General features: G+C 36.6%; 2 protein-coding genes and 1 pseudogene across 4 annotated transcripts; 1 reads left to right on the top strand and 2 right to left on the bottom strand.

Annotated features, from left to right (window-relative positions):
* Positions 51174 to 106399, bottom strand: LOC110259499 (annotated as a pseudogene).
* On the top strand, positions 106302 to 187534 carry TEX9 (testis expressed 9). 3 transcript variants are annotated; one of them, NM_001244599.1, is given in 12 exon segments: positions 106378 to 106424; positions 106520 to 106611; positions 118792 to 118855; positions 120367 to 120446; positions 128500 to 128548; positions 129301 to 129383; positions 134734 to 134912; positions 137943 to 138025; positions 138464 to 138637; positions 160693 to 160827; positions 186461 to 186595; positions 187234 to 187534. In NM_001244599.1, coding segments are annotated over 12 exon segments (1179 nt in total). In that variant the 5' UTR covers positions 106378 to 106397; the 3' UTR covers positions 187312 to 187534.
* MNS1 (meiosis specific nuclear structural 1) lies at positions 187928 to 242368 on the bottom strand. The gene is given in 11 exon segments (XM_013992959.2): positions 187928 to 188121; positions 188123 to 188185; positions 189586 to 189711; positions 192318 to 192575; positions 203007 to 203114; positions 203213 to 203429; positions 204006 to 204235; positions 207476 to 207578; positions 218129 to 218256; positions 241213 to 241434; positions 242215 to 242368. Coding segments are annotated over 11 exon segments (1488 nt in total). The 5' UTR covers positions 242218 to 242368; the 3' UTR covers positions 187928 to 188091.

The raw sequence follows: 269705 nt of genomic DNA, 5'->3' as shown, positions 1-269705 counted from the left end.
CGACTCGGCATTGATATACATTACAAATTAATCACCACGTAAGTCTGGTAACCATCTGTCATCATGAAAAATTACAGTATTATTGACTCTATTCCCTATGTTGTATATTACATCCCCATGACTTATTTATTTTATAACTAGAAGTTTGTACCTCTTCATTCCCTTCATTACCCCCACTCTTCTCCCTTCTAATGACCACCGGTTTGTTCTCTGTATCCATGAGTCTGTTTCTGTTTTGTTTAGTTTATTCATTTGTTTTATATCTTAATTTCACATACAAGTGAAATAATGTTACATATCTTTCTCTGATTTATTTCTCTTAGCATAATACCCTCTAGATTCATTCACATTGTCACAATAGCAATATTTCATTTTTTATGACCAAGTAATATTATATATATTTATATATGTATGTATCTCACATCTGTATTGATTTGTCTATAGATGGGCATTAAGGTTGCTTCTATATTTCCATGTCTTGGCTATTGTAAATAATGCTGCAGTGAACAAAAGAATACATATTTATTTTCAAATTAGTATTTTCATTTTCTTCACATAAATCCACAGAGGTAAAATTGTTGGGTCATGTGGTGGTTCTTTTTTAGTTTTTTGAGGCCTCTTGATGCTATTTTCTATGGTACCAATTTACATTCCAACAAAAAGGGCATGAGGTTTCCCTCTTCTCCACATCTTTGTCAACACTCATTATTTCTTGCCTTTTTGATAATAGCCATTCTGACAGGTGTGAGGTAGTATCTCCTGGTGGTTTTGATTTGCATTTCCCAGATGATTATTGATGTGTCTGTTGGCCATCTGCATGTCTTCTCTGGAAAAATGTCTATTCAGATCCTTTGCCCATTTTTCACTTTTTTTTTTTTTTTTGGTTTGGTTTCTTGGTGCTGAGTTGTGTTAGTTCTATATATTTAGATATTAACTTTTATCTGATATAGCATTCACAACTATATTCTCACATTCGATAGATTGCCTTTTCATTTTGTTGATGGTTTCCTTCTTTGTGCAAAACCTTTTCAGTTTGATGTAGTTCTATTTGATTATTTTTGTTTTTGTTGCTCTTACCTGAGGAGACAGACAAAAAAATATGTATATTGCAAAAGCTAATGTCAAGGAGTGTTCTGTCTATATTTTCTTTTAGGAAGTTTATGGTTTTAGGTCTTACATTTAAATCTTTAATCCATTTTAAATTTATTTTTATAAATGGTGTAAGAAAGTAGTTCAGTGTCAGTCCTTCCCATGTAGCTGACCAGTCTTTGTAACATCATTTATTTAAAAATCTGTGGAGTTCCCGTTGTGGCTCAGCAGGTTAAGAATCTGACTACTATCCATGAGGATATGAGTTCAATCATGGACTTACTCAGTGGGTTAAAGTATCCAGTGTTGCCAAAAGCTGTGGTGTAGGTTGCAGATGCAGCTTAGATCTGGTGTTGCTGTGGCTGTGGTGTAGGCCAGCCATTGCAGCGCTGATTCGACCCCCTAGCCAGGGAACCTCTGTATGCAACAGGTGCAGCCCTAAAAAAAAAAAAAAAAAAAAAAAAAAAAAAAAAAAGTCTGTGTTTTTTTCCCACTGTATATTTTTGGCTCTGTTGTCGTAAATTAATTTGCCATATAAATATGGGTTTATTTCTAGGTTCTCTATTCTGTTCCACTGATTTATGCCTGTTTTTGTGCTAGTACCATAAAAGCAGATGCTTTTCAAGCCTCTGTGCTGGGAGTCAGAGTGAGTGAGTTTATGCACAAACCCTTCAGGAGTAGAATCTTGGTTTCCCTAAAGCCCTCTGGCTCCCTTGAACTTAAGCCCTGCTAGTTTCCAAAACCGGTCATTATGGAGGCTCATTTTCCTGGTGCACATTTTTCTGGCTGAAACCAACATGGGGCTCAGATACCACACTCCTTGGAAGAACCTCTGTGGTTATGATATCTCTCCTGCTTGGGGACCACAGCACTGGGGGTGGGGGTTCTGACTAGACCATGTCTCTACCCCTTCTACCTGTCTTGATGTGGCCCTTCCTTTCTATCCTCAGTTTTAGGAAACCTGTTCTGCTAGTCATCAGAGTGTTCTCAGAGATTATTGTTCTATATGCAGTTGTTGTTTTGGTGTGTCCATGGGAGGAGGTGAGTTCAGGAACTTCCTACCCTGCCATCTTGATCTGGACCAATTTAAATTGATTGTATTTAATAACTCTCAGGTTTTTTATTTTTATTTTTATTTTATTTTTTTGTCTTTTAGGACCACAACCATTGAGTAAGGCCAGGGATTGAACCCACATCCTCATGGATGCTAGTTGGGTTCATTAACTGCTGAGCCACAACAGAAACTCCTCTTCAAACTTTTAAATTTTTTTCTTGTGTCAGTTTAGATAACATGTGATTTAAAAGAAAATCATCAGTTTCATTTAGTTTGCTAAGCTTATTTATATAAAACTATTCATTGTAACCCTGTATTATCTTTTTATGTCTGTAGGATCTATGGTGATATCTCCCTTTCATTCTTTGTTGTTTGTGTTTTGTTTTGTTTTGTTTTTTTTTCTTTTCTTTTTTTGGTCTTTTTAGGGCCACATCGGCAGCATATGGGAAGTTCCTAGACTAGGGGTCCAATGAGAGGTACAGCTGCCGGTCTACACCACAGCCACAGCAATATGGAATCTAAGCCATGTCTGCAACCTTCACCACAGCTCATGGCAATGTAGGATCCTTAACCTACTGGGCAAAGCCAGGGTTTTTACCCAAATCCTCATGGATACTAGTCAGGTTCACTACTGCTGAGCCACGGTGGGAACTTCCTCCCTTTCATTCTGATATTAGTAGTTTATACTTTCCTTTCTTGAGTGGTTTTACTAAGAGTTTCTTGAGTTTATTCATCTTCTGAAAGAATGAATTTTTGACTACATTGATTTTTGTCTTTTATGTCAGCTTACAGTTTTTTCAATTTATGTTTTTTGTTTGTTTGTTTTTGTTTTTGTTTTTTATGTCCATACCTGCAGCATATGGAAGTTCCTGGGTCAGGGTGGAATTGGAATTGCAGCTGCAGGCCTATCCCACAGCCACTTGCAACACCAGATCTGAGCCACATCTGTGACCTATGCCGCAGCTTGGAACAATGCCAGATGCTTAACCCACTGAGTGAGGCCAGGGATCAAACCTACATCCTCACAGAGACAGCATTGGGTCCTTAACCCGCTGAGCCACAATGGGATGCCTCAATTTATGTTTTCAGTTTTATTAATTTCCTTCAATTTAAAATTCTTTTTCTAACTTCTTGAGATGGTAACTGCAAATTGATTTTTAATTTTTTTCTTTTCTAATATATGCATCTAAAATCATTTTTCTTCTAAGTACAATGAGTCAATAGGGCCAATCAGGAGAGAGAAATCACACAGTAATTTGAACAGAAAATTTGAATATAAAGAATTATTAACCATACCAGGGGTTTGCAGTAATGAGGGGCTTGTTAGCAAGAAGTAAAGAGGATTCTAAAGAGTATAGGAATAATAGATACAGGGGAGACCCACCATCCCCTAGAGCTGAGATAACACACCAGGGAAGAGGCCTACCAATGCCTAAGATCCAGACCTTGCTTTAGAAGGCACAGCTGTGGCTCACTAGCTGGCAGAAATGTTACTTTGGTGCCATCCTGCTAAAATATGATGGAAATCCACCCTCTGAAACTTCCTAGATATCTACCCTGTGGGGTGCCAAGGAAGAATCTTCACAGGGAGCTATCTTTGCTCCAAAACTTCCTGAAGAAGGTGCCAGGGGATGCTGCTGGCTCTAGGTGCTGCTGGCCACTGTGCGCTATAGAAGCCTAGTGTGGGGGAAATCAGTGCACCCCGGAGAAGCTTGCCTAGCAAGCACGCCAGAACCAGGAAGCAAAACTTTTCCTTCTGTAATGTATTTCCAGTGCCCTCTAATAACAAAGTTCCAGCTGGCAAGGGAAAAATATTTAAAGGGCCCATACCCATTTTCACAAAGCTGCCTAACAGGTGGAAGTTGGAGGTGAAAGGCAGTAAATAATAACCAGCATACATCATTTTAGCCATATCCCATAAATTTTGGTGTGTTTTACTTTCAATATCTAATTTTCATTGTGCTTTCCTGACTACTAGGCTATTTAGAAGAGTGTTGGTTAACTTGTAAACATTTTCAGTTTTTTTTAGTTATCTGTTAATTGATTTCTAGTTTTATTCCACCATAGCCCAAGAACATGCTGTATGTGAGTTTGATTTTTTTGAAGTTTGTTCAGATTTGTTTTATGCATAGCATATAGTGTATTTTGCTAAGTATTTCATGATCACATGCAAAGAATGTGAATTCTGCAGTTCTTTAGTGTAGTGTCTGTATACATATATCAAGTAGGTTAAATTGGCTAATAATTTTGTTCAAAGATTCTGTGTAACATATCATTTTTGTTACCTAGTTTTGTTTGTTTTGGTTGGTTTTTTTTTTTTTTTCAGTCTAACACAACAGAGCTAGGTGTATTAAACTAAGATTGGGGTTATGTCTATTTCTCCTTTATTTGGTTTGCTTACACTGTTTGAAACTATGTTATTTTTAACCAAAAAACAGTATTGCTGAATCCTGTTGAACTGACCATTTTACCTTAGGAAATGCCACTCTATCTCTAGTCACTTTTGCGTTAAAGCTTACCTTGTGTGATATCAATATAACCACACAAGCTTCCTCTATATTAGTTTGTATGCTATTTATTTTCCATTATTTTGCTTTCCGTCAGTGTACTTATATTTATAGTGTAACAGCACATACTTGAGTTGTTTTTTTCAAACCCTGTCTGAAATTCTTTGCCTTTTAATTGAAGTGTTTAGTCCATTTGTGTTTCATATAATTATTCATAGAACTGACTTGCTTATGTTTTTAATTTCTCTCTTCTGTTCTTTCTTTATTCCTTCTTTTCTATTTTTTAGGATTATTTATTTTATTATTTTGTATTACTTCTTTATTAGTTTTTCTGAAATTCAAGTTTACTGATGTATACTTGAATAAAAATGGTGAGGTGTTCACTATCTTTACTATATACTTCTACGCGTTTTGAGAAATACATAAAGTTTTATAACTACCATCATAATCAAGATGCAGGCATAGCTTGGAGATATTGAGGGTTCAGTTCCAGACCATCACAGCAAAGTAAATACCACAATAAAGCGAGTCACATGAAGTTTTTGGTTTCTTGGTGCATATAAAAGTTGCTTACACTTTATGCTGTAGTCTATTAAGTGTGCAATAGCAATTATGTATTTTAAAACAATGTATATAATTTAATTAAATACTACTTTATTGCTAAAAATATTAACCATCAACTGAGCTCTCAGTGAGTCATAATCTTTTGCTGGTGGAGGAGAGTCTTGCCTCAACAGTGATGACTGCTGAATGATCACTGTGGTGGTTGCTGAAGGTTGGGATAGCTTTGGCAGTTTCTTAAGTTAAGGCAAAAATGAAGTTTGCTGCCTTAATAGGCTCTTGTTCTCACAAAACAATTTCTCTGTAGCATGCAACACTATTTGACAGCATTTTACCCATAGCAGGACTTCCTTCCTTCCTTCCTTCCTTCCTTCCTTCCTTCCTTCCTTCCTTCCTTCCTTCCTTCCTTCCTTTCTTTCTTTCTTTCTTTCTTTCTTTCTTTCTTTCTTTCTTTCTTTCTTTGTCTTTTTGTCTTTTTAGGGCCACACCTGCAGCATATGGAAGTTCCCAGGCCAGGGACCGAATTGGAGCTGTAGCTGCAGGCCTACTCCACAGCCAAAGCAACTCAGCATCTGAGTCCTTTCTGTGTCCTACACCACAGCTCACAGCAATGCCGGATCCTTAACCCACTGAGCAAGGCCAGGGATCCAACCTGCATCGTCCTACATACTAGTCAAGTTCATTAACCACTGGAGCCATGACAGGAACTCCACAGTAGGACTTCTTTCAAAATTATTATTATTATTATTTGTCTTTTGTCTTTTTAAGGCGACACTCGTGGCATACAGAGGTTCCCAGGCTAGGGGTCCAGTCGGAGCTACAGCTGCCGGCCTACACCAGAGCCACAGCAATGCCAGGTCCGAGCCACATCTGCAACCTACACCACAGCTCAGGACAACACCAGATCCTTAAGCCACTAAGCAAGGCCAGGAATTGAACCCACAACCTCATGGTTCCTAGTCAAAATTAGAGTCAAGGAGTTCCCGTCAATTCCGTGAGGTTGCAGTTTCAATCCCTGACCTCGCTCAGTGGGTTAAAGATCTGTCATTGCCTGTGAGCTGTGGTGTAGGTCACGTGGCTCAGATCTGGCCGTTGCTGTGGCTGTGATGTAGGCCAGCAACTGTAGCTCCGATTGGATCCCTAGCCTGGGAACCTCCATATGCCATGTGTGCGGCCCTAAAAAAACAAAAAAGAAAAAGTTAGAGTAAATACTCTCAAACCCTGTCATTGCACCTTCACAACATCTTCATCAGGAGTGGATTCCATCTCAAGAAAACCTTTGTTTGCTGATCCACGAGAAGCCACTCCTCATGCATTAAAGTTTTATCATGAGACTGCATCAATTCAGTCACATATTCAGGCTCCACTTTTTTTTTTTCCTTTTTTCTTTTTCAGCTACACCCATGGCATGTGGCAGTTCCCAGACCAAGGATTGAACCTGAGCTGCAGCTGCAACCTGTGCCACAGCAGTGGCAATGCCAGATCCTTAACCCACTGTGCCAGGCTGGGGATCCAACCCATTCACTTCTTAGGTTAATTCTCTTGCTAGTTCTACTACATCTGCAGTTACTTCCTCTATTGAATCTTCTTCTTCTTCTTTTTTTTTTTCAGATACAATATGACTTTTTTTTATTATAGTTGATTTACAATGTTCTGCCAATTTCTGCTGTACAGCAAAGTGATCCAGTTATACATATATATACATCCTTTTCCTCACTCTGTCCTCCATCCTGATCCACCACAAGTGATTGGATATAGTTCCCTGTGCTATACAGCAGAATCCCATTGCCCATCCACTCCAGATGCAACAGTTTTCATCTACTAAGCCCAGACTCCCAATCTGTCCCACTCCCTGCCCATCCCCCACCCCCACCCCCAGCAAACACAAGTCTGTCGTCCATGTCCATGATCTTTTCTGTTGTGTAGATAGATCGTTTGTGCTATATTTTAGAGTCCCCATGTAAGTGATGTCATATGGTGTTTGTCTATTTCTGACTTATTTCACTCAGTATGAAGTCTCCATCCATGCTGCTGCAAATGGTAGCCTAGGGGTCTAATCAGAGCTACAGCTGCTGGCCTGCACCACCACCACAGCAATGCCAGATCCAAGCCACGTTTTCAATCTACACCAAAGCTCATGGCAACACCAGATCCTAACCCACTGAGCGAGGCCAGGGATCAAACCCACATCCTCATGAATGCTAGTCAGATTCATTTCCTTTGAGCCATAGTGGGAACTCCCATAATTTGTCCTTTTTTATGGCTAAGTAGTAATCCATTGTATATATGTTCTACATCTTAATCCATTCATCTGTCAGTGGACATTTAGGTTGTTTCCATGTCTTAGCTATTGTGAAGAGTGCTGCGATGAATGTACTGGAGCATCTTTTTCGTTTGTTTGTTTTAGGGTCACACCCACGGCATATGGAGGTTCCCAGGCTAGGGGTTAAATTGGAGCTATAACTGCCGGCCTACGCCACCAGCCATAGCAATGTAGGATCCAAACTGTATCTGCAACTGATACCACAGCTCATGGCAACACTGGATCTCCAACCCACTGAGCAAGACCAGGGATTGAATCCATACCCTCATGGATTCTAGTCAGATTTGTTTCCACTGCACCATACTGGGAACTTCATATCTTTTTCAATGAAACTTTTGTCTGGGTATATGCCCAGGAGTGGGATTGCTGAGTCATATGGTAGTTCTATATTTAGTTTTCTGAGGTATTTCCATACTGTTTTTACATAGTGGTTGTACCAATTTACATTCCCACCAACAGTGTAGGAGGGTTCTCTTTTCTCCAGCATTTGTTGTTTGTTGGCCTTTTAATGATGGCATCTCTAACTGGTGTGAGATAGTACCTCGTTGTTATTTTGATTTGCATTTCTCTAATAATTAGTGATGTTGAGCATCTTTTCATGTGCCTGCTGACCATCTATATGTCTTCTTTGGAGAAATATCTATTTAGATCTTCTGCCCATTTTTCAGTTGGATTGTTTGTTTTTTTGTTGTTGAGCTATATGAGTTGTTTGTATATTTTGGAGATTAAATCTTTGTTGATTGAGTCATTTGCAACAATTTTTTCCCATTCTGTGGGTTGTCTTTTTGTTTTTTTAATGGTTTCCTTTGCTGTGCAGAAACTTTTGAGTTTAATTAGGTCCCATGGGTTTATTTTTGTTGTTATTGTCATTATTCTAGGTGGTGGATCAAACAAGATGTTGCTGTGATTTATATCAAAGAGCATTCTGCCTATGTTTTCCTTAGGAGTTTTATAGTATCTTGCCTTGCATTTAGTTCTTTAATCCACTTTGAGTTTATTTTTGTGTATGATGTTAGAAAATGTTATAATTTCATTCTCTTACATGTGGTTGTCCAATTTTCCCAGCACCGTTTATCAAAGATACTATCTTTCCTCCACTGTATGTTCTTGACTCCTTTATCATAGATTAGTTGACCATATGTGCTTGGGTTTATTTCTGGGCTTTCTATCCTCTCCCGTTGATCTATATTTCTGTTTTTGTTCCAGTACCATACTGTTTTGATGAGTGTAGCTTTGTAGTAGAGTGTCAGGGAGCCTGATTCCGCCAAGTCCAGAATTAGCCAGTTCCCCAGGGAAGATAATTGCTTGCCAGCATAGTGTATTAGAAAGGGTTCTTCAATCTTTGGAATACTATCCAGTCCTTTTTGCTTCCACATCACTCTGTAGTCTTTAAAAATATAAATTTTGTCATTTATATGTCTAATTGTTGCATCTGAAACATTGACCTGATGCAAGCTATTAAACTGTACTTATAACTTTATACTTTTTATTAATTTAAGGAGAAAAAAAAACCCTGTGCATGTTCTTACCACTTCTGGGACTTTTTTTTTTTAAAGGGTTTATGTGATGTTTGCATTCATAAATATGCCTTGTGGCATTTCTCTTGTTTACAGCATTTGAAACTATCTGCCTTCATATTCTGTTGAGAAGATCTTGGGAGGAGAATAATATTTAGGAAGCTTTGACCTCAAAAGTGAACTGTGTGTAAATGTAAGAATTGTCAAAATGTAATTTTTTAAAAAATTAAGATATTTATTGTACAATGGGATTTCTTAACCCATTGTTGAGGAAACCATGAAGATGTCAAGGCAAGTTCAAGTAAGAATCCTAAGAACACAAGATAGATTGTTATTCAGTGAAAAGAAAGCTGAAATGAATCTGCTAAGAGCTACAAACTAGTTAATGTCCTGCAGGGCAAAAGAACCATAACTGTTGGGGTTACCTTTATTTCCAGAGAGAAATCTAAAATTAATACCTAAGGTGATAGAATTTAGCCCCTAATCAAGAGTAAATAGTAAGTCAAACAAAAGTAAAATTCCCTACTTAGTTAAATAATCTTTGAAAAGAGGCATTTCTTCCTTAGAGTAACATGTGTAGACAAAAGAATATCTCCTGCCCTATCAGTAAACAAACGAGGTTACAGCTATCAAGCCATCAGTCACTACAGCACCCCCTCTACACAGTGGTGTACCCTGAAGGAATTCAGAATGAAGAAAAACAGGATACTGGCCCTAGGTAATGAAGGTGCATATCAAAGGAATAGTTTCATTAAGCCCAAACTCCTTCATATTCCCTTATATAGAAAAGTGCTAAACTCATTGATTTGAGATGTCTGATTTTTCTTTGATTAGCAGCAGTCTTTTGATGTTTTGTTTTTGTTTTGATTTTTGTTTTGCAAAAAACTCCTCTTATATATCCTGGCTCCTCCCTTACCTCTTTGGAACAGTCTCTCAAAGCTATCCGAGAGGCTATATCCCAAGCTTAAGTTCTCAGTATGTCTGCTGAATAAAACATAATTCTCAGCTCATAGGTTGTGCATTTTTTTCAATTAACACTTGAAAAAGGCATCTATTAATCCTTTTGCTTTATTTACAAATATCAGAGCATTTTTACATTAATATGAAACAAGGTCTCAGAAATACTAAATTTGTGCACAGAAAAGCGGAAGATATGCTGTAAGAATTAAGAGATAATTTGGAGTCATTTTTGCCCCTGTGATCATTACTAACAACTTTAATTGGCCTGTGGGAAGTACCTTTGGTATTAAGGAAATGAAGGATATTATTTACTTTATTGTTAAACCCTCACATTGTGTAAGCCTTGAAAAATATATATGTTCTTAGGCAGGAAAATTTTTATTAGAAGGATAAATCCCTTTTATCTTCTGAATATTCTACCCAAAAGAAAAGAAAATTACCTTTGTATATAGGTATATAGAGGAATATATGTGTATATAGGTATATGTATATAGGAATATATATATTTAGAAGTATATATATGTAGAGAGAGGAATACATATATAGGAATATATATATTTAGGAATATATATATGTAGAGAGAAGTATATATATATAGGAATATATATATAGAGGAATATAGAGGAATATATATATAGAGGAATATATATATAGAGGAATATATGTAGAGAGAGGAATCTATATATATAGGAATATATATAGAGAGAGAGGAATCTATATATATAAATATATGTAAAGAGAGGAATATATATAGGTAGAGAGGAATATACATATAGGTATATATATAGGAATACATAGGAATATATATGTAGAGAGAGGAATATATATAGGAATATATATGTAGAGAGAGAGAGCAATATATATAGAGAGAGAAAGAGAAGAATATATATATATGTAGAGAGAGAGAGAGGAATATATATATATGTAGAGAGAGAGGAATATATACATATATATATATGTAGAGAAAATAAATAAATAAATAAATAAAAATAAAAAAATAAAAAAGGAGTTCCTGTGGTGGTGCAGTGGTTAACGAATCCGACTAGGAACCATGAGGTTGCGGGTTCGGTCCCTGCCCTTGCTCAGTGGGTTAACGATCCGGCGTTGCCCTGAGCTGTGGTGTAAGTTGCAGACGCGGCTCGGATCCCATGATGCTGTGGCTCTGGCATAGGCCGGCAGCTACAGTTGCGATTGGACCCCTAGCCTGGGAACCTCCATATGCCTCGGGAGCGGCCCAAGAAATAGCAAAAAGACAAAAAAATAAAATAAAATAAAAAATATATGTAGAGAGAGGAATATATATATATATATATATATATATATATATATATGTAGAGAGAGAGAGGAATATATATATATATGTAAAGAGAGAGGACTATATACATATATAGGAATATACATATAGGTAAATATCCATATGAATATATAGGAATATACATATGTAGAGAGAGAGCAATATATATATATGTAGAGAGAGAGGAATACATATATATATGTAGAGAGAGGAATATATATATATGTAGAGAGAGAGGAATATATATATATTGTACAAATGTAATTTCTTTGCATAAGGAATAAATTATATGTGCCAACTTAAATAATATATGATTGTGGCTGCTACAAATAAAGGCAAGGTTATACTTAACTTTAACCATTTTCAAATGGATTTATAAAAAAATTTTTTTAAAAAGTAAACTTCATCCACATGAAAGAAACAAAAAAATATAACTCAATCAGGATTTTTTTTTTCTTTTTTCTTTTCTTTTTTGGCTGCCCTGTAGCATATAGAGTTCCAGGGATCAGATCCTAGCTGAGATGAGATTGTGACCTAGCACTGCAGAGACCCGCTGAGCAGGAGATCCCATTGCGTCACAGCAGGAACTCCAGGATATTTTTAATTTCAAAGAACTGATGTCCTGAAGAAGGTTACCTGAAAAGAGATGTAAGCATTGGAGCTGGGAATGATTTCCACATCTGTCAGTGCTTGGCTGAGTCATTTAAATTCTTGACCCAGATTTTATGCCTAAGAGTGAGCATCAGTTAGAAAAACCAATGTTATTGCAAAGCCACATGAATAACTAATGCCTGGCATAGATCTGCTAAAGTAATTTCATCCAAACATTTGTGTTGGAGTATCAGTGAGTAAATTAAACAAGAAACCAAAGCAAAATTGTTCTTTATAGCTTCAGAGAAACCTAATGAATTGATACTTTCTTTTGAATTCAGAAGTACTCCAGGAATTATTTTTCCCCCAATGATTGGTAAGAAAGTTATTGTGTGTGTGGTAAAAAACTTGCATTGAAGGGATGAATAACATCAGATACTTGCCTATTACCTTTAGCATTAGAAAAATGCTGGTGTTTCTGAATATAAGGACTCCTAAATGCACGATAGGCCTTTAAAGATATTTGTGTCACAGAATGGGAAAGGGAAAAATAGAACCCTTTTAAGGCAAATGAAAAGTCCCCAAAAGATATTAGTTAACAGAAGTTAGCATATAGGTTCAAATCCTCAGTTAGTCAAAATAACTGAAAAGACAAAAGAAAACTGTGTTATCTATATAATGAAGTGATTTTGTAATATTTTTGCACTTTGAAAATAAGGTCTTTGACTTAGGAATTTGTAAGAATTGGTGTGGCTGACTGCATGCAATTTTCAGTGTATGTTATACTCCATTCCTCTGCCCCAATACAGTATCCCCCCTTAAAGAACTACAGGTTGAATAATTTGATTCATTTACATATGATAAAATGACATGGCTTCATGCTAACCAAATTCACAGGCTACTGTTTTTATTTATCAGGTTACAAGTTGTTTTTCATTTATAATAGAAGGCATTTCTGAACCAAGTTGAGAGACTACCTACTCCTTTAAGTGGTGGTATCTTCCCATTCTAAGTACCTCTCTCAAATTACAAAAAGTTATGTATCACTAACCCTTCTTATTAATATAGTTGCAAAAATGCCAAACAAAATATAAGAAAGAGAAAGCAACAATATGTATTTTTAATCTCACATAACCAAAGAGATTTTATCCCACAAAAGAAATCGATTCAACATTAGGAAACTTTACCTGTGATATATTATTTAATTTAATCACATGAAAATCACAATCAGAGCTTCCATTGTGGCTCAGTGGTTGAGGACCCAACGTTGTCTCTCCAAGAATATGGTTCAATCCCTGACCTCTCTCAGTGGATTAAGGATCTTGCATTGCTGTAAGCTGCAGCATAGGTTGCAGATGCAGCTCAGATCTGGTGTTACCTTGGCTGTGGCGGAGGCATCAGCTGCAGCTCCAATTGGACACCTATCCCAGCAATTTCCATAAACTGCAGGTATGGCCCTAAAAAGAAAAAAAAAAAAAACACAATCATCTCAACAGATGCCAAAAGGGCATTTAATAAAAATCAAAGCCATTCATATTCTCTAAAACAGTAGGTCTAGATACTTACTTCCTTAACATAGTAGAGAGTAATATTCCTTTTTTTGGGGGGTGACACACACACACACATATATATATCTTTATTTTTAAAATACTTTTTAGACCAGTTTTAGATTTACAAAAAAGTTGATCAGAAAACACAGAACTTTCATATATCTCTTCTTCCCCAAACTCCTCCCACCCCAAAGTTTCCCTATTGTTAAGTTTTCGCATTAGTGTGGTACATTTGTTACAAGTGATGAATAAAAAATACATTATTATAAACTAAAGTCCATGGTTTGCATTAGGGCTCACTCTGTATTGTACATTTTATGGATTTTAACAAATGCATAATGTTATGTATCCACCATTAGAGCATCACACAGAATAGTCTCACCAAAAGTCACCTATGCTCTACCTGTACGTGGAAGTACATATTGCAGACCACTAGTAGACATCATATTTTGAATTTAAAAAGTCATAGTTATTACAAAGAGACACAATATTAGGCTACCCACCATCACTCTGATTACTTAATATCACATTAGAAGATCTGGTTAGTGCAAAGAAGATGAACCAGGAATAGGTGAACTCTCATTATTTGCAAATTATTAGACATCAAGAAATTTCTTTTCAATTTCCAAAACCATTAAAATTAGTATGATTTTATTAAAGCACTGAAATACCAGAAGACTATCTAGTGGAAAGTGAGAGGAGTATCACAAGTTAATACCTGAAGAGTGGTTAAGAGTTACCAGGTTGAAGGGGGAAGAAAGGAACAAGCAGATGAGAGTACTGTTCTAGCTGAGGGAATTACTAAGCAAGACCTTGGCCAGACAAGAGGAGGCACTTGATGGCTGAGGCAGTGAAGGAAATTCAATACTCCTGTTTGTGTAGGTAGGCATTGATGCAGACAGAACTTCAATGGGATATTTTGGAACTTCACATTATTTTACAGTCCTTTTTTTTTGGATAAGGAATTTACTACAATTACAAGAGAAGGGAAAAAAAAGTTTGAGAACCAAATGTGTAATGTGAACCAACTTGTATAAAAATTGTGAATGGGGGAATAGACACTATATATGTTCTTATAAATATATACATGGACAATTTCTGGAAGAATACAACCAAACAGTGTTAATATACTGTTAACAGTGGCCCTTAGGGAGCAGAACTGAGAGTTTGAAAGAAACATGGAGGGAGGGGGCTTTTCTGTTTGCTTTATACTCTTCAATATTATTTGCATTTTTTTCTGTTACTATGTTCTACATTTTTTATATCATTGTTTTGAAACGCAATCAGCAAATAATCCCCACTGAAAATATTTCTAGAAGAAAAACAAAAATATGTTTGAAAATCATCTGTTAAGTATTACTCCTACTAAAATTAAAGCATATTATAACATACTGTTAAAAACACCTGTAAATATTGGGGCAAGAAGAGATAACCAATGACACAAGATAGCCCAGAAATAAACTCGAATATAATGTGAAAGCAATATAGATAAAGGATATACCATTAATCAATGGAAGAAGGAGTTATTCAATGAATTATGCTGGAGCAATTATTTAGCAGTTGGAAAAAATCATGTAGATTTTCACTTCACAACAAACATCAAAATAAATTCCAGATGGTTTGAGTTAAATATACACAAACTATTTAAAACAGGAAAAATAGAAGTGAATACTTATCAAACTTTTGGAAGGAGATAGTTGAAAAGCAATAGTAAAAAATTGGGGAAATATTTAACTACATGAACATGTAAAATGTCTACTTATGGGGTTCCCATTGTGGTTCAAGAACCCAATATAGTATCTGTGAGGTTGTAGGTTCAAATCCCTGGCCACGCTCATTGGGTTAAGGATCTAGTGTTGCTGCAAGGTATGGTATAGGTCACAGATGTGGCTCAGATATGGTGTTGCTGTGGCTGTGGTGTAGGCCTTTGGCTGTGGTTTTGATTTAACCCCTAGCCCAGGAACTTCCATATGCCACAGGTGCAGCCTTAAAAAGAAAAAAATAAGGTGTTCCCATCATGGCCCAGTGGAAATGAATCTGACTAGGAACTATGAAGTTGTGGGTTCGATCCCTGGTCTTGCTCAATGGGTTAAGGATCCAGTGTTGCTGTGAGCTGTGGTGTAGGTCACAGACTTGGCTTGGATCTGGTGTTGCTGTGGCTGTGGCATAGGCCAGCAGCTATAGCTCTGATTCAACCCCTAGCCTGGTAAACTCCATATGCCTTGGGTGCAGCCCTAAAAAGAAAAGAAAGAAAGAACAAATGAACGAACAAACGAATGAATGAAAGAAAGAAAGAAAAAGAAAAGAAAATGTCTACTTATACCCAAGATAAACTACAATTTAAATTGCGGAGTTCCTGTCGTGGTTCAATGGTTAACGAATCCAACTAGGAACCATGAGGTTGTGGGTTCAATCCCTGGCCTTGCTTAGTGGGTTAAAGATCCAGCATTGCCATGAGCTGTGGTATAGGTTGCAGATGATGCTCGGATCCCACATTGCTGTGGCTATGGTGTAGGCCGGTGGCTACAGCTCCGATTAGACCCCGAGCCTGGGAACCTCCATATGCTGTTGGTGTGGCCCTAGAAAAGACAAAAAGAAAAAAACAAAAAAAATTGAAAAAAAGATAAATTGAGACAAACATAAACCTGGAGAGAAAATCACAATTAATTTGATAACACTTATAAAAATTCAATAAAATACTGAGACTTCAATTGATATGCAAAGGAAATAAAGTCACAGAGAAGAAAATATAACTCTTTATTAAACACAGGAGTGTCCAACCTCACTGGGTATCATAAAAATGCAAATTAAAATGGCTTTCCATTTTTCACCTATAAATTTAACAGATTTTTAAAGACTGCTGCTGCAATTCTCAATATTAGTGCCTATGTTAATTGCTGATACAGTACAAGTTAGTACAAATATTTTAGGAAGCATTTTGGCAATATGTATGAAAGGCCCTAAGAGTGTTTATTTCTTTTGTCCTAGTAATTATACTTCTTGAATATAATCTAGCAGAAAATCCTAAATATGTAAAAAAAACTTTATGCACAAAAATTCATCTAAATATTATTTATTTATCTATTTAAATTTTATTGGAGTATGGCTGACTTACAATGTTGTATTAGTTTCAGGTGTGCAGCAAAGTGAATCAGATATACATACATATCTCACTCCATTCTTTTCCCCATATAGGTTATTACAAACTATTGAGTAGATTTCCCTGCACTATATAGCAGGTTCTTGTTAATTATCTATTTTATACACATCTAAATATTATTTAAAGTGATATCCAGCAATAAAAGAGCATCTGAATTATGACATCCTCTAGATAGAATATTATATCTCCATTTTACCAAGTATATGTGGATAGAATGTAAAAATGCCTATTTTATACAGTACAAACTAGAAGGAAGGAATATATTCATTTAATGTTTATTATATTTTTTGAATGATTATTATTTGTTAAATTAAAAGCATGTAGAAAAAAGATGGGAAGGAAAAAAATTGAGTATAATGATGAGTTCAAATTCAAATGAATGAGGATGTTTTATTTCTAATTTTCTCTAAAGATAATGCTTTCCTTTTTAAATGGAAAAAGATGACAAATTGAAAAGTGTTCATACTCCCCACATAGTTCTAGTTGTCCTTTTTCTGAAATTTTATTTTAATTTAAAATAATTTAATTGAAAATAACAAAATTTTATTTAATTTTTATGTTTGTTTTATAGTAAAATATTTAAAATAAAAAAGAATGATAAAAACATGGAAAATGTTTTGGGATCTCAGAGTTAAGTGCTTGGCATCTTTTTACTTTTTACTCTTCCAAGACAATTCACATCATGACTTCATACGTTAAATGATTCTGGTAACTCTAGGCCTGACATTTCCCCTGAGTTCCAGAAACCTATTTCCAACTGACTGCTGGACAGCTCTTGTCCTGTAGGTAAATCAAATCTGTTTTCTCCTGAAATATACCTCTCTAACCATAACTTTTTTTTTTTTTTTTGGTCTTTTTAGGGCTGTACCCACAGCACATGGAAGTTCCCAGGCTAGGGGTGGCATTGGAACTGCAGCTGCTGGCCTACACCACAGCCATAGCAACTCAGGATCTGAGCTGAGTCTGTGACCTACACTACAACTCACAGCAATGCCAGATCCTTAACTCACTGAGCAAGGCCAGTGATTGAGCCCTGGTCCTCATGGATACTAGTTGGGTTCATTACCACTGAGCCACAATGGGAACTCCTACCCATAACATTCTTATAGCTTATTTCAGTTTCTAAATAGAGATTTCCTTTTTTCCCTCCATCCTCATTGCTACTGGCTTGATTTTTTTCAAGTTCTGATCCTCTCACAGCGCTTAAACCACTCTCCCATTTGGTCTTCCTGCTCTAACTGATTTTTGGTATTAATTTCTAGCTTAATTTTTTTGTGACAAAAGAACATTTTCCAGGAAATCAAAAGGGAAATCAAATAACATGAGAGAAATGAAAACAGAAACACAGCATTCAAAAACTTATGGGACCCAGCAAAGGCAGTTCAAAAAATGAAGTTTATAGCTATTAATGCCTACATTAAGAAAATAGAAAGATATATAAACAACCTAACATTACACTTCAAGGAACTAGAAAAGGAAGACCAAAAACTAAGTACAAAGGTACCAGAAAGAAAGAAATATAAAGATTAGAGCAGAAATAAATGAAAATAGAGAATAAGAAAGAAAAGATGAACAAAACTAAGAATTGGTTTTTGAAAGATAAAACAGACAAAATTTTAGCAAGACTGACCAAGGATAAAAGAGAGAGAGGACTCAAATAAAATCAGAAACAGAAAAGGAGACATTATGATTAATACCACAGAAATACAAAGGATAGGAGTTCCCACTGTGGCTCAGCAGGTTAAGAACCCAACTAGTATACATGAGGATGCAGATTTGACCACCAGCCTTGCTCAGTGGGTTAAGAATATGGCATTGCCACAAGCTGCAGCAAAGGTCACACATGCATCGTGGCTGTGGCTGTGGCTCAGGCAGTCAGCTACAGTTCCAATTCTATCCCTAGCCTGGGAACGTCTATATGCCACAGGTACGGCCCTAAAAAAAAAAAAAAAAAAAAAAGAAATAAATACAAAGTGTAATAAGAGACTATTATGAAAATTATACAGCAACAAATTGGATAACCTAGAAGAAATGGATGCATTCCTGAAAATATGTTCCTAGAAACAAAGACTGAATCATGAAGACAGAGAAAATCTGAATAGACCAATAATGAGTAAGAAGACTGAATCTGTAATAAAAAGCCTCTCCAAATCGACTTGACCAGGACTAGATGGCTTCATTGGTGAGTTCTACCAAACACATAAAGAGGAATTAATGACAGTTCTCAAACTCTTCCAAAAAATTGAATTGGTGGGAACACTCACAAATTCATTTTCCAGGGCCATCATTACCATGATACCAAAGCCAACTGATGACATTGTAAGAAAAGAAAATTACAGACCAATGTCCGTGATGAATTTAGATGCATAAATTCTCAACAAAATACTACCAAACTGAATTTAGCAACACATTAAAAGAATTATATACCATGATCAAGTAGGATTTATCCCTGGGATGCAAGGATGTTTCAACATATGCAAATTAATAAAATCAATATATTACATTACTAGAAGGATAAAAATCATATGATCATCTGAATAGATGCTGAAAAAGCATTTGACAGAATTCAATATTCTTTCATGGTAAAAACTTTCAACAAATTGGGTATTGAAAGAACATACTCCAACATAAGGAAAGCCATATATGATAAGCCCACAGCTAGCATCATACTCAGTAATAAACATTTGAAAACTTCTTCTAAGATCAGGAACAAGACAGTTATGCTCACTATCACCACCCCTATTCAGTGTAGGACTGGAAGTCCTAGCCATAGCAACTAGGCAAGAAAAAAGAGGTAAAGCACATCCAAATCAGAAAAAGAAGAGCTAAAATTATTTCTGTTTGCAGATGATATGATGTTATATGTAGAAAATCTTAAAGACTCCACCAAAAAAATGATTATATCTAATCAACAAATTCAGTAAAGTTGCAGGACACGAAATCAACTTATAGAAATCAGTTGTGTTTCTATACACAATGAACTATTTGTAAAAGAAAGACAACAATCCCATTTACAATAGCATCAAAAACAATAAAATACTTGGAATAAATTTAACCAAGGAAATGAAAAATCTGTACACTGAAAATTGTAAAACATTGATGAAAGAAATTGAAGAAGACATATATAAATGGAAAGATATCCAGTGTTCATGGGATTGGAAGAATTAATATCATTAAAATGTCTGTACTACCCCCAGCAATCTACAGATCCAATGAAATCTATCAAAATTCCAATGGCATTTTTTTCACTGAAGTAGAAAAAAATCCTAAAGTTCATGTGGAAGCGTAAAAGACCCTGAAATGCCAACGTAATCTTGAGAGAGAAAGCAAAATTGGAGGCATTACACTTTGTAATTTCAAAATATATTCCAGAGCTATAGTAATCAAAACAGTATGGTTCTAGCATAAAAATAGACATATATTCCAATGGACCAGAATCAAGTGTCCAGAAATAAATCTGTGAATATATGGTCTATTAATATTTGAAAAGAGAGCCAAGAATATTCAATGGTGAATAGATGGTCTTTTCGATAAATGGTGTTAGAAAACTGGATATTCACATTCAAAAGTATGAAAGTGGATCCCAGTCTTAAACCACTCACAAAAATTAACTCAAAATAGATTAAAGACTTAAATGTAAGACCTGAAACCATAAAATTTCTGGAAGAAAACAGGGAAAAGCTCCTTGGTATTGGTCTTGGCAGTGATTTTTTAATGACACTTAAAATGTAGGCAACAAAATAAAAATAAACAAGTGAGTCTATATCAAACTAAAAAGCTTAAGCTCAGCAAAAGAAACGACACAATAAAAAGGCAACCTATAGATAGAATAGGGGGAAATATTTTCAAACCATCTATTTAAACTATGTAAGGAAGCCATATAACTCAATAGCAAAAAGCCAAATAATCTGATTTTCAAATAGGCAAAGGACCACAGTAGACATACGGTTGGCCAGTAGGTTCATGGAAAGGTGTTCAACATCACTAATCATCAGTAAAATGCAAATCAAAACTGTAATAAGATATCACTTCACACCTGCTAAGATGGCTATTCTAAAAAAGATAAGTACTATTTTCTCTGGATATATACTGAGGAGTGGAATTGCTGGATCATATGGAAATTCTATTTTTAGTTTTGTCAGGAACCTCCTTACTGTTCTCCGTAGTGATTATACCAATTTACTTTCCTACCAACAGTGTAGGAGGGTTCCCTTTTCTCCACACCCTCTCCAGCATGTATTATTTTTAGACTTCTTGATGATGGCCACTCTAATTGGTGTGAGGTGATATTTCACCATAATTTTGATTTGCATTTCTCTAATAATTAGTGACATTGACCATCTATATGTCATCTTCGGAGAAATGTCTATTTAGATCTTCTGCTCATTTTTTGATTGGGTTGTTTATTCGATAATTCAAAAAGATACATGCACCCCCTTGTTCATTACAGCACTGTTTACAATAGCCAAGGTATGGAAGCAACCTAAATTCCCATCAACAGAGAAATGGAAAAAGAAGATGTGGTACACATATGCAATGATATGTTACTTAGCCATAAAAAAGAATGAAATAATGCCATTTGCAGCAACATAGATGGACCTAGAGATTGTCATACTAAGTGAAATAAGACAGAGAAAGACAAATATATGATATCACTTATATGTGGAATCTAAAAAAAAAAATTATACAAATGAACTTACAAAACAGAAACAGACTCACAGACTTTGAAAACAAACTTATGGTTACCAAAGGGGAAAGGTGAGAAGGAGGGACAAATTAGGAGTTTGGGATTAGCATGTACACACTACTATACATAAAATAGATAATGAACAAGAACCTTCTGTGTAGTACAGGGAACTATACTCAATATTCTGTAATAGCCTATATGGGAGAAGAATCTGAAAAGAATGTGTATGTGTGTATATCTATATATCTATACCTATATATACATATCTGATTCACTTTGCTATACTCCTGAAACTAACACAACATTGTAAATGAACTAATATAAAATAAAAATTAAATTAAAACCAAAATATAAATAAATAAATAAATAAGGTCATAAAAAAAGACAGATAATAAGTGGTGACAATGCTGTGGAGAAAAGGGAACACTTGTATACCGTTGGTGGGAATGTAAATTGGTGCAGGCATTATATAAAATAGTAAGGAGATTTATCACAAAGTTAAAAATAGCATCACTATATGCTTCATCAACCTGACTTCTAAGTGTATACCCAAAGGAAATGAAATCACTATCTCAGAGATACCTTCACTACCATGTTTACTCTAGCATTATCTATAATACCCAAGACATGGAAACAACCTAAGTATCCATCAATGGATGAATGGATAAGGTAAATGTGATGTGTGTGTGTGTGTGTGTACACATATACATATATATGTAATTCAGCCATAAGAAAGTATCAAATCCTTCCATTTGCAACAATATGGGTGAAACTTGAGGATGCTAAGTGAAATAAGACAGAGAAAAACAAATACTGTATGATCACACAAATTTGAAGTTGAAAAAAGTTGAACTCATAGAAACAGAGTAGACTCTTGTAGGCAATTCCTGACAAATTTGTGTTTAAATTGTAATTTCTGCTTGTCTCACTTTTTCTGTTTCTTCTCTCTCCTTTCTTGCCTTCTTTTTGACTTCTTAAAAAAATTTTTAATATTGCTTAAACTTTTTTCTAGTTTTAAATCTATATTTAGGGTTCTCTTAATGGTGACACTAGACATTTAAAAATTTATAACTGAGGGATCGGGAGCTTGGGCTTATCAGACACAACTTAGAATAGATTTACAAGGAGATCCTGCTGAGTAGCATTGAGAACTTTGTCTAGATACTCATGTTGCAACAGAACAAAGGGTGGGGGAAAAAATGTAATTGTAATGTATACATGTAAGGATAACTTGATCCCCTTGCTGTACAGTGGGAAAATAAAATAAAATAATAATTTTTAAATAAAAAAATAAATAAAAATTTATAACTAATTTATCATTAAAGTGTAATCAATACCGTTACTCTCCTTCAGAGCAAAACAAATGTCTTAGAACATGTTAACTCCATTTCTCCCATCTCCAATTATAAGTTGTTGAATACTAAAATTCTATGTTGTGATTTTTTAAAATTTCACAAGACGTTATTGTTTCTCTTTCATTAAGTCATTCACATTTAGATTACCCATTATGTCCACCTTTTTGGTTCTTTATTCCTTATTGTATCTCAGACCTTCCATTTGACATTATTTTCCTTTTGCATGAAGCACTTCCTTTAGAATTTGCCTCAGTCTTAAAACTGTTTTCTCTTGGTACTTGGAATCCTAGGTTGGCAATTACTTCCTTTAAGGACATTTGAAGACATTTTACCTTCCTCTGGCTTCCATGGTTACTGCTGAAAATAAGTCATAAATATAACAGTTGATCTTTGAAGGTCATCTTTTACATCAGGCTTCCTTTAAGACTATCTTTGGTGTTCTGTATTTCACTATGTTGTACCTAGAATGTGATTTTTTTAAAATTTCTTTTATTCTATTTGAATCTGTTGATTGATTTCATTCATCAGTTCTAGAAATCTCTTATGATCTTTTAAAATATTGCCTCTGTCCACCCTCTCTTTTCTTTCTCCCAGAATTCTGATAAATGTATATTAAACCTTGTCAGTTTATCTTCATGCTTTTAAATGTTTCAAAATTGTAAAAGGCAAAAGATTTATTTGATCTGAAGAAAACCAGAGTGAAAATGGCTTAAAGGCTTAAATATAAGACAGGACACCATCAAACTCCTGGAAGAGAACATAGGCAAAACATTCTCTGACATCAACCTTATGAGTGTTTTCTCAGGTCAGTCTCCCAAAGCAACAGAAATAAAAGCAAAAATAAACCAATGGGACCTAATCAAACTGACAAGCTTTTGTGTAGCAAAGGAAACCAAAAAGAAAACAAAAAGATAACTTACAGAATGGGAGAAAATAGTCTCAAATGATGCAGCTGACAAGGGCTTAATCTCTAAAATATACAAACAACTTATACAACTCAACAGCAAAAAAACCAACAACCCAATTGAAAAATTGGCAAAAGACCTGAATAGACATTTCTCCAAAGATACACAGATGGCCAACAAGCACATGAAAAAATGCTCAACATCACTGATTATTAGAGAAATGCAAATCAAAATTACCACAAGATACCACCTCACACCAGTGAGAATGGCCATCATTAATAAGTCCACAAATAACAAATGCTGGAGGGGGTGTGGAGAAAAGGGAACCCTCCTGCACTGTTGGTAGGAATGTAAGCTGGTACAGCCACTATGGAGTTCAGTATGGAGGTACCTTAGACAACCATACATGGAACTACCATATGACCCAGCAATCCCACTCTTGGGCATATATCTGAACAAAACTTTCCTTGGAAAATACACATGTACCCACATGTTCATTGCAGCACTATTCACAATAGCCAAGACATGGAAACAACCCAAAATGTCCATCAACAGATGATTAGATTTATAAAATGTGGTATATATACACAATGGAATACTACTCAGCCATAAAAAGAACAAAATAACGCCATTTGCAGCAACATGGATGGAACTTAGAGACTTTCATATTGAGTGAGATAAATCAGAAAGAGAAAGGCAAATACCATATGATATCACTTATGTCTGGAATCTAATATAAGCCACAAATGAACCTTTCCACAGAAAAGAAAATTATGGACTTGGAGAATAGACTTGTGGTTGCCAAGAGGGAGGGGGAGGTAGTGGGATGGATGGGTGTTTGGGGTTAATAGATGCAGACTATTGCCTTTGGAATGGATTAGCAATGAGATCCTGCTGTGTAGCACTGGGAACTATGTCTAGTCACTTATGATGGAGCATGATAATGTGAGAAAATAGAATGTATACATGTATGTGTAACTGGGTCACCATTCTGTACAGTAGAAAATTGACAGAACACTGTAAACCAGCTATAATGGAACAAAACAAAAATCACTGTAATAAATAAATAAATGTTTCAAAATTGTATGTGTTTTTGTCTTATATGCTGCATTCTAAGTAATTTCTTCTAACATTTTTTGATTCATTTATTCTTTACTCAACTGGCTAGAATCAGCTAATAAGCTCATCCATTACATTTTATTGTGGTTAATATGTATTTTTTTCTTTTTTAATATTGGTTTTTATTTTTTCCAATATAGCTGGTTTACAGTGTTCTGTCAATTTTCTACTGTACAGCAAGGTGACCCAGTCACACATATTTGTATACATTCTTTTTTCTCACATTATCATGCTCCAACATAAGTGACTAGATATAGTTCCCAGTGCTATACAGCAGGAGCTCATTGCTTCTAATTGGTCATTTGGGATCTATTTTATACCTGTTCTCTAGAGAAGATTTTAAATTTATCTTTCCTTTCTTTAAACCCAATAGGAATAGAGGGTTTTTAAATTTATGTCTGATAATTCTTATTTCTGAATACTTTGTACATCTATTATGCTGTTCCTGCTGATTTTCATTAATTATACTTCGCATTTTTCAGTGCTTGGTATTTTAGCTATGCAGGGCTCATTGTTCTTGAAAATTATTGGTGGGGATCCTTTGGGACCTATAATTAAGGCACCTGTAAAAATTTCCTCTTGCTACTATGACAAATAACCACAAATTTAATGGCTTAAAAATGGTATATTTTATTCTCTTACAGTTCTGAAGTCTAAAATCAAGGTGTCAGAAGGGCTGGGTTCCTCCTGGGACTCTAGGGAAGAACCTGTTTCCTTCCCCTTTTTAGCTTCTGAGGCTGCCTGCAGTCTTTGGCTTCTGGCTCTTTCTTTGCCTCACTTCAAACTCTGCTTCTGTCGCCACATCTATTTCTGACTCTGATCTCCTGCCTTTTTCATTATAGAGACCCCTGTGATTATGTCAGGCCCACCTGGATAATCCAGGATAATCCCCTATCTTGAGATTCTTAATCACATCTGCAGTGTCCCAGTGTAACGTATTCACAGGCGCCATGAATTAGACCATGGACACTTTTTGTTCTGGGGGGAGGAGGCATTATTCAACCTACCACAGTGCTCTCCAGAGAGTGTTTGTATTTGCTTCTGCCAGACTCCAGTCCAGGACCATTTCTCAAAGCAAGTTCATGGCTTGAGGTTTTATTGACCATCAGGTGATATAAATCCCATGATATAAATCCTCATGGGAGGATACACTATGTAGTCACAAATTCTTAGAAAAGGTTTTAATCCTTCCTTTTTCTCTTGCCCTTCTTCTTCCTCCTCCTTCTCTCCCCTGTTCCCCTTTCCCCCTTTTCTTCTTCTTCTTCCTCTTCCTCCTTTTTCTCCCTTTTCCTCTTCGTCTTCCTCCTCCTTTTCTTCCTCTTCCTCCTCCTCCCCTTCTTTTTCTCCTTTCTTGTTGTCCTCCTTCTCCCTCCCTCCTCTCTTGCTTCTTTTTCTTTGTCCAAAACCAAAACAAGGTTCTTTACAATCCTCTGGCAGTGGGAATTAGAGCAGATCTGTCTTGAGAGTATAGCCTTTTATGGTCTTAGTTGGTTAATTTGGGTAAATCTTATACTAGACTCCCCACCTTCCACTTAGAATTTTCCATCTGTCCCTATCACCCTGCAAGTTTTCCAAAACAAATTCAAATTTTCCGATAATGACAAAGCCCCTCAGGCCAACAGTAGCTTTGATGTTGTGACTCCTCTCTCTGGATTTCAGCTTGTCCTTGGATTTTGGCCTGGTAGTTCCTTAAGAAGGGTCAAATTGGAGCCGTAGCCGCCAGCCTACACCAGAGCCACAGCAACAGGGGATCTGAGCTGTGTCTGCGACCTACACCACAGCTCACGGAAATGCCGAATCCTTAACCCACTGAGCAAGGCCAGGGATCGAACTCGCAACCTCATGGTTCCTAGTCGGATTCATTAACCACTGTGCCAAGATGGGAACTCCTGATCTTTTCAGTTTTTTAGTGCTCCTATTTAAAACATATATTATTTTCAGCATATTTTTGTGTTTTTAGTAAAAGCACTAGTTCACATACTTACCTGCCATAACACAAAATTAAATCCCCCAATTTTTTTTATTATGAACACATATTAGGTTTATAATTTAAAAAATTATAGGCAAAACCTCAGGATATTTGAAGAGCAAGATAAGTCACAAGATAGTACATGATTGTTACCAAAAGAATGGATGTGATAATTCTCATGATTTCAGAAGAAAATGAAATCACCACAATTTGAAATGGTTTGACAAGTTTAATAGCATAAGTGTGATTTAAAATGCAGGATAGACCAATGGATTTTGATGTAATGGGATAAAACATATTTCATTAATTTTCATGGTTTCACCTTTATTTAGCTTATAATCAAATCTGTGTGGCTGGAAGTTATTTTGAGATATGGATCTATGAAGTTTTCATCTCTGTATTTCCCTTCCCCTTGCCTCTCATTCAGGCATATAGCCCTGTGATCATTGCCTCGAAGGAGGTATGCAGAAAATAGAAAGCAGAAATAGACCACAAGTCTCCTTGACTTTTGCATTCCAAAAGCATAACCCTTTAAAAAAATTTAAAGGGGAAGTTGAAAGGAAGCAGAGAAAAAATTCCCATGCATACATGGCATGTCTCTGAAGAAATATGAAAGAACAAAGATCTACTTCCTACTAAACAGATATTCTCTTAGTGAATAGGAACGAAAAGGAGATCTGTGAGGTCCAGAGCTTAAACACTGGGATACTGCTTTCCGCTAGTACCACCAGGGAGATGGCAGAAAGAAAGAAAGCAGCCAGAGAAAAATGGTTCTTCAAGGATCTAGACAGATGGAACATAGGCAGTCTAAAAATGATTCCCAGGCACTAAATTGGCAGAAAAGCAGCAGAAATCTTCTAGAATTGGAGGGTCCATGGAGATAGGACAGTGAACTCCCAATGAGAACTGTATGTATAAGCTCCCCTCCTTGCCCTGGCACTGAAATCATGGTACAACCCAAGGAGAAGGGCATCCTTAAGAATGGCTGAAATAAACTTTTCTATCATCCCAGGGGAATGCAGTCAGAAAATAAGTCTGAATCAGAAAGTAAGCTGAAATGTAAAGAAAGAAAATAAGTGGCATATCTCAACTTTGTGACTGAAACTCAAATCTCTAATTCTGACATTTTTCTCGAGTTCCATCCAAGTGCTTATTAGAAGTTTCTAGTTGTGTATTCCACTATCACTTCAAATTTGGCATATTGATTACCATACCACTAATATTCCCACCAAGGCCAAGTCAGGTAGGATAATTACCTCTATACTCTTCTCCCTATAATCAGGGGAGAAACCCAGGGACAGAGCAATATGAGCAGATTGTCCCTTATTGTTACTTAATGTCAGAATGTTTTGTAACTTAGCCCAGGTGGAGGACGTTTCCTTCTTTTAACATAAGGTCTAAGTTTGTAATAAATAAAATCAAAGTTATGCCCATAGGAAAAAGAAATCTTTTATGTAAAAAGATACTTCAGAGAAAATTAAACTTCAAGGTTGGTGGATGCTTGATTATGAGTACTGAGAGGAATTCCAGCCACAAGTAGAGTGGAAACTTCCTATTCCTGTTCTTTTCCTGACTTTCCATGGGGCAGAACTGTCAAGAGCAGTGAAAGATCTAAGACTGAAATCTGCTTGCATGCTAAAAGTCAATCTGAGAGTTTCAGGGATGCTGGCAGAAGACACAGATTCCTGGGTCAGAGACAAAGGACTTTTTACTAATGGCACAGCGGTAGCATGAGCTTCTTGTTTCCCTTGATTGCCTTTCCCTCCTAAGTCCCATGAAGGTGATGCAAAGTAGATGTTGTACATGCAGTAGCTATGCTACAGGTTCCAATAAGGGGTTAGGGGTTGACGAGTTCTGTAGGAACAGGTGGCAGACTCCAAGGAAATTGAGAGGCAAACGCTGCAGAATGCACAGATGGAAATAAAGTGGGTTAAAGAGAGAGAAATTTTCAAAGTGAGGAGGGTAGAGCTTCTAACTACCATCTGAAAGTCTAGAAAGTAAAGTCCCTTATCGAAAGAGAGCAGATTTCAAAAACCAGGAACCCAGTACTTCATTTTCTACTACCACCAACCACTCAACCCTCATCTCAGTAAAATATTTATTCTCTTCCATTGGATTTGGAGAAAGTAGGCACTGCAGGTTGAGTCCTTCAGAATGCAGACTCTGAGTTAGAGTTTAGAGAGCAAGATGTTTATTATAGAATATCCTTGGGATTAACAGCTACAAGAGAAAGAAAAGAAGCAGGTGGGCACAGAGAGAAAAGCAATACTGTATAGCAGGCCTGATGATACTTTTGCTAATACCAGGGAGAGCTATGAAACTGATTGTCAGAGTTGTCTTATTTTGGGTGGAAACTGTGGGGCCCTTATCCTTAGGGTCAATCAGTCATTGGAAGTGTGCCACTGAGAAGGGTTATGACCTTGGGTGAGGGATATTTCTGGAGCTGAGGTGGTTCTATAAAGAGTTAAGAGCTGGGTCCAAAAACCTGTGACTGGGCAGCAAAGTCAGTTTCTTAACAGGGTCTAGGCATCATAATTTTGTGTCCATTACTATATACCTTCTGCTTGGTTCAAATCTACTTTTTATAATAGGACTGGAAAGATGCTCCTCTAGGATTCTGATGGACTTCTACTGGGAAAAACTAGAAGAGAGGAATGTTAATGAGATGGACCACAGCCCCCATAATTGCAGCTTGTCTCAGTACAGATATTTGTTATCCTCAGCTGGTACCTCTGCTGTTTTCGGACATGAGTAACAAGAAAGGGACATCATTTTTTAGGGTGCTGTATTCATCTTAAAGTGATATCCAGCAGTCTCTGAAATATTTGGACAGTTCCCTTTTCCCAGTACATATGTATCTAAGTAAATGGCCTTAGCTCCAACTGGGGAAAGATATTATCATGTACATTTTCTCTGCTTTAGGGAGCTATTCCTTCTGAGAAGCTGGCATCCTCTGGGTCCAAAAACCTGGCTCTATTTTGAACACTAGGCAAAAGATCATGTAGTTATGTTGGGACAACTGTCCTCAGCCTCCTAATTAGTCATCCTTGATTTCCTTTGATGGTATAAGTTGAATAGTGCATTTGGTATCACCCATCTGTTTTGTACTTAGGAATATTGCATTATACCAACCATCTCTGTAACTCTCCATGGGTCAGTTCCTTTTGGTTGCCAGTCTGAACTTGCCATTCATTACAATAATTGCACAGCCTGGCTTCTGATCATTAAGTACACCACCTGACCTCTATCCTTTTAGGTCCTTATCATCCCTACAGCCACGAGTGAGCCTCATACTCTAATTGTGTTTTCTATCAAGACCACAGACATGCAAGAGAGGACCAACACTGAAGTTTTCAAAGGTTTTTTTTCTTTTTTTTTTGCATTTTAGGGCTGCAGGTACAGCATACGGAAGTTCCCAGTCTAGGACTCGAATGGGAGCTACAGCTGCCTGCCTACACCATGGCCACAGCAATGCAAGATCTGAGCTGTATCTGCAGCCTACACCACAGCTTGTGGCAACGCCAGATCCTTAACTGACTTAACGAAGTCAGGGATCAAACTCGAAACACCGTGGTTACCAGTCAGATTCATTTCCTCTGAGCCACTACGGGAACTCCTCAAAGGATTCTTGTCTTCCTCTCACCAGCATATCCCTATGGTCTTGGTAAACTGTGTATTCATCAGGTCTTCCTATTGAACATTACCATTCAGAGGTTTTTCTGTTTGTTTTGGGTTTTTTGTTTAGGATATATCTACTTTAGCATGCTCATTTTCTTGTGCCTTTCAATCCCTTTTTCCATCTGCCACAGGGATTCTGGCATTTTGACTTCACTTATTGTGGGCCATATTTTTTTCCATGCTATCTAATTACACTCTCCCAGGATCCTTGCTATAGTTGTTAAATCCTATAGAAGCTCAGGATTAAAAAAAAATAACCCCTTCTACTATCTTTTGTTCTAATTCTCTTGATTAAGGGCTCCAAAATAGAGTGCCAGGCATTCTTCCTCACCTCTTTCCAGCCAGCTGGCTGGCTCATGCATTTCCTTTCTGCCCTTATTAAGCCAAATTTGTCCCCAGCTGGGTTTTTCTGTGATCCCCATCAGAATCATCCCTCAACTACTTACCTAACAGGTCTGTAGAAGAGCATATAATTGTCAGGCAGAAGAGAGAAATATGCATTTTCTGAAGGCAAGAGAGGCATGATAGGTCTGAATAGGCAGGGTTGGGCTCTTTCTGCAGGCTGATAGCTTTCAGGAAATCTGAGAATTCTGTATTTTCAAGGGTATCAACTCCAACTTCCCCACTCTAAGTGTTAAGGTCCAATTCTTTCTCAAACAGTGTCTTGACCTGCCTTGTTTGAAAGTTGAACTTTTTTGGAAAGTACCTACTTCAACTATTAAGTTCTGGGCCTGGTCTTAAAATTTTCTCCACCCTCCTGCTGCAGGAAATTAGAGACACTTTGTATGCTGCTAAGGGGCCTTTCTGGTTTTCCACTTGACTCTTAATGTGTGTTAATGGCTCTCAGCCTTTTGTTATCTTTTTCTCCAACATCAATCGAGTTTAGCATTAGCTATGGAATTACATGGTCTTTGTGATTACTATTGTATCCGTATTTCTCAAATGTCTAATACATCAAACCAGCTAGGTTATTTCTTTCCACTGGTGTGCTTTCACAGTTTACCATGAGTGGAAATTCGAACCATTGCACAGCTCCCTGCCATTGGAGGCTGTTTCATTTACTGTGAAATGAGGTAGTCATGGCATCCTCTTTACCTATCAGGTAGTGAATGAACTAACTCTAAATCCCTATCTTACCTGTGTTTTATACCACTCCTGGCACAAGTTATTGCAGGTTGGACTTTCTGGAGTTTAGGGTTCAGGACGTTCATTAGGGAGTGCCTGTGTCAATACCTGTGGAAAGGAGGGGAAAGAAGCAGGATTAAGCAGAGGGAGAAGTTGAGCTCTGATGAAGGCTCAAAGGGCAGCCTTGACAGAACCCATGGAGGAGCTCTGGAACTAAAATAGCCCATCAGTTTTTCCGTAATGGGCCCACATGGCAGGGCCTTTTTACTCCCCTCTTAATAAGACATGGCTATGAGCTGCCCTGAAAAGGGCATGACCTTGGGCTAGGCACTGTCTGTAGCTAAGGCAAACCCTGCCATAAGCACTGACAGTTAAAGGCTGTCTGCTGGCAGCATTTCTAGCCAAGAGTTACAGATTCTTTCCATCAAGGGGGATCTAGACTGTGTCCTTCACTGTGGATGAAGCAGTATCTAAAGCACTTAGATGTAAGTCTCCTCTGTCATATAAATAGGCATCAGCCCTACCTTCAGTATGTATTATTGCATACAAGGATTAATCACCCACATTAAATAAGCCTGCTAAAGGAAACCTGATGTTTACTCATAACCTCCCCTCTTGGCATATAGTCTGCCACATAGTTTTCCCCCTTGATAAACCCCTGGGTAATTTCCTTCTTTCAGTTAATGGTGCCATCAATATCCCATCAACCATATATGGGATATTGGGATATTATTCAAAGGATAATATCGTGGCTTGTCCCTTTTACCTAACATTTCCAATTAGTTAGAAAGCCCTGTGTTTTTTGTTTTCTGGGTTTGTATGTGTGTGTTGGGGGGGATACAAATAACATAAAATTGACCATTTTCACCATTTTAAAATTTACACTTTAGTAGGATTAAGTATCACAATGGTATGCAACCATTATCACTATATAGTTCCAGAACATTTTCATCATCCTGAAAAGAAACCCTGTACTCATTAAATAGTCATTCCCCATCAACCCCTTAGCCTAGTCCCTGGCAACCACTGGTTTTCTTTTTGTCTCAATGGATTTGCCTATTCCAGATATTTCAAGTAAATGAGATCATACGGTACTGGTCCTTTTGTGTCTGGCTTGTTTCATCAGCACAGTGTCTTCAAGGTTCATCATCCATGTTGTAGCATGTATCAGTACCTCATCCCTTTTATTTGCCAACTACTACATTTTGTTTATCCATTCATTATTTGAACATTTGAGACGGTTCAATTTTTTGGTTATTATGAATAATGCTACTATGAACATGTTTGTACACGTTTTTGTTTAAACACCTGTTTTCAATTCTTTTGAATTTATTTGTAGGAGTAGAATTGCTCAGTCATACAGTAATTCTGTGTTTAACCTTTTTAGGAACAGCCAGACAAACCCTGTGTTTTGAAATCTGTTTCCCTTCTATTCATTATTTCCATTTTTGTTACCATCAGTATGAGGCCATATTCCCTCTTGCTTGAATAATGTCAATTTCTTTACTGTCATTAATTCTCCTTCTAATACTTCTTCTTAATGCCGTCACAAATCTTCCCAAAATAAAGCTTTAATGACATCAATTCACTTCCTAAACACCATCTAGGACTTCCTTTTATCTTCAGAATAATATCCTAATTTTTAGTTTGGCATGTAAATTCTTCACATTTCCATTCCAGATTTAACTCTTACATCTCATTCTCCAGACCTTCCAGATAAACTAGTTCATTTGTCTTCTAAACACATCTTGAGTGTTTCTGGTTCTTCTTGTTTTCTTAAACTATGTCCTCATTCCATCTCAAGTAAAGATGGGCTATTACCTATCCTTGATTTACAAAGCCATTGCTCTTTGCAACTTGTCCCACCTCTGAACTTCCAGAGCATTTAGGTCATATGTAATTTTGTAGTGTCTGATGAGAGAATGTTGCTGCAAAACTTCTGGAACAAAGAACTTATTCTTCAGAAAATACTCTAAGTTTTAAAGCAGACAAGATTTTGGGGGGTGATTTTATGTGAGAAGTATAAGGAAAACCACTAAATCAAATTAATGACAGTGGTTAAAATAACTTGAATTTGGACTTTTTTGTGGAATCTAATGAAAAGAGATTTCTGAAGATACATTCTAGCCCTGAGAAAAAATTCCTCTCTGATAAGATAAATAATATAATAATGGGAAATACAATTATGGACCTAAATCTGACTAACAAAGAACTTAGGGTAATGTGAGTTTGGAATCTTAAGAGAAAGATCATGTCCTCTCTTGATTCCTCTGGCTTAGAAACTGAAAATGGGATTGTCAGAGTCAAAATTTTATTTTACTCTAAGTATGGAAAGATGAGTTATGATACTAAGGCTAGAATATCTATAAAGGAATATGGTTAAAAATATATAAGGGATTCCTATAAATATAAAATTACCACTATGCAATCATGAATTATTTCATTGGGAGAGGGACATAACCAGCACACAAAGCAACAAAATTAGCTATATAGGGAGTTTTGTGATAAGCTCAGGCTTTAAAATGACCTAAAAAAAAATAGAATGTCACATAATTGAAAGACAAAAAAAATGTGGCATGAATCTTTAAAACCAGAAGGCTGGAGTTCTGATGGATAATAAATGCTGAAGATATAAAAAAATGCCTCTTCTCACTTTTTAAAAGGATTTTTAGATAATTGGATTAAAATAATTGAAAAGACACACTTTAGCCATTTTGGACAGATTTAGCAATGTTTACTAAAGAAGACAAGACTTGGGTAACTCCTATTTTCCTTCCATTTTATCTAGCAAACAGCATTCAAAGGTAGAACTCAAAGTGGAAAGAAAATAGAAGAGACCTTTGATAAGTAAGGAAGTGGTTTTAATGCACCTGGAAGCTGTAGATAAATTTAGAATTCTTCATTTATACAAATGTAGATTGTATATTTACATATGCAGCCCTTTATATATATCAGGGCTGTTGCAAGTCTGAGCAGGAGAAGGATTCTTTTAGCCTTGGTCATGACCAAGAGTGTAGTATAGAGTTACAAGAGTGTAGTATAGAGTTAAAGAGCCAAGAATGCTTGTTTTTGCCTGGGATGAGGGGAGTCTTTACTTCCCTAAGGAAACCATTTGTTTTCCCTTGCATTCATTTGAGGGCAAGTTGATTACAAGATAATGTCCACCTTTGAAAGAGCAAAGATTCATTCTATGATTGTTCTGGGCATGGGTATGTCTTCTCATTCACAGAGCCTAATTTAACTACTTTTGAGGGCTCGTAGACTTTGATTTATTGGCATAAGATCTCAAATAACATCTCCTTAGGATAAAGGACCTACTTTATGGCAAACGAGATTCTGAGTATAGAATCCACTAGTCCTACCACATATAGCATAACCCAGGAGCTGTCAGCTTGATAATGTGATGGAATGGCTTTTTGAAGCCTCTGCAGATATGCTAGCTGGGAGATGATTCCCAGGTGAGAAAGGAGCACTATTCTTTAGAATGTGGTATACATCTTAAAATGATGGTTATTATGTGGAGCTATGTCTCAGGTAGTTTGAATACATAATTTCAGGAACTAAGCAGTAGAAATAGCAGTATCCCCACCTAGCATCCCTCTCAATGACCCACTTGGAGAATTTGTCTTCCTGTCCTTGCAGCTTTAGGATCAGAGGGTTGAGAATTCTAAATTTCCAGTGGGGTGGGTCCTTCCTCCAAGGAAGATAGAGTTCTGAGATACAGTCTATATATGTGTACTTCATCTATGTTTAGATTTCAACTGAAATCAATTCTTTGCTTAGCGTCTTCCCTGCACTCTTGTGTTTCCCTAACATCCTTACAGCTTTCTGCTGAGAACTCTCCTTCAGTAAATCACTTAAAGGAGAATCCTTGCTCTGCTTCTAAGGATTCTGACTAAGGTGGTTCCCTTTTCTCTGTCTCCAAAAAGAAACGTCCTGGGGGGAGAATTTTGATTGGCCTGGTATGTAGTAAAGAATTAACCCTACCCAAAGAGAGGTCTGGCTTTTGCCTTCAACTCCACGGAGGTGATCACTAGGCCCTTGGAATGTCTTGCCTGATTGGAGTATCCTTCCTGGAGGTTTTGCCCCATAAGCTATCAGTCTAAAAATGTGATCTTAGGGGTTATGGGTCACATGGTATTAGTTTTATTGTCTCCAGAAGGGACTGAGGACTAAAGATATCAGCCCAAACTACCAGAAGGTCAGCCACGTAGACAGTATGTGATGGATCCTCAGTAAAAATTCTAAACACTAAAGAGTGGGGTGAGCTTCCCTGGCTGGTCATGCAAATTGTCACACACCATGGCCATAAAGAGTTAACACTGTCCATGGCTCCATGTGACAAAGACAACCAAGAGCTCTGTAGTTGGACTCATCATGAACTCTGCATGTGTCTCTTCCCTTGGATGATTTTGATCCCTATGATAACCCATAACTGTGAATGTAGCAGCTTTCAGTGCTTTCTGAGTCCTTCTAACAAGTTATCAAAGCTGAGGGTATTTTGGGGAATGCCCCCTCTGCCACTGGTGTCCAAAGTGATAGCAGTCTTATGTGGACACTCTTCCCCCTAAGTGTTCAGTTGGCTAAACTCTCTCTGGCTTAGGTCTCATCTCTAGCTCTGGAACTATCACTAGGGCCAAGTGTGTGCTGCCCTCCGATACATTTGGTTGGAGTTGAGAGGGAGGGGAGCTGGTAGGGTGGGCAGACAAAACATATTTAGTTTCAGCAACATTTTCAGAGACCTGGCATCTTCCCTGCCCTGACAAGTCTGCTTCTCCATTCAGGTTGTTGCTCATGCTGCTTCTTTTCCTTTCTTCTCTCCTGTGTCAGGGATACTCCCCTGTTACCCCAAACCCTGACCTTCCTTCTCCCTTCAGATGCCAGACATATGCTTTTATTGACACACCTGATGTTATTTGCTTGGGGATCAGTGATATCTTAATATTGAAGCCTTCTTTATTGGATGCACAGGTGTACATATTACAACTCCTATGCTATTTTTATCTCTGGAATTGAGTTTCTAATGTTAAAATGTTTCCTTACATTGAAACTGCTTTGTGAATAGATGTGGTAAGCCATCCATAAAGTCTTCGTTATAATTTTTAAAGATCTATGGTAATTTTCTTCTAAATTTTTATTATCCTAGCTAATATCACCTCATTCCTTAGTTTTTTTCTGTCATCGGGTGTTAACTGATGTCGGGTGCTGTTTGATATTGGGAGCTGGAAGGAGGCTCCATGAGTGTGACATAAAGGCATAAAGGAAATTTAAAGTGGAATTTAAATACTAGCAGATTTTAAACACAAGTTCTGTTTCACTTAGGACTAATGCAGGAACTGAGGAAATACATCTGGGAGAGTAAAGAGGTGGACCCTAAGAAACCAAGGTACAGATTGAGAAGGAAAGACATTATCTAAATATTTCACTAATACCTGAATGAGAAAGGGCCAGTAAGCATAAGAATATCACAGTAGTGAAGCCTCTATTTTAATTTCATTTTACTATTAAAATAAGTTTAACTATATACATAAATAAAATTTTCTTGCTTACTGATAGTAAACTGTACATATGTATATATATATTTGGCTTTTGGGGCTGCACCCGTGACATATGGAAGTTCCCAGGCTAGGGGGCGAATCAGAGCTACAGCTGCCAGACTAAAACACAGCCATAGCAATAAGGGATCCGAGCCACATCTGTGACCTATGCTGCAGCAACGGTGACACACTGAGCAAGGCCAGGGATAGAACCCCTATCCTCATGGATATTAGTCAGATTTGTTTCTCCTGCGCCAACGGGAACTCCCCAACTGTCCATATTTTATTTTATAATATAAACCTATTCCTGCTCATCTGCTCTACTGGAACCAGACTCAGTTCAGCATATTATTAACTATAGCCAGGGATCCTTTACTTTTGCCTCTGAATTTTAGTTTCCTGTCTGAAAAATAGCAACAAGTTTAACTTTGTTGTCAGTTGTTGAGAGCATTATTATTATTATTTGTGTCTTTGGGGCTCCACCCACGGCATAGGGGGTTTACCAGGCTAGGGGTCAAATCGGAGCTGTAGCTCCTGGCCTTACCACAGCCACAGCAACGTGGCATCCGAGCGGCATCTGCAACCTACACTACAGCTCACGGCAACACCGGATCCTTCAACCCACCAAGCAAGGCCAGTGATTGAACCAGCATCCTCATGGATGCCAGTCAGATTCATTTCTGCTGAGCCATGACAGGAACTCCGAGAGCATTATTGATAACTTTTGAAAAGTGCTTGGCCCAATAAAGGTGCTCAGTAAATGCAGCTATTACTATTAGCTCTCAGAATATTTCAGGTAAAAAACAAAAATTCTCACCAAGTGGTTTTTTTTTTTTTTTTTTTTTTTTGGCTTTTAGGGTCACAGGTGCACCATATGGAAGTTCCCAGGCTAAGGGTGGAATTGGAGCTGCACCTGCTGGCCTATGCCACAGAAACAGCAACACAGCATCCTTAACCCACTAAGTGGGCCAGGGATCCAACCCACATCCTCAAGGATACTGGTTAGGTTCATTACCCCTGAGCCATAACAGGAACTCCTCACCAAGTATTCTTAAGGAGGTGCCATTCTGGTGTCCTAACTGGATGTACCAGTTAATTAGCACCCCTCTTTAAAAATGTATACCAGTACAAACCATCCCTTTGGGTTTCCATCCTTTTTACATCATGAATCACTGCTTGAGGACTGAGCTTTTATCAGCTTCTACCATCGTAGGCCCTGCTCTTTCAAAAGGGCTGGTACCCTCAACCCCATATTCAGCCTTACCAAGTTCCTGACCATCTTGCAGCCATTGCTTTTATCTTTGTTTCTAAGAGGGAGGTTTGTTTTTTTTTTCAAATTGTATTCAAACCAGAATCTTTGAAGTATGGAATTAGTCCTACTACTTTAAGCCTGGGTTTTGTGTGGCTGTGAGATGCCCTGGCTTCACCTATGCCCCAAAACCCCAGCCTGTGCTCATCCCTCTGCATTCCATCAAGCCATTTGCCTAGATTTCTGCCTCAGTTAACCATTCAGAATTCAAGTTGCCCTGTGGGACAGGAGCAGTCAACCCAATCCATGTGAATGAGACCCTAATGCCTGCTTTTGAGGTGCTGAATCCTGTGCTTCATAAACCAAGCCTTTGTTAGACTTCTTCTCCTGAAATCCCAAACCACTACCTCCCCTGACTTCATCATTTTCTACTCTCAATACCCTTGCCTGCTGGAATGGACCAAATGTCAATGACAGTCTGAATTAGTGAGGTATTTGCTATTTGAACACTAGCTTGCTGCCCCATGACTCAGCCTATTACTGGATCACTTCCTCCTCTTGTCCCATCCTGGATTCAGGCCCCAGTATACCTCTGGGTCAAGCTCATACATGTGTCAGCACTGCTAAATGGATTCAGGTATTATCTCTTTTTAAAAACTCACATAAATTACATTCCACATAGCACTTTGTAGACTACCTGCTATCTACTGTATCGCATGTATGCTTCTTTTAAAATATTCTAATTATCTAATTTTGTGACAGTTGTTCTAGTTTGTTACTGAGTTTCAAATTCCATTTTGTTTTAGAGCCCTAGGAAAATTGCACACGTTGCTTTAATTAGTATCAATTTGGTTGTCATATTTTTCAAGACAAAGCCATTGTGTTTCAGCATTATTTAAAGTTAGGGCATTAAAATAACCGGAGATATTTCAAGGATCACTCATTATGACCCAATTTTAAAGTTATTTTAAATGTAGCATTAAAAAGAATCATTAACAAGTCTGTACTCTATCTCTTTGGGCTACAATATCTCAGTTATATAAAAAGCTAATTACTAGCCAAAGGTATCACTTTTCACTGTGTAAAATATAATGTCAACTCAATTGTTACATTAGGAGAAGCAGAGGTTGAATTATCCAAAAGGAATTTATATTTGTCTTTGGGAAACTTTGCCCTTAAACTTGAAGATGGCTGAGTCTGATGTCTAGGGAATTCATGTCAAAATAATGAGGCTGTATTATAAAGATCTCAAATCAAGAAGCTGATGAGTTCAATTTTTTTTTAAGTTGCTCTTCCAGGTTGAAAGAAGAAAGTTAAGCTGAGCTATATCCCTCATTGGAAGATTAGAATATCGAACACAGATGTTAAATCATGGGTCTGGGAAGAATTCAGTAGCAGATTAGAAGCTGCTGAAGTAAGGATTTTTAGATCCCTATTGGGTTACAAATTTAGATCCCTACTGGGAAACAACAACAAAAAAGGAAGATAGATTATGTCATAGAAAAAAAAAAAAACATTTGGAGAAAATACTGCAGAGATTCTATAAAGAGAACAGAGAACGACATCTGGCCAAGTATTATGTTGCCTTAGGATATAACTGCCAAGTTCTGAATATTGCATGCCATAGAAGTAGAAGTAAATTGGAGAAGGAAGTGAAATAATAAGCTAATGAGGTAAAAACTAGTGTCTTTGAAGAGCAGGACATTTCTCGTGTACTGGTATGTAAGAATGCACATATACGTGATGCTTTAAAACAAATACTCTTTTGTATCATTTGAATAATTTTTTTTTTTACCATGTGCACCTTTTTACTACCCAACAACATGCTTGAAAAGAAACACCTTGGATTTGAAAAAGTATAGAATTGGAGTAAAAGCAAATGCCTTAGTGACAAGAACTTAACACTCTACCTAGCTGGAGTGGCAACCTTAGTTTGCCACAGAATTTCTAAATTGAAAGACAGCATGCTTTGTTTACCTTCTCCAACTAAACAGAACATGTCTCAAGATCAAGTGCTGTGTTATAGTTCTTTATATCCATCATCAAGGAAAAAACTTTACACATAGTAGGTGCATATTTTTTGACTGAATGAAGGCATAAATATGGAATGCATGAATATTTGTTTAAATTGGAATATCCCAAATAACAAGAACATAGCAATTTGAGCATTTCAGCCATTTTGATGCCCCACCAAATTGCATCTGCTATGTTGATTGTGTGATCTGCAAGGAACAGTTATAGCTCTGGTACTTTAATTCAATTATATTCTACTTTGTTTACCAAAAAGTATTTAGATGCCACCAAAATTGCTCTTTTGACTGTGCCACTCTGTTTAGTATTTTTATTATTATTATTTTAAAATCCTAACCATTTTCAACATGCTGTGCCACATCTGTTCAGTTTTTCTTTCATAGAGGTTCATATTTTGGTAAAACTTTCTTTGCCTCTGCAAAGGTACTGATCTCATTTAACTATGTCATGCCATCTTTGTTGTAAACATATACATGTATATTTGTATGCGTATACATTACACGACGTGAAGTGGGATAGTCCTTCACATTTCTAACTATATTTCTTTTAATAAAGGAAATTGATTTACTGGTGAGTATCTAGCTAGGCTTTTAAAAAATGACTCTGGATTTCCTGTTGTGGCACAGCAGAAAGGAACCCGACTAGTACCCATGAGGATGTGGTTCGATCCCTGGCTTTGCTCAGAGGGTTAAGGATCCAGCACTGCTGTGAGCTGTGGTGTAGGTCACAGACGTGGCTCAGATCCTGTGTTGCTATGGCTGTGGTGTAGGCCAGCAGCTGTTGCTCCGATTCCACCCTTGCCTGGAAACCTCCATATGCCACGGAACCTCCATATGCCACAGATGCAGCCCTAAAAAGCAAATAAATAAATAAATATTAAAAAGCCTGTCTTTTTTCTTTTTCTTAACAATCATATAGATGACCTTTCAGGAGACCTAATGTTTAGCAATAATAGCTAACATTCATTTAGTACTTACTATCTTCCCAGCTTTGTGCGTGGCTCTTTAAATGCCTTATTTATTTTTTATTTTAAAATGTTAAATATACATACATACAATTTTATATGAAGTTGTAAGTATGATTATATGATACATGATGGGAAGAGCCTGAGCGTGTGATGCCTTCCCCTTCATTTCAAGGCAAGAAAGAGGAACTTACAGAAACCACTGAAAGAGTTTAGTATTGGTTCTCTGCAGTTTGGGGAGACACAGAATACTGGTGTCAGAGTTACACTTGAAAAATCTAAAAGATGAGGACTTGAGAGGAAGTGGCCAGTGGCTGTAATTGGGAAGTCACTGCCCTTTTAGAGTCTGTCACAGCAAAAGAGATGTGATGTTTCCCATGGACTAGATCGGGGTGGATGATGTGAGAGAAAGTCAGCTTGGGGTTAGTTCCTGCCCAACAGGAAGCCTCAGTGAAGGCTAAAAGTGGACCTGTAGATCCTTCAGGGTGTGAAAGAAATAAAAAAATGACTAGCTAGAAAAGAGGCGCATTTGAGCTATGCAGCAGTGGTGGTGGTAGTGATAGGGTGTGTAAAATAACCCTAAGTCATCTAGGAGAGAAACAGCTGGATTTAAGGAGCTGTCAAGCCTGAAAGGAGTGAGTAGCCAGCATCAGTTAGATAAGAAATTTCCTGCCTTGCCTTCCTCTCCTCTCCCTCTGTGCTCCAGCCTGGGAGAGTAATAACACTGTGGTAGAAGCAATGGAAACGCAATGAAAAGGAAGAGAAGTGAATCATATTCCCTTTCCTGATTTCTGGCTTTGCTGACTGCAGTCTGCCCTGTGTGTAGCAAATCTGAGCCTGATGTAGGGAGGGGAAGGCTAAAATATAAATGAAGTTTATAATTTCGATGAATACACAGGAATGGAATTCTTTGGTTTGCCCCTATATGTTTATTTTACTATTTCTTAACTTGATTTATAATTGACATATAACATTATGTTAGTTTCAAGTGTATGGCATAATGATTCAATATGTGTATGTATTGCAAAAATGATCACCACAGTAAGTTTAGTTAACATCCCATACAGTTACAACTTTTCTTCTTGTGATTAGAACTTTAAAGATCTACTGTCTTAGCAACTTTCAAACATACAAGACAATATTATTACCTCTAGTCACTGCATCCCCAGGAATGTCAACCTGTTTTTATTCAAAGTTTCTAGATCTGCTTCTGTCAACAGGTTTCTTGTTGTCAATAAAGAAAATAATCTCTAGGTAGTACCATGTGGCTTCAGTCACTTCTATAGCTTTCCTTCAAACTAAACCTCTGCCTTAAAGGAAAAGCTACTCTTTGACCTTTCCTTCTTTATAAATATACTTTGATCAGGTTAGAAATCTAAATTGCATACTAGATTTTAAATTTGGTACCTGGCTTTCTTTGACTTGACTTTATGCAGAATATGTAGATTTGTTTAAAGATCACAAACCATTTTTTAAAATTTAAAGATCATCAACAATATCTTTCGTTCTCTGTTCTTCCAAACTATCTACATTGGACCCATATTATATAATCATAAAAATAAGTTACTATCATTTTTTTACCCTGTCTCTTTCTCAGGCTGTCTCATCTATCCTTTCCTTTATTACTGAATTTGAAAAAGGAGCCCATGAGCATTACTCTTTGATTTTTTCACTGCACATTCGCTCTAATCCTCCCAACTCTGGTTCACTTCTCTAATGAAACTGCTCTTCAAAGGCCACTGATGTCCAGTCATAAGAATTAAAGACTTTCTCTTTGGCTTTATTTTTCTGGATCATGTTTGTGACAGTGCTTAATACACTACCCAGTAACCAATCAATTCTTAATACATTGTAATTCTATTCCCACAAGATTTTTTTAATGCTATTGATTAAATACATAGTATTCTTTTTAAAAAAACTTATTGTAGTTGATTTACAATGTTGCACATAGTATTCTTTATCTGCATAAAAGACTGAGTCAAATGAAAATTTATGCATTCCAGTTATATCTAGTTTACCTGTTTCTAATACAGCGCAATAAATTTCAGTGTCTTTTTCAGCATATCCACGGTATGCAGCCCAGTATTTTAGAAATTCACCTCTCATTTGTTATACTTTTTTGGTATGCTTATTAATATAATTATTTATCTAAAAATAAATACATTCTGGGGATATAATGTAGAGTAGGGTAACTATAGTTAAAAATACTGTCTCATATGTTTGAAAGTTGCTGAGAAGAGATATTAAAAGTTCTCATCACAAGGAGAAAACCTGTAATTATACGAGGTGATGGATGTTAACTAAACTTATTGGGGTGATAATTTTATAGTATATACATATCAAATCATTATATTTTGCACCAAAAACAAATACAATGTTATATGTCAAGTATATCTCAATAGAACAGGAAAACTGATATCATTTCCTGGCAGGAAAATGCCTATCTACTGTGACTGTAAGTAGTGGGCTACCTGCTGTCTATAAGAAATAAAGCTGGCAGCCAAAAATGCTGTAAAATCGGGTTATGATGATGGTTGCACAACTATAAATATAATAAAATTTGAGTTAAAAAAATAAAGCTGGCAGCTGAATGAAACTCAGAGTGGTAGGTAGGGGGCTAGAGGAAGCTTCTGATTGAATTAAGGTATCTTCAGCCACTGGTCTGTTGTTTCAACTTTTATTTTCCACCCTCCTCCCAAATTTATTGTCTGGAATGGCCTCTGATGAGAGAAACTGCATTTGTTTCCTAACTTTAGACTCGCCCCCCCCCTTTTTTTTTTGGCTGTGCCTGCTGCCTATGGAAATACACTGGGTGAGGGATTGAACCCACACCACAGCAACAACCTGAACCACAGCAGTGGCAATTCCTGATCCTTAACCTGCTAAATCACCAGAGAACTCCTGGACTCCCTATTCTTTATCACAGGTCCTCTTCCCAGCCCAACGACCTGGACAGCTGTTTCTAATTTTCCTTGCAGGCAACTCTCAAGCTGTCCCACCTGACCACTGCCAAGGCTAAAGTGGATAAAAATTGTTCAGCCCTGGACAGGAAGTAGCCTCTGCTCTGTTATCTAAATTTATGCTCATGGGAATGAAACCAACCAACATTTATTAAATGCCTACTGTTTGCCAGATATTAAAAAATGACAGTTTTATTGAGATATAAATCACATGCCAAAAAATTCACCCCTTTAAAGTGTATATATAATTTGGTGGTTTTAGTGTATTTGTGGAGTTGTGCCATCATCATCATTATGTAATTTTAGAACATTTTCATCACACCCCAGAGAAAACTCATATTCATTAGCATACACTCCTGAGCCTCCCCTCCTCCAGCTCATCTGGAAACTACTCATCTGCTTTATGTCTCTGTGGATTTGCCTTCCTATATACTTCGCATAAATGGAATAATGTATAACCTTTTATGTATGGCTTCTTTAACAGTATAATATTTCCAGTGTTCATCCATGTTGTAGTGTGTATCAGCATTTCATTTATTTATTTATGTTAACCATTTTAAAATTATAGTTAATTTATAATGTCATGTTAGTTTCAGATGCCATCAAAGTGATTCTGTTATACCTATATTAATATCTATTCTTTTTCAGATTCTTCTCCATTACAGGTTATTACAAGATACTGAATATAGTTTCCTGTACTATACAGTAGTTCCTTGTTGTTTATCTATTTTATATATATAGTATGTATATATTAATCTCAAATCCCTAATTTATCTCCTCCCGCCATTCCCTTTGGTAACATAGAACTATAAGTTTGTTTTCTATGTTTGTGAGTTTACTTCTGTTTAGTAAATAACTTTATTTGTATCATTTTTTTAGATTGTACATACTGATATCAATGATATTTATCTTTATCTGTCTGACTTACTTCACTTAGTATGATAATCTCCAGGTCTGTCCATGTTGCTGCAAATGAAATTATTCCATTCTTTTTTATGGTGAATAATATTCCATTGTATGTGTGTGTGTGTGTGTGTGTGTGTGTGTGTGAGTGTGTGTGTGTACCACATCTTCTGTATCCATTCCTCTGTTGATGGACATTTAAATTGTTTCTATGTCTTGGCTATTGTAAATAGTGCTGCTATGAACATCAGGGTGGATGTATTTTTTTGAATTATAGTTTTGTCTGGATATATGCCCAGGAGTGGGATTGCTGAATCATTTTCTGAGGAACCTCCACACTGTTTTCCATAATGGCTCTACCAATTTGTATTCCCACCAACAGTGTAGGAATGTTCTCTTTTCTCCACACCCTCTTCCAGCATTGGTTATGTGTAGACTTTTTAACTACAGCCATTCTGATCAGTGTGAGGTTGTACCTCATTGTAGTTTTGATTTGCATTTCCCTAATAATTAGCAAGGTTGATCATCTTTTCATGTACCTGTTGGCCATCTGTCTGTCTTCTTTGGGGAAATGTTTATTTAAGTCTTCTGCCCATTTTTGATTTTTTTATATATATATTAAGCTGTTTATATATTTTGGAAATTAATCCCTCATTAGTGGCATCATTTGCAAATATTTTCTCTTATGTGGTGGAGAAACATATTTTCTCTTGTGTTTTATTTGTTTTCCTTTGCTGTGAAAAACCTTTTAACTTTAATTAAGTCCTATTTGTTTATTTTTGCTTTTTTTCCCATTACCCTAGGAGACAGAGCCAAAAAAATATTGCTGTGATTTATGTTAAAGTGTGTTCTGCCTATGTTTTCCTCCAGGAGTTCTAGAGTATCCAGTCTTACATTTTGGTTTTTAATCCATTTTGAGTTTATTTTTGTATATGGTGTTAGAGAATATTCTAATTTCATTCTTTTACATGTGGTTGTCCTTTTTTCCCAGTATCACTTATTAAAGAGATTGTCTTTTCTTCATTGTATATTCTTGCCTCCTCTGTCATATATTAATTGGCCATAAGTGCTTGGGTTTATCCCTGGGATTTCTATCTTGTTCCATTGATCCATATGTCTATTTTTGTGCCAGGACTATACTGTTCCAATGACTTCAGCTTTGTAATATAGTCTGAAGTCAAGGAGCATGATTCTTCCAGCTCCATTTTTCTTTTTCAAGATTGCTTTGGGGAGTTCCTGTCATGGCACAGTGGTTAACGAATCTGACTAGGAACCATGAGGTTGTGGGTTCGGTCCCTGCCCTTGCTCAGTGGGTTAATGATCCAGCGTGAGCTGTGGTGTAGGTTGCAGATGCGGCTCGGATCCCGCATTGCTGTGGCTCTCGTGTAGGCCAATGGCTACAGCTCCGATTCGACCCCTAGCCTGGGAACCTCCATATTCCGTGGAGCAGCCCAAAGAAATAGCAAAAAGACGAAAAAAAAAAAAAAAGATTGCTTTGGCTATTCTGGGTCTTTTGTGTTTCCATACAAATTTAAAAATATTTTGTTCTAGTTCTGTGAAAAATTCCCCTGGCATTTTGTTAGGGATTGCCTTGAATCTGCAGATTGCCTTGAGTCATGTGGCAACCCAATATTAATCCTTTTAGTCTAAGAACATGGTATATATTTCCTTGTGTCATCTTCAGCTTCTTTCATCAATGTCTTATAATTTTCAGAGTACATTTCTTTAGCCTCCTTGGGTAGGTTTATTCCTAGATATTTTATTCTTTTTGATGTGATGGTTGTTTTCTTAATTTCTCTTTCTGATTTTTCATTGTTAGTGTATATAAATGCAACAGATTTCTGTATATTAATTTTTTATCCTGCAATGTTACCAAATTCATTGATGAACTCTAGTGGTTTTCTGGTAGCATCTTTAGGATTTTCAATATATTAGTATCATGTCATCTGCAAACAGTGACAGTTTTACTTCTTTTCCAATTTGGATTCCTTTTATTTCATTTTCTTCTCTGATTTCTATGGCTAGGGCTTCTAAAACTATGTTGAATAAAAGTAGTGAGAGTGGGAGCTCCTGTCATGGCTCATCGGTAGCAAATTAGACTAGTATGCATGAGAATGCATGCTTGATTCCTGGCCTCTCTCAGTGGGTCAGGGATCCAGTGTTGCCATGAGCTGTGGTATAGGTCACAGATGTGACTCAGATCCCACATTGCTGTGGCTATGGTTAGGTCGGCAGCTGTAGCTCCAGTTTGACCCCTAGCTTGGGAGCTTCTGTATGCTGTGGGTATGGCCCTAAAAAGCAAAAAAACAAAACAAATTAAAACAACAACAACAAAAAAACAAAGTGGTGAGAATGGACATCCTTGTCTTATTCCTGATCTTGAAGAAAATGCCTAGCACTTCATTTATTTTTATAGCCTAATAATATTCCATTGTGTGCATATATCACATTTTGTTTATTGATTCATTAGTTGATGGGCAATTGGGTTGTTTCCACTTTTTAGCTATTATAAATAAGGCTACTGTGAACAATTTTGTACAATTTTTTCTGTAGACTGAAGTTTACATTTCTCTTCAGTATAAATCTAGGAATGAAAACCCTAGATTGGATAACTCTATATTTAACTTTTGAGAAACCGCTAAATTGACTTCCAAAGTGGCTGCACCACTTTAAATCTTATCAGCAGTATATGTGTATTCTAATTTCTTCATATCCTTCCCAATACTTTTTACCCACCTTTTTGATTATAGCCATCCTATGAGTTTGAAATGATATCTTCTTGTGGTTTTGATTGTATTTGCTAATGACTAATGATGTTAAACATCTCTTCATTGTGCTTATTGACCATTTGTTTGTCTTCTTTGGAGAAATGTCCAGTCAAGTCCTCTGACCATTTTTAATTGATTATTTATCTTTATATTGTTGAGTTGTAAGAGTTCTTTGTATATTTTGGTTACTAGGCCTTCATGAGATACACATAATTTACTAATGTTTTCTCACATTTTGTGGGTTATCTTTTCATTTTCTTGATGGTGTCCCTTGAAACACAGAAGTTTTTAATTTTGATCATACCCAGTTTATCTATTTTTTCTTTTGTTGCTTGTGCTTTTGATATAATATCTAAGAGACCATTGCTTAATCCAAAGTCATGAAGATTTACCCCCTGCTTTCTTCTAACTATTTTATAATTTTTATTCTTACCCTTAGGTCTATAATCCATTTTTAAAGTGATTTTTGCATATTATTTGAAGGAGAGGTCAGGTTTATTCTTTGCACATGGATACCCAGTGGTCCCATCACCACTTGTTGAAATGATTTTCCTTCTCATTTAATTATATTGCACCCTTGGCAAAAAATCAATTTACTATAAATATAAGTTTCCTTTTTTGTTGGACTCTCAATTCTATACCATTGATACATATATTTATCCTTATGCCTTATTAGTTTGATAGCATAGGTTTGTATTGACTTCTGAAGTTGATAAGTATGAGTCCTTCAACTTCATTCTTTTTCAGGATTGTTTAGGCTTTTCATGATTCCTTGTATTTCCAAATGAATTTTAGGATCACCTTATCAACTTCTGAAAAAAAAAAAAAAACTACCTGGGAATTGATAGCAGTTGTGTTGAATTTGTAAATTACTTCGTAGGGTATTGCCATCTTAATAATATTGTCTTCCAAACCATGAACATGGGATGTCTCTCCATTTATTTAAATCTTTAATTTCTTTCAATATTTTGTAGTTTTCATTGCATAAGTCTTGCTCTTTTGTTAAATTTATTCCTGTTTTATTCTTTCTGATTTTCTTGTGAATGGAATTCTCTTCCTAATTTCAATTTCAGAATGTTTATTGCTAGTGTATAGAAATAGAAATATTTTTTGATATTGATCTTGTGTTTTGCAACTTTGCTGATGTTTTCTTTGAACTGATTGTATATTGGGTGGATTCCTTGGGATTTTCTTTCTTTTTTTTTTTTTTTAAGTTTGTTTGTCTTTTTTTTTTTTTTTTTTTTTTTTTGCCTTTTCTAGGGCCACTTTTTTTTTTTTTTTGGCATGTGGAGGTTCCCAGGCTAGGGGTCTAATCGGAGCTGTAGCCACTGGCCTATACCACAGCCACAGCAACGCTGGATCTGATCCACGTCTGCAACCTATACCAGAGCTCATGGCAACACCGGATCCTTCTTTGGGATTTTCTATGTACAAGATTGTGCCATCTGAAAATAGAGGTAGTTTATTTCTTTTTCTGACCTGAATACCTTTTATTTCCTTTTCTTGAAAACTTACCCTGGCTAGAATTTCCAGTATAATTTTGAAGTTAAGTGTCCAGAGTAGACATCATATTCTTGTTTTTCTGATCTTAGGAGGAAAGCATTCAGTATTTCATCATTAAGATAACTGTGGGATGGCCTTTATCAAGCTGAGGAAATTCCCTTCAAATTTCTAATTATAAGGTGTTTCTATTAAGAAAGGGTGTTGGAATTTTTCATTTTTTTTTCTGTCTATTGAGATGACCATATGGTTTTTGGTTTTTGTTCTATTGAGGTTACATTAATTACTTTTCCAATGTTAATCTGACTTTGTGTTCCTAGGATAAATCCCACTTGGTGTATAATCCTTTAAATATATTGCTGGATTTGGTTTGCTAGTGTTTGCTAGTATTGAAAATTTTAAATCTATATTCACAAGGAATATTGTCTGTAGTTTGTTTCTCTTGTGGTGTCTGATTTTGATATAAAGGCAATACTGGCCTTAAATAAGTTAGGGAATGTTTCCACCTCTTGTATTTTTATGGAAAAGTTTAAAAAGCATTAGTGTTAATTCTTTAAAATCTGAGTAGAATTCATTAGTGAGGTATTGGGCCTGGGTGTTTTATTTTGTTCTGTTTTTGCTGTTTAATATCTTTCCATATTATTATTTTATTCAGATCTTCTATTTCTTCGTGAGTTGTTTTGGTCTTATGTCTTTCTAGGAATATGTTCATTTAAACTAGGCTATTGAATTGTTGGCAGTTTTTCATTCCTTTGTAGTCCTTTTAATTTTTGTAACATAGTGAATATCTCTTCTTTATTCCTAATATTCATAATTTGATTCTTCACTCAGTTTCTTTATGTGTCTAGCTAAAGGATTGTCAATTTTGTTGAGCTTTTCAAAGAACTAACTTCTAGCTTTGTTGATTTTCTCTATTGTTTTTCTTCTTTCCATTTCATTTTTTTTACATTCTCATCTTTATTATTTTCTTTCTGCTTGCTTTGCATTTAATTTACTCTTCTTTTTCTAGTTTATTAAGGCAAAAGTTTAAGATTTGAGATCTTTCTTCTTTTTTAACACAGGTGCTTACAGCTGTAAATTTCCCTGTAAGTACATGGTTAACTGTGTTTTATGTTTTATGTCATGTTTTCATTTTCATTCATTTTAAAGTATTTTCTAATTTCTCTTGTGATTTATTCTTTGACCAGTTGATTATTTATGGAGTGTGCTGTCCAGTTTTCTTTTTTAAAAAATGCCTTTCATAATTGAGATTTTATTGGTTGTCTTGAGGTTCAGTACACAGACATTTCAATTTGTACACAATCCTTAACATTAGTACCAAAAATCTAAAAAATCATATTGTTGTAATTCTTTTCTCAACTGTTATTCCAGTGACTTTACAGCTTAAAATTTGGAGTCATTTTTTACCTAACAGGATATCAAGTACCAATATCTTCAAATGTTGATATCCTGGTATATCATAAGTGCCACTAATTCAATATTTAATATCATCTACACTACATACTCAAATTTTCAATCTTTCACAGCACATTAACAAAATTCCTAGGAAAACTGGACTACCATGACTAAAAATATTACAGACGGCACAAAATTCTGACAAGGAGAGCCAAGATCAAGGAGTGGTTTGCTTTAGGAAACAGTTCTTCCAAAAACAGAGAAGTGTTCAAGATGTTAAATGCACAACTGACTCCAAACTGCCATTTAGTATGCTTTGTATTATAGGATATAAAGCTACCCCATCAATGGAAGGTTAAGCTGACACCCAAGACGTTCATAGCTTCTCATATTCAATATCTCACTATTTTCTGGTTGTACCAAAAAATAAACAAATGATTTCACCTCTTTAAAAAAGCATTTACACTTAAAAATGGGATGAGGTGGGATTCCTTCTTTTTAACAAATGTTTCTAGAGCTACTAAAATACTTGCATTTACAAAATAGTTGATAAAAATATCCCTCTGAATTATACAGGAAGGGAGACAGGGACTACCGACAGGACTGGGCATGTGGTATTAATCAGACTTGACTTCTTTCTCTCCTACTTCATCAGAGGCTGGGCTGTCCTCATTTTTAGTTTCTCTGTTTTCTGCAGGTAAATATTCTTTAGCCTCTTGGCTACTCACTTTGCCCTGTTTTCCCTTTGCTCCTGCTTTCCCTTATATTTGGACTTTTTTGTCTGAAGATTTATCCTTTCTTGCTGCTTTATTTGGCTTTATTTCCACTTTTGGAGGAGAAGGTTTAGCTGACAATCTCACAGATTTCCTTTTGGCCTTCTCCTTCACCACCTCCTCGCTGGTGTTGACCTTCCTCTTGGGTATTGTGGTGGCAGGGTGGGAGCATGCCAGGTGCCTGCTGGCCACAGCGTGCCAAAAACCTTTGTGAAGCTGGGCTGCCTGGACGCTGTTGCTCCTTTCACCTGTCCAGTTTACTTACATTTGAGAACTTTCCAAATTTTAATATGTTATTGATTCTTAATTTTATTCCATTGTTGTTGGAGAACTTACTTTGCTCCATTCCAATCCTTGTGAATTTATTGAGACTTGTTTTATGACCTAACATATGATCTTTTCTTGAGACTATTTTGTGTGCACGTGAAAAGAATGCGTATTCTGCTTTTTATTTTTCCTCTGTTACGTGTGTGTGCGTGTGTGCATGTGTGATAAGAACACTTAAGATCTACTCTCTTAGCAGATTTCAGTTACATAATACAGTATTGTTAACTATAGTCACCATGGTGAATTCTCAGAAATAATTCATCTTTTATTTGTTGTTGTTTTTCTTTTTATGGTGGTACCCATGCCATATGGAAGTTCCCAGGCAAAGGGTTGAACTAGAGCTGGAGCTGCAGGCCTATGCCACAGCCACAGCAACACCAGATCTGATCTGTATCTGTGACCTACACCACAGCTTGTGGTAGTGCCAGATCCTCAACTCACTGAGTGAGGCTGGATATCAAATCCACATTTCCACAGAGACAATGTCGTATCCTTAAACCACTGAGCCACAGCGGAAACTCCAGAACTTATTCATTACTGAAAATTTATTTCTTGTTACTAACAGCTCCCATTTCCTCCACCCCACAACTTTTACAACTGCTGTTTTACTCTCTGATTGTATGGGTTCAACTTTTTAGAGTTCACATATAATTGAAATTGTACAGTAATCGTCTTTTTCTGCCTGATATTTCTTTTAGCATAACATCCTCTAGGTTCATCCATGCTGTTGTAAATGGCAGGAATTACTTCTTTTTACGGCTGGATAATATTCCATTGTATAAATACATGTGTGTGTGTGGGTGTGTATATGTGTGTGTTTGTATACATGTATTTATTTAGTATATATGTATTTATATTTCACATTTTCTTTTTCCATTCATTAGTTGACAGACACTTAGGTTGTTTCCATGACTTGGGTATTTTAAGTAATGCTGCAATAAACATGGGAGTCCAAGGTTAAATTTCTAGCTGATTCATTTTCTAGAAGAGTTCTCTTCCTGGCTTGTCTTCTCACTGTGGCTACCCTCTTACTACATCATCACATGGCCTTTGTACTGTGTGCTGTGTGCAGAGAGAGAAGAAGTGAGCAATCTGGTATCTTTTCTTAGAAGGACACTAATCCTATCAGAACACGACCCCACTTTTATGATGCCATTTAAACTTAATTACCTACATACAGGGCCTATATCCAAATATGGTTACAATGGGGGTAGAGCTTCAATATATGAATTTGAGGATCATACAAATATTCAGTCCATAACCCCAACCCTTAGCACCTAACACAGTGGCTATACATAGTCCTTGAAAAAAACCTCTAAGACTGAAGTCTGGAAACTACTATGGCAGTTTGTTGGCACATGGATATATATTGATTATTTTATTCACATTGAAAGAGTAAACATAAGAGATAATTCATTCACAATGAGAGCCATGAATTCTCATGCTCACAGAATGATAACTTTGGGTACCACTGTTGTTTGAGTTGAGATCCCATCTTGGCATCCTGAAATGTGTTCAGCCTAAGGCTTCAACTTGCCTGAATGTGGCTAAAGGAACTGTAGAATGAAGTTGCTGTGGATCTATTTTCCATTGAAAAAACAAAACAAAACAAAACAAAAAAAACAATGCTTCAGGGTCAGAGTGAAAGAAAACTCAGAGGAGAGCAAAATGCCTGACATTCAGTTTGCCATTGTGTTGTATTTCTTCCATTTCTCCCTCCTTTCCACCATTCTCTACCCTGTTTTTTTCTCCAGAAGGTTGTCTTATATGGACTGCATCAATGGGCTTTCTTGTCCTTTAGCTTTACCTGAAGACAATTACCAAAATTCAAGTTCTAAGAGATTGGGTAAATGGCTAGAAATTGGTCATATGTCCAAATAGAGCTTGGTAACAAAATCCAGCAAGGCGTGAAACTGAATGAGGTTGGAGCTCAAAGGAAGCTGATGTTGGGCAAAGACCTTCAGAGAAGATAGAGAAATCTCCAAGCCAACATGAACAAGGCTGTAGCAGTTTTTAATAAGAGTTTGAGCCTTAATTGGTATGGGCTTCTAAGAGCTTTTATAGAAGCAGGAGAAAGTAGATTCAATACTCTGGGTTCTTAACAATAAGAATTCAGATAGCAAGGAACATATCCAAGTATTTAAGTAATCACTGTGTTGCATAACAACAGAAAACTGCTGAAATCCAGCTTAAGTCATTTTAAAGAAGAATTCAACTTTTATACTAACTCCTGAAGGTCATAGCTGTGAAAGAAGAACAATGATTTTATTTGGGTCTGGATAGTGCATGGCATGACACACACTAAAAGTTACTGGAGTAAAATGCAAGGAATTTTCTATTTCTGGATACATTGGATTTTGAATTTCCAGCAACATCATCTACAACATTACAAAAGCCATGGAGTGAAGGGGTAGTCACTCTTCAGGGCCATCACAACTGTCAAAATGAAAACAGCTCACATGTGATTAAATATAAATGCTTATAAATGGCTGTTGCTAGGCCAGAGATGGGGATGATATAAAAGCCTCATAGTTTTGCCCAATAGAGGGACCCAGTTTCAGTTCATGCCATAATCAGGAATAAATCTTTTCCTCTCAGGGGAATGTAATATATACACTATGTTGTGTATAACTAGGGTAGGGCTACCCTATGGTAACCTCACTTGGGTTTCTAGCATCCCCCCGCCTCCAGCCCACCACATACCATGTTTCACTACTCTCAATACGGGCATGTGTCTTAACTGTGAAAATCAGGAGCTTCTCATGTTCCATAGAGGAGGAGGCCAGCAGGACAGGAGTCCTGCAAGAAGAACTTCTGTGCTCAGGAAAGGGAAGAGGGAAAGAAGGCCAGGCCCCTCCCACTGAGATATGGACCTTGGCTTAGTTTTTCATTTGTTTTTATGTGTTGGGAAAGATGATATAAAAGAGCCCGCTAGAACAAGTCTTGTAGCTATAAGAAGGAAGACAGAATTCATACCTCACCTGTGTGTATATGTGTGACCTTTGGTGCATGATGTTCCATCCACTGTGGCAAGTGGTCCAAACAGACTCCTGGAATCTGGCTAATCAGTCCTTTCTAGAAGGAAGAAGAAGAGTTGGGAGAAGGAAAGCTTCTCTGAGAGGCTCTCTTACAAGCTACATAAAGTACTCAATTGATGTTTTCTTTTTTATTTACTTTTTCTCTTAGGATTATCCTGAATGAACAAAGAGTGCTTCTCCTCCTCAGGAGTTTGTTACATAAACTTAAGAATGATAAACACAGATGTCTTCCTAGAAATAAAGTGCCATAAAATCAGACAGCTGGAAGGAACCTTTGATAACATCTCATGAAATCCAATGCTGTCATTCATGCCTGGCGATAAGGAACCTCAGGCTCAGAGAAGTTAAATGATTTCCACGAGGGCATCCAGATACTTAAAGGTAAGGAGCAAGTATGGGGTTTACTGTAGCAGGTATATAGAGTTGACTACAACTCAGTTATTTTATTACAAACAAGAACCATATAAACCAATCACACCCTAGCTTACCTAGCACATAAATGCAATGTCCAGAAGGAATAAACTAAACCAAAAGTCAAAAGGAAACAAAGTGTCCTTAGATGATATTGCAGAACAAGTCTAGTTTCTTATAGATGATGTATCTCTCTTATCTTTATTTCAAATGGTATTTTACTTAACCTGGTAATGAAGCTGCAAAAGTGTCTTTATGTCATCCCAAGAAGTATAGAAGTATAGAAGCCAAGGGCAGAAATAAGGTGCCTGGATAGAAATAATGTGTGTTAAGAGAATATTTTGTTAACAATACTGTTCATCTGCTTTTCTCCACTCTGGGTATTGGAATTATTAGAAATAATAATGCCTGGACAGAAATAAGGTGTGTTAAGAGAAATATTTTGTTAACAATACTCTTTATCTGCTTTTCTCCACTCCGGGTATTAGAATTATTATTGGACAGAAATAAGGTGTGTTAAGAGAATATTTTGTTAACAATACTGTTTATCTGCTGTTCTCCACTCTGGGTATTGGAATTATTATTTTAAAACTCAGATGGGGCCCACCCTGCCCAGCTAAGGATTATTTAACTCAGGATTTTGTAAGACTAGTAATGGATGTGTTGAGAATGACTAAACACATGCTAGAACGAGAAGTATCTACCTTTTAATATATCTTTTAATATGTACCAGAACTGATAACGTCCTTAACTTTTGGGACCTTTTTGAAAATCTGATGAAAAATTTGGATCTGCCTTCCAGAAATATTTAAATACACAAGAAGTTTTAGTTCCGTAGACCCAAAGTCCATCAGGAGAGCTCAAGGTAAGGCCCTCTGCCATATAATCAGTTCTGATAGCATCTTTCAATTTCTCTTTCACCCATTTTGGCTAAAGGATTAGTCTCTGTTCTGGTCCAACTTGCATATTTTCCTGCAATTTCCTTCCTGCTTGATCACACTTCTTTTCTGGAATTTCACTCTCTAGTTTCAGGACCTTAATATTTATTGTTAGTTTCTATATTTTTAAAAACTCGGAGTTCCTGTTGTGGCTCATAACAAGGAACCATGGTTGCCGGTTCAATCCCTGGCCTCTCTCAGTGGGTTAAGGATCGAGCATTGCTGTGAGCTGTGGTGCAGGCCGACAGCTACAGCTCCAATGATCCCTAGCCTGGAACCTCCATGTGCCATGGGTGCCACCCTAGAAAGGACAGAAAGACAGAAAAAAAAAAAAAAAACCTCAAATTCCCCCCAACAAGTCTTTTTTATGGGTGCATTGTTTTCATTCCAAGAGGCATTTATAAAATCTTAGCTGCCAATTTTACTTTAATACTAGGAGTGACTTTGATTCCTTTCTTTGACCCTATATCCCTCTCCCTGTCGATCTAATTTCTAATGATGCTGTATTCCCTCCAGAGCTGGGAGGATAAGGGAGTGGGAAAAGTTTTATGTTGTGTATGTATGTGTGTATAGTTAGGGTAGCTATATAATTTATAATAAAAATTGGTACACTTTGAGAGTAAAAAAGATGTTATAAAAAATTATACCTGGATATCCAGCGCTGTCTTGACGAACCAGGCCATGTGGTCCCACTAGCCCAAGATTCAAATGCTGCTTGTTTTTCCTTTGCCCTTGTAGCTTGGGCATATGTCTTTCTCAGGGGTCTTGTGAGAAGGACTGATTTGAACTTGGAAATGAAGAGGCCTCCAAGGTGAATTCAGAGGTAGAACCCACTGTAGCCCCTCTGATATGCATGGGACAAAGCCTAAGCAGCTTTGTGACTCATCAGTGGTTACTGAAGCTATTTTGCCATCACAGCCTGCCAGATATGGTTTTACCATGTTGTTAAAGCTACAGCTGCAGCAGGCACAGAAACTAACTTGTGAGCTTTCTTGTTATTCCTGCTTCTTATTCCTACTTCTGGGAAACCCAATCCCACTATGGAATTTGTGGGTCAGAGTTCCCCATGGGTGTGAAGGATGAGTGGGGTGTGAATGATGGGTGGAGGTGAAGTGATCAAATAGGAATATACCAGGCTGCTGTAACTAGGCTGGAAATTGGACATTAGCACTGAAACCCTCCTATCCCAGAGCACACGCAAAACACAAAGTACAGAACAATCAAGTAAAGAAGAGCCAGGGAGCACAGGCTCAGAAACAGGGAGCTACAGACACTGAATTGGGGGCTGGCATTTTGGTGAGATCATCAGAGTCACCTTCAGTAATTCACTGACGATGATTCTGTGCTGAAAAGCAGCTTTGGGCATTTTTAAATTCAAAGAAGAAATTCTATAACTGGTGTTAAGAACATTACATAAAGAAATAACTATGTGAGGGGCAGGAACAGATATTAGGAAGGGAATTAGAATCCTGACAAAATAGGAGAAGAAAAATCTGAGCTAAGCTATACCTGGACAGAATTTATTCTTCCAGCCACTCCAGCTAAGGATTTGCCCTGAGACTCTAAATCACACAGTCTCCAGTATAGTTAATTAAATATGTCCATAGTTAAATTAACACTCTCCAGTTTAGCTCAACTAATTATTTTGCTATCAAGTACTGATTTGAATAACTCCTGAAGGTATCAAGATTAGCTGGGCCTTGAATAATGGTTACCATCAAAATTCTAGGGCCTGAAATCTGTAGGGATGGAGAAGAGATAAGTGGTTGTGGGGGTTAGGGGTTGGGTGGGAGAAAAAGCTGACTACAAAAGAGCTGATGAGGGAATTTTGGGTTGTGATAGATCTGCTTTATAGCTTTATTGTTGAGGTGGATACATGACTCTAGGCAGAAATATCAAAATTCATAAAAGTGTACATCACAAGGAATGAATTTCACTGTTTGTAAATTTAAAAATAAATTAAAAATTTAAATATAAAAGAATCCAGGGCTTAAGTGGGCAAAACATATAAACTATTTCTGTACTCCTGACTCCCCCCTCGCCATTCTAGATGCTTTTTATTTTTAATTGAAATATAGTTGACCTGTGCAATATTATGTTAGTTTCAGGTGCACTACTTAATGATTTGACATTTGCATACATTATGAAATGATTTCCACTGTAAGTCTAATAACCATTTATCTCCAATACTATTGACCATATTCATTATGCTGTATATTATATCACTGTGACTTATTTTATAACTAGAGGTTTACCTCTGATCCCCTCCATGTATTTGCCCACCTCACCACACTCCTCCCTTCTGGCAACCACCCGTTCTCTATATCTTTGGGTCTCTTTTCATTTTGTTTTGTTTTTTAGATTCCATATGTAAGTAAGATCATTACATATTTGTTTCTTTATTTTTAATTTTTTATTGTTATTTCCCCAATACAATTTTTTTACTACTGTACAGCATGGTGACCCAGTTACACATACATGTATACATTCTTTTTTCTCCCATTATCATGCTCCATCATGTGACTAGACATAGTTCTCAGTGCTATACAGCAGGATCTCATTTGTCTGTCCTATTTCACTTAGCATAATACACTCTAGATCCACCCATGTTGTCACAAATAGCAAGATTTTTTAAAAATGACTAATTGTCCATTGTACATATCATAAATATGATACATATCATATCTTATTTATCCATTCTTCTATGGATGGGCACTTGGGCTGCTTCCATATCTTGGGTATTGTAAATAATGGTTCCTCTAGCTCTGTTCTTCCTTCTCAAGACTATTCTGGCTATTTAGGGTCTTCAGTGTTTCCATACAAATTTTAAAATGATTTGTTCTAATTCTGTGAAAAATTCTATTAGTATTTTGATAGGGATGCATTGAATTTATAGATTGAATTGGTAGTATGGTCATTTTAACAATAATGATTTTACTACTTTTCTCTTTTTAACTTTCGTACTGCCTTTCTAAGTGGTTGATCTATTCTCTTTACAGTATGTTTGCCTTTCCCAATGAGATTTTTCTGTTTGTATTTTTATTATTTCTAGTTGTGATCTTTTCTTTTCCACTTAGAGAAGGTCTTTTAACTTTTCTTGGAAAGCCTGTTTAGTGATACTGAACTTTTTAAGCTTTTGCTTATTGTAAAACCCTTTATCTCTCTTTCAAATATGAATGATAACCATGCTGTGTAGAGTATTCTTGGATATAGGTTTTTTCTTTTAATCACTTTGAATGTATTGTGTGACTCCCTTTTGTCCTGCAAAGTTTCTTTTGAAAAGTCAGCTGATAGTCTTATGGTGGTTCCCTTTTATGTAACTTGCTTTTCTCTTGCTATTTTTCATATTCTCTTTATTCTTACTATTTGATATTTTAACTATAATGTGTCTTGTAGTCCTCTTTAGGTTCATCTTGTTTGGGACTCTTTGTATTTCTTGGGCCTAGATGTCCTTTCTCAGGGTAGGGAAGTTTTCAGTTATTATTTCTTCAAATAAGTTCTTGCCTCTTCTTCTGGGATGCATATAAGACAACTGTTAGTATGCTTGATGTTGTACTAGAGGTCTCTTAAATGACCCTCATTTAAAAAAATTCTCTCTTTATTTATTCTATTCAGCTTGATTAGTGATTTCCACTGCTCTGTCTTTTAGTTTGCTGATCTGTTCCTCTGTATCATCTATTCTACTATTGATTCCTTCTAGTGTATTTTAAAATTTCAGTTATTGTATTCTTAATCTCTATTTGTTCTTCTTTATATTTTCCAGTCTTTTTATTAAAATTCTCACAATTTTCATTCATTTTTTCCCCTAGTGTGTTGAGCGTATTTATGATCACCACTTGAACTCTTATGTGGTAGACTGCATATCTCCACTTTGATTAGTTCTTTTTCTGAGATTTTTTTGTCTTGGTCCTTTATTTGGATATATTCCTCTATCTTTTTATTTTGCCTAGTTCTCTGTCTTTATTTGTATATATTAGGTTGATTGGCTATGCTTCCTAATCTTGGAGAAGTGGCCTTATGTAGGAGACATTCTCTGGGACCTGGACCTGGCAGCAAACTCCCCTCTGGCCACCAGAGCTGCGTACTCTAGGGATGCCCTCTGTGTGGGTTGCAGGGGCCCTCCTGCTGTGGCAGAGCTAACTACCGTGGGTACACTAGTAGGAGGGGCTGGCCCCTAGCCAAATTTGCTGCCATGTCCTGCCTCATGTGGTAGCTGCCAGCTCACTGTTGAGAGGGACCATGTCCCCGCTCAGATGGCTGTGTGACCTAGGGATTCTTGGACTGGTGCTGATCCACTTGTGGATGGGTCAGTCCCCAATGCTAATAGATGAAAAAAAGACTCCAGTATAGTCCTTGCCAGCACCAGTGTCCTCGTGGTAGAAGAAACTCCCCCAAATGGCAGAGGCCAGTATCTGTACCCCCTGGAGGAGTCCCAGTTGCCTCCTGCCTCTCCAGGGGGACTTTCAAGGTCAGAAGGGTGTCTGACCAGGCTTCTTTCAAATTACTGCTTCTGTGCTGGGACTTGGAATATCTGAGATTTTATGTACACTCCTTAAGAGCAGAGTCTCTGTTTTCTACAGGCTTCTAGCTCTCCCATATGCAATCCTTGTTGGCTTTCAAAGAAGTTCTGGGGGATTGTCTTCCCAATGCAAAACCCCCAGGCTGGGGAGCTTAATACAGGGCTTGAACCCCTCATTCCTTGAAGAAAACCTCCTGTTTATGGATTGCCTACCCAGAGATGAGTGTCTCTCTCTCTCTCTCTCTTTTTTTTTTGGTCTTTTTAGGGCCACACCTGAAGCATATGGAAGTTCCCAGGCTAGGGGTTAAATCAGAGCTGTAGCCACCAGGCTATGCCATAGCCATAGCAACATGGGATCCAAGCCAAGTCTATGACCTACACCACAGCTCATGGCAATGCCAGATCCTTAGCCCACTGAGCAAGGCCAGGAATCAAATCCATGCCCTCATCAATACTAGTCAGATTCGTTACAGCTGAACCATGATGGGAACTCCCAGAGGTATATGTCTTGACTCTACCACATATCCACCCTTTCTACCCCTCTCATTGTGGTTCTTTCTTTATATTTTTAATCGTGGAAAATCTTTTTTTGCTAGTCTTCAGATTGCTCTAATAGGTAGTTGAGTTGCCCTTTAAATAGTTTTAAATTTTGTTGTGCTCCAGGGAGTAGGTAAGCTCAGGGTCTTCTTACTCCACCATCATGACCATCAATCTCTCTCTTGCTTAGCGAGTTTAGATCCTTCTGATAGATACACAGATATATCTGTCTTTCCATGTGTAGGTATAATATAGGTCATTGATATAGTAGAAATAGAATATGGAAGTAATGGGAGTTCCCATCATGGCTCACCAGTAATGAACCCAACTAGTATCCATGAGGATGCAGGTTCAATCCCTAGTCTTTCTCAGTGGGTTAAGGGATCCAGCATTGCTGTGAGCTGTGGTATAGGTCTCAGATGCGGCTCAGACCTGGTGTTGCTATGGCTGTTGCATAGGCCAGCGGCTACAGCTCCATTTTGACCCCAGCCTAGGAACTTCCATATGTCATGGGTGCAGCCTTAAAAAGACACAAGCACAAATGCAAGTATGTAACTTGCTCCATCAAAATTCCCTTGTACAATAGCGAGTAGAATCTTGAGTACTGATATATCTCAACATTTGCACTAATGGTGTAAGAAAGAGGATAGGTGTGGAGATAGAAGAGTGACATATGCACAGAGTCATGAATGAAATGAGAGAGTGAACCATGTCAAACTAAGGTTCTAGTCAGCAGAAACAAGTACAAAAATAGGTGGGCACATGCTTTAGTTTTGAGGATCATCAGGAATGTCAGTGTGGCTAGAGAGAAGTAGGCAAAAGATAGGGAAGCAGGCAGATCATGTGGATTCTGATCGGTCTTAATAAGAATAAATAAGCTAGGGAATTATCTATTGTGATTTGCATTTTTAAAAGCTTATTATGGTAGCTATATGGAGAATGGGCATTTGGAGGCAAGTGTGGAAACAAGAAAGATGTTGCAGCTGTGTATAAATGCTGGTAGGGTAGAAGGGTTTTCGTATGGAAGGAGCGAACGACAGGGAAAACTTGGTTCTGTTGTCTGACCAGAACCCCATCTCTGGCTCATCATTGTAATAATGTTCTTAATATTATCTTAGAATTCCTTATTATCTTTCACCTTAAATAGACATTGTAGTACATGTAGAAATGCTCCTAGATGACTTGAAGGCTAGCCACAGTTGATGACTAAGAATTTTCAAAAAAATTTTTATTGAGGTAGAGTTGATTTACAATGTTTCAGATGTACAGAAAAGTGATTCATTTTTCATATATATGTGTATATATATATTCTTTTTCACATTCTTTTCCATTATAGATTATTACAGAATATTGAGTAGAGGTCCCTGTGCCATACAGTAAGTCCTTGTTTGTTATCTATTTTATTTTATTTTTTGTCTTTTTTTTTTTTTAACCATTTCTTGGACCACTCCCGCGGCATATGTAGGTTCCCAGGCTAGGGGTCTAATCAGAGCTGTGGCTGCTGGCCTTTGCCAGAGCCACAGCAACGTGGGATCCGAGCCGCGTCTGTGACCTACACCATTGCTCACGGCAACACCGGATCCTTAACCCACAGAGCAAGGCCAGGGATCGAACCTGCAACCTCATGGTTCCTAGTCAGATTCGTTAACCACTGTGCCACGACGGGAACTCATGTTTTCTATTTTATATGTAGTAGTGTGTATATGTTATCCCCAAACTCCTAATTTATCCCTTTCCCCAACTTTCCTCTTTGGTAACCATAGTTTGTTTTTGAAGTCTGCAAGTCTGTTTCTGTTTTGTAAATAAGTTCATCTGTATCATTTTTTTTACATTCCACATGTAAGTGATATCGTATGACATTTTACTTTCTCTGTCTGACAGGCTTCACTTAGTATGATCATCTCTAGGTCCAACTATGTTGCAACAAATGGCATCATTTCATTTATTTATTTTTTAATCTTTTAAACTTTTTTTTGTCTTTTTGCCTTTTCTGGGGCCACTCTCACAGCATATGGAGGTTCCCAGGCTAGGGGTCTAATCAGAGCTACGGTTGCTGGCCTACGCCACAACCACAGCAACGCGGGATCCGAGTCGCGTCTGTGACATACACCACAGCTCACGGCAATGCCGGATCCTTAACTCACTGAGCGAGGCCAGGGATCGAACCCACAACCTCATGGTTCCTAGTTGGATTCATTAACCACTGAGCCACCACAGGAACTCCACGTTTCATTTATTTTTAATAGCTGAATAATATTCCATTATATATATTCCACATCTTCTTTATCCATTCCTCAGTTGATGAGATATTTAGGTTGTTTCCATGTCTTGGCTATGGTAAATAGTGCTGCTATGAACATAAAGGTGTATATCTTTTCAAATTATACTTTTGTGTGGATATATGCCCAGGAGTGGGATTGCTGGATCATATGTCAAATTTTTAGTTTTTTTAAGGAATCTCCATGCTGTTTTCCGTAGTGACTGAACCAATTTACATCCCCCCAACAGTGTAAGAGGGTTCCCTTTTCTCCACACTATCTCTAGCATTTATTATTTGTTGAGTTTTTAATGGTGGCCATCCTGACTGATGTGAGGTGGCATTTCATTGTAGTTTTGATTTGCATTTGTTTAGTAACTAGCAATGCTGAGCATCTTTTTCCACCATTTTAAAAAGTTTTATTGAAGTATCATTGATTTACAATTTTGTGATAATTTCTGCTGTGATTTGACCATATTTTCATGTGCCTGCTGCCCATCTGTAGGTCTTCTTTGGAGAAATATCTATTTAAATCTTCTGCCCATTTTTTTGTTTTTTTTTTTTAAATATATTGAGTTGTATAAGCTGTTTGTATATTTTGGAAAATAAGCCCCTGTAGGTTGCATCATATGCAAATATTTCTCACATGAAGTAGGCTGTCATTTTTTTTATTTATAGTTTCCTTTGCTATGCAAAAGCTTTTAACTTTTTCTTCTTTTTTTATTTTTTTATTACTCAAAGAATTTATTACATTTATATTTGTACAATGATCATCACAATCCAATTTTATATGATTTCCATCGTACAACTCCAGTGCATACCCCCACCCCCCAAACTGTCTACTATGGAAACCATAAGTTTTTCAAAGTTTGTGAGTCACCATCTGTTCTGCAAAGAAGTTTATTGTGTCCTTTTTTCAGATTCCACATGTCAGTGAAAGCATTTGATGCTGGTGTCTCATTGTATGGCTGACTTCACTTAGCATGATAATTTCTAGGTCCATCCATGTTGCTAAAAATGCTGGTATTTTGTTCCCTTTAATGGCTGAGTAATATTCCATTGTGTATATGTACCACATCTCTGTCGACAGACATTTAGGTTGTTTCCATGTCTTGGCTATTGAAAATAGTGCTGCAATGAACATTGGAGTACATGTGTCTTTGTGAGTCGTGGTTTTCTCTGGATAGATGCCCAGGAGTGGGATTGCTGAATCAAATAGTAATTCTGTTTTTAGTTTTCTGAGGAATCTCCATCCTGTTTTCCACAGTGGTTGCACCAATTTACAATCTCACCAACAGTGTAATAGGGTTACTTTTTGTCCACACCCTCTCCAGCACTTACTGTTTGTAGACTTTTTGATGATGGCCATTCTGGCCGGTGTAAGGTGGTACCTCATAGTGGTTTTGATTTGCATTTCTCTAATAATGAGTGATGTTGAGCATCTTTTCATGTGTTTTTTTGGTCAAGTGTGTGTCTTCTTTGGAGAATTGTCTATTTAGATCTTCTGCCCATTTTTTGATGGGATTGTTTGTTTTTTTGGTATGGAGGTGCAGAAGGTGTTTCTAAATTTTGGAAATTAAGCCCTTGTCAGTTGATTCATTTGCAAAGATTTTCTTCCATTCTGTGGGTTGTCTTTTCGTTTTGTTCAGGGTTTCCTTTATTGTGCAGAAACTTTTAAGTTTAATTAAGTACATTTATTTATTTTTGTTTTTACTGTCAATACTCTAAGAGGTGAATCTCAGAAGATGTTGCTGTAATTTATGTCGGAGAGTGTTTGGCCTATGTTTTCCTCTAAGAGTTTCATAGTATCTGGTCTTATATCTAGGTCTTTAATCCGTTTTGAGTTTATTTTTGTGTATGGTGTGAGGGAGTGTTCTAGTTTCATTCTTTTACATGTGGCTGTCCAGTTTTCCCAGCACCACTTACTGAACCGGCTGTCTTTTCTCCATCATATATTCTTGCCTACTTTGTCATAGATTAGTCGGCTGTAGGTGCATGGGTTTAATTCTGGGCTTTCTATCCTGTTCTGCTGATCTATATTTCTGTCTTTGTGCCAGTACCATGTGGTTTTGATGATATGTATTTGCTTTGTAGTATCATCTGAAGTCTGGGAGCCTGATTCCTCCAGCTCCATTTTTCTTTTTCAGGATGGCTTTTGCTATTCTGGGTCTTTTGTGCTTCTAAACAAACTTTAAAATACTTTGTTTGAGTTCTGCAAAAAATGTCCTTGGTAATTTGATCAGGATTGCATGGAATCTGTAGATTGCCTTGAGTAGTACAGTCATTTTGATAATACTGACTTTTCCAATCCAAAGTCATGGTATGTCTTTCCATCTATATGTGTCATCCTTGATTTCATTCATCAGTGTCTTACACTTTTCAGGGTACAGGTCTTTTGTCTCTTTAGGTAGGTTTACCCCTAGGTATTTTATTCTTTTGGATGCAATGGTAAACAAGATTGCTTCCCTAATTAATGCCGTCGGTTTCTGTATATTAATTTTGTATCCTGCGACTTTGCCAAATTCATGGATGGTCTCTAACAGTTTTCTGGTAGAGTCTTTAGGATTCTCTAGGTATAGTATCATGTCATCTGCAAATAGTGATAGTTTTACTTCTTCCTTTCCAACTTGGATTCCTTTTATCTCTCTTACTTCTCTGATTGCTGTGGCTAAGACTTCGAAAACTATGTTGAAGAGTAGTGGTGAGAACAAACATCCTTGTCTTGTTCCTGATCTCAGCAGGAATTCTTTCAGCTTTTCCCCGTTGAGAATGGTGTTTGCTGTGGGTTTGTTATATATGAGCTTTATTATGTTGAGGTAGGTTCCCTCTATGCCCACTTTCTGAAGTGTTTGTTTTTTTTTTTTTTATCAGAAATGGGTGTTGCATTTTGTCAAAGGCTTTTTCCGTGTCTCTTGAGAGGATCATATGGTTTTTAGTCTTCAGTTTGCTAATGTGGTGTATCACACTGATGGATTTGCGGATATTGAAGAACTCTTGCATCCCTGGGATACCTCCCACTTGATGATGATGTATAATCCTTTTAATGTATTGTTGGATGTGGTTTGCTAGTATTTTGTTGAGGATTTTTGCATTGATGCTCATCAGTGAAATTGGCTTGTAGTTTTCTTTTTTTGTGGTACCTTTTGTTTTGGTATCAGGGTAATGGTGGCCTCATAGAATGAGTTTGGGAGTGTCCCTTCATCTGCAATCTTTTGGAATAGTTTCAAAAGGATAGGTGTTAGCTCTTCTCTAAATGTTTGATAGAATTGGACTGTGAAGCCATCTGGTCCTGGACTTTTGTTTGTTGGAAGTTTTTTAATCACAGTTTCAATTTCAGAGCTTGTGATTGGTCCATTCATTTTTTCTATTTCATCTTGGTTTGATCTTGGAAGATTGTACTTTTCTAAGAATTTGTCCATTTCTAGGTTTTCCATTTTATTGGCGTATAGTTACATATAGTAGTCTCTTATGATCCTTTGTATTTCTTTTTTTTTTTTCTTTTGTCTTTTTGTCTGTTGTTGTTGTTGTTGCTGTTGTTGCTATTTCTTGGGCTGCTCCCGCGGCATATGGAGGTTCCCAGGCTAGGGGTCCAATCGGAGCTGTAGCCACCCGCCTACGCCAGAGCCACAGCAACACGGGATCCGAGCCGCGTCTGCGACCTACACCACAGCTCACGGCAACGCCGGATCGTTAACCCACTGAGCAAGGGCAGGGACCGAACCCGCAACCTCATGGTTCCTAGTCGGATTCGTTAACCACTGCGCCACGACGGGAACTCCAATCCTTTGTATTTCTGTGATGTCTGTCATTACTGCTCGTTTTTCATTTCTAATTTTATTGATTTGAGTCCTCTCTCTTTTTTTCTTGATAAGTCTGGCTAAGGGTTTATCAATTTTGTTGATCTTTCCAAAGAACCAGCTTTTTGTTTCATTGATCTTTTCTATGGTTTTCTTCGTTTCTATTTCATTGATTTCTGCTCTGATCTTTGTAATTTCTTTCCTTCTTCTAACTTTACGTCTTGTCTGTTCTTCTCTCTCTAGCTGCTTTAGATGTAAAGTTAGCTTGTTTATTTGAGCTTTTTCTTGTTTCCTGAGGTGGGCTTGTATTGCTTTAAACTTTCCTCTTAGAACGGCTTTTGCAGCATCCCATAGGTTTTGGAGTGTCGTATCTTCGTTGTCATTTGCTTCTAGGTATTTTTTAATTTCCCCTTTGATTTCTTCAGTTATCCATTGGTTGTTTAGTAGCATGTTGTTGAGTGTCCATGTGTTTGTGTTTTTGCAGTTTTTTGCTTGTTGTTGATTTCCAGTCATATAGCATTGTGGTCAGAAAAGATGCTTGATATGATTTCAATTTTCCTAATGTTACCAAGGTTGTATTTATAGCCCAGGATGTGATCAATCTTAGAGAATGTTCCATGTGCCCTTGAGAAGAATGTGTATTCTGTTGCTTTTGGATGGAATGTCCTATAAATATCTATTAAGTCCATCTGGTCTAATGCTTCATTCAGGGCCTGTGTTTCCATATTGATTTTCTGTCTGGATGATCTGTCCATTGCTATAAGTGGGGTGTTAAAATCCCCCACTATTACTGTGTTATTGTCGATTTGTCCTTTTAAGGTTGTTAGCAGTTGCCTTATATATTGTGGTGAACCTATATTGGGCACATAGATATGTAAAATTGTTATATCTTCTTCTTGGATTGATCCTTTGATCATTAGAGAGTGATCTTCCTTGTTCCTTAAAATATTCTTCATTTTAAGGTCTATTTTGTCTGATATGAGTATTGCTACTCCAGCTTTCTTTTGACTCCCATCTGCATGGAATATTGTCTTCCATCCTTTCAATTTGTATGTGTCCCTAGAAGTGAAGTGGGTCTCTTGAAGACAGCATATATATGGGTCTTGTTTTTGTATCCATTCAGCTAGTCTCTGCCTTTTGGTTGGGGCATATAGTCCATTAACATTTAAGGTAATTATGGGATATGTATGTTCTTATTGCCATTTTTGTAATTGCTTTGTATTTGTTTTTGTTGCTCTTTTTTCTTCCCTTCTCTTATTCTCTCCTCTTGTAGTTTGATGACTATCTTTAGAGTGGTATTTGAGTTGATTTTTCTTATTTGTTTGTGTACCAATTGTAGATTTTTGGTTTGCAGTTATTCTGAATTTTTGATATGTCTATGTATATACAAGATTGTTTTAAGTTGTTGGCCTCTTAATAAGTACATCTTCAGTGTCCTCCATTTGTACTGTCCTCTTCTCAGGATTTCTGATTTTGGTAGCATAATTGTGCATGGATGATTTAGTATCCTTACTGTATATATACCTTTACGGGTGAGCCTTGTCACTTGTGGTAATTTTGTTTCCAGTTGCATCCTTTTCTTTTCTGCCTAGAGAAGTTCCTTTAGTATTTGTTGTAAAGTGGGTTTAGTGGTGCTCAATTCTCTTAGCTTTTGCTTATCTGTAAAGCTTTTGATTTCTCCTTCAAATCTGAATGAGAGCCTTGCTGGGTAAAGTAATCCTGGTTGGAGGTTTTTTCCTTTCATCCTGTTAAGTATATCCTGCCACTCCCTTCTGACCTGCAGAGTTTCTGCTGAAAAATCTGCTGCTAACCTTCTCTGGGTTTCTTTGTATGTATGTTATTTGTTTCTTTTCCCTAGCTGCTTTCAAGATTTTTTCTTTGTCTTTAATTTTGGTTGGTTTGATTAATATGTGCCTTGGGGTGTTCCTCCTTGGATTTATTTTATAAGGTACTCATTGCACTTCTTGGATTTGAGTGAGTGGTTCCTTTCCCATGTTAGGGAAGTTTTCGGCTATTATCTCTTTGAATATTTTTTTTTCTGTCCCTTTCTCTCTCTCTTATCCTCTGGCACCACTATAATATGGATGTTGGTGCATTTAACGTTGTCCCAGAGTTCTCTGAGACTCTCTTCATTTGTTTTCAATCTTTTTTCTCTTTTCTGTTCTGCATCCATGATTTCCACTAATCTGTCCTCCACCTCACTTACTCTAGTTCTTCCGTCTCCTGTATTCTGCTGTTGGCTGCTTCTAATGAATTTTTTATTTCAGTTATTGTATTTTGCATCTCTTCCTGCTTAAGTTTTATATCTTGTATCTCTTTGCTCAGTGTTTCCTGTAAGTTATCCATCTTTGCCTCCAGTTTATTTCCAATGTCTTGCATCATCTTCAGCATCAACAGTCTAAAGTCTTTTTTCTTGAGGCTGAGAATCTCCTGATCACTTAGCTGATTTTCTGTTTTGTTTTTTTTTTTTCTTTCTCCCTCATCTGAGTTATAGTTCTCTGTCTTTTCATGTTTATAAGTTTTTGGCGTGTTGACTGTTTTTCAAATAATAGAGTTGTAGTCTCTCTTACTTCTGGCATCTGCCCCCCTTGTGGGTGAGGTTGGTACAGGGACTTGGTGTAGGCTTCCTACGGGAGGGAGTGATGCCTGCCCACTGGTATGTAGAGCTGATTCTTACCCCTCTGGTGGGTGGGCTTTGTCTCTGGGTGAGATTTGAGGTGGCTGTGTGCCTGGGGAGTCTTTAGGTAGCCTGTTTACTAATGGGTGGGGCTCTGACCCCACCTGGATTGTTGTTTGGCCTGGGGCTTCTCAACACTTATGGATGGGGCCAGATTTTCCCAAAATGGCCACCTCTGGAGAAAGGCATTCTGCTGAATATTTCCAAGAGCTTTACTTCCAGTGTCCTTCCTTCACAAATAGCCACATTCACCCATTTTTCCAGGAGGTCCTCCAAGAACTGCAGTCAGGTTTGACCTAGATTCCTATGGAGACTTTGCTTTGCCCTGGGACCCAGTGCACATGAAAGTCTGTTGTGCCTTTTAAGAATGGGGTCTCCATTTCCCCCAGTCCCATGGGGCTTCTGTGCACAAGCCCCACTGCCCTTCAATGCCAGATGCTCTGGGGGCTCTTTCTCCCAGTGGCAGATCCCTACACGTGGGGGTTTGATGTCGGGCTCAGAACTCTCACTTCTGTAGGTGAGTCTCTGTGATACAGTTACTTTCCAATCTGTGGGGCTTCCCACCTGGGAGGTATGGGGTTGCTTATATCACATAATTGCCCCTTCTAGCTCTTGATGCAGCCTCCTTTTTGTCTTCTAGGTAGGATATCTTTTTGAAAGTTTCCGGTGCATTTGGTTGAAGATTGCTCAGTATTTGGGTGTAAATTTTGTTGTTTTTTGGAGAGTTGAGCTCCAGTCCTTCTATTCCTCTATCTTCCAAAAGCTTTTAACTTTAATTAGGTTCCATTTTTTAATTTTTGCTTTTGCTTCCATTTCCCTACTAGATGGAGCCAAAAAAAAACATTGCTGTGATTTAAGTCAAAGTGTGTTCTGCCTGTGTTTTCCTCCAGTCATATATTTAGGTCTTTAATCCATTTTAAGTTGATTTTTGTATATGGTGTTAAAGATTGTTCTAATTTCATTATTTTGCATGTGCTGTTCAGTTTTCCCTGCATCACTTATTGAACGGACCCTCTTTTCTCCATTGTATATTCTTGCCTCCATTGGTATAGATTGATTATACATAGATGTGTTTATTTATGGGCTTTATTTCCTGTTCCATCTGTCTGTCTGTCTGTCTGTCTATCTATCTATCTATCTATCTATCTATCTATCTATCTATCTACCTATCTTTATCTTTGTACCAGTACCATAGTTTTTTTATCGCTATAGCTTTGTAGTATAGTCTGAAGTCAGGAAGCCCGATTCCTCTAGCTCCATTCTTCTTTCTTAAGATTATTCTGAGATTGTTCTTTCTCAATATGGATTCTTCCAATCCAAGAACATAGTATATCTTTCTCTCTGTTTCTCTTATCTTCTGTTTCTTTTTTTTTTTTTTTTTTTTTTTTTTTGCTATTTCTTTGGGCCGCTCCCGCGGCATATGGAAGTTCCCAGGCTAGGGGTCGAATCGGAGTTGTAGCCACCGGCCTACGCCAGAGCCACAGCAACGCAGGATCCGAGCCGCGTCTGCAACCTACACCACAGCTCACGGCAACACCGGATCGTTAGCCCACTGAGCAAGGGCAGGGACCGAACCCGCAACCTCATGGTTCCTAGTCGGATTCGTTAACCACAGCGCCACGACGGGAACTCCTTATCTTCTGTTTCTTTCATCAGCATCTTACAATTTTCAGAGCGAAGGTCTTTTGCCTCCTTAGGTAGATTCATTCCCAGATATTTTATTCTTTTTGTTGCAGTGGTAAATTGGATTATTGATTAAGAATTTTTTGTTGCTCCAAGGCATCTGCCTGTATGATTTTTCTCTAGCAATGTTCAGAAGCCCAAGTGTGTGAATAAAGAAGGCAGATGGTTTAGTTAATCTAAAGTCAGTGTTTTGCTGGAAATGCCTGGGGGGAATGGACAAAGGGGACAAAATAATATTACTATAATTTGCACCTAAGAGCTAATATCATAATCCACTATATATCATATTACAAAAGAATAATAGATGGTAAATAGAGGAGGGTGTAAAGGAAGGTAAAAGGACAATAAGAGGAATGGTACAAAGTGGGGGAGAATGGGGAAAAGAATGTCACAAAGTACTATATAACAAAAATTAACTATGAATGATACAACTTCAGGTCTTTTTGGAATGTAGTCCTTCCTGGAGTTCCTCAGGTCTTACTTTTTATTTTTATTTTTTATTTATTTATTATTTATTTTTTATTTTTTGTCTTTTTGCTATTTCTTGGGCTGCTCCCACGGCATATGGAGGTTCCCAGGCTAGGGGTCCAATCGGAGCTGTAGCCACCAGCCTATGCCAGAGCCACAGCAACGCAGGATCTGAGCCACGTCTGCAACCTACACCACAGCTCACGGCAACACCGGATCGTTAGCCCACTGAGCAAGGGCAGGGACCGAACCCGCAACCTCATGGTTCCTATTCGGATTCGTTAACCACTGTGCCACAATGGGAACTCCAGGTCTTATTTTTTATGTATCTGTATTTTACTTTATAATAGCTCATTATGGACAGTGTGATTTATGTGTGTATGATTTTAATCTATACCCTAGTCTAATTAACATTGAATTGGATGTACACACATCAGTATTGTGCAAAAAAAACCTCACATTCCATAAGTAGTATTCCTGATATTTCTAATCAACACAGAGAGCTTGTTAATTAGCATATATATTAGAGATCATTTTCCTTTGGTTAAATAATAGTATTCAGGAGATGTTTATTGGCTGGGAATAATGTACCAGCCCTTCTACAGGTGCAAGAACAAGGACAGGGTATGAAAGTCTGGTGAACCCATTAGTCTCTACCCTTTGGAGTGGCACTCTGTACTTAGGATTCCAATTTATTCTGTGAACAACCCCTTAAGAAGGATTTTATGATCTAACTTAAACTAGATAATTAGTTTAATCATGTTGCTTCTGCCTTGAGTGACTGCTTTGAGTTACTTCCCTGACTGCTTAAAAAGACAGAAATCTGAGGTTTTGGTAAGCTTGCGCTACAGTGATATGACTGTTTTTATTTGTGCTTACTAGTAAAAATGTGTAAATGTTGCAGAAATAGGCCTCAGAGTTGATGGCATTATAAAACCCATGTGACAGATTGTTGAGGAAGAGACTGACAGCCCCTCAACTACCTCTGAGCATTGGAAAATTCCAGTGGAGCCTAATAATTAGGCATAATCAAACTGGATGAAGTCAATTTGGGTATACGCTAGGTGAGACAGCCTGTTTTATAAGGGTTTTGGTTCTTTGATAGATGAGTTTGTGCTTTCTCCTTTATTGTAGCTTTAAGTACCATCCTTGTAGAAATATAAAATGTTAATGCTGAAAGAAAACGAAATCATGCAGTCTGTTTCTCCATGTTACTCATTGAAAAATTAAGGCTCAGAATTTTTATTACATTCCCAAGGTTAGTGCATAAGCTAGTTAGTGGTGAAAGAGGGACAAAATCATGGATCTTATGACAAAGTCTCATTGCCATGCTAATGAAGTTGTATTTTCCAAACCAAAACACTTGCAATGCAGTCTAGAAAGTTTGATGTGACTTGTGGGGATGATTAAGATAGAACACTTGGGACTCCAAAGGTGCTTGCAAAACACTCCCAAATCTTTTATCCATCCTTACTACTCCCTACTTACCCATATTCCCACTTATATGATACCATATTGTCTAATCTCCTTTCACCACACTAGAATATTACTCATGAGCAAAGTTGGGGTATGCAGCAGTATTATACATTGACTCTTCTTATTTCTGCAGTCTCTCATAATGTAGGTCAAGGAAGAAGTGTGTTCCATTTTGTTTTAAGGATGAACAATGAATTTTCCTATTTGGCTAAACTGACCACTTCTTGATGGTCTCTGGCTTACGTATTTCAAATGCTGAAAACTGTGTGAAATAAGATCTATTTCATGGTCTGATTGCAGCCAGTGTTAATTATGTCAACTTTTAAATCAACATTTTTGGATCCCAATTTTGTGATTTATCCAGAGTCCTAAATCTTTCTCCACATCTGTCTTTTGTGAATGTGCACTTACCGTTTGTACAAAGTGCTACAATGATCCCTTAACTCACATCTGGAAGCCTAGGAATGAACATATGCGTCCCTATAATCCAACACTCCAAGAATCTTTAGTAAGAAAGTATAAATGACTCCCTGATATCCACATAGTTTGATTAATTAGAGTCAAGAATTAGAGACTCTCCAAGTTGAAATGGATGTTAAAGATCCTTCAACCTACCTGTCCAGGTTCGTCAATGGGTCGTCCAGGTTCTGCTTACAGTCTGTCACGTGTCATGGACTGAAATGCTCTTTTTCCCAGAGGCAGTTTATTCCAATTTGAAACAGTTTTAACTACTAGACAGTTCTTATTTGAATAGAAATACTTCCTGTGACTTCAACTAGCCTCTTTTTCAATGTATCATGTATGTATCTCTGTAGTATCATGATGAAATCATCTAATTTTTTAACTTATCAGCCCTTTAGATATTTGAAAGCAGTTTTCATGCCCCCATCATAGCTTTAAAACAAACACTTACAGATAAATATCAAGCACTTTTCTTCTTTTTTTATTTCTTTTTAGGCTGCGCCTGCGGCATGTGGAGCCACAGCCACAGCAACATCAGATCTGAGCCACATCTGCAGCCTATGCTATAGCTTGCAGCAACATCAGATCCTTTACCCACTGAGAGAGGCCAGGGATTGAACCTGCATCCTCACAGACACTGTAGGGTTCTTAACCTTCTGCACCACAATGGGAACTCCTAACTTCTCTTCTGATTATGTTTTTATATGTCTGATTTATAAAGCATCAGATAAAATGTTTTTTAAATGATTATTAACTTTTTAGTTAAATAATATGAGTTTTAGTAGAGGTATTTGAAAATTACAGATAAATGTGTTAGTATGAGTATGCCCAGAAACAGATGAAACAAATATTTGAGTGTAAACAAATTATTTGAGAAATGCAGATAACTTATGGGAGTAGAGAAGTAATATAAGGAAGATAATCCAGCCAATAAAGGGTATGTTATTAAGCCAGCTATCACAGTGGGCAGCTAAAGAGAAACCTCATGGAGAAATCCTGGGAAATTCTGCAAAACAAATGCCTCAGAATGATGCCACTTCAGGGGTGAGCTGCTACCTCAGCATTTTCAGCCTGTTCCCAGACAAGCTGTCTTCCACAGTTCTGGAATAAGGAGCTCTCAGGCACAGAGGAAGCCATCAGAAGTTGGCTGTAGTACTGTGTAGGACACTGACAGCATCTGGGATAATAAGCAAAATAATGAAAATTATAATAATAATAATAATAATTATTTTGTCTTTTTGCCTTTTCCAGGGCCGCTCCCGCAGCATATGGAGGTTCTCAGGCTAGGGGTCGAATCGGACCTGTAGCTGCTGGCCTTTGCCAGAGCCACAGCAACGTGGGATCTGAGTCACATCTGTGACCTACACCACAGCTCACAGCAATGCCAGATCCTTAATCCACTGAGCAAGGCCAGGGATCAAACCTGCAACCTCATGGTTCCTAGTCAGATTCGTTAACCACTGTGCCACGACGGGAACTCCTGAAAATTATAATTATTAATGATTAAAATGTTGATGTAATTCATTTCAGAATTATATATATAAGTATACATTTATATGAGCATAAATTAGGTCATTTATGAATATAAATAAGGTCATTCTACAGTCTTAACTTGCAACCTGCTTTGATACTTAGCAATACCATATACCACATCTTTCTATATAAATAAGTATAAATCTACTCATATCATTACTAATTATGCTATACTGTACCATCATTTAATAACTAATTCTCTGGCTGGACATTTAGATTGGTTCTAGGGTTTTTCGGGTGTTTTTGTTTGTTGTTGTTTTTTTTTTTTTGCTTTTCAGGGCTGTACCCACAGCATATGGAGGTTTCCAGGCTAGGGGTTGAATCAGAGCTGCAGCTGCTGGCCTATACCACAGCCACAGCAATGTAGAATCAGAGCCGCATCTGCAACCTACACCACAGCTCACAGCAACACCAGATCTTTCACCCACTGAGTGGGGCCAGGGATTGAACCCATACCCTCAAGGATACTAGTTGGGTTCATTCCACTGAGCCACAGCGGGAACTCTGGTTTTTGCTTTTCTTAAGGGAGATTCTTTATTTCAGTCTCATTGACCACTGAATTTATACTTGGTTCAGTTTGCCACTCCACTATATGTTTATTACAGTAAAGTGCTTAAAAGATATAGGGTGGGAAAGTGTACTATGTATTTAGTTGAGATAGGGTGCGTTCAGGGTGGTATGGCCATAGGAGTACTGTGTATTCAAATGTCAATGATCACACTTGCTTTGTAGTTTAGAAATATTACTTAATTCAGATAACTTTTAATTAAAAATACTGTTTTATACCTTATGATTATATCACAAGATATAGCCATTTAGCTTGCAGAGATTCAACTCTATGTTTTCATTTAACACCACTACCACAGCTTAGGATGTATTTTTTTGTATTTATGAAGATTGATTTGACTTTGAGCTGAGTACCACCAGTCCAGGGCCATCACAGTTTCCCATGTACATTTGTAGAGTTGGAGTACTTTCTTTTCTTCTCAAAACCCTGTTATTTGTTGATTTATAGCAATGATAAATTATGCATCATATCCCCTCAGCTTGTTCAGTGGGTATGATATTGTCTTGAGTTAGGTTTCCTGGGAAACAGATTGAGGTGGAGATTTGCATGTGGGAGGTTTAATGGAGAGTTTTAGAAACTCGCTGAGAAACATAACTTCCTTCATCTGGAGCCACCTTATCTGGATTCTGGTGACTCTTTTTTTTTTTTTTTTTTCCTGGAGAAACTTACAAAATGGTTAGTAGGAAGAATTCCAGATCTTGGCATTGCCTTTGATCCTGAAGCTCATCATATCTCTCCTTTTCCACACATCCTATATCTCCTTCACATTTAACTCACCTTTCTGCTGGCCTGGGTGGCTTATGTGGTGGGGCTACACAGACTTCCTTCCTTGAGGGATATAAGTCACTAGTTACCATGTCCGTATTAAGCTGTAGATGCTGTATTTGTCCATTTGCCATCAAAATTGCCTAGGGAAATTATCAAGAGACATTCCAGTGGATCAGCAAAGTGATGAATAGTCTTCCTTTTCTCCCATTTTGTAATACAATGCTACCCCACCCAAGTCAATTACCCAGACAGTATAGAGACTCTTTTCCTTGCCTGCCAGCCTCTTGGCACAAGTAATCCAAAATGTCCAGGTGGCAGCCAGATAGTAAAATTTAATGAGACTCTTATTACTGTGTGTTTGTGGAACTATTTCCCCTATGCAAACTAGAACCTCTAGGCCTGCAGAGCATAGAGCTGCAGTGACAGAAAGCACTTGGGATGCTGGTGGGGAAAGCTACTGCTGCTTCCACAACCTGCCATTCCCACTAGAGCAGTGTTGTTTTTAATTTTACAGTCTTCTAAGGATGGGAAGAATAATATCAGGGTTTCCTCTTAGCCTTTTCAATTATAATAGGTTTTCTTTCATAGGTCAGGAAACCAATGTGAGTGTTCTACCAATTGCTGACTATGTGCACTCTAATTATGTATTTAGGTACCAGGGAAATGATTAGATCATTTTATATTTATTTTTATTTTTGGAACCGATGGAGTCACCATAAGATGGACTTGGGCCAGGATTCCATTTATTTCCTGACATCCTTATTCAAACAGAGTTCTATTCCTTGTTTTAATAGAAGGGTCATGATGATGTTTGGGGCCATAGAGTATTCAACTCAGTGTTGACTCAGACCTTTTTTGAAACTTGTATGTATTTCCTTACTGCAGTTTATAATTACCAGAGAAAAGTCTTTTGGGGAAAGGACTGGTAAAATCACTCTGGTACATACTTACTGTTGTATTGCAGTTTCCTTCTTCAGGAGATCTGGCCTCTAATTGATGGGTTTGGATTCTGAAAACTGTCTTAGATCTGGAAAGTAGGCAAGGGATTATTTCTTCCCACTGGGGCAGATGACTTCAATCTTTTGCCGATCCAGTAATACATATCACTGATTGATTGTTTTTATAAAGTAATAGCCTTGTTGGATTCCCGTCTGTCTTGCTCCTGGATGCATCATGCTGTATAGGATACTGTGGGTTAGACTTCCCCAGCTGCTGATTTTTTACATCCACCTTGCTTCTGACAATTAGGGGCTGCCACCTGGTCTCTACTATTCCAGGATTATATCATTGCTATTAGGGAGCCTAGTTCTGTAACAAAATTTCTTACTATCAAACACCTCATACTGAGAACAGGCACTACTGAGTATCCCCTGCTGCTGCAGCCCACCCCCAACCCCCATTACATTTTATACTGCTTTGGTAAATGGAATGCCCTCAGGGCCATACCAAGCAATATAATTAGCTGTTGAATTTTCCACTTCATTTAACATAGGCCATTGCTTTTTTAAAGCTTCTAAGAACCACCTCAGAAACTTATTAGACCTGAATGTCAAGATCCTTGTCACGGTGTTAAACCCAATGTTAAAAGAGAGTGGTTCTGTATCAACACACTCTCCCTTAGTCTGCTTTATATTCTGTTCCCCTTGATTCAGCATCCTCAGGATCTACTTTCTTGCACATGACCCCAATTTTTTACCACTGCATGTTATTGAGATGCTACAGATCATTTGTGGCTCATTTCTCTTCTCCCTTAGCAAACCCAATGCTACCAATTATGTTGAGATTTTACTCTAGTTATTGATCTGGTTTCCAGCATACCAGTTGATAGTAGGTCCTGAGAAGGGCAAAGCATTGTTTTGTAAGATGCCAGCCTATCTGGAACATCTGTATATTTTTCAAGCAAAGCTTCACTCATCTTCTAACGAGAATGAATGGGTCATTTCTGCAGGCTCAGAGGGTTCAAAGTTCTGAGCTGGATCTACCCAGAGTCCTTAACCCAAGTCTCAGAGTCTCATTCCTTCCATCTCAGGGCCCTGACTTTGGCATAGGAAACTTTCTAGGGATGAAAATGCAGTATTTTCTAAAATCCCACTACTCTTTAGATTAAGTCCTAAACCAGTGATGACTTCTTTAAGTGCTGCCTTGTTGGGTATTCACACTTTGGTATTCACACTTGGCTTTGAATTGATGAGTGATCATCCTTAGCCTATCTTTTTTTCCCACATTTCAAAGCATTGATTGTGTTAGCAACAGCTATGCAATTTCACATTCCTTATAGTTACTATTTCTTCCATACCTTTCAAATGCCAGAGATATTGCACCAGCCAGTGCATCTCTGTACATATCATATCCCATAGCCACAACTGGAAAGCCTTAATGATTTTACTGCTTTAGCAAATGGGTCTGTCAATACTCTACTCACCCACAATGGGTAAGGTCCTCACTGGTGCTGGCCAGCAGGTGGTTCAGCTCCTGCACACTATCCTTACAGCCCCCTTCCTAGCCCCTTCCTGACACATTCTGGGGTTCTGTAGAAGAGAAGCTGAGACAAGGATTCAGGTGCAGGTGATTTATTGAAAGAGTGCACTTTAGGAAAAAACTTAAAAGAGATAGAAAGAAAGGGAAAGAGCATACCATGAGGTGGTCACTCGTTAAGTCCGACTTAACAATGAGAGTGAACCCTCTGGAATATAAATCATACTGAGTGTTTTCCCAACTTGAGGCAAGAGAGCCAGGCTTTTAGACTTTTAGATCAGTCATTTACTAGCAGCCCACCCCCCACCCCAACTACTAACCTTTTGTATTATAAGCAATGAGTAGACATCTGGAAAGCATGGAGATTTTATTTTTGTTTTTGTTTTTTTCTGATTTGGGCCGCATTGGTGGCATATGGAAGTTCCCAGGTCAGGGATCGAATCCGAGACACAGCTGCGACCTGTACCACAGCTGTGGATACACTACATGCTTAATCCACTGTGCCAGGCTGGGAAGCTAACCAGCAATACCACAGAGGCAAGCCAGATCGTTAACTCACTGTGACACAGCAGGAAATTCTGGAATACGTTTTTAAAGTGATCTCAGACCCATCCTGTTGTTTCCTTTCTTCCAAGATTTCCTGGTAAATTGTATTGGAGAATAGTACTAAAAACAAAAGTCTATATTCCCATAAATGTTCTCACTGGTTAAATTGTGATGTTTGAGCAGCAAAATAGCAATATTAATAATTACTTTTAAGAATTGATGAGAAAGGTGTGTGAAAGATAGTGAATGGATGAGAATATGCAAAAAGAAAAAATTAATATAAAGTATAAATACTTTTTATTTTTATTATATAATTATATAATAATATATTTTTATATTATATACTTTATATTATATACTTTATATGTATTTTATACTTAATATATACTCTTTATATAATTAATAATATAAAACGGTAGTCATAAATATAAAAATGTTAACTATAATAGGAGATCTTTAATGTTAATTCTAGGTACATATGAGAGTTAATTGTAGGCAAAAATACCGATAAATTTAGAGATTGAGGTGGAAAAGATAGTTCTTTTAAAAATAGGAGTTCATGTTGACTTTCCCAATTTATCTTATGTGTCTGTACCCAACCTTTTTGTCAACTATTTTTTTTGACAAGTAAGATTTTCTATTACATTGACATAGATTCAATTTTATGCTAATCTCTGTTATGACGCTCAGAGACTGGAATTTTAAATGTTCAAACATGAACTTTCAACTCAGTACTAAAATACCACCCCTTCCTTTTCACTTGGTGCTATTATTGGTAGTCTCTTCTCTTGTGACTCCATAAAAATAATAACTAATAATATACAAGGAACTCATCTTACTCTTCATATTATTGCTCTCACATTTCACAGTAACCTTATGAAATAGGAAGTACTTCATCTTTCAGACTAGAAAACTAAGGCTTAGAGAGGTTAAGTGAAAATGACACCCAGACAGTAAACAAAGGAGCCACATGGCTACCTCTGCTCATTCTAGAAAATGAAATTTTAAAAATAAAAATATTATTATTATTTATTTAAAAAATAAAAATATTAAGGATAATTTTCTTTTTTGTGGTTATCTGTTTTACCTGAAACAACAATCTTCTATCTACCCATCTGTGGTCAAGAAAGCAAGTAAAAGCAAATGTTGTGTTTGGGAGCGTTTAGTATTCAATTAAAGAGAAACTCTGAGTGTTGGAGAAAAGTTAGTGTTGTGTTTGGGGGTAGCAGAAATAAATACACTAAAACACTGGCCCAGTGCGATGAATTCCTAAAGAGACAGCAAATTCCCTTTTTTCCCTGGCCACGGTGTACAGCAGCTTAATGTAGAATCTCAGTTCTTAGATCAGGGATTGAACCCAGGTCATAGCAGTGAAAGCACCCAGTCCTAACCACTAGACCACCAGGGAACTCCCTAAATTACCCTTTAAAAAGCCTCTGAATGAGAAAATAAGCAAGAGGTTACATTGGACTGAAATATAATCCTCAGGGATAAATGTGGATTTTTTAAGGGTACTAGGATTTGAGTGTATGTCATAGCTAGGTAATTCAGAAGCAATTAGCTGTAATTATTTCATCTAGTTATTTAAGGAACTGACAGATTTGTTCTGTGTTCTCCCATTCTTTAATGACAAGCTAATCATCTCTATTTCCTTCTTTATCTGTCTAATTTCCTCCTTCAAGCAGAATGTTTAGTAGTATGCAATTCTAAGGAGCAGAACTGAGAAAAATCTCCTAAGAGTTAAGAAAATTTTTTTCTTTAGTCCTCCATTCAATTCAATGTGCAAAAAGGGAAGTACTTTTCTACCGTAGTTTGGGGTCTCTGTGCTAGATAGAGGTCCCTGCTACTGGCTCAGACACTAAAATAAATGTGGCATAGTTTCAGAGCTAGAGTGCAGGAAGTCTTTCAACAGTGATGGTTGGGTACTATCATTATTCCTCACTCCACCTAGGCTGTGATCCAAACAAAACACCTGGTCTAGGAAAAGTATGAGAAAGTAGCTGCCTGGAGAGCTACCCAAAGACTTGATACCTACAGAGAACACAGATGCTGTCAGCAGGAAAAGAGTGATTGCAGAATGGGTTAAGCCTCCAAAATTGGAGTAATCAAAACTGCAGGAGGTCTTCAAGCTATAAAGCTGTTAATGCTTGTAGAGGCTCTTTGATTTTCAGAGGCTAAAAATGTATCCATCACTGGTATGGGTACAAACTGAGAATTTCTGACATTTTGAAGGCCAGAATTACTTAAAAAAATTGTAACAAAGTTGGCAATCGCTTAGCTCAGATTTTAATTTGAAAAGAATACAGATGTTCAAGGGACTTCATAAAATGTGATGCAGTAGAGTTGAGTGTAGTCTAAGAATAGAAATGGGGGAGTTCCCATCAGGGCTCAGTGGTTAACAAACTCGACTAGTATCCATGAGGACGTGGGTTTGATCCCTGCCCCCACTCAGAGGGTTAAGGATCTGGCATTGATGTGAGCTGTGGTGTAGGTTGCAGATGCAGCTTCAATCCCCTGTTTCTGTGGCTGTGGCTGTGGCCGGAAGCTATAGCTCCGATTGGACCCCTAGCCTGGGAACCTCCATATGCCACGGGTGTAGCCCTAAAAAGCAAAAAAAAGAAAAAAGAAAAAAGAATAGAAATGGGGAACAAGGAGGATAAGTGTTGCTAAGGAAGTAGAAAACAAGACTCTGAGAAAGTTTGCATTATAGAAACTGACACTGGGAAAATGATAATTTGTCTGGTCATTTAGTCCTCCATCTAACAACAAAAGGTTTATTTAGTCTTTATTATATGCCAGGCCCAGAAACCAAGGGATCTCTAGCATATCAGCACATTCTTTTTGCCTTTCTCTGGAACTATAGTGTCATTCTCTTGTGGGGGTACCTGCTTCTTTCCATATTTCTTCTTTGGTTCTTGGGAATTTCACAAGGCTTTTAGCCTCTCTCTTTGACATAAAATTTTAGCCTTGGGTTTTCTTGGGGGATTTCTTTGTTCATATTCCTGAGAGAGAAAATCTGATTGGCTCAGTTCATTTTTTGGTACTGGATCCATCATAGAATCTTATTAGGTTTACCCATTGACTGTCCAGTCCCTCTCCCTACCATGCAGTCTAGTCAGGAGAGCTGTTGCCAAGGTGGTGATGGGACATAGTCACCTGGTACTAAATAGGAGGTTCGAGCTATAAGTTAGGGCTTGGAATGATACAGGGAGCAGGAATTGGTGCCCAATACAATGTTACCAGGAATTTAGGCAATGCATTGGTCCATAAATGAGGGAAAATTCCCTCTTTTTCTTTTTGATTCTCCAAGTGACTTTTTTCTACTTTATTCACAACCTCTAATTCACATAGATCTTACCTCTAAAATATTTTTTTTCAGTTCTCTTCTTTCAAATTTCTGTACTGTTACTTCTGTAGATCAGATTTTCTTGATGGCACAGTGATTTAAAGGATTCTTTTTTTTTTTTTTTTGTCTTTTTGCCTTTTCTAGGGCCACTCCCGCAGCATATTGAGATTCCCAGGCTAGGGGTCTAATCAGAGCCATAGCCACCGGCCTACGCCAGAGCCACAGCAACGCAGGATTCGAACCGTGTCTGCAACCTACATCACAGCTCACAGCAACGCCAGATCCTTAAGCCATTGAGCAAGGCCAGGGATCAAACCCGCAACCTCATGGTTCCTAGTCGGATTTGTTAACCACTGCACCATGACGGGAACTCTGAGTTAAAGGATTCTTTAAAGATTAAAGTTATTCTTTAATAACTTTCTTGAGTCACTCCAAGAGCTTGAGTTTCCTATCCATTCAAATTTACCTTCACTGAGTAACCTGAGTGATCTATGCAAATATAGATCTCACTATTTCATTTTCTGGCTTTAGAACCTTGACTTAAAGATTAAGACCAGTCTCCTTAGCATGGCTGGCATGCTCATCAGTCTTCTTATCACACCTAACATTACAAGAAATGAACATTATGAGAAAAATGTTATTTTATATATTTACTTCAATTTTGCCATTTCTGATGCTTTTTATTCCTTCTTGAAGATCCATCTGGTATTATTTCAGTTCTACCTGAACAACATGTATAACATTTTTTTTTTTATAGTTCAGGTCTCCTGAATGTAAATTCACACATGTCTCCTGCTGACAAGTTTGCATGTTTTTCTTGTATGTGAAAATATTTTCAGTTTGTTTTCATTATGGACATGTATTTTTGCAGGACAAAGAATTATAAGCTGATGTTCCTACCATGTCACAGTGGGTTGAGAATCTGGCTACAGCTGCTTGGGTCACTGAGGAGGTACAGGTTCAATTCTCTGCCTGGTGCAGCGAGTTAAAGGATCTGGCATAGCCGAAGCTGTGGTGTAGGTTGCAGCTGTGGCTTGGATTCAGTCCCCGGCCCAGGAACCTCCATGTAGCCGAAAGAAAGAAAGAAAGGGAATTCTGGATTAATGATTTTTCCTTTCAGCAGTTTAAAGATATTCCGTTGTCCACTCTTTTCTATTATTTCTGAAGAGAAGACCATAGTGATTCAAATTATTGTTGCCTTCATGTCAATTTTCTTTGGCTATTTCAGAATTTTTTCTTTATCTTTTGTTTTGAGAGATTTTATTGCAGTGTGTAGTCATGATTTTTTCCATATTTATACTACATGGTGGTCACTGAGCTTCTCGAAGCTGTAAGTTTATTTCTTTCACCATGTTTGGAGTTTTTAGCCATTATTTTAAAAATATTTCTTCTCTCCCCTTCTAAATCTCCTTTCCTTCTGTGACTTTAGTAACTCATATATCACATATATTAGAACTACTGATATTTTCCTTGAGTCTTTCATATTTTTTACCATGTTCTCCTTATTGTTCAGATAGAATCATTTCTAGTGATTTGTTTTCAAGGTCCCTGAAGCTTCCTTTTTCATCTCCATTCTGCTGTTCCGCCCATCTAATTAATTTTTAAACTTCACTGATGATAATTAGAATGGTTGCTTTAAATTCCTTGTTTGCTAAGTTCAACATTTGCATCATCGCAAAGTCAGCCTTCATTGATGGCTTTTTATGTTAAGAATGAGTCACATTTTCCTACTACTACATATAGAAAGTAATTTGGGGTTGTACCTTGGACAACGCAAGTATTAATGTTGTGAAGACTCTGAATTCTACTGTATTCCTCCAGGGTTGCTTGAACATGAAATTCAGTTTGTCAGACTCATTCTGAAAATTTTGTCTCTTGGAAAATATCGCAAATCTCATACCCATCATTAGCTGAGCTGCTTGAAGTCTGTCCATATATTTATAATTCATGGATCAGCTAGAGATTTAGGTAGAATTTATACACAGAATTTTGGGCTCTACCTCTTTGGTCCCCCTTTCTGTTTGCTCCAAATTTTGTCTTCTGCTTCTTCAGGCCAGATATATTTGGGTTTTCTATCAGAGTTTTAGCTACATTGTGTTGTACCAACTGCAGCTTGCCCTCGGGTTAAAAGCTATAAAAATTGTAAACAAATTCCATGCCATTCCCATCACCCAAGTACAATTTTTCTTCCATAAATTGCCTATTTTTGGTCACCCTCCAGTACCTACAGGTGATTTTTTGGTATTGTGTTTAGAGTTTATAGTCATTATAAATTACAAATGAGTTGGTCCAACAGATTACTCAGCCATACAATAATTTTAGCTCTTTTCCTCTGTAAGAACATCTATTCATTTGTCCAGATCAGCTGACATTATCTCCTCAGGCAAACCTTCTCCTTCTCCCATCTTCTTCAGGTTGAAAGTTAGCTACCTAAGAGCTGGTTAGGTGTTCTTCCTCTGGGCTTTCATAGGACCTTGTATCAAATTTCATTATAATACTTGTTATATTTTAGTGAAATTATTTATGTGTATGTATATTTTTCCAACTGACTATAAAACTTTAAGCTCAGGAACTCTAGTTTATTTATTTATCTTTAGATTCCTAGTGTCTACAAGATCTGGCACATAGGCTAAATATTTTGTTGAACATCCTGTACTGATAAGCCATGAGATATGATGTAGGGGGGGCACATTCTTGCCTGGTCTTCTTGTCCACATATATTTGTTTGTATCAGATATATAATTTTTATGGTATATCATTTTTATGATTCTCTCTCTGTTGGTAAGTATATAGTATCCAGATATTCAAATCACAGAGTTAAAGGTGGCATGTCCATTCTAACTCTTGGCCTAGTAGGGTATGATATTATGGAGACAATCAAGTATACTGGAGTCCTAGGTAGGGTTTTAGACCCAGCATTGATAATGACAGCTGAAACTAGGAACTGAGGTAGAATCTATGTCCTGTTGAAAAGGCAGTGATGGTAGGGGTCAGACAAGAAGGTAGCCACACTGTGGGCCTACAGGTGCCTGGAGGTTCTTATTCCATTCACAGCAACTAATTCCAGATTCTACTCACTCTGTCTAGAATAGCCTTGAGACTGGGTGAGTCTGAGCTTTAGTCTGATGATCTTCAATAATTAAAGTTTATTTCTGATAGGGGACATATCAGTCAGTCCTGGTCCAAGAAATGTCATGTTTTCTTATTTATTTCATTACACCTTGACCTTGTTTTGGTCCTTAAAAGGCCCCTGACTAAAGTGAAAATATTTATAGGAGGGGTAATAGTTTTTAAGATAGTCAATTAACTGATAGCTTGCTGAAGCCAAGACCAGGCAAGAATGTGCCATATGAGGAGTGTTTCAAGAGTTTGTAGCATGTATGCCCATGGAGTGGGTAAGATGGAAGAGATGTCCTCTTTCCATAGCTTCATTGAAGGTCACCATTCCGGGGGGTGGGGGGGCCCTTGGTCACTTTTCCCTTCATAGGCTATCAGACCCTTAGGATACAATGTTTTCACTATCTCTCAAGAAAAAGAAAATAATTTGTGGCTATTAACCATGTTTTGTAAGTCTTATCCAGATTTTGTACACCTTTCTATGAAAGATAAATACCTTTCACATTATAGAAATTATGGACCCAAAGAAATTTTGTTTGAAATTTATGCAAGTTTTCTGTTTATTGTCTCCAGTAAAGGATAAAGAAAGACCTGCCTAAAAACCCATCTCAAATGAGATAATGGAGTTAGGATACCATTATTATTGGACATTTCAGCCCCCAAAGCAATTATACTAGGATTATAACTCCATCCTCCTTAGGAGAATATATTTGATTATCAGCAAAATCTTTTAGGTTTGTCACCAAAATGTTGGGGTGTATAGTTTTATTTGAACATAAAAAATTATGTCATAAGCAGAGGACTAAAACTGCACAAGAGTTGGACTGCAGGCAGTGTGGTGGTATCTTCATGTTATGGAATATTGTTTTGAATGGAGAAAAATGAAGGTACAGCAGGGTAATCCTTGACTGATCTCTAGATCTTTAGAGAGGCAAAATACTCGATCTAGCTAGAGGTTATTAACTATAGATTTAGCAAGTGTCTTTTTTGCTTTATTTTGAGGGAAGATGTTATTTTCCTTTTTTAAAAGTTTTATTGAAGTATAGTTGATTTACAATGTTGTGATAATTTATGCTGTACAACAAAGTGATTCAGTTACACATGTACACACATCCATTCTCATTCAGATTCTTTTCCCACATAGATTATCACAAAATATTTGGTAAAGTTCTCTGTGGTATACAGCAGGTTCTCAGCAAGTGGCTTAAGCAATCAGACTTAGCAGTTGTCAAAATATTGAGCTCAAAAAATGTCTGGTGTTATAAAATCTTTTTAAACGTAGTCATAAAGATTTAGTTAATAATATCCGATGTATGAAAGGGAGAACTGCTATTTTATTTGCCATTGTATTTTTTTTTTTTTTTTTGTCTTTTTGCTATTTCTTTGGGCCGCTCCCGCGGCATATGGAGGCTCCCAGGCTAGGGGTCGAATCGGAGCTGCAGCCACTGGCCTATGCCAGAGCCACAGCAACACAGGATCCAAGCCGCGTCTGCAACCTACACCACAGCTCACGGCAACGCAGGATCGTTAACCCACTGAGCAAGGGCAGGGACCGAACCTGCAACCTCATGGTTCCTAGTCGAATTCGTTAACCACTGAGCCACGACGGGAACTCCAGCCATTGTATATTTCTTTAATCATTCAAACTGTGACTTCAGTAAGAATACCAAGTTGAGGCATATACTTTGCTTCCTTTTGGTTCCTCTAAGTCCTAGTTTGTAACTCCGTTAATGAGGCATATTAGATATTGTTGTCATTCTCCTTAGTACTTGAGATGAATGGGAGAGGATGCATGATAAGTACATAATGAAGCTGTTGCTAGGAAGGTATCCATCCTTATAAGTGAGTGTAAGCCATTATAAAGTAAACAAGATTGAAAAAGAAGCAACTTCAGTACTTTGGGGAATTAACTTCACTCCCAGGGAATTAGCATGTAAAGGTTTAAAAGGAATCCCAGGAGTTCCCATCTTGGCACAGCGGAAACAAATCCCACTAGGAACCATGAGGGTGCAGGTTTGATCCCTGGCCTCACTCAGTGGGTTAAGGATCTGGTGTTGCCGTGAGCTGCAGTGTAGGTCACAGACACGACTCGGATCTGGCGTTCCTGTAGCTCTGGTATAGGCCGGCAGCAACAGCTCCAATTAGACCCCTAGCCTGGGAACCTCCATATGCCACAGGTGTGGCCCTAAAAAGACAAAGGTCAATCAATCAATCAATCAATAAAAGGAATCCCAGAAGTTACCTGGTGGCTCAGCATGTTAAGGATCCAGTGTAGTCACTGCTGTGGCTCAGGATGCTGCTGTGGTGATGGTTCAGTCCCTGGCCCAGGGAACTTCTGTATGCCACAGGCATGGCCCAAAAAATAAAAAAATAAAAGGAATCCCCAAGCATGAAAGCAACCTAAATGTCCACGGACAGAGGACTGGATAAAGAAGGTATGGTATATACACACACATACGAAATAGTGCCATTTGCAGCAATGTGGGTGGACCTGGAAATCTCTCTTTTTTTGGTCTTTTTTTTTTTTTTTTTTTTTGTCTTTTTGTCTTTTTGCTATTTCTTGGGCCGCTCCTGCAGCATATGGAGGTTCCCAGGCTAGGGGTCGAATCGGAGCTGTAGCCACCGGCCTACGCCAGAGCCACAGCAACGCGGGATCTGAGCCGCATCTGCAACCTACACCACATCTCACGGCAACGCCAGATAGTTAACCCACTGAGCAAGGGCAGGGACCGAACCCGCAACCTCATGGTTCCTAGTCGGATTTGTTAACCACTGTGCCATGACAGGAACTCCTTTTTTGTCTTTTTTTTAGGGCCGCACCTGCGACATATGGAAGTTCCCAGGCTAGGGAACGAATCAGAACTGCAGCCACCAGCCTATGCCACAGCCAAAGCAACTTGGGATCCAAGCTGTGTCTGCAGCCTACATCACAGCTCACAGCAACACCAGATCCTTAATCCACTGAGCAAGGCCAGGGATAGAACCCGAGAACTCATGGGTACTAGTTGGTTTCATTAACTGCTGAGCCATGACAGAACTCCATCATCTTAAATGAAGTTAGACAAAGAAAGACAAATATCATGTGTAGAAGCTACTAAAAAATGATATGAAAGAACTTACAGGAGTTCCCATTGTGGCTCAGCGGTTAAGGACCTGATGTTGTCTCCATGAGGATGTGGGTTCAATTCCTGGCCTCAGTGAGTTAAGAAGCATAAGTTGCAGATGTGGCTCAGATCTGGTGTTGCTGAGGTTGTGGTGTAAGCCTCAGCTGCAGCTCTGATTTGACCCCTAGCCTGGGAACTTCCATATGCTGAAGATGTAGCCCTGAACAAACAAAAAACTTGCAAAACAAAAACAGACTCATAGATTTTTGGAAACCAAATTTATGGTTATCAAAGTGGAAACATTGAGAGAAGGGATAAATTATGAGGTTGGAATTGACATGTAGAGACTTCTATGTATAAATTAGGTAAAAAGGACCTACTGCATATCACAGGGAAATCTACTCAGTACTGTGTAATATAATGTATATGGGAAAAGAATCTAAAAAGGAATGGCTATATGTATATGTATAACTGATTTACTTTATTGTATACCTGAAACTAACACAACTTTATAAGTCAACTATACCCTAATAAAAGCGCACACGCGCGCGCGCACACACACACACACACACACACACACGCACACACAGAACTGCAGACAGGAGTAGGTTGGAAAGTGTTGAATAATGAAGTGTTAGGTAAAGGCACACCAGATGTTAATTGCTGCATTTCTATTTCAAGCTTTGCCATGTGTCTTCCATTAGTATAAACCTATTTAAATAATTTACTTCTGTTGACAGTGGAGTGGCTGATGCACTTCTATTCTTGGTTTTTATCTCTGTTGTTTTCAGTATTTTTACTGTAACAGGACTCTTTTATATCAGCTTACAGAATAGCAGGAAACATATTTGCTGTCACATCAGAAATATATTATTTTGAAATTGAAAAATATGCTTTTTGTGCCCCCAATTTTAGTTATGCAACCAAACTCTGAAATAAGATATTCAGTCAGTTAACAAAGACTAAACTCTGTTACCTGCTTTCATACTATATGATAGTGCTTGAAAACTACATTTTAAAATATCTTTGAGGGAGTTCCTGTCATGGCTCAGTGGTTAACAAATCTGACTAGGAACCATGAGATTGTGGGTTTCATCTCTGGCCTTGCTCAGTGGGTTAAGGATCCTGTGTTGCTGTGGCTCTGCTGTAGGCCGGCGGCTACAGCTCCAATTGGACCCCTAGCCTGGGAATCTCCATATGCCATGGGAGCAGCCCAAGAAATGGCAAAAAGACTAAAATAAAATATCTTTGAATCATTATTTTCCCCTCTCCATCTTCTCTCCAATTCAGCTGATTATCTAAACTACCTAAGGTAAGTTCTTTCCTATCCTTATGCAGAGAACTAATGAGTGAATATGTAGATCCTTGTGATATGGGGAGTAATATTTGGGTGCCTGACCTGCTCACAACCCCTTTCTGAACTAATAGACCAGTAGCAGCCCTTAAGCATAGGTGGCCATGCTCAGGTTTATAGGATCTTAATACCATAACCACAGTTGACTAGAACCAAAGGTAGCAAATGGCCTGAAGCAGGTGAGTGAGCCTATTATGAGAGTTTCAGCTCAGAGTGGTGCCCTAGTGCCCTGGTGCCCCATAACTGGCCAATAACAACAAAACTTCTCTCAGAAAGTTTGAGTCAGACACTTGCTTTGAAAGGGTTATTTCATTGTTCTTGCCAGAAGCAATAAAGACAGTGGTTAAGTCATGGAGCACTAGAATTGGGAGCAATGAAAGTCTACTGTTGTTAGTATGATGAAATAAGCAGATCGCTAAAGATGTTCCCTTAGTGATACCCCAGTTCTGCATAGCCTGGCTGTATGGCTAATAAGACTATTTCCTTTTCTTCCAGTGACCCCCCCTTTCTATATCCACAGCAGAGCCTCATTAATTGAAGTAACATGAAAACATTCCTTACAATCCTAAAAAGCCCAGATCAGTGCTCCTCAATTTTTAACATACATACAAATCTCTTGGGGATCTTGTTAAAATGCAAATCCTAATTCAGTAAGTGTGGGGTGTGGCCTGAGATTCTGCATTTTAGAAATTCCTAAGTAATACTGATGCTGCTAACTCATGGCCATAAGCTGTACTTTGAGTAACAAGGGCTTAAATAGTAATTCTTCTGCGAGCTACATGCTAAGTGGTTGATTGATCACTTACAAGTTTTTACTAGGAAATAACATCTATAAAGATTATTTTAGTCTTCAGCAATATAATTTTAATATTGGAGAAATCATCTATTTCAATGTTGTCTTATTCTTTTCAGGCTGCTATAACAGAAATAACATAGATTGGGTTGTGTATAAATAGAAGAAATTTATTTGTTACAGTTCTGGAGGCTGGAATTCTGAAATCAGTGCTAGCATGGCTGCATTCTTGTGAAGCCCTCATGTAGGTTGTAGGCTGTTTTCTCACTGTGTTCTTACATGGCAGAGAGCACAGAAAGGAAGCAAGCTCTCTAGTGACTCTAATGAGGGCATGAATCCCATTCCTGAGGGATCCTCCTTCATGACCTCATGCAATCCCAATTACCTCCCCACCTCCTAATACCATCATACTGCGGGGTAGAGTTTCAACATATGAAAGGACATATGTCTTGAAAGGACACAATTATTCAGTTCATAAAAAATGTCTCAACCAATACCAGAATCTTTTCTACAATATCCATGATAAGTGGTCTCATTCAGCCTCTGTGTGAATGCCTATTAGTGATGAAGCATATACTACCCTACAAGGCTTTCCATTCTGTTGGTAAACAACTTTGGTTATAAGGCCTCACAAAGGCAGGGCCCAAGCTAAATATGCAAAAACTATAAATCTGGGAATTAAAAAATAATTATATCTGCCCCCTGCAACGTGGGTTTTTCCATTTGACAAATAAAGAAATTGAGCCTCAGAGTGGATAAGTTACTTATCCAAGTTTGCACAGCTATTAGATGATAGAACTAGGAATCAGGCCCAGATCTGTCTGAGTCTAAATTGTTGTTCTTTACACAATACTAGATTGTCTTTCAAAGTATAATTTTGTTTCTTTCAGATACCTTAAACATCTGAATTACCAAAGTAGTTTCTTAGCTGGGACCCCTGCACATAGTTTATCTCTTCTTATTCATTTCATTCACTGCTATTGGGTGAATTTTTCTTTAAAATTAAAAAAAAATAAATTGTAGGTGTTCCCATTGTGGCTAAGCAGGTTAAGAGCCCAACATAGTCTCTGTGAGGATGTGGGTTTGATCTTTGGCCTCCCTCAGTGGGTTAAGGATCCTTGTTGCCGTGGCTGTAGCATAGGCCTGCAGCTATAGCTGTTCCTTCAACCTCTAGCCTGAGGAACTTGCATATACCACAGGTATGGCTGTAAAAAGAAAAAAAAAAAAATTGTGGAGTTCCCATCGTGGCTCAGTGGTTAATGAACCTGACTGGTATCCATGAGGATGCAGGCCTCACTCAGTGGGTTAAGCTCTGGTGTTGCTGTGGCTGTGGAGTAGGCCGGCAGCAACGGCTCTGATTCAACCCCTGGCCTAGGAACCTCCATATGCCCTTGGAGCAGCTCTAAAAAGACAAAAGACAAAAAAAAAAAAAAAAAAAAAAAAAAAAAAATTGTAGTACCTATCCCAGTTTCAAGAGCCTTTGATATTTTCTGTCCTTTACTCCTTAGTAAATGCCACCCACTCGAAACCCCCATTCTGGACATTCCATTCCTTCCTTTCCCAAATGATTCTTTTGTTTCCGAGTGCTTGCTAAATATTAGATTCTTTAAGGCCAGATCAAATCCTTCCTTCTTCATGAAGTTTTTATTTATTTCTCAAGACTTTCAGGAGCTTTCCTTGAATTCCTATCGCATCTATCACGTTTTAGCCCTTCCTGAATCACAAATTCTATCATATTGCTGTCTTGACTTTTACTTTTTTTTGCAGGGGGCGGGGTGGCCGAAGGTGCAGCATATGGAGGTTCCCAAGCTAGGGGTCTAATCAGAGCTATAGCTGCCAGTCTACACCACAGCCTCAGCAACGCACAACACTTAACCCACCGAGCAAGGCCAGGGATGGAACCTGCATCCTCATTGATTTTAGTCGGGTTGGTTACCACTGAAACACAAGGGGAACTCCTTGACTTTTACATTTTCTTCCCTCTCATTTCCTCCAACATCATTTAAACATTTTATGCAGTTATAGATTCATATGTAATGGATTTTCCTATCCAATCCAGTTTTTTACCTCTGAAATAGCAAGTATTTTATTTTTATACATTGTTTAGCTGGCTGTATACATAATGTTGGAACAGAATTTTTTTCCTAAAAATCTGTAATTTAGGAGTTCCCGCTGTGGCTCAGTGGTTAACGAATATGACTAGGAACCATGAGGTTGTGGGTTCAATCCCTGGCCTTGCTCAGTGGGTTAAGGATCTGGCGTTGCCGAGAGCTGTGGTGTAGGTTGCAAACATGGCTAGGATCCTGTGTTGCTGTGGCTCTGGCATAGGCTGGTGGCTACAGCTTTAATTGGATCCCTAGCCTGGGAACCTCCATATGCTGCGGGAGCAGCCCAAGAAATGGCAAAAAGACAAAAAAAGAAAAAAAATCTGTAATTTAACTTTTCTAAGAGTTAGATTCTGATTTTGAAACACTAAAGAAAAATAACTATACTGGTTATAAATGTAAAAATTACTCTAATTAAAAATTTTTGTTTTAAAAAAACAGTAGGGTCGGGGTCATAAAACCTGGCTTTTATCCCAAACTTACTATTAATGAACCATGTAACCTTGAGTAAATTTTTAAATCTCTCTAGAAATTGAGTTTCTTATTACTGAAAATGAGGGGCCTGTGCCAAATAAAGTACTGCTCTAAAATTCTATGATTCTGTATTACAATTTAGTCTGAGCTTTTAAAAATACCTTAAGTAGATTGAGGCTCAGTTTTAGCTAATGTTAGAGATATCTTAGACACTCACAGTTTACAAGTTGTGTTTGCTTCATGCACACACTGAGCTAAATTCTCATCAGCTGCTCCCTGCCGAAACTTTTTTTCTATTGAATTTTTAGCTCCATATTATTGAATCAACTGCGAATGTTCATTCAGGTCACACTCAAAGTGATGAACATTATTGGATAAAGGTCCAGAATTCACAACATCCTTAAAATTCCTGTTTGTTTTCACAATGTTTCCATAGCTAAATGCTCTATTTTATATATTCCTACTACCTTAGAACATTATTTCAAAACACGTGTGGGGGCTACATAGAATTATAAACATTACTAATTTTTTTTCAAATATTTGAAGAATTGAGTTATGAGACTAGTTTCGAATATACTAGTTCCATTTAAAGTAGAAAAAATCAAAAGCATCGTTTCAAAAGTTTATCACGAAGTACTTTCTTGTTCAAGAGAAGCTTTGTGAGAGATGATACAGGCCATCCATTACTTGACTGACAGCAAAGTCTTTTAGTCAATTAGTAGGTAACAAGTATTATGTGAAAGACCCCCAGAAGATTGGTATTGTCAGGGCAGAACTTGAGGAGATCTCATATTATTTGGGAAATGGCAGATCAAAATATGGTACAGCTTTTCAGTCAGATCTAAATATGATTGCACATAAACACTGGCAAAAAGTTTTTTTTTTTTTTTTTTTTTGGCACCTGTGGTGTGGGTTTTTTTTGTTCGTTTTTTTGTTTTGTGCCAAGCTGGGACTGCAACCTACACCACAGCACACAGCAACGCCTGATCCTTAACCCACTGAGCAAGGCCAGGGATCAAACTCGAAACCTCATGGTTCCTAGTTGGATTAATTTCCCCTGTGCCGCAAGGGGAACTCCTGGCAGAGAGAAAATTTTGAATTATTAAAGCTAATGCTCTCTGAGCCCTTTTGCTCAGGAAGAGCTACTCACAGAGAACCTTACCCACTTCTGCAGTGTCCTTCAATTATTACTAGGAGTCCCTAGAAGTGGTCTTTCTTACAATTACAAACAAATATTACCTTGTTCTTCTTTGATATCTTTCATCATTATTTTGCTATTTTCAGCACATAGATTTTGCACAGATTTTGGTAGATTTATACCCAAACATTTCATGGTTTTTTTGGTCCTATTGTAAATACTGATGCATTTTAAAATTTAATTTCCAATTGTTCCTGCTAGTATAAAGAACTGTTTAAATTTTGTATATTGACTTTGTATCTTACAACTTCGCCGAACTTAGTAAGTAGTTTCATGGATTTTTTTTGGGGGGGTAGATTTTTCAGAATTTTCAAAATAAACACTCATGACATCTGCAAACAGAAAGTTTTATTTCCTCTTTTCCAAGATTGATCAAGTGATTAAATTCCTTACTGCACAGGATAGAACATTCATAAGCTCCAGTATGATTATGAATAAGAGTAGTAAGAGTGGAAATCCTTGCTTATTCCTCATATTAGGAGAAAGCATTTGTTTTTTTATCATTAATTATAAAGTTAGATGTGATTTTTTTAAGAGACTCTTTATCAGGTTGAATAAGTTTCCTTCTACTCCCAGTTTGATAAGAATAAAATGTTTCACTTTTCCTTTTTTTAAAAAAACCCCACAAAGTTGGCATTATTATTAATAAGCATTTTAGAGAAATTTATTTAGACCTACATTCATGTTTATCATTTTATTTGATTACCATTCTTCTGGCATCTCAACATGTTCTTCTGGTATTATTTCTTTCTCTCTGAAGTACATCTTTTACTTTAGTATGTTTCTTTAGTATGAGTATGTGGGTGGTAAATCTCATAGGTTTTATTTATCTAAAGATATCTTTCTTTTTCTCTCTTTTAATATAGTATTATTGACTACACAGTTCTAGAGTGAAATTACTTTCTTTGATTACTTTGAAGATATAATAACCCCCCATTATAAGATTTGTGAAGATGAAAAAATTTCAATTGAGTAAAAGGAAAGTGGGCTTATTGTGAAAATTGAAGAAATGAGTCATCTGAGTCTGTCTAACTGATTGGCTAGAAATTCTGTGATCTGTCTCTATAATTAAAATCTTTGCTCATCCTGGTTGTGGTTTAGCACAAGTTGGCATGGCTGTCTGCTTCAAAATAAACATCAGTGGTGCCAATTCTGGATCCTATCTCACTGGCTAGAACTTCTATGTCAGTGGCAGCATTTATAGTAACCTCTGGTTCAGCTGGGGCCCATTTAGTCAGGCCAATCAAAGGAGATTGAGTAGAAAAATACTGGTAATAAAGGACTCCTGCCTCATGTTTCCTGAGACGGTACTTTCTTTTTTCTCACACAGGCTTACCCTTTCCTTCATGACCTGTACCCTGTTCACATCTCTATCCCAGAAGATAAAAGTTTACCCATCAATTTGGGGCTAGGCAAAAGGCAGCCAATCATTAATTGTTAATGATTAAGGATTACTTGATGACTAATTACCAATCATACTTGACCCAAATTCTCTTGTATAATGGGGCTTATTATCCTGGGATCTCAGTTATTATTTTACTGTCTTTTAGCTTCCACTGTTGTGTTTAAAACATCTGCTTTTGGTCTAATTGCTTCCTTATATGCTGTCTTTCTTTTTTTCTCTTTGGCTACCTTAAAGATCTTTGGTATTTTTGATTTTATGATAGATCTAAGAATAGATTTTTAGATTTCTCCTCTTTGTGACGCTGTGTGCTTCTTGAATGTGTGCATTCATGTCTTTCCTAAATTCTGGGAGATTCTAAGCAATTAACCTCTGTGTAATATTTCTTCTCAATTCAAAAAATCTGTCCTTCTTGGAATGTGATTATTTATGTCAGATCTTCTCAGTCTAACTTCTAAATTGTTTAATAGTTCTTTCATATTTCCCATGTTCTTTTTGTTCTCTGTTCATTCTGGATAATTTTCTTAGAGACTTTATGCTTTACAAATTATCTGTGTTTACTCTGCCATTCAACCCATCTACTAAGTATTTTCATTTCAATGAATGTATATTTAATGTCTAAAAGCTTCATTTGATTGTCACATCTGCTTGGTCATTCCTGATAGGCTCTCGTTGCTTGCTCATGATTATGATTCTATGCCTTATTAAAATATTTTCAAAATAGATATTCTGCATTTCACAGCTGATACAATTTTAATGTCTCTTGGGGGTTCTCAATATTTATTATTTCTTCTCATTTCTTACTAATGGTGGATTTATTTCCTCTATGCTTGATGATTTTTGATGGTTAACTCACATTTTCTTGATCTTTATCTAGGAATCTGGTGGCTTAAAGATATTTTTCTCTGAAGAGGATTTGTGTTTGATTCTGCTGGCAGCATAGGATCACTACCAATCTGGAACTACTTTAGCATTTTTAGTTTAGTAGCTTAGAGCAAGGGTTTTAAGTTCAGCTCCTTTATATAACTGTTGACTGAAAAACAGACTTTGTATTCTGAGCACAGTTCTTTTATGGGCATTTTCTTGGATTAGTCCTTTTCTTATTCTCCGTTCTTCCTTCTCTCCCTCCCTTCTTTCCTCCCTTTCACTTTTTTGGCTGCATCCACAGCATATGGGAGTTCCCAGGCCAGGGATCAAATCCAAGCCACAGCTGTAACCTACATTGCAGCTTCAACAACACTGGATCCTTAACCCACTCTACCATAGCAGGAACTCCAGTCCTTTTATTTTTAAGTGCCTCTTTTGTTTATTTGAGGGGCAAAGAGCTGGAGGGGGAGATGTCAGCAGGATACTCAGAAATTTTCTCTGCTCCCTTCAAGTTTTCAATAATGCATATGTACTTGTTTGTTTTGACAGAATCTGGTTGTTTTGCAGTATAGGGGTGACCCAGATGATTTTACCTTTACAACTCTATTGGAGCACAAGTCTCTTTTAGCTCATTTTTTAAAAATAGACTTTATTTTTTAGAACAGAATTAGATTTACAGAAAAATTGAGAACAGAGTACAGAGTTCCCATATATCCTGCACCCAGTTTCCTTTATTATTAACATTTGTTAGAATTAATGAACCATTATTTATACATTATTTTTAACTAAGTCCGTATTTTATTCAGATTTCTTTGTTTTTTTAATGTAATGTCTTCTTCTGTTCTAGGATCTATCCAGGATACCACTTTTTTTTTTTTTTTTTTTTTTTTTTTTTTTTTTTTTTTAATGGCCAAATCTACAGCATATGGAAGTTCCTGGGCTAGAGGTCGAATGAGAGCTACTGCTGCTGGCCTACACCACAGCAACACAGGATCCAAGCCGCATCTGCAACAAACGCTGCAGCTTGTGGCAACACTGGATCCTTCACCCACTGAGTGAAGACAGGGATCAAACCTGTGTCCTCATGGAGACTAGTCAGGTTTTTAACCCACTGACCCACGATGAGAACTCCTGCCTAACCCTTCTTGTTATATCTCCTTAGGCTCCTCTTGGTTGTGACAGTTTCTCAGACTTTCCTTGCTTTGCCTGATCTTGATTGTTTTCAGAAGTACTGATCAGGTATTTTGTAGGCTGCCCCTCTATTGGAATTTTTTTCTTTTACTATAGTAAAATCTACATAACATAAAATTTGCCACTGAAGCTATTTAAAAATATACAGTCTGGTGGCATTAAATATATTTGTAATGTTGTTCAGTGGTCACAATCATCCATTTCCAGAATTTTTTTTTTTTTTGTCTTTTGTCTTTTTAGGGCCACACCCATGGCATATGGATATTCCCAGGCTAGGGGTTGAATTGGAGCTACAGCTGCCAGCCTACACCAGAGCCACAGCAACGCCAGATCCAAGCCACACCTGCACCACAGCTAATGGCAATGCCGGATCTTTAACCCACTGAGCGAGGCCAGGGATTGAATCCAAAACCTCATGATTCCTAGTCTGATTTGTTTCTGCTGTGCCATGACGGGAACTCCCATTTCCAGAACTTTTTGATCATCCCAAATGGAAACTCTATACCCATTAAAAGAATAACACACCAGTCCCCTTCTCCCTATCTCCTGCCTCTATTCTATTTTCTTTTTTCTTTTTTCTTTATTTATTTTTTTTCCACTGTACAGCATGGGGACCAAGTTACACTTACATGTATACATTTTTTTCCCACCCTTTGTTCTCTATTCTATTTTCTGTCTCTGAATTTGTCTATTCTAGGTAACTCTTAATAGAGGAATCATCCAATATTTATTCTTTCATGTCTGGCTTATTTCACTTAGCATGCTTACAAGGTTCATCCATGTCATAGTGTGTGTCCAAATTTCACTGTATGTATATACTACATTTTGTTTTATCCATTTTGCTTGTTAGTCCCAGGAAATTTTTATTGATTCCTTGGGATTTCTCTATAGACACTCATGTGATCTACAAATGAAGATACTTTATTTTTTCATTTCCATTCTGTATACATTTTATTTCCTTTTCTTTGATAAGCTAGTTCAGTTGTGAGAGTAAGTAAGAATGGTGAAAGTGGATGTCTTTGCCTTATTCTGATCTTTGGATGAAAGCATTCAGTTTCTCACTCTTAAGTGTGATGCCATCTGTACATATTTTGTAAATGCTGTTTATTGAGTTTAGAAAGTTCCCCTCTATACTTAGTTTGCTGAGAATTTTTACCATGAAAGTTATTGGATCTTCTGAAAAGCTTTTGCTCAGTTTATATGGTCCTGTGATTTTTCTTCTTTATCCTCTTTAGGTACTGAATTACACTGTTTCATTTTAGAATGTTGAACTATCCTTTTGACCTAAAATATACCCCACTTGTCTGTGTTGTAAAATTCTTTTTGTTCATTATTGGATTCAATTTGCTAATATTTGTTAAAGAATTTTATATCTGTGTTCACGAGAGATGTCAGTTCATAGTTTTTTCTCGTTATGTTTTTAACTGCATTTGGTATTAGGGTAATGCTGGCCTTGGAATGAGTCAGGAAGTGTTCCCTTTATTTCTACTTTTTTAGAAGAGATTGTGGTGATCTGGTATCATTTCATTTTTTAATTCATCTGTGAAACCATCTGGGCCTGGTGCTTTCTTTCTTGGAGCATGATTGACTCAGTCCTTGACCACTCAGATTATCTCTTTCTCCTTGTATGAATTTTGGTAATTTGTATCTTTCAAGGAATTAGTTTATTTCATCTAATTTATCAATTTTCTGGGCAAGCAGTTGTTGATAGTATTCCTTTACTTTCCTTTTAATGTTCACATGACCATTAACAATGATCCTTATTCCGTTTCTGACAATGGTATTGTATTGTTTACTTTAACAGTTTTCTGTATATTATGTTTCGACATCTTAAACAACCTTTCTGGTTTGGCAGAGACTCCTTGGCCTTGCCAATTCTCAGAGATAGTAAAGGGCTCAGCCAAGAGTGTACCTTAAATATGCCAACTGACCAATGCAGAGTCATTCTGGTCCTCTCTCTTGCCTGTACAACTCAAGAGACAATATTCCGTTGTTTTAATCATCCCAGGGCCAGATAATAGGCAACCAGGAATAGTCTCTAAAGCTTAAAGCCTGCTGAAATTATTCAAACCAGCCAACCCTAAACTGTTTACCCTGCCTTTCCTTTTCTGCAGGCTAGCCTAGGTCTTCCCTTCACTCTTGTTTTCTGCCTCCTAATCACCTTGAGGCTTTCCCATGTAGCTCTGCATGGCATTTCTAGGACCTATGAGCATAATAGACTGTTTTCCTGCACCTCTTCTCTGTTGTCTTTTGTGGTTACTTCTCACTGACCTGACTGACTGTCACATTAAAGAACACAGAACAGGTAATTTTGTGTCTTCTCTCCCTCTCTCCCTCTCTCTCTCTTTTTTTTTTTTTTTTTTTTTTTTTTGGTTATCATGACTAGAGGCTTATTGAGTTTATTGAATCTTTCAAAGCACTAGATTTTGGTTTCTGTGATTTTTCTCTGTTGTTTTCCTATTTTCAATTCCATTGATTTCTATTTTAATTGTTTGTTTATTATTTGTTTAATATTATTATTGTTTTCTCTTTTTTAAAGTTTTATTGGGGAGTTCCCGTCGTGGCTCAGTGGTTAACGAATTCAACTAGGAACCATGAGGTTGCGGGTTCGATCCCTGGCCTTGCTCAGTGGGTTAAGGATCCCACATTGCCACAAGCTGTAGTGTAGGTTGCAGACACGGTTCGAATCCTGCGTTGCTGTGGCTCTGGTGTAGGCCGCGGCTACAGCTCCGACTAGACCCCTAGCCTGGGAACCTCCATGTGCTTCAGGTGTGGCCTGGAAGTGGCAAAAAGAAAAAAAAGAGAAGTTTTATTGAAGTATAGTTGATTTATAATGCGGTAATTTCTTCTGTACAACAAAGTGATTCAGTTACATATATACACACATCCATTCTTTTTCAGATTTTTTTCCATATAGGTTATCACAGAATATTGGGTAGAGTTCTCTGTTTTGCTCTCTTTAAGCTTAAATTGCTCTTCTGTCTCATTGCTTAAGGTGAAATCTGAGATTGCTGATTGTAGATTTTTTTTTTTTTTTTAGGGCCTCACCTGTAGCCTATGGAAGTTCCTGGGCTAGGGTCCAGTTGGAGTTGGAGCTGCAGCTGCCAGCCTTCACTACAGCCACAGCAACACCAGATTCTTAATCCAGTGAGTAAGGCCAGGAATCAAATCCAAATCCTCATGGACACTAGTTGGTTTTATTACCGCTGAGCCACAACAGGAACTCTTTTTTTTCTAATATATACTTACAATGCTAAGCATTCTATCTAAGCACTACTTTCATTGTATCCCATAAGTTTTGGTAAATTGTATTTTCATTTTCATTAAATTCAAAATAATTTTAAGTTTCTCTTTAGACTTCATTGACCCATGTATTTTTTTTTTGTCCTTAGGGAACTAAATTTAATCTGAAACTTTATGAAAATTGTTATTGAAGTACAGTTGATTTACAGTGTTAATTTCTGCTGTACAGCAAACTGACCCAGTTACATATATACACCTTCTTTTTCATATTCTTTTCCATTATGGTTTGTCACAGGACATTGAATATAGTTCCCTATATATAGTAGAATCTTGTTTATCCATCCTATATAATTGTTTGCCTCTGCTAATCCCAGACCCAGGTATTATTTTAAAGTGTGTGTTTAATCTCCAAATATTTTGGGATTTTCCACTATTTTTCTGATTTATTTCTAGTTTAATTCCATCATGGCCTCAGAAGATAGTTTTTATAATTTCTGTTACAGGTTGAATTTTGTCTCTCCCTGCCCCCAAAGATATGTTGAAGTCCTAACTCATCACACACACACATCCCTCCCCTTAACCTGTGTTTTCTTCATTTTTGTTTGTTTGTTTTAGCCATGCCCACAGCATGCAAAAGTTTGAGGGCTGAGCCACAGCAGTGACAATGCTGAATCCTTAATCGCTACACCACCACCAGGCAACCTCTCCTTAACTTGTGAAGATGACCTTTTTGGAAATGGGGTCTTACAGATATAATCAAGTTAGGATGAGGTCCTTAGGGTGAGTCCTAATCAAAAATGACTAGAGGTTTTTTTTATTTTTTTATTTTTTTCTTTTCTTTTTAGGGCCACACCTGCAACATATGGAAGTTCCTGGGCTAGGGGTCCAATTAAAGCCACAGATACCACAGCCACAGCAATGCCAGATCCGAGCTGTGTCTGTGACATACATCACAAATTGCGGCAACGCTGTGTCCTTAACCCACTGAGTGAAGCCAAGGATTGAACCATATCCTCAAAGACATTATGTCAGGTTCAGTCCACAACAGAAACTGCTATTTGGGGCAATTATATCCTTACTGATTTTCCACTTGCTTGAACTATCAATGACTGAAAAAGAAGTATTGACATCTTAAAATGTATTTGTGGATTTATCTATCTCTCTTTGCACTCCTATTAGTTGTTTCTAAATGCATTTTGATACTCAACTGTGGCTCATACACGTTAAGGATTGTATCTCCTTGGAAAATTGACCTCTTTATCATTATGTAATGCTCCTCTTTAACCCTGATAGTTTTCCTGATTTTAAAGTCAGCTCTGTCTGAAATTAATATAGCTACTCTGGGGTTTTTTTTTTTTTTTTATTAGTTTTAGTATGGCATACTTTTTTCATCATTTGACTTTTTTTTTTTTTTTTTTTTGGTCTTTTTAGGGCCACACCCACAGCATCTAGAGGTTCCCAGGCTAAGGGTTGAATTGGAGCTGCAGCTGCCAGCCTATGCCACAGCCACAGCAACGCAGGATCCAAGCCGCGTCTGTGACCTACACCACAACTCACGGCAAAGCCGGATCCTTAATCCACTGAGCAAGGTCAGGGATCAAACCTGCATCCTCATGGATGCTAGTCAGATTCGTTTCTGCTGTGCCAGGATGGGAACTCCTGACGTTTTAATAATTTATTTATTTTTATGTTTTAATGTGATTGATGTATTTCACATACCCACCATTCACCCATATAAAGTGTATTATTAATTGGCTTTTAATATATTTACAGAATTGTGCAACCATAATCACAATTTTAGAATATTTTCATTACACACCTCCCTGCAAAAAAAAAAAAAAAAAAAAAAAAAAAAAAGGCTTAGAACCTCTTGTAAATCCTCCATCATCTGTCAGAGCTAGGCAGTCACTAAACTACTTTCTGTCTCTATAGATTTTCCTATTCCTGATATTTCATATAATACGTGGTCATATTAAAACGGAATGATATAATATGTGGTCTTTGAATTGCTTCTTCTACATAGCATGTTTTCAAGTTTCATCCATCTTATACTATGCATCACTACTTCATTCCTTTCTGCTGAATAATATTCCACTGTATGAATATACCACTTTTTCTTTACCTATTAATTAGTTTATTTTCAATTGAGTCATTTTCGTTTTTTGTCTTTTCTGAAAAGTGCTGCTATAAACATTTGCATACAACTTTTTGTGAGAGTATGTTTTTATTTCTCCTGAGTATATAGCTAGGAGTAGATTGCTGGATGATGTGGTAACTTTATGTGCAAACTTTTGAGAAAATGCCAGACTGTTTTCCAAAGTGGCTGCACAATTTTATATGTCACCAACAGTGTTTAAAGGCTTGAATTTCTTCACATCTTTGCCAACACTTGTTTTGTTCATCTTTTTGATTATAGATATCCTAGCTGGTGTGAAGTTCTATCTTGCTGAGGTTTTGATTTGGACTTCCCTGAACAATTTTTCATGTGATTTTTGGTTATATGTGTATCTTCTTTGGAGGAATGCTTTTTATGATCCTTACCCATTAAAAAAAAAAAAAAGCTCTTTATATATTCTAGGCACAGGCCTCTTATCAAATAAAAGATTTGAAAAAATTTCATCCCTTTTTATGGTTTGTCTTTTCGATTTTTTTTTTCTTTTTTTTTTTAGGGCCACTCAGGCAGCATGTGGAAGTTCCCAGCTAGGGGCTGAATCAGAGCTGCAGCTGCCAGCCTATACCACAGCCACAGCAATTAGGAATCTGAGCTGCATCTGCGACCTACACCACAGTTCACAGCAAAGCCAGATCCTTAACCCACTGAGCAAGGCCAGGGATAGAACCCTCATCCTCATGGATAGTAGTTGGGTTTGTTACTGCTGAACCACAACAGGAACTCCCTGTCTTTTCATTTTATTTATGGTATTTTAAAATCAGATATTTTTAATTTTGGTGTTTTCTATCTTATTGATGGTTCTCTTGTTGCTTGTGTTTTTGGTGACATTTCTAAGCAGTCATCACCTAATTTAAGGTGATGAATATTTATGCTTATGTTTTCTTCAAAAACTTTATAGTTATGGCTCTTGAAGTTAGGTCTTTTTTTCCATTCTGAATACATTTGTGTACATGGTTTGATATAAAGGTACAACTTCATTCCTTTTTTTTTTTTTTTTTTCTTTTTAGGGCCGCACCCACAGCATATGGAGGTTCCCAGGCTAGGGGTCCAATTGGAGCTACAGCTGCCGGCCTACACCACAAACGCAGCAATGCGGGATCTGAGCTGTGTTTGCAACCTACACCACAGCTCACAGAAATGCCAAATTCTTAACTCACTGAGTGAAGCCAGGGATGGAACCCTCAACCTCATGGTTCCTAGTCGGATTCATTTTCCCTGTGCCGCAATGGGAACTCCCAACCTCATTCTTTTACATGTGGACATGCACTTATCCCAGTAGGATTGGTTGAAAAGACTGTTCTTTCCCCATTGCACGGTATTAGCACTTTCGCTGAAAGTCGTTTCACCCTAAATGTGAAGGTTTATTTCTAGATTCCCAAGTTTATTACCAAAAAAAAAAAAAACAAAAAAAGGAATTTTTGACTGCTTATTGTCTTATCCTAAGCACAAATTCTCTTACTCCTTGTAGTAACTCTGTGAGACAGCACTATTCTTATTCCCATTTTACAGACGAGGTAGCTGACATAGTGAGTTGTCCAAGCTAGAATGTGGCCAACCCAGAGAGGAACTTGGACAACTGACCTGAGAGCCTGAGATTTTACCCATGCCATAAATAAATGTGAGAAGTCAAAATTTGGAATTCCAATAAGTGGTTCATTTTAAACAAAACAATTGGACGTCAGATTGGCCACTAAATTTGGAAAACCACAACAGACTAGGAGCTTTACCAGCTTCCTTCGTACTGAGTATTAGCAATGGACCGTCCTCTGTGGTTGAACCCCTCCTTCCCCGCCCCCATCGCCAACTTAATTTCTAAATTAACTGCATTCGGCTGTGCAGGCGTTGTTACTGCTTACAGCCAAGGCGCGGATACACCGCAGCGCCCACTCCCCAGTCCTCAGCCCCGCCCCAGCCGAGAGTAGGGGCGTGGACAAAATCGTGCCCAGGGCTCGAGGCTGCCCCGTTAGTGGTAATTCTCGCGGGAAGATGAGTCGTTGCCTCGGTAACGGCGCCGCAGTGGCGAAACATGGCGGGACCAAGTCTTAGCCTCAGGGTCAGTTCGACTCGACACTTCTGGTTAACCGCTAGGTTTCGAAGACGCCGAAAATCTTTTAACTTTGGGCCTGAAAGTGTCTGTCTTTTTAACAGAGACGGGGCGTTTCAGGGACTCCGCTCCCGCCACGGGTTCAGCATTCTGCCACACCTCGACGGGACTTCCTCGCCAAGGAGGAAGAATATAAGTAAGAAATTTGGTAGTTCGGCGAGAAAATTTCCTTTTCTTTCACTTAAATGAGGATCCTTACAAGTACTTTTCCTGGTGACTGGATTTTTGAGATCACTCACTGCCCAGCATTTTCTTTTCACCATGTCGTTCGCTCGCTTGCCTTTCTTTATCTTTTCTCTTTAACTAGAGCTGCGTCCTAGTAGCTGTTGGGAGTGAAAATTTAACCCTAGTAACTACGTGCGAAAGCAAGGTGATATGCTAGAAGTGGTTTGGATAGCAGGAATTGCCACAAATAGTTCAGGTTTTAGTTATGGAATTCCACTTAATATCAAGTTCCTAGAGTTTACGTATGTAAATATCTTTTAAGTTTGGTTGCTCACTGGAAGCGTGTTTCTCAGGGTATTTAGAATTACTTTTCTCATCCACAATTGGTGGAGTTGGGAGGAGGACTTCCTTTCCTTATCTGTGCTCAGTGTAATTACAACTATCCTGACAACACGGCCTTTCACTCCCGGACCACTCCACTCTTCATACCCCCATTTTCACAAAGGTGCCAGAGTAATCTTTAATTTGATTTTGTCACTCCCTTACCTAAAACCTTGCAGTGCTTTCCGGTTGCACTTCAAAAGCTCTGTCACACTTGGCTCCTGGCTCCTATTTGATCTTGCCGGCTCTTCTTTTTGCCTACCAGAGTGGCCTGCCTTGACTCTGCTAAGTAGGCTCCTCTTTATTCTTTTCTTTTTTTATTGTCTGATTAACTTTTCTTTACAATTAGCATAACTTCTTATGGTAGATTCATGTTACTTTTTGTTGGTTTCCTCTGCTGGACTGTGACTTCCACATGTTCACAGGCCATGTGTTTTATTTGCCATCGTATATATCCTTACAAAAAATTATATGTTAACAATTTACTTTCTTTAAAGTAATTTAAAATTTTGGAGAACATTCTGGCAGTTCCTCATATGGGTTAAACATGAAGATACCATATGATCTCTGCTTAAAATTAAAGCATATTTAAAGTTAAAACTGAAGTGTACTTACTGTCTTTTGATAAACTAGACAAATGCCAACTTGGCATAGCATGTGGAAACATAATCATCTTCCCCTGTTTGATGAAATGGGCATATTATTATGATAAAAGGGTGTTGTCCATATATAGTTGTGAATCACCTGTGTTCAGCCCAAATCAGTTATTTTCATTATCATAGCATTTAATTACGTGTTGATTAGGTTAATTCATTTGGTTATTTGAGGGTGTATTTTGCTCTTGGTCCTCCTAAGTCATTAGGGATATGGTCTTGCTTGAAGTCAGACATGGATAGAAACTATTTTAGCAAAAATTGTTTTATGGTAAAGACTCCCAGCTGTTACTTGTTCTCTGAGATGTGCAAATTTGAAGCTTTTGAACAGACCAGCTCCCCAGTACTGCTCGAAGTTGTGGATAAGAGTGAACTGTGCATAAGAGTGAACTGTGTCTATTCTTACAGGCAAGAATATGAGTTCACAGCAGAGTATTTTGCCACATGTTATCTTGGTGTTAAGCATATGGGGATATTGTTTCAATCATCTGAACACAGCACTTCCCAGGGATCCCAATCCAGAATCTTCGACAATCAGCTTCTGTCAAATAGTTGGAGGAAATAATTACTTATATGAAGTAATAAACCAAGGAATATGCTGATAACTCGTCAACAGATTTTTCCCAAGCCTTATGCCTATATCATAAAACCAGAGAGCTAAGTAATATGTGGCATCTGTTTTAATTGATGTTGATAATTGGAAGGGCAAGCCTTCCCAAGACTTCTTGCCCATAAATACCAATTACATTGGCTTTATAGGTGAATTTCCAGAGAAATGGCATTTTTATGCTATTTAATTTGCCCTTCCACGAATATATCTCTGTTTACATGGAGGTGTTTTGGTATCCTTTAATAATACTGTATCATATTACTACGTAAAAGTCTTGCATGTAGTATTTTTTTCATGGTACCTTATAGATTTTGTTGCTATAATGAATGACTTTTTTCTCACTACATATTTAATTGTTTAGATGTATAGAAACATTACAGATTTTTGTATGTTGATCCTACACCTTTATTTATATAGGTATAGATTGTCAGCTTTTCTCAACTCTTTTATTCATTCAGTAGAGTCCCTGGGTTTTGATAGAGACAGACCATATGCAGATTATGGTAGATTTGTCCCTTTACAATTTGTTCTGCATCTTTTTTCTTGATCTGGCTAGACCCTCTAGAGCAGTATGGAATAGAAAAAATGATGGTGCACATGTTTATCTTGGCTGTGATTTTCAGGAGTCCACTTTAAAAAATTTATCACCAAATTTGAAGTTTGCTGTAGAGTTTTGGTAGATTTTTAAAAATCAGGCTTGAAGACACGGTTTCCCTTTTCTGTTGTTGTTGACATGCCCTGTTATACCTTAATTTGTATTTGAATGTTAATTCTTAACTAAACTTTTTTCACCCAAATTAATTTGTGTGATAAAATATTTCACCCCCTTGTTTATTGTTTTAACATACTGAACTACACAGGCAGATTTCTTGTTTTCTTTTAAAGTTCCTTGGATTTGATGGCTTTAATTTTTTGTAGGTTGTTTTGCATTTATGAACAAAAGTGAAATTGGTCTTATGCTTTTTTCTAATTCTTTGTCTTTCTGATTTTGATAATTGGTATTGTCTTAGCCACATAAAAGAAGCTGAATAATTTTCCTTTTTTGTTTTATTCTGTTCTTAGAAGCTTCTTATTATCAGAGATCGTCTGCCCTTTGATTGTGAAACTGAGTCTGGCGTGGGTTTTTTTTTTTTTTTTTTTGCCCGTCAATTCAGTTTCTTTAATAAATATTACTTCCAGAATAAATTTTGGTTATTTGCTAGTTATCTGAAAAAGTGTCTACTTCCTGTTTGTTTTAAAATGTAGTACCATGCATTTATTCTAATTATCCTCTTATTTTTTATGGTGTATCTGTAACTTTATACATACCTTCTTTTTGGGATCTATTTTATCAGTCTTGCTGATAAGTGTATATATTTTATTGGCCTTTTCAGAGAAATAGCTTTTGGTTTTATTGATAATCTATGTGATTAAATTTTTTCATTTGTCATTATTTCTATCTCTTTTTATCGTGGATTTCTTTTTTCTTGTTTTTAGTTTCTTTTTTAGTTTTTATTTTTTAACATGTACATTTAATTTCTGTGTATTTCTCTCCAACCATAGCTTGTTTGCATTTCAGGATCTGTTTCGATATATATTTCTTGTATGGTTAGTTTTAAATATTTTATGATTTTCAGTTATTATTTTAGGAGTGTATTTTTGTAGTTCCCAAGCATGTGTTTATTTGCTTATTTTTGTTATTTTAAAATTTATTTTTAATTGAACTGTGGTCAGGGAACGTATAGAATATTGATTTTCAAAACTGTGTTGAAATTTCGTTGTGACCAGGTATATGTTGTTTTTGTAAATATTCTGTGTACTCTTTGATAGAAAGTGTATTTACTATTTGTTAACTAATATCTTAGATCAGGCTAATTAATTTTGCTGTCTATAACATCAGTATCCTCACCATTTCTTTTTCTAGAAGCTGTATTAGTGTCTATTAGAGAAGTATTAAAATCAACAATAGTTATAATTTTGGAGTTCCCTGATGGCACAGCAGGTTAACGATCTGGCATTGCCACTGTTGTGGTCGTGGCTGTGGCTTGGGTTCAGTCCCTGGCTTGGGAACTTCCACATGCCACGAAAGAGGCCAAAAAGGAAAAATAAAAGCATTCTAAGTTAATACACCTGAATTTAATTATTAAAGAGAGAAAGCAAAATCCTTCGTAAAGAAAACAGTCTAATTAAGGACCATATAAGAAATGCTATAATAGGTGTGAGGTGGGGGAACCCACAAAAATCAATAGATATCCAAAGGTCATTTTAATGTTCTATATTAATAAAGTCCATGGGGGAAAAACACCCATTAAAAAAAAACTATAGTTACAAGTTTTAAATTTTTCCTTTAATAATTTGGGGTCATATTGTTTGATTTATTTTAATCCTCTTGATGAATAATCCCTTTCATTATTATGTAGTGGTGTTACATCTTTTTTTCATTCATTTATTTTCAAACCTTTTATGTAGTTTATCGTTATTAATATTTCTTTTATATTCTCTAGTAATTTGTGCCTTCTATCAAGTGAATTTATTTATATTATTTTGTTTACTAATTAATTAATTACTAAGTTAAATAATACTTTTTCCCCTTTGCTTTGAATACTCCTTCCTGTTATTTCCATATTTTGTACTAATTTGGATTTATCATCATGTTTCCTCATTTCTTTGACAATTGATTCTATTTTCTAGGTTGTTTCCTCTTTTCTGAAGCATAGACCATTCATTACTTCTCTCTGTGAAAATCTGAGTCATAAATTCTCCAGTCTTGGCGTTCCCGTCGTGGCGCAGTGGTTAACGAATCCGACTAGGAACCATGAGGTTGTGGGTTCTGTCCCTGCCCTTGCTCAGTGGGTTAAGGATCCGGCGTTGCCGTGAGCTGTGGTGTAGCTTGCAGACGCGGCTCGGATCCCGCATTGCTGTGGCTCTGGTGTAGACTGGCAGCCACAGCTCTGATTCGACCCCTAGCCTGGGAACCTCCATATGCCGTGAGAACGGCCCACGAAATAGCAAAAAGACAAAAAAAAAAAAAAAAAAAAAAAAAAAAAAAAAAAAAAAATTTCTCCAGTCTTACCTGAAAATTTTCTTACTTGTCACTTATTCCTCAAAGATACTTTAGTTGAATATAGAACTGCAGATGGCTAGTTTCTTCCTGCCTGGTGGTCCATTAAAGATACTACTTCAGAGTTCCCATCATGGTGCAATGGAAACTAATCCGACTAGGAACCATGATGTTGCAGGTTTGATCCCTGGCCTCACTCAGTGGTCTGAGGATCTGGCGTTGCTGTGAGCTGTGGTGTAGGTTGCAGACGTGGCTCATATCTGACCTTGCTATGGCTGTGGCCTAGGCTGGCAGCTGTAGCTCCGATTCAACTCCTAGCCTGGGAACCTCCATATGCTGTGGATGCAGCCCTAAAAAGACAAAGAGACCAAAAAAAAAAAAAAAAAAACCATTTCATTGTCCATTGGAATCTAGGGATAGGAATGAGCTATCTACTGTCAGCTTTTAAGATAGTCATGCTGGTAAACTATTTTTCTCTCTTCTTTTAAAATATTTGCTTTGAAATTTAAAGACTTCCCCATATCTTTGAAGTTCTGCAGTTTCACTATGATGTGTACAGGTATGGATTTGTTTTCTTAATTCTGCTTGAGATCTGTATCTTTATTCATTTCTGGAAAATTGTCAGCATTATCTCTCTTTTTTTTAAAAAAAGTATTGTCTTTTGCTATATTCTTTTTTTTTTAATTATGTTTATTTTTATTAGGGGATAGTTGATTTACAGTGTTGAGTCCATTTCTGCTGTGCAGCATAGTGACCCAGTCATACATAGATTTACATTCTTTTTCTCATAAAATCTTCCATCATGGTCTATCCCAAGAGACTGGATATAGTTCCCTGTGCTGTACAGTAGGACCTCACTGCTTATCCATTCTATTTTTTTTTTCCCACTGTACAGCAAGGGGATCAAGTTATCCTTACATGTATACATTACAATTACACTTTTTTTCCCCACCCTTTGTTCTGTTGCAACATGAGTTTCTAGACAAAATTCTCAATGCTATTCAGCAGGATCTCCTTGTACATCTATTCTAAGTTGTGTCTGATAAGCCCAAGCTCCCGATCCCTCCCACTCCCTCCCCCTCCCCCTCCCATCAGGCAGCCACAAGACTTTTCTCCAAGTCCATGATTTTCTTTTCTGAGGAGATGTTCATTTGTGCTGGATATTAGATTCCAGTTATAAGTGATATCATATGGTATTTGTCTTTGTCTTTCTGGCTCATTTCACTCAATATGAGATTCTCTAGTTCCATCCATGTTGCTGCAAATGGCATTATGTCATTCTTTTTTATGGCTGAGTAGTATTCCATTGTATATATATATCACATCATCCGAATCCAATCCTCTGTCGATGGACATTTGGGTTGTTTCCATGTCCTGGCTCTTGTGAATAGTGCTGCAATGAACATGCGGGTGCATGTGTCTGCTATATTCTTTAAGTTTCAAATATTTCTCATTTTTTTTAAATTGGGGTATATTTGATTTATGATATTAGTTTCAGGTGTACAACATAGGGATTCAAAATTTTTATAGATTATACTCCACAAAAAGTTATTATAAAATATTGGCTATATTTCCTGTATTGTACAATATATGCTTGTAGCTTATTTTATACATAGTAGTTTTTATCTTTTAATCACCCTATTCCTATATTGCCCCTCTCCTTTCCCTCTCCCCATTGGTAACCACTATTTTATTCTTTATTTGAGTAGATCTGTTTCTCTTTGGTTACATCATTCATTTGCTTTGTTTTTTAGATTTCACACGTAAATGATAATACACAGTATTTGTCTTTTTCTTATTTCAGTAAACATAATACCCTTCAGATCCGTTCGTATTGTTATAAATTGCAAATGTTCATTCTTTTTAATGGCTGAATAATATTCTGTTGTATGTATATACCAAATCTTTATGTGTTCATCTGTTGATGGCTGTTTAGGTAGCTTACATATCTTGGCTGTTGTAAATACTGCTGTGAACATTGGGGTACATAGATCTTTTCAAAGTAGTATTTTCATTTCCTTTGGATATATATACCCAGGAGTGGATCACAGGGTCGTATGGAGGTTATATTTTTAATTATTTTAGAAACTGCCATGCTGTTTTCCACAATGATTGCTCCAATTTGCTCCAATTTCCATTCTCATAAACAGTGGAGAAGGTTTCCCTTTTATGCACATCTTTGCCAACATTTGTTATTTGTGGTCTTTTTCATGATAGCCATTCTGACATGTGTGAGGTAGTATCTTATTGTAGTTTTGCTTTGCATTTCTGTGATGATTAGCAATGTTCAGCATCTTTTCATGTGCCTGGTGGCCATCTGTGTGTCTTCTTTGGAAAAATTTTTATTCAAGTTGTCTGCCTATTTTTTAACCAGGTTTTGTTTTTGTTTTTATTTTGATATTGAGTAGTATAAGCTGTTTATATATTTTGGATATGACCTTGTTGGTCATATCATTTGCAAATATTTTTTCCCATTCAGTAGACAGTCTTTTTGTTTTGTTGGTGATTTCCTTTCCTTTGCAAAAACTTTTAATTTTAATTAGGTCCTATTTGTTTATTTTTGTTTTTGTTTCTTTTGCCTTAGAAGACAGATTCAAAAAAAAAATACTGCTGTGATTTTTGTCAGAGTGTTCTGCCTCCATGTTATTCAGAGTTTTATGGTTTATGGTCTTACATTTAAGTCTTTAATCCATTTTGAGTTTATTTTTGTATATGGTATGAGAAAATGTTCTAATTTCTTTTACATGTAGCAGCAGTCTTCCCAGCCACAGTTATTGAAGACACTCTCTTTTCCTCATTGAATATTTTTTCCTTCTTTATCATGGATTAATTGCCCATATAAGTGTCAGTTGATTTCCAGGCTGTCTGTTCTATCCCATTCATCTATTTGTCTGTTTTTGTACTGTTTTGACTCCTGTAGCTTTGTAGAATTATGATATACAGATCAATCTAAGAAGAATATATAACAATTGTAAATATATTGCACCCAGCAGAGGAGCACCTAAATAAATAATGTATATAACAATATACATAAAGGACAATAACACAATAACAGTAGGAGACTTTAACACCCCAGTTACATCAGTGGACAGATCGTCCAGACAGAAAATCAATGATGAAACACTGGCTTTACATGACACAGTAGACCAAATGTACTCATTTTTTATATATATTCTATTCAAAACAGAATAAACATGCTTTTCAGTTGCACATGGAACCTTGTCCAGGATCGATCACATGTGAGGCCACAAAGCAAGACTCAGTAAATTTAAGAAAATTGAAATTATATCAAGCATCTTTTCCAACTATGACACTGTGAGACTAGAAATCAACTACATACAGGGATGAAAATGCAAAAAACTCAAACCCATGGAGGCTAAACAATACACTACTAAACAATCAGCGGATCACTGAATAAATCAAAGAAGATATTAAAAAAAAATTTCCTGGGGACGAATGGAAATGAAAACACAGCAAACCAAAATCTCTTGGATGCATCAAAAGCAGTTCTAAAAAGGGAAGTTTATAGCCATATGAGCCTGCCTGAGGAAGCAAGAAAAATCTCAAATGAGCAACCTAATTTATACCTCAAGAAACTAGAAAAAAGAGGAACAAACAAATCCCATAGCTAGTAGAAGGAAAGAAATAAGAGAATTTAGAGAAGAAATAGAGACTTAAAAAAAAAACAGTGTCAGAGATTAGTGAAACTAAGAGCTAGTTTTTTGAAAAGATAAACAAAATTGATAAACCTTTAGCTAGATTCATCAAGAAAAACAGACGGCCCAAATCAGTAAAATCAGAAATGAAAAAGAAGTTACAACTGACACCACCAAAATACAAAGGATCATAAGAGATGACTATAACTAACTATATGCCAATAAAATGGAAAACCTGGAAGAAATGGACAAATTCCTAGAAAGGTCCAATCTACTATGACTGAATCAGGAATAAATAGAAAATATGACCAAGTACTAGTAATGAGATTGAATCAGTAATAAAACAGCTCCCAAACAATAAAAGTCCAGGACCAAATGTCTTCACAGATGAATTCTATCAGACATTTAGAGGAGTTAACACTTATCCTTCTCAAGCTATTCAAAGAATTGCAGAGGAAGGAACACTTCTGAACTCATTGTATAAGGCCAGCATCGCCTTGATACCAAAACCATACAAGGTATTACAGAAAAGACAATTACAGACCAATATCACTGATGAACATAAATGCAAAAATCCTCAACAGAACATTAACAAACCCAAACCATAATACATTAAAAGGATCATACACCATGATCAAGTGAGAATTAACCTGGTATGCAAGAATGGTTCACTGTCTGCAAATCAATCCATGTGATACACCACATTAACAAAAGAGGAAAGAGATCATATGATCATCTCAATAGATGCAAGAAAAATCTTTTGACAAAATTCAACATGCATTTATGATAAAAACTCTCTACCAAGTGGGTAATAGAGGGAACATACTTCAACATAATAAAAGCCATAGATGAGAAGCCCACAGCTAACATCATACTCAGTAGTGAAAATCTAAAAGCTTTTTCTCTAAGATCAGGAACAAGACACAGATGTTCACTCAGTAATTTCGTTCAACATAGTATTGGAAGTCCTAGCCATGGCAATCAGACAACATTAAAAAGATGAAATAAAAGGAATCCAAATTGAAAGGAAAGAGTAAAACTGTTACTGTTTGGTGATGACATGATACTATGCATAGAAAATCCTAATGACACCACCAAAAAGCTAGTACGGCTCATCAATGAATTCAGGAAAGTTGCAGGATACAAAATTAATATATAGAAATCTGTTGCATCTCTATACACTAACAACAGTCTATCAGAAATAGAAATTAAGGAAAGAATGCCATTTATGATTGGATCAGAAAGAATAAAATACCTAGTAATAAACCTTCCTAATGAGGTGAAAGACCTGTACTCAGAAAACTATCGCCTGATGAAAGAAATTCAAGATGACACCAAGAGATGGAAAGGTATACTCTATTCATGGATTAGTAGATTTAACGTTAAAATGACCATACTACCCAAGGCAAGACAAATTCATTGCAATCCATGTGAAAATACCAATGGAATTTTTTACAGAACTAGAGTAAATAGTTTTAAAATTTGTATGAATACACAGAAGACCCTGAAAAACAGTTCTGAGAAAGAACAGAGCTGGACATAGCACGCTCCCCAGCTTCAGACTATGCTCAATGAATCTCTTCAAATTTTGACATTTCCTCCTGTGGGGTTTCCTTCTGCAATGTCTATTAGATAGGCATAAATCTCTTTGTCATATAGCCTGTCTTTAGTGGATGTTAACCTCTCTTTTGCATCTTTATCTTTTTTTTTTCTCTGTACCTCTTTGCTGGTGATTTCCTCTATCTACCTTCTAATTCATTGATTCCCTCTTCAGTACATTCTATTGTTCAGCTTATCTATTGCATTTGGGTTTTTAAATACATTAACTATGTTTTCATTTATGTGATTTCTCTTTGGTTCTTTTCCAAATTCACTGTTTTTTGGGTTTTTTTGTTTGTTTTTTGAATATGTGTTCACAATGGCTGGTTCTTGCTTAATGGTTTCTTTTTTTTTTTTTTAAAGTGCTTTAAGATTCTTTCTTAGATTGTTTTATGATCTCCAGTTCTTACGATGCAAATTTTGTTTCATCTGCTGATTGTCCCCTGTGAGGACTTGTTTCTTAATGCAATTTATTACTTCATGAAATCATCTTTAGCAGGATTTGCTTTCTGAGAGAATTGCATGTGTTATAGATGAGTAAATGTCCCTAATGGTGGTTTTGCATTTAACTTTGTTAGCTTATCAGAGTTTTCACTGGTTCAAAGCCAACTTTCTATATTAAAGTTTTGGCATGGTGTCCCTGTACCATCTGGGTAAGATGAACTTGGACTACAATCCTGTGTGCTCTAATTACTCACAAGAGAATCTTTTCCACACTTGGCTCTAGTTTCATTTCTGTTCACCTAAGGTTATGGGTAGTGTTTTTGTAGTCTGTGGTTCACAGGTGTAGCCCTTCATGACTCTCTCATGTGCATCAATTTCTAGCTGTTAAGCCGTTTTGGCTCCTGTTCCTGTTTACTGCTCTCATTTTGAGTTGCTGCTTTATTTTTAGTACTGGGGTATTTTCCTTGCCCAAGTTTGAGTTTAGCAGTATTGGCTTTGTTACATTTTATCCAGGATTTTCATAGGTTTGCAGCAGAAGAATAATGGCCTTCCTAGTTATCTTTATTGATCAGAACCTCTAATGGTTTTACTAGGGAAATGTGAAAAATCAGGTAAAGGCATTTTGAATACAACTTTTAAGACGTTATTAGATATTTTTCTTTTGATTAACTCATCCTAAGATTTAAAAATAATTCTTAAAACATCAGACTGTTGTAAGAGATAAGATACTGCTTTTTTTTTCCCCCTTGGGAGTGGGGGTCATCACTGGCTTTTGTGTTACTTCTGAATCACATACCTTAAACAAATAAACAGTAAAATATTTCATGTTAAAAATTGCTTTATTTTCTTCATAAAACTTCTAAAGAGCCTAGAAATGTGACCTGTGAATAGAATTTGAAAGTTACATGTTTTTGAGGATATTTACTGGAATGTTAACCTTTAAAACTGAGATGGGGACTTGAACTAACAAGAGAAACAGTTTAGTAATAATGTTAAATTCAACTCATTAAAATGCTTTATAGCCATTTAAAGCACTGATTATAAAGATTATATATAGAGATAAACATATTTCATCTATATTATTATGGGATGACAGTACAAAATTGCATATGTGCTACAGATGAAAATTAGAAGGGAATATTAAAAATGATTGGATGAGCAATTTTTTTCCTTTAAAAAGTTACCTTCAATGTCATTGCTATTCTTGTAGTCTTAATTGGGCCGTATAGTATTCCAATTCTTTGCTAGATTGCAGATAGATTGGAAAAAAAGGAGTCACAGGTGGAGGTAAAAATAATCACCTCTATTTCTGGTGAAACTGATACCGAAGTATGTAGCTGAAGTGTGAGCCACCTCAGGTCTGCTCACTAAACCCCAGATTTACCTTCCCAGTCACCTGACACCTCAGTTGAAAGCAGGCCTCTGCCCCACTCCTGTTCCCGTGGTCCCCACTGGAGTTGATCTCAAGAAGATGGAGAGTGGAAGTGAGTTGATGCCATCCACTTTATTCTTCCCAAATAAATCATTCCAACAGAACTAAGGGACAGAGAGAGCTAGGAGTTGCACCATTTGAATTTCCACCACAAAGAAGAAAGAATTGGGGATTTGGAGATAAGTTTTCTAATAGTTATGTTAATTTTAAAATTAAAATGTTATGTGTGTGTTTTGGTGTTTGTTGATAAAAGTGTAGTTATTGAAATTTAATTGCTTTTATTTTGTATTACAGTCTTCAGTATGTCCAAATTATTAAATTATTTTTTGCTTTTAGGCGTTTAAATGCAGAATTAGAGGCAAAAACTGCTGATCTGGTTCGACAAGCTGAGGAAGTAATAGTAAGTAACTGTGAAGTTATTAATAATTCCATGTAAGTGCTAGTTTTTAACTTTTTAATTTAATGTACAACATACATACAGAAAAGTGCCCATAAATTTTCAGATCAATGAATTATTATACATTGAACACCTATATATGCATTGGTATGTGTTTATACGCATGTATATGGTTTTGATAAGCACACATTTTCTATAAGGTACTAAAAAAGTGTTTTCCACTTAGATATTCCGATCATCTAATTGATAGGAGCATTAATATTTAATAATCTTTCCCGCTATTTTAAGATTAATAATTTGAGAGTAGCTACATAGAATTAACACTGGTATTTCAGTAAGGATGGAAACAAGTGGACAGAAGTTGAATAAAGGGTAACAGTTACCACTAATACTCAGATGGTAACCTGTTCCTTAAACTATGCAGTTGGATGGAACTCAGATTCTTAGGGCTAGACCATAATCAGACTTATAGTCAGGAAGAAAGTAGTGAGGTTGTATCACTGGGCAATGTAAGCATATTTTGCCCCATTCTGGCTACCAAGTTGGTTATTTCTACTTTAAGCATCCCTCCTTATGCATCAACATTCCCATTATTAATTGATAGTAGTAGTCCTTAGAAGAAGAAAGTAGCTGTTTTCAAACTTTTTTCAGTTTTAATTCTCATTTAATTATAATTCTCTTTCATTTATATCCCATCCCACCCACTTTGGAGTTTATGGGGGCAGGGAAGAATCAGCAATGTTTTATTTTAATACCTTACACAGATCCATCATTATTTGCTGGTTTAGGAATAAGAAACGTATAAAATTTCAGGTAATGTATTTAGATAATGGTTACAGTTTTGCTAGTTGCATTTGTAATTAAATATTTTACTGAAAAATAAATATTTTTTTTACATCTTTTAGTTTTTGTCAGTTTCTAAAGAGCAGGAAAGTATTTGAACAAAGAAATCCAGAATTATAGTAGAAAAAAATTATTATGTATTCTGCTCAGAGTCCTCTAATGGACTTAACTTTTTGCCACAATGAATTTTTGTTTTCTTACTTTCAAATTGATATATCTTCCCCCAAAGCTGCTACTCTTGGTGCTTCATTTGTAGCACTTTCATTTCTATGTGGTCTTCTTAACATGGAAATTTTTCTAATATCAGACAAGTTTTTTACCCATTAAATTTATTTATATATTAATTTCTTGTGAGCCTTATTTGCTTTGCATGTTACAAGAGACGGAAGCTCTAATGTAGTTGGGAAGCAGGAGTCAGCTAGAATCATATAAAGGTATTAACATTCTTAAAATTTTCCCTTATTATTGACTCTCTTAACTAAGAATGAATGAAGGGTGAAACTACATTGTTAGAGACCTTATTTTTATACCAAAAACTTTTATAATTCTCTGCCTTGATTTTATAGAAATTGTGGACAATTCTGAAATAATTAATTATCAGAAAGGTAATTGAATATATCCTAGTTTTGTGGGGGTTTTCCTATATGACTTACCTTTACTCATTTAACTAGAGAGATCAGCAAGAAGTACGATCTAGGTCTTTTCCAACACAAATCAAATCATATGAAGAGGAAGATGATAACAGCTTAAGGTAAGTGACTTAAATTCTCAGATACATTAAATTTTTTCTTACTGGGTAAATGCTTTAAGATTGTTTCCTGTTTCTTTAAGGTATAATTGACATGCAATGTTATACTAGTTTTAGGTGTACAACATAATGATTTAATATTTGTATATATTGTGAAGTGTTCACTACAGTAAGTCTAGTTAATATCTGTACATAGTTACAGGATCTTTTTTCTTTGTGATGAGAACTTTTAAGATCTACTCCTTTAGGAGTTCCTGTTGTGGCGCAGTGGTTAACGAATCCGACTAGGAACCATGAGGTTGCGGGTTCGGTCCCTGCCCTTGCTCAGTGGGTTAACTATCCGGCGTTGCCGTGAGATGTGGTGTAGCTTGCAGACGCGGCTCGGATCCCGCGTTGCTGTGGCTCTGGCGTAGGCCAGTGGCTACAGCTCCGATTTGACCCCTAGCCTGGGAACCTCCATATACCGCGGGAGCGGCCCAAGAAATAGCAACAACAACAACAAAGACAAAAAAAAAAAAAAGATCTACTCCTTTAGAAGCTTTCAAATATGCAGTATAGTATGATTTAGTTGTCTTGTCATACATTACATCCTCATGACTTATTTGTTTTATAATTAGAAATTTGTACCCTTTAGCTCCCGTCTCCCATTTCCTCACTCCCACCAACCAGCCTCTGGCAACCACTCATCTGTTCTCTCTCTACAAACTTGGTGTTTGTTCTTATTTAGATTCTACATATAAGTGAGGTCACATGATATTTGTCCTTCTCTGACTTATTTCACTTAGCATAATGCCCTTGAGGTCTATCTACTTGTCACAATGGCAAGATTTCATTCTTTTTATGGCTGAATAATATTCAGGTAAATATAGCATGTCTTCTTTACCTGTTTTATCTGTTGATGAACATTTAGTTTGTTGCCATGTCTAGGCTATTATAAATAATGTTGCAGTGAACATTGGGGGTGCAGGTATATGACAAATTAGTGTTTTCATTTTCTTTGGATAAATATCCAGAGGTGGATTTTTATTTATTTACAGATTGCTGGATCATATGATAGTTGTATTTTTAATTTTTGAGGAATCTCCATAATGTTTTCCATATTGGGTGTACCAAATTATATTGCCTCCACCAGTGTACAGTGCTCTCTTTTCTCCACAACTTTGCCAGCATTTGCTATCTCTTGTCCTTTTGATAAAAGCCACTTTTACAGGTGTGAGGTGACATCTCATTGTGGTTTTGATTCACATTTCACTGATTATTACTGATATTGAACATCTTTCATGTGTTTGTTGACCGTCTCTATGTCTTCTTTGGAGAAGTGTCTATTCACATCTTTTGCCAGTGTTTATTTACTGATTTATATATTATTTATTTATTTATTTATTGCTTTTTTTGGCCACACCCACAGCATATGAAGTTCCCAGGACAGGGGTCTTAATAGGCGCTACAGCTGCCAGCCTATGCCAGAGTCACAGCAATGCAGGATCTGAGCCACATCTGCAACCTATACCACAGCTCACGGCAAGGCCGGATCCTTAACCCACTGAGCGAGGCCAGGGATGGAACCTGTAACCTCATGGTTCCTAGTTGGATTCATTTCCCCTGCACCACAACAGGAGCTCCTTCTATTGCCCATTTTTAAATCAGATTGTTTGTGGGGTTTTTTTAGTTTTCTGAGGTTTTTTTTTTTTTTTAAATTGTTACAGTTGATTTACAGTGTTCTGTCAATTTCTGCTATACAGCAAAGTGACCCAGTTACATATACACATACATTCTTTTTCTAACATTATCTTCTATCATGTTCCAGCACAAGTGACTAGATACAGTTCCCTGTACTATACAGCAGGACTTCATTGCCTACCCCCTCCAAATGCTATAGTTTGCATCTACCAACCCCAAACTCTCATCCATCCCTCTCCCCCTCCCCCTTGGCAACCACAAATCTGTACTCCATGTCTATGAGTTTTTTTCTGTAGATAGGTTCATTTGTACCATATATTAGATTCCAGATATAAGTGATATTATGGTATTTGTCTTTCTCTTTTTGAATTACTTCACTAGTATGAGAGTCTCTTGCTCCATCGATGTTGCTGCAAATGGTGTTATTTTGTTCTTTTTATGACTGAATAGTGTTCCATTGTGTATATATCACATCTATATATCCATTCATCTGTCAATGGACATTTAGGTTGTTTCCAGGTCTTGGCTATTGCGAATAGTGCTGAAGTTAAACCATCACCTTTTGTAATTTGGAAAGTCTAAGAGATGTCTCATGAACTAAGGGAAGAGATTGGAAAACAGATTATTAGTATGTGCTGTTACTACTAGCTGTATTTGCACTGTATTGTAAGAAAAAGACAAGTTCGGAAAATACTTGGCTGTTTTGCAAGCAGAAATGAAAGGGAATATGGAAATTCTAGGAATTAGATGCCTTGTAATATTGAAAAAGTCACCTGCTTCTAATTTTGATGAGGTCTGATTTATCTATTTTTTTTCTTTGTTACCTGTAGTTTTAGAGTCATATCTAATAATCCATTGCTAAATCCAAGGTCATTTAGATCTATCTCTGTTTTCTTCTAGAGAATTTTATGGTTTTAGCTCTTACAATTAAGTCTCTGATTCATTTTGAGGGCTTTTTTATAGTATGAGATAAGCATCAACCTTCATTCTTTGGCATGTGGATGTTCATTTGTTTCAGCACCATTTATTTGGAAGACTATTCTTTCTTCCATTGAATGGTCTTGGCACCCTTGACAAAAGTAACCTGGTTAGGTGTTCCCACTGTGGCACAATGTGTTAAGGATCTGGCAGCTGTGGCTTAGATTCAGTCCTTAGCCCAGCATCCATATGCTGTGGATACAGCCAAAAAAGAAAAAAAAAATCACCTGACCAGAGACATATCACATGGTTTTATTTTGAGACTCTTAGTTCTATTCCATTTATCTGTATATAAGCTTTTAAGCCAGTACTACACTGTCTTGATTACCTTTGCTTTGTAGAGTTAGCTGTTCTTAGACTTCAAAAATTATGAGATAAAATTGTTAAAAGTTTGAAAAACAAAAACCTATTTAAGCTCATCCTTGAGGCAAAATTCAGACTAAAGATGTGGTCTTCACAACCATTGATAAAACTTGCCAATGGATTAAGGTTTTTCAGGGCAAGGATCATATTAAATGGCTCCTAGTGAAGCTATCAAGTTGGATGAAGGAGCTCAGGGCAAAGATCTAACCAAAGGTAGTAGTCTCCTCATAGAACCCTGACAACCTCGAAATAACCCATTTTTAAGTTGTTTGCGGGGAGTAGAAGAGGGAGGAAGGGAGAGGGGTTTCAGGGTAAGGAAATAATCTTAGAAAGAACTGTGAGTGTGGTATTGGCATAGGGAACTGACTGGAATCAAATAGATAATCAGTAGGTTTTGAGAGCTGCTAGAGGTATCTACTGAGATACCTATTCAATAGGTATCAGTGAAGAAACTATAAGAGTGGTGGACTAAAACTGTTTGTGATTTTTTAAATCTTAAGATAGCTATGAGCCTTCCCAGACTTCTAAGATGGAAAAAGCAGGTTGAGAGCGTTTCACAGCCCTAAGAGAGTCTAATACTTTAGAAACCTTAGAAACAAAAAATAAATGTTACTGAAGTGGCAGTATATTTGGCTCATACTTGAAATATTGGGACATTTTTCTTTTACTCAGAAATAATTATTGCATATGATCCAGCAGTTCCCCTCCAGATATATATATATATATATTCCCCCCAAATGAAGACATATGTCCAAGCAAAAACCTGCATGCAGGTTTTTAAGCAGTGTTATTCATAACTGCCCCAAACTGGAAACAACTCAGACATCCATCAAATGGTGAATAGATAAATTATGGTATATCCATGCAGTTGAATACTACTTGGCAATTAAAAGCAGTGAGCTACTGATACAGCAATAGCATGGATGCTGAGTGAAAGAAGCCAGACTAAAAAATGAATTTACTGTATAATTTAGAAAAGGTAAAACTATAAGGACAGAAACTGGATTAGTGATGGTTTTGTGGGACTTGACTATGGAATTAACTGCAAAGGGGTACAAGGGAACTTTTTGAAATGATAGAAATATTCTCTACCTTGGTTGTTCTGGTTATATGACAATGTAAGTTTGTTAAAGTTTGTAGAAATGTACATCTAAAAAGAGTTTGTTTTACTGTATGTGAATTATTTCTTAGTAAACCTAAAGAAAGTACTTTTTGAGCACCATTAGTGCCTGGTCCAAATAAATTTGAACTCATTATTGTACTGGTGGTATAATGGTGAGTAAACGGAGCAGGTCTTGCTTCCAAGGAGTTAATGCTTAGTGTGTTGCTTTTAAATATATTTTTGATATTAAAAAAATTCCATAATAATATTTTTATATCTTTTAATATACAAATATGTATATGTACATATAACATAAAACTACTTTTCATTGTTATATGGAATACTTTCTGATATTCATATGGAAAGTGATGTTGAACAGTTATCAAAATGCCAAAATTTGGATTACAAATAAGAATTAGGCACAGCTTTTATCTAGTAAACAAAAAGATTGAAATGATAGTAACAACTGCTAATCCCTGGCTTCTGTTGAAGTAAGTGATAGACTGATTTTACAGACTTGAAAGTAAATCTGTTGGTTGTCTTTTCCTAAATGTTCCATAAATGCAAAGTGTTGGTGACACTTCTGTTTACCTAGATCAGGTGCCCCTTTTTTTTTAAATTCTACTATTTGAACAAATGGCTTTTACCTTGTGAAATATGGCACATGACTATAGGGAATTGCTAAAGATGAGAAGTAATACTGTAAAGAAACAATATTTCAGCTTGGAACAATGACAATTGACCTAAATGATTACAGTCAGGCAGTCTTACTGTAATAGGTCTTCAACATCAAGGGTTACTCTGCCTGCAGAAATATGGTAGGGAAACCATTCTTTTTTTTGGGAAGGGAGTATTCTTTAGTTTCCTGATGGTATAACATACCTGTCCTCCAGCTTTGTTTTTCCTGGAAGCAAGGCTAAATTATTTTAATCATATTACACACAGACTTTCATGGAGAAGTTTAACAACAACAACAAAAAATCTGAATACTGTGTTTTAGTTCATTTTTCAGGGAAATACAGTAACAAAGTAATAGGACTCTGCTAAACCTGAGGGAGACAGATAAATGTTAAATGTCTTTTGGTTGATTTGGATGTGTATATGGTTGGGGTGAGAGACAGAAGATGTAGAAAATGTAAGGAAATGGCAAATAGTAATTTAAAACGAGGGTAATTAAAGAGGACACTTTAAATTTGTATAAACTTCAGAAACATTTTCATGTCACATGTGAGAATGATTCCTTAGTCTCTAATTTTAAGATATTTTGAAAGCCCTTCTTTCTTCCTTCCCAGAGTGGTTTCTAGTTTTTTTTTTTTAATTGAATTATTGTTGATTTACAATGTTGTGTTAACTTCTGCTGTACAGCAGAGTAGTTCAGTTTTACATACGCATATTTTCATTCCCATTTAGGTTATCACAGTATATTGAGTAGATGTCCCTATGCAATACAGCAGGTCCCTGTTGACCATCCATTCTGTATATCATAGGGTACATATGCCATCCCAGGCTCCCAGTCCTTCCCTCCTCCTGACCTTTATTCTTTGGTAACCATAGATTTGTTTTTGAAGTCTGAGTCTGTTTCTATTTCTTAAATAAGTTTATTTGTATCATTTTTTTAAATGCCACATATAAGTGGTATCACATGATACTTGTCTTTGTCTGACTTACTTCACTTAGTATGATCATCTCTAGGTCCACCCATGTTGCTGCACATGACATTATTTCATTCTTTTTTATGGCTGAGTAATATTTCATTGTGTATATGTACCACATCCTCTTTAGCCATTCCTCTGTCCATGGACATTTAAGTTGCTTCCATGTCTTGTCTATTGTAAATAGTGCTGCAGTTGGGATGCATGCATCTTTTTGAATTATGGTTTTTCTCTGGATGGATGCCCAGGAATGGGATTGCTGGATCATATGGTAGTATGATAGTTCTATTTTTAGTTTTTTAAGGATCCTCCATACTGTTTTCCATGGCAGTTGTACCAATTTACATTACCACCAACAGTGTAGGAGGGTTCCCTTTTCTCTGTACCCTCTCCAATATAATTTATTGTTTGTAGACTATTTGATGGTAGCCATTCTGAGGTGATACCTCATTGTAATTTTGATGCATTTCTCTAGTATTTAGCAATGTTGAGCATCTTTTCATGTGCTTTTTAGCTGTATATCATCTTTGGAGAAGTGTGTGTTTAGACCTGACTGTTTTTTTGATTGGGTTGTTTGTTTTTTGATATAATGCTTCATGAGATGTTTGCGTATTTTGGAAATTAATCCATTGTCAGTTGCTTCTTTTGCAAGTATTTTCTCCCATTGTGTGGGTTGTCTTTTCATTTTGTTTATGGTTTCCTTTGCTGTGTGAAAGCTTTTAAAATTAAGTCCCACTTGTTTATTTTTGTTTTTATTTTCAGTACTCTAAGAAGTGGATCCAAAAAGATATTCCTGTGATTTATGTCAAAGAATATTCTGCCTGTGTTTTCCTCTAAGAGTTTTATAGTATCCTGCCTTAACATTTAGGTCTTTAATCCATTGTGAGTTTATTTTTGTTTATCGTGTTAGTTCTAATTTCATTCTTTTGCATGTAGCTGCCCAGTTTTCCCAGTACCACTTATGAAGACTTTAAGAGGCCCTATTTAATAACATCTGTATTAACTACATGTTTGTGTTTAATATTGAAAAAAATCCTATATATCTTATTAGGTGGCAGTAGGTAGCATCTGATGGAAAGTAACTTTGTTTTTAAGTCATCTACTTTGTTTAGGAGTTCTCAGGGCATAGCAGCGATAGATACTGAGGTGGTAGGTTTTTAGAAATATCAGTACAAGTGTTGGAGATGACCTACAAAATTGATCAAGGATAAGTGGCTTTTTCCTGTAAAGACCAAGACTAAATATTTTTGGATTTTTTGGCTCTCCATTCTTTGTTGCAGCTGAAACTTGGCTGTTGTGAAAGCAGCTATGGACAATGTGTAAATAAATGAATATGGGTGACTGAACCTGTGGGCCATAGTTTGCAGACCTCAATAAGCATTCTTTATTTTAAACTACAAACTTATTTATTTATTTATTGCTTGCTTGCTTGCTTTTTTTAGGTCCACACCTGTGGCATGTGGAGGTTCCCAGCCTAGGGGTTGAATCAGAGTTGCAGCTGCCAGCCTACACCACAACAATGCAGGATCTCAGCCATGTCTGCGACCTACATCACAGCTCATGCTAATGCTTGATCCTTAACCCTCCTTAACCCACTAAGTGAGGCCAGGGATTGAACTTGCATCTTCATGGATCCCAGTCAGGTTCCTTAAGCACTGAGCCAAGAAGGGAACTCCTGTTTTAAACTACAAACATATTTAGAAAACCTTGTGCATAAAAATTAATTGTATTTTAGATATATTTATTTATACGTTAAAAATATTTATTTAGTGTCAATTTAAGAGCTTATGTGCCAGGCACTATGCCAAATAGTAGGCATGGAGCAGTGAACAAAGCAGGCATGATTACTACCATCAAGGAGTTAATAATGTAATGGGTAAGTGGACACTGACCAAGTATTTAAATGCATAAGACAAAGAATAACATTGAGTGGCCTTACAATAAAAAGTCCTGTGGTGAATAGTTTTATAAGATAGATAATCCTTTGTGTAGCCAATAATTACTCTCTATGATTTCCATTCATTAAAATTTGTGCTACATTTTCCTACAAAAATATTGGCACATTAGTATAGCATCTCAAAGGTAAATTATTTAAGCAAAACACTTTTCATGTGTGTGACACTCATTCAAAATAAATTAACTTGTCTATTATTAGAATGACAGCAAAGTCTACTTGATAGTTATATATATTTCCTTTCAAGTATAATTGCTCTTGAATTTTATTGTGTCAGTTTAGTATCATCTATTATTAATATATGATGTTTATTTTTTTTATCTGTAGAGGTCCATTATCATCTGAAGGGACAGTTCATTTACATTTAGAAACTAAGGTATGAAATCAAACTTTTTGGGAATATAATTACATTCTGTAGAATTAAGTTTGTTTTTTAGACTTTTCTTAGACAAAATAGAGAAGGGGTATGACTCTATAGCATATAAGCCTTGATATTCAGAAAAGAGGCCGTTATGAAATGGTGCTCATAAAATAAATTGAATCCCTTTTTTGCCTCATAATTTCACTGAACATTGGAAGTACATTGGAGAAACTCTAAGTGAAATTAGTCTATTAGCTATTTCTAGTTTTTCTCTAAAGCTTAACTTTGCTAGATAGAAGATCTGAAAGAAAAAAGTACTCATATAAAAGAAGGTGATTTGGAAGGGATATACTTTCATTTTAATGTTTACATTGTAGAAATCACCCCTCCACGTGCTGGGCATACTGGGATGTACAAGTTCCCCACCTGTGGGGATCTACACCTAGGGAACAGTGTATGTGGAAGCCCGTCTGAAGGACAATCAGTGAGGAAAATTAAATTCTGTGATCAGAACATACAGTTTAACTAGCTAGCTGAATATCCTTGAACTTTGGGACTCATTTTCTTATCTTTGTAGTTCTTGATCCCAGTGATAACTAGGTCTTTTCTAGCTGTACAGTTCTGGGGATTCCTTAAAATACAATTTGATTAATTCTGTGAAAATTGGAATTCTTCTATGGCAATTCCTTGTATTTAAAAAATTGCCTTCCTTGGCAAGTGATTAGAATCTAATTAATTAATCAATAGTTTTAATCCTTTTCATGTAGCCAAATAACAAAAATGTTGATCCACTAAACAAAGTTCAAAACAAACTGCACTCCGCAAGTAAAGGAAGAAAAACAAATTTAAGGTATAGTACAGTTTTTACAATATTACTTTCTATTATAAGTTTTGTAATTTACAGTATCATTCTTTCTTTCTTTTTTCTTTTTTCTTTTTTTTGCCATGCCTGTTACAGGTGGAAATTCACAGGCCAGGGACCAAACCTGTGCCACAGGAGTGACCTAAGCTTCGTCAGTGAAAATGCCAGATCCGTAACCTGCTATGCCACAAGAAAACTCCTCATTGTTCTTAATTATTAAATACTTTCTGTTTCTGTAGATTGTTTTATACCCAAAATATACAAAACATACACGGTATCCATCTTCTCTACGTTTAATAATTTAAAGCATTTTCTAATCAGAAATTTCTTGTAGCAATTAATGAACATTAATACATTTTGTATTCTCTTAAGAAAAATTGTCACATTTCAAATTTTTAAAATGTAATTTTTAGGTAGATATTTTTTAAGAACTAAGACTAAAACCTAGATGTCTTTCTCTGCCTATTTCTCTCAAATTGACTAGTCTTATACTTTTTGAACACTGTGTATTCTGTTCATTGAGATACAGCATGATTTCAGCATGCTCTCAATAAAACTAAAATGTAGTTATAATTTACATTCTATTGTTTTTGGTGAGAAAAAAGTTTTTTTTAGTATTTTAAGCATGAAAAGGAGATCCAAGAGGTTTTTTGAAGGTAGTATTCCTTCTAGAAGAGGAGGGTTATACCTTCAGTGGATTGTACCAACCAGCTTCTAGTTCACAGTAAATTATTATATGTCTGTTACTTATCCACACTGATAATTGCATTATAGTTCCAGAAAAAAAATTGTTAATTCTTGTGTCTTTTAGTTGGCTAAATCAAGTTTTTGTTTTTTTAATAAAAGACTCAAAATAGAGTGAAAGGATAAGGAAGAAAAAATCTTAAATACATTGATAGAAGAAAAGAGAATATATGCTACATACATATGTACATGCATACATACCTGGAAAGGGTTGTCTTGTTTTTAGACTTCAAGTTTACTTTTTACACTTTTTTCTTGTTGGTTTCCAGTCGTATAGCGTTGCGGTTGGAAAAGATGCTTGGTATGATTTCAATTTTCTTAAACGTTACTGAGGTTTGATTTGTAGCCCAGGATGTGATAAGTCACAGAGAATGTTCCGTGTGCGCTTGAGAAGAATGTGTATTCTGTTGCTTTTGGATGGAATGTCCTATAAATATCTATTAAGTCCATCTGGTCTAATGCTTCATTCAGGGCCTGTGTTTCCTTATTGATTTTCTGTCTGGATGATCTGTCCGTTGCTATAAGTAGGGTGTTAAAGTCCCCCACTATTACTGTGTTATTGTCAATTTCTCCTTTTAAGGTTGTTAGCAGTTGCCTTATATACTGTGGTGATCCTATGTGGGGTACATAAATATTTAAAATTGTTGTATCTTCTTCTGGGATTGATCCTTTGATCATTCTGTAGTGACCTTCCTTGTCTCTTAAAATATTCTTCATTTTAAGGTCTATTTTGTCTAATATGCTACTCCAGCTTTCTTTTGACTCCCATCTGCATGGAATATTGTCTTCCATCCTCTCACTTTCAATTTTTTTTTTTTTATTATTTTCCCACTGTACAGCAAGGGGGTCAGGTCATCCTTAGATGTATACATTGCAGTTACAGTTTTTTCCCCCACCCTTTCTTCTGTTGCGACATGAGTATCTAGACATAGTTCTCAATGCTATTCAGCAGGATCTCCTTATAAATCTATTCAAGGTAAGTATGTGCCCCTAGAAGTGAAGTGAGTCTCTTGAAGACAACATATATATGGGTCTTGTTTTTGTATCCATTCAGCGAGCATATGTCTTTTGGTTGGGACATTTAGTCCACTGACATTTAAGGTAATTATGGGATATGTGTGTTTTTATCACCATTTTATTAACTGTTTGGAATTTGTTTTTGTTGCTCTTTTTTCTTCCCTTCTTCTCTTATTCTCTCCTCTTGGGGTTTGAGGACTATCTTTAGGGTTGTATTTGAGTTGATTTTTTTTCTTATCTGTTTGTGTATCAATTGTAGATTTTTGGTTTGTAGTTACCCTGAAGTTTTGATATAGAAGTGTGTGGGGGGCGGTGTATTTATATATATATATATATATATATGAGATTGTTTTAAGTGTTGGTCTCTTAATTGGAAGTGCATCTCCTCCTGCATTTGCACCCTCCTCTTCTCAGGATTTCTGATTTCGGTAGCATAATTGTGCATGGATGATTTCGTATCCTTACTGTATATATACCTTTACTGGTGAACCTTGTCATTTGTGGTGGTTTTGTTTCTGGTTGTGTCCTTTTTTTTCTGCCTAGAGAAGTTCCTTTAGTATTTGTTGTAAAGCGGGTTTAGTGGTGCTCAATTCTCTTAGCTTTTGCTTATCTGTAAAGCTTTTGATTTCTCCTTCAAATCTGAATGAGAGCCTTGCTGGGTAAAGTAATCCTGGTTGGAGGTTTTTTCCTTTCATCCTATTAAGTATATCCTGCCACTCCCTTCTGACCTGCAGAGTTTCTGCTGAAAAATCTGCTGCTAACCTTCTCTGGGTTTCTTTGTATGTATGTTATTTGTTTCTTTTCCCTAGCTGCTTTCAAGATTTTGTCTTTGTCTTTAATTTTGGTCATTTGGATTACTATGTGTCTCGGGGTGTTCCTCCTTGGATTTATTTTATGGTACTCGTTGTGCTTCCTGGATTTGAGTGAGTGGTTCCTTTCCCATGTTAGGGAAGTTTTCGGCTATTATCTCTTCGAATATTTTTTTCTGTCCCTTTCTGTCTCTCTTCTCCTCTGGCACCACTATAATATGGATGTTGGTGCGTTTAACATTGTCCCAGAGTTCTCTGAGACTCTCTTCATTTGTTTTCAATTTTTTTTCTCTTTTCTGTTCTGCATCCATGATTTCCACTAATCTGTCCTCCACCTCACTTACTCTAGTTCTTCTGTCTCCTGTATTCTGCTGTTGGCTGCTTCTAATGAATTTTTTATTTCAGTTATTGTATTTTGCATCTCTTCCTGCTTAAGTTTTATATCTTGTATCTCTTTGCTCAGTGTTTCCTGTAAGTTATCCATCTTTGCCTCCAGTTTATTTCCAATGTCTTGCATCATCTTCAGCATCAACAGTCTAAAGTCTTTTTTTCTTGAGGCTGAGAATCTCCTGATCACTTAGCTGTTTTACTGGGGTTTTTTCTTTCTCCCTCATCTGAGTTATAGTTCTCTGTCTTTTCATGTTTATAAGTTTTTGGCGTGTTGACCGTTTTTCAAATAATAGAGTTGTAGTCTCTCTTACTTCTGCCATTTGCCCCCCTTGTGGGTGAGGTTGGTACAGGGACTTGGTGTAGGCTTCCTACGGGAGGGAGTGATGCCTGCCCACTGGTATGTAGAGCTGATTCTTACCCCTCTGGTGGGTGGGCTTTGTCTCTGGGTGAGATTTGAGGTGGCTGTGTGCCTGGGGAATCTTTAGGTAGCCTGTTTACTAATGGGTGGGGCTCTGGCCCCACCTGGATTGTTGTTTGGCCTGGGGCTTCTTAGCACTTATGGATGGGGCCAGATTTTCCCAAAGTGGCCACCTCCAGAGAATGGCATGCTGGCTGCTGAATATTTCCAAGAGCTTTACTTCCAGTGTCCTTCCTTCACAAATAGCCACATTCACCCATTTTTCCAGGAGGTCCTCCAAGAACTGCAGTCAGGTTTGACCCAGATTCCTATGGAGACTTTGCTTTGCCCTGGGACCCGGTGCACATGAAAGTCTGTGTGCACCTTTTAAGAATGGGGTCTCCATTTCCCCCAGTCCTGGGGAGTTCCTGCACACAAGCCCCACTGGCCTTCAATGCCAGATGCTCTGGGGACTCTTTCTCCCAATGCCAGATTCCCACACGTGGGGGTTTGATGTTGGGCTTTGAACTCTCACTCCTGTAGGTGAGTCTCTATGATACTTTCCAGTCTGTGGGGCTTCCCACCTGGGAGGTATGGGGTTGCTTATATCACGTAATCGCCCCTCCTACCTCTTGATGTGACCTCCTCTTTGTCTTCTGGGGTAGGATATCTTTTTGAAAGTTTCTGGTCCATTTGGTTGAAGATTGCTCAGTATTTGGTTGTAAATTTTGTTGTTTTTAGGAGAGAAGTTGAGCTCCAGTCCTACTCTTCTGCCATCTTAATCCCATATCCGCAAGTCCATATTTTTTTAAATAAAAGGTGCTTTTTCCAAAAGAATTTTAAAACCTTTGCTTATTTGTTAAAATTAAGTTTAGCTTTAAAGTTAAAGGAAAGGCTTTCAGAACCAAACTTAATGGGTTAGGTCTGGCCCATTCCTCAATGCCTTTAGAAGTGACTTTTATTTTTAATTTCTCTCCTTCATTAAAAAAAAATTCAAACTTTTGGTAGACTTTGATTTTTGCTTAGAATGTGTTGCTTTAGGTAGAAATAAAATACAGTTTGAGCTAAGAAATGTTTGCTTTATAATTCTTTCTCCAGAAGTATTATTTTTTGGTTTTTGCAGATTCTAGCTAGTGTGATTTCTGATTGTACAGTTCTTCTCCAGCAGCATGTAAAATTAAAAGCCAAAGTCTGGATATGACCTAGAGGGCAAAGTTCCGTACTCTTAGTTTTGATACTCACTTGTTTGCAGGTGTGTTAACCTAAAACAAATTATCCAGCAAAAAATGGGTTTATTTGGGATCAGCAGAGAATTGTACTTTAGGGTCTGCAACCATGACAGGCCCCGTGCAAGACCCCAACAGCAAGGCAAGAACTCTTTATATGGAGAAACGGAAGTTGGGAGGGCTAGAGTAAACAAAGACTCTTCATTACCTGAGTGTTTGCCAGGAAGGAAGAGTCTTCCTTCATACTTTTGGGCTCTGCTATTGTTACAGTATGTGAGAGCTCCCCCTTCTGTTCTCCTGTCTGTTTTTTTTTTTTTTTTTCTCATGATTTTTATTTTTTCAACTGTAGTTGGTTTACAGTGTTCTGTCAATTTTCAACAGTATAGCAAAGTGACCCAGTCACACATACATATATACCTTCTTCTTCTCACATTATCCTCCATGATGTTTCATCACAAGTGACTAGATGTAGTTCCCTGTGCTTTCCTGTTTTATTGAGGTTTCTGTTTATTATTTTTTATACTTCTCTAGCCTTCTCTAGCTCTGTGGTTGTATATTTCATAAGTTTGAAAGTCTATTAAGTCTCATGAAATACTGTCCTTGAAAGTATCATTTGTAGATTTTATCATAAATTAAAAATTTACGTTAATTTTGATGTGCTTTGTTATTTGGATGAAGTCGTATTTGGGAAGCATATCTCTTTTTTATATTATATGTAATATGAAATGACATATATTTTTTTGTTTTGTTTTTAGTGTAAAATTGAAATACTCTGATGTACGAACTGCCAATGATGTTGCCATTCCAGAGGATTTCTCAGACTTTTCTCTTGCAAAAACAATTAGCAAAATTGAAGGGCAACTGGAGGAAGAAGGCTTACCAGATTATATAGATGATGATATTTTTTGTGGTGTTAGTAAAGACATTGGATCTGGTAGGGTTTTTTGTTTTTTATCCTTATATCACTACTACTTAGAAAAAGATATTTGGGAACTATTTTTCTCACATTTAAAAAATGTGTTATGATGTTTTACATTTGTTTGATAGATGAACTAAAATTGGTAGAGTCAATAATTGTTGAAAATGAATGATGAGTAAGTAGTGTTTCATTGGACTAGTCTCGTTACTTTTTGTCTTTTTTTTTTTTTTTTTTTTTTAAGTTTTTAGGGCCGTACCCACATCATACGGATGTTTCCAAGCTAGGGGTCGAATTGGAGCTACTGCCAGCCTGGACCACAGCCACAGCAACTCGGGGTATGAGCCTCATCTGCAACCTATACCACAGCTCACAGCAAAGCCAGATCCCTAACCCATTGAGTGAGGCCAGGGATCAAACCTACATCCTCATGGATACTAGTTGGATTTGTTACTGCCATGCCACAATGGGAACTCCCTCACCACTTTTATGTGATTAATATTTTCCACTATAAAAAGTAAAAATAAAAAACCCTATCTGGTATTGATTTCATTCACCACTTTTCAACTAAGGTTAAATGCCCCATAGCTTATCATTAAAACACTGAAATAATTTTTAAAGACTATGTTTATTTGAATTCCTTTCATTTAATGTTACTGAATTCTCTTTATCGTATGTTAAATCAACACATATTAAAGGATAAATGAATTAATGATGTAACATCAGGTAAAATAATCAAGTAAGTTTTTTAGTGAATGTTATTTTGTCTTATAAACTTATTCTCTGCATACCACTAGAAAAATAATACTTAGTCTAGATCCATCTAAAAACATCCTGTTAGTTACCAGTAATGCCTCTAAAATTGGAGTTCCCATCGTGGCGCAGTGGTTAACGAATCCGACTAGGAACCATGAGGTTGCGGGTTCGGTCCCTGCCCTTGCTCAGTGGGTTAACGATCCGGTGTTGCCGTGAGCTGTGGTGTAGGTTGCAGACACGGCTCAGATCCCGCGTTGCTGTGGCTCTGGCATAGGCTAGTGGCTACAGCTCTGATTCGACCCCTAGCCTGAGAACCTCCATATGCCACGGGAGAGGCCCAAGAAATAGCAAAAAGACAAAAAAAAATAAATAAATAAAAAATAAAATTGTTGAATTTATGAGGAACCACCTATGCTATTTAAAAAAAAATAAGGCAGTTGAGTGGTTAATGCTAAATTAAGTAATTGTGGGTTCAGGCAAACTGCTCAGCCCCTCTGTAATAGCAATTTCTTCATTTGAAACTTCTACAGTTTGTATTAGATGATCGTGAAATTTATCTTTAAAAGTCTCTGATTCTGTGAAAATTGTAACAGCTTACATAGGTAATGATTATTGTGCTCCATGCTAGTCAGTCATAAATGAAGAATAATTCATTTATGCATTTGTTACATTGAATGACCTATCCAAGCTTTCTGGGGCTAATTGTTAGGAGTGATGGTAAGTGAAACAGAAAGCTACCTCCATGCTTCTGTTAAGATGCCTTCAGGGACAAAATGGTTAGACACTGGCTGTCCTCAGTTTCACAGTCACCCGTGGTCTTGTTACCAAGTTCTTCCTCCCATATATGGGAAACAGCACAGAGGACCTTAAATTGCTGCTTTTTTCCCCCTCTTGTTTCTGAATTGCCTCTCTGCCACTTTGCATTCCTTTCTTCCCTTTTGGCTGAGGTATCTCCCATTTTAGGGGAGTTTTTGCTTACTCTACATGATTGCCTTGAATGGATGGGTTATGTGCAGTAGAAAACAACTTAAAAAAAGTAGTTTAGTAGCACAGCCTGCTTTGTAAAACTATAGTTGGGATGGGATAGGAGGGAGGGTTAATGCTGTGGACCTCTAGAGACAGAGCACTCAGCTCCTTGATGATATACTAATGTTAGAGTTGGGGAGAGAAAGAGAAGGGAAAAGTCATGCTTTCCTATTCTTTCTTTCTTCTCTTTCTTCCTAGAGACCAACTACTGTAAACTTCACACTTTTAAGTTTATCATTTCCCTTCTGTCCTCCGCTAACCTGGAGTTACATGAGGCTAGAAGGAGAGTTGAGGCTGGAGAAATCTTGATGAGGCTAGAGCCAACCAACATTCACAGCTCCTTCATAACACTTTATAAGAGGAGCTTTGAAACAGGAACTGTGCATGTATATTTATGTGCTCTGTGGGATTAATCCTAATGACCTCTCAGAGACTATTCAGTGTTTAGTGAAGATAAGCTACATGAAGGCAAAGTTTGTCTTTTAATATCCCTATTATTCCTAGAACATAGTAGAACTTAATATATATCTTTTTAATGAATGATTGAATGAATTACGAGGTCTAAGTTCAGTTTTCACTTTATTTACTTTATAATGAATTACGAGTTCTAAGTTCAGTTTTCACTTTATTTACTTTTATAGGCCTGAAAACTGCAAAGATGTTATTGAATAAAGGACTTTTGCTAGCAATGAAATGCCAAAGGTAGATCTTAATGAAGGTTTGTGATAGAAAGATTTGACAGAAAGTTTAGTGTAATTTTTTTGCTTCTAAGACAGACTACATTTTAACTGGAATTGGGACATGTGTTACAGTCAATGGCGTTTTATAATCACAGTGGCTGATATTGAAGTTAAGTTTTGCTAGATAGGATTTGTGTTTGCTTCTGTCAAACACTTGGGGGCATGACTCACCTGAGACCACTTTAAATTCTGGTGTTTTAGACCACCTTGCTACATATGAATTCAGTCTGCAAACTTATATGAGTACTGGCTTACGGTTGGAATTCTCAGAGAGGTTTTTGGGTTCTTTCCCCCATATTTACTCAATTCCAGTCTTGAGATATGACTAGTTCCTTTCTGTTTGGTGGATTTTTCATTTACTTTTACTTTAGAGGTGTTTAGTGTCTTTAGTGTTCTCAAACAGGAATCTCCTATTAGACTCCCCATCTTGAGCATTTTTTCCCTCATAAAGTAATGGTTTATCTTACACTGATGACATCTTAGATTCAGTGGAATGAAATAAATATTATTATTTAAATTGACACAGAAGCACAGATCAGATTTTTGAAGGCCAAACTCCGTGTTATGCAAGAGGAATTGGATAATGTTGTATGTGAATGCAATAAAAAGGTAAGTTTTTAAAACCTTTTAGAATAAATACTCTAATATTTAAAAACATTTTAGGAGCAGTTTTCAATTTTATTTTAAAAACAGCTTCATTGAGGTATAATTCACAGTTAAATTTTAAATTTAAAAATTGTGTGTAAATACTGAACACACAATTTATTCTATTCTGAGATATTGAATTTTCACAGAGCTGAAGAAATTTAAATACTTGTTAGCAATTAGAGTACTCTATGTTAGACTTACAAGTGTAAGCTATTAAATGCCAGTAAACATCTGACTTCCATTTTGGGGGAAGAAAATGGAATGTAGTTTTGTTTTTTCCTTGTATAATAGGTATTAATATCTCTTCAAAGATCATACAAAGCTCCTTTGTTTTCTGCTTTATGTTTTGATACAAAATACTGTGTATTTTTTTCATATAACATAATTTCATAACTATAGGAGGATGAAATTCAGGATTTAAAGTCTCAACTGAAAAATTTTGAAGAAGATTGTGTGAAACAGCAGCGAACAATTAATTTGCAGCAGTCTCAAATAGAAAAGTATAAAACTCTTTTCGAAGAAGCAAACCAAAAATGTGATGGATTACAGCAACAGTTGTCTTCAGTAGAAAGGGTAATAATTTTGCTATTTTTCCTAATCTAATTCCAAAGATACACAAAATCATTAAAGTCTCATGTTTGCGCAAATACCACTTTTCACAGTTTAGTTATTTTATTAGTGTTTACTAAAAATTCTTCCTCCATTATTGAGCTAGTAGCTTTATCGAGATATAATTCACATAATCTCATCCTTTAAAGTGTACAACTTAGTGGCTGTTTGTATATTCATAGTATTGTGCGCCCATCACTAGTTTTAAGTTTAGAACATTTTCATCACCCATAAAGTCACCCTTACCTTTTAGCCTCAGTACCTCAGACCTCTTTCCCCAGTCCACACCCGTCCTAGGCAATCTTTTCATTCATTTTCTGTCTTGATATATTTGCCTACTCTGGCCATTTCTGGATATGTAGAATCTTATAGTATGTGATATTTAGTAACCAACATTTCTCTCTCTATCTCTCTCTTTTTTTTTTTTTTGTCTTTTTGCCATTTCTTGGGCCGCTCCTGCGGCATATGGAGGTTCCCAGGGTAGGGGTCTAATTGGAGCTGGAGCTGCCAGCCTATGCCAGAGCCACAGCAACGCAGGATCCGAGCCGCATCTGCGACCTACACCACAGCTCATGGCAACACCGGATCGTTAACCCACTGAGCAAGGGCAGGGATTGAACCCTCAACCTCATGGTTCCTAGTCGGATTCGTTAACCACTGCGCCACGACAGGAACTCCCATTTTTCTCTTAATGTAATATTTTTAGCCTTTATTCACATTGTAGCTTGTATCAGCACTCCATTGCTTTTTATGGAGTAATATCCCTTCTTATAGAGTATATGGATGTGAAACATTTTATTATATGTTTATCAGTTGATGGACATTTGGGTTGTTTCTACTTTTTGGCTGTTTTGAATATTGCTTCTATGAATATTCAAGTACAAGTTTTTGTTTTCCTTGGGCATATTCCTAGAGGCAGAATTGCTGGATTACAACCTTATGTTTAACCTTTTGAAGAACTGCAGACTGTTTTCCTAACCAGCTACACCATTTTTACGTTTCTCCCAGCAAAGGACTCCAGTTTTTCCACATCTTACCAACACATGTCAAATTGGGGGTACCAATCCCCTGTGGATACTGAGGGCTGACTATACATCTTTTGAGTGCTATATGCCAGATAAATCACATTTTACAGAATGCGAAACTGAGTCTCAGAGGTTAAGTTCTCTGAGTTGTGACAAATGCATAGTCACCTAGCCGTCACCACAACTGAGATATAGAACACGTTCATCATCCCCCAAAATTTCTTTATGGATTTTATCCAGTCCTTTCCCTACTCTCAGCCTCAGGGCTATTCTGTTTTTGATTCTTATATTTCGGCCTTTTCCAGAATGTCATATAAATAGAAGTACATAGTTGCCTAAAAAGTTTTAGTTTTTTTCACTTAGCATATAGCATTTAAAAAATTCATCCATGTTGTGTAGTCTGTTCCCTTTTATTGTTGACTGTAACATTGAATGGATATACATTTTGTTTACCTACTCATCTGGAAAGAAAAATTAATTATGGTTTCTAATAGTCTAAGCCTATACTGTCCAAAATGGTAGCCACTCATCATATGTGCTTAGTCCAAATTGTGACATACTATAAGTATAAACATCAAATTTTGAAGATTAAATACAAAAAAGATATAAAAATCTCAATGTTTTTATGTTGGCTATATATAAAATAATATTTTGGATATATTGAGATAAGGGAAATACACTTATATTCTACCTATTTTTTCTTAAAGTGGCTACTAGAAAATTTTAAATTACATAGTTTGTGTAACATTTCTTTTGCTTTAAGAAATAAAGGCAAGTGGTCTAAGAGAAAAACAAGATATTATGTCTGGGACAAAAACTGTTTTAAATTGCCATTTTACTATTTATCATCATACATCTAAGCTGTGGCCATATCACTGCTCTAGTTTCAGATAATTTTGAAACCTCACCTACATTTTTGATTCTTTTCTTGTTCTTGGCCCTTACACCCAATCCTATACATTCTTTCATACAAATATTTTTCATTTATCTCTTCAATTCCCTTTGCTGCTTCTTGGCTCAGGCTGTTATTATCTTATTTCTGAATCCTCCTCACTGGTTGTTTATGTCCTTTATCTTTTCCTTATCCATGGTATTCTGTACTCTGTAAAAAGATCAGTATTCTCATTGATTATAGCTCTACTTTTATATGGGCACAAAAGGAACTAATATTTTTTGAGTGCTATGTGCCATACATATCACATTTTATATATAGAAAGGGAAACTGAGTCTGATAGGTTAAGCAAATTACCTAAGGTCATATGGGAGTGGCAGATCAGTATTCAAACTGTGTTTGTCTGACTACAAATCATATAAACTCTTTCTTTAAGTTGCCAAAGTTAAATGGACTTGAACACACAGTTGTTCCAAAATCTCGTTGTTGTTTAGAGTTAAGTATTAGAAACTTTTAGTTCATAACAAATGTTCCAAGGAATTATGATACATTGGCTAGCTGAAAACTTGTAGAAAAACTTGTACTGGCTCTCAATTTCTCTATTTACCTACCAGCCAGAGAGACGTAACAACTCTCCTGGGTTAAGTGAAACTCAAGATGGAATCTTTCTTTGCCAATTCCATTCATTTTTTATATCTCTAGAAACAAGTCTCAATGTACAGTTCACACAAATGCAAAACAGAACTTAAGTTTGATGTAGTTGTTCTATAAACCTGTGAAAATCAAGTAGTAAAACATTGTTATGCATATTAACTTACTTTAGGGGCTAATACTAACAGATGGAGTCATTATAAAAACAAAAAAACAGAAAGCATTTTACTCCAACTTTAGATTTTTGTTTTTTTCTATTAATGATCTGTTTAAAAATCAGCTTTATTGAGGAATAACTTAAATACAATAAAATATATTAATTGTACAGTTCATTGAGTTTTACAAGTTAATATATCATTATAGTCACCATGATCAAAATTTTAAAAATTTGTTATCACCCCTCCAAAATTTCCTTTGTTATCACCCCTCCAAAATCCCCATGCAGCCACTGATTTGCATTCTTTCACTATAGATTAGTTTCCTTGTTCAAAAATTGCATATAGATGGAATCCTAAGAATGTACCTTTTTGTATCTGTCTTCTTCAGTTTAATATTTTTGAGATTCATAAGTGTTGTTTTATATTTTATGGTTCATTGACTTGTATTATTGAGTAGTATTTATTTATGGATTTACTACATTTCATCTATTCAATAGTTGATGGACTTTATTTCTAGCCCTGGACTTTAAGAAATAAAGCCGCCATGAATTTTCATGTACAAGTGTTTCATGTACAGGTGTTTTGTGTAGACCCATGCTTTTATGTAGACACACTCAATATCATTAATGATGTTGGATAAATACTTAGGAGTAAAATTTCTGAGTATTATGGAAAGTGTATGTTTAACTTTTTAAGAAACTGTCAAACTGTGTTCTAAAGTTGATTGTATCATTTTTCATTCTCACTAGGAATACGTTGCTATATATCCAACACCTGGTATTGGCCATCTTTTAATTATTAGCTACTCTAGAGGGGCTGAAGTAGTATCTCATTGCAGTTGCATTTGTATTTCCTTTATAACAATTGATCTTGAGCATCATTTCATATGCTTATTGGACATTTGTCTGGCTTCTTTTGTGATGTATCTGTTCAATTTTTTTGCCCAGTTTTTAGACACTGAGTTGTAGTAAGAGTTCTTCATTTCCTTATATAATTTCTTTGTTAGAAAGTATATGTATTTTGGGCTTTTTAATTTTCTTAATAGTGTCTTTCAGAAGGCAAAGGCAGCAGTTTCAAATTTTGATGAATTCTAATATATTATTTTTTGTGTAGTTATAAGATTTTTTTCATTCTATTCAAGAAATCATTGCCAACAAATTTAACTAGTATATACAAGTCTATTTGGATTTTCCACTATGTTTTGAGTCAGTTTTGGTAATTTATGTTTTTTAAGAAATTTTTCCAAGTCATCTAAGTAGTCAAATTTATAAGCATAAATTTGTCCATAATATTCCTCTATTTTAAATTTTTTTAATATTTTAATTACTGTTAATTACCTCAGTTTCATTCATGATATTAATGATTTGTCTTTTCTCTGTTTTATTCTTAATCAGTCTAGTTAGATACTTATCAATTTCATTGAACTTTTCAGTGGATTAGCATTTTATTTAATTGATTTTTTCTGTTTTCTACTTCATTAATTTCTAACCTTATCTGTAGCATTTCCATCATTTTTATTTAGACTTAATTTGTTCTTATTTTTCAGGATTCTTAAGACAGAAGCTTAGATAACTGATTTTCTCCTTTTTTTCTTTCCTAACATAAGCATTTATAAATGTAAATGTTGCTTTATCTGCATCCCACAAACTTTGATAGTCTTTATTTTCATTGAGTTCAAATTATTTTCTAATTTCCTCCCTGATATTTCTTGATCACTGGTTTATTTAGAAGTGTATGTTGCTCACAAAGCCTACAGCAAGCCCCCGTACCAACTTCAGCCACAAGGGGGGCAAACACCAGAAGTAAGAGAGGCTACAACTCTATTGTCTGAAAAAAGGACACCACACCAAAAACCTATAAAAATGAAAAGACAGAGAACTATAACTCAGATAAGGCATAAAGAAAAAACCCAGAAAAACAGCTAAATGATTTGGAGATTATCAACCTTCAGGAAAAAGACCTTAGACTGTTGATACTGAAGATGATGCAAGACATTGGAAATAAGCTAGAGGCAGACATTGATAACTTACAGAAAACATTGAGCACAGAAACACATGATTTAACACTTAAGCAAGCATAGATGCAAAATAGGATAACTGAAATAAAAAATTCATTGGAAACAACCAACAACAGAATATACAAAGAAGACAAATGAATAAGCAGGGTAGAGGACAGACTAGTAGAAATTACGGATGTGGAACAGAAAAGAGAAAAAAGATTGAAGAGAAATGGAAATATATTCCATGCTCCTGGTGTGGAAGAATTAATATTGTAAAAATGGCCATACTACACAAAGCAATCTACAGATTCAATGAAATCCCCATCATTACCCATGACATTTTTCACAGAAGTAGAACAAACAATCCAAAAATTTATATGGAACCACAAAAGACCCAGAATTGCCAAAGCAATTCTGAGGAACAAAAACCAAGCAGGAGGCATAACTCTTCCAGACTTCAGGCAATATTACAAAGCCACAGTAATCAAGACAGTGTGGTACTGGTATCAAAACAGACAGACTGACCAATGGAACAGAAGAGAGAACACAGAAATAAACCCAGACACCTATGGTCAATTAGTCTTCAACCAAGGAGGCAAGAACATAAAATGGGAAAGACAGTCTTTTCAGCAAGTATTGCTGAGAAACCTGGACAGCTGCATGCAAATCAATGAAACTAGAACACACCCTCACACCATGCATGAAAATAAACTCAAAATGGCTCAAAGATTTAAATGTAAGACAAGACACCATCAAACTCCTGGAAGAGAACATAGGCAAAACATTCTCTGACATCCACCTTACAAATGTTTTCTCAGGTCAGTCTCCCAAAGCAATAGAAATAAAAACAAAAATAAACCACTGGGACCTGACAAGCTTTTGCACAGCAAAGGAAACCAAAAAGAAAACAAAAAGGCAACTTACAAAATGGGAGAAAATAGTTTCAAATGATGCAACTGACAAGGGCTTAATCTCTAGAATATACAGGCAACTTATACAACTCAACAGGAAAAAAGCCAACTACCCAATTGAAAAATTGGCAAAAGACCTGAATAGACATTTCTCCAAGGAAGATGTACAGATGGCTAACAAGCATGTGAAAAAAAGCTCAACCTCACTGTTTATTTGACAAATGCAAATCAAAACTACCACGAGATACCACCTCACACCAGTCAGAATGGCCATCAAAAATAACAAATGCTGGAGGGGGTGTGGAGAAAAGGGAACCCTCCTGCACTGTTGCTGGGAATGTAAGCTGGTACAGCCACTATGGAGAACAGTATGGAGATACCTTAGTTAACTATACATAGAACTATGATATGACACAGCAATCCCACTCTTGGGCATATATCCAGACAGAACTTTACTCAAAAAAGACACATGCACCCGTGTGTTCATTGCAGCACTATTTATAATGGCCAAGACATGGAAACAACCTAAATGTCCACTGACAGATGATTGGATTAGGAAGATGTGGTATATATACACAATGGAATACGACTCAGCCAAAAAAAGAACAAAATAATGCCATTTGCAGCAACATGAATGGAACTAGATACCCTCATACTAAGTGAACTAAGCCAGAAGGAGAAGGACAAAACCAGATGATATCACTTATATCTGGAATCTAGTATAAACGGCACAACTGGACCTTTCTACAGAAAAGAAAATCATGGACATGGAGAACAGACTTGTGGTTGCCAAGAGGAAGGGGGAGGTAGTGGGATGGATGGGGTGCTTGGGGTTAATAGATGTAGACTGTTGCCTTTGGAATGGATTAGCAATGAGATCCTGCTGAGTAGCACAGGGAAGTATGTCTAGTCATTTATGATGGAGCATGATAATGTGAGAAAATAGAATGTATACATGTATGTGTAACTGAGTCACCATGCTGCACAGTAGAAAAACAAATAAAAGGGAAAAAGAAAAGAAGAGAGGAGTTCCCATCGTGGCGCAGTGGTTAACAGTCCGACTAGGAACCATGAGGTTGCGGGTTCGGTCCCTGCCCTTGCTCAGTGGGTTAACGATCCGGCGTTGCCGTGAGCTGTGGTGTAGGTTGCAGACGCGGCTCGGATCCCGCGTTGCTGTGGCTCTAGCGTAGGCTGGTGGCTATAGCTCCAATTCGACCCCTAGCCTGGGAACCTCCATATGCCGCAGGAGTGGCCCAAGAAATAGCAAAAAAAAAAAAAAAAAAAAAAAATTGCCCATTGAGAGACAAGCAAACCAACCAACATAAAAAAAAAAAAAAAAAAAAAAAAAAAGAAAAGAAAAGAAATGAAGAGAGTCTCAGAGAACTCTGGGACAATGTTAAACATACCATATTATAGGGGTGCCAGAAGGATAAGAGAGACAGAAAGGGACAGAAAAAAATATTCGAAGAGATAATAGCCGAAAACTTCCCTAACATGGGAAAGGAACCACTCACTCAAATCCAGGAAGCACAACGAGTACCATAAAATAAATCCAAGGAGGAACACCCCGAGACACATAGTAATCCAAATGACCAAAATTAAAGACAAAGAAAAAATCTTGAAAGCAGCTAGGGAAAAGAAACAAATAACATACATACAAAGAAACCCAGAGAAGGTTAGCAGCAGATTTTTCAGCAGAAACTCTGCAGGTCAGAAGGGAGTGGCAGGATATACTTAATAGGATGAAAGGAAAAAACCTCCAACCAGGATTACTTTACCCAGCAAGGCTCTCATTCAGATTTGAAGGAGAAATCAAAAGCTTTACAGATAAGCAAAAGCTAAGAGAATTGAGCACCACTAAACCCGCTTTACAACAAATACTAAAGGAACTTCTCTAGGCAGAAAAAAAAGGACACAACCAGAAACAAAACCACCACAAATGACAAGGTTCACCAGTAAAGGTATATATACAGTAAGGATACGAAATCATCCATGCACAATTATGCTACCGAAATCAGAAATCCTGAGAAGAGGAGGGTGCAAATGCAGGAGGAGATGCACTTCCAATTAAGAGACCAACACTTAAAACAATCTCATATATATATATATATATATAAATACACCGCCCCCCACACACTTCTATATCAAAACTTCAGGGTAACTACAAACCAAAAATCTACAATTGATACACAAACAGATAAGAAAAAAAATCAACTCAAATACAACCCTAAAGATAGTCCTCAAACCCCAAGAGGAGAGAATAAGAGAAGAAGGGAAGAAAAAAGAGCAACAAAAACAAATTCCAAACAGTTAATAAAATGGTGATAAAAACACACATATCCCATAATTACCTTAAATGTCAGTGGACTAAATGTCCCAACCAAAAGACATATGCTCGCTGAATGGATACAAAAACAAGACCCATATATATGTTGTCTTCAAGAGACTCACTTCACTTCTAGGGACACATACAAATTGAAAGTGAGAGGATGGAAGACAATATTCCATGCAGATGGGAGTCAAAAGAAAGCTGGAGTAGCATATTAGACAAAATAGACCTTAAAATGAAGAATATTTTAAGAGACAAGGAAGGTCACTACAGAATGATCAAAGGATCAATCCCAGAAGAAGATACAACAATTTTAAATATTTATGTACCCCACATAGGATCACCACAGTATATAAGGCAACTGCTAACAACCTTAAAAGGAGAAATTGACAATAACACAGTAATAGTGGGGGACTTTAACACCCTACTTATAGCAACGGACAGATCATCCAGACAGAAAATCAATAAGGAAACACAGGCCCTGAATGAAGCATTAGACCAGATGGACTTAATAGATATTTATAGGACATTCCATCCAAAAGCAACAGAATACACATTCTTCTCAAGCGCACACGGAACATTCTCTGTGACTGATCACATCCTGGGCTACAAATCAAACCTCAGTAACATTTAAGAAAATTGAAATCATACCAAGCATCTTTTCCAACCACAATGCTATACTATTGGAAATCAACAAAAAGCAAAAAACTGAGAAAAACACAAACACATGGAGAACAAATAACATGATACTACCCAACTAATGGATCACTGAAGAAATCAAAGAGGAAATTAAAAAATACCTAGAAGCAAAAGACAACAAAGACACAATACTGCAAAACCAATGAGATGCAGCAAAAAGCAGTTCTAAGAGGGAGGTTTATAGCAATACAAGCCTACCTCATGAAACAAGAGAAAGCTCAAATGAACAACCTAACTTTACATCTCAAGCAGCTAGAGAGAACAGACAAGACCTAAAGTTAATAGAAGGAAAGAAGTCTTAAAGACCAGAGCAGAAATAAAAGACACAGAAAAGAAGAAAACCATAGAAAAGATCAATGAAAGTAAAAGCTATTTCTTTGAAAAAAATCAACAGAATTTATAAACCCTTAGCCAGACTTATGAAGAAAAAAAGAGGACTCAAATCAATACAATTAGAAACGAAAAAGAAGAAATAACAAAGGACATCACAGAAATTCAAAGGAGCATAAGAGACTACTACATGCAAGTATGTGCTAATAAAATGGAAAACCTAGAAGAAATGGACAAATTCTTAGAAGAGTACTGTCTTCCAAGACTATACCAAGACGAAATAGAAAAGTTGAATGGACCAATCACAAGTTCTTGAATTGAAAATTTGATTAAAAAACGTCCAACCAACAAAAGTCCAGGACCAGATGACTTCACACGTGAATTCTATCAAACATTTAGAGAAGAGCTAACACCTATCCTTTTGAAACTATTCCAGAAAATTGCAGAGGAAAGAACACTTCCAAACTCATTCTATGAGGCCACCATCACCCTGAAACCAAAACCAGACAAAGATATCACACAAAAAAACAAAATTACAAGTCAATTTCACTAATGAACATAGATGCAAGAATCCTCAGCAAAATACTGGCAAACCAAATCCAACAATACATTAAAAGCATTGTACATCATGATCAAGTAGGATTTATCCAGGGATGCAAGGACTCTTCAATAACAGTGAATCGATCAGTGCGATACACCACATTAACAAACTGATGAATAAAAACCACATGATCCTCTAAATAGATGCAGACAAATCCTTTGACAAAATCCAACACCCATTTCTTATGAAAAAAAAAAAAAAACCTTCAGAAAGTGGGCATAGAGGGAACCTACCTCAACATAATATAGGCCATATTTGACAAACCTACAGCTAACATCATTCTTCATTGTAAAAAGCTGAAAGAATTCCTGCTGAGATCAGGAACAAGACAAGGATGTCTGCTCTCACCACCAGACATCACCAGAGAAGTAAAAGAAATAAAAGGAATCCAAATTGGAAAGGAAGAAGTAAAACTATCACTATTTGCAGATGACATGATGCTATACCCAGAGAATCCTAAAGACTCTACTAGAAAACTGTTAGAGCTCATCCATGTATTTGACAAAGTCACCAGATCCAAAATTAATACACAGATATTGACTGCATTTCTATATACTAACAACAAAAGATCAGAAAGAGAAATTAGGGAGGCAATCCTGTTTAGCATCGCATCCAAAAGAATAAAATATTTAGGAATAAACCTACCTAAAGAGACAAAAGACCTGTACTCTGAAAAGTGTAAGATGCCAATGAAAGAAATCAAAGATGACACAAACAGATGGAAAGACATACCATGCTCTTGGATTCGAAGAATATACTACCCAAGGCAATCTACAGATTCAATGCAATCCCTATCAAATTACCAAGGACGTTTTTCACAGAACTAGAACAAAATATTTTAAAGTTTGTTTGGAAGCACAAAAGACCCAAAATAGCCAAAGCCATCCTGAAAAAGAAAAATGGAGCTGGAGGAATCAGGCTCCCAGACTTCAGACCATACTATGTAGCCACAGTCACCAAAACCATATGGTACTGGCCCAAAGACTAAAGTATAGATCAGTGGAACAGGATAGAAAGCCCAGAATTAAACCCACACACCTACATCCAACTAATCTATGACAAAGGAGGCAAGAATATATGATGGAGAAAAGACAGCCGCTTCAATAAGTGGTGCTGGTTAAACTGGACAGCCACATGTAAAGGAATGAAATTAGAACACTGGCTAACACCATACACAAAAATAAACTCAAAATGGGTTAAAGACCTAGAAATAAGACCAGACACTATAAAACTCTTAGAGGAAAACACAGGCCAAACACTCTCTGACATAAACGACAGCAACATCTTCTGAGATCCACGTCTTAGAGTAATGACAATAAAAACAAAAATAAATAAATGGTACTTAATTAAACTTAAAAGTTTCTGCACAGCAAAGGAAACCCTAAACACAATGAAGAGACAACCTACAGAATGGGAGAAAATATTTGCAAATGAAGAAACTGGCAAGGAATTAATCTCCAAAATTTATAAACACCTTCTGCAGCTCAATACCAAAAAAACACAACCCCATTAAAAAATGGGCAGAAGATCTAAACAGACAATTCTCCAAAGAAAGACATACAGATGGCCGAAAAACTCATGAAAAGATGTTCAACATCACTCATTATTAGAGAAATGCAAATCGAAACCACTCTGAGGTACCACCTTACATGGGCCAGAATGGCCATCATCAAAAAGTCTACAAACAATAAGTGCTGGAGAGAGTATGGAGAAAAAGGAACCCTATTACACTGTTGGTGAGATTGTAAATTTGTGAAACCACTGTGAAAAACATTATGGAGTTTTCTCAGGAAAGTAAAAATAGAATTACCATTTGATCCAGCAGTTCCACTATTGGGCATCTATCCAGAGAAAACCATGACTCAAAAAGGCACATGTACTCCAGTGTTCATTGCAGCACTATATACAGTAGCCAAGACATGGAAACGCCCTAAACAGAGGAGTGGATAAAGAAGATGTGGTACATATACACAATGGAATATTGCTAAGACATAAAAAGGAAAGAAATAATGGTACTTGCAGCAACATGGATGGACCTAGTAATTATCGTGCTAAGGGAAGTCAGTCAGACAATGAGATGCCAGAATCAAATGCTATTGCTTACATGTGGAATCTAAAAAAGGGACACAATGATCTTTGCAGAACATATGCTGACTCACAGACTGAAAAACTTATGGTTTCCAAATGAGACAGGTTTGGAGGTGGGGGATGCACTGAGGGTTTGGGATGGAAATACTGTAAAATTTGGTTGTGATATTGTTGTACAACTATAAATGTAATAAAATTCATTGAGTAATTTAAAAGAAAACAACAGCAAAAATAGAAGTGTATGTTGCTTAATTTCTAAATATTAAGGATTTTTCGTGTTTTTTGTTAAATGATTTCCAACAATTTTGGATATGAAAACCAACTTTATGATTTTGTTCTTTTAAAATTTGTTCCAACTAGTTTTATGGATCAGCATTTGGCCTTTCTTGATAAATGCTTCATGTACATTTGAAATGATATGTGCTATGCTATTGAAGGGAGTTTTCTGTAAGTATTGATTAGGCCGGCCATATATGGTGATAGTATCATTCAAATGTTGTATGTCCTTATGGATTTTCTACTCATTCTTTTAATTATTGAGAGAGAGGTGCTTGTGTGAAATTCTCTGAGTAGAATTGTGGATTTGTCTGCTTTCCTTTTGGTTATATTCATTTTGGCTTCATGTATTTTCATTTTCTCTGTTGGATGCCTGCACATTAAGGATTAAAATGGTGTTTTGATCATTGCCCTTTATACTTATTAAATATTATTTTTCAAAGTCTATGATAATATTCCTTGCTGCAACTCTACATTGTCTAATATTTGTGTTGTAATTGCAAATTTATTCTTAACATTTGCATGGTATATCTTTTTTCATCCTTGTACTTGTAATACCTTTATCCTGAAAATGGGTTTGTTATAGACACCATATAATTGGCTTTTTCTTCTTTATCCACTGTGATAGTCTCTTATTGGAATGTTCAGACTATTTACATTAATGCAGATTTTGATGTTTGGATTTAAATCTATCTTTCTGTTTGTTTTCTACTTTTCCTAGGTGTACTTAGCTACTTGTTTTCTTTTGAATTGAATATTTTTAGTATTCCATTTTCTCCTCTATTAGCTATATATAGTCTTAGATTTAGGGTTTACAATATGCATATTTAACATATCACAGTCTACCTTCAACTCATGTATACTGTTTCATATATAATTCCCTCATCTAGTATATTCCATCTGCTTCCTTTGTTGTGATGCATTTTTTATTTTTATTTTTTATTTTTATGTAAAAACTTTTGTTGGAGTATGGTTGCATTACAATGTTGTTAGTTTCAGGTACACAGCAAAGTGAATCAGTTATACATATACATGTATCCATTCCTTTTCAGATTCTTTCCCACATAGGTTATTATAGAATATTGAGTAGATTTCTCAGTGCTATACAGTAGATCCTTATAACTTATCAATCTTATATGCAGTAGTGTGTGTATTCAATCCCAACCTCCCAATTTATCCCTCCCCCCAGTATCTCCCCTTTGGTAACCGTAAGTTTGGTTTAGAAATCTCTGAGTCAGATTCTGTTTTGTGAATAAGTTCTTTTGTATCATTTTTATTAGATTCCATATTTTAGTGATCTAATATGCTATTTGTCTTTGTCTGACTTACTTTGCTCAGTATGATAATTTCTAGGTCCATCCATGTTGTACAAATGGCATTATTTCATTCTTTTTTATGGCTAAGTAATTTTCTATTGTATGTATGTACCACATCTTTTTTTATCCGGTCCTCTGTTGATGGATATTTAGGTTGCTTCCATGTCTTGGTTGTTGTAAATAGTGCTACAATGAATATTGGAGTGCATGTATCTTTTTGAATTATGGTTTTCTCCAGATATGTGCTCAGGCTCAGGAGTGGGATCAGATGGCAGTTCTTTTTTTTTTTTTTTTTTTTTTTTCTTTTTGTCTTTTCTAGGGCTGCACCCAGGCGTATGGAGGGGTCAAATTGGAGCTGCATCTGCTGGCCTATGCCACAGCCACAACAACGCGGGATCTGAGCCATGTCTGCAACCTACACCACAGCAACAGCAACACCAACACCAGATCCTTAACCCACTGAGCAAGGCAGGTATTGAACCTGCAACCTCATGGTTCATAGTCAGATTCATTAACCACTGCACCATGATGGAAACTCCAGCAGTTCTAATTTTAGTTTTTTGAGGAACCTCCATACTGTTCTCCATAGTGGCTGTACCAATTTATGTTCCCACCAGTAGTATGAAAGGGCTCCCTTTTCTCCACACCTTCTCCAGCATTTATTGTTTGTAGACTTTTTAATGACAGCCATTCCGATTAGTGTAGCTCATACCTCATTGTAGTTTTGACTTGCATTTCTCTAGTAATTAATGATGATTGTGAGCATCTTTTCATGAGTTTTTTTTTCAGTATTTTTAAATGTCATCCCAGAATATTTTTCTTTAAGCAGTCCATTAATTATATTTTAAAGAGATTAAGATATTTGCATTTCTTATATTCTTTCTTCTACAGATCTGTTTTTCCATATTTGTGCTTGAAAAAAGGACCCTTTCAATTTTTGTGGTGCCAGCTTGCTAGTCACTAATTCTCCGATTTTGTTTTTCTGAAAAAGACTGAATTTCTCCTTTCTTACAAAAACTTAATTTCAAAATGATTATAGATTCACAGAAAGTTGCAAAAATATAACAGAAGTCCTGTATACCCTTCATGCAGGTTCCCTCAATGGTAATGTCTAACATAATTATAGTACAGTATTAAAATCAGAAAACTGACATTGGTACAGTCCACAGACATTCATATTTCACCAGTTTTTTATAAACATGTGTATGTTCGAACCCTTTAATTTTTGAAAGGTATTTTTCACTAGGTATAGAATTATCAATTGACCATTTTCTTCTTTTTGTTTTCTTTTGTTATTTTAAAGTTGTCATCCCATTGTCTTCTATGTTGTGTATTTTCTAATTACAAGTCCACGGTAATTCTTTTCTTTCTACTTGTGTATGTAACGTGTCTTTTTTTTTCTCTGCTCTTAAGGCATTCTTTTTGTTACCAGTTTTCAGCAATTTCATAATGATGTGTTTTCTCAGTTTTGAGTGAGGAGTGTATTTATTTTGCTTAAAGTTTATTGAGCTTTTTGAATCTGTGGATTTATATTTTTCATCAAATTTGGAAAATCTTGGCCATTATTTCTTCAAATACTTTTTCTGTATTCTCTACCTCCCTCCTCCACCTGAAACTTCAGTCATACTTCTGTTAGGTTACTTGATATTATCGCAATGATAATAGTGATAATAGATTACCAATGAGCAGTTTTTAGCCTTTTTTCTTATATTCTTTATTTGGATATCTTCTATTGCTACATCTTCAATAGGTCATTAATCTTATAGTGTCTAATGTGCCCCTATTCCTAACCAGGGAAATGTTCATTTTGATAAGAGTATTCATCTATGAAGTTCTATTTGATTTTCCTTTATATCTTCAATTTATTTTCTTATATTAATGTTTCGATTTAAATACTTGTATATAATTAAAATAACTCTTTTGAAAACCTTATTAACTGGATCTATTATATTGCTCATTTATGGATTTTTTCCTAATGATTGTTTTTTTTTTCTCCTGAATATCAGTTACATCTTCTTGCTTCTTAGCTCGGTTAATGATTTCTCCCCAGATGCTAGATACTATGAATATTATATTGTTGAGCATTTGTGCTCAGTGTGCTTTTTGAAGACAGTGTTGGGTTTTGACAGGTAGTTATTTGCCAGTTTAATCCCTTTAAGGTCTATTTTTAAGTTTTGCTAGAGTGCATCTAGAGTAGCCTTCAGGAATAACTCAGCTGTATACCTGAGAATTCCCTTTCAGGATCTCTACCAGTGCCCCCAAATGATTACTGAGGACTGTCTATTGTGGCTGGTTAGAGCTCAGATATCTTCCTTCTTGTGTGAGCTATGGGAATTATTCTAGTTACAGCTCCCTAATTTTTCTTTGTCTGGCCTTATTGAGTTTCCCTGTATGTGGGTAGGGCCTAGTCCTCAGTGTATTCAAGGGATTTCCTAATATATTCCTGAAGCTCCTTCCTAATGCAATTCCTCTTTACTTGGACCTTCATACAAATTCCCAGATACCTCAGTCTCCTACTACTCATTCTGTCTCCTTAGCTCAGTGGGCCTCTGGACTCTGTATTTTCTCCTTCCTGCTCCCACAGTGTGGATATTACCTCTCAGCAGAATGCTGGGGTGATTATAGGATTCATTTGTTTTTGTTTCCTCAGGAATCACAATCCTAATGTTTTCTAGTATCTCTAGACAGTTATTGAACAAATTTCGATCCCTTTTTTCTAGTTGTTTATATTTCATTTTAAAATGTTAGATATTTATTATTTCTTCATGGCCAGAAGTCTTGATCTCTGTCTTCTCTCGTTTTTGGTTAAATTAAAATCAGTAGGTGTAGTCCACAAGTTTCTGTGGTCATGGTTCATGTCATATGAACTTTTTTTTTTCTCGTTTTTTTTTTTGTTTTTAGGGCTGTACCCACAGCATGTGGAGGTTCTCAGTCTAGGGGTCGAATCAGAGCTGTAGCTACTCGCCTATGCCACAGCCACAGCAACTCAGGTCCGAGCCACATCTGTGATCTACACCACAGCTCATGGCTATGCTGGATCCTTAACCCACTGAGTGAGGCCAGGGATCAAACCCATGTCCTTATGGATACTAGTTGGGTTTGTTAACTGCTGAGCCATGACGAGAACTCCCATATGAACTTTTTTTTTTTTTTTTTTTTTTTTTTTTTTGTCTTTTTGCCATTTTCTTGGGCCGCTCTCACGGCACATGGAGGTTCCCAGGCTAGGGGTTGAATCGGAGCTGTAGCCACCAGCCTAGGCCAGAGCCACAGCAACGCTGGATCCGAGCCACGTCTGCAACCTACACCACAGCTCACGGCAACGCCAGATCGTTAACCCACTGAACAAGGGCAAGGATCGAACCCGCAACCTCATGGTTCCTAGTCGGGTTCATTAACCACTGTGCCACAACGGGAACTCCCATATGAACATTTTTATCATTAGTGATGCACCTTTAAAGGAAAGTCTGCTGTCTTATTATCTTGCTTCAGGTAGACTTTAACTTTGTAATTTCCTAAAGTTGCTTTGTTCTTTAATGCTTTCATAGTAAAGCTCCTCACCATCATTTTCTCACCTTTTTCAAGTCATTTTCTTATCTTGCAAAGAAAGCTTTTTTCATTTTTGACTATATGTATCTTGTAAAACTATCATATTAAAGCATATCTTTGTTAATACTGTATATCTATCATATAATAGTTGTATATTTTCATTTATATATGTTTTATTACATAGCTCTACCACTTCCCCTGTGTTCTTATTCCCTTCTTCCCCAGCTTAGCTTCCAGGATACACAATTTAATTATCCATTATATATATTCTTAATTTTCCTGCCAATGTAGTACATGGCAAAACCTGACCATAATTAAAATTAATTTCCTCACTTCTGCTTGCCTGTTTATGAGTGGTGAATTATGGCTGGACTAATATACACAGCCAATTAGATTGGGCCTAGTTTAATTTTATTTTCAAATATCAAATGTAACACCATTTTCCTCTCCTTTCTGAGAATTCGGTACCCTTTCCACTTTCCTGGGTAATTATTAAACAGTTGGTTTTTTTTCCTCAAGTTTCCATTACCTCTTCCAACCTTAACAATTCTCAGTTCATGACTTTTCTCCCTGTTTTACTAGAAACAATCAAAAGATAACTCTTCCTCATTCTGTCACTAAATCTGTCAACTTCTTGGCCTTTATACCCATGTACTCTGCTTTTCCCCTCATTACAGTGGATTACTACCTTTTCTATTTAAAGCTGATCTTCACTGTTCACTGAAACCCATACCATCTCTCTTTACTCTGAATCAAGGACTTTGGTCCTACGATTACTCTGTCTTTCTTTCTCTTAAAAAATTAGATTTATTCTGTCCATGGAATTACAGCATTAGCATAGAAATATGCCATAGAATCACATATATATTTATTTATATTTATTTTTTAAAACCTCCTTGGATCTCATATCTACCTCTGGCCCTGTATCATTGCTCTTCTTTATAACAAAGCTTCTTAAAATAGTTGTATATACTTAAAATAGTTGTTTCTCTATTCTTCATTTGCTCTTCTCTCTTGAAACTACAGCAGTTAGGCTTCCATCTCTACTCCGCCTCTGAAACTCTAATTAACAAGGTCACCAGGAATCCACATTGCCAGTTCTAGTCAGGTATTATTCCCCATTGTAATTTATATCTCAGCAATATTTGACACATTTGGTTTCTCCGTCCTTGAAACACTATAGATTTGGCTTCTGTAGTATCCCACTTAGGACTTTCTTCCTCATTTTCACGACCTTTCCATGTTGGAGGGCCCAAGCCTCAGTCCTTGCCTCTCTTCTCTGTCTGCAAACAGTTCTGAGAAGCCCTTATTCATTTCCATGGCTTTATATACTGTCCCCATGTTGACCACTCCCACATTTGTGTTTCTTACTCTGATCCTTCTTTGAGCTCCAGATTCTTAAATCTTGCTGCCCACTTGGAATTTCTACCTGGTGTGTTAAACATCCTATGTCCTAAAGGGAGCCCTTGCTTCCCTGCCCTCTGCAAACCTGCTTCACCTTTTCTCCTTTTCAGACATCAAGTTGTTCAGGCCAAAAATCCAGAAGTCATCTTGATCTTTCTCTTTCCCCATACCATCATCCAGTCTGTCAAGTCCTGCCAATTCTGTCATCAAAATACATGTAGTTCACTGCTTCTCAAAAATTGATTACTTCTACCCAAGTCCAAGCTACTGTGTTTCACTTGTACTATTCCAGTGACCTCCTCAATTGATACAGGAATACCAATATAACACTAAATAGCAATGCCACAGTAGGTAAAGTGCAGTTGACCCTTAAATAACTTGGGGGTTAAGAGTGCCAGCCCTCTGAACACTTGAAAATCCCCCTATGATTTATAGTTGGCCCTCTGTATCCCTAGTTCCTCCATAGTTGATATCCATGGTTCCACATCCACAGATAGAACCCACAGTGGATTGATTGTGTATTGTAGTATCTCCTATTGAAAAATTTTTGTGTGTAGGTAGGCCAAGGTAGTTTAATCCCATGTTTTTTAAGAGTGAACTGCAATCCTTAAAAAAAATTAGGTCAACACACACACACCTTACTAAAAACTCTGGAGTGAATACCATGTCATTCAGAATAAAATCCAAACTCCAGGCAGGGTTCAAATGGTCCACCTAAGCTCATCCTGTCTGTTTTTCCTATCTCAAGACTTCACATTGCCTGCGTCACCCAGATGAAGCCACATTGATCACCTCAGTCATCTTTGAATATATTAAATGAATTCCTGCCTCAGGGTCTTTGTCTTCATTGTTCTTCCTGTCTATAGTTCTTTCCTCCAGATCTTTACATCACGATTCATTCCCTGTTTTGAAGCTTTCCTCTAACCACTGTATCTTAAATAATTATGCTCTTCCCCTATTTCTCTGTCCACTTATCCTTTATTTTTCTTCATAGCCCTTATCACTGCCAGATATTACATATGAGTGGGTATGTATGTGTTTATCATCTGTCTCTCCCTCTAGACTGCAAGCTTTATGAGAGGAGAACTTCAGTTAATTATCGTGTGTCCATCATGTGAGTAGTACCTGGCACGGAGTAAGTGCTGGATAAATGTGTTGAATAATAAAACTTATTAGGTATATGTGTTATTACTCCCAATTTCATATGTGGAAACTGAATCTCCCATAGCTGGCAGGTTTTCTCACTCCAAGTATATGCTTTTTTGTACCTCAGCCACTTGTTTCCAGAGTCTTATCTGATCACTTATTTGTCCTCATCTGATTATTCCTCATCCCAATTGCTATGGCAGTTTGTGTTATCTTAAAGCATTTACTACGTTTGTCTTGTACTGTGGTTAGTGATGCGACCTCTTTATCACAGTCTCCAGTGCCTTATGAATGATTTAAAAATTATGAGAGAATCACAAATTATTCCATCTTAGGTCTCACAGCATTTGAATTGTTTTATATATATATTTATTTCTTTTTCTTTTCTAGGGCTGCACCCATGGCACATGGAGGTACCCAGGCTAGGGGTCTAATCGGAGCTGTAGCCACTGGCCTATACCAGAGCCACAGCATCGCGGAATCTGAGCCGTATCTGCAACCTGTACCACAGCTCACTGCAATGCCAGATCCTTAACCCACTGAACAAGGCCAGGCATCGAACCTGCAACCTCGTGGTTCCTAGTTGGATTCATTAACCACTGAGCCATGATGGGAACTCTGTATTTGAGTTTTAAAGTTAGATTTAATTTTCTTTAAGCTCTCCAGTGTTTTCTTTTAAAACCATTGTAGAATTCAGGACTTGAGTTTTTCATAAATTCTTTCCTAATGATGTAAACTTCTTAGTTTAGGGGATAATAATAGATTTACTTTAGGAGAGAGTGCTCATCCTAAAAATACTCAATAATGATACGATATTGGTATCTTGTCTACTCTTTGATAAAACTACTTGAGTATGATTGAAAACAGAAGTGTATTCAAGTTTTTTATAAGGTTATTCTTTTCTTTAGTGGATTTAACCCATAGAGGAAAACTTAATTTCCTTCTTTACTATTCTTATAACTATCTTTTTCTTTTTCACTTTTCCCAAGAAGTGGGGCAGAATTGATTCAGGGGTAGGGGGACATCAGGTGGTTTATGAAGGTTTTCATTTTTCTGTGAAGTAGGTTACAGAGTTACTGGCAAGAAAGAGAAGGGTAAAGAATCATTTCCATATTCTTAAGAGGCTGAAATGAGGCAGAAGAATTGTGGCCTTGGTAGCTAATGAGAATCTCTGCCTTTCCCATGTGAACAGGGAGAGAAATCAGGCTGCTCATAGTGTAGCTACCACCCACAAAGCTGTGAAGAAGGCTGGTGAGAGCAGATGGTATCCAGACACAGTTTGATTTGTTTAGAAACCTGCATGAAGAGCAGCATGTGTTTTATTTTGTTTTATTTTCCCCCTTAATTACTCAGAGCCAGGGAGATCAGTTTTCAAATAAAACATAGTGAGTGATACAGCCAGGAGAAAAAAAATTATAAAAGAAGAAAACAGGCAGCTGTATTTTAAACTGCATCATTTCAGTTCCACAATATTTATTGAGTATCCACTTTGTATAATGCTCTGTACTAGGCATTGAAAGGCATGCAAAGAAGTGTGAGTTTAGTATTACAAAAATTCTGTTCAACAAACCTGTCTTCAGTGCCTTTTATTTGCCGCTGAAGTGCTGGGAATATTGAAATTTAAATGGTTCGTATCATCAAGGAGCTTACACTATTGTGGGGTAAATGGATATTTTCAGTTCCACACAAGGAGGCAGTATGATGTATGTGAAGTCCTTACTCCAGTGTGGGAGGATAGTGAGGAAGATAGTGATGGAAGGCTTCTGGGAGAAGGTAAAGCCCTGGTATATAACCCTAGCTGAGTTTAACTGTCCTGGTGTTAACCAGGTAAAAATGAGAGGTAGGGAGGTATCAGGGCTGAAGCAAGAACATGAGCAAAGGGTCGGAGGCAAGAAACATCTTGGCTCTGGGGGAGAGAACTGAGCAGTTACTGCTCATATAGCTGAAGGTAAAATTTGTGGCAGAGGGTGAGATTATGGTCCCAGATTGTAATGTAGTTTGGAGTGTATGCTATATGTTCATGTTTCTTCCTGTGTGTCTTGTAGACCCTGCAACAGCATCTCTTAGACTGCAGAAATGCAGGTCTAAACCCACATCAAGATGTGGAAAATATCCATAAAATCTGTTTTTGTTTTTTTTTTTTTTTTTTTGCTCAGAATGGGGATTTTCCTATATGGCTAATGTAGAATGCTCTGTGTTTAGCAAATATTTTTAAATGTTATATTTCATTAGGTTTACACAAATGCAGTATTTTTGAGAGAATTTATGTCTTACATGGGTGTTTTGGGAGGTTCCCAAGAGAAGAACTATGGTTATAAAAAGCTGCTTATAAAATAACTGTAGGAGATTACAGCTTGGGGTCAATAAAGAGTCAGAAAATTCCAACAAAAAGTAATTTGAAATTAAATTTGTGACTATATCTTTAAGAATATATTTTCCTAAAACCAATTCAGAGAATTCCCTGAGATGACTCTCACTCAGTGTTGAGCCTCTGGCTCTGTGTGTGTGTGTGTGTGTGTGTGTGTGTGTGTGTGTGCGCGCGCGTATAAAATTTGGGAGAAAGCAAGGAATATTGAAATGGAAAATTTTGCAATATAATAGAGGGAACTTATGCTTGTAAGTGTTCTATGTATCTCCTTATTTTATAGGAATTAGAAAATAAAAGAAGACTGCAAAAACAGGCTGCCACAAGTCAAAGTGCCATGGAAGTTCGCTTGAATAGAGCTCTAGAAGAAGCAGAAAAGTATAAACTGGAGTTAAGTAAACTAAAGCAGAACAACAAGGTATGGAAAAACTGAATAGTTTGGTAGTGGTCACCTTTGGTAACTTTCTCTTTTATTCAAGAATCAAAGTAATAGTTTTTAAATTCTTGATGTCATGGTGAACATTTTTCTTTTCAGAAGAAGTATACTCATTAGCAATATGTACATTTTCAATAAATTAGGATTATATTTCTTAGACTATTGTCAAAACTGGGTGATAGCACAGCTCTTTGGAGGAGTCATTCATTTTTTTCAATCCAACAAATCCTTATCAGTTTTACAATATGTAATGTCAGGGGCTATTTTATAGGGTCATGGCTCTCAAACTTCAGCATGTATCAGAATGACCTGGAGGGCTTATTAAAATATAAATTCCTCAGTCCCAGACTTTATTAGTAGATCTAAGATGAGACCTTAGAATGTGAAGTTTTAAAGTTCCCAGGTGATGCTGATGCTACTGATTCATTTTCTTTTTCTTTTCCATTTCTTTTATTTTTTTCCAAAGTATAGTTATTTACAATGTCATGTTAGTTTCAGGTGTACATTACAGTGATTAAGTTTTATGCATATATACCAGATTCTTTACCCTTATAGATTTCTACAAAATATGGAGTCTAGTTCCCTGTGCTATACAATAGGTCCTTGTTGGTTACGTATTTTATATAGAATAGTGTGTATATGTTAGCTCAATCTTCTAATTTATCCCTAACCTACTTTCCCCTATGAAAATATGTGTGTGCACGCGCGCATGTGTGTGTATGTCTGTCTGTTTTTGTGCCAGTACCATACTGCTTTGTTGACTGTAGCTTTTAGTATAGCCTGAAGTCAGGGAACCTGATTATTCCAGCTCTGTTTTTCTTCTCAGTATTGCTTTGGCTATTCAGGGTCCTTTGTGTTTCCTTCCACACAAATTTAAAAAATGTTTTCTTCTAGTTCTGTGAAAAATGCCATTGGTTATATGATAGGGATTGCATTGAATCTGTAGATTGCTTCCGGTGGTATGGTCATTTTGACAATATTGATTCTTTCAACCTAAGAAAATAGTATGTTTCCATCTGTTTGTGTCATCTTCAATTTCTTCCATTGGCATGTTACAGTTTTTGGAATACAGGTCTTTTGCCTCCTCATGTAGGTGTTTGTTTTTTTGTTTTGTTTTGTTTTTCTTTTCCAGAGCACCTGTGGCATATGGAAGTTCCCAGGCTAGAGGTTGAATTGGAGCTGTAGCCACTGTCCTACACCACAGCCACAGCAATGTGGATCCCAGCCACAACTGTGACCTTCACCACAGCTCATGGCAACACCGGATCCTTAACCTATTGAACGAGGCCACGGATCGAACCCTCATCCTCATGGGTACTAGTTGAGTTCATTAACCGCTGAGCCACAATGGGAACTGCAGCTAGGTTTATTCCTAGGTATTTTATTTTTTTTTGACGTGATGATAAATGGGATGGTTTCCTTAATTTCTCTTTCTGATCTTTCATTGTTAGTGTATAGGAATGTAACAGCTTTCTGTGTGTTAATTTTTTATCCTGCTGCCATACCAAATTAATTGATGAGCTATAGTAGTTTTCTGATAGTGTCTTTATGATTTTCTATGTATGGTATCATCTGGAAACAGTGCCAGTTTGATGACTTCTTTTCCAATTTGGATTCCATGTATTTCTTTTTCTTCTCTGATTGCCATGGCTAGGACTTCCAAAACTATGTTGAATAAAAGTGGCAAAAGTGGACATCCTTGTCTAGTTTCTGATGTCAGAGGAAATACTTGGAGTTTTTCACCATTGAGTATGATGTTAGATGTAGGTTTGCAATATTTGCCCTTTATTACGTTATGTTTCCTCTATGCCCACATGCTGGAGAGTTTTTAATCATAAATGTGTGTTGAATTTTGTCAGAGGCTTTTTCCGCATCTATTGAGATGATCAATGTTTTTTTTTATTATTCAATTTATTAATGTGTATCATACTGATTAATTTACAGATATTAAAAAAATCCCTGTATCTCTGGGATAAATCCCACTTAATCATGGTGTGTGATCCTTATAACATTATTGAATTCAGTTCACTACTATTTTGTTGAAGATTTTTGCATCTATGTTCATCAGTGATATTGGCCTGTAATTTTCTCCTTTTTGTTGTATCTTTGTCAGTTTTGGTATCAGGGTGATGGTGGCCTCATGGAATGAGTTTAGAAACATCCCTTCCTCTATAATTTTTTATAATAGTTTTGGAAAGCTAAAGATTTTTTTTTTTATTTTCCCACTGTAGAGCAAGGGGATCAGGTTATCCTTACATGTATACATTACAATTACATTTTTTCCCCACCCTTTGTTCTGTTGCAACATGAGTGTCTGGACATAGTTCTCAATGCTATTCAGCAGGATCTCCTTGTAAATCTATTCTAAGCTATGTCTGATAAGCCCAAGCTCCCAATCCCTCCTACTCCCTCCCCCTCCCATCAGGCAGCCACAAGACTGTTCTCCAAGTGTATGATTTTCTTTTCTGAGGAGATGTTCATTTGTGCTGGATATTAGATTCCAGTTATAAGTGATATCATATGGTATTTGTCTTTGTCTTTCTGGCTCATTTCGCTCAGTATGAGATTCTCTAGTTCCATCCATGTTGCTGCAAATGGCATTATTTTGTTCTTTTTTTGGCTGAGTCGTATTCCATTGTGTATATATACTACATCTTCCGAATCCAATCATCTGTCGATGGACATTGGGTTGTTCCCATGTCCTGGCTATTGTGAATAGTGCTGCAATGAACATGTGGGTGCATGTGTCTCTTTTAAGTAGAGTTTTGTCTGGATATATGCCCAGGAGTGGGATTGCAGGGTCATATGGAAGTTCTATGTATAGATTTCTAAGGTATCTCCAAACTGTTCTCCATAGTGGCTGTACCAGTTTACGTTCCCAGCAGCAGTGCAGGAGGGTTCCCTTTTCTCCACACCCCCTCCAGCACTTGTTATTTGTGGATTTATTAATGATGGCCATTCTGACTGGTGTGAGGTGGTATCTCACGGTAGTTTTGATTTGCATTTCTCTTATAATCAACGATGTTGAGCATTTTTTCATGTGTTTGCTGGCCATCTGTATACCTTCTTTGGAGAAATGTCTATTCAGGTCTTTTGCCCATTTTTCCATTGCTTTATTGGCTTTTTTGCTGTTGAGTTGTCTAAGTTGTTTGTATATTTTAGAGATTAAGCCCTTGTCGGTTGCATCGTTTGAAACTATTTTCTCCTATTCAGTAAGTTGTCTTTTTGGTTTCTTTTTGGTTTCCTTTGCTGTGCGAAAGCTTTTCAGTTTGATGAGGTCCCATGGGTTTATTTTTGCTCTAATTTCTATTGCTTTGGGAGACTGACCTGAGAAAATATTCATGATGTTGATGTCAGAGAGTGTTTTGCCTATGTTTTCTTCTAGGAGTTTGATGGTGTCCTGTCATATATTGAAGTCTTTCAGCCATTTGGAGTTTATTTTTGTGCATGGTGTGAGGGTGTGTTCTAGTTTCATTGCTTTGCATGCAGCTGTCCAGGTTTCCCAGCAATGCTTGCTGAATAGACTTAGAAAGCTAAAGATGTTAACTCTTTTCTAAATATTTGATAGAATTTGCTGTGAAACCATCTGGTCCTGGATTTTTGTTTGTTGGGATTTTTTAAATCACCGACTGAATTTTAGTATAGTCGATTTTTGAACAACTGATTTGTTCATATTTTCTATTTCTTCCTGGTAAAGTATTGGAAAATTGCACCTTTCTAATAATTTTCCATTTGTTCTTGATTGTCAGTTTTATTTGCATATATTTGCCTGTTTTAGTCTCATATAGTTCATTGCAGTAGTATTCTGTATTTCAGTGGTATCATTTGTAACTTCTTTTTCATTTCTAACTTGATTGATTTGGGTGCTCTCTTTTTTCTTGATGAGTCTGGCTAAAGGTTTATCAATTATGTTTAATCTTTTCCAAGAACCAGCTTTTAGTTTCATTGATCCTTTCTATTGTTTTCTTCATCTCTCTCTCATTTATTTCTGCTCTGATCTTTATGATTTCTTTCCTTCTAATCACTTTGGGTTTTTGTTTGTTCTTTCTCTAGCTGTTGTAAATGTCAAGTTGGTTTATTTATTTGAGATTTTTCTTGTTTCCTGAGGTAAGCTTATATTGCTCTAAACTTCCCTTTTTATTTTAGTTATTTGTTTTTTTATTTTTATTTTTTTTGGGAGGGGGGCTGCACCTGTGGCTTATGAAAGTTCCCAGGCTAGGGGTTGAATTGGAGCCATAGCTGCCAGCCTGTATCACAACCACAGCAATGCCAGATCTAAGCTGCATCCATGACCTACACCACAGCTCAAGGCAACACCAGATCCTTAACCCACAGAGCAAGGCCAAAGATCAAACCCGCATCATCACGGAATACTCATCAAGTTCATTTCTGCTGAGCTACATGGGAACTCCAGTTATTTATTTTTAAAGAAAGGCAGACTGTCACATACAATGCCTCATTTAGATATGTCTGTGGTCTTAGAAGCTTGACTGCTATCCTACGTTCTCCTACAAATGGACCTTGAGTGTTTACTTGGAGCTTCTACCAGGGGAGTGCAGCTATTTGTGGACCCTTATCTGAAGAATGGTCCTCCTCTATCGGGGAAGGTCATTCTCTTCCAGCAAGCAGCTTCTGGAGAGATACACATGGGGTGGTGAGGGAGGAAGGAGACACCCACCTCACCAGCCAGATCAGCCAATTTGGCGATCAATGGGGTGACAGATATTGCAGCCAGATGGCCCTCACATCCTAAACTTCCCTTTTAGAATTGCTTTTGTTGTGTTCTATAGGTTTTGGATCATTGTGTTTTCATTTTCATTTGTATCCAGATATTTTTTGATTTCCTCTTGATTTCTTCAGTAATCCATTGGTTGTTCAGTTGCATATTTTCTAGCCTTTAAGTAGGTTTTTTTTTTTTTTTTTTGCAGTTTTTTCTTCTAGGTAGTTGATTTCTAATCTCATAGCATTGTGACCAGGAAAGATGATTTTTAAGATTTAAGTTTTCTTAAGTTGACTAAGGCTTGCTTTGTGACCCAGTATGTGATCTATCCTGGAGAATATTCCATGTGCACTGGAAAAAAATGTGTTTTCTGTTGCTTTTGGGTAGAATATTCTATGTGTATTATTTAAGTCCATGTGGTCTCATGTGTCATTTAAATCCTATGTGTCCTTATCGATTTTCTGACTGGACATATCCTTTGATGTAATTGGACAACATATATATGGGTCTTGTTATTGTATCCATTCATCCAGTCTGTGTCTTTTGGTTGGAGGTTTTAGTCCATTTACATTTAGGGTAATTGTTGATATATGTTCTTATTGCCACTTTGTTCGTTGTTTTAGATTTGTTTTTGTAGGTCTTTTTTCTTCCCTTCCTTTTTTGTTCTCTTGTGATTCGATGACTATCTTTAGTGTTGTGTTTGGATTCCTTTTTCTTTTTGTGTGTGTATCTATTATGGGTTTTTTTTGTTTGCAGTTACCATGAGGTTTTGATATAGCAGTCTGTACACACAAACACATGATTGTTTTAAGTTCCTGTTATCTTAATTTCAAATGCATTTCAAATATCCTGCACTTGAACTCTCCTACTCTAACCCTTCTCTCACAGTTACTGGTTTTGATGTATTTATGTGTGGGTGATTTCCTGCTTTTACTGTATGTTTGATTTACCAGTGAGCTTCCCCATTTCATAATTTTCTTGGTTTTAGTTGTGGCTTTTTCTTTTCCGTGTAGAGAATTTCCTTTAGCATTTGTTGTAAAGCTGGTTTCGTGGTGCTGAATTCTTTTAGATTTTGCTTGTCTGTAAAGCTTTTGATTTCTCCATGAAATCTGAATGAGAGCCTTTCCAAGTAGGGTATTCTTGGTTGTAGGTTTTCCCCTTTCATTACTTTATATATATCATGCCAATACCTCCTGGCCTGCAGAGTTTCTGTTGAGAAATCAGGTGATAGTCTTGTGGGGATTCTCTTGTATGTTTTTTGTTGCTTTTATCTTGTTGTTTTTAATATTTTCTCTTTGTCTTTAATTTTTCTCTGTTTTATTACTGTGACTTGGTATTTCCCTCTTTGGCTTTATCCTGTAATGGGACTCTCTCCACTTCCTGGATTTGGGTGACTGTTCCCCTTCCCATATTAGGGAAGTTTTCAGCTATTACCTCTTCCCATACTTTTTAAGGTGCTTTCTTCTCCTTCTGGGACCCCTATCATGTGACTATTGGTGCATTTGATTTTATCCCAAAGTTCTCTTAAATAGTCCTCATTTCTTTTCATTATTTGTTCTGTATTCTGTCCCATGGCAGTGATTTCCACATAACTGTCTTCCAGCTCACTGATTTGTTCTTCTGCCTCATTTATTCTGCTATTGATTTCTTCTAGTGTATTTTTCATTTCAGTTATGGTTTTCTTCAACTCTTTTTGGTTGTTCTTTATATTTTCTCTTCACTAAAAACTTCTTATAGCTTCTCACTCTGCATCCATTCTTTTCCCAAGTTCTTCAGTCATCTTCACAATCATTACTCAGAGCTCTTTCTCAGGTAGATTGGCTATCTTCACTTCACTTGGTTGTTCTTCTGGAGTTTTATCTTTTTCCTTCATCTGGAACATATTCCTTTGCCTTCTCATTTTGTTTAAATTTCTATTTATATTTTATGTATGTAGTTAGCTTAGTTATATTTCTTGACCTTGTATAAGTTTCCCTCTGTAGGGGATGTCCTGTGTGTCCCAGAAGTACACTCCCCTCTTGTCACCCAAGGGCCAGGAACCAGCTGGCCCCAGGGTAGATTCTGTCCTGTTTTTGCGGACTCAGTTCTGCAGGCTGCAGGGTTGTAGTTCTTTGGTTTCTGGTGTCTGCTCCTGGTTGGTGAGGCTGGTCTAGAGGTATGAGCAAGCTTCCTAGTGGGAGGGGCTCATGGCTGCCCACTGATGGGTGGAGCTGGGTCTTTGCCCTCTGGTGGGCAGGGCAGTTTCAAGGGACATGTCTAGAGGTGGCTTTGGGCTCAAGTCTTTAGGCATCCTGTCTTATAATGGGTGGGGCTGTATTCCCACCCTGTTGGTTTTTTGGCCTGATGCATCATAGAACTGGAGCTCACAGGCTACTGGATAGGGCTAAGTCTTGGTCACAAGGACCCAAAGTATCTGCCTCCAGCTAGATTCACATAGGTCTCTGCTATGTCCATCACCAATTTTAATGACCCTAAAGAGAGCCACAGCCCCTAAACCTCTTAAGGAGACCCTACAAGACTAGCAGGTATGTCTAGCACAGGCTTTTGCCTTGGGATCTACCACATGCAGGACCTTGTGTGAACCCTCCAAGAGTGGAGTCTCTTTATTCCCCAGTCCAGTAGAGCCCCTGAAGTTGAGCCTTGCTAGCCTTCAAAGCAAATAATCTGGGGCATCCTACTCCTAATTCAGGATCCCTAAGCTGGGGAGTCTGGCATGGAGCTCAGAGCTCTCACTCCTGTTGGAGAACTTCTGCAATATAATTGTCCAGTTTGTGGATCACCCACTTGGGTGATACAGGATTTGATTATATCACAAGTGCACCCCTCCCATCATCACATGTTTTTCTTTTTTCTTTTAATGGCTGCACCTGCAGCATATGGAAGTTCCCAGGCTAGGGTTCGAATCAGAGCTACAGCCACAGCCTATGCCATAGGTATAGCAACACCAGATCTGAGCCATATCTGTGACCTATGCCACAGCTTGCAGTAACACTGGATCCTTAACCCACTTAGCAACACCAGGGATTGAACCCACATCTTCATAGAGATAATGTCAGGTCCTTAACCTGCTGAGCCACAACAGGAACTCCTCATAGTTTCTTCTTTATGTCTTTGAATATAGAGTATCTTCTTTTGTTAGATTCCAGTCTTTTTTTCGGTGGTCATTCAGCAGTTAGTTGTGATTTTGGTGTGCTCGTGAGAGGAGGTGAACTGAAGGCCCTCCTACTCTGCCATCTTGTGTCCTTTGATGTTACTGATCCTGAGATTACATTTGATAACCACTTATATAGTTATTGTAGGGATCATCATTGTGTTCCTAGATCTAGCCTACGATTGGCATAGAGTTGACATTGAGTTCCTAAAATATCTTTTGACTAAATGAAGGCTTATATATCAGTGTATGTGAAAGCCTTTTCTATAAATGCTGGCTGTTAGTTTTTGGTTTTATGTAAGCCTGAAAATGATGCTTTATCAGAATCTCCCCTTTAGTACAATACTAAATTATTTAACAATGCCTTGGATAGTGAATTTAGGAGCCACCCTCATTACATACACAGATGATACATTTTAGATTAAATTAGTAACACTTAATAGGACATAGAACAAAATTGATTTTAGTAAGTCCTCCAACATTTTTTTTTATGGCTGTACCCACAGCATATGGAAGTTCCCAAGCCAGGGACTGAATCTGAGCCATAGCTGAGACCTATGCTGCAACTGCAGCAACACTGGATCCCTTAACCCACTGCACTAGGTTGGGAATCAAACCCATGCCTCTGTAGTGACCTGAGCCACTCCAGTCATGTTCTTAATCCACTGCACCACAGCAGGAACTCCCCAACATTTTTAACAGAGGCAAACATATTACAGTGACAAAAAAAGAGTTATAAAGTATCTTCTTTAAGATAGATCATACTATTTTCACCTTCAAGAACTATCAATAATAGCATGATGACAGGGATTTATTAATAGAAGGTATTTAATGAACAAGTTAGGAAATCAGCTTTACAAACTTGACAGTAATTATGTTATTGGAGTATTATTTCCAATTTTGGTGCATTTTAAAGGGATTTTTGAAGAAAATAAAATGGAATAATCATGTGTGTGTTAGTATTTGCTAACTGTGGTTACAGATATAATTTCTATTTTAGCACATTCTTTAGAGAAGTATAAAGAAAAACTTGTTACTATAACAACAGATGACTCTCCTATTCTAGCAGCCATTTTGCAAATTCAAGTAATGAAGACTTGATAGGTGAATAATAGTTCAAAGCCATCAACACTGTAAAAACAACTTTGATGTGTTCAAGACCATCTTCTGACTCCAGGTTTGCATTGTAGTGATTGATTTAAACACAATGGGATGACATTTTTTGTATATATACTTACTAACAAGTAGACATTTTGAGATCAGAATTCTTAAATATAAATTTTTTTCAGATTTCTAAAGAAATATGTGTCTTAAGTTTTTGATTTTTTAATTATTTGGCCCTGTTTCTAAGTTTGAGGAATATTTTCAAGATATGCAACAAGATTTTCCTTGGAGTCTAATCTTTATGTAAGTTTTTCTTTAGTGAGCAGTTACATTTTTTTCTATTTTAATTCTTTGTACCTTGCTTCTCATTCTGATTAGACATATTATAGTTAGGTAGGCAAGTAAAATTATTCTGGTTTATGTGTGTAAGAAATAGTAAAATTTCCATAAAATAGAACAAGATTGTCTCATAGGCATCAGAAAGTTGAAGTTTTTTTTTTTAAATAACAAACTTATTTTGCACAGCAATCAGGAAACAAGTAAACCAGTTTAGAGTAACTTCTGAAATGAAGTCAGTCAACTTAAGTCAGGTGCTGCATGAGTGCAGGAACCCTGCCTTATTCACTGCTGTGCTTCAGTGCCTGGAACATAATAATTGCCTCTGCAAAGTACTGAAGAGATAAATGATGAAAGACAACTGTGTTATGGTTTAACTGCACAGTTGATTAGATGGTTGTTTGAAGTTCATTTAAAATGTGTTACCAAGTACATGTTACTTCACTTAGGGACGGATCATTTCTAATTCTTCATTAATTCATTTAGAAATATTTATGACGGCCTTCTATGTACCTGTCAGATCTTTACTAGAGGCTGGAGATATAAAGGTGATAAAAAAAATAATGTGGCCCTTGTAGTTAGGTACCTTATAGTGGAGAAATTGGATGGTATTTAGATAACACATTGAGCAAACTAAGGTGCATCTGTGATAAATGCGTACATGGTGCTTTGAGCAGGTAACCAGGCCAGTGAGTGCATTTTTAAAAATGTAATTCTAAGTTAAGATCTGAAAACATATAGGAGATATGTACCAGGGGTGTTAGAAAGAATGGTATGTAAAAATAGCTCTGGGACAAGAAAGACAACATAATGAAAGGCAGGGGTGGATGTGAAAGGAATGTTGCAGAGTGAGGCTTTAAACATAGTTAGAGGCCAAGCCATTCAGGTCCTTTAGGTCATGTTAAGTATTAAAGATTTTATCCAAAGAGCAGTGCAAAGCCACTGCATAGTTATTTTGAATAAGATGACAGGAGACTATGCTATAGCCAGACATGCATCGGGAAAGTATAGTTGTTCCTTGATGTCCAAAGGTGCTCAAGTCTCTTATATAAAATGGTGTAATATTTGCATGTAAGCTACACATATTCTCTTGTATACTTTAAATCATCTCTAGATTACATGTAACACCTAATATAGTATAAATGCCAACAGGGACCTGATGTATATGTAGCACAGGGAACTCTACCCAAAATTCTGTGATAATCTAAATGGGAAAAGAATCTGAAAAACAGTGGATGTGTAACTGAATCAGTTTGTTGTACAGCAGAAATTATCACAACATTGTAAATCAACTGTACTTCAATAAAACTTTTAAAAATGCACAGAATAAATAAATGCCATGTAAATAGTTGCTGGCATGTGGAAAATTCAAGTTTTGCTTTTTGGAACTTTCTGGAATTTTTTCCCCCAGAATATTTTTCATCAGTACTTGATTGAACCCACCCTTGATTAACTTTGGGAATATAGAGGGCCAGCTGTATTTGCTTGTTATTTCTTTGTTTGTGGAGAATTTATTGGAAGGGGGCCCAAATCGATGCAGTAGACTGCTTGAGAGTAGCAGTGTGAGAGATGATGATGTAGCTTGAACTAAACTGAGGGTGATAGCAATGGAAAGAAACCAAGTATCAAAAAATACATCTAAGAGAAAGAATCACTAGGATGTGGTGATGGATTGGATATAGGATTGTGAGAAAGGGAAGCTTAAGGAAGGATATTTTGACTTCTCGTTTTCAGAACTAGAATACCTTTCAGTGAAATAAAAAACAATGGAATAGGTTTGGGGCAGAAGATTGAGTTGCTTTAGAACATGTTAAGTTTTGAGTATTCTGAGAAATCCAAGGGTAGATGTCAAGATCTAAGTGAGAAGTCTGCACAGTGATAGTAGAAGAAGCCATTCGTGTTCCCTAGGAAGATAGGATAGAGTAAGGAAAAGAGAAAAGCCAGGGCCTAGAGTTGAGCCTTGAAGAATTTCTGTATTTTGGAACAAATGATCAACAATGTTGAATATTACTGAGAGGTCAGGTTCTTGGGGAACTGAAAAAACTTTGCTGGATTTAACAGCACAGAAGTGACCTTGGTCATCAATGTTGGTAGAGTGATAGGGAAGTTAAATTCAAGGAGGATGAAAAATGAATGCAGGTGAGGAGTGGGAGACAGTGGATGTGTATAATTTTTTTAAGAAGCTAAGCTAGAGGGTAGAACAGGAGGGACAAAGAGAGTTGGGTGGATTTTTTTTAAATTGAATTAATTTACATACAATAAAATTCATATATTTTATATCTAATATAGTGAGTTGGGGCTCTTAGACATCTGTGTAATCACCACTTCTGTCAATATATAGAATATTTTCATCATCCCTAAAAAGTTCCCTGTATTCCCTTTCCAAGTACTCTATCCTCCTCTTAAAGATCTCACTGGTTCTGATATTCTTGTTCTTGAATTTCATATGAAATTGCATAGAATGTACTCTTTTGTGACAGGCATAAAGTTGAGATTCACCCACATTGCAAGTTGTTTTTTTGTTCCCTTCCTCAATCTTGCTAACCAGTTATCAGTTAATCTTTTCAAATTTGTGGGGTTTTTTTCCTATTGTTTACTTTCTATCTTCCCTGAATTCTTTTTAACATATAATTCTGTCTCTTTGCTTTGCTTTTTAATTCGCTCTTTTCACTTTCTGAAATTGAAGGCTTATTAGGTCATTGATTTTTCAACTTTCTTTTCTAACAGATTTAAAACCAATATTGCCCTCAAAATGATACTTCTGCTGTGTCTTAAAATTTTTTAAATTCGTATTTCTTTAAATGCACATATTTTATTTCTATTTTTCATATTTATTTTGGTATAATTGACATAGAATAATCCCACACATATGTAAAGTGTAAAATTTGATGACTTGTGACTATGTGTATACCTATATAAAAATCATAATACAGATAATAAATATATCACCCCCAAAAGTTTCTTTGTGCCCCTTTAAAATCATGCCCTTCTCCCAACCCCTGTATCTCCAGGTAACTTGTTTGCATTTTCTAGAATTTCATATTTTTTATTTATTTTTTCATATTTTTTAAAATGTGATTTCTTTCGCTCAATGCAAATATTTTGAGCTTCTTTCCCATTATTTGCATGTGACAATAATAATTTTACACACGGTATAAATATTCCAAATTATACCACCTATTGATGAACACAAGGGTTGTTTTCACTTTTTGGCTATTACAATTAAGCCTTCATGAACATTCATATATGTCTTTGTGTGAACATATGTTTTCATTTCTCTTGAGTATATACCTAGGTGTCAATTTTATGGGTTGTATTTTACATGTATGCTCAGTTACCAAATTGTTTTCTAAAATGATTGTACCAATTTACATTTTCACCTGCACTGTATGAAATTTGCAGCTGTTTCATATCCTCACCAAAAGTTAACATGGTCAGTTTTTTATATTTTAGCTGTTCTAATAGGTGCCTAGTAGTATCTCATATTACGGTTTTAATTTGCACTAGTGATGTTGAGTATATTCATATGCTTATTTTCCATCTTGATAACTTTCTTTAAAGTTTTATTGAGATATAATTGACATTTAAGTTTTATAGTGATTCTTTAAGTGTATAATTATGACTCATAAGTTTAAGGTGTACATAGCATGATGATTTGACTTATTTTGTGAAATAATTACAATAAGTTTAGTTAATATTCATCATATATATGATATATACGTGTGTATATATACACATCATGAACATATATATTCATCATGTATATATTCATCACATACAGACACATACACTGTTGTTTTTTTTTTCCTGGTGATGAGAACTCTCAGGCTGTACTCTCTTAAAAACTTTCAAATCTGTCATATAACAGTGTTAACTCTAGTCATCAAGTTGTATATTACATACCTAGTACTATTTTATTTTATGGAAGGAAGTTTATACATGTTGACCACTTTCATCCAATTCCCTCCTCCCATCACTGCCTGCCCCTGGTAACCACAAATCTCATCTCCCTTTCTGTGAGTTTGTTTTTTCTGTGGGTTTTGTTATTGTTGTTTTAGATTCTACATATAAGTGAGATCATATGGTATTTGTCTTTCTCTATCTGACTTAATTTCACTTACCATAATGCCCTCAAGGCCCATCCATGATGTTGCAAATGCAGGATTTCCTTTTTTATGGCTAAATAACATTCCATTGTGTGTGTGTGTGTGTGTGTGTGTGTGTGTGTGTGTGTGTGTGTGTATACACCACACCTTTATCCATTCATCTGTCACTGGACTTTTAGGTTGTTTCTATATCTTAGCTACTGTAAACAATACTATTGTGAACATCTGGTTGCACATATTTCTTTGACACAGTGTTTTCATTTCTTTGGGGTATATTTCATTTCTTTGGGGTATATATCCAGTTCCACTTCTGGATATATGGTATTTCTATTTTTAATGTTTTGAGGTACCTCCAAACTGTTTTCCATGATGGCCATACCAGTGTACAATACTCCCAACAGTACACAGGTTGTTCCCCCTTTCTCCACGTCCTTACCATCACTTGTTAGCTCTGGTCTTTTTTATAATAGACATTCGTATAGTTGTGAGGTGTTATCTCATTGTGATTTTACTTTGCATTTCCCTAAGGATAAGAGTGTTGTTGAGCACCATTTCATGTACCTGTTGGGAATTTGTAAATCTTCTTTGAAAAATTGTCAGGAGTTTCCATCATGGCTCAGTGGTTAACAAACCTAACAACCATGAGGTTGCAGGTTTGATCCCTGGCCTCGCTCAGTGGGTTAAGGATCCAGCATTGCCGTGAGCTGTGGTGTAGGTCACACACGTGGCTCGGATACTATGTTTCTGGGGCTCTGGTGTAGGCCAGTGGCTACAGCTCCGATTTGACTCCTAGTCTGGGAACCTCCATATGCTGCAGGTGTGGCCCTAGAAAAGACAAAAAAGACAAAAAAGAAAAAAGAAAGAAAATTGTCTCTTGACATCCTTTGCTCATTTTTAAATTGAGTATTGTTGAGTTGTATCAATTCTTTATATATATTTTGGATATTAACCCCTTCAGATAGACTTTTTTTTTCACATTCTGTGGATTGCCTTTTTATTTTGTTGATCGTTTGTTGTGCAAAAGATTTTTGGTTTGACATAGTCCTACTTGTTTATCATTTTGTAGCGGTGATTTAAGTGTCATGTTCAAAAAAATCATTGCCAAGACACATGTCATGGAGCTTTTTCCCATGTTTTCTTCTAGGAGTTTTATAGTTTCTAGTCTTACATGTAAATTTTTACTCCATTTTGAGTTCATTTTTGTGAGTGGTAATATAGGATTAGTTTCATTCTTTTACACGTGCTATCAGATTTTCCCAGAACCATTAATAAGGAGATTTGCCTTTTCCCACTGAGTATTCTTGGCTCCTTTGTCAAATATTAGTTGATGGTACATGTTTGGGTTTGTTTCTGGGCTCTTGTATCTGTTCCATTGGTCTCTGTTGCTGATTTTATGCCAGTACCATACTATTTTGATTTCTATAGCTTTATAATGTAGCTTGAAATCAGGAAGTATGATGCCTTCCACTTTGTTCTTTCTCAGTATTGTTTTGGCTATTTGAGGCCTTTTGTAATTCCATATAAATTCAGGTTTTTCTCTCTAATTTTGTTAAAATTGCCATTAGAATCTTGATAGGAAATGCATCTATAGGTGGATTTGGTGGTAATAACATGTAAAAACATTAATTCTTCCAATCTATGAACATAGAATACCTTTCCATTTATTTGTGCTTTCTTTGATTTCTTTCATCAATGTCTTAAAGTTTTCAGTATATAAGTCTTTCACATCATTTCATTAAATTTATTTTACTTGATGTAATTATAAATAGGATTGTTTTCTTTTTCAGATAATTTGTTAGTGTATAGAAACTCTATTTAATGCTAATTTTGTATCCTACACCTTTACTGAATTTGTTGATGAGAACTGACAGTTTGGGGATGGACTCTATAAATTTTATACGTATAAAATCATATCACCTGCAAATAGAGACAATTTTGCTTCTTCCTTTCCAATTCTGATACATTTCATATTTCTTGCTTAATTTCTCTGGCTGGGATTTCTAGTACTATGTTAAGTAGGATTGGTTGGAGTGGGCACTTGTCTGGTCCCTGACCTTAAAGGAAAAGCTTTCAGTGATTGACCACTGAATATGATTTTAACTGTGTGTTTGACATATGTTGCCTTTTTTTTTTTATTAAGGTACATTCCTTCTAAATTTAATTTGTTAGAGTTTTTATCATGAATAATGTTAATTTTTGTCAAATGATTTTTCTGTGTCTATTGAGGTAATCCTGTGATGTTTTTCTTTCATTCATTAATAAATGTGATATATGACATTGATTCGTTTGTAGATATTGAGCCATTCTTACCTCCCTAGGATAAATACCACTTGATCATGGTGTATGATATTTTTAATGTATTGTTCAATTTGCTAATATTTTGTTGAGGATTTTCATCTATGTTCATAAGTGATACCCGTAATTTTCTTATTTTTGTGGTATATTTATTTGGTTTTGATATCAGCATGATGCTGCTCTTGAAGAATGACTTAGGAAGCATTCCTTTCTCTTCAGTTTTTTGGAATAGTTTGAGAAGAAGGATAAGCATTAACACTTCTTTAAGTATTTGGTATAATTCATCTGTGAAGCCATTTGGTCTTGGACTTTTGTTTGGGGGGAGAATATTTTTTATTATTTTCTCTTAGTGGTAATTGGAGTCTGTTCTTATTTCATGTTTCTTCCTGATTCAGTCTTGGGAGATTGTACATTTCTAAGGATTTGTTCATTTCTTCTAGGTTGTCCATTTTATTGGTAATTATTCAGAGTAATCTCTTATGATCCTTTGTGTTTCTGTGTTGATTTTAACTTCATTTCTGATTATTTGGCCCCACTCTTTTTTTTCTTGATAAGTCTGGCTACAAGTTTATCAGTTTTGTGTATCTTTTCAAAGAAGCAGCTTTTACTTCCTTTGATCCATCCTCCCTTCCTCCTTTCTTTCCTTGCTTCTTTTTCTGTCCTCTCTTTTCTATTTCACTCATTTCTTCTCTAATCTTTCCTTCTACTAACTTTAGGTTTGTTTGTTCTTCTAATCCATTTAAGTGTGAGGTTAGATATTTTGAGACTTTTCCTGTTTTCTGAGGTAGGCCTGTATCATTATAAACTTTCTTTTTGGAACTGCTTTTGCTGCATCCCAAAGATTCTGGATCACTGTGTTTTTGCTTTTGTCTCCATATCTTTTTTTTTTTTTTAATTTCCTCCTTGATTTCTTCCGTGACTCATTTGTTGTTCAGTAGCATATTGTTTAGCCTCCATGCGAGTTTTTTTTTTTTTTTAATAGTTGATTTCTACTCTCATAGAGTTGTGGTCAGAGAAGTTTAGTATGATATAAATTTTCTAAAATGTATTAAGACTTGTTTTGTGGCTTAGTATGTGATCTATTCTGGAGAATGTTCCATGTGCCCTTGAAAAAAATGTGTGTGTATCATGCTGCTTTTGGATGGGATGTTTTCTCTATATCTACTAAATATATCTGATCTAATGTGTTTAAGGCCTATGTTTCTGTATTGATTTTCTGTCTCGATGATCTGCCTATTTATGTAAGTGGGGTGTTAAAGCCCCCTACTATTGTGTTACTGTTAATATCTTTATTTATATTTGGTAATATTTGCTATATGTGTTTAAGTGTTCCAGTTTGTGTGCATAAGTTATTTACAAGTGTTATATATTCTTGCATCAATCCTTTTATCATTATTTAATGTGCTTCTTTATCTCTTGTTACAGACTTTGTTTTCTATCCCCTCACTTTCAATCTATTTGTATTTAGATCTGAAGTGAATCTTTTGTAGGCAGCATATATATAGATCTTGGTTTTGTTTCCAGCCAGACAGCCACTCATTGTCTTTTGATTGGAACATTAAGTACACTTCCACTTAAAGTACTTATTGATAAGTGTTTACTTATTGCCATTTTAAAAATTGTTTTGGAGATGTGTTTATAGTTCTTCATTGTTCCTTTCCTCTTTTCATTTGTGATGGCTATCTTAATGTTATATTTGGATTCCTTTATCTTTGTGTGTGTGTATCTATTATAGATTTTTAGCTTGTGGGTATCATGAGATATATAGCAACATATACAGGTGATTGTTTTAAGTTGATGATGTCTTAAGTTTGAACACATTGTAAAAACCCTAGAGATGAGCAACATGCCCAATAAACTGTTCACAGTAATGACCATAAAAATGCTCCATACTAGGAAGAAGAATGGGTGAACACAGAATTTTAACAAGGAGTTAGAAAACATAAAGAACCAAACAGAGCTAAAAATGGAGTAACAAATAAAAAAACACTAGAAGGAATCAAGATTAGATTAGATAATAGGAATGGATCAGTAAACTGAAAGTCATAGTAGTGTAAATCACCCATGTTGAAGAGAAAAAAGAAACCAGAATTTTAAAAAATGAATGCAATTTTAAGACATCACTTGGAAACATCAAGCATGATAATATTCACATTATAGAGGCCCCAGAAGGAGAAGAGAGACAGATAGAGGCATACCAAACATGGGAAAAGAAACAGATATCCAGGTCCAGGAAGAACAAAGAGTCCCAAATAAGAGCAGCCCAAAGAGGTCCACACCAAGATCCATTATAGTTAAAATAGCAAAAATTAAAAACAAAGAGAATATTAAGAGCCCCAAGGGAGAAGCAACTAGTTATGTATAAGGGAACTCTTATAAGATTGTTAGCAGATTTTCAGCAGAAACCTTACGGCCAGAAGGGAGTGGTCCAATATTTTAATATGATGAAAGCAAAAAACCTGCACAGCCATGAATACTCTACCCAGCAAGGGTATAATTCAGACTTAAAGGAGAGAAAAGGAACTTTACAGACAAGCAAAACCTAAGAGTTCAACAGCACTAAACCAGTTTCCCAGTAAATGTTATAGGGACTTCTCTAAGTGAAAAAGAAAAGGCCACAACTAGAAATAGGAAAACTACAAGAGGAAAAATCTCATTGGTAAATACAAACATATAGTAAAGGTAGTATATCAACCAATTATAAAGCTAATATAAAGGTTAAAAGACAAAAGTAAAATCATCTATAGTCATCATAAGTAGTTAAGGTTTACACAAAACAAAAAGATGTAAAATATGATGTCAAAAACATTAAACTTGGGGAAGGAGGAGTAAAAATGCAGAGATCTTTAATGTAGGTATTTGTTATGCACTTCCCTCTTAAAACTGCTCTCACTACATACATCCTGTAAGTTTTGGTATATTGTGCCTCCATTTTCATATGTTTCAAGATTTTTTCCTCTTTGATTTCTTCTTTCATTTATTGGTTGTTCAGGAGAGTCTTGGTATCTTCTTTGGTTAAGTATCTTTGGTTAAGTTTTTATTTCCTTAGTTCATTTTTAGGAATTTAGTTGACTTGTTATAACTGAGTTATAAGAGTTCTTGATATATCCTAACTACAAGTCTTTTGTCAGATACCTGTTTTGCAAATATCCTATCCCTTGCCTTGTATTTTTATAATAGTTTTTTTTAAAAGAGCAATGTTTTAACTTTTGATGAAGTCTAATCTCTTGTTTTTCTTCTTTTATAGTTTGTGCTTTTTGTATCCTAATTAAGAATTCTTTGCTAGGAGTTCCCGTTGTGGTTCAGCAGGTTAAAAACCCAACTAATATCCATGAGGATGCGGGTTTGATCCCTGGCCCCATTCAGTGGGTAAAGGATCCAGCATTGCTGCAAGCTGAGGTTTAGGTTGCAGCTGTGGCTCAGATCTGGCATTGCTGTGGTGTAGGTTGGTAGCTGCAGTTCCAGTTCAACCCCAGCCTGGGAACTTATGCATGCCACAGATGTGGCTGTAAAGGGGGAAAAAAGAGAATTATTTTCTAGACCTAAGGGGTCACTAAGAGTTGTTCTAAGGTTTTCTTGCAGAAGTTGCATAATTTGAGCTTTTATGTTTTCATGAGTTTTTGTGCATGATATAAGGGTCAAGGTTCATTGTTGAATATGTACAGTACTATTGTTGAGAAGATTATCCTTTCATTATTGAATTGCTTTGCCACCTTTGTTGAAAATTAGTTGCCCAGATAGGGGTGGATCTATTTCTGGAATCTCTGTTCTGTTCCATCAATGTGTATCCTGTCCTCATGTTAATGCATTGTCTTGATTAGTATACTTTTATAATAAATCTTGAAATCATGTAATTTCTTTTAATTAGTGTTGACAGTAGCTTGTCTTTTCCATCCATTTATTTGTCACTCCTTTTTATCTTGTTGTAGGCAGCATGTAGTTGAATTTTACTGTTGTTTTAAGCCAATCTGACAATCTCTTATTTTTTTTATATATATGACTCCATTATCTTTTATTTTTTATTTTTTTGTCTTTTTGCTATTTCTTTGGCCGCTCCTGCGGCATATGGAGGTTCCCAGGCTAGGGGTCTAATCGGAGCTGTGGCCACCAGGCTACGCCAGAGCCACAGCAACGCAGGATCCGAGCCACGTCTGCAATCTACACCACAGCTCACGGCAACGCCGGATCGTTAGCCCACTGAGCAAGGGCAGGGATCGAACCCACAACCTCATGGTTCTTAGTCGGATTCGTTAACCACTGTGCCATGACGGGAACTCCTCTTATTTTTTAATTAGGAGGCTTAGACCATTACATTTAATGTGATTATTAATAATGGTTGAGTTTAACTCAATCAAGTTGCTATTTGTTTTTTATTCATATATATTCAGGTTCTTTCTTCCCCTTTATTTTTTTTCTCCTCTTGAATATTTTTAATGATTTTATCTCCTTTATTGTTTTTATCTACATTTTTTGTTACACTTTATCATGTATCAGATACATCTTTAACTTAGCATTGTCTACCTTTAAGTAACAGCATTTTATGAATAGTGTATAAAACTTTCAGCAGTATATTTCTCTTCTGCCCTTTTTGCTACTGTTGTCATACATTTTACTTTCAAATTCCATACTACATTGTTACTCTTTTTGCTTTAAAGAGTTAATGAACTTTCTAAATTAAAGGAAGGAAGGAAGGAAAGAGAAAGAAAGAAGGAAGGAAGGAAGGAAAGAAGGAAAGAGAAAAGAAAAGAAAGAAAGAGGGAAAGAAAGAAAGAAAACAACTTTGTGGAGTTCCTTTCTGGCTCAGTGAGTTAAAGATCTGGCATTGTCCCTGCTGCAGCTTGGGTTGCTGCAGTGGCACAGGTTTGATCCCTGGCCCAGTAACATATACATGCTGAGGAGCTCAGCCAAAACAAACAAAAACAACAAAACCCTTTGTATTTTATTACACATAAAATTTACCCTGATTTTTGAGGTGTACAAGTTCAGTTGTGTTACATACATTCACATTGTTGTGTAATCAAACTACAGAACTCTTTGTTCATCTTGCAAAAACTGAAAGCCTGTGTCCATTAAAAAAAAATAACTCCCCATTCCCCTTTCTCTGAACCCTGGCAACCACAATTCTGTCTCTGATTTTGACCACTCCAGGTAGTACCTAATATAAGTAGAATCATATACTATTTGTCTCTTCGTAACTAGTTTTTTTTTCACTCAGCAAATGTCCTCAAATTCTATCCATGTTATAAAGTATGTCAGAATTTCATTCATTTTTAAGAGGCCATGTTTTCCTATAGTGAATGGTCTTGACATCCTTGTGAAAAATCATTCGACTTTATATGCAAGGTTTTATTTGGGGGCTCTTTATACCATTGGTATTTATGATCTTTATGTTGGTATTAAACCATTTTGATTACTATAGATGTGTAATAAGTTTTGAAATCAGGAACTTGGTTACTTTTATTCCAAAGTAGTTGATTCTTTTTTTGGTGGTATTATTAGTAGTTATTTCTTAATTTCTTTTTAGCAATGTTCATTAGTAGTATATAGAAACAACTGATTTTTTGGTGTTATTTCTATATCCTACAACTTCTCCAAATTAATTTATTCTGACAGTTTTCTTATAGAATTTATAGGCTTTTCTACATACAAGATAATGTCATCTGTGAACAGAGATAATCTCCCTTTTACTTTTTAATTTGGATGCATTTTATTTTTCTTCAATAGCTGCTCTGGCCAGAACTTCCAGTAGGGTGAATAAAAGTGACAAAAATGAGCATCCTTGTCTTGTCTCTAATCCTAGAGGGAAAGCCTTCAGTCTTTTAGCATTGAGTTTGCTGTTAGCCGTGGGCTTTTCATGTCTGTCTGTGATGTTGAAGTAGAATCTTTCTGTTCCTTGTTTGTTAAGTAGTTTTATCATAAAAATATGTTGAATCCTGTTAGATGTTTTTCTGCATTAATTAAGAGGATCGTCCCTTCATTCTGTTAATGTGGGGTGTTAAGTGATTGATTTTCATAGGTATTCTTGCATTTCAAGAATAAATCCCTTTTGGCCATTGTGTATAATCCTCCTCATGTGCTGTGAAATTGTTTGCTATTATTTTGTTGAGGATTTTTGCATCAGTACTTCTCAAGGATATTAGTTTGAATTTTCTTAGAGTGTCTAAGGCTTTAAGTATCAAGTTAATGCTGACCCTTAGAGATTGATTTGGAAGTTATCTGTCCTCTTCAGTTTTGGGAGAGGAACTTTAGGATGATTAGTGTTAATTCTTCTTTAAACGTTTGGTTAAATTCACTAGTGAAGCCATATGGTCTGGGATTTTTCTTTGTTGGGAGATTGTTAATTATTCCTTCAATCTCCTTACTAGTTATAGGTCTATCTAGATTTCTTATTTCTTCATTATTCAGTTTTGGTAGATTGTGATACTCTGGGAATTCATCTGTTATCCAGTTTTTTGGTGTACAATTTTTCATAGTGTTCTCTTACAACCTTTTCTATTTCTGTGGTATTTGTTGTAAGATATTTTCTTCCATCTATTATTTTATTTCTATAAAATCAGTTGCAATGTCCCCTCTTCCATTCCCAATATTAGGTATTTGAGTCCTCATTCTCTTAGTCTAGCTAAAGTTTTGTCAATTTTGGTGATCTTTTCAAAGAACTCTTGGTTTCACTGATTTTTCTGTACTGTTTTTCTATCTTCTGTTTCATTGACTCTGCTCTATTCTTTATTATCTCCTATTTTCAACTAGCTTTGGGTTTAGTTCTTTTTTCTAATTAAGTTGTAAAGTTATTGATTTTACACCTTCCTTCCTTTTTAATGTAAACATACATAGCTTTAAGTTTCCTTTAGCACTACTTTGACTGCATCCCTTACATTTGGGTGTGTTGTGTTTTCATTATCATTCGCCTGAAAATCTTTTCTCATTTATATGTTGATTTCTTCTTTAACTCATTGAATATTTGAGTATGTTCATTTCCTATATATTTTTGGATTTTCCTATTTTCCTAATGTTCCTGATTTCTAGTTACATTTCACTATAAATAGGAAACATACTTTGTATGACATTAGTCCTTAAATTTACTAACACTTGTTTTGGGGCTTAATATATGATCTGTTCTGGATAAGTCTTTTGGGTCTAGTTGGTCTACAACATTGCTCAAGTACTTTTCCCTTATTGCCCTCTGTCTGGTGGTTCTTCGGTCTTTATTCATTATTGTAAATAGGGTATTGAGGTCTCCTACTTTTACTGTGAGCTGTCTACTTTTCCTACCATTTCTGTCAATGTTTAAGTCATATATTTAGTAGCTCTGAGGTTTGCTGCATATATAAGTGCTATAGCTCCTTGGTGAGCTGACCTTTTATTGTTATAAAATGTCCTTGTTTCTTTTAATGGTTTTGACTTAAATGCTGTTTTGTCTGACACTATTATAGCCACCCCATTCTCTTTTGGTTACTGTTTTCATAGAGTATCTTTTGCCATTCCATCATTTTCAATCTCTGTGTACCATTAGAGCTAAAGTGAGTCTCTTGTAGACAAAATATAGTTACATCTTTTTTAATCCATTCTTCCTATTTATGAGTTTAGTCTATGTTTCAACCTATAACTGATAGGAACTTCTTATTGCCATTTTGTTAATTGTTTTTGTTTTAAAGCCTTTTTGTCCCTCATTTAAATGTCTTCATTTCCTAAAAGTTTCAGTCCTGGTGCTTCTCCAGGCCTTAGGTATTAGGTTTTATTCCTCTGCCCATAATCTCTTCATCATTGGTCCTCATGGTTTTGCAGACCCCTTGCAGCTTCATGGATACTAGTCAGGTTCATTATCACTGAACCACAATGGGAACTTGCCCAATTTTTTTTTTTTTTTTTTGAGGCTTAGCTGATTTACAGTATTAATTTCAGGTGTACAGCATAGTGATTAAAAATTTTTATGAACTATAAAGTTATTTTAAAATAACTGTCTGTATTCCCTGTTCTGTACAATATACCTCTGTAGCTTATTTTATAATAGTACCTCATACATCTAAATTCCCTATTTTATAACCCCCTTCCCTCTGTCTGCTGGCACAGTGTCTCATTGTTGGTACCAGCCTTCTGGTGGGTGGATTGAGTCCTGGCATAGCAGACTGCAGGGCTGTGTTGATGCTGGGCTGGTGTCTGCCGACTGATGCATGGAGCTGGAGCCCAGGGTCTCTGGCTCCAAAGCCCTGGGGATCCCAGGACAAGTGCCTGTGCACTTGTGAGTGGGAGGGTCTTGGGCCCTTTGATGGGCAAGGCCATGTTCCAGGATGTCTGTAGGCTCATAGGATTTTAAAGTAACCTGCTTGCTGGTGGTGGTTGGGCGGTGTCCCCACCCAGCTAGTTGCTTGGCCTGAGGCTTCCCCAAAGTACTGGTGCTAACAGGCTGGTGGGTGGGGCCATGTCCAGATGCTAATAAGCTAGAAGAGGAGTCTGAAATAGTGCTTCCCAGCACCAGTGTCCACCTGGTAGAATGGGTTCACAAAAATGGCTGCTGCCAATGTCTGTGTCCCTAGGATAAGCTTCAGTGGCTTCTTGCCTCTTAGGGATCAGCAGGTGTGTCTGACCCTGGCTCCTTTCAAAAACCACTACTGCTTCCATGACTTCTGGAGCATGTGAGATTTTGTGTGCACTCTGTAAGAGTGGAATTTCTATTTCCCATACCCCTCTGGGTCTCCTGAAAGTAAGCCCCATTGGCCTTCAAAGCCAGATCTTCTGCGGGCTTTTCTACCCTGTACAGGATCCCCCAGGCTGAGTCCAGTGTGAGGCTTAGATCCACTGCTCCTTGGGAAGAACCTCTGTAATTGTAATTATCCTCCCATCTGTGGGTCACCCATTCTGGGGTATTGGTCTTGACACATGGCACCGCTGCTCCTCCTACTTATCTTGTGGTTCCTTCTTTAGAGAAGATCTTTTCTGTTAGAATACTCTGTAAGTAGTTTTAATTTTGGTATACCCATGGTGGGAGGTAAACTCAGGGTCTTTCTACTCTGCCATCTTAGCAAAAAATCAAAGTCATCCCCCATTATCTTTTAAAGAGAATTTTTAAAGAAAAACTCTACTAATACCACATTTCTATTTCTGATACTTTTTTTTCTTTTTTATGTGTGAATATATAGTTTCCTTCTGATACCATTTTCCTTTGGCATGAAAGACTTATTTTTAACATTTTTTCCAAGTACAAGATCTTCCTGAACTTTATATAACTTCTACTAACCTATCTTAAAGTTCACTGGCTCTTTTTCTCCATTGTCCAAGTTGCTGCAGAGCTCATCTTACTTTTACCAGGATTACAGACTTGGTAATCTATAATTTCCATAGGCAGTGGCTGAATTTTTTGCTCAGTTCTTTGCCTTTTATGGTTCCTAGGAGTCTCACCATGCAAATACTATTTAAATGTCTGCCATGTATTTGAGGGAACTATGTGGGAAGATTTTGATGATCTCCTACCTTAAAATTTCTACCATCATAGCAGCCCTGCAGTATAATTCCTCAGCCCAGTAAGACTGCTGCTTTTTGCTTTAAATCTATCCCCTGTGAACCCATGAACTGAAAGGTGCTCTCAGAAGCAAGCTGAAGATGGATCTTCAACTAGTATGCTTCTGTTCTTTCAAGGATCATAACCACCTCCAATTTCTATTTACTACTGATTACTCACTTCTGCCCTCAAATGTAAATTACTTTGGCATTATTAGAAATTTAGCATTATTAGAAATTAGTTAAAATGTTTAAAACCTTTTTAAAAATGCTTCAGGTATGAGCATCATTAAAAGTTATAAAAATTATAGTAATTTAATAATGCAAAAACTAAATAGTTTTTATTGCTGATGTGATCATTTTTTCCATCAAAGTACTGTAAAGAATACATAGAATTTTTTTCTTTTGCAGGATATAGCAAATGAAGAACACAAAAAAATCGAAGTGTTAAAATCAGAAAACAAGAAGCTAGAAAAGCAAAAAGGAGAATTAATGATAGGGTTCAAGAAACAATTAAAATTAATTGATGTTTTAAAAAGGCAGAAGGTGAGTTTATCCTAAAAAACAAAGTTAAAATAAATAATAGATATTATATTTGGACATTTCTACTTAGATATTATATTTGGACATTTCTACTAAGATAAAGTTGAAATACTAACTAAATAAGTATGTTTTTTATTTTGACATGCTTAGTCATAAAAATTTATCTACACTTAGATGAAGATGAATTAGTAATGTGGAAATATGACTTACATACAGTACAGATACTCCCTAACTAAAGAAAATATCATATATAAAAGTAACTATTATCTTCAGGGATCAGTTTACCTCTTTAAACCTTGAAGAGTGAAAACTGATTCCAAACCATCACTATAGGAGTTACCTAGCGGTAAGAGGACTCAATCCATGGTTCTGCCACTGTCTTTTTTGTAGAGGTTACAAATCATAACATTATTAAATTGTTCTCTCAACAGATTGATACAATACTACTAGTGGACAAAGGCTTTTAGAGGTTGACCACTGTATGTAATAACTACTTTAAGTATCATGCTTATTGGAATTAACATTACACATTCTTACAACGAAACTTATAATCTGATAGCATATTACACATTTCACAAATTTCCTGGTTCTGGGGTCTACTCTTATACCAAATTAGACGATGCTATGTTTTTAAAACACAGATGCATATTGAAGCTGCCAGGATGCTGTCTTTCACCGAAGAGGAATTCATGAAGGCACTTGAATGGGGAAATGGATAAGTGATTGACTTTTTAACCTAAAGTGCATGGTATATAAAGTGCAAAACATACTCTTTAACTTAAGTCATAATAGTTTGAATTGCCTTTATAGGTAATGAAGATATTCAATAACAAAATCAAAATAATTCCAAATTCCCTATTTAGATTTGGGGATATAAAGTTGATAGCTAATTATCAGAAAATAGAAATATTTTGTAAAATAAAGCAATAGGAATCTAACTAACTTTTGATTCTGTTGTCTTTCTTATGACCTTCTAGCATTTTTTTCAACTGCACTGAATATTTAGCTCTAGTTTATAAATGACGTTTATCTGAGACAAAACCAGTACTTTGAAATTCCTCACTCCTTACTTTTCTCTCTCCTATAGTAGACAGAAAAAGATTTTTCCTGGCCAAGTCAGGGCGGTTAAGTTCCTAAACACAAACATAGGTAGAAGTGGACTGGAGAAGTTAGTCTTCTGAGTTTGGCCTATGATATATTTATCTATATATTGAGTGTGGTATAGCACTCACATCTTCAAATTACCATACAAAAACAATAGTGTAATAAAAAGCAATTAACTTTGCAATTAATTCTGCAGTTTAAAAATATTCAGTAATTTAGTTTTTTCAGAAAACAAATGTTTTCTTACAGATAAAATTGTTTATAAATGATGAAATACAGATGTTTTAGAAAATCCAAAGACAGTGGGTTCCTGTGCTCACTGAACTGTAAAACAAAAGTTACACTGACATCTAGTGGTAACATACAAATAAGAATCCAGATTTTACCAAATGATATCACTTATGTTCACAGATTTCACTCCTTTTTCTGATATGCTTTTCTGAATTCTTCACCAAGCATATCAATATCATCCACTTTTTTGAATACTCCCTACAAGAAAAATATTTTGTGGGTTACTTTGAATGCCAGAATATTTCACTAAATGTTTGTAAGACTAACAGATAAACAGATCTGAAATTTGTCTTCAAAATAATGAAATCTATTTTATATACTTATGAACTTTTTTCCCTGAAATTATGACTTTATAAACATATATACTGAATATTCTTAGAATGACCTGATTTCCTGATTTATCAGATCCTGTGTTAAAACTTGTCATAAAAATCTGGGCTCTTCTGCTTTATTTACTACAAGTACTACTTACTGCCTTGATGGGCTGAATGGGAATTAATTTAACCCATACTGTACTCTCTACCATTGTTTTGAAAGAACCCTACAGTATGATATGAAGGAGGTCAGGGTGAAGAGACAAAGCTTTGCCAGATCATGCATGGCACTGGCTCCTGCCTCAGTTCTGTGTCTAATCAGCAAACATTCATTCTTGCAGGAAAGAATCCAGGTTTGGAGTTAAGCCAACTAATTGTAATCCCTTTAACATAAAATTAAACATTAACTTATTATCTAAAGAACCCAAAGAATAATTTAGATCATTTGGAGCCATTAGGATCTAAGGGATAAAATCATTTTAGTTTTACTGTCAGGCTCTCGTGTTCCTACAGTTATTCTGCTACACAAATATCTAAATCCCAAGACTTGGCCTGAATTTATAGTCTATTTTATTAAATTTATCAATTCCATATGGCATTTGTCATTAATACATCATTTAGTATTCACTAATCCTAATTAATTAGACTCTAAATTCCTAGGTAATAATTACATTTCTCTTCTTACTTTGCACTGGACTAAACAAAATATACTCTTGATTCTTTTGATTGAATAAAGTATCAAATGGCATAATTTGTATATCTGAAGGATGGAAATTTTATTTACAGGAGTCCAGATGTTTATGTGGCCTGTGAAACTCAGTTGTTATTTTTATAGTCATAATGTCTTTCAGATATACATGAAAATTTGTCATCTTCTGGAAGTGCTTTTAAAAACCAAGGTTACCTAGTTAAAATGTAACCTCTTATTACAAAGCAGGTCTGGCTCTCAGACTCAGTTCAAGTATGTATCTGTTACTAGTATTACCTATTACATGGTTTTCCTGTATAACGAGCTTTGGTATACAGAGGATCAAAATTGCTTTAGTTTGAGATCTCCTACACTAAAGGAGGAGAAAGAACATTTAAAATTTCAATTCAGAATTCCAACTCATACTGAAACTATGCCAAGATAAGTTCTCTCATTTTGGAAATACTCAATTACTATTCCACATGCCACTGCTGCTTTGTAACTACAAGAAGTGAGTGAAACCCAGGCCCTCTGAAATCCTAATACCATGATTTCCCCCCCCACTATTAGGGGTTATGAATTAAATCTCAGCTTACTTTAGGGAGATATCCTAGTAGTTTTGTAGCATGTTCTTTAAGAAGTTTTAGTCTTTCTTCTTCAATAATTTCATTAACACATCCTTGTCTTCTTTGCTGCAACTGCCATTCCTCCAGTTCACGTTGCTAGAGATGTAAATGAAATTTTTTTCTTGTCACAAAACAATCTTTTAAGAATTTGTCAAAAGTACTTTTGCAGTAAATTAGGTAAAACTGATAGATGTGAGATAATATATATATGTTACATTATATACACACACACAGTCATATTTTCATGACAGTCTCTTCATTACCATAGAAAAAAGGTTCAAAGAAGTCATTTCCTAATTAACTCAACAACTATTTATTGAGTGCCTCCAGGATTTTTCAACTTGCATGTTTGATTTCAAACTCAATATGACAAACTCAAAACGCCAACTAAAAACATAACAGCACGCACTTGTATTCCTTGAGTGTCTCATATTTGAAATCTTGAGAGTTATTTTGACATCTTCCTTCCCTCTATCCTATATGGTCAAAAAAAATCATTACAAGTCTCATGTTATTTCTTTAAAATATTTAAACTTTTCCCTTTCTCTCTCCTTCCATTGCTCTGTTAACCTATTCATACGTCCTCATCACTTCACTCTTAAATTACTATCTCCTCCTATTAAAAATCACAATAAAACCAGTTTCTATCAATGCAAACTCCTCTACCTATCATTTAGATTTTTCCATGTGATACAATTCTGTATGCTGCCAACTTAGAATAGCCTTCCTCTGTCTTTTTATTCATCTTTTATGTATTTCCAGATAAACCACATAGTTTTGCCATAAATGTATTGCATAATTAGTAAATTATACACTACAACATTCTACAAATGTTTACACTGTACATTTAAGAAACATATTCTTGGAGCTCCCACTGTTGCACAATGGAATTGGTAGGCATCTTCAGAGTGCTTTGATCCCCAGCCTGGCACAGTGGGGTCATGGATCCAGCATTGCCATAGCTGTGGCTTAGGTCACAGCTGTACCTGGGATCTGATGCCTGGTCTGGGAGCTCCATATGCCACAAGGTGGCCAAAAAAGAAGAGAAAGAAAAGTATTCTCAGTAAAGTGTTAAATATAATTGAATCTTTTGGTTATCTGTGTCTTATTTTCTTCTGCTAGATTAGAAGCTACCACAATGAGCTTTTGTTTTGGTTCCCTCACCAACACTCAGCAGAATGCTTAACAGATCACTATCTGTTAGATTACAAGAATATCTTGGGGTTTCTTTTTGTCTTCCCATGCAGGAAAAGATCAGCATTGTGATATTAATTTATTAATCCCAGCTCTGCCACTTACTTGCTGTGAAATCTTAGACAACATATATAATCTTTCTATGCCTCAGTTTCCACATCTTTAGAATGGGGGTAGTAATGATACCTAACTCACAGGGTTCAAAGTTAAAAGTTATTACTTTGCTTGTTATGAGCATAGAATAGTAATGACATATGAAAATGCTCAATAAATGTTAATTATTTTTACCACTTGTAATTACTACTTAAAAATATTTATGATATGCCTAATCTATTTTTTTTCATATTTAGAGCTCATTAACTTTTCAAAACACTTATTATCTCATTTGGTTCTTAAAGTATTAATTCAATTTTATAAGTGAAACATAAATAGACAAATCATTGTGTCCAAAGTCACAGACCTAGTCCAGTCAGAACTACAGCTGCTGGCTTGTGTCACAGCCACAGCAACCCAGGATCTGAGCCGTGTCTGCAATCTATACCACAGCTCACAGCAATGATGGATCCCTGACCCACTGAGCAAGGCCAGGGATCAAACCCACATCCTCATGGATACTAGTTGGATTCATTTCTGCTGCGCCACAATGGGAACTCCCCCTCACCAACTCTTAAATCCACATTTCTAATTAAGAAATCTTACCCTGGGCCTCAGAATCATTGTGGACAAAATGGAACTATATTTCCCCTCAAAATCTGTTTTTCTTTATAGATACTCTTTCTGTAGGACATCACCACTCACTCACTGAAGACAAGTACATAATAGCATTATTTATTAGTAATAGCCTAGTTTTCTTCTCAACTCTCCAAGCCTAATTGGTCACCAACCCCCATCAATTCTATCTTCCTAACATCTCACAGATGGATCTTTCTCCATTCACATGGGCTTTCACCAGCTATCACTGGGATAACTGTAATAACTTCCTTAATGAGCTTCCTGTCTCCAGTCCTACCCCTCACATCTGTCCTTGAGTCATCTTTCAAAGTGCAGATATTATGTAGCTTTCTTAATCATTCAGTGGGGCCCCTTGGATAAAGTCCACCTTCTTTAAAATGGGAGCCAGGGCATACATGGTCTGTCTCCTCTCGGCCATACCAAGATGTCCAGATTGGTATCAATGCATGTATTTGACATATCTTTATAATCATTGTTTTTATGTATTTTTTCTCAACCAAAACCTCACAGATGACATGGACTTAGTCATATTTATGTTCTCAACACCACCTAATGTCTAACACATAGAAAGCATCAATAAATATTTTCTAGATGCATCAATTAACATTTAGTAAGAAAATTTATGTATCATATGATTAGTAAATGGATATATTACATCTAGCACATAAACAAATCTCAGTTACATGTTTAGTGGATAAAGAGATAAGCTGGTTGCTATTCAATGATAATTACCAAAATAAAAAAATAAAAAAAATGCCCAAAGTACTTTTTCTTACTTTGTCTGCAAGGAACTGGTTGCGACGCTCTTCAATAAGTTTTTCCACAGCCTTCTTGTGTTCCAGTTGCTTCATTCTTTGTTTCTGAGCATTCATTAATTCTATTCGATCATCCTCAGCATATTTCGCTAGCATAGCTTTTCGAAAGATCTCCTCTTCCTCTTTTGCAGCCTGTAGTACTAGTTCCTTCAAGGCCATTTGTTCCATAAAATTTTGCTTCAATTCCTTTTGCTTTCTCAATTTCTTTTCGGCTTCTTCCTAAATAACATTTCATATAAAGTTAATTCAGTAATTGTTTCTTTACATCAGTTTATAAAGATAGGGTAAGACAGATTGATTAAGCTTAGTGTTAAAATATGAAGTAAAACTGAAAAATTAAGCCTTTTCAGGGTAACACTTTGCCCCATCCTTTAAAAATGTTAAAGTACTTGTTACCTTTGGATTGTCTATTATTTTTTAATTTAATTTTACAGTGTTCTGTCAGTTTCTGTAGAGCAAAGGGACCCAATTATACATATACATACATTCTTTTTTTCACATCATCCTCCATCATTTTCCATCACAAGTGATCGGATATAGCTCCTTGGGCTATACAGCAGAATCTCATTGCTTATCCATTCCAAATGCAGTAGTTTGCCTCTACTAACCCCAAACTCCCAGTTCCTCCCACTCCCTCCTCCTCCCTCTTGGCAATCACAAAACTGTTCTCCATGTCCATAAGTTTGTTTCTTTTCTGTAGATAGGTTCATTTGTGCCATATGTTAGATTCCAGATATAAGTGATGTCAACATGGTGTTTGTCTTTATCCTTCTGACTTACTTCACTTAGTATGATAGTCTCTAGTTCCATCCATGTTGCTGCAAATAGCATTATTTTGTTCTTTTTTATGGCTGAGTAGTATTCCATTTTGTATATGTACCACATCCTCTTAATCCATTCATCATTATTATTATTTTAAATTTTAATATATATTTACCATCTTGTTTCTATAGTCAAAATTAATGCTAACTTTGAAAAGAGCTAATATAAAAATTTTTGCATATATGAGCTTATAAAATCTGTAGTCTGTATAATTCATACCAACTATGGATTATGCTGGAATCTTGCCTTAAACTTGGGCAGATCATTGATAAAAATTTTTCAGAAAAATAATCTAGCAATGTCAATCAGAAGTAATTCAGGGAAATTCAAATTTACTTAAAGCAGTTGAAGTCTTTTCCTACAAGTTTTAATGTTCCTAACATTTTGTTAGGGAAGATTTAAAAAAATATAAAGAATTTTGGAATTCCTGTCAGTGCAGTAGCAACAGATCCGACTAGGGACCATGAGGTTGCAGGTTTGATTCCTGGCCTCGCTCAGTGGGTTAAGGATCCGGTGTTGCCGTGAGCTGTGGTGTAGGTCACAAACGTGGCTCAGATCTGGTATTTACTGTGGCTCTGGTGTAGGCCAGCAGCAACAGCTCTGATTAGACCCCTAGCCTGGGAGCCTCCATATGCCACAGGTGCGGCCCTAAAAAGACAAAAAGACAAATAAATAAATAAATACATAATTTTATAGTGATCACCCTCACCCACTTTTCCTTTATCGTCTACCTATTCAATTACGACTGATGTAAAATTTTAAGTTATTTGCTAAACTAACCAGTTTTGCTCAATTCTAAAACAAGGTCCAGGTAGGCCAGTATCTTCAAGGTATACAAAATACCACCTTAGCAACACCTGTATGGCAAAAGTTTTTACTTTCAGATAATACAAACTATGAGGGATTTACCCCAGGCCATCAGGTGGCATATAGAACTTCCAGGAAAGCCAGGGACCCAAACTGCCATCCCACTGCTCAAGTCCATTATGATAACTCTGCTTAGGCTACTACCCCTAGTCTCATTTTGCTCACTTCCATCCTCACACTCTGAAGTGGGGGTGATGACTGATGGAGATAACCTAGGTCATATAAATATTCTAGCTAAAAGAAGAGAAATGTAGTTTTAACTTAATAGTTGTTAAAATAAAGATGAATGAATTTAAAATGGGGTAGGGAGTGGGTTTTAAATGAGCCAAACTATAGTATCAGTCACAGCAACTTTATTAAGTACTCAACCTCTTTTTCTTCATTTATCTTATCTAATCCCCTTTTCAAATCCTACCTCCTTCATAGTCTTCTCTTACCACTCTAACTCATACTTATCTCTCTTTTGGGGCTCTTAGACCATTTAATTTTCTACCATTTGGTTTTATCTATACACACGCTTCATCTCTTCACTAAAAATAGAGGGTGGGGGCAGGGAGGTAATCCCTCAGCTAACAGTGGACAGAAACTGAAGGATAAATGCTTCTTTGCCTGTCAGCCTTTGGGAAAGTCCTGAATGAATTCCTCACAAGGTTATGGCAGAAGTAAGCCCCAGCTGTCTGTAGTGGTAACCAGTTCAGTGATGCACCTGTGTGTTGGCTTTTCTTCCTTCCCTGTTTGCTTGCTCCTCACTGCCACTTCCTTTACCCCCTTGATAAAATACATACAAGTCCTTGTTTAAGGCTCTGCTTTCAGAGAACCCAGACTAAGAGGTCTCCAGAAAGTTTCCAAGCTAAGAGTAGTCTTAAAGCAAATTACTTCGGTCCTTTAGTGACTAACTATTCCTCAAACCATGTAATAGGTTTTAGAACATAAAAAAGATGGAAAATTATGCAGTTCATTTTATATAACAACATAATCCTGATCCAGACACATCAAGGAGTACATGAATACTTTTCCAACTGAAAAAATACAGTGTTTTGCCAAAGTTCCCTGGTTTTTGTTTGTTCTTGCCAGATGTCTTCATTGGATTAAACTAAAATTTGTATGGGGATGGGTGCCAGGAAATATCAACAGTTAGTTTGGTTCTAAATGTACTAAATTTCTGTGTGTAAAGTATAATAAGCTCTTGGAGGAATTCAAAGCTGACTGGCATAGTATCTTTGCCTTCAGTGAGGCTTTGACTTCTATGCAGTACATGGCAAATAAACACAAACTCTCTATTATAAAAACACTCTGTGCCTAACATCCCAGAGGAAAATAGGATATGCCCTCTATGAATTTATTTTTAGTGAAGAGATGAGGTGTGTATATATGGATAAAATCAAATGGTGGAAAATTAAATGGGAAGCAGGTATGCAAGGTTATCACTAGATAAGTAGAATATCAAATGAATCCCAGATACCACAAATAAAAGGTATAATCACTAAGGGAGGGATAACAGAATGAACATTTAATCTTCCATGTAACATTGCATTGAAATGCATAATTTTAAAAGGTGTAGGATTGCAAAAGAAAATTTCCTGGAATGATATAAAGGAAAAGGGTGTTTAAACACCACTAGAAATTAATGACAAATATTTTAACTTAATAACTGAAATTTTAAAAATACTCTTTTCAGTTATTACTGGTTGAAGAGGCTAGTTTAGAGGATGAGATTAAACCTATCAAAATCAGGAAATTAATTTTTAAATGAGAAATATGGGGAAAATATCTAGGAAATCAATATAATTAAGAAAAATAATATAAATTCAAGTTATGAGGCAAGACTATAGAAGTAATAACAATGCTAGTACAAACTAAAAATCAGGAGAACACATTAGCATTTACTAATCCAGTTGCTTAATATTGGGGAGAAAGATTTTACTCTGGAAAAACATAACCAAAAAAAAAGTAAAAACAAAATTTGAAGGAGAAGATTAGAAAAATAGTGAAAGGTCATTTAATTGTATACTAATAAAATGAAAATCTCAATGGCACAATTACTGAGTTAAAAATATGATTTTAAAAATGTAGAAAAATCAGAGAAAATAAGATTATTAAGGATATATCCTCCATCAAAAGACTTCTGGGCCCTGCCTCACCTCTGATGTCAGTGACAGCTGTGGGGAAATGCTGTGAAGGCTTAGACTGACTCTGCTGATAGCTTCCTAAAGTGTAGGGGTGTGTGGAAAAGAGTTTCTCAAAAAACTGAACACAGAATTATATATGACCCAGCAATACCACTGCCAGGTATATATTCAAAAGAATTTGAAAAAGATATTCAAACAAAAACCTGTACATAAATGTTCATAGCAGCAATATTCACAACAGTCAAAAAAAAGGTGGAAACAAACCCAATAGCCATCAACCATTGAATAGACAAACAAAATACTGTATATCCATACAATGGAATGTTATTCAGCCAAAAAAAGGAAATGAATTACTGATACATGCTACCAAGTGGATGAACCTCCAAAATATTATTCTAAGGGAAAAAAATCCCAGTACAAAAAGGTCACATATTACATAATCCCATTTATGTGATCTATCCAGAGTAGGCAACTCATAAAGACAGAAACCAGATTGGTCACCAGGGGCTAGGAGAGTACCCAAAGAGAAATGACTGCTTAATGCAAGGTATCCTTTTGGGATAATGAAAATGTTTTGTAACCAGATAGAGATGATGGCTGCAAAACATTGTGAATGTACTAAGTGCTGTGTCAGAATAGTCAATTTTATAAAATGTGAATTTTACCTCAATAAAAATGAATAGATTTACAAGGAAATCCTGCTGAGTAGCATTGAGAACTATGTCTAGATACTCATGTTGCAACAGAACAAAGGGTGGGGAAAAATGTAATGTATACATGTAAGGATAACTTGATCCCCTTGCTGTACAGTGGGAAAATAAAATTTAAAAAAATGCAAAATATATATATACTTTGTTGAAGGAGAACTACACAAACCCACATTTATGGTTCAAGTCATCAACAATCCTCTCTCAACAAGTGACAGAACAACTAGACAGAAAACCACAAGGATAGAGAAGAACTCAACAATACCATCAACCAATAGAATCGAATTGGCATTTATAGAACATTTTACCCAAAATAGCAGAATACATATCCTTTTCAAGTGCCCACAGAACAAATTCAAAGGAAATGAAATCATATTTAGTATGTTCTCTAATCACAATGGAATCAAACTAGAAATCAATAATTTTAAAAAAAACAGGAAAATTTCTGGACATTTGGGGACGTTTAATTCATTGGTCAAGGAGAAAGTTTCAAGAAAATAAATACTCCAGAGTTAATGAAAATGAAAACAAGATATCAAAACGTGAGATGCGGAGTTCCCGTCGTGGTGCAGTGGTTAACAAATCCGACTAGGAACCATGAGGTTGCGGGTTCGGTCCCTGTGCTTGCTCAGTGGGTTAACGATCCGGCGTTGCCGTGAGCTGTGGTGTAGGTTGCAGACGCGGCTTGGATCCTGCGTTGCTGTGGCTCTGGCGTAGGCCGGTGGCTACAGCTCCAATTCGACCCCTAGCCTGGGAACCTCCATATGCCGTGGGAGCGGCCCAAAGAAATAGCAAAAAGACAAAAAAAAAAAAAAAAAAACGTGAGATGCAACTAAAACAGTTTTGAGGGAAACTTTTAGTTTGAGGGAAACATTTAGTAAAATGCATTTATACCACTAAGTGCATGCACATAGGAAATGTCTCAAATCAATAATCTATGCTCCTACACCTCAAGAACCCATAAAAAGGAAGAGAAGGAAGTAAATAAAGAGTAAAAAAATCAAAGGAATTAAAAACATAAAACCAATAGAAAACATCAATGAGATAAAAGGCTGGCTCTTTTAAAAAAAAATATAGTGTCATGTTGCAACAGAAGAAAGGGTGGGGGAAAAACTGTAATGGTAATGTATACATGTAAGGATAACCTGACCCCCTTGCTGTACAGTGGGAAAAAAAAAAAAAAATATATATATATATATATATATATATATAGTGAAATTGAAACTATAAACCTAGTACACTGTAAACCAACCATAATGGAAAAACCAAAAATAATTTTAAAAATTTTAAACAAAAGAGAAACAAAAAAAACTCCTACAAAAAAAAAAACATGGGGGGATGGATAAGCTCTTCTACATCAGTCTTGGTGATGATTTTTTGGATTTGAGACCAAAGCAAAAATTTTAAAATGGGATCATATCAAAATAAAAAGCTTCTGCAGTGCTAAGGAAATCATCAACAAAATGAAAAGGCACCTATGGAATAGGAGAAAAGATATGCAGATCCTATAACTGATAGGAATTAATGTCCAAAACCTATAAAGAACTCATAAAACTCAAAAGAAAATAACCCCAAAAATCCAACTAAAAAATAGGCAAAGGATCTAAAAACACACTTTTTTTTTCCCAAAGAAGATAGACAAATGGCCAACAGGTACATGAAAAGGTGCTCAAGGTGCTCAACATCATTAAATATCAGGGAAGTGCAAATCAAAACACAGTAAGATATTACCTTATACCTGTTAGAATGGCTACCATCAAAAAGACAAGAGATAGTAAGTGTTGGTGAGTATGTGGAAGAAAAGAACCCCTGACACTGCTGATGGGAATATAAACTGGTACAGCCACTGTGGAAAACAGTATGTAGGTTCCTCAAAAAATTAGATAAAACTACCATATGATCCAGCAGTCTCATTAGTGCAAATATGCAAAGAAAGTGAAATCAAGATCTCAAAGAGATAGCTGCATTCCCATGTTCACTGCAGCATTACTGACAATAGCCAAAATATGGAAACAACCTAATCGTCCATCAGCAGATAAATGGGTAAAGAAAATGTGGTATGTATGGGTATGTATGGGTATTGTGTGTCTATGCTCACACTGGTGTATTATTCAGCTATCAAAAGGAACTCCTGCTGTTTGCAACAATACAGATGGACATTGAGGGTACTATGCTAAGTGAAATGAGCTGGACAAAGCAAACGTGAAGTGAAATGAGCTGGACAAAGAAATACTGCATGTTAGCATTTATATGTGGAATCTAAAGAAAAATTTTAAATTCTCTGAAACAGAGAGTTGAAAAGTAGTTGCCAGAGGATGGAGGGTGTGGAAAACAGGAAGAGGTTGGTAAAACAGTACAAACTCACAGCTCTAATGCAAATAAGGTCTGAGGGCCTAATTTTAAAACATGGCAACTAAAGTTGGTAACACCATACTGCATAAATGAAATGTGAAAAGAGAGTGAAACTTAAAAAGATAAATATGTGAGGTGACCAATATGTTTAACTAGATGGGGAAATCTTTTCATAATATACATGTTTATCAAATCACCACAATGTATACTTTAAATATCTTACAATTTTATTTTATTTTTTAATTTTTATTTATTTATTTTTGTCCTTTCTAGGGCCGCACCCGTGGCATATGGAGGTTCCCAGGCTAGGGGTCTAATCAGAGCTGTAGCTGCCAGCCTATGCCAGGGCCACAGAAACCCAGGATCCAAGCCACGTCTGTGACTTACACCACAGCTCACAGCAACACCGGATCCTTAACCCATTGAGTGAGGCCAGGGGTCGAACCCACAACCTCATGGTTCCTAGTTGGATTCATTAACCACTGTGCCACGACGGGAACTCCCATATCTTACAATTTTATATGGCAATTATACCTCAAGAAAGCTGAAAATTTTAAAAAGATCAAGGAAAAACTTAATGCAAGAGTGACCAAATAGGGCACTGTGGCTCGGTGGGAACAAACCCAACTAGTATCCATGAGGATGCGGATTCAATCCCTGGCACCTCTCAGTGGGTTAAGGAGCTGTGGTGTAGGTCAGAGATGCAGTTTGGATCCTGTGTTGCTGTGGCTGTCATGTAGGCTGGTAGCTGTAGCTCTGATTCAACCTCCATATGCCATAGGTACAGCCCTAATCAGACAAAAAAAAAAAAAAAAAAAAGAGAGAGAGAGAGACCAAATAAATGAAGAAACAAACCACCAATACCAGGAATGAAATACGAGATAGCACTAGAGACCCTGCAGACATTAAAAGGATAATAAGGCAATAGTACAAACAAGTCTACCCACCTCAGTTTGACAACTCAGAAAAAGCAGATCACTTTCTTGAGAAATGCAAGTCATCAAAACTCACCAAATACAAAAAAAGATAATTTGAACTGCTCTATTCAGTAACTCTCAAGAAGATTGAATTAATATTTTAAAACTCTCGAAAAATAAAACTCTTAAGTCTAGATGGTTTCACTGGAAGATTCTACCAGATGTTTAAAGAAGAATTACCACCAATGCTAAACAATCTCTTCCAGAAAATAGAGGAGGAAATATTTCCCCATTCATTTTATGAAGACAGTATTACCCTGACAGCAGTACAAACAAATGGAAACCAAAAACCAATATTCTTCATGAATATGGATGTAAAAATCCATAACCCAATGTTAGAACAATAAAATCTAGGCACATATTAAAAGAAGTATACCCCACAACCAAGTGGGGCTTAATCCAGTGATGTGAGATGGTATAGTATTCCCCCCAAAACAATCAATGGAGTCCACCAGGCTAAAGAAGAAAAAGCACATGATCATATCAACAGATGTAGAAGAAGCATTTGACAAAATTCAGCACCCATTCATGATAAAAAATATTCAGAAAAATAGGGATAGAAGAGAATGTCTCAATAAAGAGCATCTACCAAAAAACAATTAATAGAATGCTTTTCCCATGATAGACAACAAAGAAAGTTGATCTCTACTCTCATCACTCTTATTCGAGATAGTGCTAGCCAGTGCTAAAAGTTTTAGCCAGTACAAAAATATTAAATAAAAGATGTACAGATGAGAAAGCAAGAAATAAAACTGTCCCTATCTGTAGAAGACTTGACTATGTATGGAAAAACAAACTCCTAGAGCTACTAAATGAATTAAGCAAGGTCTTGAGATTTAAGGTAAATATTTAAAAAGTCAGTTCACGAGCACTGAGTATGTGGACACTAAAATTAAAACTTAAATTTCATTTACAATCAAAAAATTAAAATACTTAGATGTAAATCTAATGAAACATGTACAGGATTCATATGCTAAAAACTATAAAACACTGATGAAAAAATTCAAAGATGATCTACATATAAAGATGTGGTACATATATCAAATGGAATACTACTCAGCCATAAAAATCAATGAAATAATACCATTTGCGGCAACATGGATGGACCTAGAGATTATCATACTAAGTGAAGTCAGACAAAGACAAACACTACATGATATCACTTAAATGTGGAATCTAAATTATGACATAAATGAACTTATCTACAAAATACAAATAGACTCAGAGACATAGAGAACAGACTTGTGGTTGCCAAGGGGGAGATGGGGAGGGATGGATTGGGAGTTGGGGTTGGTAGATGCAAACTCTTATACAGAATGGGTACACAACAAAGTCCTACCGTATAGCACAGGGAACTATATTTAACATCCCGTGATAAACCATAATGGAAAAGAACATTAAAAAGTGTGTGTGTGTGTGTGTGTGTGTATACATATATGTATAACTGAAATACTCTACTGTGCAGCAGAAATTAACACATTAAAAATCAACTCCAATTTCTTTAAAAAAATAAGAGTTGACTCTTGAACAACACAGAGGTTAATCTACATATCATTTACAGTTGGCTCTCCATATCCAACAGTTCCTTTACATCTGTGGAATCAATCAACCATGGACTGCATAGTACTGCAATATTTACTATTGAAAAATATCCAAACATAAGTAGACTCTCACAGTCCAAACCTGTGCTGTTCAAGAGGCAACTGTACGATTTCCCATCATGGCACAGCAGAAACAAATCCGCCTAGGAACCATGAGGCTGTAGGTTCGATACTTGGCCTCACTCAGTGGGTTAAGGATTTGGTGTTCCCGTGAGCTGTGGTGTAGATCGCAGATGTGGCTCGGATCCTGTGTAGCTGTGGCTATGGTGTAGGCCAGCATCTGTAGCTCTGATTAGACCCCTAGCTTGGGGACCTCCATATGCCGTGGGTGCAGCTGTTAAAAAAAAAAAAAAAAAAAAAAAAAAGCCACTGTAAATGCAATCATACCATGTTCATGGACTGTAAGACTCAATACAGTGAACATGTCATTTTTCTCTAAACTGATATTCAGATTTAATATAATTCCTATCAAACTCCCAGAAGACTATTTGTAGATACAGACAAGGTTATTCTAAACTATGTGTAAAGGCAAAAGAACTAGAACAGCTAAAATAATTTTGAAGCCTTTAACTATATAGCTGCAGTAATCAAAATTGTGTGGTACTGGTGAAGGGGCAGATCCTTAGATCAACAGATGAAATAGAAATCCCAGTAACAGACTTACAAATAGGCTCAACTGTAGAGGCAGCTTGGATCTCGTGAGCTGTAGCTGTGATGTAGGCTGGCAGCTGCAGCTCCGATTCAACCCAAAGCCTGGGAACTTCCATATGCTGTGGGCATGGCCCTAAGACATAATACACTTTAAAAGCAGTTACGCATCTGCAACCTATACCAGCGCTCTCGGCAACACCAAATCCTTAACACACTGAGCAAGGCCAGGGATCGAACCTGCATCCTCAGGGATACTAGTCGGATTTGTTTCCAGTGCACCTCAACGGGATCTCCCATGTCTTCATATTTAAATTATATTTGTCTACAACATAGTTGCATCATGCTTTTGATACAATGTGTGAACTGTTGCCTGGTTCTAGCTTTTTTTATCCAGGCTGAAAATTTCTCTTTTAACCATAGTGTTTATACTATTTACATATAATGTAATTATATAATTGGGTTTAAATCTATTATTTTTTTACTGCTTCATCTCAGAATGATACCCTTCTCTATGTTAATCATTCCTTCAGTTTCCAGAACTTACTTCTAGTTTCTTCTTATGTATTTCAGCTTGTTCTTCGAGGTATAATTCCTGTCGCACTTGTTCTAAATCTTCACGTTGCCTCAGCATTTCTTCCAATCTCTGAGACAGCTATTACATTAAAAAACACACAAACATGTATAGGAATCATATTCTATGACAAATACTTCAGAATTTTTCCAATGCTAAAGGAATGTCTTTTTGAATACCGTATTCTGAAGCTGTAGCCTTTTTTCTTCAGTTTCTTGAACTTTTGCCATCCAATCTTCTTCCCTTTGTTGCTGCATCTTGGCAAACTCTATGATTCTTCTATTTTCTTCTTCCATTTCCTCACGTTTCTTTTTTCTCCAGACAGCTTGCTGTTTCTTAAATTCTTCTATATACCTTTGAGTTGTTTTCATTTTTTCTAACTTTTGTTGTCTTTCCCTATAAAGCAATGAATGCAGTTTTATACGTAACAGAAATAACAAAATACCAAAAAACAGAAGTGTCATTTCTTTCACTTGATGATGATATGGAGAAAAATGGCTTTCCTATTTACAATTTGTTCATTCTTTCATGCAACAAACACTTAGAGATGTCTACTCTGTGCCACTGAATATAATGACATGTATGAATTTTCTATGAGTAAACTACTACTATGCCCCTTCTCTAAACTATGATGAAGTTTTATGCATCTCATTTCAGAAAGACAACCCATTTACAGAAGCCTCGCAGCACTTTACATTTTAGCTGTCTACCAGTGAAACAACAGAAAACAAGTCGTCTTGATATGGGCTTACTTAGAAAAACAGAAGTTTAGCCATTGTCACCTAAAGTTTTTATCATGAGACAATTAGGATGCTTACAAAGATAATTGAGTTGTTCTCAGTTTATGTGATAACATTTACTGAGGACTTACCATGTTATTAGGCACTATTTAGAGGATTTACTCTTTACTGCGAGCTTGAAATAAATCTAAAAGAAATGTTTAGTCATGTAAGAAATTTGGGGTAAACTTACAACTGATCTTCTTCATAGATTTTCCTAACAATTTCATCAATCATGAGTTTCTCTTTCAGCAATTGCTCATAAGCTTCCTGCTTTTTCTTTTCTTGTTCTTCAAGTTGCTTCTCTAAGTCAAGATTGTACTGTGCTTTTACTTTGTTTCGTTTGTCTTCTGTGGCATTCTCTTCCTTTATCAATCTCTCATGTTCTTCCATCATAGTTTTGGCTATTTCAGCATCACGTTTCTATTATTAAAACAAAATTCATCTTTCCATTTTCAAATCTGAGCACAGTATGACAGAATACTTTTAACAGATGGGATACTATAAAACCTGTTACATAAAATATTTTCACGTGTAGTTGTAAAAAACAAGGGTAAGTCACTATCGCCTGAAGGTTTGAATGATGAGTAAAACTCTAACAAGGCTTTTCTATTCCAAGTAGCTCTCTCTCAAGGCAATATATGATAAGGAAAATAACTCCACATTTGAAAAACGATATGTAAAATTAGAAAGACTTTACTAATAATTTATCTATATTAACCATCAAAACAGTAGTCATCTTTTTCTTCTATTTAGAAGCTGGTATAGGCAATTTTCACAAATTTTAGTTCCACTGGGTACTGGCTACTATTTAGAGTAAGGATGGTACTGTCTTTTTCATACAGTTCTGCTATTAAATAACTCTGAGCAACTCTTAAGTTTCTCCCAGCCTAAGCTTTCTTTCCTACCACTGGCCTTTGAAGTTTCCCCATTTTATTAAAGGCCCTTTATAATCATTTAAACTTAAAGGGTCAAATATGTCACTGTGCCTATTTTCCCAGGTTTTAATTCCTTCATTCAAGAACATTCTTTCTGAGGTAGACACAATCTTGCTTCTTGAATGGGTTAAAACTTACTTGTTTTGAGCATTTTAAAATCCTTTAATAAAATGGTTTAAAGGGGTACAATTTTAAAATTTACTCTTTACTGTTATGATCACACCCCAAATGCTAGAATGGTTAGCAGCATCAAACATAAAAGAAGAAACAGGTGAAAATATGAAAGCTAAAGGCCATTCCTGATCTAACTGATGCCTTTAACATAGACACTCTTAATATAACAACCTAAATTCTCTTTCCTTCTCTTTTTTTTTTTGTCTTTTGTCTTTTTTGTTGTTGTTGTTGTTGCTATTTCTTAGGCCGCTCCCGCGGCATATGGAGGTTCCCAGGCTAGGGGTTGAATCGGAGCTGTAGCCACCGGCCTATGCCAGAGCCACAGCAACACGGGATCCGAGCCGCGTCTGCAACCTACACCACAGCTCACGGCAACGCCGGATCATTAACCCACTGAGCAAGGGCAGGGACCGAACCCGCAACCTCATGGTTCCTAGTCGGATTCGTTAACCACTGCGCCACGACGGGAACTCCTCTTTCCTTCTCTTTTCTTGCACATGTTGTACTAGGCTCTAGAGAAAAAAGCAGGGAATGACAAAAACATGTATGTACACTTACAGCAATACCGTGTTCTCATTTCACAGATAAGAAAACTAAGGCTAAGAGAGATAGAGCCAAAATTAGCACCTAAATACTCTGACACCTAGTCAAGTCCTAAGAGTATTTGACTTTAATTTTTGTGGATTAACTTTATTTAGAAAATAACAGAAATTCTGGAATACTCATCGTGGCTCAGTAGAAACAAACCCAACTAGTATCCATGAGGATGCGGGTTCAATCCCTGGCCTCCCTCAGGGGGTTAAGGATAAGACGTTGCTGTGAGCTATGGTGTAGATTGCAGACATGGCTTGGATCCTGCATTGCTGTGGCTGTGGCTGGCAGCTACAGCTCCCATTCAGCCCCCTAGCCTGGGAACTTCCCTATGCCACAGGTGCAGCCCTAAAAGATTAAAAAAAAAAAAAAGAAGAAGAAAATAATGGATATCCTTTCAACAGCCAGATTAAAATGCTACAACTGCTTCGAATAACCTCAACTATCAGAATAATTAAAACTGCAATCTACTGGGCGAGTGGTACATTATGTTCTACTTTATTTCTGAAAGGGTAGAATAGAACTTTATGACTTATGAAATTCCTTTACCCTCTCCTACCATCTGCCACACCAAAGGCTATCACTGATAACAGCATTCTGTGTAACTCTAAAGACTTTCTCTGTTCTAACACACATGTACACATGTGTCACAACAGCCAGCATCTATTCTCATTTGGTGTCTGGTTTACACTGCACTGGTTAAGTATTTTGATACCACTCCACTACCTGTATGTGTGTGTCAACATGTGTGTGTGGATATGCAAAACACACTGTGTATGCAAGATGTTGCTATACACATACATATATGTACATTCTAAAAAATAAAAAAGGCCTGTAAAATGTATTATTCTCCAACTTGGTTTTCTTTGCCACTCGCTTTGTAACATGTACTATATCCTGGCCAACTTTAAAGGCCACAATACTTGCCTCTACCTCTCTCTCTTTAATAGCCATGTAACATTCTGAAAGGGATCTAGGAGAGAGGGAGCTCTATTACCCTATAAAATAATAGAGAAATGAGAGAAGTGAACTTAGAAGACTGTGTAATATTGCAATCAAATCTTCTCCATCTCTAGCCTTTCTGTATGACAATGAGAGTTCAAATGATAACATGACCTGCTTTTAAGTATTAATAAACCCCATTTTATATTATACTGTAAAACACTACTGATGTATCTGAAACTCCTTTGCCCAAGAGTAACTATTACCCTGAACTTGGCAGTAGGTCAGGAATAAGAAAAGAGGATAAATATAGAGGAAAACATGAGAAGAAAATATTGCTGTTTACAAAACAGAAAAAAGTTTCTTACCTAAAGTTATAGCTTTTTAAAACATTTAAAAAATAAAAAAATTTAATAACATTCTAAAATAGAATGATGATGCTAACAACTTGTGTTGGTTTGTCAAAGAATAATCAGACTATTAAGAATGCTGGGATGGAGTTCCCGTTGTGGCGCAGTGGTTAATGAATCCGACTAGGAACCATGAGGTTGAGGGTTCGATCCCTGCCCTTGCCCTGTGGGTTAAGGATCCGGCGTTGCTGTGAGCTGTGGTGTAGGTCGCAGACGCAGCTCGGATCCCGCGTTGCTGTGGCTCTGGCGTAGGCTGGCGGCTACAGCTCCGATTCGACCACTACCCTGGGAACCTCCATATGCCGTGGGAGCAGTCCAAGAAATGGCAAAAAGACAAAAAAAAAGAATGCTGGGAGTTACTGAATATCACTGTTCATTCCAAGCAACAACCTAATTCTTTGAGTTTGAAAGGCTCAAATATTAAGCTACGCAAGGTTCAATATCCATAATTTCCTACACCTTCACAATCTAAAAAGTATAAAAGTATTTGAGAAATCTAGCACTGTAAATTCTTTATATTATGCAACAATTTTCTAAATTTTGGTCTATTTTTGGTTTTCTAAATGAAGCTAAAAATATAGAAACATAACAACCAGAAACATGATTACCATTTGCTCATATTTAATGGCATCCTTTTCAGCAATCTGAGCTGCTCGCTCTTTATTCATGTAAGCTGCTTGTAATTTCTTCTCCAGTTCTCTGAGCTCAATGCTGTTTAAAAAAAAAAAAAAAAGACAGAAATTTAAAGGACCACATATCTCTACTATTTAAAATATATATATATATCTGCCATTTAAAAGAATTTTTCCTAAATGTGCAAAAGACATTTACATTTGAAAAATATTTTTTTGAATTCCCTTTCTCACTTCATGCCAAGAAAAATCAGGATGCATGTGAAATGAGACACTGCAATTAATTTTTCTAGACAAAACAATCCTTTTATTTTCAATAATTATCACTAAAAATTTTTTTGCCAGTGCCTGGCTCAGAATAGGTGCTCTATCAATATAAATTAAAATTTCTATCCAGTAACTAGTACTATTGGGTTAAAAGAATAACTTTGGGGGGGGCATTATACCTATGCAAGTTACTTACCTTTTGTACCTAGGTTTTCCTCTCTGTGAAAGGGGTAATTTGGGTAATTAAAGTAAGTTAATGTGTGTAACAGTAACCATTCTGTATATGGTAACTATTTTTTGATGATGATTAAGAGGGAGTAACATGGACAAGTTTGCTTCTCTTTTCTGGGCTTGTTTATTTATGTTAAAAAATGGGGATTGGCTTCAGATAATCTCTGAATTACTTTTGAATCTATCACTCTCCTAACCTTAGTGAAAACAATATGCCATATGAAAATTTTCATTTTAATGTGCCAGTCATAATTCTAAATATGATAGAATATGAGAATTCTGAGTTGGAAGGTCATATAAGTACATGTCAATTCTTACTGGAATAAAGAGGCACATAACTATCAACTCAATTTACAAGTACCCCTGCCTACAAAGAAAACAGTCATTAAGGGTAAGGGAAGAGAGATATCCCTGATTTTATAGTGTGGGTGCTTCTTGCCCTTACTGTAGGTGCAAATGTACAATAACATAAGATTGCCTTCTTTTGTAAAAATAGTATTATAAATGAGGATCAATTTTCTAGGTTATTCTACATGTTTTATCTACTAAGAGGATGAAATATTTACAAATTTACAAGGATTTTTGTTAGAGTTGGGTACTAATGCTTATGTACCAGCATACAAACGCAGTCAATTTATAATATCTCTACAAAAATATGTGCATCAAATTTCAAACAACCAATGTTAAAATAACCTTCATTTGAAGGACAAGAGCAATTGTTTCTATTGGATATATATATCTAGAAATGAAGCTTCTAAGTCATAGGGTAGATTGTGTTCAAATTTAGTAGATAATGCCAATTTGCCAAAGCTGTGTCAGATGTACACTCCCATAAACAGGGCCCAAGAGCTCCCATTACTCCACATCCTCAGTAAAACCTTAGTCTTGTCATCGATTTTAATCCTTCTTGTGGGTATGTAATTTATAACCGGGGTTTTAATTTACATTTCCCTATTATTAATGGAACTGAGATCTTTTCATATGTTTGAGACATTTATATATCTTCTGTAAAGTTCTTATTCAATTTTTAAATTTTTTTTCATTTTAATACTTACTGTTTATCTACTTGTTACAGAAAAGTTCTTTTTATATTCCAGATACTAGTCCCTTATTGATAATGTGCACTGCAAACACTTCCCTCCAGTCTGTGGTTACTCTCACAGCAGTTCTTCAGATGAAGAGGAAGGAGTATTCTTCCACCAATCTTTTCTTCATTGTCAGTGACTGTTGTGTCAAGTTTTAACAAATATTGCCCATACCACAGACATAAGGCTATCTTATGTCAGCCTTGCAAAGCTTCGCTATTTCACCATTAACTTTTAATTAGACCATAATCCTTCAGGAATTGATTTTTGTGTGTGGTGTGAGGGAGAAATCAATTTCATTTTCTTCCGTATGGATGTCTGATTGATTCAGTACCAATTTATAAAAATGTCTACTTCTTTTTTAATTGAAGTATAGTTGATTTGCAATATTGTGTTAGTTTCTGGTGTATAGCAAAGTGATTCAGTTATTACAAACATACATATTCTTTTTCATATTCTTTTCCATTATGGTTATTATAGGACATTGAATATAGCTGTGTGCTATACAGTAGGGACCCTGTTATCTGTTTTATATATGGTAGTTTTTATCTGCTAATCCCAAACTCCTAATTTATCACCTTTCCCCTTTGATACCCATATGTTCTCTATGTCTGTGAGTCTGTTTCCATTTTGTAAATAAGTTCATTTGTGTCATATTTTAGATTCCACATATAAGTGATATCATATAGTATTTGTCTTTCTCTGACTTCGCATAGTATGATAATCTCTATGTCCATCCATGTTGCTGCAAATGGCATTATTTCATTCATTTTATGGCTGAGTAATATTCATGTGTGTGTGTGTGCGCACGCGTGTGTGCGTGTATACCACAACTTCTTTATTCATTCATCTACTGATGGACATTTAAGTTGCTTCCATGTTTTAGCTATTATAAATAGCGTTGCTGGAGTTCCCTGGTGGCCTAGTGGTTAAGGATTCAGCCCTCCCACTTCTGTGGCTTGAGTTCAATCCCAGGCCTGGGAGCTTCCACATGCCACGGGCATGGCCAAAGAAATAAAATAAATACATAGTGCTGCTATGAACACTAGGGTGCAGGTATCTTTTTGAACTGGAGTTTTCTCCAGATATATGCCCAGGAGTGGTATTGTGGATCATACGGTAACTCTATTTTCAGTTTTTTGCGGAATCTCCATACTGTTTTCCATAGTAACTGTACCAAATTACATCCCCACCAACAGTGTAGGAGGGTTCCCTTTTCTCCACACCCTCACCAGCACTGGTTATTTGTACACTTTTTAATGATAGCCATTCTGGCAAGGTGAGGTCATACCTCACTGTATTTTTGATGTGCATTTCCGTAATTATTAGCAAAATTGAGCATCTTTTCATGTGCCCATTGGCCATCTGTTATGTCCTCTTTGGAGAAATGTCTATTTAGGTCTTCTGCTCATTTTTTGATTGGGTTGTTTGTTTTTCTGTTATTGAGTTGTGTATCAGCTGTTTGTATATTTTGGAAATTAAGCCCTTGTTGGCCACATCATTTACAAATATTTTCTCCCATTCTGTAGGCTGTTTTTTTTTGTTTTGTTTACTTTATGGTTTTCTTTGCTGTACAAAGGCTTATAAATTTAATTAGGTGCCATTTATTTTTGTTTTCATTTCTATTGCCTTGGGTGATTGACCTAAGAAAACATTTGTGTGGTTGATGTCAGAGAATGTTTTGCCTATATTCTCTTCTAGGTGTCATGTCTTATGTGTCTTTAAGTCACTTTTGAGTTTATATTTGTGCATGGTGTGAGGGTATGTTCTAACTTCACTGATTTACATGCAACTGTCCAGATTTCCCAACCCTGGTTGCTGAAGAGGCTGTCTTTATTGTATAGTCTTGCCTACCTTATTGAAGATTAATTGACTGTAGGTGTATGGGTTTATTTCTGGGCTCTCTATCCTGTTTCAATGATCTATATGTCTGTTTTGTACCAGTACCATATTGTTTTGATAACTGTAGCTTTATTATATTGTTTGAAGGAGGATTATACCTCCAGCTTTGTTCTTTTTCCTAAGGAATGCTTTGGAAATTCTGGGTTTTTATAGTTCCATAAAAATTTTAGGACTTTTCTAGGTCTGTGAAAAATGTCATGGGTAATTTGATAGGGATCACATTAAATTTGTAGATTTTGCTTTGGGTAGTATGGCCATTTTAACAGTATTAATTTTTCCAATCCAAGAGTATGGGATATATTTCTATTTCTTCGAAACATCTTCAATTTATTTTATCAATGTTTTATAGTCCTCAGCATATAAATCTTCCACCTCCCTGGTCAGGTTTATTCCTAAGTATAAACATGTCTATTTCTGAATGCTCTGCAGTGACTCTAAAATGTATATGGAAATGCAAAGTAGGAATGGCTAGGCTTTCTACAAACTGCTACATAAATAAGAGAAGTAACGAAATTTTACTAGGTTGGTCTCTGTTTCTAGTGTCATTTTTGCCTCTCTTTTCGAATAGAATGCATGGTTCTTGAGGAAAAGAATAATTTATTATATATTAATATGCCAAGGAGTACTGTTAGAAACTTCTTGGAGTCCCTTCAGGATATGAATACTTATAAAGACACAATATTTAAGAGAGCATGATTTTAACACAGGATGAACAAATGGATGAATGGAATAGGATAACAGCTCTTCTAAACTAGAAGTTTTAAGTCCTAATGCCCTCAGGCAGCTATTATATGCAATGAATTAACTTAGCTCTTCTGGACCTAAAATAATACCAGCTATATACTGTCTTTGAAAAAATTAACAGGAGTTACTGTTGTGGCTCAGTGGATAATGAATCCAACTAGGAACCATGAGGTTGAGGGTTCAATTCCTGGCCTTGCTCAGTGGGTTAAGGTTCTGGTGCTGCCATGAGCTGTGGTATAGGTCGCAGATGCAACTTGGATCCTGAGTTGCTGTGGCTCTGGCACAGGCCAGCAGCTACAGCTCCGATTAGACCTCTAGCCTGGGAATCTCCATATGCCACAGGTATGGCCCTAGAAAAGACAAAAAAAAAAAAAAAAAAAAAAAAAGAAAGAAAAGAAAAAATTAACAATTCACTCACTCAACTTACTGTGAGGCTTAGTTCTCTGATGGAATCCAGTTGAGGAAAGATGGGATATAAAATCCAAAAACAGATTCCATGTACATATGTACACTTAATTTATGACAAAACTGGCAAAAAAGAGCCAGTTTCCACTTCTACTAGTGCCAGTCAGTTTCGTAAATATGCTACTTAAAAATTTATCTAAATTTTCAAATTTGCATAAAATTGTTTTTAATACCCTGCTATGATCTACAGTGATGTCTCATTTGTACAATCTACAGTTATAGCCCATTATCCATTCCTAGAATAGGTTATTTGCGCATTCTCTTCTACACTTTAACATTCCTGACAGGGATTATCAATGTTATTGGCCTTTTTCAAGGCACAATTTTTGGCTTTGTTTATTCCTTTTTTTTTTTTTGGTCTTTTTAGGGCCGCACCTAGGGCATATGGAGGTTCCCAGGCTAGGGGTCCAACTGGAGCTGTAGCCACTGGCATACACCACAGCCTACACCACAATGTCAGATCCGAGGACCCTCTGTGACCTATACCACAGCTCACGGCAATGCTGGATCCTTAACCCACTGAGCGAGGCCAGGGATCAAACCCGCAACCTCATGGTTGCTAGTTGGATTCGTTTCTGCTGCGCCACCATGGGACTGGCTTTATTGATTCGAATTTGCTCATTTATGCTCTTACTTTACCTATATTATTTTTTAATCACTCCAGAGGGGAATTTTCTGTTTTCTAATAATTCTAGATGGAGTCTTCTTTTCTCAATAGTTATTTTTGATTATGGCTACCTTCAAAAAAGAGTTCAAGCTCTACCCTTTAAGTTTTGGGGAATTTTTCTATCCTAGAACTTTTTTTTATTGTGGTAAAACATATCCAATTAAACAACTGCCATTTTAACCATTTTTAAGTGTACAATTCAGTAGAGTTAATTACATTTATAGTACTAGGCAACTATCAACACTATTTCAAAAAAATTCTTCTCAAAAAGAAATGCTTTAACTATTTAAGCACTAACTCCCCATTCTTCCCTACCCCCCCCCACTTTACTTTTTGTCCCTATAAATCTGTTTCTAGATATTTCAAGTAAGTGGAATTACACAGTATTTGTCCTTTTGTTTCTGGCTTACTTCACTCAGAGTAACACTTTTCAAGGTTCAGCCATACTGCAGCATGTATTAGAGCTTCATTGCCTTTTCTAGCTGAATAATATATAGACACGATAATTTGTGAATAAGATCTGCTCTTCTCCCTCCACAACCAGTGTCTGTCACTCACAATATGGGCTGCCGCCTTCAAGACTGCCTCAGAGCTGGGAGGGGATGGGGCTAGGACAAGTAAAAACAACATGAATTTTTGCTACCATTTCTAAATTGCCTTTTTCTTGTTTTGGCATTTGCTTGCTTGCTATAAAACTTTGATGTTGAGAGTTGGTTCTGACAGTTTCCTTATTTGAATGGGAAGGCTGGAATTTGGAGCTGCCTACTACATCATTTTCCTGATGTCACTACAATCTTACAACTTTTACTCTGTGGCATTTTCATTATCATTCCGTTAAAATGCTATCTAATTTCAATTTGATTACTTCTTTGGCCTACACTCATTTAGAAGTACATTTTAAACTATCTAAACATACAAAAATTGCCTAGTTTTTTTTTTTTGTGGTTGTTATTACTGGGTATCTAGTTTAACCCCGCTGTGGTCAGCAAACATACTATATATGAATTAAAGGCTTTGAAAAATCTGGTGACTTGTTCTGGCACAAATGATCTATTTTCATAAGTGGTTCAAATATGTTTCTTCTAACCACTAATATTGTTGGGTTTAATTTTACAACCTTAGTATTTTCTTTCTCTTCGTGCTACCTGTTCAGTGTTTTCTCTTCTCTTCTTTTTGTTTCTGTGCCTGGAGTCCCCAAGACCACCATCCCCACTCTGGGGTTTGAATACTCACTCAGAGGACTCATAGGACTTAGCACAGTCATACTCATGGATATGATTTATCACGTGAAATACAGAGCAAAACTGGCAAGGAAAAAAAGCATGTGGGCAAAGTCTGGAAAATCAGCTGCAAATTTCCAAAAGTCCTTTTCCAGTGGAGTCACACAGGACGTACTTAATTCCCCTAGCAATGAGTTGTGACATGTGAGAACTGTCTGCCAGGAAAGCTTGCTAGAGACTTTGGGCCCCAGGTTTTCATTAGGGGCTGCTCATGTTTGCATCCTCTGCATACCAAATACCAAAATTCCAGACTAACAGAAGGAACAGGAGATCAGTAGAAACCACACTGTTTTTCCAAATAATTTCTACACTCTTCTCACGGAATGGTGTGAACTTGCTTGAATCCAAGTTTCCAGATGCCAGCCAAGGACCAAACCTGGAAAGCAGGTTTTTGAGACTAAGGATATTAGTCTCAAGTATGCTCTTTTCTGCACAGCCTCATCACTCCTTATTATCACATTTTCCTCTCTATTAATGTGTTGTTTATTCTTTCCCAAATTTTCATTACAGAGATTACATGGTTTTTTCAAGTCTAATAAAATGTGTCCATTATTTTTAACTGAATAAAAGATTCTTGACCACTTTAACTCCACTTTGGTTATAGTTCATTACATTTTTAATTCTTTATATATTTTAAATCCCAAAGATATTATAATAAGTGATTTACACATTCACATTTCACCTAGATTTACTACACATTTGCCTCCCTGAAGTTCTGAAATTAATGTTGAAATCATATTATTCTTCTACCTGAAGAACAACTGCTAGTATTTCCTTTAATGCAGGGTTAACAGTGATCGATTCTTTCTTTGTTTTTGCTTGTCTGGAAATGCTACTTTTTAATCCATCTCCTGTACTTTATTTTAATAATTAACATCTTGATTATCAGTCTGGAAATCATACTGGCATCAGCAAGGAACTGGTTGTACATTTAATAAGACTATCTCTGTCTCTTCTTTGAGCTAGTTTTTGCTGAACTTCAATACAAGTTATAAATAAGGTAATTATTTTTGCTTTCATAAAGCTATGTATAAACAGGTCATAAATATATAGTTGCTCATTATTTAATAATTATAAATTGGATTAGTCACAATTATATAATTAATTGTAATAACTGTAAATGTAATTGTACAATTACAATTATAATTGTATTACAATAGGATTTCTAAAACTTGACAGTTTCTCAACTCTTTAAAAGCTGTCATAAAATTAAATTGTCTTTTAAATATTTTTTTGGATAAAAAAATTGTGTTCAAATAAAAGTCTCATGACTTCTGAACTTGAACAGTTACTTTGAAAATAAATTTCAATGATTTTTAAAAATTTACCCTGAGTTTTAAAAATTAAGTTTAGAGCAAATCGTCATGTAGGTTATTTTTAATACTTCAGATACATTTTAGGCACCACAACAAACATTTCCTTGAATCTAGACCTGCAAATTTTCATATGAATATACTGATCACAAAAATGGTCCATCCCTGCATGTCAGTCAAAATTTTACCATAGCTTATGCACAAAATAAAAAACTCGTAGCAGTTTAAACACCACTGAGAGGAAACACTCTAGTTGAAAGACAACTCAATGAATGACTTTTGCCTTATGCTTGAAGAAAATTTCCACAATGTATGCAGTTCTAAATGGGCTATTATTTTCTTTCTGCCCTTTAAATCTGCTGTCTTCTAGCTTCTAATGTTACCGCTCAAATTTCAGTCATACTTCTTACTATTGCTGCTTTGAAGGTGAGAGTCTTTTTTGTGTGGCTACTTTTGTGATTTTTATGATTTTCTCTACAGTTAGATTTCAAAAGTTTGGGCTTAGCACAGATGTATTTTTAATTATTTACTGTCTTAACCTGTGGCTTTAGGTCTTTTATCATTTTTAGAAATGCTCAGCCTCTCTTTGAATACGGGTTCTGCATTATCCTCTTTCATTTCTACTACCAGAATTAAAATTATTTATCTGGTAGAAATTTCCAGCACAGTGCTTAGCTCTTTAAGATCTCTTCTGTATTCTTCTCTCATTCTGTCTCTCTTTGCTTATTCTGGATATTTTCTACTAACCTGCTCACACATTATCTCTTCATCTAATAAACTCTAATTAAATTCTGGATTATTCAAATAAAACATACACTAAAGTACACAACTTTTAAGCATACAGTGTGGAAAATGATCTTGAACACCTTGCTATATGCTTACTGGCCAAGCTCTGCTTCACTTTAACTCTCAGCTAAACTTCTGCAATCTGCAGAAACTTCTAGGAGAGATGCAACTACAAATGCCAGGCTCACCATGAGTTTCCTTCCTTCCTCTCTCATATCTTTTTTGTTTTTGTTTTTTGTTGTTGTTGTTTTTGTTTGTTTGTTTGTTTGCCCTTTTTTTTTTTTTTTTTTGCTTTTTAGGGCTGCACTCACGGCATATGGAGGTTACCAGGCTGGGACCCAATCGGAGCTACAGCTGCTGGCCCACACCACAGCCACAGCAACATCAGATCTGAGCCACATCCTCGACCTATACCACAGCTCACAGCATCGCTGGATCCTTAACCTACTGAGTGAGGCCAGGGATCGAACCAGTGAGGCCAGAGATCGAACCAGCAACCTCATGGTTCCTAGTCAGATTCGTTTCTGCTGCACCACAATGGGAACTCTTTGTATCTTATTTTTATACCTTCTCTGGATAGCCTGCTCTGGGAGAGAGCATTTACCTTAATTACATAGCTGCATTTGCTAGACAGCTCCTATATTTAATTCTTTTACCAGTGATAGACAGACATGATGAAATATTTATTTCATCTTCAGATAATATAAAAACATGATAGTTAACAATGACTGGAGAATTAAGATCCAAAAGGATAGTTTGAGCCTAGAATAATACAAAGACATTAGCAGTAATTTTAAATCTTTTTTAAAAAAGAATTAGTAATCCCTTAGAGAATTTGATAAAAGATGTGGACACAGAAAAGTACACCTAGGTACATTTGCCTTAATGTATATAATGTATATCAAAACCTCTGAAGCTCATTCATGGAACATATAATAGTCTATAGAAAACTTGCTCAGTTAAGATAAAAGTTAACACTATCAAAGTAAATTCCCTATATGTTCAACTATATAAATAGAGAATGGGTATGTAGTTAGCCTGAGTTTTAATCAACAGTATGATAGGCTGCCACTGAAAAGTAATTTGATCTTAAGCAACATTAAGAAACTTATTCTAGGACAATGTGGTTCGTAGTCTCACTGTTAGTACTAAACAGTACTCTAGAGTATTAGACATAATTGTGGAGGCAAAAATATTTTGTTAAAGAACACCAAAAATCTAAATTATATTCTACAGAAGAGAACTAGGATGGTGAAGAATTTTGAAACCATGTTATCTAAGGAACAAATGAAGGAATGAGGGATATTTAACTTAAAAGAAGGAAACGTTTAGTGGATTCATAAGTACAAAAGGATGGTCTAAAGAACTAAATTTATTTCTTTTTCAATCAGAAGAACTAAGATAAATGCCTGGGAATTACAGAGAAATTAATTTTGAAATAATAATGCCCTTAAATAGGGCTGAATGATAAAGAAAGTTCCTATCACAGTCACAGGAGATGCTGAACCACAGCTGAGCAGCCACTTTCCAGAAATAAGGCAGGAGATTTATGTAGGAGCATAAAATTAAATTAGGTATCAACTAAGATTTCTCTCAAGAATAGGATTCATGAGTATTTTTTATGAAGTCATTTCAAAATTTATTTTTCAAGAAAACAGAAGAGTGAAATGATATTGATTTTACCCCTAAATATTACCACTTTATTTCTATGGATACCTCTTCTCTCAAATGAACATATATATAGGATTTAAAGCACTAAGTATTTCTAGGTAAAATATTAATGAAATACAATGACACAAAGAAAGAAATTTCACTCTTTGGTGCTAAGCATTACACAAAAGTTTCAGGATAAAGACTAAATAAAAAGAAACTTCTGGTAGCCAAGATACCTGTTTTCTCTTACTTGTTGCCTCATCTTTTCATCCTTTAGACTTTCATGTTTTAGTTTTGCCAATTCCAAAGCCAATTTTTCTTCTTGTTCAAGCTGGCATTCCCTCAATCTCCTGTTTTCTTCTGCCTAAATAAAAAAAATAAATAAATAACTTTAGTCAACTGTCCTCCAGAATCAGTTACTTTTTTCACCAACAATGAATTTGTTTTATAACAGAAAACTTCAAATGCCTTCACAGCAGTCGACCATTCATATTTTAAAGTACAAAGTATTATTTCAATAAATACTTCTTCCAAGCATTTTATCATGGAAAATTTCAAACATCGCCTACAGTAAGAAGATTACAACACCCCCTCAGGTGGTAGCCATCACTCACCTTAAACAACTATCAATATTTTGCCAATCTTTACTCTTCCACTCCACTCACATTTTTTGTTCTTTTTTTTGCTAGAGTATTTTAAAACAAATCCTAGATATATCATTACCATGTAAATAGTTCAATATTGATCTCTACCTGACAAGAATTTTCTTCTTATATAACCATATCATTAACAAATTTAAAGAAGTTAATAATAAATCCTCAGTAAGGTCTAATACCTTGTCCCTATTCAAGCTTTCTCAATTGTCTCAAAGATCCTTTTTTTTTTTTTTTTTTTTTTTTTGGTTTGTTCAAATCAGAATCAAAAGTCTAACTATTGTATCTAGTTATTATTTCTCTTACGTTTTTAATTTTTTTTTTCCATTTCTTGGGCGGCTCCCGCGGCATATGGAGGTTCCCAGGCTAGGGGTCGAATCGGAGCTGTAGCCGCCAGCCTACACCACAGCCACAGCAACGCAGGATCCGAGCTGCATCTGCAACCTACACCACAGCTCACGGCAACGCCGAATCCTGAACCCAATGAGCAAGGCCAGGGATCAAACCTGCAACCTCATGGTTCCTAGCTGGATTCGTTAACCACTGAGCCACGACGGGAACTCCAGTTTTTAATATTTTTTAAGTCTCCTCACACATACAGTTTTTCCTCCCAAGGCACTGATTTGTTGTAGAAATTAGGACGTATGTCCCACAGAATGTCCTATATTCTAAATTTGACTGATTGCTTCCCCAGGATAATCTTCTTGTCTTTAGTATTTCTTGTAAAATGGTAGAATGATCTAGAGACTTGATTAAATTCTATATAGGAAAGAATAAGCACATGAAAAAAATGTTCAACATTATTATCCATCAGGAAATTTAAGTTAAAACCACAATGATACATCATAACATACCTATTGGAATGGCTCAAATAAAAAAAACAAACACTGGTGAGAAGCTACATTAACCACACATTGCTGGGTGGGAATGTAAAATGGTACAGCCACTCTGGTAGTTTGGTATAAAGCTAACACAATTACCATACAACTCAAAGATGAAAACTTATGCTTATTAAAAAACCTGTACCCAAATGATTTATTCGGAATAGCCAATTGGAAATACACAGACATCCTTCAAGAGGTGAATGGTCAAACAACTGTGGCATATCCATACTATGGAACATTGCTCAGCAACAAAAATAGTGAGTTATTGTTTTATACAAGCAAAAATCTGGATGAATCCCTAGGAATTCTTCTGGGTGAAAAAATCCATTCCTAAAAGGTTACATACTATTTGATCCTATTCTTGGAACACATTCTATTTTAAAATCGAAATATCACTCATATAGCATAAAATTCACCTTTTTTAATTCACAATTCAGTGGTTTTTTAGTATATTCACAATGTTGTGCAACCATCACCACTATCTAGTTTCAGAATTTTTTAAAACAAACTATTTTTTTAAGCAGTACTGGCTTAGCAGAAAAAATGAGGACAAGAGTTCCCAAATACCCTCTGCCCACACACATGCACAGTCTCCTTCCCTACCAACATCCCACACCAGAGGGTACATTTGTTGCAATCAATAAACTTACACTGACATACCATTATCACCCAAAATCCATAGTTTACAGTTTATTCTTGGTGTTATATATTCTATGTGTTTGAACAAATATATAATAACATGTATCCACTGTTACAGTATCATACAGAATAGTTTCATGCCCTAAAAATCCTCTGTGCTCTGCTTATTCATCACACCCTCCCTCAAATCCCTGGCAACCACAGATCTTTTTATTATCCACATGGTTTTGCTTCTTCCAGAATGTCATATAGCTGGAATCATACAGTATGGAGCCTTTTTCAGATTGACTTCTTTCACTTAGTAATACATTTAAGGTTCTTTCATGTCTTTTCATGGCTCAGTAGCTCATTTCTTTTATCAATGAATAACACTCTATTGTCTGGATTATTTATCTAAAGGACATCTTAGTTGCTTACAGCTTTTAAAGTTGCTATAAACATTGACACGCAGGTTTTTGTATAGATGCAAGTTTTCAACATTACAGAACATTTTTATCATCCCCAGAAAAACCCCATACCAGCTAGTAGTCAGTCATTACTCCCTTTACCCAACTACTCAACTACTCATCTACTTTATATCTGTATGAATTTTCATATTCTATATATTTCATTTAAATGAAATCAAAAAAAATATATCTTTTCATGTTTGGCTTTTTTCACTGATTATAATGTTTTCAAGGTTCATCCATGTTGCAGCACATATTAGTAATTCATTCTTTTTATGATTGTATAATATCCTACTGTGTGTAAATATAAAACATTTTGTTTATCCATTCACTGGCTGTTTATACACTTAGGTTGTTTCCACTTACTTGGGTATCATGAAAAATGTTTCGATGAACATTCGCATACACACTTTTGTGTGGACATGATTTCAATTATCTTGGTCACAGGTTTATGAGTAGAATTGCTGGGTAATATAGTAACTATGTTTAACCTTATGAGGAACTACCAAACTGTTTTCCATAGCCACTACACCATTTACATTGTCATCAGCAATGTACAGGGTTCCAATACCTATTTCCCCTTTTTAAAAAATTGTAGCAGTTCTTATGGGTCTCAAAGTGGTATCTCATTGTTATCTTGATTTGCATTTCCCTAATAGCTGATGATGTTGAGCATCTTTTTGTGTGTGTGCTTTTTGCTCATCTGTATATCTTATTTAGAGAAATGGTTATGGAAATCCTTTGCCCATTAAAAAAGTTTTTTGTGGAGTTCCCGTCGTGGCGCAGTGGTTAACAAATCTGACTAGGAACCATGAGGTTGCAGGTTCGATCCCTGCCCTTGCTCAAAGGGTTAAAGATCCGGCCTTGCTGTGAGCTGTGGTGTAGGTCGCAGACGCGGCCCGGATCCTGCGTTGCTGTGGCTCTGGCATAGGCTGGCAGCTACAGCTCCGATTTGACCCCTAGCCTGGGAACCTCCAAATGCCGCGGGAGCGGCCCAAGAAATGGCAAAAAGACAAAAAAAAAAAAAGGACTATAAAAAAGTTTTTTGTTTTTTATTGTTGAGTTGTATCAGTAATTCTTTTTTTAATTTTTATTTCTAATTGTTATTTCCCCAATATAATTTTTTCCTACTGTACAGCATGATGACCCAGTTACATAAACATGTACACATTCTATTTCCTCACATTATCATCCTCCATCATAAGTGACTAGACATAGCTCCCCGTGCTACACAGCAGGATCTCATTGCTAATCCATTCCAAAGGCAATAGTTTGCATCTATTAAACTCAAGTTCCCCACCCACCTCACTCCCGCCCCCTTCCCCTTGGCAACCACTAGTCTATTCTCCAAGTCCATGACTTTCTTTTCTGTGGAAAGGTTCATTTGTGCCGTATATGGGATTCCAGATATAAGTGGTATCATCTGGTTTTGTCTTTCTCTTTCTTTTTTTTTTTGTCTTTTTTGTCTTTGTTGTTGTTGTTATTGTTGCTATTTCTTGGGCCGCTCCCGCAGTATATGGAGGTTCCCAGGCTGGGGGTTGAATCGGAGCTGTAGCCACCGGCCTACGCCAGAGCCACAGCAACGCGGGATCCGAGCCACGTCTGCAACCTACACCACAGCTCACGGCAACGCCGGATCGTTAACCCACTGAGCAAGGGCAGGGATCGAACCTGCAACCTCATGGTTCCTAGTCGGATTCGTTAACCACTACGCCATGACAGGAACTCCTGTCTTTCTCTTTCTGTCTTACTTCACTCAGTATGAAAGTCTCTAGTTTCATCCATGTTGCTGCAAATGGCATCATTTTGTTCTTTTTATGGCTGAGTAGTATTCCATTGTGTATATATACTACATCTTCCTAATCCAATCATCTGTCAGTGGACATTTAGGTTGTTTCCATGTCTTGGCTATTATAAATAGTGCTGCAGTGAACATGCAGGTTCATGTATCTTTTTCAAGGAAAGTTTTGTCCGGATATATGCCCAAGAGTGAGATTGTTGGGTCGTATGGTACTTCTATGTATAGATTTCTAAGGTACCTCCGTAGTGTTCTCCATAGTGGTTGTACCAGCTTACATTCCCACCAAGAGTGCAAGAGGGTTCCCTTTTCTCCACACTCCCTCCAGCATTTGTTATTTGTGGACCTATGAACGATGGCCATTCTGACTGGTGTGAGGTGGTATCTTGTGGAAGTTTTGATTTGCATTTCTCTAATAATTAGGGATGTTGAGCATTTTTTCATGTGCTTGTTGACCATCTGTACCTCTTCCTTGAAAAAATGTCTATTCAGGTCTTTCACCCATTTTTCTCATGGGTAGTTGGCTTTTTTGCTATTGAGTTGTGTATGTTGTTTGTATATTGTAGAGATTAAGCCCTTGACAGACACATCATTTGAAATGATTTTCTCCCATTCTGTAAGTTGTCTTTTTGTTTTCTTTTTGGTTTCCTCTGATGTGCAAAAGCTTGTCAGTTTGATTAGTTCCCACTGGTTTATTTCTGCTCTTATTTCTGTTGCTTTGGGAGACTGACATAGAAAACATTTGTAAGGTTGATGTCAGAGAATGTTTTGCCTGTGTTCTCTTCTAGGAGTGTGTTGGTGTCTTGTCTTACACTTAAGTCTTTACGCCATTTTGAGTTTATTTTTGTGCATGGTGTGAGAGTGTGTTCCAGTTTATTGATGTACATGCGGCAGTCCAGGTTTCCCAGCAATACTTGCTAAAAGGCTGTCTTTTTCCTATTTTATATTCTTGCCTTCTTTGTCAAAGACTAATTGACCATAGGTGTCTGGGTTTATTTCTGTGTTCTCTCTTCTGTTCCACTGGTCGGTCTCTCTGTTTTGATACCAGTACCACACTGTCTTGATTACTGTGGCTTTGTAATATTGCCTGAAGTCTGGAAGAGTTATGCCTCCTGATTGGTTTTTGTTCCTCAGGGTTGCTTTGGCAATTCTGGGTCTTTTGTGGTTCCATATAAATTTTTGGATTGTTTGTTCTAGTTCTGTGAAAAATGTCATGGGTAATTTGATAGGGATTGCATTGAATCTGGAGATTGCTTTGGGTAGTATGGCCATTTTTACAATGTTAATTTTTCTAACCCAGGAGCATGGAATATCTTTCCACTTCTTTACATCTTCTTTAATTTCCTTGATTAATGTTTTATAGTTCTCAGCATATAAGTCCTTTACCTTCTTGGTTAGGTGTATTCCCAGGTATTTGATTTTTTGGGGGCGCAATTTTAAAAGGTACTGTATTTTTGTATTCCTTTGCTAATATTCATTGTTAATCTACAGAAATGTGACTGATTTCTGAATGTTAATTTTATATCCTGTTACTGTGCTGTATTTGTTGACTAGTTCAAGTAGTTTTGGGGTTGAGTCCTTGGGGTTTTCTATATATAGTATCATGTCACCTGCATACAGTGACAGTTTTACCTCTTCTCTTCCTATTTGGATGCCTTTTATTTCTTTTGTCTGTCTGATTACTGTGGCTAGGACTTCCAATACTATGTTGAATAATAGTGATGAGAGTGGGCATCCTCGTCTTGTTCCAGATTTTAGTGGGAAGGCTTTCAGCTTTCAGCTTTTCTCCATTGAGTATTATAGCTGCTGTGGGACATTCTTTAAGTAACAAAATAACAGAAATGGAGATGATATTAGTGGTTGCCAGAGTCAGGGATGAAGTAGGGGTAGACAAGAAAGAGGTGAGTATGCTTAAACAAAGACAAAATGTAAGAGCCTTATGAACATGGAACTCTTATGGATCTTGGCTCTAGTGTTATATACAAAAGGCTACACAGGTTATAAAATGTATAGAACTAAACACACACATGCAAGTAAAACTGGGGAAATCAGAACAAGACTGGTGGATTGTATCATTGTTGATATCTTGTGTGTAATATTATACTATACTTTTACATGCTGTGCCACTGGGAGAAACTGCGTACAGCATATATACAATTACTCTGTCTTTTTTCTTACGAGTACCTACAAATATACAATTACCAATAAAATTTCAATTGACAAAAACCAACAGTAAGTACTGGTGAGGACACAAAGCAAATAGAATTCTTAAACATTACTTGTGGAAATACAAAATAGTACAATTACTTTGGAAAACGATTTGGCAATTTCTTATAATGAAACAGACATTTACCATGTGACTCAACCATCCTACTCTCAGATATCTATTCAAGAGAAATGAAAACTTACGGTCATACAAAAATAAGTATGCATTTTATTCATATTTGCCAAAAACTAGAAACAACTCAAATTTCCTTCAACTTGTGAACTGACAAACTATGGTACATCCATAATGGAATACTACTATACAATTTGTCCAGTAAGAGAAATAATTCATGCAACAACATGAAATCTTAAATTTGTTTTGCTAAGTGAAAGAAGTCTGATGCAAAAGGTGACATACTGTATAATTTGATGTATGTAATACTATGGAAAAAGTGAACCTACTGGCACAAAAAATAAATCAATGGCTTCCAGGAGTCAGGAGGGGTGAGTAGTTCACTACGGAGGGGCAGCATGAGAAGACTTGTGATGTGATGAAACTGGTTTGTATGCAGAGATCAATGTAACAGGATAGAGAGCCCAGAAATAAACCCACACTCCTGTGGTCAATTAATCTATGACAAAGGAGGCAAGAATATACAATAGAGGAGAGAGTCTCTTCAAAAAGTGGTGCTGGGAAAACTGGACAATGACATGTAAAGGAATGAAATTAGAACAATCTCTAACATCATATACAAAAATAAACTCAAAATAAATTAAAGACCTAAATGTAAGACCAGATACTATAAAAATCTTAAGACAAAAACACAGAAGAACACTCTTTGACATAAATCACAGCAATCATTTTGGATCCACCTCCTAGAATAATAGAAACAAAAATGTACAAATGGGACCTAAGTAAACTTAAAAGCTTTTGTGCAGCAAAGGAAATTACTGAAAAAAAATGAAAAGACAGCATACTAGAAAGATCAAGATGGTGGAAGAGTAAGATGCTCACCTTCTCCCACAAACACATCAAGAAAACATATCTCCATGTATAACAATTCACACAGAACATCTACTGAATGCTGACAGAAGAATTTAAATCTCCAAAAGGGCAAGAAACCCTCCACATAACTGGGTAGAACAAAAGAAAAAAAGAGGGAAAGAGAGAGAGAAAAAAAAGGAATCAGGACAGGACTAACATTCCAGAGAGGAAGCTGTGAAAGATAAAAGAAAGCCACATCCTGGGAAACCTAACAGGGATATCAGCCAAGAGAGAGGGACCTCAAAGTCACCAAGAAAAGCACAGCAGCTAGACCTAGGAGGCAAAGCAGAGTGAGAGCCACACAGACCGTCTGCACCACTGCCCCAGACATCACACCCTGAGATGCTTGGGCAGAGGCTGAGCACTGAGACTCAGGCTCTGGAGGTTAGTTCTAGGGAGAGGACTAAGATTGGCTGTGTGGAAACAGCCTGAGGGTCTAAGAAGCAGTGTGTCATGGGCTGGGGAGCAGAACACCACAGCTGAGGGAACCTGGGAGGAGGTATGGGCCTACAGGAGAAGCAAGGTACCATTGCTGGGGAGAGTGAGAGAAGGAGAGGCAGACCACCACAGGAATCTCCCTGCCAATAGGCAGGCTCTCAGAGGGCAGGGTGCCTCTGGCACAGGCTACAGATGGCAAAAGGCCACTTACTTGGGCTTACAGGAGACTGAGTGCTTCTTGTGTGGGCTATGGGTAGCCAGGCACCTCTTGTGTGGGCTAAGGGCAGCAGGGGGCCAAGCACAACATGGTGCCTCCTGTGTGATCTACAGGTGGCAGGGACAAACCACAGCAGTCATCTCAGAAACCAGAGGGAGATGTGGCCTGCCACCACTAGGGATCTGAGAATAGGCTCAACCTGCTGCCCCAGTCACCTCAGAGGTCGACAAAAAGAGAGCACTGCAATCGAGCACCACCCATTGACTCTCTCTGCTCTGGGAACCCATCCACCCTGCTGCTGCCACTGCCAAATGCTCCAGGCAGCACCCAAACATGCGTGATCACTGTCACTTCCCAGGACCCTGCAACTAGGAGCAGCCTCTGCAGCACCTCCTGAATGGGCTGGGCAGGAAAGGGTAATTCTTGCATGGTCTACAAGCGGCAGGGGCAAACCACTGCAGTTATCTCTGATTCCAGAGGTGGGCATGGCATGCCATTACTAGGGGTCTGTAAACAGGCACCACTTATGGCTGCAATCACCTCAGAGGACACCACAGAGGAGGGCATTGTGACCAAATACTACCTGTTGTTGCTCTCACTCCCCTGGGAACTCACACACCCTGTTGACGCCACAGCCAAATGCACTGGGCACCACCTAAATCTGTCTGAGGCTCAGTACCACTCCCAGGGCCATGCAACTAGGAATAGCCTGCACCATCTTCCTGCAGGTCCTTGCTATTGTCAAGAGCCCAGAAACCAAGCACTGACTACTAGCCGTACCCATTGCTTCCTTCTCTGTGGAAACATACTTGACACCCTGGGGATAACAGCCTGCTCACATGGGAGAGCAAAAATCCAAACTCCCACTCCAAAAATAAATAGCAACATCCCACAAAATACAAAGGGGCACATTTGCATAGAAATAGCCCTCCAATACTGCAGTTTGGTTTCCCTCAACTCACACGAAAAGAAAAATATAAGCAAAATGAAGAAGCTCAGGAACCATTCCTAGTTAAAAGAACAGAAGAATTCACATGAAGGAGCAAACAATGAAACAGACCTCCGCAGTCTAATAGATGTTGAGTTCAAAAGGGAGACAGTGAAAATACTGAAAGAATTAAGGGTGAATACGAAGGAATTAAGAGAAGATATAAACAGTAATGCAGATTACTTTAGAAAGGAACTAGAAAAAATGAGGAACCAAAAAATATTAATAAATTCATTTGCAGAGACTCAAACTGAGCTAAAGGCACTAAACAGCAGAATGAATAATGCAGAGGAACAAATTAATGACTTGGAAGACAGAATAATGGAAATCACCCAATCAGGACAGCAGACAGAAAACCAAAAGAAAAAACATGAAAGCAATATAAGAGATCTATGGGATAATATAAAGTGGGTGAATCTTTGTATAACAGGAATTCCAGAAGGAGAAGAAAACGAAAAGGGGATTTAAAATATGTTTGAAGAAATTATGTCTGAAAACTTTCCAAATCTAAAGAAAACCAATATCAAGATAATGGTAGCAGAGAGGGCCCCAAACAAGTTGAACCCAAACAGGCCCACACCAAGACATACTATAATAAAAATGGCAAAAGTTAAAGAGAGGATTCTAAAGGCAGCAAGAGAAACACAAAGTGTTAATTATAAGGGAACCCCCATAAAGCTATCAGCTGATTTCTCTACAGGAACACTACAGGGCAGAAGAGAGTGGTAAGATATATTCAAAGTTCTAAAAAGGAAAAAACTGCAGCCTAGAATACTCTACCCAGCAAGGATACCATTTAAAACAGAAGGAGAAATAAAGAATTTCTCCAACAAACAAAAGCTAAAAGAGTAGAGCAATACTGAACTGACTCTAAAAGAAATACTGAAAGGGCTTCTCTAAATAAAAAAGAAGTAAGAAGAAATAAGATGGAGGAAATCACAATTGGAAAGCACTTAAATAAGCCAGGATACAGATATAAAAGAAAAATAAAACAAAAAACAAAAACCTACTATAAAAGCTACAGTAAACACAAGGAACAGCAAAAGGACAAACATGAAGATTTAAAAAAAAAAAAAAGCACTTCAAAATCATAGAATGTGGGGAGGTAAGAAAATCTCTTACTCTTTTCAAAATAATGTGTTTGAGCCTATATGACTCTCAGGCTAAATAAAGCAAGCAGATTCAGGAAGGGATTAACTTACTTGAAAGACAGGGCAACCACAAATCAAAACCAAACATTACATTCACAAAAACTAAAAAGAAAAGTACACAAGCATAAAATAAATGGAAATCATCTAACCAAAAATAAAATAAAATAAAATAAAGGAACAAAGGAGAAACATAGAATCAACTAGAAAACAAGGTTCAAAATGATAACAAATACATATTTATCGATCATTACCTTAAATGTCAATGGACTGAATGCTCCAATCAAAATACACAGAGTGGCAGACTGGATAAAAAAGCAAGAGCTTAAAATATGCTGTCTATAAGAAACTCACCTTAGGGCAAAGGACACATGTAGATTCAAAGTGAGGGCATGGGAAAAGATACTTCATGCCAATGGACACAACAGGAAAGCAGGAGGTGCAAAACTCACATCAGACAAAATAGACTATAAAATGAAGGCCATAAAGAAAGACAAAGAAGGGCACTATTTAATGATAAAAGGACCTATTCAAGAAGAGGATACTACAATTGTCAATATATATGCGCCTAATATAGGATACCCAGATATATACGACAAATACTAACAGATATAAAAGGAGAAATTGACGGGAATACAGTAAACGCAGGAGACTTTACCACCCCACTCATGTCAATGGACAGATTCTCTACACAGAAAATCAATCAGGCAACAGAGAGCCTAAATGACACAATAGAAAAGTTAGACTTAATTGACATTTTCAGGATATAACATCCAAAAAAAATTGGAATATACATTCTTTTCAAGTGCACATGGAACATTCTCAAGAATTGACCCCATGCTGGGGCACAAAACTAACCTCAAACAAATTTAAGAGTATAGAAATTATTTCAAGTATCTTCTCTGACCACAATGGCATAAAACTAGAAATCAACCACAGGAAAAGAAATGAGAAAAAGCTGACTATATGGAAACTAAACAACATGCTACTAAAAAAACCAATGGGCCACTGAGGAAATAAAAAAGGAAATTAAAAAATACCTCAAGAAAAATGATAATGAATACAGAACCACTCAAAATCTATGGGATGCTGCAAAAGCAGTGCTTAGAGGGAAACTCATAGCAATACAGGCCTTCCTCAAAAAAAAAAAAAGAAAAGAAAAATCTCAAATTGACAACTTAACCCACCTCCTAAATGAATTAGGAAAAGAAGAACAAACAAAACCTGAAGTCAGCAGAAGGACAGAAATCATAAAGATCAGAGAGGAAATCAATAAAATAGAGATTCCAAAAACAATAGAAAAAAAATCTATAAAAGCAAGACTAGTTCTTTGAAAAGGTAAACAAAATTTACAAACCTCTGGGTAGACTCACCAAGAAGAGGAGAGGAAAAAACCCAACTAAAATAAGAAATGAAAAAGAAGAAATCTCAATGGATAATGCAGTAATACAAAAAAAAAAAAAAAAGAAATACTATGAACAATTATATGCCAACAAATGCAACAACCAAGAAGAAATCAACAACTTTCTAGAGACTTACAGCCTGCCAAAACTGAATCAAGAAGAAATAGATCAACTGAACAGACCGATCACTAGAAATTAAATTGAGTATGTCATAAGAACACTCCCTACAAACAAAAGTCTAGGACCAAATGGCTTCACAGGCGAATTCTACCAAAGATACAAAGAGGAAGTCACACCCATCCTCCATAAACTTTTACAAAAGGTTGAAGAAGAATGAAAACATCCAAAGGAATTCTATGAAGCCACCATCACCCTAACACCAAAACAAGACAAAGATACTGCCAAAAAAGAAAATTGTAGCCCAATAACTTTGATGAATATAGAAGCAAAAATTCTCACAAAATTTTAGCCAAGTGAAATCAGCAACACATAAAAAAGATCATTTACCACAACCAAGTGGGATTCATCCCAGGTTCACAAGGATGGGTCAACATACACAAACCAATAAATGTCATACACCACCTTAACAAAAGAAAAGTCAAAAACCACATGATCACTTCAATAGATGCAGAAAAAGCATTTGACAAAGTCCAACATCCATTCATCATAAAACCCTTACCAAAATGGGTATAGAGGGAACATATCTTAACATAATAAAAGCCATTTATGACAAACCCACAGCAAATACAATACTCAATGGAGAAAAGCTGAAAGCCTTCCCACTAAAATCTGGAACAAGACAAGGATGCCTGCTCTCACCACTTTTATTCAACATAGTATTGGAAGTCTTAGCCACAGTAATCAGACAGACAAAAGAAATAAAAAGTATCCAAATAGGAAGAGAAGAGGTAAAACTGTCACTATATACATAAATATGGTAAACCCTAAGGACTCAACCCAAAAACTACTCTAACTGATCAATAAATTCAGCCAAGTAGCAGGATATAAGACTAACATTTAGAAATCAGTGTCATTTCTGTATCCTAACAATGAAATATTAGCAGAGGAATACTAAAGCACAATACCCTATAAAACTGCACCCCCAAAAATCAAATACCTGGAAATAAAACTGACTGAGGAGGTCAGACTTATATGCTGAGAACTATAAAACATTAATCAAGGAAATTAAAGAAGATGTAAAGAAGTGGAAAGATATTCCATGCTCCTGGGTTAGAAAAATTAACATTGTAAAAATGGCCATACTACCCAAAGCAATCTCCAGATTCAATGCAATCCCTATCAAATTACCCATGACATTTTTCACAGAACTAGAACAAACAATCCAAAAATTTATATGGAACCACAAAAGACCCAGAATTGCCAAAGCAACCCTGAGGAACAAAAACCAATCAGGAGGCATAACTCTTCCAGACTTCAGGCAATATTACAAAGCCACAGTAATCAAGACAGTGTGGTACTGGTATCAAAACAGAGAGACCGACCAGTGGAACAGAAGAGAGAACACAGAAATAAACCCAGACACCTATGGTCAATTAGTCTTTGACAAAGAAGGCAAGAATATAAAATAGGAAAAAGACAGCCTTTTAGCAAGTATTGCTGGGAAACCTGGACTGCCGCATGTACATCAATAAACTGGAACACACTCTCACACCATGCACAAAAATAAACTCAAAATGGCGTAAAGACTTAAGTGTAAGACAAGACACCAACACACTCCTAGAAGAGAACACAGGCAAAACATTCTCTGACATCAACCTTACAAATGTTTTCTATGTCAGTCTCCCAAAGCAACAGAAATAAGAGCAGAAATAAACCAGTGGGACCTAATCAAACTGACAAGCTTTTGCATAACAAAGGAAACAATAAAAAAAAGACAACACATGGAACTGGAGAAAATAGTTTCAAATGATGCAACTGACAAGGGCTTAATCTCTAAAATATACAAACAATTTATACAACTCAACAACAAAAAAACCAACAACCCAATTGAAAAATGGGCGGAAGATCTGAATAGACATTTCTCTAAAGAAGATACACAGATGGCCAACAAGCACAAGAAAAATGCTCAACATCCCTAATTATTAGAGAAATGCAAATCAAAACTACTATGAGGTAACACCTCTCACCAGTCAGATGGCCATCATTAGTAAGTCCACAAATAACAAATGCTGGAGAGGGGGTGGAGAAAAGGGAACCCTCCTGCACTGTTGGTGGGAATGTAACTTGGTACAACCACTATGGAAAATGTTATGGAGGTACCTTAGAAAACTATACATAGAACTACCATGTGACCCCACAATCCCACTCTTGGGCATATATCCGGATAAAACTTTCCTTGAAAAAGATACATGAACCTGCATGTTCATTGCAGCACTATTTATAATAGCCAAGACATGGAAACAACCTAAATGTCCACTGACAGATGATTGGATTAGGAAGATATAGTATATATACACAATGGAATACCACTCAGCCAAAAAAAGAACAAAATAATGCCATTTGCAGCAACATGGATGGAACTAGAGACTCTCATCCTGAGTGAAGTAAGTCAGAAAAAGAAAGACAAGTACCATACACTATCTCTCATATCTGGAACTAATATACAGCACAAATAAACCTTTCCACAAAAAGAAACTCGTGGACTCAGAGAACAGACTTGTGGTTGCCAGGTGGTGGGAGGTGGGCTGGGAATCTTGGGTTAACAGATGCCAACTATTGCCTTTGGAATGGATAGGCAATGAGATCCTGTTGTATAGCACTGGGAACTATATCTAGTCACTTATCATGGAGCACGATGGAGGATAATGTGAGGAAAAGAATGTATGTGTTTATGTGTGTGTGTGTGTGTGTGTGTGTGTGTGTGTGTGTGTGTGTGTGTGTGTCTGGATCACTCTGCTTTTCAGTAGAGATTGACAGAACACTAAACCAACTAGGATGGAAAAAATTAAAATCTTTAAAAATTAAAATAAAAAAATTTTAAAATTTTAAAAAAACCACAATGATGTTTCTTGGCCACAATAAAATATTTACATGGGTGTGCTTTAAAAAATAAAAAATTTAAAAATTTAAAAAAGACAACATACTGGAGTTCCCGTCATGGAGCAGCAGAAATGAGGCCAACTAGGAATTTTAGGTTGTGGGTTCACAATCCCTGGCCTCATTCAGTGGATTAAGGATCCTGTGAGCTATGGTGTAGGTTGCAGACATGGCTCAGATCTGATGTTGCTGTGAGGTAGGCCAGCAGCTGTAGCTCATATTAGACCCCTAGCCTCAGAAACTCCATATGCTGCGGGTGCGGCCCTAAAAAGCAAAAAAAAAAAAAAAAAAAAAAAAAAAAAAAAAAAAAAAAAAAGACAACATACTGAATGGGAGAAAATATTTGTAAATGATATGACTGATAAGGGATTATGATCAAACATATACAATAAATAGCTTATACAACTCAACAACAACAACAAAAAAAACAACCTAATTTAAAAATAGGCAGAAGAATTGAAGAGATATTTTTCCAAAAAGGACATGAAGATGGCAAACAAGCACATGAAAAGATGTTCCTCATCACTAATGATGAGGGAAATGCAAATCACAACCACAATGAGATATTACTGCACACCTGTCTGAAAAGCTATCATCAAAAAGAACACAAATAACAAATGTTGACAAGGATGTGGAGAAAAGGGAATCCTTGTACGCTGTTGGTGGGAATGTCAATTGTGCAGCCACTGTGGAAAACAATATGGAGGTTTTTCTCAAAAAACTAGAAACAGAACTACCACATAACCCAGCAATTCCACTCCTAAGTATATATCCAATAAAACAAAAACGGTAATTTGAAAAGATACATGCACTCCAATGTTCACAGTGGCATTATTTAAAACTGCCAGGATATGGAAGCAACCTAAACGTCCATCAACAGATGAATGGTTAAAGAAAATGTGGTACATATATACATTGCAATATTACTTAACCATAAAAAAATGAAAGTTTGATATTTGTAGCAACATGGATAAACTAAGAGGGCATTATGCTCAGTCAAGTAAGTCAGAGAAGACAAGTACTATATGATATCATTTATATGTGGCATCTAAAAAATACAACAAACTAGTGAATATAACAAAAAGAAGACTCACAAATATAGAGAACAAACTAGTGGTTACCATTGGGCAGAGAAAAGAGAGCAGAAGTAATATACAGTTAGGGAGTAAGAAATACAAACTATTAGGTATAAAATAAGCTACATGGATATATTGTGCAATGTGGGGAATATAGCCAATATTTTATAATAACTATAAATAGAGTATAACCTTTAAAAATTGTGGATCATGATATTGTACACCTATAACATGTAATTCTGTATAACAACTATACTTCAATTTAAAAAAAGGAAATTGCTCTATAGAACAATGCGGTGGTGAAAATGGGAATCTACTCATTTGTTAAAATCCATAGAATTGTACATCACAGTGAACTGTACATACACAAATTTTAAAACAAATCAGCCAGTACATCCATACCATGCACTACCACTCAGTAATAAAAAAGAATTAGCTACTGATACATCCAACAACTTGGATGAATTTCAAGAGCATTATGCAGAGTAAAAAAAAAAACCCATTCAAAAGGTCACAGACATATGATTCCAGTTGCATATGGAATCACAGACACAAATGTTTATAGACCATTCTTGGAATGACAAAATTATAGGGATGTAGAACAAATTAGTGGTTGCCAGTTACACCAGGGGTTGAAAGGAATGTATGATTATAGTTTGGTAGCATGAATGAGGCCTTGGTGGTGATGGAATAGTTCTGTATCTTGAATGAGGTGGTGGTTGCATAAATCTACATGTGTGATAAAATGACACAAGTATATAGGCATAGCATAGAAATGCCATTTTCCAGGGTCTGATACTAAACTATAGTTATGTAAGATGTAACTATGTGGGAATATTCAAAGGCACAATGGACTTCTCTGTACTATCTTTGCACCTTTCCAAGGATCTGTAATTATTTCAACATTAAAAAAAAATCAACCAGATGTGGGGGAAGAACAGAATGCACACTGTGACAAATTAACTATATTTATTCAATCACATAACCACAGTGAAGGAAACAGGTAGGAGTGGACATAATGACTTGGGAAAACAGTGTTTGACTTGATATTTTAAGACTAAGGACAAAAAGAACTATACTCAAGTCTGTATTGCAGTCAGTAAATTTGTTGTTCAGAGGTGCAAGTTAGCAATGCTAGAATTTTATCTGTATACTATGATTGAAATAATAAGTGAATATATTGTAGACAATGAGAACCAGCTTTCTTTTGTTAGAAGAATGTAACTACAAATAAGGAAAGGCTGAAATGACCCCTTGGGTGCCAGATTAGTCAGCACCAATGTAGCCCATGCTTTTCTAATAAATATATGCAGATAGTTACAAAAGTAAACACAGATGTGTGTGTGTGTGCACTGGTTAGTGTAGACTTATATTTTAGTTCCTGGAGGGAGTAGAGCAGTAAAACCCCAGTAATAATAAGCACACCTATCATTCAGACATTGGTTTCTAAATACCATTCTCCAATAAAAGGAACCAAGTACTCTTGGAGAACTGTTTGATTTCAAGGCAATGTAAGGAAAGAATAAGCTGGACCTGAAACATCTTGTGGGACCAGAAAGCAAGAAAACTCAAAAACAAAAACAAACAAAGAGCATGATGTCAGAAAGGCATAGCAGACAACTTGAAAAGAGTTTCCAAAAGCCAAAATTCGAACAACTAGAGGAACAATATAAATAACAACGCTAGTAGATTATAACCAAAAGTATTTTAAAAATCAATGAATCCATATGGATATAAATAAATAACTATATAATATACAGGGAAAGGGGTCAACTCTTTCTTACAGAAAAATTCCAATTAATAAATGAAGAGGGAATAAATCAAATCAGAAATTACCATTAAAACCCAAAAGTAATAATTGTTAAAGGCAAGATTCACCAATGAATACTAATATTAGTGTGCAAAATTTAAATAAAAACAGGATATGTGCATAGTCTCAAAGCATCTCCCTCATAATATTTAGTATTTACAAACTGTAAAATAATTCTAAAGTATAAAACTTTACGTAGGGGAATCCTGATAACACATTAACCAAGTGATCAAGGCTAACAGCAAGTATAATACATACCAACATCATGTACCCCCAATACAAAATGCAAAGGGCATTAATGTCCCCAATAAATTGCTTTTAAATTAATCAGAAGGGAGATTTTCCTGGGTAGGCCTGACCTAAACAGATGAGCCCTAACAATGACAGGGAGTAACAGAAGTCAGTGCCCTGTGGACCTTATGGAAGCAAACTGCATGTACAGAGAGGGTCATGTGGCAGGGAATGTCACAACCTCTGGAAGACAAAACCTCAGTCTTAGAGCTACAAGAACAGGAATTCTGCTGGCAACTTAAATGAGGTTAGAAGAAGCTCCAAGATCTAGATGAAAATGCATCCCAGCAATACCTTGATTTCAGCCTTGAAAATGAACAGACAATCCAGCTACACCGTGCCTGGATTTCTCACCTATAGAAATTGTGAGGTAATAAATGGGTGTTATTTTAAGCCACGAAGTTTGTGGCAATTTGTTACACAAATTAATAATATAACAACATAACAAATAAACTACAGTTTTCAAAACTGTTAAGATCATGAAAGATAGGGAAAAGCGAGGAACTCTCACAGACTGGAGGAGGCTAAGGAGATCTGACAACTAAATTAAGTTTGTGATTCTGGAACAGAAAAAAAGATGTTAGTGGAAAAACTGATGAAATTTTAATAAATCCCATAGTTTAGTTAACAATACTGTACCAAAGTTAATTGCTTCATTTTGATAACTATTCTCTGATTACATTAGATGTTAACATAAGGGGAAGTCAAGGGTATTCAGGAATTTTTATTTTTGCAACTCTTCCATAAATCTAAATTTATCTCAAAAACTTAAAAATATGCCTATTTCCAAATTCCGTCTAATGCAAAGACCTGGAACCAATGATAACCCAAGATTAATAAGTGTCTCTAACACTTACAACTGAAATATTTCTCTAAATATTATTTCCACTAAATGGTAACAGAGCTTCTTGGTACAACGGCCAATTCCAAGTGTGAGGCAAGAAATTTGTAAGATAAGCCTTATATTAGGGTTTTCCAGAAAAACAGAAACAACATAATAAGGAATCAGGCTCAGGAAATTATGGAAGCAGGCAAGTCCCAAGATCTTCAGAGTGAGTTGGAAAACTAGGGACCAAGGAAAGTCAATGTTCCAGTCAAAGTTCCAGTCAAAGTTCCAACGTCTGAGAGCCAGGGGTGTAGTACCTGTCTGAAGGCTGGCAGGCTTGAGACTCAGAGTTGATGTCTCAGTTAAGGTGTGAAGACTAGAAAAAAGCTAATATCCTAGTTGGAAGGCAATCAGGGAGGAGCAGTTTCCTCTTATTTAGCCTTTTTGTTCTATTCAGACCTTCAACAGATTGGATGAGGCACACCCACACAAGGAAGAAAATATGCTTTACTTAGTGTGCTAATTTATATGTTAACCTCATCTAAAGCCACCCAGAATAATGTTTGACCAAATATCTGGGTACCCCATGGCTCAGTCAAATTGACACATAAAATTAACCACCTCTAGTCCATAATATTTTGTTCTGACAAAAAGCGAGGAAGCCATCATAGATTACAGGAGTCTTCTCTAAAGGACACAAAAGCACTAAAAGGGCATCCACTGGCCAAAGGCAGGACACATGAGCACAAAAAAGAATAATAAATGCAATTAATTCAAGTATATAAAGACCCACGAGACCATAAAGATATATTTGCTTTTTAGGGCCACACCTGTGGAATATGGAGGTTCCCAGGCTAGGGGTCTAATCAGATCTGAGACGTATCTGCAACCTACACCACGGCTCATGGCAATGCCAGGTCTTTAACCCACTGAGCAAGGCCAGGGATCGAACCCACAACCTCACGGTTCCTAGTCAGATTCGTTTCTGCTGTGACATGATGGGAACTCCCCATCTTTTGTTTTGTTTTTTTTCATAAAGATATTCTTTTAAAAAGTCCAAAGCTAAAGAAAACTTTAAAAAACAACACAGGCATACAACAGTGGAAGTGACTAGGGCACCAATTCTTACTCTCAAAATTAGCAAATCTCCTTTTCCAGTAAAAACCATATTTCAGGGTACCAAATTACCCTTGTTGACAAGGGAAAGTTCTTTACAGAGGAATTTCAGCTACTTAAATGTGTAAGGAACAACAAAATTAGAAAATCAGTGTTTTGCAAGCCCTGATGAAGAAAAAGCTTCATTGGTAAAACCATAGATTAAAGTATGATGGGGATCTTTACAGTGGAGGAACCAGGCTGTCTCACTAAACCCACTGATTAGCATTAGCATCACTTAACACAGAACAACCATGTATGTGCCTGCTGGTAGGATATAATCAACATCAAGGACAGCATGACCATGGAATGACTGCCAAAAAAGTTGCATCTAAAACTAATCATGCTTGTAGGCTAACTTTCACTCAGAGGAAAAGAAGTAAAGGAACCACTGAGGAAGCAAACAGATGAATTCAGAAAGTGAGATATCCTATCAAAAAACTGGCCTAGCCGCTTTAACAAGTTAAAAGAATAAAACTGAAAAAATAAAGCACAAGGGCTGTTTTAGATTAAAATGGACCTGATAAACCCAAATACACTGTATAAACCTTGTTTGGATCCTGATTAAAAGAAACCCAGTAAAAGCAGTCTTGACACAATCAGAGAAATTTTACTATAGAATAGTATTAAACGATACCTAGAATTTACTTACTGATAAATTCTATTAGGTAAGATAATGGCATTATGCTGCTGCTATGTAAAAAAAAAAAAAAAGAACGAACCTATTTTGTAAGATGCACATCATAGCATGAACAAGAGAACTGATACAGTATCTGGGATTTTATTTAAAATTAAAGTAAAGTGAGTTCCCTTCATGGCTCAGTGGTTAACGAATCCAACTAGGAACCATGAAGTTGTGGGTTCGATCCCTGGCCTCACTCAGTGGGTTAAGGATCCGGCATTGCTGTGAGCTGTGGTGTAGGTTGAAGACTCGGCTCAGATCCCACGTTGCTAGGGCTCTGGCATAGGCTGGCAGCTACAGCTCTAACTGGATCCCTAGCCTGGGAACCTCCATATGCCGCAGGTGTGGCCCTAGAAAGACTAAAAAGACAAAAAAATAATAATAATAAAATTAAATTAAAGAAAAATGAGTATAAAAAAGAAGAGGAAAAAATCTAATCCCAAGGATTTTCTTGCTCAGGATTAAAAAGTCAAGTCTAAGTTATAGGGATAAAGTAGAAAAATTAAATAGCTTAAAATCTCACCAGGGGATTAAAGACAGAAAAGGAATATTAAGGGAGTTTGGGAGACTGCTATAAGCTAGTGACCACTCAAGAAAAGAATCCAGTAAGCTAGCAACAATCTACACTACCTTGAAGATGGTGCATTTAAGTGCCAGACACACTCAAACCACCAACCCAGTTAGAACACAAAACAATATGACATGGGGTCTGAAATCTTGTTACATGAAGTCAGGGAGTTAACAGTCCCTGACGAGTAGCATTTCTGATGTAGGCAAGACAAAAATGTAGGTGAAAGGGAAAAAAAAACAGGTAAAAGGAGACACTGTACTGAAACCTCAGATGAGCTACCAAATTTTAGTACATTTCCACCTTTTGCTAATATACATATGATTTATGTAGCACCATGCCAGTCCTGGTTAAACTAACTATACAGGGTCAAAGGAGGAACTAATGATGTAAGCCTTGATGTCTACCCAAAAATGAGGAAGAAGGTGGTCTTCTTCCCTCCTCACTTTTTCTTTTATTATAAAAATGTAGCCCTTTTTTGGGGGGGGGAACTGCTGCTGCATTCCCTTGCTAGCCGCTTGTGTCTTTCAGGATCCTATACTAATAAACTTATTCTTTGTCTGCCACTTCGCTGAATTCTTTCTGCAATAAGACAAAAGAACCTGAGCTTCAGGAAGTTCCTGACACCAGGTGAGCAGTTTCAATTAAAAGACAGTGGGTTCAAGTTTCCTCCTAAGTCAGGGATCATGGGTTCAAGTCCCAATTTGAGGTGCAGGTGGATTGAGTCCCAGCCCGCGGGTTCAAGGCTCAGCCCTTGCATTCAAGTCTGAATCTGAGTTTTGGCTGGGTTCGAGGCCCACCTGAAAAGGACTGAGGTTTCATAAGCTTCTGGAATTTGGAACTCAGAGGATGAATATCACTTTTAAAACTTGTTTTTACCATTCCCCACAATATCTTAAGAATTTTACACAGCAGGCACACACACACACACACACACACACACACACACACACACACACAAACCTGAAACATTAAAACACCTTTTTCACTTTTATGAGAACTCATGTCTTTTCTTATTGGCTTCCCTTTTCCTATGTCCCTCATCCCTGAAAGTATTAAGAAATTCCAAATGAAAAACTGTCTCCATACTTTAGGAGCTATATACATACATACTGTAAGTGAATTCTTCAAGGCAGTATTTCAAAAATCAAAAATACAAGTAAATTTGGAATTCCCATCATGGTGCAGCAGAAATGAATCCAACTAGGAACCATGAGGTTTCGTGTTCGATCCCTGGCCTTGCTCAGTGGGTTAAGGATCTGGCGTTGCCGAGAGCTGTGGTGTAGGTTACAGATGAGGCTCAGATCTAGCATTGCTGTGGCTCTGGTGTAGGCCAGCTGCTACAGCTCCGATCAGACCTCTAGCCTGGGAACCTCCATATGCCGAGGGTGCGGCCCTAAAAGGACATAAGACAAAAAAAAAAAAAAGAAAAGAAAAGAAAAGTAAAATAAACTTGTATCTTATACATAAGTGTTCATTTTTAACCACTTAATAACATACAGGTTTAATCTCAGTAAATTCAAAAAAGGTATTAAATTTTTGTCTTTAGAATTTTATGGAAAGCAAATGAATTATGAGAACAAACTGTGGAAGTTAGTAATTACAGATTTCATATTTATGGAAAAAAACAAAAAACAAACAAACCTGAGTGCTTAGTCTGCTCCAGGCACTATTCTAAGGTCTGTGCCTGTATTAACTGATTATTAAAACAATCTTATAAAGTAGGTACTATTATTGTTCTACTTTACAGATGATGCAGAGAAGTAAAAGCAACCTACCCAAGGTTCCACAGCTAACACAAACATTATTAGGATTCCAAGACACGCAGCCTTTAAAACCCCAGCTCTTTAACTCTACACTGGGCTGACTCACAATGAGGCATCCTTTGCCTGATGCTTAGTCTATCCACTCAATTCCAGTATTGTTGATTTTCATTGTTTTCAAAGAGAAAACGAAAGGAAAACGATGCAAAAATGAACAGTAAAACTGACCTTTTGAATGGCCTCTTCCATATCCAACTCAAACTGCTCATTCTGTAGTAATCTGAGGAACCTTTTGTGCTCAGCCCGGTCATCATTCTCATTCCGCACCATTTGGTTTCTGACTTGATTCTGTAGCTTTTTTAGCGCCTCAACATGCAATTTTTTGCAATAGTTTGCATCTACTAATTTCTGATGCCTTTCACTGAAGCTCAAAGTTCTCCTCTTGGAAGCCTATAATGAGGGGGAAAAAAAGCATATCTTGGTATTTTTTATCTATGTTTTTTAAATACATTGATTGCAGCCCTCAAATACAAAAGAAACAAAAATAGTTAACAGTAATAAATGAAAGCTTTTGGCTTCCTTCCTAAAATGAAATATGCCTTTATAAAAAAAAGCAAATGTAAATACATGATATATCAATGCAGTACGTACTATTACTACTCCCCCTCTTACAAATGAGGCATGAAAAGTTAAAGCAACTTGACTCAAGCTTCCTCAGCTAATAAATAGCCCCACTAGGATTCAAAGACGTGCAGCTGGGCTCTACAGACTCAGCTCTTTACCACTACGCAGGTAATCCTTCTCATTCCACCCACTTCTCTTTCCCCTATGGCCATAAATTGCTGTTCAAAAGTTAGCCAGGCTTTTCTAATACACATTTAAAAGGTCAACCTGCTGCTATTCATTTATTCGCTCTCTCTGGGACTTTCATTTACACTCATTTGTACAGCGGTTCTTAAAACATTTCTCAAGTTCCAGAAATGTGAGAAACAACATTTTTTTACCAGGCAGATCTAATATAGTGTGGGAGAAATGCAAAAAAAAAAAAAAAAAAAAAAAAAAAGGCTGGAAGCCGCCGGTGGCGTCCCTTAAATAATAGTACCTGAAGTCCTGAAAGCAAGTAAGACTGTCTTTCGCACTTAATTCTCAGATTAGGCACTCATCTCAGCTTGGCTCTAAACTACAAGTAAATCAATAGACAAGTAGTTCGGAGACCCCCGATAGGCTCACCATCTTGGCAGACGAAAATCCTCCTCTCCCGCTCCTGCGGCCTCCACCTCCTCCGGTAAACCGCAAGGCCTCAGTTCTCTCTGGCGTTTACGAGGTCTCCTGGCAACAGCCTCCGAGGCTCCAACTCAAACAAAGCAGACGCCAGAAGGCCGCCACCTCCTATTGGACGCAGCACTATCCAATCAGCGCTGAGCTTCCTGGGAGGCCGGCTGGACAGCTACTTTCATAGGTCTAAAGGAGACAGGCGGGAGGTTCAGAGGTACAGTGAAGTAATCCCTGTTGGGAGGCCAAGGTTTCTCTCAAGCTATTAGCTTTGGGTTTGGGTGGAGTTGAGGGCAAAGCTGAGTGAGGTGTGGAAACTGTTTACAGAGAAATATGCAAACTCCTGTCCAAGATAGGGGGCCAAAGTCACTTTCTATGCACATGACCGTACTGCAACCTCAATGCATTTTCTGCAATTTCCACTTTCGTCCTTAGCAGTGGGAGGCAGGGTCAGTCTCCCTTGCTGAGTTACTGCACTATGCTTAGCGCGCGTTTCCTGGAGCGTTTGCCTCACCACCACCCCACAACCACCACCCGCCCTCAGAAGATGTTGGTAAATTTTGGGAATAAAATGTATAGGCTACATGGATCTTACTCTGCTATGTAACGCATGGTAAGAGACCAGATAGATGATGGAAGGATGCTGGTTAGGTTTTTTTAAAGTTAGACACTGAAGTTTGTTTTAAATGTAAGGATTTAAGAACAAGAATGGGTAGAGAAATTGGTCTAATATATTGATTTTAGAGAAGACATTTAGAAAACTTGTCAAAACTAAGAAAAACATTTTTTACGGTAGTGTGAGAATTTGGCTTCGTTTGTGCTAGTTTGATGTTCATTTTGGGTAGTAATATGTCTGCTTAAAGATTAATGATAAGTAGGACTTCTAGTTTCAGCTCCAAAATGTTAAAAATGTGTAAGTTATTACTTCCATCTTTAATACCAGAAAAAGCTGGACAAACTTGAAACTGTGAGCTGAGGTCATAGGGGAACCCACCACCCTGAAATCTGGGAAGAGTAAACCCAGAGTGTCACAGTCACAACTCTCTTACTTACCTGGAGCAGAAGCCCCTGAAGCCATGAATTAGAAATAATTAAATGGTAACTTTCATGGATTGCTGGTTGGAATCAGTGAAACTAGCGTAGGCTGCTGTGTTAGGGAGGCCTCCACACTTCCTCCAGGAATCTCATGGGCTTTTTTCCTCCAATCTCAGCAGTTCTTAGAGTGAAGACCCAAGAAAGATCTCCTGTGGCTTCCACCAGGGGCGGGGGCATGGGTGAAGAATCATTGTGAAATATGTCCAGAGACTTCTCCACAATAAAGGTCTGCTTTCCAGAGGATAAGATTTTACCAGAGCCTTATCCCACCTGGGGCAAAGACACTTCTTTCCCTCCAGCCTCCTTCAGCCTTCCTCTCTCACCTAAGTGGAGAGCAGGGATCTAAGAAATAGCTGTGAAGATCACACCCCAGTGGCACAGCTCTCCTAAAAATTTTAATCACAAAATTATGGAATAGTTCCCCTTTCCCACACTTTATCACCACAACAACAGTGCTCCAGTGTCATAACAGTTGATTATAGCTGAAAGTCCTACAAAACAGAATTCTTAGGGAATCCAAGGAAAACAGGAGACGAAAACAAAAGCAGAGGAATTTGAACCCTCTGGAACCTCAGCTATAGCAAACATTAAACACAGCCCAACTCCTAGAAATATAGTTTTGGAGAAAAAAAAAAACAGCACTCTTAAGCCATGTTTACTTCAGTTCCTGTTACCCAACATAACACATGTAGCTCTTAACAACAAATTACAAGGCTAAAGGCAAATTGTTGGGAAGCAAGTAAAACACAGTTTGAAAGGCAAAGGAAATATCAGAACTAGACTCAGCTATCATACACATTTGGGATTAAACAGGAATTTAAATAACTATGATTATTATGCTGAGGTATCTGCTAGAAAGTGTGGATAACATATAAGAACAAAAGGGTAATGAAAGCAGAGAAATGGAAACTATATGAAAGAATTCAAATGAAATTCTAGAAATCAAAAACACTATGACAAATGAAGAGTGCCTTTTATAGGATTATCAGTAGACTGGGCACTACTGACGAGGGAATCAGTGACCTTGAAGTTATGTAAATAGACACCTCCTAAACTGAAATGCAAAGAGATTAATAGCAAATAGATAACCCTAATGGGCTTTTAGACCTCACCTTAGACTCAAATTGTTTTCTAAAATTGAAAGTGGACTTTTACCAATGTGTGAGTGTGTGTGTGTGTGTGTGTGTGTGTGTGTGTGTGTGTGTGTAGGGGGAATATTGCCAATGTTACTGTCTTTGGAGAGTCTTATAAACCCAGTAACTACAAAAGTAAAATTGACTACAGGGTGTGTATGGTACGAAACATTGTGAAATCAGGATGCAACTATTGTTTTCATTTAATGCCCCATTAGTCTAGCAATTTCAACAAGTCTCTACAAAAATCATGGCTTTTGAATAGCTTCTCTTTTTTTTTTTTTTTTGTCTTTTTGTTGTTGTTGTTGCTGTTGCTATTTCTTGGGCCGCTCCCGCGGCATGTGGAGGTTCCCAGGCTAGGGGTTGAATCGGAGCTGTAGCCACCGGCCTATGCCAGAGCCACAGCAACACGGGATCCGAGCCGCGTCTGCAACCTACACCACAGCTCACGGCAACGCCGGATCGTTAACCCACTGAGCAAGGCCGGGGACCGAACCCGCAACCTCATGGTTCCTAGTCGGATTCGTTAACCACTGCGCCACGACGGGAACTCCTTTTTTTTTTTTTTTTTTTTATTTTTTATTTTTTATTTTTTTGAATAGCTTCTCTTAAAGTAGACTTTAATTAAAGCTTATTGGCTAGGCTGTCAGCAGAAATATTTTTGTTATTGTTTTGAACACTGATGTATCTCAAGCATTTAAAATAGTGCCTGGCATATAGTAAGTCGTAAATAAATATTGGTTACATGAACAAATGATTGAAATTATATTACAGCTAGGCACATAGGAAAATGCTCTACCAGAAATAACTCTGAAGAAACTGTTCTTCATCACTTAGAGTTTTATAAATTTTACTTATATTTTCAAAGAGAAAATTTTGGTTTTGTTATTTTTTTTCCAAATCCATTGTTTTCTGTTCTTACCCTTATTATTTTCTTCAATAAGTGGTAATTTGCTCCTGCTTAACAGCCAGGATGTGGGAAGAAGGGGGTTCTCTGTTATCCTGGTTCAGTCTCAGTATTTTAGACAGGTCTTGATACACTGGTTCTCTGGTTTGGGGGGTTATATATAAGAGAAATTTTCCTTAATGGTAAGTAATCAGTGCTTTCTTTTGGCCTTTAAAGAAAGTCTAAAACTCTCAACCTGACCTCTAAAGGCTTGCATGTCTACCCCTTTAGGTTTCTTCAAACTTTGACCAAAATGTACTTCTCTGAGCTTTTTCCCCATCAGAGGGCCTTTGTATGTGTGGGTCTCTGCCCTTAATAAGAGTATTTGATAATGGAAAATCCACCCACAGTCTTGACAATGAGATAGCACATGCTCTGGATGTCAGAGAAGAAAAATAGAAGACGCCTTGGTTCTTTATGACCACGGAGTTGCCACACCAGCCCTGGGCTGCCTAACTCATGACCTAATGCTCTCTGAAAGAAAAGTAAAATAGTTTGTCTAAGCTTCTGTGTCTTCTTCTTCACTCAGTATTCTATTAGTTATCAATGCAAGTTTTGATACAACCACTTTCTCTGTTTAATTTCATAGGTGAAAAATGATTAAGAAAAACAAGAATTTTTGCAGCATTAATTGCTTTTTAAAATCAATGTTTGATTTTTAAAGATTTTTAGTAGTTAGAGTGGGAAAACCTCTAATTTCCTTTCTCACATTTTGCTCTCTCCCTTCTTACCTACTAGAAGCTACTAGCCAGTTTCTTTCCTTTAATCCCTAAATCTCAGAGTCTTTTTTATATAATGACTTTTATTTTTTCCACTATAGCTGGTTTACAGTGTTCTGTCAATTTTATACTGCACAGCAAGGTGACCCAGTCACACATACATATATACATTCTTTTTTCTCCCATTATCATGCTCTGTCTCAAGTGACTAGACATAGTTCTCAGTGCTATACAGCAGGATTCCATCGCTTATCCATTCCAGAGGCAATTGTTTGCATCTATTAACCCCAAATTCCCAGTCCATCCCACTCCCTCCCCTTCCACCTTGGCAACCACAAGTCTGCTCTCCATGTCCATGATTTTCTTTTCTGTGGAAAGGTTCGTTTGTGCCATATATTAGATTCCAGATATAAGTGATGTCTTCTGGTATTTGTCTTTCTCTTTCTGACTTACTTCACTCAGGATGAGAGTCTCTAGTTCCATCCATGTTGCTGCAAATGGAATTGTTTTGTTCTCTTTTATGGCTGAGTGGTATTCCACTGCATGTATATATACCATACCCTCTTAATCCATTCATCTGTCAATGGACATTTAGGTTGTTTCCATGTCTTGGCTATTGTGAATAGTGCTACAATGAACATGTGGGTGCACATGTCTTTTTCAAGGAAAGTTTTGTCCGGATATATGCCCAAGAGTGGGATTGCGGGGTCATATGGTAGTTCTATGTATAGCTTTCTAAGGTGCCTCCATAGTGTTTTCCATAGTGGTTGTACCAAGTTACATTCCTACCAACAGTGCAGGAGGGTTCCCTTTTCTCCACACCGCCTCCAGCATTTGTTATTTGTGGACTTATTAATGATGGCCATTCTGACTGGTGTGATTTGATTTGCATTTCTGTAATAATCGTTGATGTTGAGCATTTTTCATGTGCTTGTTGGCCATCTGTACATCTTCTTTGGAGAAATGTCTATTCAGATCTTTCGCCCATTTTTCAATTGGGTTGTTGGTTTTTTTGTTGTTGAGTTGTATAAATTGTTTGTATATTTTAGAGATTAAGTCCTTGTCAGTTGCATCATTTGAAAGTATTTTCTCCCATTCTGTAAGTTGTCTTTTTGTTTCCTTTTTGGTTTCCTTTGTTGTGCAAAAGTTTGTCAGTTTGATTAGGTCCCATTGGTTTATTTTTGCTTTTATTTCTGTTGCCTTGGGAGACTGACATAGAAAACATTTGTAAGGTTGATGTCAGAGAATGCTTTGCCTATGTGCTCTTCTAGAAGTGTGTTGGTGTCTTGTCTTACATTTAAGTCTTTAAGCCATTTTGAGTTTATTTTTGTGCATGGTGTGAGAGTGTGTTCCAGTTTCATTGATTTACATGTGGCTCTCCAATTTTCTCAGCACCACATGCTGAAAAGACTGTCTTTTTCCCATTTTATATTCTTGCCTTCTTTGTCAAAGTCTAATTGACCATAGATGTCTGGGTTTATTTCTGTGTTCTCTCTTCTGTTCCATTGGTCTGTCTGTCTGTTTTGGTACCAGTACCACACTGTCTTGATGACTGTGGCTCTGTAATATTGCCTTTGGAGTGTTGATCACAGTTTTTGTTTGTTTTTTCTATTTTTTTTTTTTTGGTCACACCTGTGGAATATGGAAATTCCTAGGCCTGGGATCAAATCTGAGTCACAGCTGAGGCAAGACCGGCTCTTTAATCCACTGCACCAGGCCAGGGATCGAATGCCACAGAATGTCATGCTGCCACAGAGACAATACTGGGTCCTTAACCCAATGTACCACAGCAGGAACTCCTTGATCACAATTTTTGATTCTTGAATTTGTTCTCTAAAATATCAGTGCAACATGTTTGTATAGTAATTTCATAACTCCTAGAGTCATGTCATTGCCAACTAAAAATTGGCACTTAATATCTGCCTCTACAAGGACTGAGTCATTAGCCTTTGCAGCCACTGACCTTCAACACATCCTAAAAGGAGTTTAGGGTGGAGATCCAGAATGAGGCACTCTGTGCTCTGGGAAAAAAAAATTGGCAGAACATGCTTTCAGATAGTTAAAAGTTTCAGGAGACAGTTTTGTGAGTCCAAATTCTTGTATCTTCTCCTATGTAGAAATGTATGAAAATCATTAATGGAGACATCTGTTCCTCATGACTAGAGGTAACCTTCTGAAAAAAATGTGTGCTTGACTGCACGCATCCCCTTCATGGAAAATCACATATTGTACTGACCTTCCCCACTACCCTTTTGGAGCAGTTCCTCAGAGCTATGTGAGATGCTGTCTCCTAAGCTACATATCTCATTTTGCCCCAAATAAAATTTAACTCACAACTCTCACACTGTGCTTTTTTTTCAGTCAACATCATTTAAAAATTAGATAAACATGCCTTTTATATTTTCAAATACTCCATAGATAAAAATGTTCAGTAGGAGATCCTGTTATGGTGCTGCGGAAATGAATCCAACTAGGAATGATAGGGTTTCGGGTTTGATCCCTGGCCTCACTCAGTGGGTTAAGGATCCGGCCTTGCTGTGAACTGTGGTGTAGGTCACAGACGTGGCTCAGATCTGGCATTGCTGTGGCTCTAGCGTAGGCCAGCAGCTTTAGCTCGGATTGGACCCCTAGCCTAGGAATCTCCATATGCCATGGGTGCGGCCCTAAAAAGACAAAAAAAAAAAAATGTTGAGTAAGACTAGGAGAACACAGAACCCTGACATGTGCCACCTAGAGTATCTCTCCGGGTAGAACTAGATCGGCAAACTTTGAGGATGATCAATCAACTATTTACCAATGCACCAATTTTACTAGTATTCTACCAATATTTCTATGCCTTTCTATAAGAATTTACTGAAGGAATTCTCCAAAGAGACTTCTCTAAACTCTAGATAACATCATGAGTTTTTTCATTTCTTTATCTACCTAACATAATATATTTGATTGCTTGGCATCCAAGTGACAAATTCTTTGGTTACATAGATAGATTCAGGTCAACATTATATGAAATGCTCACAGATCAATAAATATAAACATCTTTGAAACATTAACAAGGTACAAATCTGATCATTAAGTGTTTAGTTACTTGATAAACTTTACCATGTTCAATTGACTTCTAATGCACGATAGTATATTAGTTTTTGCAAGAAAATATTTGTAACTTTGACTACTCATTAATCAAATATACAAAGTAGTTCCCTCATTGATACATAGATTATCTGTTTCATCAGGCAATTAAATATATCGGTACTACTTGCTTTTTAAGATACACAATTAACATTTCAGAACACCACACACAGCAATAGTTTAAATGCATTACTAATCATCTAAATTTACTAAATTTTTGTTATCACAGAACCTTCAACATATCATAGCTTAATAAAAATATAATGAAGAATAAACATTGTATTTAGAATGCAGTAATTTGAGTGTTAAGAGGATCAGAAGGATAATTCAGATGGGGAATCTATTATGTAGGAGGGGGGAAAGCACTGCATTTAGTCAGTATAAATAAACTAAGGGAAAATCACTTAGGTCATCAGAAATTATGAGACAGACACACACATACAAAGGATTTGTGGAAAGGTTACCATGCTTTTAATCACCATAGTGAGGGGAGCTGAAAAATCAATACACTTCTCACCAAGGAGAATTCAAGTCTTCAGTCATAGAGTACTCACACTGCACTCCTGGTTGCCCTGGCAAAGAGACCTCCACCTTAAGGTAATGGCATTATAATATGAATAAAGAGCATTAATGAAGAAACAGTAATTAAAGGTCAAGCCAAATATAATCAAATTAAAGCATGCAACAGTCACCTTGAAAGAAATTCCTGTAAAAAAAGGTGTATACTGTTGGTGCTTGAACAACATGGGTTTGAACTGCAAAGGTCTACATATACAGGGATTTTTTTCAATAAATATATACAGTACTACAGTATCACTGGTTGGCTGAATCCGCAGATGCAGAACCACAGATACCGAGGGCTATACTATACATGGAGCATCCATCAATTTCGATATCCAAGGCAGTTCCTGGAAACAACTGCCTACAGACACCCAAGGACCACTGTATGGGCAGAGACTGAGACCATGACAAAAAGAATGCAAAGCACAAATAAAAAGCTTCGCCTGAGTTCTCTTGTGGTGCAGTGGGTTAAGGATCCCATGTTGTCACTGCAGGAGCTTGGGTTGCTGCTTGGGTTTGATCCATGGCCTGGGAACTTTACACATGCAGTGGATGCAGAAAAAAAAAAAAAGCTTCCCATGAGACTTGGAAAGAATTTCTGGGACTTGCAAATTTTGCTCCCCTCTCCATCCTGGGGTTACATCACATTGTGCATATCAACATTACCTCCACTGCTCTACTCATTGGCAATACTGTCTGAGAAGAACAGAAAGTACTGGTATTAATGTATAAATTGCCCTGCAATGAAGCCTGCTGCAGATTTCTTGACATAACCATCTCCCCAAAGGGTTAGATTCCTTGTAGTGAAGGTAAGAAATGAGGACAAGTTTAGGATATAACAGGTCTAATAGCATAGAAGTTGTTAACACCTAATAATGAATTGTTATGCAGCATCGCAAAGTATTTTAGCAAACAAGGATGCTCTTCATTATTTTTTTCTTCTCTGAAGACCTTTGGCTCTAGGAATAATTTTGGTTATAGCTCCTTGTGTTCAGTCCACATACTGAATGCAAGGAGCTATAATGGGTATTATAGAAAGATTCTATGGTAATTTATGCAATTTAATAGGGAATCTGTCAAAGAAAAAGATTTTTGGCTGAATGTCCATCTAAAGCAGATATGCTTTTATAAATTTAATTTTTATTTAATATTGGAGCATAGTTAATTTACAATGTGTTAGTTTCATGTATACAGCAAAGTGAATCAGATATAGATATATAGATACATAGATATAAATATATATACACACACACAGATAGATATAGCTGTATAGATATAGATATATCCATTCTTTTTCAGATTACTTCCCATATAGGTTATTACAGAATACTGAATAGAGTTCCCTGTGCTATACAGTAGGTCCTTATTGGTTATCTATTTTATATATAGTAGTACGTATAGGTTAATCCCAAACCCCTAATTGATCCCTTCCCCCCATGTTTCCCCTTTGGTAACCATACGTTTGACATCTATGAGTCTGTTTTTGTTTTCTAAGTCCATTTGTATAATTTTTTAATGATTTCACACATAGATGATGTCATCTTGTATTTGTCTTTGACTTACTTCACTTAGTATTATAATTTCTAAGTCTATGCATGATGCTGCAAATGGCATTAGTTCATTTATTTTTATGGCTAATATTCCACTGTATATATGTACCACATCTTTATCCTCTCGTCTTTTGATGGACATTTTGGTTGCCTCCATGTCTTGGCTATTGTAAATAGTGCTGCAATGAACACTGGGGTGCATGTATCCTTTCAGATTATGGTTTTCTCTGTATATATGCCCAGAAGTGAGATTGCAGGATGATATGGTAGCTCTATATTTGGTTTTTTAAGGAAACTTCATACATTACACCATTGGTTATACTAATCACATTCCCACCAACAGTGTAGGAAGTTTCCTTTTTCTCCATACCCTCTCTAGCATTAATTGATTGTAGACTTTTTGATGATGGCCATTCTGACTGTTGTGAGATGATACCTCATTGCAGTTTTTGCATTTCTGCAGTAATTAGCAATGTTAAACATCCTTTCATGTTATTAGCCATTTGTCTGTCTTCCTTAGATAAATGTCTATTTATATCTTCTGCCCTTTTTTATTGAGTTGAAATATATATATATATGAGCTGCATGAGCTCTTTGCATGTTTTGGAGATTAATTCCTTGTCAGTGGCTTCATTTGCAAATATTTTCTCCCATTCTGAGGGTTATCTTTTTATTTTGTTTATAGTGTCCTTTGCTGTGCAAAAGCTTATAATTTTAATTAGGTCCCACTTGTATATTTTTGTTTTTATTCTAATTACTCTAGGAGGTGGATCCAAAAAGTTATTGCTGTGATTCATGTCAAAGGGTGTTCTATGATTTCCTCTAAGAGTTTTATAGCATCCAGCCTTGAATTTAGGTCTTTGATCTGTTTTGAGTTTATTTTTGTCTACAGTGTTAGAGAATGTTCTAATTTCATTTTTTTACATGTAGCTATCCTTTTTCCCCAGCACTATTTATTGAAGAGACTGTCTTTTCTCCACTGTGTATTCTCGTACTGTCATAGAGTAATTGACCTTAAGGGTTTGGATTTATTTCTGGGTTTTCTATCCTGTTCCATTGATCTATAGTTCTGTTTTTGAGTTAGTACCATGCTGTTTTAATGACTGTAGTTTTGTGGTATAGTCTGGAGTCAGGGAGCCTGATTCCTCCAGATCCGTTTTTCTTTCTCAGGATTGATTTGGCTACTGGGGTCTTTTGCGTTTCCATTCAAATTAAAAAAAATTTTGTTCTAGTTCTGTGAGACATGCAATAGTAATTTGATAGGGATTACTTTGAATCTGTAGATTGCCTTAGGTAGTATAGTCCTCTTGACAATATTGAGTCTTCTAATCCAAGAGCATGGTATATCTTTCCATCTGTTTCATCTTCAATTTCTTTCACCAACATTTTTTAGTTACCAGAGTACAGATCTTTTACCTATTTAGGTATACTTATTCCTAGGTATCTCATTTTTTTGATGCAATGGTAAAGGGATTTTTTCCCTGTACTTTCTCTTTCTGATCTTTCATTGTTAGTGCATAGGAATGCAATGGTTTTCTGTATATTAATTCTGTATTCTGCAACTTTACTGAATTTATTGATGAGCTCTAGTAGTCTTCTGGTTGCATCTTTAGGATTTTCTATGTATAGCATCATGTCATCTGCAGACAGTGACAAGTTTACTTCTTCTTTTCCAGTTTGGATTCCTTTTATTTCTTTTCCTTCTCTGATTGTTGTGACTAGGATTTCTAAAACTATGCTGAATAAAAATGGCGAGAGTGGACATCTTTGTCTTGATCCTGATCTTAGAGGAAATAAAGACCAATTTAATCAATTACAACAATTAGCTGATTTTACCTAAAGAAAATTACCCTAAGTTTTTTTAAATTAATAGACTTTGTTTTTTAGAGCAGTTTTAGGTTTATAGAAAAATTGATAGAATATAGGGCATTCTGATACATCCCCTCTTCCCTCCATACCCACACAATTTCCACTATCATTAGCACCATGCATTTGTTAAAACTGATGAATCAATATTTATACATTATTCACAAAACTGCATAGTTTTCATGAGAGTTTTCTCATTGTTTTGTACAGGTCTATGTGGATTTTAACAAGACATGCATAATGTCATGTATCCACCATTACAGTATCATACAGAATAGTTTCAGTGTTCTAAAATCCCATGTGGTCCACTTATTCATCCTTCCCTCCTTCCACCCAAGCCCCTGGAAACCATTAATCTTTCTGTCTTTATAGTTTTGATTTTCCAGAATGTCATATATTTGGAATTATACAGAATATAGCTTTTTCAGACTGACTTCTTTTGCTTAGCAATATGCCTTTAAGTTTCCTCCATGTCTTTTCATGACTTGATAGCACATTTATTTTTATCACTGAATAATATTCCATTGTATGACTTTTGTAAAAAAAATAATGATCACATTTAAAGATTTCTCATGACAAATTATTCCTATCATAAGTGATATTTCATTGTTAAGGAAGGATTTATGCCCTCCTAGCATTAAGGAGAAATCTTCTGGTTCATTTCCCTTTGCAATATAGCTTTTCACTTACATGTCTAGATTAAAGGTCTAGACTATTGAAGGGAAAGAGCTTTCCCTAATAATAAATGATGGATTATACTGATTAATGTTCCCCAATAGTTACAACATAACAGGGTTTAACATATCAGAGTTGCTGATCTGAAATAAGGCATAAGTATACACTGTAAGTTCTAACTATACAGTAGAAATTATTTACAAAATTGTATTGCTTTATAAAATGAAGCAATTAGAATAGAACAGTTTTTCTTTGTGTAGAAAAATGCCCAAATCTAATCTAATTTGCTGCAGCTGGACACCACCTGCAGATGACTGTTTAAGTACTCTGAACGTTACACACTTATCTTTTAAATATTGATAATGCCATTTTTCATTTCCTCGACATGAAATCCCACAGGGAATAATTATGCTAATAAACCTTAATGATTCTTGCAAATAAATGATCAAACCAAATTGCTTCTGTTGATTTATATTAATGGATGCCTTTAGGACGAGATTTGCCAGTACGGTGCTGCCTCTTGAATCTCAATTCATCTTATTTAGCTGAAGAGTGTACATAGTTTGTTAAATAGATGAAGTGTTTAAAATATAATGTGTTTGTGCAGTTTTTGCACTTTGTAATGTTCAAGCATTACCATCTTGCCTTGTGGCAAATCTGCATTTAATGGTTTCATTGTATATAACTTTCTTTTGTACTTTTTCTCTCTGTTATGCACTTAGAAAATGACTACTTTCTGGTTGATTCAGGATAGTCCAGCTTCCATATGTTGAATTATTGTTTTATTAAAATAACAAAATCTGTTTCTGGATATTTTAGCCACCATAAGCTGGGAATCACATTGACTATGTGAAGATGTGATCAAGTGTCAAATAATTGAGGGGGAAAAGGGACCCTATTAAATGGCCTATTTGTTGCCCCATTTAAACCTAGATTAGTGGTTCTCTTCCTTTCCTGCTCCCATTTTCACTCTTGCTCTGGCATCCTCGCCAAGTCTATAGAGACCAGGAAGTTGCTATCTTTGTGAATTTTTAAGTAAAATAACTGCAGGACTGGAGAACACTGTACAGAGAGAATCCTTATTCATTGTGGCTATGAACACAATTTTATCTGAGTAATTTCGTAAAAAGCCACTTTAAACCACCATAAAATTGGGGGAAAATGACCTTCATCCAGGTAATTGCCTTTTGTCATTTTTTGTGCAATGCACATCAAATTCTAAGCATAAGAGAAAACCAAAACGAGACAAACAGTTACACAGAATCAAATGAAAGTGATTTAAATTAGTAGTAAAACAGAGGATTTGCATATATAAAAATCATACATACAAAAATAGGGTATGGAACTTATAACGTGAAGTAACAGTTGCTTAGGGATTTGTCATGTGATGCAGAGAGACTAATCTGGTTAGTGATGAAGCAAAAATGACCTTAAATTCATTGTGAAGAGCAGAGGTGTCCCTTTCTGAATTATAAAGCTCAATGATTTTTAAAAGTATGTGTATACATATTAGCATATTTATATATATATAAACTACCTCTATAAAGGAATTTTTTCTTTTCTTAACTTTAGAAAACATGCCTACTTTGATCAAATTTGGTATTTTATGACTATTTTTCTAATTAAAAATTAACCAGACCAAAAATTTGAAACCACTGCATGCATTATTTTATTCATTGTAAAATTTTCTATTTAGCAAAAAAAAAAAAAAAAAGAAAAAGAGAGAATGATTCAAATATGCAATGAAAGAGGAGTGATTAAAGTAAATGATCTCACATCAGCTCTGTACCTAGAGAAATGTGGGTGTGTCGAGGGCTGGAGGGCAGGCCAGGGACAGGTGGCTTGTAGGGAGCCTAAGCACCCTCATAGGAAAGGAGAAAGGCACTCAGAACCTGAGGAGTAACTCTAAGGTCCTCTGGGAGGAGGAGGGACATGATAAACCTCCAGGAGGAATGACAGCTGAGGAAGACAGCTAGCTACCTGTGGAGGGAGAGTCAGCGGGCCCAAGCTGGCTGGGAGCACTGGAGCCAGACAAAAGAGCATTGGTATGAGGCAGGTACTAAGTTCTGTCCTCAGACTGAGGCCTATTAGGCCCATTGCCAGGAGACAGGGAAGGGAAGGGAGTGGGAGGGGGATAAAGGAAACAATGATTTCAATCCTAATTTTAGAATCAGTCAGTGCAAAGGAATCCAATTTTAGATAACAGATACACTTATGGGAATCCAGGCAACAGATCCTTCCATCCAACCCTTCTCCCTGGAGACTGTCTTCCAATTCAGGGCTTCTTGACCACATACCAACATGGGGTTCAACACATAGAGGGGAAAACCTTTATTATCACAGGTATTATCACATAAGATGCTGCTGGAAGAATGACAGAATAACCAGAAAAATGTGACTATGGCCTGTAAGGAAACATCAGTTATAAATGTAGACAAAAAAGGAAGAATAAAAGAGTGAATAGAGGAGTTCCCATCGTGGCTCAGTGGTTAACGAATCCGACTAGGAACCATGAGGTTGCAGGTTCGATCCCTGCCCTTGCTCAGTGGGTTAAGGATCCGGCGTTGCCGTGAGCTGTGGTGTAGGTTGCAGACGCGGCTCAGATCCCGGCGTTGCTGTGGCTGTGGCGTTGGCCAGTGGCTACAGCTCTGATTTGACCCCTAGCCTGGGAACCTCCATATGCTGCGGGAGCGGCCCAAGAAATGGCAAAAAGACCAAAAAAAGAAAAAAAAAGAGTGAATAGAGCCAGAAGCGAAAAGAGCATATTTCCTTGCTTTCTATAATTATTTAATGTTTCATTGGATCTCTAGTTATTTTTATATTAATATATCCATGGCAATAGTTATCTGCTGTACACCTTTCAATAATAGCAAAATTACAGCCCACGAAGGCTAATCCAACCTCTTGGTTCTTAAAAACCCATTATGGTACCTAACATCTGGTGAACTGAATTGAGCTGCTAATGTAGTTCATTGACTCTGCAGCATATCAGTGGTAGGATGCACCATTATTTCATTCATCAGTAAATAAGAAAAAGACCTGCCAATTACACTGGCACATTATCACTTTTCAGACCTATCCCAATTTCAGAAAAGTTAAAATGAAAAAGCATATCTTAGAATCTAAGAAAATACGGATTTTTTTCATGGAGTAGCACAGATAAGAAACTGCAATAATGGGTACTACAACAACCATTACTATGAAGCCGCCACCAGCAAAGTAGGATCCTAATTCTTGTTCAAGTTTTTTTTAATCCCTCCTTGACATGAAGCAGAGCATGTGCTATACTCTGCATCAGCTAGTATCTTCTGAGATGCAGAAGCTGAGACAGAATTGTTTGATCAAGACATTTATTTTCGGAAGGGTCTGAAAAGGATGAGGAGGTAGGGGAAGTAGCAGAAAGCAGGGAGAGCCTCCAAAACTGACACAGTTCTGATACCTGTAAAAGGAGAGAAGAAATGAGAAAGGAGGAACCTCGAACCTGTAGCACAATTGACAAAGTCCTGCCAGGCTAATGGCGAGTGCCCCAACAAAGACTTCCCAGTAGAGATGCCCCAAAATAACTGGGTCATGCGCAGGTATTGGCTGGGAGCAGCTTCAGAAGAGCCCTGGCAAGGATGCTGCTGCAGAGCCGAATATGGAGCAACCAGAGGTTCTTGGACACCCACTCTCTTTGCAGTAGGTTCTCTTGGAGGGAGATTTGAGCAGGGCACCGCTGTGGCTGCCATCATGACATGACATGTGGCATGCCACCATGCTTCTCATATTTATAGTAGCTGTCTCATTTCCTCCAATCTTCGCATGTGTCATCTTTGTCGTCATAAGTACCCTACTGATATATTCTTGAAAAACTGTCTACAAGTCAGTTTTTACTATTTACATTTTTTTGTTGTTTTTCTTTTTTCTTTTTTTGGCCACCCTGCGGCATATGGAGTTCTCCGGCCAGGGATCAGTTCTGAACTGCAGTTGTGACCTACTGCAGTTGCCACAGCTGCTCAACACCAGATCCTTTAACCCACTGTTCTGGCCAGGATAAAACCTGTATCCTGGCACTGCAGAGACACCAACAATCCTATTGTGACACAGTGGGAAGTCTTTATAATCAGGCCATCAAATCCTTAAGGGATGGCATGACCTGCAAGGTCCTATCAGGATTAGATGTCATTCACACCATCAAATTGGGACCCCCTTTTTCCACATGGGCTGCTCCTGTCTCCAGGGTTCCCCTGTTGAATGTGCAGATTAGGACATGACCCCTCCCTACTTCCCCCTTTGCTGTATAAACGTTATGGAACCAACTTCATATTTTAAAAACAAATGCTTGGAAACTCTTGCAAGAACACATTCATAAGATGAATTTTCAGAAATATCCATGTTCAAATAATATTTCATGATCAGATGCAAAGAAACACATAAAAACTTTAAGGATGCAATACTGAACCTATTTACAAGACAGTGGCAAGGACAGACCATATCTTTGACCTTGAACAAGTCTTTTAACCTCCCTGATATGTATTTCCTGCACAATAAAATGAAGAGGGTGGGTGAGATGAACCTTGAGGCCTCTTCTAGTACTAACAGTGTATGAAATAAAAGTCAACTTAGAGATTAATTGGGTTTCTCAGCCTCGAGCAATTAATTACACTGTCGTTGCCCTTTAACAGACCCATCACAGAAGAAAATTAGATTCAAACGACAGATTTTAATCTTCACCAACTCATGTTGATTTTAAGTCCAACACATTTTTTAAAGATTTGCAAATTAATGCTTTCACAAAAGGTTCAATAGCATTCTGGATGAGGAATTGACCCAATATAATACTGAGGCCATTCTTATCCATTAAAAAAACACTACCAGAGTTTTATAAAATGATAGACAGTGATTTTTGTGAAATTCTTTACCAGTTTCTGAAGTGGTTAAGGACATCTGATCAGGGACTTTAGCTCTGCCCACATCTAATTGATCTAATTCTATTATTTTTTTTAAATTTTTCTTGGCCTTCTGTGTTTCCTTACCTAGTGTTTACCTCAGGTCAACACTGAATTATTAATAGAAAACATGTTGGTTAATTTTCTAGCCAAAAAAAAAAATCATTTTTTTATTTCCAGTCCATAAGGAAGTAAATTTTTACATTATCTTCCTTTTAATGCCTATTCATTTAAATAATGCAATAGTTTCCTACTTTTTCCTTAAATATCATAGTTCATATCTAGTTTAGATTTTAAAAATCAAATCCCACAACTTTTAGTTTATTGAACTTTGATTTCCGATATCTAGGTTCTACTTTTGTGTCATGTCCATTTGCATTGGTAACATTGCTGACATTTAAAAAGATATGGAGAATAATATGATACCATATTTTCATAACTCGACATAAGAAAAGCTATGGAAGCTGTTTTGCGCATGTGTATACATCTTCCTGTCTTATTTCTTCCTTCTAGAGATAACGCTATTCTGTGTTTAATAGTATTTATCATTCTTATGCATGTCTTTATACTTTTAATACCATGAATCAGCCTCTAAAAATGTGATACTGTTTTGCCTTCTTTCATGATAAAACTAAGCCGTAATTCCCCAAATTGCTTTTAATTCTGCATCACATTTGTAAGATTACTCCATGGTAGTACACATACATCTACTTAATTTTCTCCAAGCTAAGGTTCGTATTTTTAACTCCCTCTAAAATCCCTCTTACAGAAATTTTAAGTCCAATGTAGTCAAATTTATCAATTATCTCCTTTATGTTATATGGTGGGTTGCCTTATTTAAGCAATCCTTTAATAATGTGAGTTCATAGAGTTTTTATGATTCATCTATAATTCACCTGGGATTTATAAATCTTTTCTATAATGTGATGTAATTGTACAATTTTATCATTCCTTTGCACATATGGATAACCATTGTCCCAACATCACTGTCTTTTCCTAATAATCGACAATGTACCAATTTCATGGTTTTCAATCCTATATGTTTCTAATAATACTTTTATATAATAATATTATTATATAAAATTATAGTAATTCTTTACTGGATTTGTTGTTCTTCAGACTTTCTTGGCTATTCTTTGCCTGCAGTTTGTATATATAAATTTAGATTTCCCTTGCTAAGTGCCATGGAAAAAAATTGTTGGGAATTTGATTGGAATTTCATTGAATCTATGGATCAATTTGTAGAAAATTCAGTGCCTTTACGATAGTATGTTCTCCTATCCATGTACACAGTACACCTCTATAATACCTTATTAAAAATCTTTTAAGGTGTGTAATTTTCTTTATAAAGATATCATGCCTATTTTTGATAAGTTTATCCCTAGGTACTTTAAATATTTTGCTGCTGTATAAATAATATTGATATCATTTAAGGTTCAAGTAGGAAACAGCACTCTCATTTGGGTCATTTACTCTGATGTAGGCAGGATTCAAGGAAGCCAGAAATTGCACAGTACCGAGGGGTGAGTTAATTCTGGGGAACTGTTATCACTCCTAAACCTAAAGCCAAGGGGAGAAGGCAATTTTCCTGAACCTGAAGACAAAAACTGCTACATGATTGGAGTTCCCACTGCAGCTCAGGGGGTTATGAACCCAGCTAGTATCCATGACAATTTGGGTTCAATCCCTGGCCTCACCCAGTGGGTTAAGGATCCAGCGCTGCTGTAGTGTAGGTTGCAGAGGTGGCTCAGATTCACGTTGCTATGTCTGTGGCATAGGATGGCAACTGCAGCTCCACTTTGACCCCTAGCCTGGGGACTTCCATATGCTGCAGGTGCAGCCCTAAAAAGAAAATTAAAAAACTGCTACATGATTGACAAGAGCTAGGACCTTTGGTCCAGGGATCCAGCCAGCCAGGAACAACTTCACAGGGAGAGAGGTGAGGCAATATAATCCCCATCCTCTTTTAGCCCTTCTTTGATCTCCTGCCAGTGAAACTAATGAGAAGCCAAAGAACAAGGGAGCCTCTTATCTATCACAAGTTAATAAAGGCATTACTAAACACGGACAACAGTGGTTAGACAATTTGGAAAGACAAATATGTCATGTACTCTATCTTTTACAAAGTTAATTTTCTGCTTATTGCTGTTATACCGGAATGCAAACTGTTTCTGTATACCGACTTTATATCCACTAGACTTGCTGAGTTCCATTTAAAATTCTAATCACTTATCTGTAGATTCTCTTTAGTTTTCACGTTTATAAACTTTTCATTTTCTTTTCTTTCCTCTCCAACTCTTTTTTCTTCCTTATTGAACTGGATGGAACCTACAATGAAATGACAGAAAGAAGAACTAAGAGGGACGATCTTAACTTACATGTTTGACATCTCACCTCGAAGTGTGATGTTTACTGCAGACTTTGCTTTTCGCTTTTATTATTGCAAAAGCAATAATTGCAATTTATTAGAAAGTAAGAATATATAGAAAATTAATATAAGAATGAACACTATATTTCCTAACCCAGAGATTATGACTACTAACACCTTAGTGAACCGTGCACATACATACTTAACGGATTTTTAAGAGAAGGAATTATACTGTAGATACTGTAATAAACAATTATGCAGTGGAAACTGCTTTTTACATTGTGTTTTATTCCCTTGCTTGTTTTTTGTTTTGTTTTGCTTTGTTTTGGTTTTTTTTTGTTTTTTTTTTTTTTGTCTTCTTGCCTTTTCTAGGGCCGCACTCGTGGCATATGGAGCTTCCCAGGCTAGGGGTCTAATTGGAGTGGTAGCCCCTGCCCTCCACCACAGCCACAGCAACATGGGATCCAAGCCAAGTCTGTGATCTACACTACAGCTCACGGCAATGCTGGATCCTCAACCCACTGAGCAAGGCCAGGGATCGAACCCACAACCTCATGGTTCCTAGTGGGGTTCATTAACCACTGAGCCATGACAGGAACTCCTGCTTTTTTATTAATTTATTTTTTATTTTTATTTCTCCCAACACCCTTCCCCCCCCCCACTCTATAGCATGGGGACCCAGTTACACATACATGTATACATAATTTTTTCTCCCATTGTTGTGCTGCATTGTAAGTATCTAGACATTGTTCTCAATGCTACACAGCAGAATCTTTTGTTAATCCATTCCAAAAGCAATAGTTTGCATCCTTTAACCCCAAGCTCCCAATCCCTGCCACTCCCTCCCCCTTGGCAACCACAAGTCTGTTCTCTAAGACCATAATTTTCTTTTCTGTGGAAAGGTTTGTTTGTGCTGTATATTAGATACCAGATATGAGGGATATCATATGGTATGTGTCTTTCTCTTTCTGACTTACTTCACTCTTTGTTTGTGCTGTATATTAGATACCAGATATGAGGGATATCATATGGTATGTGTCTTTCTCTTTCTGACTTACTTCACTCAGGAGGAGACTTAGTGAACCATGCACATCCATATTTACGGATTTTTAAGAGTTCTATCCATATTGCTGCAAAAGGCATTATTTAGTTCTCTTTTATGGCTGAGTCATATTCCATTGTGTATATATACCACATCCTCTTAATTCAATCATCTTTTAATGGACATTTGGGTTGTTTCCATATTTTGGCTATTGTGAATAGAGCTGCAATGAACATGCGGGTGTATGTGTCTTTTTCAAGGAAAGTTTTGTCTGGATATATGCCCAAGAGTGGGATTGCTGGAACATGTGGTGGTTCCATGTATAGATTTCTAAGGTACCTCCATACTGTTCTCCATAGTGGCTGTACCAGCTTACATTCCCACCAAGAGTGCAAGAGGGTTCTCTTTTCTCCACACTCCCTCCAGCATTTGTTATTTGTGGACTTATTAATGATGGCCATTCTGACTGGTGTAAGGTCATATCTCATGGTAGTTTTTATCTGCATTTCTCTAATAATCAGTGATGTTGAGCCACAAAAAAACCCAGAATTGCCAAAGCAATCCTGAGGAACAAAAAAACAAAGCCAGAGGCATAACTCTCCCAGACCTGAAGCAGTATTACAAAGCCACAGTCATCAAGACAATGTGGTACCAGTACCAAAACAGACAGACCAATGGAAGAGAACAGAGAACCCAGAAATAAACCCAGACACCTATGGTCAATTAATCTTTGACAAAGGAGGCAAGAACATAAAATGGGAAAAAAACAGTCTATTCAGCAAGAATTGCTGGGAAACCTGGAGAGCTGCATGCAAATCAGCGAAACTGGAATGTACCCTCACATCATGCACAAAAATAAACTCAAAATGGCTTAAAGACTTAAATATAAGACAAGATACCATCAAACTCCTGGAAAAGAACATAGGCAAAACATTCTCTGACATCAACTTTATGAATATTTTCTCAGGTCAGTCTCCCAAAGCAACAGAAATAAAAGCAAAAATAAACCAATGGGACCTAATCGCACTGACAAGCTTTTGCACAGCAAAGGAAACCAAAAATGAAACAAAAAGACAACTTATAGAATGGAAAAAAATAGCTTCAAACGATGCAACTGACAATAGCTTAATATCTAGAATATTCAAGCAACTTATACAACTCAACAGCAAAAAAAGCCAACTACCCAATTGAAAAATGGGCAAAAGACCTGAATGGACATTTCTCCGAGGAAGATATACAGATGGCCAACAAGCACGTGAAAAAATACTCCCTTGCTTGTAAAGAGTTTTAATCTTGAATATAATTCAGTTTTATCAACTGGACCTTTCTCTTATACCATATATTAAAAGCGAATCCAAAATGAATCAAAGACCTAAACCTAAGAGCCAAAACTGTAAAATTCTTAGAAGAAAACATATGGTAAAATGTTCATGACAATAGATTTGACACTGTTTTCCTGATATGACACCAAAAGCCGAGGTAACAAAAGAAATAATAGATAAATTGAACTACATCAAAATAAAAATCTTCTGTGCATTAGAAGACACTCAACAGAGTGAAAAGACAATTAAGAGAATGGGAGGAGTTCCCGTCGTGGCGCAGTGGTTAACGAATCCGACTAGGAACAATGAGGTTGCGGGTTCGGTCCCTGCCCTTGCTCAGTGGTTAGGGATCCGGCGTTGCCGTGAGCTGTGGTGTAGGTTGCAGACGCGGCTCAGATCCTGTGTTGCTGTGGCTCTGGCGTAGGCCGGTGGCTGCAGCTCCGATTCAACCCCTAGCCTGGGAACCTCCATATGCCACGGGAGCAGCCCAAGAAATAGCAAAAAATAAATAAATAAATAAATAAAAATAATAAAAAATTTAAAAAAATAAAAAAAGAAAGAAACTATTTAAAAAAAAAGAGAGAGAATGGGAGAAAATATTTGCATATCACATTATCTGAAAAGGGGTCAATATCCAGAATGTGTAGAGAATTCTTACAATTCAACAACAAAAACACAACCAATTTTTTATGATATCATTTTTTATATAATGATTTTTATTTTTTTCATTACAGTGTCCTGTCAATTTTTCTGCTGTATAGCATGGTGACCCAGTTACACATACATGTATAGACACTTTTTTCTCACAGTATCATGCTCCATCATAAGTGACTAAATATAGTTCCCAGTGCTACATGGTAGGAGCTCATTGCTTATCCGTTCCAAAGGCAATAGTCTGCATCTATTAACCCCAAGTTCCCAGTCCATCCCATGACCTACCCCTCCCCCTGGGCAACCACAAGTCTATTCTTCAAGTCCATAATTTTCTTTTCTATGGAAAGGTTCGTTTGTGCTGTATATTAGATATCAGATATGAGCAATATCATATGGTATTTGTGTTTCTCTTTCCAACGTACTTCACTCAGTATGAGAGTCTCTAGTTCCATCCATGTTGCTGCAAATGGCATTATTTTGTTCTTTTTTATGGCTGAGTGGTATTCCATTGTGTATATATACCACATCTTCCTAATCCAATCATCTGCCAGTGGACATTTAGGCTGTTTCCATGTCTTGGCTTTTGTGAATAGCCCTGCAATGAACATGCGGGTGCATGTGACTTTTTCAAGGAAAGTTTTGTCCAGATATATGCCCAAGAGTGGGATTACGGGGTCATATGGTAGTTCCATGTATAGTTTTCCTAAGGTACCTCCATAGCATTTTCCGTAGTGGTTATACCAAGTTACATTCCCAGCAACAGTGCAGGAGGGTTCCCTTTTCTCCACACCCTCTCCAGCACTTGTTATTTGTGGACTTATTAATGATGGCCATTCTGACTGGTGTGAGGTGATATCTCATAGTAGATTTGATTTGCATTTCTGTAATAATCGTTGATGTTGAGCATTTTTCAGGTGCTTGTTGGCCATCTGTATATCTTCTTTGGAGAAATGTCTATTAAAGCCTTTTGCCATTTTTTTTTTTTTTGGCTTTTTAGGGCTGCACCCTGGCACATGGAGGTTCCCAGGCTAGAGGCTGAAACAGAGCTATAGCTGCTGGCCTACACCACAGCCACAGCAATGCTGGATCCAAGCCACGTCTGTGACCTATATCATAGCTCATGGAAATGCCAGATCATTAAACCACTAAGTGAGGCCAGGGATCGAACCCACAACCTCATGGTTCCTAGTCAGATTTGATTCCATTGAGCCACTCCTTTTGCCCATTTTTCAATCGGGTTGTTGGCTTTTTGGCTGTTGAGTTGTATAAGTTGTTTATATATTTTAGAGATTAAGCCTTTGTCAGTTGCATCATTTGAAATGATTTTCTCCCATTTTGTAAGTTGCCTTTTTGTTTTCTTTTTGGTTTCCTTTGCTGTGCAAAAGCTTGTCAGTTTAATTAGGTCCCACTGGTTTATTTTTGCTCTTATTTCTGTTACCTTGGAAAACTGACTTGAGAAAACATTTCTAAGGGTGATGTCAGAGAATGTTTTGCCTATGTTCTCTTCCAGGAGTGTGATGGTGTCTTTTCTTACATTTAAATCTTTGAGCCATTTTGAGTTTGTTTTTGTACATGGTGTGAGAGTGTGTTCTAGTTTCATTGATTTGCATGCAGCTCTCCAGGTTTCCCAGCAATACTTGCTGAAAAGACTTTTTCCCATTTTGTGTTCTTGCCTCCTTTGTCAAAGATTAATTGACCATAGGTGTCTGGGTTCATTTCTGTGTTCTTTTTTCTGTTTCATTGGTCTGTATGTCTGTTTTGGTACCAGTACCACAGTCTTGATGATTGTGGCTCTGTAATATTGCCTGAAGTCTGGAAGAGTTATGCCTCCTACTTGGTTTTTGTTCCTCAAGATTGCTTTGGCAATTCTGGGTCTTTTGTGGTTCCATATAAATTTTTGGATTGTTTGTTCTAGTTCTGTGAAAAATGTCATGGGCAATTTGATAGGGATTGCATTGAATCTGGAGATTGCTTTGGGTAGTCTGGCCATTTTTACAATATTAATTTTACCAACCCAGGAGCATGGAATATCTTTCCATTTCTTTACATCTTCTTTAATTTCCTTGATTAATAGTTCTCAGCATATAAGTCTTTCACCTCCTTGATCAGGTGTATTTCCAGGTATTTAATTTTGGGGGGTACAATTTTGAAAGGTATTGTAATTTTGTATTCCTTTCCTAAAATTTCATTGTTAGTATACAGAAATGTGACTTATTTTCGAATGTTAACCTTATATCCTGATGCTTTGCTGAATTTGTTGATCAGTTCAGCAATTTGTAGTTTTTGGGTTGAGTCCTTGGGGTTTTCTACATATAGTATCATGTCACCTGCATACAGTGACACTTTTACCCTTTTTCCTCCTATTTGGATGCCTTTTATTTCTTTTGTTTGTCTGACTGCTATGGTTAGGACTTCCAGTACTATGTTGAATAACAGTGGTGAGAGTGGGCATCCTTGTCTTGTTCCAGATTTTAGTGGGAAGGCTTTCAGCTTTTCTCCATTGAGTACTATATTTACTGTGGGTCTGTCATAAATCCACAATAAGTTTTTTAATGTGCAAAGGATTTGAATAGACCCTTCTTCAAGGAGATACAAATTGCCAACATGCAATAAAAAGATGCTCAAAAGCAATGAGATTCTGCTGTGTTAGCACTGGGAACTATATCTAGTCACTTATGATGGAGCATGATAATGTGAGAAATAAGTGTCTATACATGTATGTGTAACTGGGTCACCATGCTGTACAGTAGAAAATTGACAGAAAACTGTAAACCAGCTATAATGAAAAAAAAATCATTATATAAATAGCAAAAAATAAAAAGAGAAAAAAAAGATGCTCAACATTACTAATCATTAGGGAAATGCAAATCAAAACCACAATGCTATATGACTCACCTATTAGGATTAACTACTATTTAAAGAAACAAAACAAGAAAACAACCATTCTTGGCAAGGATGTGGAGAAGTCAGAACTCTTGTGTCGGTGGGAATATAAAATGGTCTAGCGGCCGTGGAAAACAGTTTGGTTCTTCCTTAAAAAATCAAAATAGAATTACCATAAAATCCAGCAATCCCACTTCTAGGCATACACCCAAAATGATTAAGAGCAAATCTTGAAAAGATATTTGTATACCCAAATTCATAGCAGTATTATCTACAATAGCCAAAGGGTGAAAGCAACCCCAGTATCCACTGATGGGTGAATGGATAAACAAAATGTGATATATACATTCAAATGAGTAGTATTCATCTTAAAAAGAAATGAAACTATTACACATGCTACAACATGGGTGAATCTTGAAGATATTGTGCTAAGTGAAATAAGCCAGTCACAAAAGGACAAATACTGTCTCAGTCCACTTATATGAGATACCTGGAGTAATCAAATTCATAAAGCCAGAAAGTAGAATGGTGGTTGCCAGGGACTGTGGGAGGAGACAGGAGTGGGGAAGTATTGTTTAATGAGCACAGACTTTCAGTTCTGCAAGAAGAAAAGATATTGGAAGGTAGATGGCGGTGGTGATTGTACAACAATGTAAATATATTTGATGCCACTAAACTATATATATATATGTGTGTGTGTGTGTGTGTGTGTGTGTGTGTGTGTGACTGGGTCACTTGGCTGTACAGTAGAAAATTGACAGAACACTGCAAACCAACGGAAAATGGAAAAAATAAAAAAAACATTAAAAAAGAAAAATAAATAAAAATAAAAAATGGTTAAGGTAGTAAATTTCATGCTATATTTATTTATTTTACTCCACAAAATATTGGGGAGGGAGGGCAAGTGAATGAATGACACTCTCCAGATAGTTTGATTCAGAAAGTTAGGTGTTGAGCCCTAGCGTTTCTTTCTCACAGTCTTCACAGCAAAGCCAAAAATAACTCATGTGAGATTCCCTTCAGTGAAAGGAAGCAGGCTGGAAAAAGCAAAAGAGGAATGAAATGTAAAAAAAAATAAGATACTAAACTAAACCTTGATTACTTTCAGTTTCACTGGATGCTGATCTTTCCTGACGCCTTCACTAAAGCTTTGACTTTATATTTTAGAAATTATTCGCGGAGTTCCCGTCGTGGCGCAGTGGTTAGAATCCGACTAGGAACCATGAGGTTGCGGGTTCGGTCCCTGCCCTTGCTCAGTGGGTTAACGATCCGGCATTGCGTGAGCTGTGGTGTAGGTTGCAGACGCGGCTCGGATCCCGCGTTGCTGTGGCTCTGGCGTAGGCCAGAGGCTACAGCTCCGATTCGACCCCTAGCCTGGGAGCCTCCATATGCCGCAGAAGTGGCCCTAGAAATGGCAAAAAGACAAAAAAAAAAAAAAAAGAAAAAAGAAAAAAGAAATTATTCGCACCTGTAGTGGGCAAGAAGATACCAAAGACTTTACCAACATAGTTACAATTTCAGAGAGAAGCATGTTTTCATTTTAACTTCCCTTTTCTCACTATTCTGTTTTTCCTTTTTCTGACTATTGCAGCTTGTTCCCTTGTGTTTCATTTTAAAGAAGTAAAGATTAACTTCTCAAACTTTCTTAAAGACTCATGTCTAGAAACAGATCCACAAATTGTATCATTTATTTTGGCTGAGTTTATACCTATAACTAACTTGATTTCAAGAAGAGAAACTCTATTGCTTATAATCACACTGCCCCCGAAGTCACTGTCTCCACAATTGACTATAACAATCTTTAGCATCACTTAACAAGTGAATGTTTGTCAGGGAGAATGGAAATTTTATCAAAACACCATAGAGATGTGCTCCCAACTCTAAGGAAACACAGAGGTGAGCTCATTCATACTCATGAATGCAAAGTATAAAAACAAAAAATATTCTCAAGAGAGTCTTGAAAGATTTTGCCTGTTAACCTGTTTAATCCTCCTCCTCTTACTTCTACTCACAACATCCATCCACTACATAATTGGTCCACAGAGGGCATTCAATAAACATTTGTTGAATGAATAAACTTGGAGCATATTCAACTAGGAAAAACAATGAAATATGTAAGAAACACTTTTCTTAACCATAAAAATCAATAGGTATTCTAACAAAGTTTAAAATTTCCAACTAAAAAACCTAGACCATGGAAGAAGTGCTAGAAGTATTTTAGGTTTCACAGAGACCCATTCTTTCTGCCTAGTTAATAATACTTTAGTGGAGCAGAGCCTACACTGGCTACCAGATCAATATCTGAAATTCTGTTCTTCAGTTTTTTAATGGCTTCTTGTGCAAAAAAGCAGGTTGTTGAGTTTGATGAGTCCACATCTTGTTCTGCTCAGCTTGGGAAGCCTTCTTGGTACAAAGAAGGCCAATTCTAATTCTTTGACTGACTCATGTCTTTTGTGATTGACAGAAATAGCTATTTTTGGACTTTCATTGACAGCAATGGACACTCCTAACCTAACACTTAATACTACCTTTGCTAAAAGTACATTGTCTAATTCAGCTCTCATAATAACATCTAATTTTA

The sequence above is a fragment of the Sus scrofa genome, chromosome 1, assembly GCF_000003025.6.
Source record: "Sus scrofa isolate TJ Tabasco breed Duroc chromosome 1, Sscrofa11.1, whole genome shotgun sequence".
NCBI lineage: Eukaryota > Metazoa > Chordata > Mammalia > Artiodactyla > Suidae > Sus > Sus scrofa.
Note: the sequence above shows the minus strand (reverse complement) of the source record. Positions and strands in the feature narration are given on the sequence as shown.

Coding starts and splice junctions, on each gene's coding strand:
- TEX9 (XM_013992952.2), top strand. CDS start 106,398: ATGGCGGGACCAAGTCTTAGCCTCAGG. Junction 120,447..134,733: donor GAAGATGATAACAGCTTAAG/GTAAGTGACTTA, acceptor TTTTGTTTTTAG/TGTAAAATTGAAATACTCTG. Junction 138,026..138,463: donor TATGTGAATGCAATAAAAAG/GTAAGTTTTTAA, acceptor TCATAACTATAG/GAGGATGAAATTCAGGATTT.